Genomic DNA, 288,358 nt, shown 5'->3' with positions numbered 1-288,358 from the left:
CCTTCCATGTCTATCCAACATTAATCCTAGCTCTTTTGAATAACCTAGAGAAGCAATCTTTATGATAATCCCTATGTCTGCCTATTAGTCCATTGAGTTTAAAAGTCCAAACTGGCTAGATACTAGTAGTAATTTCAGGTTCAGTGGAACCAGGATCATCCTTCCCCTACTAGTCACAAAAAAAGGACTGTGAATCCCATACAACCGAAGACTGTAAAAGCAAAAAAGTAAAAATCACAAGTAGGTCCTTAAATTATAGTGAGATGACCTTGGAGTGCTTGTAGTGGGACTGGGCCTCCTCAGCTAGAGATGTCTAGTTGGTGAACAGTATATTCTGATGCCCACAGGGGGCATGATGGCCAGCTCATCTAGGCTTGCAGGTGATATTAACTGCTTCATCAGAGAATGGAAAGCAAAACTGGCCAAGCTTTGCAGCATGTTCCTAGTGTGTGGGTGCACTCGGGTGGACTTTGTCAACCAACAGACCTTTGAAAGATTTTCTCATTCTGGAGCAATAAAATAACAACTTCTTAGAACTATGAAAACCACTCAAGAAACGTCCTTGGAATACTCTTCCCCACATTGGAGTCTCTAAGACATCATCAAATATCCATCCCCGATGCCCGGGTACTGACAGCATGGAGTGGCTCCCCCTTATCCTCCTCCTCTGTAGACACAGAAAAACAAAAAAAACCTGAAACATATGTCACATCTACCTTCTGTCAAATCAGAACCTCCCCACTCTAACCGGAAGCTCACATGTATCCCTCTCAACTATGTAAATAATACTAAAAAGAAATTTTTTTTTTAAGAAAATATTTTTTAAAAAAGAATCCCAGTAAAAGTAGTCAATTCTACCTCAACATGCCTGGTTCCCAGAGTCAGGTATTGTAGTGAATGGGGACACACAATGTATGCTATTGGCTCAAGGTATGTAGTAAATCCAGAGCAAGTGCTCAGTGCCAGTGTTTGCAATGTCATGCAGGACATTCATGGGTGACAGCAGCTAGAAAAGCCTTAATAAGAATTCCATGATCTTGGGCCCATTTATAGCACCATCTCTCTGTCTTGATGGCCATGCATGGGCCCATTGTACAAGTACTGTAGTGGCTGAGAAGAGAAACTGGCCTATAGCTACATGACAGCTTACCCTGTTCAAAGATAATGTGTGTGCTCCCATTTCTATCTGACTCTTTCCTAAACTTCCCTTTTTTCTGGTCTTCCTCTCCCAGCATCCTCACCAGCCAAGCCATTTCCCACATTTTCTAGGATCTGTGCACATCTATACCTCAAGCTGTTTATTGCTTTATACAAACTCAGTGGCCAAGTGTACTACTGGGTATCTTGCTGACTGGGAAGACTTTCCTTTAGAACTGTTCTTTGAGGTTTCCTTCTTAGTAGTTCTGAAATGTGATAGCCATACATATGCAGCTAGCATCCATTTATGAATCAACTAGCTGGGGATTTTTTTTCTGCACTGTTATTTGCTTGCAAGGGACCCCCCCATCAGGGTTCATATGAGAACAGGGGACAAGATATGTTTGTAAAGGAGGGAGGTGAAAAGAAGTTCTGTGTTATGCTAATAAAATTTACTTGTGCCTTTTGGGTCTGCTTGTATCTATCACATGGTGAAGCTAGTAATGCCCATCTTAGTAATTTTATGGCCTATACTCAGGTGCTCAACCTTTACTTGGGCTCAACACTATAACAAATGTTTCTTTGCAAACAATTGTTTCTCTGCCATTGATGATGTGGCCTTGCTCCAGAACCCTCAGGTCTGTGCTAGGACTCTCTTTTTGAGCCTTGGCAGAGACTCCAACACAGCACTGATATCTACCAAAGCTATTTGCAGCACTATTGAGTCATTTGGACCGAATGGCAGAACACTTTTCACTTATCACTGCCCAAATATGCTGCAGGCTCTGATGCTCTAGTTCCACTAAAACCTGGAAGCCTCTATTTATCACTTGACAAATACATTGGAGAAGTAGTCCCAAGTATGGTATTTTGTCCAAGGAAGCCCAACCAAAAAGCTAATGCTTTTTGTAGCTTAAGGAAAACTTTGAAATGATTTTTTCTTGGGCATTTTTACTGAGTCGTACTGGGCTCAACAGAGTTTGTTTACTCACACATTTGTGGTCAACATGCAGTCAGCTGCAGGTTGGCTAGATGGTTTGCTGAGCTTAGCTGAGTTCAATGATATGTTTGTGAACAACTGGACTAGCTTAACCATTCTTTCACTGTCTCATCTGCTAGTAGATGAACCCAAGCTTATTCTGATGGTAAAGTCAAAGAAACAAGATAAGGGCAAGAAGTATCATCTGTTTGCATCTCATCTGTTGGCAAATGAGATAACCAATACAGCTGAGCAGAGTTGGGTGGTAGATTACCTGGCCATGAGGGGGAGAAGTCAATGATCCTGGCCTCAGTGTAGGCAATCTGCCATATCTAACAAAATTCAAATCGTAGCCATTGTACTTGCCAGACAAATCGCTGTCCTGAGCTCCAGTTTCCCTACTGCCTCAAGGATTATTGTAAAGGTTAAGTAAGATTTATATGTGACACCTAGCACAATGCTTGGAATATGAAGGTATTTTAAAAATTGATGAGGGGAGGGTATCTGGACTGTGAATCTATTTACTACCTGCAGCTCAGAATGCCCTGGGGAGGCTCCCAAGGTCTAGCAAAGCTAAAGTCTTTTTGTGGGCATCTAGCCTATGGGGCAGGTTGCCTGAGGACCCAAACTAGCCAGTTGGGGCTATAGGACTCTGGAGAGCATAGTTTACCATATCCCTAAAACTTAGTATTTTCCAGTGCACAGCCTCCATACTGACATTGCTATCTGGAGAAAGGAGCAAACTTCTGTGTCTCTTTGTGAAAAACAAACAAATAAACAAATAACAGTAGTATGGTTTGGATGCAGTTTGTCCCCGAAAATTCATGTGGTAGATGCTTACTCCTCAATATAATACTATTAAGAAGTGATGGATCTTGAAGCTGTACGGCCTGTTAGGAGGTGATTAGGTCATAGATGCACCACCTTAAGAAGGGATTAGTGTAGTTCTCTAGAACTGGTTAGCTCTCAGAGAAATGGGTTGTTACCAAGCAAGGCCACTCTGTGTGCTTGGTCCCGTCTACATGTGGCTGTTTCCCTTTGCACTTCTCTGCCATGTTGTAGTACTACCAGGGAATGCTCACCAGATACCGTCAACAACATGCTGCTGGCACTTTCTGGGCACCTAAGCTATGAGCCAAATAATTTTCTTCATTTGTTAGCTGGAGTCAGATATTTATTATTGTCATACCCGTATTTCTTGTAGCCTGTGTTATGGCCTAAAACAGGCATTGGTTAAGAGTCAGACCAAGGTTCACAGTTGGATATGGCCATGTACTAACTATGTAACTGGGCAACAAATGTTCGTATCTTCAGCTTCAGTGTTGTCCTTTCATGCAGGCTTTTGATGGGCACTAACAGGGATTTAACTAACTGTTTGGGATTCATGCTTACATGGATAATGTATATAGGCAGGAAATGGAGGGCTGAGAAGCAGAGCTAGCAGCTGGAACAAACCTGGGCATTGATTCTGTTTCTCTTCCATGGAGGAGAATGTGTTTAACAGCCAACAAATTTAGTTATAGAGCCAGAGGAACCCAACACCCATGGACACTTGTGTAAGTAAACATATAGGGTCCCAGTGCAATGGCTCAACTGGCTAATCAGCTAATCCTCTTCTTGTAAGCACCAGCATCCCATTGGTTGCAGGTTCATGTCCCAGCTGTTCCACCTTCCATCTAACTCCCTGCTTGTGACCTAAGAAAGTGGTGGAGGATGGCTCAGAGCCTTGGGACCCAGCACCCACAGGGGAGAACCACTGGAAGCAGCTCCTGGCTCTTGGCTTCAGACCAGCTCAGCTGGAGAGTAAACCAACGGATAGAAAATATTGTTTTTCTGTCTTTCCCTCTCTCTGTGAATTCGCCTTTCCAATAAAAATAAACTAATCTTTTTTTATTAAAATAAAAGCATAAACCTATAGGTTATGAGTGCTAATTTGCTTAGAATGTTTCTGTATTTCATAACAGAAAGGCAATGGCAGGGTAGCCAGTGATCTTCTAAAAACTGAAGATGTGGCTTTGTATGGACACTGTCACCAAAGTTTAAACTCCTGATTGGGACTTGAAAAGTCAAAAGCAAGTCTACTTATATAACCTGCACCCACTGTTGCTCTGTAGAGCTACTAGCTTAGTTTCCTGACCCTTAACTGAGCACATCAGGCTTATAACATAAGCACACAGGTGGCCTGACTTGTTTCTCCTTTGTCCACCCACCCAAGCAACCCACTGTATCAACTGCACTATAGAAAACACTTAGCATAGTGCAAAACCTAGCAAGAACAGTAGGTAGTGGCTCCTTTAGAGCCTCCATCCCAGGCTGTAAGAGTACCACGTGTGACTTTATGCCTTCCCTTCTCTCACTTGGAATAGCCTCACCAGGGCCTGGAAATTCAGACTTACTCATTTTAAAACACCAATCCCTGTTAATTTCAAAACTTTCTTCCTCCCAGTCCAGTATAGGCTTCTGCATTGGGGGCTCTGGTTGCCTGGTTTACAGTGGGTTATGCCCTGATGGAATACTCTTTCACTTCTAATTTCTCCAGCAAGGTCCTCTTTAGAATCCATCTTCCTTGTCCACGGCTTGAACCTTTGGTAGCATCAGGGAGCACCCACCCTCCCCTCCTAACAGCCAGTTATTCAGCCCCAAATAATCCATCAGGCATTTATAGCAAAAATCCATGACCAAGGCAAATGTTTGACCTAGAGATGGAGGCACTGGTCAGATCATTGATATCTCATACCAGACTGCCTGGGTTTGGGTCCTGGTTCTACTTCCAATTCTAGTTTTCTGTTAACACGGGAGGTAACGGGTGATGGCTGCGGTACTCCAGTCCCCACCACCCATGGGGAGAACTGAAGGGAGTTTCTGGCTCCCAGTTGAAGTCTGGCCCAGCGCCAACTGCTGTGGGCATTTAGTGAATTAACCAATGCATGGGAGCTCTCTCTTTTTCTTTTCCAAATAAATTAAATGAAAACTTATAAAATCCTTTTTCTATGCCAGGTGTGGGCTTCATCCCCATTTCTTTTTTAAAATAGAAATATATTTTAAAAAAAAACATTTGTTTTTATTGTAAAGAAGATATACAGAGAGAAGGAGTTACAGAGAGAAGTATCTTCTGTCTGCTGGTTCACTCCACAAGTAACCGCAACGACTGAAGCTGAATTAATCTGAAGTCAGGAGCCAGGATTCTCTTCCAGGTTTCCCACACAAGAACAGGATCCCAACACTTTGGGCCATCCTCTGCTACCGCTTTCCCAGGCCTTCATGTGATAATCTCACTCCCAAGGCTTTCCCCACCCGATCTTATTTCTCATTTGGCGACTCTGGCATAAAAGGAATTGATTTTCTGGGCCTTTAGAAAATTAAGAACTTTAAAGAGATATTCTCCCGCTACTTTTCTCCCAGTTCTGTTTCCATTCCTCTCCATAACACAGTGGAATAGACCAGCAAGCACCTGAGCAGATACTCAACCATGGAGGGAAACAAGAGCTGGTTCTCCTGGATCTCACGTCAGTGGCTTGAGTCAGCATCAGCCTCCTTTAGACAGTTAGGGTTTTCCCAGAGGCAATCTGTTCCCACCTTCCAGTCCCTTCCTGTGCCTCTCTGTGCTCCCAGGGCTTCCTGTTTTGCACTACTTGTGGGTGGCAGAAGAGGAGAAGCACATACTGCTGCCAAGGTGGGGCTTTGTTTGAATCCCACGCGGTTTGTAGAACTTAATGTCTTAATGTCTTAGCAGTGTGTCGTCTGTGTGAACCACAGAGCAAAGCGAGGAGCCAAAAACCCTCAATCAATACTTCATAGCACCCAATACATATGAAACCATTTATTGGCATTGAAAATACTCCTCCATATTTGTCTCTGAAGATTTGCATCACACCCAGCGATGGGGGGCAGGTGGATCCTCCCCCAAAGCATTTAGGAAAATTCCTATCCACAGAAGAGATGTAGAAATATCTGTCTTCCCTTTGATGTCAAGGCCAAGGGTGGATATCCTGGCCTAAAATAACCTTCTCTAGGCCAAGTAGACTTATGGGACATTTAGCCTCTCTGAAACTCAGTTTTCTGACCTGTAAAATGAGAGTTGAATGTGTTGGCTTGGTTCTACCCATGCGTATATTTAAAAAGTCAAGATAATGGAATGTGCTGATGTTGTATTAATAAAGGAAACAAGTACATTTTTTCTCATTTCTTTGGAAATCCCCTTAACCATTTGTGACAAGAGCTAGAATTTAGATTTACAGCTCAAGATAAGACTCTACTGTTAGATTCCACTGTGGAGTAAGCCAGATGTATTTTGTCCTCATTAAGTAAAAGGAAAATCAAGGGACTTCAGTGATAAATGCCTAAAGAGCAAAGGTGTCTGTCCAGGACCATTCATGTGAGCTTGTTAGAACAAGACAGGGATCTCCCAAGACCAAGGGCAGGGAGGCAGCGGCCCCATAGGGACTGACCCTGGGAGTTGAGCCACCAGTCAGTGAGCAGAGAGTGGTTCCTCTTGCCAACAACCCAGGCACATGATCTCTTGTCGCTTGTTCTCTGCCTGTCTGCTTCCCTTTAAGGGTGAGGGCGTGGGAGCAGGGTGGAAAAACTGATGAAAAAGTCGGCTTCAAAGTAGCAATAACCAGGCTTTTCCCCAGTAACCTTGAGCATTGGGTTTTAGTTACTTGTTCAATTTTTGTGGGCTTTAATGTCACTGGGTGCCTAAGAAACTTGTATTTTGGGTGTTTTTAAGGATCAACACCAGCGTTAGGAAGGTGAAATAAGAATCTGACAAAGTACTGGAAAACAAAAAAAGAACTAATTGAATGCTTCCAACTGCCTGAAACCACCCATTTCCTAGGTATTCTAGCTTATCATAAAACTGCAATTAAAAAAAATATCAACCAGAAACAAGGGTGTCTGACGTCCCTACCCACATTGTGTTTTGATAGTTACTTTCAATAAGAAGTGGACGTCTGCCCATAACTCAGTCACCTTTCACGTTTTCTTTCTTTTTAAAATAATTTCCAGACCTCACCATAATTTAAGCCAGAAGTTCGAGGCCCAGAGTCTGATTTTGCCTTTGACACTAATTTTTCTGAACTCTATTCCTGGAGGCAGCCATTCGCAGAGAGGGGCAATGTCCCTTGCCTGCTGTCTGCAGTGGCAGGGAACTGGGACAGTGTAAGGAGGGCCCCTTGCCTTTGTAACCTAACCCCTCCAAGGTTGCCTACTCCCAAAGACTTGAGTTGCTAATTTTCTTTTCATGTCTGTGTGGGCTGTCATTTTTGTTATATTCTTAATATAACCATGAATGTACCCTTTGAGAAGCCGACTTTCTCACTGCAAGGACTTTGCCTGTGTTTTCTGTCACCATTAGCATAGTGCTAAGCTATGTGTTCAACACGTGTTTGCTATTTTCTTGAATTTTGGTAAAAATATAATCACTTAGTTCGCTCTGGGCAAGCTATTGACTGGTTCCTACCAGCGGGGAAGAGAGGAAGGGAAACCAGGAAGAAGTTTTCTCTCAAGGAAGGTTCAACATCACTAAAGCTGCCTGGAGAGAATGATGTGACATAGCCAAGAAGGATGGGGAGGGTTGGACATAGGCAGCGCTGAAAAAGCAGAGTCCTGGAGGTAAGAGCCCGCAGGGTATCCTCAGGTGGCCATGACTAGATATGCAAATGATTTGGGACTGAGGACCTAAAACCATTAACCAATCACACACACACCACACCCTGTGTGTGGATTTCATGATCACTTAGCAGTTGACAGATTACATGTTTGATTCTCTATGTGTTTATTAATGGTTCACCTTGTCCTTGTAAGGTTATTAGGGAACTTATAAAAGTGTATGTGCTTCAATTTACAAATAAAATTGAATGTTAATCGATATGGTGGGTTTGGTTTTTGCTTGCCTCCTCTTCCCCTTACCCTTATGCTTCCTTCATTTTATCCCAAGCAACCACCTCATCACAAGTGCTGAGCGAGGCGGGTGACCCACACCTGGCCAATCTGTGAACACCCTCTGTCCAGGGGTTCAGAGCCTCAGCCACACAACCCAGAGAAACTCAGTTCTGGGAGCTTCATTGGAATTACGGAGGGGAAGGAAGCTTTTGCCCTGGACTACTGTCTGTAGGGTGCAATAAGCCTGATACAATAAGCAAGGGCTGCCTATATAAGTTAACTGGTTGGAGTGTAAAATCATGTAGGTCCCCAGGCAGGAGCCTATGAAGCAGAAAATGCAGTTTAGTCTTTTTCCCGAAGTCAACAATCAGTTCAGTCATTCACCTGCCTTTGGGGATAGGCACAAAAGAGGCTATCAGAATCATCATACTGCTGCTTTTCCTTCCTGGAGAGGAGAGCATGTGTTTCTTTTCCTCTCTGGACATGTGTAGCATCTGTAGGCAGAACATGAACTGGATCTTAAAGTTCTGGAGATGGTGAGATTGATAGTGATGGCTTCAAAACAATGGGAATGTGTTTGGTGCCACTTGAACTGCACACTCAAAAATGGCCAAAACACTAAATTTCATGTTATGTATATTTTAATATAATAAATAAATGAAAAAAATTGAATTATTTCTAAGGTCCAGTATTAGATGCAGCAGTTAAAGTACCACTTTGGATGTGACATCCCACATAGAGTGTGTGGATGTGAGTCCCAGCTATGCCCCTGTTTCCCACATCCTGTTAATGTGTGCTGTGGGAGGCAGGGGGTGACAGCTCAAGCAGGTACTTCCTTGCTGCTGAGGCAGCAGTCCTAGATTGAGCTCCTGGCTCCTGACTCCTGGCTCCTAGCTCCGGGCTGGCCCAGTGCTGGCTGTTGTGGGAATTTGGAATAAATCAAGGAGTGGAAGAAATTTCTCTCTCAGTCATATATATCTATGCACATACATATGTATGTATATACATATATGTATTTTAAAATTGAATAACTGGTGATGATCATGTTTTTGCTTTTCTCTTTGCCTTGTTTCCAGCAGTTACTGTATGGATGGTTTTAAATTTATAAAACATAAATGATCCATTTCCTTCAAAAGCAAGCAATAACACCAGCATTGGGTATTCTTACAGAAATATTTTATACACTCACAAGCAAATATGTCTTTCAACATTTTCTTGACACAGAGAGTATCTGGTTTTACATAGTGTTCTGCAGCTTGCTTTTTGGATGTAATGAAATTTCTTGGGTGGGCACCTCTGCCTCGGTCAGGGTTGCCTGTGTGTGACTGTCAGCTGTGCCCACCACCTCACTGTGCGCCAGGACAATGGCAACATGGCAGGCGGCTGTTGAGCAGCGAGTGACTTCAGTGACCTGAGTATGCTCACTGAGGTCTTACTGCTCCCAAAGGTCTGACCGTCTTCTGAAGAGTTTTGAATCTACTGAAGAACTGTCTTGATCATCTTAATGAGGGAGTTGAAGAAATCCTCTGCTGGTGGCTGATGGCATTTTGGAAATGTTGCCTGTACAGAATCTATGCTACTCTGAAACTCTTCCACAGTTTTTGTCAAACTCTGATTCTCCATCTTCGATTTGAATAATCTACGTGATGTAAACACATTCACTTCATGGCCCAAGCGTTTCTGTGATGCTAAGATGTTGAAAAAGCATGCCATTGGTGAAAATGTGATTATTTTTTATGATTTGAAATATTAAGGATAAAAGTTAAAAAAAAAAGAAGAAATTTCTTGGGGGATGTTTCCTATCATTCTATCAAAATTCCATGTTCTCTAGCTACATAATTGTGCTGGGGCATGAATTTCCACAGTTAATTCAATTTGTAACTCTTATGTTGCAAGTCTGGGTACCTTTAAACCTGTGCTCCTTCAAATACAGAGTAGCCCCTTCTGTGTATCATTTCTCATTTCTGTCTGTTCATAGGACAAATTTCCAGACATGAAATTATCCAATAAAGGTTGTAGTAGCTTTCAACACACGCAAATTTAGCCTTAATACAGTTGGGTTGACATTTGGAATCTGGTGCTAACCAACCAAGACCTCTAATCTGACTAACCACCTAAAAAGCTTTAACTCATAGGCTGTTTGGGGCCATTGTCTATCACTTTTCTAATCCATAAGAAAATCATATTCATTTCTACAAAGCAATAGCTGATAGCACATAACTACCTGATTGTGAGCTTGCTTAAAATTACTAATTTTCCCACTATGATTCTCCCATGTTTTTAAACATGAGTATGTTATCCATTGTGTTATATGACAATTTAAGAACCCCTTGTAGAGAGGCCAACATTGTGGCACAGCAGGTCAAGCTACTACCTATGCTCCCAGCATTCTATACAAGCTCTGGTTTGAGGCCCAGCTGCTTCACTTCTGATCTAGTTCTTTGCTAATGTGCCTGGGAAAGCAGTGTGATATGGTCCAAGTGCTTGGGTCTCTGTTACCCGTGAGGGAGATACAGGAGGAGTTCCAGACTCTTGGCTTTGGCCTGGTCCAACCCTGGAGTTTGCAGCTATTTGGGGAGTAAACCAGTGGATGGAAGTGTCCCTTCCACATACAAACAAAAGAGACCAATATTGTTAGCTGGAGAAGGTAGGATTATTTTCAGATTACATGTGAAGAAACAAAGGAATATAGACCTGAAAAAGATGAAATTTGTCCCAAGGTTACCCAGCAAGTAAGTGGATGAATGTAGATTAGAATCGAAGCCAACAACATAATCCCATGCATATCCCACTAATCTCTATTGTCCTTTTTCTCTCCCCAGTTCTCAGGAATAAAGGGACAGTCCATGAACCTTCTAGTCCCAAGAAACGTCTCAGGATGTGAGCATTCAATGACTGTCTCAGTATTTGGAACTTGTCCTGATGACCTACGGATTTTGGGGGTGAGCCAAGGGAATATCTCAGGCATAAAGCACTTCTTCAAACAAGAGAGATGCAAGAAGGCTGTCATCTTCTTTCAGGCTTGCCTCCAGCTTTAGGTGACGCACATGCCAAGATGGGAATGGGTAAGTCAGATTTTGAGAACATTTGATAATCCCACTTGAGGAAGAATCAAGTGAATGGTTTCTTTTGCAGTGGGGAGGATTTTTCACATAGCACATACCAAAATGCTTTGACCTATTAAATTCCCCCCATGTGATACCCCTCAGAATGGCATAGAATAGGACACAGAAGTGCAACACTGCGTACAGAGAAACCATTCAGCCAATACCAGCCAGTAGACATCATACTGGCAGAGAGAAACTGTATATACACAATCACTGAGAAATTTACTGTAGGTTTGAACTTGGAGCTGCAGTAAACAGAGAAATGCATAATTCTTTCACATTGAAATTTCAAAGTCTACTCTAAGTGATCTAGCAAGGTATGCCCAAATCTCTTGGGAATAACAGTGAAGTGTATTTCTCACTCATGGCACAGTTGAAGAGAATTAAGAGAGGCTCTGCCACATGCAAACATCAAAATGGCATTGTCACCTCCACCTTTATTTCATTGGCCAGGACTCAGTCAGTGTCTTCCACCATCTGAGAGGCTAGAGAATGAATTTTCCTCGGTGCTCAGCTGAAATGGGACTTGGGTGAGCACGGAACTATATCTGTGTTCCGTCAACATAAACTAGCTCAGACGTTAAGTAATGAGGGACTCAGAAGAGAGCAGCAAACCTGCTTGTCTGAGAGTCCGGACAGTCCAAGAGGGAGATCTCAACAGCCCAGATAGAGACTTTTACCTACAGACATGTCTTCAGTAAAAAGTGTGGAGACACTGACTCCAGAATCCACTGCATTATTTGTGGCTTGTGAAACATGGAGATGTGTTAAGATTAACTGTGTAACAAACCACAAAATTCTCATTTCATTGTTGGAATCCATCATTCTCTATTAGCCTACTTTTGGGCTGTGTTTATGAAGTCATGGCTTGAAGAATCCTACTGGATATTTGCAGCACATGGTGTCTGTACCGGGAGAGTCTTCTAGTAATAGAGGTCAAGATTCTTGGTCAAGAACCACAGATTCTCCAATAGGGCTCCCCTGGGCAGGTTTATTCCTGCCTGGGCAGCGCTACGTATTTCATTTAGCTCCTAGAAAAGCTGCTGAGTAAGCAAGGATCAACCCCCAAGATCCCTGGCTGGGATTTTTCAATCCACACAGCATGAAAAATCTCAGAGAAGGTTAAAAACAACACTGACAGTTATAACCACGGAAGTCCAAATCCTAGGAAAGGTAGAGCTTCGTTACTTTCAAACCCAAGTCCCTGTGAGCCACACAACTACCATGTCAAAGCAAACATCTGCATGTCAGCCTGAAGCTGTGAAAACACAGGTGAGTTCTATTCTCTAATCTCAGGAATACAAATGTCTATGAGAGAGACCACGAGGGTGGGTATATGAATGTGAGCCCACGTGAGAATGTGTCTTGGTGTTACTCTGTGTGTTTGTATATGTGTGTACACATACATATATGCCATGGTTTGCCTAACAGCTCCAGCTAGTTGGCTGTAGATAAATGGGAACGCACAGGTATCTGAGATTAGGACCATTGAACAGCTCCCAGAAGACCTAACCTATGCTGACTCTGCCCTCACAAGCCTTCGCAAGCTCTGCCTTGCTAAGGGGCACGCTGAGCACACCTGCCAGCTGACATCTGCCTGAAGGAAGAATGCAGATTTTCCACTCTCAAAGGAAGAGCGCTGGTTCCTGGGCTTTGCTCTGTCTTGCAGCCTGTGCCAGATCCTGCGGTGCTATTCTAGAACTTACCCCTCTGCACTCTGTTCCTGAAGACCAGTTGCCCCTACCTGTGTGCTCCTGAGGACTGTGGTTTCTATAACAACAGATTCCTTCCCTGGTGTGTTAGTTGTGGTCATCTGCCAGTGCTCACTGGCTTAGCCAGGGCCCCTGTTGCACCCATTCTCACACAGACAGCAGAAAAACAGAGCTGATCATCGGTAATTTTTTGGATAATAGGAAGAGAAAAATGGAGACTTGGTAAATATGCAAATAAAACAGAGCTTTTGTGAACCATTCTAATCTTGGCCAGGTTTGCATTTCCATCACAGTAGCTCTAGGTACTTTTAAGCTTGCAGCAAAAATAGGAAGTCAGCTGTCAGTTGGCATGCCATGATGTTTTCTCTATCATCTTTCAGAAAAGAAGTTGAATTTAAGATCTCTCAGATGCTAGGATCAGAAGCACAATACATATATGGAGATGCTACTGTCTTGTACGGGGTTTTCTGAGAGAACAAATTGGAGGAAAAGACTAGGGGAGGAGTTGCCCTTTGTGTTTGCTGCAGACTGGGAGGAACAAGGTTCACGTTGAAACAGGAAAGTCTCTAACACTGTGATGTCGGTATTACAGCCGATTTGCATTTGTACTTGTCCTTGTAGCCAGAAGAGCCACGTAATGAATGTGCACTCTGAAAGAGTTCACAGAGCTGTCTTTCCCAGTGCAGAAGCAGGGGCTCAGGGCACTGTGAATTGCAGAGTGATTACCACTTGCAGATGTAAGCGTGGCCGTGAGCTTTGGTCTTTTGGGCAGATGCTGGGCTTGCTTCTTCTCTACCAGTCCATTTCTGCTGTTGGGAATCATTCTCTTGGAGCCTGTGAAGCTGGCACAACAAATCTTTGCACTCTGTGTATACTCTGACAGCACTGACTAAAGCCTCTGTATTGAAAGGAGAATATGTTCCCCCAGGCAAATGCAATTGATGGGATAATTTTCTGCATGTGTTATTGACTGTGTTAAACTCATCATCATCACCATCATGGGTTTTCTTTTTTAAAAAAATTATTGGAAAGTCAGATATACAGAGAGGAGGAGAGACAGAGAGGAAGATCTTTTGTCCATTGATTCACTCCTCAAGTGACCGCAAGATCCGGTGCTGCACCAATCCAAGACCAAGAGCGTCTTCCGGGTCTCCCATGCAGGTGCAGAGTCCGAAGACTTTGGGCCGTGCTCGACTAATTTCCCAGGCCACAAGCAGGGAGCTGGATGGGAAGTGGGGTCGCTGGGATTAGAACCGTTGCCCATATGGGATCCCAGTGCGTGCAAGGCGAGGACTGTAGCCACTGAACTACCACGCTGGGCCTGGTTTTCTTTTCTTTTCTTTTCTTTTCTTTTCTTTTCTTTTCTTTTCTTTTCTTTCTTTTTTTAAAAGATTTATTTGTTTTTATTGGAAGGACAGATTTACACAGAGAAGCAGATACATAGAGAAGGATCTCCTGTCCACTGGTTCACTGCCCCAAGTAGCCACAGCAGCCAAAACTGAGCTGATTCAAAGCCAGGAGCCAGGAGCTTCTTCCAGGTCCCCCACCCAGGTACAGGGTCCAAGGCTTTTTGTAGTCCTTGACTGCTTTCCCAAACCACATTCAGGGAGCTGGATGGGAAGTTCAGCAGCCGGGACGCGATGCTGCGCCCATATGGGATGCCGGTCCATGCAAGTTAAGAACTTTAACCACTAGGCTACCATGCTGGGCCCAGGTTTTCATTTTAATCAGTTTTATAGGTTCCAAAGTTTTTTCATGAGCTCTAGTTCATTTGACATAACAGTTACTACAGGAGAAGGCAAGGATGACCTTGACTTACCTATAAAAGGTCAGTGTGATTCAACGACTATGCAGTGTCATAAGAGGAATAGTTGGCACAAATTGTTAAGCAAATAAGTTAGTGTGCTTTCTATTCCATCATTCAACTAAACATAAAAAATGTATTTTTAAAAATGTAAAGGCCACTCCTGCACCAGCCCCTAGAAAATTCACAGGCTGATGAAAAGATCTATTTTGGTGACTCTAGGGAATATTGAGCGGCTGATTTTGAACAAAGGCAGCTGCTGCAAATAAACATGATGTATTCATATATTCATCCATTTGAAAGAATTTGATGGCAGGAGCTTGTTCCTAACAAAGGAGATCCTAGAATGTGCCTGCATCTGTACAAATACATGCCATTCCACGAAACTTCCATGCCTCTGGCAGGACCACAGAGTCCTCAAGCATGAACACTGAGCACCACCTTGGAGGCCGTGTATTCACCCCCCACCCCCAAGGGAGCCAGGTCCAGGAAGTTCAAGGAGCAGCCTTGCCCAAGGCCACACTAGAATAGGCTTCAAGGACAAGATCTCAGAGCTTAGACACTACACTCAGCTCAAAGGCAGGCCTTGGAGATCTCGGGGATTCCAGGTCCCTAGCATCGCACACTAAATTACACTCACTGCAGTTATTTACACCAAGGGGTACAGGATCTAGAGCAGCAAGGGCTGAAACTGCTGGTCTCGGACTAGCTTAAGGGTATTCTCCTGACAGTGGTCTCTCTAGATAGAGTAGGATCGGTGGTTATCAGCTCCATTCCTTTTGCCTGGGAGTTGTTTTTTTTTTTTTTTCAGATTTTATTTATTTCTTTATTTTTATATATATTTTTATTAATTATTTTGCATTATGTGACAGTTTCATAGGCTCTGGGAATCTCCCCCCCTCCCCCTCCCCTCCCCCCGGTGGATTCCTCCACCTTGATGCAGCATTACAGTTCAAATTCAATCAAGATTCTTTCCTTGCAAACATATACCAAGCATGGAGTCCAGCTACTTATTGTCCAGATAGGTTGAACAGTTTCTTGGGGAGACCATTTCTGGTCCGAAGTTAGAGCTGGTAGAATATCATCACAGGCAATTAAGAGTCCCAATATAACATCAACAGCATTGCCTGGGAGTTTTAACATTAGACTATGATACTGGAGCTGGCTGAGGCTTCTTGGTGTGCTGTGATTGCTGGGGCAGGGTTTGGCTCCATGCTTCCTGAATTTTCTACACAGCCAGGACAGGACACAATGTTTGTCCCAGAAATCCAGACAGACCAAAGCAATCCTAACTAACCTATGTAGTGAGAGGCTCCGGTATTTACTTAGGGACTTTTTCAGAAGGCTGTGCAGTTGGTCCAATGGGAGGTTTGTTTTCCAACCTCAGTCCAAGACCAAACCACTTATAGTTATGTCAGCAGCTTTGCCCAAGGTGTCCCTGAGCTGTTGTCAGCAGGCTTCTAAAAGTATCATACAGGCTTGGTAATTGCACTGTGGCTTGGAAGGAATGGCCTGAGCGTGGCGTCATCAAGAAATGTTCCCTTAGATCTGCCCAAGACAAGACTTAATCAGACAAGACTGTTGGGGGATGGTCCCCTCATGTAGCAAATGTTTTAGTGAGCTGCTTCAGTTGCCACCCCCTTCCAGATATCAAGAGTGTACCTACAGGCAGCCCCTTAGCCAAACCCCTGCCCAGAGAGCACTTACTCAAAGGGTGCTGCCTCACCTGTGAACATCCTACATCCTAAGACTGGTCAGTGTGAGGATAGAAAGGACTGGCCCCTGTAGGGTATCTTTGAAGGGCAACACTGGAGGGACTGGCTGAGGCCTCTGTGCTACTGCAGGGGATCTGAACTCTGCCATCTGCCCCGGTCTGCTTTCTGTCTTCCTTTGTAGGTAATGTTTTCCTAGCACCGCTCAGACTTCTCTTACTGCAATCACATAGGCTACCTCCCCACTTCATTCTCTCTCTCTCTCTCTCTATCACTTGCCTTCTTTGGGGCCAGAATCATGTTTTTCATTGCTTACTGCATCCACAAACCCATATTAAATACCTGGAGAGCTCCTTTTATCACAGCAGGCAAAGAAAGCTGCGTAATACAGACTGTTCTCTCCACCTCCCAAGCCTTAACCTAACCACACTTGCAAAGTCTCTTGTTTTTCACACAAAATAACACTCAGAGACTCTGGGATGAGGACCTAATTACCCTTGCAAGCCATTAGTTAGTATAGTACAAAGTCATGTAGCAATGCTGAAGGATATGCATTCTGATTTCAACCACAGTTTATCTTCAGCCCAAAGTAGGATAGACACTGAGTCTTCCTTTTGACAGCAAGTTGAAGGGCAGCCTCAGTTGGGCCACATACGTTTTGATGCAGGCGTTTATTAGCAAATATCACTAATTCTTCCTCCTTTCATGCCGTGGAACTCTTTCTCTTCCTCCCCTTCTTTCTCCTCTCCCTCTGTGTCCTATTCCTCATCAAATGTGCACCTGCACCCACCTTGATGACTCTGTGATGTTCCCAGCATGCTACCACACCAGGTAGGGCGGGGCGGGGAATGTGTCACCTCCATAAATACTTTCCATCAGTTGCAACCTGGCCTGAGACCTGTGAGCCTTGAGATAGGAATCCAAACAGCTGCTCTTCACGTGGTCACTAAGCAGAAATCAAGTTGATCTCAAGCTGTCTTGATCCCAAGAAAGCCTTTACCATTTCAGCATATTGTCTCCACCTCTCTCTCTCTTTTTTTTTTTAAGATTTATTTGTTTTTAAATGGAAAGGCAGAGAGGAGGACAGAGAGGAAGATCTTCTGTCTGATGATTCACTCCCCAAGCGGCCCCAGTGGCTGGAGCTGAGCCAATCTGAAGCCAGGAGCCTCCTCCGGGACTCCCATGTGGGTGCAGGGTCCCAAAGCCTTGGGCCGTCCTCAACTGCCCTACCAGGCCACAGGCAGGGAGCTGGATGGGAAGCAGGGATGCTGGGATTAGAACCGGCACCCCTATGGGATCCCGGCCCATCAAGGCGAGGACCTTAACGGCTATGCTATTGCGCCAGGCCTGTCTCCTCCTCTTTTATGGACCAGATAGTTCTATCTGTGGAATTGTTGCCACAGCCAGACTATGAAATCTGCCTCCCCCCACCTTTTTCAGCTTTCTATCCCAAGACAGCAGCTCTCCAGGTGTAGCTGAGATGACACAGCCTCCGTAGCAGGTGCCTGCTACCTGCAGGCTGTGACAAGGCCCTGAGTGCCAGCACGCCTGGCTGTGCCATGCCCACAAGACAGGCGGCAACATCCAGGGACATTTTGGCAGTCAAAAAGAACCTGTGACTGCTGTCGAGACACCACTGCCAATGGTAAGACCTTGGGGAAAGCCCTTCACATGGGTCTTTCCTTGTAGCATTTATATTTAGCTCATGTGAAAAACTGCAGTTCTCTTTCTCAGTGGCAGGTAGTAAGCAGAAACCAAAGAGAAAAAGGAATAAATTGTTGCCCCTCTCCCCTTTGGGACATGTCTTCCGTGACTTTGGACCATGTCTTTCTGACAGCTAGCTTTCTCATGTCTGCCTCATGGCAGGAACAAAAATGTTATCGTATGGAAGAATATTCATAGAGAAAGGACTTGAATACTAGTTTTTTCTTCCTTTAAAGTTCCTATATTTAGTTTTTAGACAGAGAAATATTTTAAACATATGAAAAGGTACAGAAAACAACCATATGTCTACCATCCATATTTAACAGCTGTTAGCATTTTCCCATAGCTACTTCCGATGACTCTTACAAAGACACAAAGTCATCATTTCCCTCACTCGCCTCCTTTCTCCTTCCCACTACGAAGGCACCTCTGTGTCACATTGGGGTACATTATTGCTGTGCCTGCCTCTGTGTTACACCAAGTACTTGTCTCGCAAAAACAGCATTCTGATGTGCATTCAGAATTTACTTCAGTGGAAGTATATTGTATGTAGTCTCCTGCAAATTACTTTTTCTTGATCAGCTGTACACATTCTTTAAACTTACTAGTTTTGTGCGGGTATAATGCAGACCTATGGAATACATTTTAACTGCCACCTAATATGGGATGGTTTGTTTATCCATTTCCCATTGGAGAACATTGGTTATTTGTTTTATTGTTGTTCATTGCAATGGACATGTTTGTGCATGTACATACTTGGTTAGTGTAACCCGCTAGGAGCGGAAGCGCTGATTAGTGGGAATATACTTCCTTACCGATCTCATCGCCAAATGGCTTTCTGGAGTGGATCTACTTAGTCCAGCTGCCACTAGGTGAGGAGTTCCTGATTTCCTCCATCTTTACTTTTGGATTTTTCCAATATGATCAGTGCAAATATCATGGTATTACTTGAGAACCTCAGTGTTTTTTCTTTTTTCTTTTTTGTATTTCTTTGATAGGTGTTTTTTCATGCTTCCTAGTCCTGATGATTGTGTGCATGTGTGTGTGTGTGTGTGTATATGAGGTATAGTTTCTAATTATTTGCTTTTCTTAACTTTAGAACTGCAATTATTGTATAATTGTTGAGTTGCAAAATTGTGATAGTTCTTGCATTTTTCTCATAAATTACATTCTAATTTTTATATCATTAAATTCATACATCTATTAAAGGTTTTTAAGCATTCACCTTTTATTTAATAAAATATGTTCTTGAATCTACATCTAAAACATTCTCCCACATTGTCTCATGAAAATTTTAAGTTTCTGCTGTTCACATTTAAATATTGGTCCAACTGGAATTTACTTTTGCTTATATAGTGAAGTAGGGATCTAATTGTATCTTTTTCCAAACAGAAAATGAATTGTTCAGTGTAATCTAGACTTTTCCACTGCTTGAAATGCGATTTCTTTTAAATATAAGTTCCCATACATAAGTGGGTCAGTTGTTAGAATTCTATACCATTCTTTATTTTATTTTTACTTTATTTTTATCACTGTTCACATAGTTGAGAAGGATGTATGACCATGTGGGCCACTTATTAAGGTGAGGAGAGTCAAGGCACGGCAGAAGGCGGTGGGACAAATGTTTCCAATTTTTTTCTTTTTCTCTGTATCTGCGGGGTGGGGTTGGGGGATGCTCTTTGTTGTCAAACTATTTCAGCACCCAGGGATGGGGAACGACCACTTGATGTCATCTTAGAGACTCTGATGTGAAGAAGAATGTTCTAAGGGTGTTACTTGAGTATTTCGATAGTTCTGTGATGTTGTTGATTTCGTTGCTTTAAAGTTGAGAAGCTGTTTCCAAGGTCTGTTGGCTGAAAAATTCCACCTTAGTGCAAGCCAGGAGAGTTGTCCAACCTATTCTGCTTTCTATCCTCTGACAAGGTAATTGACATCTTCTGCTGGCCTAGATGATCTAGCTGTCATGTCCCCATGTGTTTCTGAGCATGCTGTCTACTGCAACTAAGGAGGCCAAGTCCTGATACATGTACCTCAAGGTTGGACCATGTGTTTTGTGATTTTCCCTGGGGCCAGAGTTTGAATTCAGTGATCTGGTTGGGGAGTTCCCCAAGAAACCTTGCCTGGGATGAATCCTGACCTGACTCTCATGTGCGCCAGATGGTGCAGGGTCCAGCTCAGTCAAACATCCACATCAGCCTATGCACACACTGGTGAATGAAGTTGTCTGGTCAGTTCTGCCCCCAGCTCCATCTGCCACATAAACCAACAGGTGGTCCCAACTAGAGACCATTATGCTCAGTGAAATGAGTCAATCACAAAAGAACAAATACCATATGTTCTTTGTAATATAAGGAAACCAACATGGAAAGTGTAACTTCAATAATCCAATCCATACTGTTTTTTGTTTGTTTGCTTTTTTGACTGTATCCCGTGTGTTTTGACGTTTTTTATTTCAGCTTTATTTATTCCAAATAATTCCTTTTCTCTTGTCAAATTCAACACTGGCTCATGCATTACACGGTGGCATCATTTTTCCCAAGAGACTTTTGTGTTTCCTTTTTGTCACTCATGTGTTGGTTACTCAGTGGCTCATTTTTTCATGGTGCTGTAATTTGTTGTTGATGTTGTTGTTGTGGCTGTTCTAACTCATACCAGTTGTTGACCTGGCTTCATGGCTTCTCAATTATGGAAATGTGTAGTGATGGAATACTGGGGTCTATCACATACAGATGTGGGGTAATAATGGAGCATGCATCCCTGCATCCAGACGAAAGATATATTCCCAATGAAACTGTTGGACATGTGTAGACAATGGGATGCCGGACTGCCTGACATTGCCTGTACCAACAATGTCGAAGTACACTTAAATAAGAGACTAATGGAATTATGATTCCTTATGAAGGATTACACTATCGTAGTAAAATGGGGAAAATCTGTAGGGGTTGGGAGTTTGGGGGGGAATCACAGCCTATACGAAATCAGTGGGATGTTCTCCACATTTACCTTTGTTTTTGGTAGTTGCCATTTCTTATTTCTTTCAGTGGGGACATTCTTGAGTATCATTTGCAGGGCAGGTTTAGATGAGACAAATTCTTGAAGTTTTTCTTTATTGTGGAAAAATTTTATTTCATTTTCAAAGACAAAGGAGAGCTTTGTAGGATAAGTTATTCTGGGTTGAAAATTTCTCTCTTTTAGAATCTGGAATATGTCACTCTGTTCTCTTCTGACCTGTAGTGTTTCCTCTTAACACTGCCTTTTAAACCCCCAAACCACTATAAAAAGTGATATAAGAAGTGATCTAAGCAGATTGAGTTGGGAAAATCTGCCTTGTGCACAATACTGATGATCCTAATTACAAATGTGATATATCCAAGTATACCTTTATATGTTTATAATATTTAATGTAGAGTTATAATTTTTTCTTAAGAATTTTGCATGTTTTTAAGTGTTGGTTGCAACTATAAATATTATCTTCTTAAAAATCTATTTTCTAATAATTGATTAGTGTTCATGATTTTTATTTTGTTTTTAAACATTTTGGGGGACCAGCACTATTATGACACAGTGTTAAGCCTTGTGGACACCAGTTCGACTCTCGGCTGCTCTGCTTCTGATCTAGCTCCCTGCTAGTTTGCCTGAGAAAGCAACAGAGGACGGTCCAAATCCCTAGATCCCTACACCCACATCAGATACATGGATGAAGTTCCTGGTTCCTCGCTTTATTCTGTCTAAGCACTATTTGGGGAATGAACTATCAGATAGAAGATTTCTCCACTTTTATTCTCTAGTTGTTAGGTACGGAAATCTGTCCAAGTTATTAAAGGTATTATTGAAATCTTTTCTATAATTACTAATTATTTTCTTTGCTTAAGATATGAAGAATTGAGCATTATGTTAAGGTGTATTAAGGTGTATGTTAAGGTAAATGTGTATTTCTTATGTGTGTGCATGATTCTGATCACCAGTGGTTTCTATATTTAAAGAACTATATTCCTTCTTTTATTATTATTTTCCATAATAGAGTTTTGTAGATATAGGAGTCCATCCTTACCCTCCCCTTCCTCCCTGCCCATTTTCCCCTCCTGTCATTTCTCCCCCATTTTGTTGCAATAATATATACTCCTTAGTACAAGTTATAAGTTTAACTTTCTGATATTTACATGTATATGACATGATAAGTACAAAGGTAGGAAACCTAATATCATTATGTAGGTGGTGTATTTATAAGTTTCATTGGGAGCGCTACTTTTATTTGGAAGTAGACAAGTGCTGTATAGTATCTTTGCTTCCTAGTGTGCCATTGCTTTCTTATGCAGTTCAGGTATATGAACACACACATATATGTGTATGTGTTTATGTACATATATATACATAACTGTGCATATTGGCTGTTTTATATCAGAGACAATGTATGATATTTGTTCATTTGGGACTGACTGACTTCACTAAGAATAGTAGTTTCCAGGTGGGACTATTTTGGTACAAATGGCAAGATTTCATTCCTCTTTATGACTGAGTTGTATTCCATAAAGTACATGTACAATTTCTTTCCTTTTTTTTTTAAATTTGCCTATTTGAAAGTTATAATTACGCAGAGAGATCTTTCCTTCTCTGATATACTCCCCAAATGGCCACAATAACAGTGCTGTGCCAACCCAAAGCCAGGAGACAGGTGTTTCTTCTGTCTCTTCCACATGGGTACAGGGTGGCAAAGAGCTGGACCATTTTCTGCTTCTTTCCAGGGCACATTAGCTGGATACTGGATTAGAAGTGGGGCAGCTAGGATTCAAACCTTCACCCATGTGGAATGCTGGAATTACCTGCTTTGTTACAATACTAGAGACCAAACTCTTAACAGTCTAGAATGTCATAACTTTTAGGTCTTTGTGAGAAATAGTTGTTGGTCTGTCTTCTTTGTCTTCACTTCTTCCTCTTGCTAACTGCTCTAGATCCAAGGAGTCCCTGACCCTCTTCCACTGACCCCAACTGCTTTGGAATTAAGAAGCTTGTTTTGCTCTCTTAGCCACAAGACACTCTCATTGCTTCCACCCAGCCACCTCCTTGCCCAAGGTCCATCGCTTTACAGAGCATTTCCATTTGCTTTGTGATTCAACTTTTTCCTGTCTCTCAATTTCGCTGCAACTGGAGACTGATTTTGGTTGTTGTTCATTTTTCATATTGTTTTTGGATGCTTTCCAAGAAATCCTGGCTGTTCTTGCCAACTCCACACTGAAATGTTGAGATAATAAGTCCTAAAGTTAATTGATCTCTCTGTTCTTCTCCTAAACAAAACTTATTCCACACTCACCCTCATTCATTCTGATCAGTTTGTATGTTGAAGCTCTCACTCTTTCCTAGTATGGTAGTTACGCCTGGTTCTGAGAACACACCAGGTCATCACCCTCATGCTATGTTGTGATCAGTGTGGTTAGATTTCTCTGCCTGCTTAGCAGTCTGTTTGTTCACCATTGTTTCTTTCTTCCCAGACTTCTATCCAGTGGCAGTTTGTGGCATTTATTTTTAACAGGGAACTGTGAGTTGTGATTTTTTTTTAAAAAAAGATTTATTCGTTTTTACTGGAAAGTTAGATATACAGAGAGGAAGAGAGAGAAAGATCTTCCGTCCGCTGGTTTACTCCACCAAGTGACCACAACGGCCGGAGCTGCAGCAATCTGAAGCCAGGAGCTTTCTCTGGGTTACCCATGTGGGTGCAGGATGGCTTTGGGCCATCCTTGACTGCTTTCCCAGGCCACAAGCAGGGAGCTGGATTAGAACCAGTGCCCATATGGGATCCCAGTGCAAGCAAGGCAAGGACTTTAGTGCTAGGCTACTGCACTGGGCCCCATGAGTAGTAATTTATTACAGTCTTTGCCTGCCTGGTTACTTTGTTCTGCTCTCACTCTTGAATTTTAGTGTAGCTAAGTCTAGAATGCTAGAGGGTCAGTGATTTTTACTCAGTATTCTGGAATCATGTCATAAACTTTTTTCATTGGGGCTATGAAGAAGTCAACTGGCAGTTTGATTTACAGTTTTCCAAACTTTGTTCACTTTCATGTCCTTGTAAGTGAAACAAAATTTGAACACAGACTTCTAGAATAAGCAAATATTTACTTATAAACTGACAGATATGTTAATGTACTAATATACACATAGTTTATCATGTATGAAGAAGAAATACAAGTTGGGTATCATAGCATTGTGGGTTAAACTTCCACCTGAGATGCCGGTATTCCATATCAGAGTGATGTTTTGAGCCCTGGGGGCTGTCTTCCCAAACAGTTCCCTGCTAATGCAGCTAGGAACGCAGCATAAGATGGTCCAAGACCATCATGGGACTCCATCTCCCACACGGGAGACCTGAATGGAGTTTCCAGTCTTCTAGCCTTGGCCTGGCCTAACCCTAGCTATTACAGCTATTTTGGAACTAAGCCAATGAACGCAAGATCTTTCTCTCTTTGCCCCTTCCTCTTTCTGTAAATGCATCCTTTAAATAAATAAGGTAAATATTTAAAAGGAAATATAATGAATTACATATATGACAGAGACAGTTAAATAATAGTTTATAAGCAATACAAAGGTATTTGCTTTTGCTGAATTGTTAATAGCTATGCTTAGTTAAGAGTTAAGTGTAGCTAGAAAGGCTTCATTGGTTTAAGAAAATCTGATTTCTACAAAGTAATAAGTTCTGGTTTTATGTGTAGCTTACTTTGATAGTTGGTTTTAGTGGCAACAATTGCTAATAATAACTAAAAAAAAAGTTACCTCACACAGATGCCCATACAAGTGATAAATAAAGGTAGCCAATTCTTAAACCCTATTTGCTAGTGAAATAAAGTTTCTGCTTAAATCCCATTATTAAATTTCTCTTGTTGTAAATTAGTTTTTCCTACAAGATATTTGAAACTTGTTTTATTTTCACAGATTTTAAAAACTGTTTTCACTTCACTAAACTCTTCATTTGGAAGAGTTGCAGGTAGATTAGAACGCGTTTTCCAAACTTCTTTGTTTTCTCTTTTGGAAAATATGCACCTGTGAGATTTTTTCCCCCTCTTTCCTCCATGATAAACTTACATTGTTTTGGGACAAGAGGAATCATGTAATTCTGCAAAATGTTTGCCATCCCCGACAGTTGGAGCCATGTTCGTTAACTCTCTGTGTCACTGTGGGCAAAATGCTCCCGTTCTCGTGTGCCGTGTGGCTCATTTGACAACCCAAAGAACTTGAGCGTCCTGCCATCCTAGGTACCCTCATGCATTCTTCCCCCTCCCCAGCACAGCCCAGCAGAAAGGGCCTGAAACCCAAGTCACTGCAATGCCCATGGTAGAGTGCTGCACAGCCGTTGAATTGTGTAACTCCGTTCGTGTTATGCTACATACAGATCCTGATGGAGCCAGACTCCTATAGCCGTGTGTTCCACATCTGTGGATTCAGCCAACTGCAGATGTAAAATAGGAAAAAAAAAACTGTGCCTGAATTGAACATGTACAGATATTTTTTCCTTGTCATTGTTCCCAAAGTAATGTGATATAGCAACTACTTACATACCGTTTACATGGTATTAGATATTCTAAGGAATTTAGAGATGATTTGAGGGAGTTGTGCCTAGGCAGCATGTAAGCACTATGCCATTTTGCACAAGGTACTGGAGCAGGTGCAGATTTTTAGTATCCATGAGGCATCCTGGAAAGCATTCCTCTGTGGATATATGTATGTCGTATAGTGCTACATGTGGGTATATATTTCAGATACGAAATACTTGTAGTATGTCATGCATGAAATATATACATAATACAGACACAAGGCTGGAGCTGGACTAGGTTGAATCTGGGACACGGGAATTCACTCCAGGCTTCCCATGTAGGCAATGGGGAACCAAGTCCCTGAACCATCACCTGCTGCCTCTCAGGGATGGCATTAATAGGAAGCTAGGATCAGGAGCCAGAGCTGAGACTCCAGCCCAGACTTGGCTATGGGACATGGGACACAGCAGTGTCTTTACTGCAGGCAACTAAGAATGCCTTGCAGGAAAGCCACATGGTCAGCTACAGGCCCCAGAATGGTACTGCCAGTTACCAAGGACTGCTGGGTGGCTTGTACAGTAGAGGTCTGTGGCCCACCAGCGCTGGAGGTTACTTCTCTGAGGCCCAGGGAGGGCCTCCCCAGCCCTCTCTCCATGGCTGATGGCACGTCGCTTTGTCCCCATCACATCACGTCATCTGCTCTCTGAGGGCATGGCCTCTCCTGTCCCAATTTGTCCCTTTTCTAGCGATTACAATCTTGTGGGATTAGGCCCTGTCCATGTGACTGATTTTAATTTGATTGGTCCTTTCTCAAATGGGGTCACAATCCGAGGCAAAGGATTAGAACTCCCACAGGGCTTTTTGAAAAGGGGAAATACGGTTTGACCTACAGTGATAGCTCATCTGACGATAACCCAAGGAAGTGAGGAAAGTAAGTATACTGTTTTTTTCCTGGAGAAGATGGTGTTGGATTCCCTTCTCAAAGAATAAACTGGTCATCATTCTTTAGTAGAGAAGAAAAGGAACTCATTTCCACAGTCCTTTACTGCTACACTGTCCCCTGGAGCAGCAAGGAAAAAGAGTGCTTGGGGATGAGGGCCATGACCGGGACATTCAGGAAACATTTGGTTTGATGCAGTGAACACGTACGTGGGACAGAATTAATGAGGCTCAATTATGAGACTAGATTTAACGCAGTGAGGGAGTTTCATACACCAAGAGCTTTCCTATTGGAAAGGAGCCATTCTGTATGTTAGCCTGTGCCAGCGGGGAGAGTGAGGTAGAAGCCACAGGAGGGGTAGCCTGTGGGTAGGCCATTGAAGTCTCATTCTTCTGTCTTTGTGTGCAGTCTAGGACAAGGAAAGGAGGACAGGCCTAAAAGTTATGAACTGATGACCTTCCTACCCAGGGAGAAAATAAACTTCAAAAAAAGAAGGCAAGTTTTTCTTTCTTTTTTTTTCCCCAAACACCTGAACTGATAATGATGGTGGTGGGGACAGTTCAGGGGAGATCACCTCTGTACCTGCTCTCATGAGGAAGGTTTGCATTCAAAGAGCAGAACCTTCCAGCCGTACTTTCTCAGAGCCACAAAGTCCAGGACCCATGCAGAGGGTCAAGGAGATGAGTATTTTGGCCCAAGAAGAGCAAACCTGGCCTCAACAGCTGCCATACCACTCTGGAAATTTGTACGTGCAAAGAATGTGGCCACTTGAAACTATTTCTAGTCCATCTGCTCCATGCTATTCGTGAAGGTCTTGTTGCCAAAACCACGTGGAGTGGACAGAGTGTTTGTTTTCCTGACACATGGAGAATGTGGTTTGCAGGGGCTGAGCTGGCAGGGCCCAGTTCACCTCCAGACTCTGCTTGCTGCAGGCTCCTCATTTCATCACCAGGCAGGACTTGCCCAGCTTGCTGGACGGCCTCCTGATGGTTATTTGTGTCCTGACACAGGAGCCTGCATGGCAGGTTGGAATTCCTGTCACGGGAACAAGGCACTAGGCTCCCTGCAGGCCTGTTTCCTAGGTACTGAGTGGTAGAGATGGTCACACCCAAGGACTGAGCGGCCGCTGTGCAGCATTCAGACCAGGTCTATACAATGTCCCCCAATTCTCACCAATTCGTCTAGTAGACAGGATGCTGCCTTGTAACTCAGTCACTCTCCTTGGAGACAGGGAAGCTTCCTGCTTCGTGGAGGAGGGAGTGAGGGTAAGCTGGGGGCGCTGTAGCTGCCTGCCACTTGCAGGCCGCAGTGTTGGAACAGTCACTCACATCATTCCACCTGCCAACAAATGTGCTTACAGTCTCCTCGCTAAACCTAAATGTATCTGCCACTGTATTGGTTCATGGTGCTACTATATATAGTCAAAGGAACTATTCATGATTGTCCCATGCTAAAAACACCAAAATCTGAAATTGTGTATGTGTATGTGCTTTTTAAAATATACATTTTTGGGGGTGGTGCAGAATCTTCCATTTCTATTTAATTTTACTGACTTGGGCCTGGCGGCGTGGCCTTGCCGCTAAAGTCCTCGCCTTGAAAGCCCCAGGATCCCATATGGGCGCCGGTTCTAATCCCGGCAGCTCCACTTCCCATCCAGCTCCCTGCTTGTGGCCTGGGAAAGCAGTTGAGGACGGCCCAATGCATTGGGACCCTGCACCCGCGTGGGAGACCCGGAAGAGGTTCCAGGTTCCCGGCTTCGGATTGGCGCGCATTGGCCCGTTGCGGCTCACTTGGGGAGTGAATCATCGGATGGAAGATCTTCCTCTCTGTCTCTCCTCCTCTGTGTATATCTGGCTGTAATAAAATGAATAAATCTTTAAAAAAAAATTTTACTGGCTTGTGAAGAAAGTTCCCGACTAGAATTTTGCTCATTTATTGAGTTTGCCATGAAAGCTAGGCTTCATTTATTGTTAATGGTAATTAACTCATGAAATGAGAATCTGAGAGAGAGGAGAAAGAGAGAATGAGCTGGTTCACTCCCCAGATGCATAGCATGACTGGTGCCGGGTGGGGCCTCAGGCAGAAGCTGGGAACTGAGACCACATCTCTGATGTGAGTGGCAGGGACCAAAGACTTGAACTGCCCCCCGGGACAATCCTCAGGAGGAAACTGTAATCGAAGCAGAGCTGGGGTGTGACCCCAGGGGAATTCTAGCATGGGAGCTAGTATCTTAACCACTAGGGTGAATGCCCAGCTCTTGCATGCCTTCATGTCTTGCTGACTGGGAGGACTGCCCTCAGGTATCCTGTCTAGGATACCCTGGGCATTAATGAGCTTTGTGACTCAGTGGCTTTCACCTCAACTCTGCCCTCAGAAACCTTGGGTTTAAGTATTGATTCTCCCAGGTATACCTCATGTGACACGGGGCAAGTGTCTTAAACTGTCTGTGGCTTGGCTTGCTTGCTTCTACATAATTTGCAAAAAATAGTCTGTATAGGGTAGTTGTGAAAGCTAAATTTCCATTTACAAAGTGCCATCTAATAAATGCCAGTCATTATTACTGTCACCACAACAGGTGGGGAGAGCAAGTAATGACGGGGTCCCAGCAGCATGCTCTTGAACAAGAGGATCCAGTTCAACATGCTCTCCCATGGGAAACATGGGAGAGAGAGAGAAGCAAAAAGCAAACATTGAACTGGTACAAGTGTTCCTTAACAGAGTCATGCTGCCACCATTGTGATGAGGGTAGAGTGGGTATGAAATGATTAAATAGGAAACAAAATAAGTATGGTTTCTACTGCTGGAAGAGTGGGTGTTCCATGATGCAGAATTGGAGTTCAGCCTGAAAAAAAGCCTTTCATCTTTTAACAGACTAGGTTCCTGTGGTCAGAGGCAGCTAAAAGAGAGACGTATTCCTAAATGATGGTGAGCTTGGCAAAGATCTGGTACAGGTGAGATGAGATCATCCTGCGGTTGAAGGGGTGGCAGACATTTGGCAGAGCTTGTTAATTTAGCAGTGCTTTTATCTTTGCAGCAGCCAGTAGGGACAGCTAGAGCAGTCAGGGATGCAGAATGTGCCTACAGCCCTAGTGGAAGGGCTGCCAGAAACAGCTGGCATGATTCACGGGTCATGTCCGGCAGCAGATGTCCAATCAGAATGCAGGGAGCAGATTCAGCTGTGCAGCGTGCAGGTGTGACATACACAGAAAAGTGCTTGGAAGACACTGTGGAGGGCCCTGTAGGGTGTTGGGCTGGGCTCCCGGGTTCCCATCATGGATGTGAGCAGGGTTTCTTCCCCAGCTGCCAGCACACAGGCAGTCTTGGCCAATGTTGCCTTGGCCAAGCTGCCTCCCTCGGGTTCATTACCCTTGGCAGGACGGCTGGGCTGAATGGCGGACCTCAGTCTAAAGGTCCGAGTCCTACCCTTGGGTCCCAACTCCATTCAGCTCTAAAGTCACCTCCCTCAGGACTCCCCCAGGAGCATGTCAGGCCGGGTCTTTCCTCCCCTGCTCTTCCGTGCGCACCACTAGAGCTCCCCATCAGAAGTTCCTCCCTTGGAGGATTGTGGGGCTCTCACCTGATGGCTCTGGACTCCTCACCATGTGAGAGGGCAAGTGGGAGCAATGTGACATGGGAGACAGCAAAGGAAACTGCACCCCTCCTCCCCTTTGGCCCTGCCTGGATCTTTGGGGGCAAGATGTGGAAGGTGGCCTAGACTGGCCAATGAAACAGACTGACAGGAGTGGACAAGGAATCTTCCTTGGGCTAAATATAGAGTTGGGGTTTTGTCTTTTTTTTTTTTTTTTTTTTTTTTGCTTCACAAAGTCTGACAACCCCATCTAGTCTCAATCGTGAGCCCTATTTACCTAGAGATAGTTCTAATTCTGTCGTGAGAAACAGCTAACAGTTGATACTTAACTGTCTCTAAAATATGACTTGTTTGTCACACATATCGCTTGGGATCCTGCTAGGGAACAGGGCCTAGCTCATCCCACATCCCAGATCTAATTATTCTCTATACTAATGTTTCTGATGAATTATCTGATTGCATTCATAAATTTTAATTCTTCTCAATAGTAATGTTTCCAGTGAATCATTTTTTTTTTTGGTATATTTTAAACAGTCCTTCAGGTATTTAAGCAAATAAATCTGAACAGTGCATCCAATTAAAAATTGCAGTTGCTGGTCTGATGTACTGAATAGGAAAGATCCAATGGATACAAATAAGTAAATCACACACACACACACACACACACACACGCTGATGAATTCTGTTAACCAACACTCATTAAGCACATATTGTTTGTATCATGTGTTTAGGGTTCGGCTGCCTGGTAAGGACTCCTTAGTTTCAGAAAGCTCACTGAGAGACAGACATTGTGGCTCACCACAGTGGACGCGCCAGGGTGCGAGAATGGCCAGGGGGAGAGGGCACTGAGCATGGGCTCCACTGAGATGTCACCTGATCTGCCACCTGAAGGTGCGGTTGGGACTCACCTGGTGCCTCAAGGGAAGGGTGAGGCGGGCCAGGCAGAGACTAGGGAGCGAGTGTACTGCACTCAGAGCACAGCAGCGCTGGGCAGGTGGCCCTGCTGGGCAGGCCGGAAGTGTCACAGCGACTGAGCCCTGGCTGCCAGCCCTGGGCCCATAGCCCTGGGTTTCCCAGCTGTTCCCAGACAGGTTTTGGGGTGCCTGCAGGACACTTTCTTGTGATTATCAGTATCTAGTGAGTGATTCATCTGGTTGGTCTGGAGCTTTCCTGATTTGGGGTACTGGACCTCCTGCAGCCTGGAAGACCCCTGCCCAGGTGAATGGGGCTGCCCATCCTAACGTGTGGTTAGAAACATGTTGGAGTGGTCTGTGTGTTTCTGCTTAGGGTCCCACCAAGCAATTGCCTCAGCACCCCCATTCCCACCCCAGCATTCCTCCCAGCCAGTCTGGGTCAGGTGGCAGCCCCTGGTTTCCCGCTCCATGGCCACTGAGCTCCCAGCACAAGCACCTGCCCGCCCCCCAACCCCCATGCGGGCCTCTCACCACCCAACAGAGGGCTAGTCATACTTCTGGGAAGGGTGAGACATGATGAAGGCAAAGTTCAGCCTCCAGAGTACTGTCAGCCCCTGGCGGAAGCAGCTTACCAGCGTCTCACCTGCCGGAGCTGGCCCCCCATGAGCGTACAGCCCAGGTCCACCTCCAGGAGGTTTGGGCTTTGAGGCAGAAAAGACATTTCCATCCCTCTCACACAAGCTTCTAAGGGGTGCAGGAACAGCTATGGCCACCCCCCAGTGGTGATTATTCTTCCTTAGTCAGAGCACATTGATTTCTTCAGAATGGCAAAGAACCTTCATTCCTAAATACCCCAGCAAGCCGCGGAAGCATTTGGGGACCAAAAGGAAGAACCCGTTGTCATCACTCCAAAACTCCTTTTAGAATACAATGTGGATGTGATGGCTGGAGCTCCAGCAGCTGTCTCGTGGCTCGGAGGACAAGCTGTTCACTGAGACTAAATAATGAGACAGGGAAGTCGGAACTCAAGTCCTTGGACACCAAGGAGCTACAGGGTAACTTTGTGTACTTCTTGAATGTCTTTTTGAAAGGAAGTAAACTCTGTGCTGTTATGATTTAACTTCTGATTTCATTGGTTTGTGGAATGATGAGAGCATGGTTAGCTTTTCTAAGGAGCAATACTAACCCCTACCACCAGGGTGTGACCTTGTCCTGTAGGCCAGTATCAGTACAATTTATGTAATTGCTGTCTTTGGAAGGAAGTATGTCTTGATGTTTAATTAGCGCAGCAATTGCACCTTTTATGTGGTGAGCTGAGACATTTCAGTACATATGTTCATGTAATGATCAAATCAGGGCAATTAACAAACATGTGACCTCAGAGATTTATCATTTATGTTGGGGACATTAAAATTCCTTTCTACTACCCATTTTGAAATGCACAATCAACCATAGCTAACGTGTTGTGCTATAGAACATTGCAAATTATTCCTCCTTTCCGATGACATGCCTGCTGATCATCCTCTTGTCATCCCTCCCTCCACATCTTGGCTGGGTTATGGAAACCACTATCCTGTATGCAATTTCTGTTTTATTACTCCACTCAGCACAGTGGCCTTGCACTGCCACCTGAAATGGAACTTCACCTTTGGATGGCTGGACAGTTTCCCTTGGGTATGCATACCACATTTTATCTGCTCATCCACATGGGAGCACTGAGTTTGGTTCCATATCTTGGATATTGTGAATGATGCTGTGATAAATGTGGGGGCACCAGTGTCTGTTCAGAACACATTTCAGCTCCTTTGGCGACACAGCGTGTGAAGTGGCTGGCTCACATCTCGCTTTTGTTTCTAGCTTTCTGAGAACCTCCGTACTTTTTGGTAACGGCTCCACTGATTTACATGCCTGCCGGCCGCGAATGATAAAGCTGTTCTAACCAGGGTGAGATGATATCTCAGTGATTTTTCATTTGCATTTCCCTGATGATGAGTGATACTGAGTGGGGTTTTTATGTATATTTATTGGTCATTCGTATAGCCTCTTCGGAGAAATGACAGTTGAGGTCATTCACCTATTTTACCAGAGTTTTATTAATGCCTACTGACCTGTTTGAGTTTTCCATAGATTGTGGAAAGGAACCCCTTGTCAGATGAGCAGTCCCTTTCAGTCTCTACATTGTCTCTTTATTGATGGTCTTTTATTTCATCGATCTTTTATATTTATTTGTACTCAATTTATTCTACTCAAATCTTTTAAAATTTTATGATATAATTCTATGGGTTCTGGGATTTCCCTTACCCCCTCCTCAAACTCTCTCCTCCCACTACTGATTTCCCCTATATTATTACATATGCTATTTGAATCTTTACTATTTCTTTCTTTTTACAAATTTGGGGTTTGGGATTATTTTTCTTTTCTAATGTTTTTCAGTTCCATCATTGCATTACCTACTTGAATTTTCTTTCTTTCATTTTATTTAGCACTTACTTGCAAGCTTACTTGCACTGCTTTTCTGTATATGTGTACGGTATATATGTCCATTTTCATTTGCTTCAAGGAAAGTCGAAGTCTCCCATTTGGTTTCTTCATTGATCCATTGGTCTTTGAAGAGGATGATGTTGAACTCCACGTATATTTACACAGTCTCTAAATTCCTGCTGCTGTTGATTGCTCTTTGTAGTCAGAGAATATACATCCTCTGGCTTTGCTTTTTAAAATTTTGAGATTTGCTTTGTGGCTTAACATGGTCTGTTCTGGAAAGTATCCAGTGGGAATGCTGCATGTTCTGCAGCTGTGGGGTGGGATGCTGTGTGAGTGTCGCTTTCCCTAGTGCTGTGTATAGTGTAACCTCAAAGTTGATTTTTCTTTTCCCAGATGATCTGTCCTTTGATGAAAGTGAGAAGTTGAAGTCTCTGAGCATGACTATATTCGAGTCTCTTCTCTCCTTTCAGATTGACTAAAGTTTCCTCTGTGTAGCAGGTGCTCTAGCCTGGAGTGCATATGGATTTGTGATTGCTGCTTGCTCTTGCTGGGTTGGTCCCTCTATTGTGACTTCGTGGCTGTTCCTGTCTCTCTGTCGACTTGCTTTCTTGTGTAAGTGCAGCCATTCCTGCTTGCTTCTGCTTTCCATCTGCGTGGTACATACATACTCATCCCTTCACTTCAACCAATGTAGATCTTTACTAGCCAGGTAGGTTCCTAGGCAGCGCTGTTGTTAGGTCCTATCTATTTAAAAATCTATTCAGCCAGTCTTTATCTCTTACTGGGTAGACTTAATCCAACTACAAAGTTATTTATAGATGAAGACATACTGCTGTCACTTTGCTGATTATTTTCTGCTTGCTGTTTATTCTCCAACCCTGTGTTCTTCTCAATGTTCATCTTGTGGTTTGTGGTTTTCTGTACTGGTGGTGTCTTCCTCTCTTTATTTCCCTTTTCTGCATCTGCCCCACTAGTGTGTTCCCTTCTGGATCTTCACCATGTAATATACCATATCATCCATTTCCTTTCAATGTAGGAATTCCTTAATCATGTCTTATAGTAAAGCTAGTCTGGTGATGATAAATTCCTTCAGTTTATCATCATTGCTTGCATTGGAAAGATTTTATTTCTCTTTCATATCTGACAGGCAGCTTTGTTGAGTATAATAGTATTCCTCCTGGTTCTTCTTTTTCTAAATTCTGCTCACCTGTGAGATTTCTGCTACAAATTCTGTTTTTAGCCTAATGGAAATTTTTTTGTGTATGGCTTAATTCTTTTCTCCTGTTATTTTTTGAATTCTTTCTTTTTCTTGTAGTTTTGCTAGTGTGACTATCACGTACCTCAAAGATGTCTTTTTTAAAGCAAACTTTTCTGAAGATTTGTTTTATTTATTTGAAAGGTAGAGTATAGAGAAAGGGAAGGAAGATGCAGAAAAAGGGATTTTCCATCTGCTGCTTCATTTCCCCCATGGCTGCAATGGTCCAGTCTAGGTCAGGCAGCAACCAGGGACCTGGTTTTACAGAGAGGCTTTTCATAGTAGAAGTCTCTGATGGCGATGTGCTCTGCAGAGTTGGTTGGATAGGACGCATGGATGTTGGTGAATGTGGTGCTTGGGTAGCATCTTTAGGGTAATGAACTATGGCAATACTTACACATATAGCCTAGGCTACAGGCGTTGTTTGGCTGCACCGCCAGCTGGAATGCAGCTCTCTCAGCTGGATTGGGTTTGCTGGAAACTTGGGTGCAGTTGTGGGTATGGAGCACCTGTCAGTTTCTATGGTTCATAGAAGCAACGGTACTCCGCTGCTAGGCCCAGGTGGATGCAGTATAGCGTGTCCAGTAGTGGGTTGTAGTACTTGTAACTGCCTGAGGCCACACTGGGGCTTTGGCTCTGCTGTTTGCCTGGTGCACTGGTCACGTAGGGGTGGACAGGGCTGGCTGTTGGCTTCCTACAGCCTCTAGGCAGGCTGTTTAACTACTTTCCAGAACCACAGTGGGTTGGCAGGGCTACATGGCTGCTTCCCTGGGCGGCAGGAAAGTGAGTGAGGCTGCTGCTGCTGCTGCTTCCTGGGGCAAAGGTGGTGGAGGGCAGGACTTCCTGGCTGCTTTCAGTATGGTCAGAAGGTTGGCAGAGCTGCCCAACTGGTTCCTGGGGGACCCTGCAAGCTGAGCTTATCAGGGTGGCTCCGCAGGTGCTTCCCTGGACCATGGCAAAGTAGGGAGAGCCACAGGGTAGGTCCACAGGGATGGATCAGCTGAGCTTCCCTGCTGGGAGCAGCTGTCCAGCTGTTTCACAGGACCCCAGGCAGATAAGTCTCAAATTGGTGCTGGGCAGGGAGCATGCAATGGGAGCAGAATTCCTCCTCCAGCACAGGGCAATTGTGTGGTACCAAGCAGCTCCCAAACCTGGCGCTGGTCCAGTGGGAGTCCCAGGCTTCCCCGGCAGCAAATACCTTGAGTTACTGGGGCCTTAGTAGGGACTGCTATGGACCTCCTGTTAACATTTCCCCACCAAACGAAGTCCCTCTTGTTTCAGAAGTGACCTCGAGACTGAGCTTGTCAGATGCCATGCGCTTCATCCGCTTCTGTGAGGCAGTCATACTCAGCATCGCCTCTACCACATCCCCATTGCCCCAGACTCTGCCTCCAACACTCTACTGTCATAGCCCTTGTTAGCCTTGGTTCGAGTCCTTGGTGGTGGAGGAAAATAAACCAAGACAGTCAAGTTGCTTTTCTTTTCTTTTTAAGATTTATTTATTTTTATTGGGAAAAATCAGTTGTCCAGACAGAAAGAGAGACAGAGAGGAAGATCTTTTGTCTGCTGGCTCATTCCCCAAGTGACTGCAACAGCCAGAGCTGAGCCAATCCAAAGTCAGGAGCCAAGAGCCTCTTCCGGGTCTCCCACATGGATGTAGGGTTCCAAGGCTTTGGGCCGTCCTCAACTGCTTTCCTAGGCTACAAGCAGGGAGCTGCATGGGAAGCACGGCTGGGATTAGAACCAGTGCCCATATGGCATGCTGGCACATGCAAGGCAAGGACTTTAGCCCACTAGTCTGCTGCGCCGGGCCCAGTCAGGTTGCTTTTCATCCAGTCTTCAACTGCAGGATACTTGTGACAGTAATGGCACAGTCTGGCTGCACTGTGGCCAAACTCCATCTGACACTTCCTGTGTGAGATCTGGATCTTAGGCTTTCCTTTTGCTCCCTCTCCTCGACTTTCAGCTCTCCCGAGCAATACCAGAACAAAACCCAGATGTTGAGCAGTGGCTCACACGGTTCACATTTCCAAACAGAACCAGCTTGCTCCTAGTGTGCGCTCTGTTCCGCTCTGTGGTAAAGTGAGGTTTCCCTTCCTTCTCTCTCCCTGTTCCTCCCTCTCTCTCTTTCTCTCTCTCTTTTAATCAACAGGAAAGCACTTGCTTCACTTTTGTGCAGATACAGATACTTATCTGGGGTTTTAATCAGGGAAGATTCTACCCTGAAACACTCATGGAAGTCGCCACTTCCTACCAGGTAGGAAAATGCTTGTAGCAGTTTGAAGCCTGTTTTTCTCATAGATAAGCATCCAAGTTTCAAAAATCCACAGCGGAGTTTCAGCCATTCTTCGTCCGACGTGAGGACAGTCATTTGTCTAATTCTCACTCAGGCTCAGAGCGCTTTGCCTGCTCAAAGTGAAAGTACAGTACTGGTTGTGTGAAACCCCACTCAGAACCAACAGTGACGATGGCGGCGTGCACAGTGGTGGTGAGAGCCCTACTTTTGGCAGTTTCACATCACCTCGGTTGGTACCATCTGGACTCTCCTCTCTAGTCTCCAGCATACATTCCAACACTGTACTTAAGGTTTTGGGGACTCGGGGGTGAATGGATAGTCCTGTATTTCACTTCTCAATTTCCTGAACTTCCATATTAGGTAAGAACAAGATAGAGTGTCTGTAGCACAATCTAGGCAAAGTGCTTGAGAATTGTTCATTTCTCCCCTGTGATAGAATTGGTGGTCACTAGACAATCTCAAAGTAGAAGTACCCAAACCAGCTGCTTACGTGAATGGAGGCAAGTATCTCCTCCCTTAAGAAGTGTCTTCACATATAAGGACCCAGGAAACCCTGTGAAATTTGAATGTTTCAAAGTGTTTGGGACATACTTAACGCTAAAATGCATTTGAGGTTTTCCTGAAATTAAGGGAGTGCCCTGGGTTGGGTTTCATTTGGTAGCCCTACTTAGTGGCACAGAATGTGCTCTTTGTGGGGGACAGGTGAAGCAGTACTAAACCAGGCGATTCTGGAGTCACTCAAGGGGACTGCCCCCAGGGGAAAGTCACTGATTAAAAACAAAACAGCCACAAACCACTAGGCCTGTGCATGGGTTTCCCAGAGTCACTAAAGTCTTCTCCTTATTTACCTTCAGAGCATTTCAGATGTCCTCCTTATCTGGGCTTACTGGGAACTCTGCTGGGGACACTAGCCAACTGGCTAGCCAGTGACCACAAGGAGAGAGTATTATTCAAGCCCCAGATCTCCAAGATGGCATGTTCTCTAAGTTAAGACATCTGCCTTGGCTTTGGATGCCATGTATAGAAAGACAACAGAGAGGCAACCTGCTGAGACCCCAGTTCCTCCACTGGCCCCCCACTATCCTTCAGGAGACAGTTTGTTCAAAGTGAAATAAGGAAATGGTCTGGTTTTACACCCTCCTCAAGTTTATCCAGTCCAGAGAAATCCTTCTGCAAGTTCTGGCAACAGGCTGCCAAAGCAAGTAGCCCGCAGAATCCACCAGGTCTACAGAGGCAAATGTGCCTGCATTCTCCTCTGAATCTAGTGGGCAGTGTATCACGGTCCACCTTTTGGGTCTGCACACCCAACTTGGCGGACATAGACATATTGGCACCAGGATCAGAGTATCAATGTCAAGGGGACTTTCAAGAAGGGTCCCCATTTCCATCAAAAGTATCTTTTAACCTTGACCTTACTGTTGAGTAAGGTCAGAGGACTAACCCACTTAACCTTTTTGAATTTCCTGGGGAGTTATCCAAAGCCCCAGACTCTTCTCTGGTGTCCTCTCCTTGCTACTCTCTCACTCCTGGCTTGGCTCCCGTGCCCTCAGCTTTAAGACCCCACCCCAAGCACCTTTATCTCTAAGTCTTAAGTTTTACCCACCCACGCTCCCACCCAAGGAAAGCCCTACCATTCCCTGTTTCCCGTTTTCAAATCCAGCTCCACTTTTCAGTCTAAAGTAGCACCACCGAATGACCAGAAAGGTCCACTGATGGATAGGTTAGATCCCATTTTTACGGTTAGATGCGGCTTTTTCTGATTATAATTCCACTTCAACATCCGTCTAGCTCTACAACCAAAGTTCACAGAGGTCTTAATTTGGGTCGTCATTCTTTTTAGAATAGCCTTAATGATGTCAGTTCTACTTAAGTTATGGCATTGCATTTGCGGTCAGCTTAATGTAAAATAGTTCACCTTATTTCTTCTTTAGCTTATTTTTGTCAGAACTCAAAAGGTCTGATTCTTTCACTTCCTTGTTTCTCTTAGCCCCTCTATAATTCTTCATTTCTAGTGGCTGTTTTCCCAGTAGCATCAGTCACCCACATGATCTGTTCTTTTGCAGATTTTCCTCTCCTTATAACCTGGCACCATTTTACGCTAGCCCTCTTGCAACTGACCCACTGATTCTCAGACTTCTGGACTCAGAATAAATGCTGTCTCCTGTCTAGGCCATGTGGACTCCCTTGACAAACGTTAGTATGCATAAAAATCACTGGGCATGGGCCCACCATGATAGCCCAGCGGCTAAAGTCCTTTCCTTATATGCGCTGGATCCTACTGGGTACCTACCGATTTATATCCTGACTGCCCCACTTCCCATCCATCTTCCTGCTTGAGACCTGGGAAATCAATTGAAAAGTGCCCAAAGCCTTGGAACCCTGCACCTGTGTGGGATACCTGGAGGAAGCTCCTTGCTCCTGGCTTTGAATCAGATCGGATCAGCTCAGCTCTGACCATTGTGGCCACTTGGGGAGTGAACCTGCGGTTGGAAGAACTTTCTCTGTCTCTCTTTCTCTCTGTAAATCTGACTTTCCGATGAAAATGAGTATCTCCCAAAACATCACTGGGTGTGCTTTTATAAACTGTACAATTTTCTTCTAACCACTTCTGTCTGTTTCCACCTAAGATGGGCCCCAGAGCTTTGTCTTTAAGTTCTGCAGACCACACGCTGGCTGTCGTTACCCCTTAGCTTGGTGGGATCAGAGCTCTTTTATGTGTTTTGCCACCGCACGTTCCTGTTCATATCCCCATACTGTCTCTGCTTCCCACGGGCTTAGAGAACAGCAGTTTGTGCCCATTGCGTGTACTGCTGACTCTCCATCAGCTAGCACAGGTTTATTATACATTGAGTGCTTAGCAAGCATACTATTTCTGAGAGAGTGACAGCAGAGAGGGGAGTCTTTCCATACCAAACATGCAGGCTCATGACCCTGGCCTTGAAGGCCATTTTTAAACAGGAATCCAGAGTGCATTGACATAATCTTTAGAAACGAGATCTGGACAATCCCAAGGATAATTCTGAGTGTCATTATTTCTGGTGTCTTTATAGAGAAAAAAACCAAATCCATGATACACTGTCTTCAGTTACAACTGATGAGGAAACTTTGGCAATATCCTCTCAGCCAGGATGATGGAACACATCTGAGAAAGAAGTCCTCACTCTGTTTCCACCCAGGGCGTTCTGTGCAGGGAAGGCACGGCTGTGAATGGCAGCTGGGTGGAACATAGGTTCTGAGTTCCAGAGAACTAGAAGTCTGGCTCTCCTGTTTCCCAGCTCTGTGACTGTGGGAAAATGAACTCTTCTAAGTTCTAGTTTCCTCATTGGAAGAAGTGGATAAAAGGGTATTTCTTGTGTTGAATTCTGACTTCTGCACTTACCAGAAGTGTGACCCTGCCTAAGTTATTTAACCTTTACATGCCTCAGTTTCCATCTCTGCAAAGTGTATTTTAAAATAATTGCATTGAACTGTATTAAGTTGCCATTTTGAGGTCAAAAACAGCAGCTCAAGCTGATGCCTATCTCACAGGCTTATCAAGAAATTTAGTTATTTTTAAGTTTAAGTCAACAGGCTTAAAATGATGACTGTTACATATTAACGACCACAGAAGCATAGTTGAATTTGTTAGAGATTTAAGGAAGTATGATGGTATAATAAATACTAAACCTAGGAACATTCTAAGTGTCCAATAAATTGCTATCTGTTGCTGTGTTCTCTCTTGAGAACATGACTTTAAAATCACTAGTACACATTTTCAAAAGGCCAGTTCTGTTCTACTGTCCATTCCTACAGCCCCTGGGCATGTGCAAGCTTGTTGCCATGGAGCTCTGAATAATGCTGGGTAGAAGCTATGAAAAGCAGACCCAGCCCATGGTAATGGACCTTGGAGAGACAAAAGCACAAGGCACTAACGCTCTTGATATTAGGTTATAACTTATGAAACTCACGTATGTAGGTCAAAATGGTGCAATATTAGGATATTTATATTGTTAAATACCACTGTCCTAGCCAGCCTGGATCTTTTTCATGTCCTTTCATAGTCTATCAATTGATACTGTCTCCTTTTTCTTCACATTTTAACAGTATTTAACATTTGAGTGTAGCTTGCAATTATGTATCTTGGATGTAGTGCCAATTCTTTTCCTTTTTCCTTCTGTACATCCAGATTCTAGCGACTCCACTTCCCTCCCTCACGCCCTGTTACCTAGTGTCCTCAAGGTCAGTTGGTTTCCCTCCATCTGCAGCAGGGTTAACAGCTTCCTCCAACAATTGTTAATAGCTAGTTTGCTTCCAGTGTTTTGCACTTTCACTTCCCAACATGTACAAGACATTTTCATATTAAATCTCCTCTGTGTGAAATACCTACCATGGTTTCTGTTTTCTTAACTAAGCTGTCTATTACATGTAAAAATTTACTTGCTTACTTGCTTAATCAATTAATTAGAAAGAACTACAGAGATCTTCCATCTGTTGCTTCATTCCCCAGGTGACACAATGACCAAGGCTGTGCCAGGCAAAGCCAGGAGCTTCTTATGGGTCTTCCACATGGCTGGCAGGGGCCCAAGCAGTTGGATCATGCTCCATTGTTTTCCCCAGGCCATTAGCAGGGAAATGGAACAGAAGTCAAGCAGCCAGGACACAGACTGGTATCCATTTTGAATGTCAATGTCACAGTCAGTGGCTTTGCTTACTATGCCACAATACCAGCCGTGCACACACTGATTTTGAAAGGAGCTCTTAAAGTACAAACCAGAAGGTTAAAATTCACGTAGTAATATGAATTGTTTTCATGTGATTACTCCTGATTTATTGTGATAATGTTGCTTATCTAACACTTATTGGGTACCCAGTGTGTGTCAGGGCCTCTATTCCTGGAAGAGATAAAAAATATCGACAAGAAATTTATTGAGCTAGAGGAGCTTAGAGCTGGGGAAGGGATGGGGCAGCTGAAGAAACAGAAGTGACAGAATCCTAAGGGCTACCAGGACACGAGGTGGGGGGCACCCGGTCGAGAAGGCCTTCTCCAGGGTGTCCTGCATGCACAGCCATGGCGGAGGGAAAGGGAAGGGCAGAGAGAGGTGGAAATGCTGAAGATGAGACTGAGAGAGAAGACTTCAAGGAGACTCAAGTGTTCCAGAGTGATTGGAGACCGGGAGATGCCACGGCTACAGCTAAGGGTATAACAGGCTAAGGGTCAGACATGAAGGACAACATGGACTATGCTGAGGCACCATGAGAGATGTTGTCCTTAATGCTATGCTAAAAATAGTAACTTGATCAGTCCTAGTTAGGAAGCTAGTGCCAGCAGAAAAAGAAGATAACAGATGATCTAGAACCTGCCAAATCATTAACAGGCCAGTAACATACAGTATGAACTGATGATCTGTTTAATTCACTCACCATTTGATGGACACCCACTATGTATCAAACACATGATTCAGTCTGGAGATGTACAAGTAAACAATATTCATGACTTCAAAGAACTTATGATCTAACTGGAGAGAATCTTAGATAATGGCTATACATATTATAGAAATAAAAAAGGGTCTTCAGAAATTTCATAAGAAATGTTGAAAATTTAGTTTTCAACAAAAATAAATGCATTTAAGTCCATTTTTCATGAACATTTGGAAGTATTCTCCTATAGAAGAAGGAAGGGCCAAGTAGAAGAAGATGGATGCTCACACCGGGAAATAATATTGCCCTGGATCTTGAAGGATGAGAAGGAGTATACTAGGAAAAACAGCAGGAACGCAGTATCTCAGCTAAGAGGTGCATCTGGTGGAGTATTTGGCCTAGCAGGATATTGGTTGGGGAGCCTGCATATTCTATTAGCGCCTGAGTTCATGTTCTGGGGCTGCTTCTGATACCAATTTCCAGCTAATGTGTGTTCTGAGAAGCAGCAACGGTTGCTCAAGTAGTTGGGTTCCTGCCATCCATATATCTGGGAGACCGGGATTGGGTTCCCAATAGCTCAGCCACAGCCAATGAGGGCATTTGACATTTGAGGAGTGAACCACTTGATAGGAACTTGCTGTGAACTGCTCTTCTTCTCTCTCTTTCCTTCTTTTCTCTTTCTCTCTCTCTCTCTCTCTCTCTCTCTCTGCCGCTCATATAAAAGAAATGTTTTAAAAGGAACATGATTTTTACACACAGGAAAAATAATTCTTAGTGTGTTTAGGGAATAGTTTAAACATTGATGGACCTTGGCCACAAGGTATAGAGAAAGGTGAGGAATGAAACCAGGAAGTTCAGTCATCACAGAGTGACCAAAGCCTTTTAAGAAGGTCGTGAGTTACTGAAATAAGATCATACTTCCAAAAATTATGTCTGGGGACCCAGCATTGTAGTAAATGGTAAATTATACTGGTATATCAGTGCTGAGTTGAGTCCCAGTTCATTTCTGATCTAGCTCCCTTTGAATGTGCTTGGGAAGGCAGTGGAAGATGGCCCAAGTTCTTGGGTCTCTGTCACCCACGTGGAGACCCAGATGAATTTGCTGGATCCAAAAGCAAACTGCTCCAGGAGCCATCCAGGTGGTAAGGGACATATGCTTCAGCCAACAACACAGAGCTTGTGGTTTCTGAAAAGCACAGAGAGCTGCAAGTTCTAGCCAACTATTGTCAAGTGGAAATGTAGCCTTGCCAGTCCTTGTGGTTTCTCCCAAAAAGTCAGAATTTGAGATATTCCTGTAAAATCACCCATGGCCTTTCATGTAGGCAATGCAGTCGTTTTTTTGTTTGTTTGTTTGGTTGGTTGGTTTTGTTTTGTTTGTTTTCTAAACACCATGCTGGCCAAGCAAAGCACATCATAGCTGCATTTGGCCCTTGGGTGGTCCTGTGTAATTTCTTATCTGGTGGGAATGGTACTTTTGCTCACTGAATAAATCTCACTGGCCATACAAATATGCAGCCTCCTTTTTGCTAGAACATAAACAAGTCACAAGAATATATTATAGCCATAGGTTGAATTTGGGAAGAAGATACAGAACAAAATGATGTGTAAGCCTGATCTTTTTTTCAGTGGGAAATGTTTTATAAAATCAAGACAAAAGGAAACTGCTGTCCTAGAAGTAATCTCTGTATCTTTAAAGATCAGGCTGGAAAGAGTGACACTTTAGAAAAATCTCTTTCTGGAACTGACACTGACAAAGCCAATTATTATAACATACATCATAAATACTCTTCGTGTATAGTTTCTGGGGATCAACAATAGTTGGCAGAAAAGGAGGTTTTGTAGGCTTTTTACCTGTAAATGCTCAAGTGCTTTTATCATGCACAAAATCCAAATTCAAAAGTTTCTACTTCTAATAGTGGGAAATGTTAAGAAATTTAGCCTGTATTCTATGTTGCTAAAAGTGAAAATTGACACTGTCATACACTAGGGGTGGAATGTTTTAATTGACCTAATTGTTAAAGTCAGCATATGGACAGGATCTATTCATATAGAAACTGTGTGTATGCTTTCTCCTGACCCAGAAGTTTCTTTTTTGAAGATTTATTGGTTTTTTTTTTTTTTTGAAAGAGCTACAGAGAAAGAGAGCGAGAGAGGAGAGAGAGAGAGAGAGAGAGCAGGTTCCTTTGGTTTACTCCCTAAATGGTTGTAACAGCTGGGGCTGGGCCAGGCAGAAGCCAGGAGCCAGGAACTTCTTCCAGGTTTCCTATATGGGTGCAGGGTCCAAGGTCTTAGACCATCTTCTGCTGCTTTCCCAGGTGCATTTGCAGAGAGTTGGACTGGAAGTGGAACAGCCAGGGCTTGAACTGGTACCCATATAGGGTGTGGCTTATGCCGCTATACCACAGAACCAGCCCCCAGAAATTTCTTAACCTAAGAATTAATTACATAACTGTATTCACACATTAGTGGATATATATCTATTATATATAATGATATAGAATTATTTCTAATAATGAATTATTTGAAATAATCAAATGTCTGTATATGGAAATGGGCTACCTGATTGTATAGCCAATCAATGAACTGCACTGAACTCATTAGAAAGAAGCAGCTCCACCTATGCTAAAATGGACACACCTCTAATCTATGTTAAATGAAAGAGCCAGGGTAAGAAGTAGAAATTGTATAATACCATTTGCAATTGTGCAGATGCATACTTACATATACGCAGTGTATCTCTAGGTGCTTAATTAAAAAGCATTTTCTGAAAAGAAATGTTGGGCAGGCATTTGGCTTAGGGCTTGGGCCACTTTTTTTTTTTTAAAGATTTATTTTATTTTTATTACAAAGTCAGATACACTGAGAGGAGGAGAGACAGAGAGGAAGTGGAGCTGCCGGGATTAGAACCAGCGGCCATATGGGATCAAGGCAAGGATCTTAGCCACTAGGCCACACCACCGAGCCCTTGGGCCACTTTTTAACATGTCTCTATCCCATGCTGGAATCTATGGGTTCCATCCCTGGCTCCTGTTCTTGCATCTGGCTTCCTTGAGGAGCAGCAGTGCTGGCTCGGGAGACAGAGCCCCTGAGCGCATGTGGAGGACTTGTCCAGGCTTCCCAGGATCGGTCCAGAGGGCACTGCTGTGAACGCCCAAGCAGTGAACTGCTGGATACAGTCGTTACTTTCTCTCACAAATCATTTTTTTTAAAAATCATGTTCTGGGGGTCTGCCTTTTGGAAGACAGACAGAAAGCCTGTAGCTTTTTGCTACATCACCTTTTGTACAAGTTGGATTTTATGTATAATCTTAAATACAATTTGCATACTTCCTCATATATAGAGAACAGTATATACTATATACTATACATGTTTAATATTATAAAATGTATTATTATAAGATGTATATATTATAATATTATAAGATGTATTATTTATATTATCCATGAAAACAATTTAGGAAGAAGTCCCATCACCTAAAAAATAAAAGAAAATCCTTCACTCACTGTCCATCCTCTGCAAAATCTTTCACTTTTGAATCTCAAGGTCAAACTTTGGCTTCAGGTGACTCGCTACTCTTCCACAGCGCTGGCTGTCGGACTAACTGTCGTTGTTTTTCTTTTGCTATCTCAAACTCAGAGTCAAACCGCCAGCTTCGCTATCCAACACGCTGGTAAAAGTGAATCCAAACCGCAGACGTCCAAGGAAAAACTGAGCCCGGAAGTCCTATTCATTCGTCTGTGGAAAGTTCTGAGTCAGTTCCTTTTCAGTGTGCCCAGAAAGCTCCAGAGCTTTTCTCTGAATAATCTCCCTGCATAAAATGAAAGGATAGAAAAGGCATCTCAGCGACAACCAGCAGATCCAGGGGCTGCTGTCCCAGTTGTGGAGAATTCTGTGAACATGTGTCTTTCTCAGGCAGATAGAGAGCAGGCAGTGGACTTAAGAAATTCCATTAGTTTTGGAGCCTGCATGAAATAAGAAAAAAAAAGTGTTTTTGTTGTTGTTGTTTTGTTTGTTTTGCAGCACTCTATAGACTGCAAAGACACTCTTTGCAGCATTGAGAGTATGATTAAGTTATCCATGATTACTTAGCAAATCCCCAAATGTTTTCTGAGCACCCACTAAGCACCACAACACCAGGTGACAAGCATAGTTGGGTTTGTTTGTTTTTAAATGATGAGTACAGGAATTCATAGCTTAATTTCATGCTTTCCCAGAGTCGTCTTTGAGAAACCCCAAGTACCAAGAAATGTTACTTATTGTTACATGAAAATATTGTGGTGATTAGCAATCAGGAAATAAAACAGTTTCATTAGCATAGGACTTGTTACATAATTTAATATAATTACTATGCAATGTGAATCTTCTAAAGAGGGGCAGAGTATAACCCCCTTCTCCCAAATTATTTGAACCCAATTAGATTTTTGGTCTGAGCAGCTGACAGAATCTAATGTCTATACAGAGTATGTTAGGGAGACAGTAGGCTTAATGGAGGTGATAATATAAGAACTGATATGAAAAACCAAATAGCAAACAAAATTGTCATAAAGGCAGCTGGGGTTAACTGCCAAACGTTTGGCATGCGTGCCATAAAGAGCTTGCAGGATATACTCTAAAATACCTGCACATGGAAACCAAAGGAAACAGGTACGAGAACTTTACAGAGTAACATTGTAAGATTGAAAAGCTGGAAACCATTTACATTCCAAGAGAGGAACATTTGCACTTGATCTAGCCAAAAGCCAGGAAGCTATGAAGAGGGGCAACATTGAAATATCCCATATATACTCATGAAGTAGATGACTGAGTAAACTAGAGTGATCTAACAGGTGTCAAGAAACAACACAGTGAGCATCAATAACTTATTCCAAGAGGAAATCATGATTTATATAAACATTCCCAGGAAGAAATCCACACACAGATCTACTGGCTATTATCTCTGGGAAATAAACACAAAGGAAAATGTTGACACCAATGCACAATCCTTGCAGTAGGCATGATGGCTACATTTGGGGCAAGGACAGCAAGAAATTGGATTAGGAAAGGATCCTAGAAACTTGAACTGCATCTGTAATGACTTCATTCTTTTAAAAATATCTAAAGGAATTATAGAAACATGTTAATCTCTGAGTGTAGTAATGAGGACACAGGCATTTGTAATGTCATCCCTCTGTATCTACTTTTGAAATATTTCATAGAAGTATCTTTATTTTAATAATTTTAACTGCATTTGAAGTAAATGATTTGACTAATTTTCATATACAAGGCACACACAAAAAATTATCAGTGTAAGAAAGATAATGAATTTATCTATCAGTCTCCAAATTTTCTTTCTATTTTTTTAGATGTATTTATTTTTATTGCAAAGTCAAATAAACAGAGAGGAGGAGAGATAGAGAGCAAGATCTTCCGTACATTGATTCATTCCCCAAGTGGCCACAATGGCTGGAGTTGAGCCAATCAGAAGCCAGGAGCCAGGAGCTTCTTTCAGGTCTCCAGTGTGCATACAAGGTTCCAAGACTTTGGGCCATCCTCCACTGCTTTGTAAGGCCACAGGCAGGGAACTGGATGGAAAGTGGAGCAGCAGGCACACAAACTGGAACCCATATGGGATGCTGGTGCATGCAAGGCAAGGACTTTAGCCACTAGGCTACCACACTGTGCCCTCCTTTTCTATTTTATATGTTCTTTAATTATAGATTTTATATTTATATCTATGATCCACTCTGAGCTAATCTTACATGATGTGTAAGCTGTAGATTGAAGGTCTGATTTTTAAAATTTGGTTGGGCATATAAATATCCAGTTGTTCTAGCATTTCTTTCAGCTTTGTGCAATACCAGTTACCAAATAAGTATATATCTATTTCTGAATAATCTGTTCTGTTCCAATTTTAAGCATTTGTCTGTCATGATGTTGGTGCCATACTATCTTGATTGCTGTAACTTTAAAATAAGTCTTGAGATCAGGTCGTGTAAGTGCTCCAATATTGCTTTTTTTTTTTTTTCCCTAAGGTCTTGGAGATTCTAGGTTTTTCACATTTTCCTATGAATTTTAGAATCAACTTGTGAGTTTCCACACAGGAAAAGCCAAACTATGATTTCAGCTGTATTTCCGTTGTTGATAAGTCTGGGGAGAACTGACCTGTTAGCAACATGGTCTAGAATGCATGGTCCGATCAGTTAGCCCCTTTTAACCTGGTTGGTTTTTTTTTTTTTTTAGTGTAACTTGCACGTCTTTTGCCAAACTTTCCCTTAAATATTTCACAATGTTGACGCAATTTGAAATGGCTGGCTTTGTTTTTGGAGTTTTAACTTCCAACTGTCCATGCATCCTTATATGCTCACTCACTGCTTCTAGTTGCCTTTCCATAGGCTGCTCTACACAGACAGCGCATCGTCCGTGAATGTTTTCTTCTTCCTGGCACGACCTGGCCTGTCTTTCCTTCCTCCTGGCTGAAGCCCCACTCCACCCCCACCCCATACACACACATGCACAGTATTGACTAGAAGTAATGAGAAAAGATATGCTTTCTTTATTCCTGATCTGATGAAATAAGTGTTTAGTCCTTCACCATTAATTGTAAAATTCTCTATTCTGTAGTTGTCAGTAGCTTCCCCTTCGACAATGCAGGAATTTCCTTCTGTTGCCAGCTTATTTATTATTTAGTATTTAGTAATACTGGTGGAATAGCATTTCTTTTAAAATGTAGGTTTTATTTATTTTTTGTTGGAGAGGTAGATTTATAGAGAGAAGGAAATACAAAAAGATCTTCCAACCATTGATTCTCTCCCCAAGTGACCACAACAGCCAGAGCTGAGCTAATCTGAAACCAGGATCCAGGAGCTTCTTCCAGGCCTTCCACGCAGGTGCAGGGTCCCAAGGCTTTGGGCCTTCATCTACTGCTTTCCCAGGCTACAAGCAGGGAGCTGGATGGGAAGTGGACCAGTAGCCAGGACCTGAACCAGCACTCATGTGGGATGCGGTGCTTAGATGTGGAGGATTAGCTAGTTGAGCCATTGCACTGGCCTAGGATTGATATTTGAAAGCAAGTTGGCATGTTTCTACATCCTGACCCTCTCCGAGAAGAGAGTAGAGATCTTTGCTCACACAGACAAAAGTGTACACTCATTGTGATGCTCTGAGGCTACTTCAGAATCACCCGGTTTTACTCTCCTAATCCTGTTCACACTCAGCCTGACTCTCCCCTCACTGTGAATGTTTCAAGCCTGGTAAACTCTGACCCTCCCCTCAGCCATGCCACTGGGCTTCTTTTCCTGAAGATATCCTCGTCATGCTTCTGAACCTCCGGCATCTTTTCTGGGCTACAGTGGCTCCCATCTCCTTCCCGCTGAACAGGAATGCCAGTCTTGGTCTGCCCTATGTAATGCCTTGAGGATAGAATTACTGGGGCATGGAAGTATAAAGGAAGATTATGAGAAAGAGCTAAAAATGTCTTTTTTTCCTAAAAACGGTAAATCCTGGGCCTCAAATGTTACATGGAAGTAGCTCAGTGGTGAGCCCAGTAAGCTGCCAGTGAGTGTCTTAGTGGTAGCCTGGGGCTTTCTTCGTGTTTTGGCACTGCAGGAGGAACTGAGGCATTTCCTGGCATAACCTTCAAAGAGTAAGGCTTAACCCATGTAATGAGTGAGACTGAACTTCCTTCCAGGGAAGGAAGGAATGCCAGAGTCTGATTCGTATTAATTTAAAAAATGAAAAATATAATATTGTATGACTGCTTGGAATGCATGATTGGACATTTGCATTTGCCACAAGCAGAAATAGAGAAAATGGGTGAAAGGAGGAGTTTGGAAGTAGCAATGAAAGAGCACAGCCAGAGTTGGAGCACTGAGGCTGGAGCTGCAGAGGGCAGCACTAGGAGCTGCAAATGTGGCCAGCAGTTGATAGGTGTGAAGAGTTAAGGCCATGAGGATGGGACTAGGTGTACCTAGTAAAGCTGCAGATTATGTGTGCGTGGGCCCTGCACCCACGTAGGAGACCTGGAAGGAAGAAGCTCTGGGCTCCTCCTAGCTGGATCAGCCTGGATCAGCCGGAGCTCTTGCAGCTATTTGAGGATTGAACCAATGGATGGAAGATTTGCTCTGGCTCTGCCTCTCCTCAGCTCTCTAGTCACGAAGGGGAGCAGTGGCTTCAGGGGTGAACATCAATGGACGGACTAGATGAGAGAAAAAAATCCAGGAAGTATGCTTAATATACCCATTTTTTCCTCCTCAGATATTTCTATTGTAAAGCATTCATTAAAGTTTCAAAATTTTATTTTTAGAGAGCTAATTCACCCACCTAGAATAAAAATACAGACATTTGCATTTAAAATGTAAATGTTATAAGCAGTAGATGTAGATGTTGTCTTTAAATCCTTTATACAAGTGGAAAAAACTGTGTTCTTTTTTTTTTTTTTAAAGGAATTCTCAGTTCCATGACACTTAACAATCGCTAGTGGAAGGGAGTCAGGGCAGGGAATTAGGTGAGAGAGCTGTTGCAGGGATGGGCGTGTGAGCTTAACTCAACCAGTGGCAGGGTGCCTGAGAACTGGGCCTTTCTAAGTCCCCAGAGTCTGGGGACTTGAGCTGCCACCCTGCTGGGAGCCAGCAGACTGCCTGTCATCAGTAGGGTAGTGTTTGCCATTCTTCTCTCTGTATAAGACAGCCTGTTTTGTGCACGGGGTGTTTCACTGTAGCCCCAGCAAAATGATATAAAGAAAGCCATAAAAGCCTATGTCTGGGGGTGCCAACACCCCATCTCAGATCTATACTAATATTAAAACAGATTGGGAGAACTCTATCTGGTGGGAAGCAGGCAGATGATGGTAACTGCAGATAGACTGCTTGTACCTTTCCCATGCCGAAAGGGAAATGAGAGGATCAAAACTAGGGGTAAGGGGCTGGAGCTGGGTATGGCAGAGAACCATGATACACTACTCACCTAACAGCTTGCTCCTGGGAATATGGTCCTGGACCCAGCAGCTTCAGAGTCACCTGAGAGCTGGAGAGAACACTGCAACCTCGGATCACATGCCACACTCACTTGGTGGGCAGGAGCATTCCCAGGCAATTTGTGTGATGAAATTTGAGAAGGTCTGCTCTTGAAAGCATTCAGAAACTGAGAAGATCGATACATGTTGAGGAGTTCTCTAGGGATCCAGCAGCTGAGAAGCAAAACTCGTCTGTCTGGAAAGAATCTTCAAAGTATCATGAGTGCAACATCAGAGACTGATTGGCAAGGATTTGAAAGTGAACGTAAAGGAGAACAGGAAGCCAGCAGCTAGGGACGCTGAGTAAGAGACTGACTCTAAGAGCGAGGCGTGAAAAGCTTAAGTCTTGGTCTACTCATACTAGCAGCATGTAAGGGCTAGGGAATGATCAAGGTTTTTTTCCTTAGACTTATTTTTTTATTAGAAAGTCAGATTTATAGAGAGAAGGAGAGACAGAGAGAAAAAAATCATTCACTGGTTCATTCCCCAAATGGCTGCAATGACCAGAGCTGAGCTGATTCAAAGCAAGGAACCAGGAACCTCTTCTGAGTCCCCCGACATGGGTGCAGGGTTCCAAGGCTTTGGGCCATCCTCGACTGCTTTTCCAGGCTACAAGCAGGGAGCTAGAAGGGAAGTAGAGCAGCCAGGACACAAACCTGGTGCCCACATGGAATCCTGGCAAATGCAAGGCGAGGACTTTAGCCATTAGGCCACTGCACTGGGCCCGAAAGATCAAATTTATCCATGATTGAAAGGCTGAACTCAGAACCATGAAGAATTCAGCCTCAGCCTGCAGACAGTTTGAATACAGGGCAGGGAGGGAGAAGAAAGAAAGGACTAGATGACATGCTTGGCTGGAGAGCTGAGTTGAACTCTGAGCACGCTCCATACAGCCATCTCCCTGGGTCTTCCTTTGTATTCTCAGAACTCCTACTTAGGGTTAGGGTTAGGGTTGAAGGTGTTTGAACCCTTCTTAGGCTGTCTGCTCCTAAACATACGCTGGATAGACCAGATAACAACTTTCAAGCTCACAGTTGTCACTGGAAATGCTCTGTCCTCATTGGTGATTATTGGAGGCCCTCCAGCAAGGCAAGGGGTGGTGGCAGGTTGGTTGGCAGGTGGCCCCGTTGGGGACCGTGCTGGTTAGGTATCTCCATTTGTGACTACTCATCTCAGGTCACTCTACAGCTACACTACAGGGAAGGCCTATTCGTGCCCACAACCATTCCCCTCTTATTGGGTTTTTCTCCATAGGTTTCACTTTACTTTTACTTGGCACATATAAATATATACACTTACAGGATACAGTATGTTTTCATACATGTGGACAATGTATAATGATCACTGCAGGTTAATTAGCATACCCACTACCTTGTTTCTTCTGCCTCCATGTTATTATCACCTATATGCAGTAGTGTGCATATGGTATATACACTCAGCTTTCAGAATCTGCCTTAACTATCCCACACCGCTGTAGTCCCCTGTCCTCCTGGTTTTCAAGTGTTTGGTACTATTAGGATGACCAGGGAGTTCTAGTTTAAAGTGCTGATTCCTCACTTCCTACTCCCGGGGGGCCCTGAGGGATTCTCACGGTGGGGATCTGGGGTGAGCTCCAGAAAATAACATCTGTTGGAAGCAATTCAGCTACAGAGGTTCCTGGTTTTGATTTTCAGGAAGCGTTGCTTAACACCTTCTGCCTACTTGACTCTTACACTGCTTTTCGTCTTGCTAGTGGGAGAGGTGACAGTGGGATGCATGCGGAGACCCCGGATAAATGCTGGGTCCTCTCTGATAGCTATTCACCCTCCCACTCTCCCACCTGCAGCCTCCATTTTCCAGGCTGTGCCATTCTCTCCTACAATCCCTTCTCCAAAGCTCCACCCCTTAAACTCCTCTCTGCCCTTGATACCTTCTACTGACTTCGAAACAACCTAGAACCACCCATTCACTAATCTTTCAGGCCTCACTCCTCTCACCAACTCTCAGTTCCCTCTAACATGTCTCTTTTTTGCTATCTCCAGTTTTTCTATTGGAATTCTCCTCTGAGTCCCAGCCAGCTTTTACCCTTTTCTTCTTTAGCTTTTCTTTGTCTCTGGTTACCTCTTCAAGTACATATTCAAAAGTTGCTTTATACCCTTCCTCCTTTTTTTTTTTTTTTAAAGATTTATTCATTTTTATTACAGCCAGATATACAGAGAGGAGGAGAGACAGAGAGGAAGATCTTCCGTCCGATGACTCACTCCCCAAGTGAGCCGCAACGGGCCAGTGCGCGCCGATCCGAAGCCGGGAACCTGGAACCTCTTCCGGGTCTCCCACGCAGGTGCAGTGTCCCAATGCATTGGGCCGTCCTCAACTGCTTTCCCAGGCCACAAGCAGGGAGCTGGATGGGAAGTGGAGCTGCCGGGATTAGAACCGGAGCCCATATGGGATCCCGGGGCTTTCAAGGCGAGGACTTTTAGCCGCTAGGCCACGCCGCCGGGCCCATACTCTTCCTCCTTGACCTTGCATCTGGCCCTGCCAATCATCCTGTTCTCTGAGCACTCGTATTGTGGGGTAGCCAGTCTCAAGGCTCTACCACACTTTGCCTTGCCATGGGCACCATAAGCTCAGCCTTTCCGCTGTGGACAAATCTCACGATGTTGCGGTGAGTCTACTTGTCACGTGTCTTCTTTAATTCCCAGAAAATTGGAATTACCATGGAGGGAGACTTACTGGTGACCTGCCTTCACAGTCCATGGTCTCAGTTGGGAATGCTCAAAGATCTGCTCCTGTGGTCAGGACTGGTTATATACTTTCCAGGATCCAGGGCAGACTAAGAATGTGGGTCCCTTGTTTAAAAGACTTCAGAAACTCAGCAGGAATGTGACTTTGAAGTGTGGAACTTCGGCAGCTGCCTAGGTTGCATGCCCAGCCCGTTAGCTTGGGGATTATCAGGACCCGACAACTTAGTGAGACCATGGCACCATAGGCTCTCTTCCCGTGTTCTCAGCAGGCTTTCCCAGGGAAGAACCCCTTCACCTCTCCCCTCTTGCACTTTAGCCCAGGCCTTGCTGTCACTCCAAAGAGTAATGGAGATGAATGACACAGCAGAGCTCCTCAACAAACTCACATGAGAGAAACAACACAACGGGCTAGCTCAGAAGCATCCTCATCATTTTACTAATTGAAGTATGGAATAGTCTGGAATCTAATCCTGAATGCTGGGTTCCAGCTCTTCCCCCTGTGAGCCCCACAAGAGAAGACTAAAGATGGAAAGTAGGATCCAAACAGCATCGAGTCTCCCTGCTTTCTTTGGGGCAGAGCCAAAAAGAGATAAAGAAAGTGTTGTACTGGGCAGCAGTAAACAGGCCAGGGACAAGCAGGCCTTGAATAAAACAGATCTTTATTGGGGCTTAAGTGGCCCTGGGATGACCCCACCCTAAATCCTGGCAGTGTCCAATGACAGGAATTCAGAGGAACAAAAACGCTGGCATTGCCTGCTACACCCCGTGCATACATAACACAGAGCGTGGCAGGAACCCACAAGCAAGGAATACATAAATACCATTACCCAGCATTTCAGCCCAAACTGATTTTTTTCCCTGTCTGGAAGGCGATGCTATTCTTTCCTGCCTCAGATTTCTGAGTGACTCACAGGGAGGGCCTTGGGGACAATGAGGCATCCCACAGGCCTAAGACGGGCGCTTCTTTCTCCCTGTTGCATCAAGATGGGTTTCCTAAGGCATTTGTTTCTTCCTGCATTAACCAGGCATGAATGATCGTATCACCCAGGCTGGAGAACTCATCTCTGTCCCTGGTAAATATAAATAATGAGCCCCGTTCAGAGAGAAGCATGCCAGAATTTCATTGATTAACATCCTGTGCCACTGGCTCCCTTTGAAATTAAAAACACTTTCAATGACACTGAACAGGAAAGCCACTGCAGGAAAAATATTTCTAAGACGAGGTTGTCATTAAAGCATGCCCAGAATAGAACTGTTTTGATTTAACCATCCTCACTCCTCCCTTCTCGCCCCACCTTCAGCAGCGCTTGCCAGCAGTGAGAATGTATGCAGGCAGCTCCTAGGAATTGCACAAAGTCCTTCCATCCGTTTGCGTTATAGAAGCTTCCAAAACAGATCCCTGGCTGATGCTTCATGCGTCTTTTCCCCATGGCAAGGGATAATTAAAGAGGCGATGTGGCCAGATTTCAAATCCAGCTGTTTAGTCATTTATGAAAGAATCTGTGTTTCTTCATGAGTCATCAAATTGTGCCCCCACTGCCAACCTCCCAGTTCTTCCTACCCACCTCTCCAATGGGGTCTTCTCGTCTCCAGCTTTGTGCCCCTGCTGCATGAGGACACCACTGCCTGGCAGAATTTGCAAGTGGGGCCTTGAGAGTCAGGCTCAATGGCAGACTTATTTGGCTTGGCAAACACAGAGGGTTGTTTGGTTTCATTTTTTGGACACAGGGAATGGGGTTGGCGTTGAATGCCTTTGAGCAAATTGTGTGTGCTTGCTACACTGCGTCTGCTACAGTCTGTCTCCAGTTTCCAACTTAAAAGCCAGCCACCATGTGACCCATTACTCTTTCACGTCTGTGTCTTAGGATTCTTTTAACTTTTCCTGGTCTCTGGGCTTCTACCAGACTTGCGTCCTCTCTGCCCTGGGCCTGGACTGTTCTTCATCTCACCATGCCTCCAGTCCCCTACTCTGCCTGACAACCTGACTCATTTTGCAAGATCAAGTAGAAACTCCAGCTTCTCTAGCAGGTGTTCATTATTCTTTGCAGTCTGTCTAAAAAGCAAGTACTCTCACGGCAGCCAGACCTGAGTTCAAATCCTAGTTCTTTTGCTTATCGGATATGTCAGTGGAACACTTTTCCTAATGTCTTCAAAGATCCACCTATTGGTTGAAAACATAAGAATGACTTCTATTGCTACGCTGTATATTGCATGCTTTGAATATCAAAAAACAATGCCCATTAAAGCACGTACACAATTACTGGCACAGACAATAGTTATGCGTGTGCCTTCTGTTTCCTTAGAAACACCACAGGACTTTTTACATTTGTTAATAAGTGTAAGTCTGCACTTTTCTGCTCTACTGAGTTCTAGAGCAGGACCCTTATCTGCTACAAGATGACATTCTCTGTAGTGCTCTGCCTAAACCTCAGCCCTCAGTAGCCGTAAATGTGCACTTAGACTACTCTGCTGTAACAGAACGGCAATCACTAGTGTAGCTAATCTCCCATGGGAGAAGCAAGGCCAAAATCTTTGTCAACTCATACAATGCTTAGACTCTTTTCTTCATTTTTAGATTTTTTTAAAGAGTATTTTTTTTGGTTTTAAAAATGATTTTTTTTTTATTGGAAAGTCAGATTTATAGAGAGAAGGAGAGACACAGAGAAAGATCTTCCATCCACTGGTTCACTCCCCAAGCAACTGCAAATGGCCAGAGCTGAGCAGATCTGAAGCCAGAAGCCAGAAGCTTCTTCCAGGTCCCCCACATGGGTGCAGGATCCCAAGGTTTTGGGCTGTGCTTGACTGCTTTCCCAGGCCACAAACAGGGAGCTGGAAAGAAACTGGAGCAGCCAGGACATGAACCAGCACCCACATGGGATCCCATGCATGCAAGGCAAGGCCCTTCGCCAGGCTACTTCGCCAGGCCCAGATTTTTTTTAAAACCTATGATTTATTTAATTTTAACTCTGCAAATTGTAACATGGTTGTAGTAACATATTACTAGCATATAAGTTTATTATATAGGGCTTCCTATGTGCCAGGAACAAGCCCAAGTGTGTCACATACACTCCACAGGTACTCCTCATAACAAACCTTGAGTGTTTAACCCCATTTATAGAATCAATTTAATTTCCACATGTAGTTGAAGATACAGACTAAGTAACATAATAAGGTCTTAGCAGCTAGTATGTGGTGAGCCTGGATCCAAACTGAGGAAGTCTAGCACCACTGAACAAGATCTTTGTCACCAATGGATACAGCCTATACCTTCGGCATAAATAGAATTGATCCAATTTATTTCTGCCTTCACAAACAATATGTCCAGATACAATGGATATCTTGATTGCTAGACTTGGTCCCACATGTGAGATTATGTGTGACTGAAAATGACAGATGTTCACCCAGCTGTTCCTTCACCCCCTGGCAGATAACATTGAGTCTCCTAGAGTTTGCTTCTCACCTATAGGTTCAGGTGTAACTTGCCAAGCATAGCAGTCATAGGAGACAGAGGTGCATGGCAGCAGGGAGATTTCCACAGAAGCGAGGAAGTGGATCTGTCTGCCAGAATCACGGCTCAGTCAATGACACATGAAAAGGTTCAGCCTTGAAGATGACTCAGAATTTAGAGCTGAATTATCACCCCCAGAGGTGATAAACAGCAGCCTCATGGCCATGCGGCAACCTCATCCTTGCTCCTGTACTCCAGGGACTCCAGGCAGACTCACAAACAGTTTATTGCTATTTGTTGTAGGAACATCATTTCCTCTGCTTCCCAAGCTAATGTGTAGACAAATCACCTAGAAATGTTGTTCACATGTAGATTCTGACTCAGCAAGTCTAGGATTGCCCAAGATCCTGGGTATGGTGGCCAAACTGGGCGACGGGCAATGCTCTGAGCTATCAGAATCTGTGGGATCTTCAGCTCAGGAGAGCAATTCCCAAGAGATGTGGTGTTTGTTTTCAGAGGAACTTTTAGGTAATGTGTGATGTGTGAAGGTGCATTGCAAATCTTTAAGCAGGATTTTTAGTCTGCAGAATTTCCAGGATTTGCTCAAGTAACACCACCAGTAGAACATCTAGTAGTATCTCCATCAGCTAAGACTATGGTTCTATTGTGAGAAATGAAAAATTCAGAATAACAGTGGTAGTTTTTTTTCCCCCTGTTTAAAAAAAAATCAAGGGATCCAGTGCAGTAGCCTAGCAGGTAAAGTCCTCTCCTTGCACTTGCATGCATGGGATCCCATTGGGTACCAGTTCATGTCCCAGCCAACCAGCTTCCCACCCTGCTCCCTGCTTGTGGTCTGGGAAAGCAATCGAAGACAGCCCAAAACCTTGGGACCCTGTACCCACGTGGGAGACCTGGAGGAAGCTTCTGGCTCCTGGCTTCAGATCGGCTCTGTTCTGCCCATTGCAGTTGCTTGGGGAGTGAACCAGTGGATGGAAGATCTTCTTCTCTGTCTCCTGTCATCTGTGTATACCTGACTTTTCAATAAAAATAAATAATTTTTTTAAAATCAAGGTAGTCTATGCCTGACAGTTTCTTTTTATTGAAAATTTATTTTTATTGTAAAGGCAGATTTACAGAGAGAAGGAGAGACAGAACTTCATCTGCTGGTCCATTTCCCAAGCAGCCACAATGGCCAGAGCTGAGCTGATCTGAATCCAAGTGCCAAAAACTTCTTCTAGGTCATCCGCACGGGTGCAGTGTCCCAAAGTTTTTAGGCTATTCTCTGTTACTTTCCCATGCTACAGGCAGGCAGCTAGATGGGAAGTGGAGCAGCTGGTACTTGAACCCGGCACTTGAAGGGGGAGGATCAGTCAATCAAGCCACTGTACCAGGTCCACCTGGCACAGTTTGTAAGAGTCTTATAAATCCAGGAACCTGCTGTTTTTGTATTGTTCTATTCTTTTCAGGATACAGCTTCCACATCATTGTCACATTTCTCATTCCAGGTCTTGTCCCATTGCTCTATGGCTCCTCTTTCAAGAACATCCTTCCTATGCCAAGTTGGCAGAGAAAAGGCCTCAGGGAATCCTAACCTTGACTACTGGAAGATGTGGCCCTGTTAGGAGTGCATGGTTGGTGTACCTCCATGCCCAACTCTCACTGGGCTCAGAAAATGTGCTAGTGTCACACAACAGAATTTAGCACACTGGAGAAAGAAACCGAGGGAAGAGGGGTCGTTGTTTTGCCACCAGGCAAGTCTGTGCTGATAGACAGAGAGCAACATCCAAAGCTGTATTATGCATGCAATTGTACAGGGAGCCCAGGCAGAGTAGGGTTCTCAGCACTCCATCCTTACTCCGCTGCCTTTTGATGAGCAACTGTGGGAGGCAGAAAGGCTCATGTGCAACCACTGAGTAATGCAGCAGAGTCAGTTAAGTGTGAGAGCTGAGGTTCCTGCATGGAATAAGCAAGGAACAGAATGGGACCTGGGAATAAGGACACCTGTTGACTGCCTTTGGTGAGTCCCTATACTAGCCTAGGTGTCTGTGCATTTCTCTTTATAATTTATAGTACAGACTACCCATGGCCAAGCTGGGAGCTGGGAGCTGGGCCAGGTCTTCATGCCTCCAAACTCCATCTCTTCCATCAGCATGGAGAGGAGGAGGCGTCAGAATGGTTCACTTTCTTTGTCTGCCTCAGCACCCTTCCCCCTTCTACATTCTTTCTCACATTGGCTTTGTGTTCCTCTTTCCCCAGTAATTAGTAAATTATAACCCTTGTGCCTGAAATTCTTGCATGCATTTGCTGGTCCGCAGTAATTCATTCCATTTGGGTTTGCCTTGAGAATGGAACAGGAAGCTCACTCCCGCGGCCCACACCCCCTCACCGGCTGGGGCTCTTCCGTTCATCTATTACAGCCCTGCGCTGTTGGTCCTCACAGCTGACAGGCAGTTCAGGCTTTCTGAATACAATTCAGGCGTTGATTTAATCTATAAAGCTTTAGCATCCAGGCCCTGGCTACCATGGAAATGAAATCACTTCTTGGATACTTTTCTGCCTGCTGCTAAGTTTTTCTGCAATGCAGAATTCTGGGAGGCCTTTCCAAACTTCTGATGTGAACATGTCCAGCCTGAACAACTTTGACCATCACTGTGTAGAAGGAATAGAAAGCCCCACCAAAGACAAATACACAGAACCCACTCTAATTCATGATTCTCCCACTGAGTTCAGGCGTGATACTTGGTTAAAAAGAAATTTTAAGACACAGACTAGAAGACTAAAGCATTTGGCTTTCAAACAGGAAATCTTAAAGGTTGAGTGGGATGCAGGGTGCCAGGGAGTCAATGGGGAAGCAGGATGCTCAGACTTGGGTGCATAACCTGATTGTCTCTCACCTGCACAGGGCAATCTGGCCGCAGGAAGAAGATCTATGGTTTGTCAGGGTAGGACAAAAAGAGCAAACGCTTGGCGCTTCCGCTGAGAATGCAGTGGCAAGAAATGAACCACTGAGCCCCACACAGATGTGGAGGAAACTGGGAAATGCAGATTTCCAAGTGGAAGGGGACAATCTGAAAAGGCAACCTACTGTGGGATTCCAGTGATTCTAATAGGACATTCTGGGGAAGACAGAGCTTGGGTGAGAGTAAGGAAGTTGGTAGTCCCTGGTGGCCGGGGAGGGAGACAGGGAGAAAGCGGTCCACATAATAGAACACAGAGCATTTTTTAGACAATGAAGCTATTCAACACACTATCCTGATGGTGGATACAGATTGGTGTATTTTCATCCATACTCAGTATGTCCATGTTACCTTAATGTAAGTTGTGCACTTACGTGAGAATGTTGTATCAATGTTTAGTTCATTGTTGGGATAAACAGGACGATGGAGGAAGGGATGTAAGAGTTTGGGGAGGTTGAGTGGATGTAGGAATAAGGTGGAGGGAATAGGGGAAAGAAGTCTCTGTACCTCCCACTCAATTTTTGCTGTGAACCTAAAACTGCTCTAAAAAAATAAGTTGTTTCTTTTTTTAAAAACTCTTGTGCTCTGGTGGGCAGCATGCCCAGGGAATATGACACCACCTTTGTTCCAGTCAGCTCCAGAGGCTGGGAAAGCAGGGGAGACAGAGCCGTAAAGGGGATTTCAATGCTCTCCACCACAGCTCTGCTTCCACTCTCTTCACCAGAAGCTTCTGGCTGTTTGCCCTGATTGCTCACGTGGCCTTCATCCCAACGTGCAATTCCTTGTTTCAGCTTTTTAAATTCTGATGACATTGGCATTAGCCAAAGAATGTGACAGAGCAGTTGACATGTTGACATATATCCCCAAAAGGATAGAGCTTGAAGCGTTTTTTTTTTTTTTTTAATAAGAATGTGTTCAAAGTAAGAAATGAGTCAAAGCAGAAACAGAAAAAGATGAACCCGAGGCATTTTCAAATAGCAAATGACAGTTGAATCTGCTTCGTGTAACTTTCTTTTTGCGTAAAAGAAGCATGCTAGACCATGACTTGTTCGTAGATGGTCCTGAATTGGATCGACTGGTGGATAGCACATAGAGCTTGGAGGACCACTCCCAGGCCCTGTGAGTGGGGAAGGGTGATTTTTTCAAGAGCCTCTATTGTCCTTTCCCAGTTACTGAGGTCTGTTTAGAAAGTAAGCACTGATAACTACATTTCAAGTCCCCAATGTTCTCACTAGGATGGGCTAGAAGATGCTATCTGACATCAGATGGCATCAGCTCAGGTGAATACACACTTTTTTTTTTTCCAAACTACAAATTGTGATTGTGTGCATGATAAGAAAACTGTGTGAGTAAATCGGTTCCATTAAGACTCTTTCATGGCCATTGCTTGGCACATAAATACAGGTTACTTTTAAAACTTTTCCTGTGTGAATTGTGTGGCCTTTGTTGTTAACTAGGAGTAAGCAGTAGGTAGGAAAGGTGAATTGGACTTAGGAACTTAATTTGTTTTTGGCCTGTTCCAAGCCAGCCCCTTGTTAACAACCAGTCAGACAGTTGCAGTGACAAGGAAGGAACTGTGGGAAATGGGATAATAAATTGAGTAGGGAATGAAGCTCTGAGCACCCGTTAGCACTAGCACTGCAGTTTTTGGTTCATATGGTGCTTTGGTGCCTGGCATCTGTGTCCCAGGTCCTCTACTGCTGGACGGCAGGCACAGCAGCTCCTTGTCTGTGCTGAGTACAGAGGTGGGCTGTTTGCCTACACTGGGGATTCAGCCACCCTCCACCCTATCATGGTGAGAGAAACAGGGAGTCCTGAGGGCTGTTCACCTCAGAGGTTTATTTGCTCCTTTTCTGTTTCACTGACAGTAATAAGAAGTTCCTCTTATTTCTCAAATCATTTTTTTTTTCTCCCCCACCAGCTATTAGTGTTGGGATTTCTATCACTGGCAGCCAGTGTGACACACTGGCAAATTTTCTCACACAACAGTTGGCCTGTGATGTCATCAGATGACCCTTCCTGTTTCTTTGTTTTGTATCAAAGCAGCCCATTTGTCCCCTCTCTCCATATGGATGAATGTGAGTCACTCACTGCCTACTGTGTAAGATTTCTTGAGGCCCCTGCTTCCTGGGGGCCCTCCACACACAGTGTCCTCCTGGCTGGCTGTTGGCTGCAGGCTGTGTCGCCACTTTCTCTCTGTGGGATTCTGCGTCTTTTGACTCAGTACTGTGCCAACCTTCTATTACCTCTCTCCTCTGTGGTTGCTGGAGATTCCTGTGGCAGATGATGGTGGGAGGCTGGGCCAGAATGCCCCTTCTCCATTCAGAGCTGTAGACCCCCCAACCCCAGGAGTTTTCACCAATGTCCTTTCTCCCTCCTTTGCAATTCCTCTTTGAATACTGGGTTCAAACTCGGTGGACAGTTAACAATTATCTCCTCCTTTGAAGAGTCTGAGAGGCTTGATTTAAGGCTTTATTTTGGAACATTGACCTTGATTTCAATGGACATTTGGAGATCTGATTTCTAGTGACTATATATAGAGGCCCTTGACATTCTCAAATTTAATACTCACCATTTCCCCATTGAGCAGATATTTTTTCAGGCCACAGATCATTTGAATTTTTTCCTGTGTGAAATTGGTGGGATCCAGAACTTGCTCTCCCCTCAAGAAGCTGCACAGGGCTGCTACCCACTCTTCCAATCTTGCTTGCTTCTGGCACCTAACCATGCAAAGGTGGCTTGACCCATCACGTGCACACACAGCACCAAGAATCACAAGCTGATTAGGCCAAGAAAAAGTTCATGGGCAACCCATCTGTCAGTGGTATCAGATGCAGCAGCCACATCCAGGCTGGAATTGTCATGGCTGTGCTACCAGCATGGATCTAGTGCCCATAAGTGGGAAGCAGCAGGGTCTGAATTGAACAGCCTCTGTAACACTGATCTTGGTTGGGGTCTGACTGCCTAGGCTCTCTTTGTGCCTTATCATTTTCTAAATCTGGTTCTCTTCAGCCTTCCCCAAGGAATCTTTAATGTTCTCACAGTGGCCTTTTAACACACCATTAAGTTTTTTCATGGCAAGAAACCATGAATTACACGCTCTTATTAAGGTTGACCATAGGTGGCCATTTTGTTTTTTCTGGCAGCACAAATCTGAAATAGGCTGACACATAAGAGCTTGTTACATCATTAGTGCCCGAGCCTTTCAGACCTCAGGTTCCACGACTGAATGAAAGATAACGTGTCTCGTTTTGATAGGTGGGTGGGAAGCCACTCCATTTCTTGTTCAATTAAAGCTGTGATAGAAGTGCAGAGAAAGGAAGAGATTATTCTTACCCAGAAAATAGCTGTGTAAATGACCTAAGTCCTTCCATGGGAAATATCACCAAAGATCTCCTGGGGTCACTTCAGTGAGCGCCTCTCATCTTATGGGGGTAAACTGTATTCTTTAGCAGTTGTGTGGCTATTTGGCTTATTAGCTAAACCACAGTGACATGGACATGGAAAATGGTTCCCATTAATGGAAATACGGGAATAACAGCCATATTGGTCTTCTGAAGTGGTGCAGTGCAGATGTGGGGAGTCCAGAAGCTGTACTGTCTCGGGCAATGCAAGATAGCTGTGTGTGGTGAAGCCTGCACCATGGCACTGCTTCCGTGCCTCCGTGCCTTGCAGCCACATCCTAGTTCTCTTCAGGATCCAAGCTGAAGACAGACAAGTATCAACATGCCTGCCTATAGTTCACAGCTCCCTGTTCATGCAACTGGAAATTCAGTTTACATTTGTCATGTTCCAACATAGGCGATTTCCATAGCAACAGTAGGACACCTGAATGATACTTTAAAGAAAAAAATCACCCTCTTTATGAAATCCTCCATTCTAGGAAAGTATGGGCTATCACTGCTCTGAATTTTTTAGCTGCTGGGCACGTGTGTACACATGTACATTCCTAACCCCAATTCACACTGTGTTTCAGTTTAATTGCATGCACGTTAGCCTGCCAGTAGACAGCTGTGTGGCAAGGGCCTTTTCGTGGAGTGGGAAGGAAGAAGGAAGCCAAGTTGCACGTTCTGAGTGCCTACCAGGCAGCACTTTCACCTGATGGATCTGATTTTCATAAAAACCCCAGGAGAACCTGGATACCTCCTCAGACTAGTTGAGTCTTATGCAAAATTATCCAATTCTTGGTACAACATTCTATTCCTGTGTCTTGTCATCAAGGAAGCCAGACAGATGGGGAAAAAGGATTTGAAGAGAGAAGAGATTACCTGAGGGGAGGGGAGGAGGAGGAGGAGGGAGGTTGAAGAGTGGGGAGCATGAGCACAGGGGAACAGGGGAGAGACAGGGAGAGATGAAAACCTAGGACTCAAGCTGGCCCTTCTGTTTCTCAATAGTTTCTCTCCTCAGGAAGGAGGGGAAGAAGAGGGAAAGCAGAGAAAGAAGAGAGAAATGCAGCCATGCATACATGGGTCTTACTCTCTCAGAGCTTGTCACCTACTTAAAAAGAAGCAGTCAGCTCATTCTATGAGCATATAATTACAAACTGTGATAAAGGTGATGAAAATGAAGGCTTGTGATTATGTTCCATGCGTTAAGGGGTATCCCTTGCTCCTGAAGTGTTGCATGGTTAAGATCTACCCATCAGGGTATTACATTGCAGTGCAGGAGTAAAACACCCCCTGTGACACCAGCATCCCATAGAATTTTTGACTTCAATCCTGGCTGCTTCACTTTTGATCCAACTCCCTGCTAATGCTAGACAGCAGCAGAGAATGGCCCAAGTAGGTGGTCCCCGCCATCCACATGGGAGACCTGGATGGAATTCCTGGCTCCTGCAGTTGGCCTGGTTCAGCCTCAAATGTTGTGGATATTGAGTGGAATGAACCAGTAAATGGAAGATCTCTCTGTTCATTCCTTTCGGTAACTCCCCTTTTCAAATAAAAAAAATCTACTCATTAGAAGAATTGATATGATAATATGTGAGGCATCCAGCCTATAGCATGAATAAATTTCTTAAAAAATTTTTTTTGCATTAAAATTTTTTTTGTTGGTGTTTGCATAGTTGAAAAGAATGCATGCCCATGTGAATAGGGTGAAAAGGGTCAAGGCACAGGGGTAAGTGGATGAGATCATTGTTTCCAATTTTCTTTTTCTTCTTCCTGTATCTGGAGTAAGAAGGGAGAAAAAGGGAGAAGCCACACCCAGCATCCTAACTGCATCAGTACCCTGGGATAGGGGACGGTCACCCAATGTCATCCCAGAGTCCCAATGTAGAGCATGCTCCAAGGATACTGCTCAAGTGGTTTCGATAGTTCTGAAGTACTATTGATATCATTGATCCAAGGATGAGGAAATCCTTCCAAGGTCCAATGGCTGACATAGTCCACGTTAGAGTCTCCATTCGCCCAGATATTTGCTATTAATGCTTGGCTGGGAGAGTCGTCCAATTTATTCTGTCCTCCATGGTACTAGACATCCTCTGCAGGCCTCAATGAACTGGATCTCATGTGCCTCATGTACATCTGGGCATGAAGTCCTCAGCAACTGAGGAGGCCCAGTTCTGACACGTGGTCAAACCACAGATTCTGTGATTCTTCCCGGGGTTGGAGTTCTCAGTCCAGTGGTTCAATTGGAGAGGTCTACAAAGAAACCTCTTCTGAGCTGACCCCAGACCTGACTCCTGTGTGTGCCAGGCAGTATAGGGTCTGGCTCAATCTGTCACTCACATCAGCCTGCACTTACAATGGTGGTTGCAATTGCTGGGTCAGTTCTGTCTCCATACCCATCTCTTGCACAAACCAGTAGATGCTCTGGCCTGGCCCAACCCTGTCCACCACACACTCGGCCCTTATGTACACCAGTGGGAACTATAGCCCGTTGGAACAACACCCAATAACCCCCACCAGGTCTGCCCCCAGACCTGGTTCCTATACATATCAATATGTACAGCAGACTGGTCCAGGGTGTTCCAAATCCTGTTCAGCTTTTATACACACCAGTAGGTGCTGCAGCCCAGCTCAGCCCATCTGACCACACTATCCAGCCCACACTTATGCTGGTGAACATTGCCACCTGTCCGTCCAGGCCCACTCTCACCCCTATTTCTCATGCTCACCATTGGAAGCTGTAGCCCATCAGAGAGGTGCCCACAGTTTCCCTACTAGGCCCACTCCCAGCCCCAGATCTTGCACTCTCCAGGTAGTTCTGCAGTCTAGTTTGACAGGATTTGCCCCTAGTTCCAGAGCTTGCAGGTGATGCTGCAGCAAATTCCAACCAGCCTGCACTTACTCTGGTTCATGTATGTACCAAAAGATATAGTCAACTAGCCCAGCCTGGTTTCCCCCTAACTCAGTTCACATGGAGGCCAACAGGTATTGTAGTCTTACCTTACTTGGTCTCTCCCAGTCCCAGTTTGCATGCTCACCAGTGGGAGCAGTGGCACAGTAGGTAGTCCTCATTACCCTACCACCAGGCTCACCCCTCACCCCGGCTCTTACATGTGATGGTCAGTGCTGTGGCCCATTCTGGCATGCCCACCTCACCTTGGCATTTGCCAGCTGGTACAGTAGCCTGGCCCGGCCTGGCCTGCCCCCAGTTCCAGCTCATGCTTGTAGGGGTTATATCCTAACCCAGCCTGGACTTCCCTCAGTTCTGGTCCTAATGTGAACTTGTGGTGTTGTGGTCCAACCTGACTTGTCCTACACCCCATCTTGGTTATCAGATCTGGTAGTGGGTTTATGAACTGGCCTAGTATGGCCCACCCCAGACCTAACCCACATGTATGTTGACAGGTCCTGTAACCTGGTCTGACCTGGTCTACTCTCAGCCTTGATTCTTGCACTCATCTGCAGAGACTGCATCATGGCAGAAGAATTCCCCAAGCTCCTCTATCAGGTCACTTCCCAATGGCAGATCTCAAGCATACCGGTGGGTGCTTGGCCCAGCCTGACTTGGCCCACCTCCTGATGAGTAAGTTCCAATCCCAGGCAGATGTGTAGGATCATTGTTCTGGGGAAATGGAAATGTGTGGGATTGGTGGTGGGTAAAGGAGTGATTTGCGAATTTGGACATTGTTCAAAGAATATACTTGGTTGGGAGGCTATGTGAACCTTGTTTACAGCAATAAAACACCAGCACACTGTTATGTCTGCTGCTTTTCTGTCTCCAGGCACCTCTGCTATTATTCTGTCCTGTCCTATTTCCTGGAATGTGCCCTCTTTGCTTCATACTGGCTAATATTTATCCATCTGTTGAAATGTGTCCTTACCCTATTCGGCCATCTTGATTCTCAAACCCAACCAATTTCTCAGTGGGGAGTGATTTTAGGCTGGGAATCAAGAGGGCACATCCCGGAAGTGGTCCTGCCACCTGAAGACGTTGATTCAACTTCACTTTACTGCTTTCCCCCATTTGTAATGTGAGAGTATCACATAATATAATTTCAGAAGACTCATTGGAAACTGCTTGTGGACCAACATCCCAATCTGTTCCCTCATCTCCATCTTCACTACTGCTCCTCTCTAAACCACTACCATTTTGCTCCTGTCAAATGCAAATTCCTGGCCACCCTGCTTTCAGGCTGGCCATCTTATAATTTATTATTACAGCCACAGTACTCTTTAAAATGTAGCTTCTCACCATCCTAGACGTATAATATTATACCCCTATAATATTATACCCCGTATAATATTATACCCCTAGACGTATTATCCTCCATTGACCTCCAACTATTCTTAGAATCAAATATAAGCTTCACAGCAAACCTTCTCTACCCTGTCCCCTAATCTCTGTACCTCTTTATGCTCTCTACTTACCCAGTGTTCTCACCACCTTCTTTGCCAAACCATGCCCAAACTACTTCTACCTACTCTCCTATCTGTTCAGTTCCCTTCTCAGTGGACTCATATCATGTGAGTTTTTATTCCAGGCACATCTCACTTTTTCATTGTCTTTCAAAGTAGGACTGTGGCACCAATGAGATAAGTAGCAGAAATCAAGATTGGGTTCTAGTTAGATCCAGAAATTCATTGTAACATTAGGATTCTAATTGGTTTTCCAACTGTTTGAGAGGTGGAATAGAGGGACAGCAAGATCTTCCACCTGCTGATTTGCTCTCTCAAATGCCTGTTACAGCCGTGTCTGGGTCAGGCTGAAGACCCAGAACTCAATCTGGGTCTTCCAGTCAGGGCCCACCAACTTAAGCTATGGGCTGCTGCCTCCTCACGTGCACATTAACAGGAGACTGGAGCTATTGGCGGAGCTGGGCCTCAAATCCAAGTGATGTCTTCACCAGTTTCTAATGTGGGAGATCAGTGAAGACAAGGGTATAAAAGAGCAGGTTTGGGAAGTGGCAGGGAGTACCCAGCGGATAGTTCATTACATACTTGTCCTTGTTTGGGTACCTTTTCTTATCCTGGGATGCATAGACCTCATTTTTCATAAGGAGTATGGTGGACGGAGCTCTGGCTAAGCCCCTTGCTCTCCTCAGTGTCCTCAGTGTCTGTTCTGATTGGTGAGGATGAGACTGACGCAGATATTAACATTTCTAAAAGTCTGGCTGCTGGTGGCCTTTCAGGTTCAGTTCTGTGTTTGTTTGAACCCTCGCCTGATCTATGCTACAGCATCATCCCCAAGCATAACTTCAGGGGCGGGGGGTCTTTGGGGTTCCTAGGGATTCCTAAAAGCAGAAGTTCCTGGATTTGAGATTGCAGAACCATGTAAGAAACTGGCCAAAACTGTGAACACATTTCTTGTCACTCCTAACAATTTACCAAAGTGTGCATTCTGCCTCATAAGATATCTCTATTTGTTCCAATACGAAAAGCACGCTTTAAAGCTCCCCAAGCTGGTAGTTTAGACAATGGTTCCTGACTCAGAAAGGAAGGAGTTGGGTCTGTTGTTCTGTGAATCACTAGTTGTACAACCTAGATCTGATTCATCAACCCCTTGGAACCTCTGTGTGTGTGTGTCACATGTGGCTGAGCCCAAGACAAATATTGCATGGATTTAGTACCCTAAGGGCCACAGTTTGTGGTCTGTTTGTTTTGTCTTTACATCCTTTGCAGAGTCTAGAAAATTTTCTGTCTACCAAAGCCATTTCATTTGTGTTCAATCCTCTATATCCTAACTGTACCTATGGCTATCCCACTTTTACCACTAGATGGAGAGCATGGATCCTCAAAGTTTTAATCCATTTGTGAGTGAGAGAGTAAACATTCATCTCCAGGCGGCTTTGCCAGTTAACTTATTTATTTTGACATCGTTCAAGCTAGTTGTCAGTAAAGGTGACTGTACAATGACTTTCAGAACCATTTACTGTTAAAATGAGGAAGATAGGGAAGAAGCATTGACTTCAAGAGAGTGGCTACTTCTGGAAAGGGGATACCCTGGAATTCAATGGGAAAAGGCAATCTAAATGTACTTAACAGCTTCTTAAAAAAAAAAAAGAAAGAAAAAGAAAACTTACTTCTTTTAAAGGTAGGGTAACACAGAAAAAGAAACAGGGAGTTCCTCCAAACTCTGGTTTACTCCTCCAATGATCGTGATAGCCGGAGATGAACCAGGCTGAAGCCAGGAGTCAGGAATTTCTTACATTCCCCACATGGGTGCAGACGCCCAGGAACTTCACCATTCTCTGCTGTCTCACCAGGTGCATTAGCAGGAAGCTGGATCAGAAGCAGAGCACTGGGGACTTGAACCAGCACATCAGCCTGGGTTGCAGGTTCAATGTGTTGCACTGCGATGCCTGCTCTTTGGTAGCTTATTTCTTATTTTAAACAAAATATGAGTCAAACATGTTCAAAATTGTTAACTTTGTATGAATTCTGGGGAGTAGGTATGAATACTTAGATATCTGGTTACTTTGTTTTTTGCTTGAATGTTTTTGTAGCTGAAATGATTTTAAAGGTGAGGAAAAAGTCAAAGATGAAATGTATGCTTTTAGTTTCTACTTCTGTACACATTGCCTGCTGAACTCTCTCACATTCCCCTCAGAAATAGCTGGTTATAACAGAAAGCTATAGTAGAGCAAAAGCCAGGTAGTTGGTCTTTCATCTGGGATTAACTCTTTCAAGGATCGTAACTTAAACTCAGATGGCTAATTACCTCTTGTGTCTGAATTAGACAGTTGCTTGATGGTGGACTGAGTTAGAAGGGTGACTTGATAGGCAAAGAGCATTGGCTCTTCATTGACACGTCCAGTGTTTGGTGCAGGCTACCAACTGGCACTCTGGCTCCTGTTCTCGACTAATTCATCACCTGTGTACCATAAAGTGACTACTGTTGTCCAGACACCAGGGCAGGGGCCGAGACCTCTGAATCAGGATAGGAGGCATGTCCGAGAATGGGCAGGCTTAGTTTGACGTCATCACAGCTTTCTCTCAGCTGCTGTCACAATGAAGTAGGCTTGGTGCACCTGGATCACGCTTGCTCTGGGTCCGCTCAAGGGATTTTTTTTTTTTTTTTTTTTTTTTTTTGTGGAGGAGCATTCAGTTGTGTCCATGACATTATCCAGGAAAGTCTCTGATCAAGTTTGAGCAAGTGAAGTATAAACTAATATGTTTATTTGGAATGTAATCCCTAGTTCTTATGAGATCTGACTTTTTGTGATTATAAAATAGAAAGGTATGCATAGTAAATAATATGGAATGCGTTTTCACTGTCACTGAATATTCTATCTGGGCTGTTACTATCTATCACTGCATGATAAACTATTCTATACCTTGGTGGCCTACAACAACAATCACTTTTTTGTACTTTTTATTATTATTCAAGTATATTTATTTTTTTTCATGATACAATTTTGTAGCTATAGGTATTCCTCCCTTCCTCTCCACCATTCCCCCCCCCCAAATTATCACAGTGCTATAGTTCTTTAGTAACCATTAGAAGTTAGACTTCCTGCTATTTAAGTGTATCATGACTTGGTAGGTATAAACAATGGTAGAAAAATCTAGTACCATACTGTATATAAGTGTATTTACATTTTTCATTGGGAGTCCTGCTTTTATTTGGGAGTAGAGAAACATATTGCAACATATCTTTTCTTCCCAATAGTTTCTGTTATACAGTTAATCTATGAGAATATGTGTATATATTGGTTGCCTATGTCTGTTGATTGTGTACTTTGCATAGAGGCTATTTTCTATCAGAGAGAACATACAATATTTGTTCTTTGGGGACTGATATATTTCACTAAGTATGGTGGTCTCCAGTTGGAACCATTTACAACCACCACTTTTCAGCTCTGCCTCTGTGGCACAAGAGCTTGTGAACAGCTTGGCTTAGCAGCTTGGCCTCAAGGACTCTCTGGGATTGTCGTTGACCAGGAGTGTGACATCCAGATGCTTCACTCACACAGGTGTTGACAGGAGGTGCCAGCTCCTCACTTGTGGACATCTCCATCAGACTGCTTGGGTGTTCGCATGATGTGACAGATGGCTTCTCCTGGAATGACTGACCCAAAAGAGAGAGCAAAGAAGAAGCCTCAGGTAGCTTTAATGGGACACACCTGTCTTCTTTGCCTTACTCTTTGCAAGAGAGTTACTAAGCCCAGCACACATTCTGAAGAGATGAATCAAGGTCCACCTGGACAGAGAGCATAGCAAAGCAAAGTCTTTGTATTGTAAGACCACCACAGGACTTGGAAGAAAGGGTTCTGTTAATGTGTCCTAAAGGGGCTTGCTTTTGTATACCTGTCCTTATTTACGCAATGACTCTAGGGAAACCAATGATTGCATATGAAAAATGGTGACTCAGTTTCCACTTTGCCATTCAGATAGGAAGTACACTAGGAATGCAGTCTTCTATCCTCCTTTATCTACAGGCTAGAGTTCTAATTCTTGCTAAAAAAAAAAAAAAAAAAAAAAAAAAAAAAAAACGTTCTGCAGGCTCCACACCTGAGTATAAGGTGTTTATGCACAAAGGGAGTGATAGCCTGAAGGGTGGGTATTCCAGCACCTATTCTAATCACCTCATTGACCCAATGGTGGACTTGAGTCACCCAGGTTGCCTGGACAGTTATAACCTATGCTTACTCTATTCTATCCCATATCTTTCAAAACTGAATGGTCAGGATGATGGATGAGGCTGTGCTTCAGGCCAAGGTCGATATAAGATGCAGAAAATTTGCCATCTTCAAAACACAAAACCCAGTGAGGTAAAATGCAATCCTGAGCAGCTGTCTTTAGTGAGGCACAGCGGGCAAGATTCAATTACCCATTTGTCTGAGAATGGCAAACTTCAGCAACCCCTGCTTCAGATATCTACAGGGAAGATGAGCTGCAATGCCCCTCCTGGAGAGGTGGGTTCCTTAGGATGTGGGAGATAGGCCACTGGCAGGAAGGTGGGAGCTATTGCCTTCAAAGGAAAAGAGCCGAATTGTATCTGGTTTCTGGATCTAATTCAACCTGACTACTTAGCAGTAAAGATAAATTGAACCCACCGAGAAAATTGAAAATCGCATTTTCCTGGCAAGTCCTTCAATGGGCTCAGTGTGTTTAGATTTATGAGGGGATGAATGACCTTCTCTGCCTGGGTTTTTCACATTTTCGTTTTTACAGGACCGAGTTTCCATCTGACCTAACTAGTGCCCAAAGTTCCTGAAGCCACCCGAGCCAACAGATCCTACTTGAGCCACCCGAAGCATGCACCGAGCTGGAAATGACAAATTGGCTTCCTCCAAAAAGGCGTAGGGAGCAGGATTCTCCTCTTCCCTCTGCCCCATGCATCCCAGATCACGATCCTGAAAGAAGAAATAAGCCCTTGTCCAACTCCACAGATGCCACTACAGTGGAGCTGTGGCAGGCTGCAGGCCAAGAATCGGGATGGCAGAATTGAGTGTAAGGACGTTGTCAGACATGGAGTGCCAGGGTTAGCAGAAGCTGGGGTGGTCTGTTGAACTTCAACAGCCTCAGTGAAAACAAGAAAGAGCCATGCAACATGTCCCACAATTGAGGAGAGTTCAACAGCGGCAGTGCACGGACAGCTCCAAGCATCTGAGTCAGGGCAGGAAAGCAGCTGTGGAAAGGCAGCTGTTGCTGGAATAACAAGGTACAGGTTTGCCCCAGGGAGGAGATACTCATGGGAGAAGGAAGATGATAGAAGAAATCCAAAATGAACTGAAATTTAAGATGAAAACACAGGGGCTAAAGTCCTCACCTTGAATGCACTAGGATCCCATATGGGCGCCGGTTCTAATCTTGGCAGCTCCACTTCCCATCCAGCTCCCTGCTTGTGGCCCGGGAAAGCAGTTGAGGATGGCCCAGGCCCAGACTTGGAGGAAGAGCTCCTGGCTCCCGGCTTTGGATTGGTGCAGCACCGGCCATTGCGGTCTCTTGGGGAGTGAATCATTGGTCAGAAGATCTTCCTCTCTGTCTCTTCTCCTCTCTGAATATCTGACTTTGCAATAAAAATAAATAAATCTTTAAAAAAAAGATGAAAAGAACACAGAAATCTTTCTAGAAATAATCAAGATTGTAAGTCATGACATTAGCAGTAGAAAAATGATAATAAGTTAGTGACTTAAGAAAATTTGATTATGCCTACCGCTGAACTATTTGCTATTTTTTCTAATGCCTTTTTCTGTATTTCATGTCCTGCAGAGAGAAGTAGCTCTTGGGGACTGATGTACATCTCTGCAATTCAGAAGATGACTACAACCACACATTGTGAAGTGACAGAACCAGAGAATCTTCCAGAACAGAGGCCAGAATATATTTTTGGATCAGCTTATAAGTATTCAAACTCTGCCATTGGAGCACAGAAGTAATCATGTAAGTGAACAGAGCAGGCTGTAACCCAATAACAAACTATGCTGTGGTAGCAGAGTTTCCCGTTGCTACTAGATAAGAGAATTTCTAAAAGTTGGTAAAAAAAAAATAGAATTTGTAGCTATGCCTTTTTAGTGCAAAAACTTTTATCAGTATGTGCATTGTTTTTTAAACTAATACACATTGAAAAGTACTTACAAACTTTTATTTATTTGAAAGGCACAGTGACATACGCAGGAAAAGACAAAGACTGAAGAAATCTTTCATCTGCTGCTTCATTCCACAAATACTTGAAACAGCCAGGCTCATCCAAGTTCAAGCTAGGAGCCAGGAACTCCACCTGGTCTTTCATGTAGGAGGCAAAGAGCAAAGACACAATTGCTTGACTCACTGTCTGCTTCCTCCCCTAGTGTGGGGTTTGCAGGAAGCTGGACAGGAAGCAGAGGCAGACTTTGAACCCAGGCCCTCCAATATTTCACCTGGCCACCCTAAGTGGCAGGCTAACCTGCTGTACCCAGTATTTACTCCCATGATATGTATTTTTTGAGCTTTCTGAAGACTCTCACGCATGGATTTCAGATATCAGAAATTATTCTTGGTAAGGAAGAGCCAACTTGTATTTTATTCCTGACATCCGTTTTGTAACTTTAGTTTGGTATAAGGAGGCTGCTGAGTAACTAAAGTCTGGGAAACTCCCCACGGCTGCATAGATGGCAGCAGTCAATGGAGCCAGTCCCACTCTGTGCTCTACTGGGCAGCTCCTCCGTGTTCCTCAGCTTGCAAATAATACAATATATAGGCAGAGCAGAGCAAACTCCAGGAGAGCCACTCAGCTTTGGACAACCTTAATTTAGCATTTTATCTGATTCAACTCTGTTGCTTTCCTGTTAAAGTTTTCTTTTCTTCTAAAATCTCAAGTCAATTTGCAAAGGGAGACCTGAGAGTGTGGATGAGTCTGGGATGAGGACTGGTGTGTGGTACGAAGAGGAGGCAAAAAAAAAAAAGATTAAAGATAAGTTTCTCTAAGCTGGGCGGGGCACCTTGGCACCCAACCCTGGGAACAGATGCTGGCTGATTTGAATTTAAAAACAGCAGAAGTAACCAAAGATAAGAAATAATTGGCTGAAAGTGACAATACCTTACTCCTGACTGGGAGCGATAGGTTTCGAAGCGGATGTTAGGATAACTGACTTTTAACACCCAACCTGAAGGGAAACTGGCAGGAGAGAGGCATTGCCAGATAATGTTTCCTTCAGCTGTGCATTAAGACTTGGTCAGGGGAGAAGAAACCCTTTCCAAAGCCTCAGCAGGCTAAATCAATCTTGTGGAGGCCTTTGTGTTCCCGGAGAATGATGTCAGAACCCACCCCTGGAAGAAGAAAGACCTGCTTGCGCTAAAGGTCATAGGAGAACTGTAAAGAAAAAATGTTATTTGTGATGACTTCGAAAAGCTTGCTGCAAGAAAAGGGGTCAACTGCCTGTGTTGGAGAAGGAAAAATCCTCTTGTTCACAGCATTCAGAGAGTCATTTAGACATTTCAGAAAGTCTATGAAACTTGGAAGTGAAAGAATGCAAGACTGTGACTAGAAAAGATGATGATAATATTTTGCTTAACCTGTAAGACGATGTTTTCCATTTTGTTCATTTGTGTCTATGGTAGTCATGAAAATAATTGGAAAGTTTCTGACAGTAAGAAGGAAGCAGACACTAACGGTTCCTCTCAGCTTTTTACTGTCGGACCCAGACAATGCTCAGGTTAAGCAGATACTTGTGGCTCATTGATAGATTGTAAGATGTGCCTCTGAAGCAGAGACCTGGTGATGTGTTTCAGTTCTATCAGTTCTAGCCTTGAGAACAATAACACGTCATTTCCTCTTGCAGTACCTACTCTTTTCAGTTCAGCGAAGACACTCGATGGGCATTCCTTGTGGGATTATTGTGAAATGTCCCTATACAGAGTGGACCCTCTAGAGCAGGGGCTCAAGAGATCTGTTACACTTAAATTCACTGTAGTAGTGAATCACATTAGCTCTTACTGAGTGCAGGTCCTTTATGCACACTCTTTTTTTTTAAAGATTTATTTATTATTGCAAAGTCAAATATACAGAGAGGAAGAGAGAAAGGGAGGATGGTCTTCCGTCCAATGATTCACTCCTCCAAGTGACCACAACGGCCGGTGCTGTGCCGATCCAAAGCCAGGAGCCAGGAACTTCCTCCAGGTCTCCCACATGGGTGCAGGGTCCCAAGGCCTTGGGCCATCCTCGACTGCTTTCCCAGGCCACAAGCAGGGAGCTGGATGGGAAGTGGAGCTGCCGGGATTAGAACCGGCACCCATATGGGATCCTGGCACATTCAAGGTAAGGACTTCAGCCACTAGGCCATGGTGCCAGGCCCACCAATGCATGCTCTTGTGGTCATTCCACCAGCTTGATGACAAAGGGTGGATCTGGTCCCCTGTAGTCTGACAAGGACACTGAGGCTCCAAGAGCTGAGGAAACTTATTCCTGGTGCAAGATAATGCTGAGTGGTTGAACAAGGCTGCCTGGTTCCAAGTCCCAGCTCTTATCTGACCAGATGTGAGGAAGAAAGGGCGTGACTGGGCTTATTGGATCATCTTTCTCTTTGTTTCTATTATGACACAGGGAAAAATGATGAAATTTTTTTTCTCTCTTAGCATAAAGAGCTGGTAACCTCAGTTCAATACTGAAAGTTAGAGAAATTGATCTTAAATACAAAAGATACAAAATAAATAGTACCTCCTGGTCCTGGCAGTATTATAGGTGTTCTATGGTGTGGCTTAATAATTGTCTCGATAGTCTTCTAAGAAATCTGCCACAACTGTCTCCATCTTACAGTCTCTCTCTATACTACCAGGAAGAGCCATTGCAGCTCCCAAGACTGGCAGCCATTAAGTTCACAGTGGTAGCTTGGGATCCATAGAGGACTGGTACAAGACTGCTTGCCAAATCAAGTTTTTGAATGCTTAAGTCCCTTATATAAAAGGATATATTTGCATATAACCTGCATTCATCCTCCCATATATTCATAAGTTCCAAATCATTAGTAGATCACTTATAATACCTAAAACAATATAGCCACTGTTTAGTTTCTACTGTATGGTTTATAGAATAATGACCCAAAAAAATCTTGTCATTTAGTGCAGATGAAGTTTTTTTTTTGGGGGGGGGAGTCAAGTATTTTCTGTCTGTGGTTGACGGAATTCGCATACATGAAACCCCTTGGTCGTAGTGGGCCAACTGTGTGTTCTGTCCACTTTGAGCCCTCAGATGAGCCAATAGGCAGTGGTTGGTGCTGTCCCATGAGGTGCCACAGTAGAGGGCAACTGTAGCATCTTTGCTTCCGGGAAGCTGGAAAAAGAGTAATGTTTATTGACAACTTATACTTTAAGTAGTAGGGACATTTTAAGTGAATAATATCCCAACTGGGATTCCAAATTCTTGAACTGCACCAGAGATAATAAGAATCTGTAAGTTATTTTTGATATTTCTAAATGGCTACTAGTATGTCACTAATCATATAAAATGTAGTCTTTGCATTTGGGGAACGAGTTTTAAAGAAAACTTTTAGGGAAAATTTTCATTTCTAAACTTGAACAAGGTTTCGAGGACTGCTAATTCTGAAAACAAGGGAATTTTTGTCCTGCTTGAGTTGGAATAATCCTCATCAATGCCAAGTTTCCCCCAATAGAGAAGATACCCCATTATTAAAGAGAACTGCACAGGACTCAAAGACTTCGGCAAAGCAGTTGCCGGCAGACATGAAAGGCAATTTTAGCCATTTACTGAGAATTGCCAGTCAACATAAGAGCAGAAAAGGCAGTTTGCTGCCAACTGGTTGAAGCATGTGCCAGAATGATCCTGCTGTTTCTTAATTGTCCTAAAAGCTTGTAGCCAGTAATTTCACTGCCAAGCCTGACCTCACTTTCATGTTTTTTTATAATATGCAGATCACGGAGTATCCCACTCAGAGCGGAAAAAATGAGAAATTACTTCCTTGTCTTTACTCGCTTTGAAACCCACTGCAGAATCCATGTGATATCTCACTGTAAGTAATACAGCAGTGGCTATCTCAAACCCTTGAGTGTTATGTTCTGTTGGTATAATCATCCTTGAGTACCTTTCAACATATGGTTAATCCTCGTGCAGACACAGAAAATGAGGGGACTGCAGTATTGCTCTTAATGATGACAGAATTATGACTGATGGACGTAAAAGTCCATGTGTGGAATATGAAGTTGCAGAGTCTAGAATGAAATGTAGAGCTTGCTCTTAGTTTTGACACATGCCTGTGCAAACATAACTGTGTGTGTACGCATGTGTGTATTAAAGTGTAGTGTGCATACCTTGCAAAAGACCCATCATCAATGGTTATGCTGAGCGTGAGAGAGAATGAGAATGGCCACCAATAGGAGTATTTATTTTTCTGTCCATGTACCTCTGTGTGTTAGTGTTTCATAATAAACATGAATCATTTTTACAACTTCAGAAATAATTTTCAAAAATTTTTTAAAGGAGATGATAAATGCCCCATCTAATGGACAGAATTGTCTAGTTTAATCCATCAGGCACAGGGTTTTTTTTTTAAATAAGATTTATTTTATTTGTATTTGAAAGACGGAGTTACACAGAGAAGGATAGGAGAGACAGAGAGAGATCCTCCATGGTTTACTTCCCATACAACCACAATGACTGGAGCTGGGCTGGTCTGAAGCCTGGAGACAGGAGCTTCTTCCAGGCCTTCCACATGTGTGCAGAAGTCCAACTCTTTGGGTCAGCCTCTTCTGCTTTTTCAGGCCAGTATCAGGGAGTTGGATCAGAAGTGGAGCCACCTGAACTTGAACCAGCTCTTATGCTGGCACTGCAGATGCCACAGCACTAACCCTGGACTCAGATTTTTAGGGCAGTTTTAAAGAGACATGAGAAAAATCCCTTTTCAACTCTGGAGGAAAACAACTTGAGTCCTATGGGAAAAAAAAAAAAAAACAATCTTCTTCTCAATCTGTCTTGGAGGCCCTGCTCTAAAATAGAATTAGGCTGAGCTGGGCTGGTCAGAGGCTGCCATTGGCCATTTCTGACTTTTTAGAGTTCTTGGAGGAACACAAGAAAGATTTCAAAATGGGGGCAGGGGAGGATGTAATATTCATAATCCCTTTAAATTAAGGTTCCGTGAAAAAGGCAATTTGAGAAAGTCCCTCTTTCCCACCAAGGAACTGTTAGTAGCAAAAGCAAAGATTTAAGCTTTCACTGAGTTCAACTCCTAAATGCTTTTAAAAAGTTGTTTGACAGAAAATCTCCTTCATCCAGCTAACACTTGATTTTCCCTACGATATAATGGTATAACAGAGCTTCGAGTGGTTTCATGTAAAGGGCATTGCAGAACACCTGGCTCACAGCACATGGTCAAGAATCCCTCAACTAATAAAAGCCAGCATAAATGAGCTTTAATGAAAGTAACAACACTTCTACTGAATGAAAAAGTAAACATAGATGTGGGAGGTTGTTGGGAAGGGACAGTGGTTCTGTCCTTGGTCTGGTCATCCCGTTTTATTTCCTATCTGTCCAGATATCTATCACACTGCACAACCACTACTCACTACTGTGTCTTGCTAGGAGCAGCGAGGAGTGTCATCTTTGCATTCAGAACAACCAACACACAAAAACTAGAAAGTGAGCCACTTGTAGACTGCTTTGCAACTGGATGTGATTGCAATTGGAAATGTCTGGCTCTGCTCTGTTCTCAGATATTCAGCATAAAATACAGGACAAAGCCTGTTACATTTTCACAGACATTTCTCTCATGATGAGACCTGGTCTTAGAGAGTAGAAAATCAACCAAAGGGAAACCTCCTAGTACTTCCTGTATGTAAACTGGTAACTAGGGAGTTCCAATGTGACGGCTCCAAAGAAGGTACTTGTGAAATGGTAAAGCAAACTCTGTTTGTAGAGTGATAGATTTTATGTTCTCCAACATAACTCAGGAAATATACCTGGATGATTTTCATTCACATCATATCTGTGACCAAAGTAAAACATAAGGCACATGGGAGAATCAAAGATGGATTCACAAGAATTCTATTCTAAGAGTTGTGGTGGGCTGTGTCTGAGAGTGGTGTCTGATGCCAGCATCACATGATGTCCTGGCTGCTCCACTTCCTATCCAGCTCCCTGCTAATGCACCTGGGAGGGCAGAATAAGATGGTCCAAGTAATTGGGCCACTGCTACCTACATTGACAACCCATCAGAACCTCCTGAATCCTGGCCTTAGCTTGGCTCACCCCTGTCTGTTGTTGTCATCTGGGGAGCGAGACAAGCAGGTGTAAGGTTTACCTCACTCTCTCGCAAACATATCTCTGTTGCTCTATCTGTCTTTCGCTACAACTCTGCCTTTTAAATAGATAAAATAAGCATCATGGGATCAAGATGCTGTGGCTCCAGCTCTTTCTTCTTTTTGTTCACTGTCTTTTCTACAAATCACCAAGGTAACCACTCAGGTCAGTGACTTGGATGGAAAAGATGACTTTACAAGAGTGTAAGGAGCATTGGGACATATTCCAAGGAGGCCTGTTTTAGAATTAATTTTTAGAGTCTAGCCTATTTCTAATCTAGAACATCTTCCTTCTGACTTTAAGTCTGAAGTGTTGTTCCCTAAACCTCTTTCCTCTGTATCTCTCCAAATGCTGAGATTGTCCGTCAGCCGTCTCCTTGCCCTCCAAGGAACCCTCTGCAAGGATTCTGGGACACTGGGGATCCCAGCTTCTATGGAGAGCTGCTAGTTGGCTGATGGCACTCCCCTGAAGACACATCCTAACTTTCCTTCTGAATTTGCTCCTGGCAGGCATCCTCTCCCATACTTACTCATGCTTTTCATAGCTCTTTTTGTTTGCAGTGGCTGTGGGCACACAAAAACCTCCATTGCACTTCAAAGCCTTTGTCTGGACAGCTTGAAACTCCAATGTCAGTCATAGTTCCTTTACATGGACTGTTCATTATGTAGTCGTATTCTTGTGCTGCCTCTATGGTCATAGGTGAGCCACTTCATATTTCCAAGCATCCAGTAACTGAATTGGGAAACTCCATCACTGACAAAGGATCAGTCACTGGTACTCTCGAACACACACGTCCACATTTATTTTCACAATGATTTACAAAGGAGTTGGAATTTTTCATGTCATCATTTACTAACACAAATAATGTTGGGCAGGTTCCTTCTCTGAACCTCAATTACCTCATCTGTGAAGTGGAAAAAATGTCCTATGAGGAGTCTTATAGGCAAAGACTCCAGGACTAAGACCGGACTCAGAGAAAGATAAGTCACAAATACTAATGGTGCATAAACATATAAAAATATTTAGTTATTTTATAGTCAAAGCAGAAGAAAGAAAAGGGATGTGGGCTGGAAAAAATGATAACCACAAGTTGTCCCCAAGTTCACAATAAGTTGGTGAAATCCACATACAAACCACAAAAGGGGGATTTAGTAAATTCCAGTGCCTTACTTTCATTGGTAAGACCTTCTGAATCCCACATACTCTCCCAAGGCCCCCACTGCTTTGCCTTCCTTCTCTCTCTTCTGTCTTCTTCATTCAATGATTCTTTAAATTTCCCCTCTTTTCCTCTATTTGTACCCAAAGTCATAGAGTGGATTTTTGTCTGTAAATAAGCCAAGTCACACTAGCTACGGTATCGTGGTGGGAAGTGGAACATCCAGAACGTGAACCGGCATCCATATGAGATTGCAATACTTGCAAAGAGAGGATTAGCCAATTGGGCCATCATGCTGGGCCCTTGTCTAACAATTTAAATCATAAATTCATGAGCATTTTATTGGTATCATATAAAATTCTTACAAGGGAAAGCCAAGAGAAATATTAGATAACTTCCTAAAAATATTTTCTTAAACATTTTTTCTGTGGAAATTATACTCTAGGAAAAATGAGTATAGCTTTAATAACACTTTTATTTACTTTCTCTTAGAATCTATTTTTATTTGGCCTTTCTAACTATATATTTACTTCAAAAAACTGGAAATTATAGGGAAGTAGATAACATTTAAATCCTCTATAGTTTTACCACAAAAAAATAAATGCTATTTTGAGGATATATTATCCTTTTGAAAATGTTTTTGTTTTATAAATTTGAGAATATTCACATGTACAGTTTTTGCACTCATTTATTGATATGAACATTTTATGATATCAATAAATCTTTTTTTACAAGTAAAATCTCAGGTTATTACATTGTATCAAGAGATTTAACAAACTGCCTATTGTAAGCCATGTTGATTGTCTAAGATTTGGTTGATTTTTGTCTGTCCTGGATCCCTTCTTCCTCTTTGATTGTTAGTGAAGCGAAGTACCATCAATGTTCATGCACACTTCAGATTGTTTCAGATTTGTGAATTATCTGTTCTAATTACTTTGTTGTGTGTGATAGTGATGGTCATGGTTACTGTCTTTATCAGGCCACTTGGAACCAAGAATAGCCAAGGCCAGCTTAGAATGGAGACTTGGGTAGAGAACTACAGATTAGCACATAATTTTTCTTATTCCCAGCACTTATTTTTGTACTGGCATTCCATAGAACCAGGAGTGTTAACAAGAATTTTTCTTTAATGAAATTTCATCTACTTATTTTTAAATGCATAGTTACAGGGAGAGAGAGAGAGGAAGACAGCAAAATCTTCTGTCCACTGACTCAGTCCCCCAAATGAACCGCAACAGCTAGGACTAGGCCAGGGTGAAGCCAGGAGTCTAGAACTCCATCTAGGTCACACAGCTGGGTGCAGGGGCCCAAGGCCTTTGAATAGCTTCTGTTGCTTTCCCAGACATTAACTGGGAGCTGAATAGGAAATGAAGCAGTCATGACTCAAGCTGCCACTCATATGTGATGCTGGCCTCACAGGCAGCAGATTAATGCACTGCACTACAATGTTGGCCCAAATAGAATTATTTCTGTTGCTTCAAAATCAATTGGCAAGTGGATTTCCAAGTACATCCAGATTAATGTATGGCTTGCAGCTGAACAGGAAGCTACCAAGACATGAGCTTTCTCAAGATAGCTTTAGGCTCCATGGGAAAATCATTTGTCTTATAAATAGTTTCCTTTTGTCTGAAAGGCTCAACTCAGCTCTCTGCATGGAAATCTTCAGAAGAAAGAGAATAGGAGGTAAATGGCCATCCTACAAATTTGAGATTTTACACCAACCAGAGCATTCTCATGGCCCTCTTCCTGCCAGCCTCACTGATAATCAGATTGGGCACATCAAGGAATGCAATTATAGCTTGGAGAACAAATAGAACCTTGGCTCCTTTTCCAAGTATAAAAACCTGCTATTTTTACCTATCACACTAGAAAGCCTCTGATATATTTCCTGGACTTGATGTTTGATAAAATCCATGACATTTGGGCACAGAAATCCACTTAGTCTAGTCCTTAAGGATGAAATCCTCTTGACGTCAAAGATGAAATCTTCAGCTTCTTTGCAACTCACACTGCACAAAGACTGCCCAGAGTCTTCATATGAGAAGTCAGTAGAAAGTGCATTGTCTTTTTAGATGCCAGGTCCTTAGAGGGCTCAATGCAGTTGACTAAAGGGGAGGAGATGGGCTGCATCAGTCAATGACTAGGGATACTGTCCAACATAAATCAGCTCACGACAGTCACTTTGAGTAGAAAGCAGTGTTCTCACAATGGCCTTCCACACCTTTTACAGCCCTGTTCCCTCTTTCTTTCTCCTGTTCTGACCACCCAATGCACAACTTCATACAGAGAGGACAATGCTGAAACCTCTACATTTCTAAGCTTGGGGAGCCCTGCTACATAGCACTTCAAAGGACATAAATTTTTTTTTATAAACACACACACACACCCCTCATATGGTACTTGGTTACATATAGCACATATTGAATACAAAAATTCAAAAATAGGAATCTGTATCTAAAATCAGTCAGCTTCAAATTTTCCATCTCCATGGATGAGCTGAAGATAATGTGCTATGTTGTAAGGACAGGCAGGCATTTGGCCTAATAGTAAAGCCACTGTTGGAATATGGCTTGTCCCATCTCTCAAGGCTTGGGTTCAAGTCCCAGCTCCACTCCTGATTCTAGTTTGCAATTCACGTGTACTCTGGGAGGCAGCGAGTAATTGCTTAAGTCGTTGGACCCTTGGGACCCATGTGGGAGACCTGGGTTGGGATTCTAGGCCCCCTGATACAACCCTAACCATTGCAGGCATTTGGGAGATGAACCAATGCAAGCTCTGTGCATCCCTCAAATAAATAAGTGATGATTTTAAAAAATCTATTTGGTTAGTTGAAAGGCAGTTAGATTGAGAGTATGAGTGAGAGAGAAAGAGAGAGACCTCCACTAGTCATTCGCCAAACACTTCAATGGCTGCAGCTCGACCAAACCAGAGCCAAGAGCTCCTTTCCAAGTGAGTGCAAGGGCCATCCTCCTCTTAGGGAACTGGATTGAAATTAGAGCACTCAGGGCACAAACCAGAGATACTACATCACACACTATGCTACAATGCTTCTATAGTAAATCCCTCTCTTAAACCTGAAGGAAAATATCAAAGAATGATTCATGGTTTCTGTCTAGACCAGAGTGTTTCTAATCCTCTTCTATGCGAAAGAACCACCTGGTGGGCTTCCAGCGATACCAATGCTCAGACTGCACCTGAGACCAATTACATGTGAATTTCTGGGGCAGCAATGCAGAGGGCAGTGTGTTTTCAAGTGCTCTAACAGCTTCCAGAGTGCAGCCAGGGCTTAGAAGCTCTGCTTCATGGGGCTCGCCTTTCTTGCCCTCTCTCATTGGCCTGTATCTTCCAGGCACTGAGTGAGGCCATGCCTTTTCCTTTAATTTATTGATATAAAATTCCATCTCATCTCTTTTATGTGAACTGTCCTCCATCCTGGTAGAAGACCAATTTGATAAGTCCTCATTTTTTATTCTCTTATGATTCGGGCACTGGGAAAACAAGAAAAATATCTTTGTGTGCACTGGCTTAAGCCAGCCGCTTAAGACCCAAAGAAAATCATTTTCTTTGTTCTTTAAAAGAACACGGGCAATCAGACTAGCCTGGAAATGAAGCCATTCCACAGATGAACTCTACATAGTTTAATTGATACACTTCTGTTGACACATAATGCAACAGAAGATACTCACATGTGGGTAGATTTCATTCATAGATTTCCCATTCCACTTTGGCCTGCTAGTAGTCCCTTCTTCTCCCATCTTTTTTTTTTTTTTTTTTTTTTGAAATCAAGGGGAAAATTTAACTCTGGTAAGAAAGCCAGTTCACATAGAACATAGCCCTCAGTCTTCAGGGCTGTGGCTCCTCCAGAACTTGTGTAGAGTTCTGCACGACACAGAGAGAAGGGACCTCAAGGCCTGGTGACACAGAATAGAAGAAACAGGAACCCCCAGAAACTTCGGGATGCTAAAAATAGAAGAGCAAAAGAGATTGTCATGAATTTCTGGGGACTAAGTTTTGAATGCACAGAAATGTTGGCGAGAGTCAGGTGCAAAGACTCCAGGCTCTATTTGGGCATGCTGTGACATCCCGTGCAAGCAAAGGTATCTTTCTGTGGGATGGGCTCAGGACTAGAAGGCTTGCAATTTAAGCACATGTGGCTAGTGCACCAGTGGTACTGAGGTATTTTTTTTTTTATTTTTGTTCATTTTCTTTCATTTAGTGAAGCAAATATGTCTAGTGGAGGCTCAGACTGGATAGTGAGCCTTAAGGACCATGTATACATGTATCTATTTGTATACAATTAAATACATACCTAGCTAAATAAATGGTTTTATATCAGTACATAATTATATACCCTCGTGCCTCAAGAGTGTACATATAGACACAATGGCATAAATTCCTTGTCTGATAGAGGAATGTTCCATAAAAACTGAAGCAGAAAATAGTGCTTAGGTCATTTGCAGGAGGAAGGATGTAGATGGGTTGGACAATAAAGTGACTTTGAGGAAATACTTTTATTTAAAGACCAAAAATGAACAAAACAAAAGCAAAAACAAAGAAAATCCAATGAGACCATCAGTGGATTTGGAATCTAAGCATTTTTTCCCTTGATCTTTTAGCAAAAGATTTTTTAAACTGATACATAATGTTTCAAGGTAAACTTGAACTGTTAGGGATGGCCTTGACAATTGGAAAGAAACCCAAAAGGCAAAAATAGCAAAACCACTTCTTTAAAAAAAAAAAAGATTTATTTGTTTATATTGAAAAAGCAGATTTTGCAGAGAGAAGAATAGAGACAGAGAGAAAGATCTTCATCCACTGGTTCACTCCCCCAAATGGCCACAACAACCGCAGCTGAACTGATCTGAAGCCAGGAGCCAGGAGCTTCTTCTGGGTCTCCCATGTGGGTGCAGGAGCCCTGGCCTGTCCTCTACTGCTTTACGAGGCCACAAGCAGGGAGCTGAGTGGGAAGTGGAGCAACCAAGACACAAACCTGTGGCCACATGGATCCGGGCACATGGAAGATGAGGACTTTACCTCTTAGGTTACCGTGCTGGACCCAAAAAAGCACTTCTTAATGATGCTGGATGAATTTTTCTTTTTGATATGCATTCACAGAGGACATTTTAGGCACCATAGTTTATAGGAGAATTTATATCAAAGCCATTAAAATTGTATAAAATGTAAAATGTGAAGTTCCAGCTACCAGGATTATTAGTTTGCCTTAAAAGCTTCACTACCCCATGTTGACTTTCCCCTCATGGCCCAGGGAACTCGATGCTACTGTAACGAACTAAACAATGATTTGCCCACCCAGAAAGAAGCAGAAGTGTATGCAGACAGGATGTCATGAGCTGCTTTCCGTACTCATCCAAGTCTCCAGGTGTCTGTCCTTTGCTAGAGTTAGCCTTGTAGTTCTTGTAGTGTGCTGTGCTGCTGCCTGCTTCTGGGTCTGTGCAGATGTTTTCCCTCCTTAGGAAACCACTCTTTCCTAACCCTTTCCAAAGTAACTTGTGCACTTCCTTAGATGCCTTATCTCCAACATGTCCCACCTTTCTCAGATTACACTGATCCTTCCTGTTTTATGTTTCATGGTACCCTATACTCTCTCATACAATTTTTTCATAATTATAATTAGAACACTTATGTAAGTATTGCTTAATTTTTATCCTATATTCTGGAAGATTCATGGGGCAGATTTCACAACCTGCTTTGTTCACCACTGTGCTGTGCCCCCAGAGTTTAGAACAATACCCTGCAGATAGTAGATGCTCATCAAATAGTAAGTGTTCAATAAATGGACATGTGCATTAAAACATTTCCACTTCATTTTATCCCTCCCTTTCTTCCATTTGGTTATATTACATACTGTGGTATTTTCTAAAAGAGCTTATTAAAAATAATTGATTTTACTTATTTATTTGAGGGACGTAGATGAACAGAGCAAAGTGAGCTCCTACATACGATTCCTGCCCCAAGTCCCCAGAAACTCAATCCAGCCCTCCCACAGCTAGAGTCATCACCTGCTGCCTCCCATGGTTCCCGTTAGCCAAACGCCAAAGTCAGCAGTAGAATCAGGCCTTGAACGCTGGCGTTTCAATATGGGGTATAGGCATCTCAAGTCGGGTCTTAACTGTAGCACCAAATATAGACCCCTGTGCTATATTACTCTGTTCTCTACTATGGTGAAACAAATCACAAGAAGCTCTAAGTTCTGTACTTACTTAATCAAGTTTCATATTTCTTGTTCAGTCCCCCCTAAGATTTAAAAGAGCATCCACTGGTGAATCATTAAGTCATAGCAGCAACAAACAGGTTAGGGCCCAACATGAAGCTGGCCTGACATCCAGCCAGTCTTCGGGCTGTCACAGAAATGCCTCTATTCATTTCAGAAATGTGCTTACCACAGAAAGATGAGGCTCAGCTTGTTAGATTTATGAGACAGTGAATTTTCAGGATGCCTTCAATCAATAGAAAAATAGACATTCTCACCTGAAGGCAATGGCGAAAGGACTAGCTGGGAATTCCAGAGTAAGGGAAATAAGATGATTCTTGAAGAATTCTTTCAACATAGCAATGTACTATCACAATGCACTAATTTACCTCAGGGAAAATGACTCATGGAATAGTTCGACTCAATTACTACCAATTTTTGGGAAATTTCAAGGTATGTGTTGGTTAAAAGAGGGACTATCAGCATAGGAGACCCAGAAAGGCAGGAGAGAACTCTAGTTGACAAGTTCATAGACAATAGAACTGCAGGAACCATGTTCAGGTTGGCAAAACCTTCCCTGCCTGTTGAGAAGGCTCATCAAGCTATCCCTACTTATTGAGGCTTAATGTCATTTCATCTAAATATTTGTTTTGACTCTGTGTTCATCAGGCTACTGTTGGTTATAATGTGGTTTCTCACAGAAGTCACAGAAGATTGTCTGCTCATCTTACACGCTTTGGGCATAACAGCTCTGTTTCTCATTGGAAGCATGGGCATTGCCACATTAGTGTTGAACACTTGGCTAGCCTGATTCTGACGGTAAGCATATCCTCTCCTAGATGAACAGTGAGAATCAGGTGTCAGGGCCTGTATGGCTGAGGTCAAATAGGAAGCCTGATACAACCACTACAGATCATCACCCTGGTACGCCCTGAAGGAAGTCACCTGCCCCTCAGCCTTTTCCGGCAACACCCTCCCTACCTGTGCTCTAAACACTTTCCAAATTTAGCATGGAGACCAGAGAAAAGGAAGTTTCTGTTGGTACCGGCAGCCCTCTGTTGTAGAACTCTTAGAAGCTCTGACCATGACACTTGAAATCCAAGTCACACTTCTGTGATGTGAACTGATGACTCCAGAAAGACAATGAGAATCAGGAGGTGGGCAACCAGCAAGAAAGTAGGAGGAAGGAGTGGCAGATAGACGCCCACATTTCAAAGGCTGAGCAGACAACAGATACTGGATCAAAATCGGGTGAATAGAGCTGCCCAAATGTAACCAAGTTTCAAATACAAGGAACTTTTAAAAATCTAAAAAATAATCACTATGGGGGAAGACAAAGTATAAATGAACCAAATCCAGCTGCATCCCAGCAGAGCACATAGACAATGCTGAATGTCAGTAAATTGAAAACTATAAGGGAACTAGCTTATTCAGAGATGTGGAGGTCACTGTCAGAAGACAGAGCTGCATAAGTCCTCAGTGATTATCTCCAAAAACATCATTGAGTTAAGAATGACAAAATAAGTTTTCAAAATACAAGTTATTTTTTATTATTACTGTTTCACTTTATGATTTGCTTTTGGATCATGTGCATTTTGATTTACATATTAACCAATTCACATAGAAGGTCAGCAATATACAAACACTAAGCATAACTTGTGAATCTTTTTTCCCTTAAAAATGTAGTAGAGGAGGCAGAAAATAACCAAGAAAACATATGGTGGGTCCGACAGTGTTAGGCCTTTCTTTCTATCCACGAGAGATTTGAACAGATGTGAATGAGGAGGGGTGATGCCTAGGAAAGAACAGATCAGGCAGAGGGAACAAGCTGGTGCAGAGATCCTACCTGGGGAATAAAGGTTTGGTGAATCGGAGGAAGAGCAAGGCGCTGATGTGGCTGAAAGGAGCGAGTGGGAGGAGGAGGAGGACAGGTGGCAGAGCAGGACACACAGTACAAGACTTTGCTGCCATAATCAGATTTTGACGTGGGACCCTCGTGGGAGGGAATAGAGGGAGCAAAAAAAAGATTAATATTCATTAAAAGAAATGTTTAAAATTAGGAATCAAGTTATTTATTTATATATATAAATGTTGGGCCCGGCACGATAGCGTAGTGATTAAAGTCCTCGCCTTGAACATGCCAGGATTCCATATGGGCGCCGGTTCTAATCCCGGCAGCTCCACTTCCCATCCAGCTCCCTGCTTGTGGTCTGGGAAAAGCAGTCAAGGATGGCCCAAAGCTTTGGGACCCTGCACCCACGTGAGAGACCTAGAAGAAGCTCCTGGCTCCTGGCTTCAGATTGCCTCAGCTCCAGCCATTGTGATCACTTGAGGAGTGAACCATCAGACGGAAGATCTTCCTGTCTGTCTCTCCTCCTCTCTGTGTATCTGACTTTGTAATAAAAAAAAAAAATACATGTCATAATGTTTCATTAAATAAAAGGACCTGTTTTCTTATTTCCATGTGTGACCCATGGGATACCTTCCTCTGTCCTCATGGACTCAGCATCACTGCTCTCAGGGACAGTCCATCCTCCACCAAGTGCAGCCAAGGCTGATGAGGCTTTAGAACTTGGACATGTGAGCAGTTCCTTGGGTGTGCCAGCCTTCTCCCTTGATTTTTGAATCTTGGGTATTTCTGCCCCTTTGCCCTTTTCAGTAGTTCAGCTGATCATTTGACTCCCACAGAAGAGGAATTGACACAGATCATGGAGTCCTATGTTGGCTCAGGGGAGGGGGTGGATCTAAGCCCCACAGTGTGCTAAGGGCAGAGGAGTGGGTGCAGCACCCTCCAGGGTTAGCCCTAAGTGTGTGTATTGTCTCTGAGAACTTGAGCAACAATATCAGAACCCATCGAGTTGGTCAGTGGGTCTTCTGTCATCTCCATGTGCTGACAGTTCTGTAGTCAGTGAGAAAGTACCTTTTCCCCTCCAAAATTCTTAGTTTTTGATTGTTTAACTTCTAAGCAGTTATCGTTGAGTTTAAATAACATACATGAAAACTTCAAATTGTACTTTTTTATCATTTAATAAACATTGTATTCTACATAGAAATGAATTTGCACACCTCTCAGACCATCAACCCACAGTGCATGGGGTTTACTGAAAGAGACAGTTTTTAACAGATGATAGTTATTAGTTTACTTTGGGCTTAACTGATAAACAAGAATCACCCATGATCAATAATCTTAGTCTTACTAATGCCTAAGGAACAAAACTTGAGTTACATCAATCCTGTCATTGTGTGTAATCACTTGCAGGTTTTGTTTGTGTTTCAAATTTGAAACAGTGAGATAGCACTGAAGTTGTGAGTGACAATATTTTATTTTGGAAAAGGTAAGTTTTAATTTCAAGTATGAACTTATTTACTGCATAATAAATGTAAATCAAAAGTTGTAGCTTCTTGTGGGCATTCGGCATAGCGATGGGCTGCCACTCGAGGCACGTGCTCCGTATCACGGTGCGCGTGTGTAAGCTCCTTTTCTACTTCCAGTTCTGGCTTTCTGTGAGAGTGCACCCTAGTAGACAGCAAATGACTGCTCAAGCACTTGATTGCCTGTCAACAATGTGGGAGACTTGAATGAGTTTTGGATTTCTGGTGTTGGTCTGGCCCAGCTTAGGCTGTTGTAGACATTTAGGGAGTGGACTAGCAGTTGGAAGATCTTTTGTTTTTTATTGCTTCTATCTCTCTGCCTTTCTAATAAACATTGTTCAAAATTTTTAAAAGTTATATTTTCTTTGAACTGTGTTAGTTAAATGAGCCTATAAAATGATATTCATGATTATAACATTGTTATTCATATATACATTATATGTGACACGGTACATCATATAAAGTAATTTGTTTGATTAGAAAATGTACATATCCTATAATCTCATTTTCCATAAAAACATTTATAGCCTCGTATTTTACATAATATAAATAATTATTTGTCACCATTGCATAATTACTTTTAAGTGATTTTTGTCTTACAGGAAGATGTCTACCTGCTCCCTGTGTTGGATCTAGAACTTCTCATCTTTTCCAAAGTTTTACAGGTAATTCTGCTACAAAGCCAGATGTCAGTCACAATTAGCAGCTGGATTATTACTTGCTCTCTTTCTCAGTATTCCCCATCTTCCTCCTGGAGACCCCCTCTACACTTAGTTTTTGTCACATTGATGGTCCCTGGGATAAATGAAGGGATGCTAATCAAAACCTTTGTTGCTCCCAGACAGTGGAGTGCTGGTAAACACCCAATGACTGGCTCTGGGGATTGTCAAGCAATTACAGATTTCCATACAATAAATGTTTCCAACACCTTCATTCCACATCTCCAAGGTAAGCAAACTTGTTTGGCAAATTCCTGACAACTGAATAATTAGCTCTCCCAAGCTGACCCACATCAGCTGAGACCCCGCTACTCCTGGGCATTCATAAGACTTTCTGCTAAGAGGACTGCATTTTCTAGATTATTACTTGAATTTCCAATTCATCTTTAAGATATAGACGCCTTTGAGATGGCTGTGTAATACAGGACTCGAGGTGCCGCCTGGGAGGCCTGCTTCCCATATCACCATGTCTGGATTCAAATCCTGACTCTATTTCTGTTTCTCACTTTCTGCTAATGTGTACACAGCAGCTCACCTCTCACCCCCTCCACCATCTATGTGGAATTCAAGGCTCCTAGCTTTACTCTGGCCTACTCATGGCTCTTGCAGGTGTTTGAGGAACAAGCCAGTAGAAGGAAGATCTCTCTTTTTTTTCTTGCTTCTGTTTTTCAAATAATAAAAATTAAAAGCCAGGGCTCAGCGTGGTAACCTAACGGCTAAAGTCCTCACTTTGTACATGCTGGGATCCCAATGTGGGCACCGTTTTGTGTTCCGGCAGTTCTGCTTTCCATCCAACTCCCTGCTTGTGGCCTAGGAAGGCAGTGGAGGATGGCCCAAAGCCTTGGGACCCTGCACCAGAGTGGGAGACCCGGATGAAGCTCCTGGCTCCTGGCTTTGGATCGGCGCAGCTTCAGCCATTGTGGTCACTTGGGGAGTGAATAAACAAACAGAAGATCTTCCTCTCTGTGTATCTGACTTTCCAATAAAAAAAAAACTAGGTCATGTTAACATACATTTTCCTTACAAAATGCAGGAGCAACAGACCTCTTCTACATTTCTTTCTTTCTTTTTTTTTTTTTAAGATTTATTTATTTTTACTGGAAAGTCAGATATAATGAAAGGAGACGAGACAAAGTCTTCCATCTGCTGATTCACTCCCCAAGTAGCCACAATGGCCAGAACTGAGCTGATACAAGGCCAGAAGCCATGAGCTTTTTCTGGGTCTCCCACATGGGTGCAGGGTCCCAAGGCTTTGGGCCGTCCTCTACTGATTCCCCAGGTCACAAGCAGGGAGCTGGATGGGAAGTAGGGCTGCCGGGATTAGAACTGGTGTCCATATGGGATCCCGGCACATGCTATGGCAGCAGTCCTACATCTCTTTCTTTATGTATTTTGTGCAACACACCCCAGCTCTTTATCCAGGAATGGCTTGGAATGGCAAGTTAACTTTCTGCCCATTTGTGCATGGACACAAACCTGCAATGTCTTCCTTCTGCCTTCAAGTTTACTGCTCGGCTGTACCAGCAAAAGAACCTACGCTGCCTCCTCTCTCCCCAGCTAATTTGTTCCCTCTTACAAAGCAGCTCATCTTTATTCATCCTTCCATCACAGACGGAGCTGCCCAACAATGGGGAAGTCTCCATCTTGACTTCGGTGCTTGGCCTACTGCTCAGGGGAATGAGCTTTGTAAGCTGACAGACCTGCGGTCAAGTTCCCGCTCTACCCACTTCAGGATGCTAGATCATTTACTTCCCCTGAGCCAACAATAGTTGTCACCTTGGAGGATTGGTGTTTTAATGAGCTAATACTTACAAACTGCACTTGCCTTTACCCAAAACAGAGTTAGCCTCAGTGCGCGCTGCTATCATTCTAATTACTCTGATAAGTATTAACAATAATTTCCAGTTGCCATGGAAATGAATGGCCGAAGAGCTGATATACACCAAGATACATACTCCACCAGGCTGAAAACAAAGGGAGGATCTTTTCGTACTGCTCACTGCTTGCAGTGTTGATAATTACTTGCATTGTTTAGAAGCAAGCCGACTATAAAATTTCTCTGTATTACTTTGTAGAAACAAAGTCTCAGTACTTAATTCCCCCTCACCATTTAGCTGTTTACTCAATGTGCTTTGTTTTCTTAATGATTTTGTGAAGACACAAAAACCACATCTTATTCATCAGTAGCTCCTTCCCATGGCTCAGTGGAGTGCCTGTGATGAAGTGGGTTTTCAGTAAATATTTGATTGACCACATTGTTAACAGAACGCTGCACTTTTGTTTGCTTGCTTTCATGCTGTATGTCTGTATTCTCTTGCTAGTCTTGATTCCAAAAACTAGGGGCTGTGGAAAAGCGAAGCACCCCCTGTCCCCCACAGACAAAGCACCCGCTGTCCCCCACAGACATGTGCACGGTTTAGATTCATACAGAGGATATGTGTATGGAAATTGCATGTTGATGTAATGGGTAAGCTTCCACCTGTGATGCCAGCATCCCATTTGGCTGCCAGTTCATATCCAGGCTGTTCCACTTCCAGCCAGCTCCCTGCTAATGCCCTGGGAAAAACAGTGGAAGATGGCTCAAGTGGCTGGGTCCCTGCACCCACGTAGGAAACCCAGAAGAAGCTTCTGGCTTCTGGCTTTGAGCTGGCCAACCCTGGCCATTGTGACCATCTGGGGAGTGAACCAGCAGAAGGAAGATCTCTCATTCTCTCTGTCTTACCTTCTCCCTCTCAAATAAGTAAATGAATATTTTTTTTAAAACTGTATATGTGGATATAGGCCCACAAAAGTGATCAATTATAGTTTCTAGGTTGTGCTCTAGGATAAGATGATGATGATGCATTCAGGTTCCCCAGACCTGTGGTATTTCTTTGTGTCAATATTAGAAACTCAATAACTCTCAAGGGACACTTGGGAGCCAACCCAGGCTGTGCACATGATTGGCTGTTTGGTACTTGCTTGCCTCCAGATAAATCTTCCCATGTTGTTCTTGTAATATAACTGGGGAGCAGGAAATCTGCAGGCATTCCATACATTTAAGAACCTTGTACAGTGCTTGTTGACCAGTTGTAGAGGATGAAGGCCAGGGGAAAATGGTAGAGAGAGCAGGGGTCTGACTTAAGCCCTAGGGCACACACCATCTGCAGAGCTGGAGAACTGGCCTAGAAATAGCTTCAGAGAGAAGCCAATTAATTGCTTTGAAACTGTCAGATTTGGGGTGCTCAGAAACAGTCATGTAAGTCCTGTTGTTAAGGAGGAAATTGTGTCTTGGACATAAGATACTGGAAAGCCAAAGTGATCTGTGCTGGATCAGTATGTTGGGAGGCCATCAGCCATTAATGTCGCTTCAAGACATGGGAGTGAATGAATGCACCTGGGAAGAGAAATGAGACTCCCCTATACTTAGGAAAGACAGAGCAAGGATTGAAAACTTGCAAAGATACAGAAGCAGACTGGGTGCAGCAGTGGACTAGGGACCACGAGAAAGTGAAATCCCAGCAGGCAAGGAGAGGAAGGAATTGGAGGTTGGTTTCTAAAGTTCTTCCTTTATGAAGGGGCACCTTGGGTTCAACATCAGTAGGAAGGAAGGCAAGGAGACAGGAGTGAGTAGAAAGGGAAATATAGCTGCAGTGCAGGACCAAGGATCCCTGGGCCCACCCCAAACTGCTCAGGGACTGGAAGGGCTGCCAGCCCTCACCCAGGATAACCAGGCCTTTGTCGTCCTCCAGGGCAGCCGCACTTCAATGATTGTCCGTAGCTGAGCTCATACCTGAGCAGGCTCACAGCTGAAGACCCTGTCACACCTGGCAGCTGGGAACTCAACCCCTGTCCTGGAGGGCATCTGGACTTCCACCCAGACAGTCCTCAGCCGTGTGAAGGTTCAGCTAGGCTAATGGTGGGAAAATCTATATTGCATTTGGCACAGTTTCTGTTTGCTGGGTGTTATGGTTTACAGCCTGGTTTTCAGATGGTCAAAGAATTGAGTAAGGAAAGTGTGCCAACAGTGCTTGCATTTGAAGGGAGGGTGCCTAGAAAGAGGTCAAGGCTCTAGAGTGGGCTATGGATAGAAGGACATTAGAAGTTCTTCTTTCTCACTGGGAACCCACAGTGTTCCCATGCTTGGGTTCCACAAGACGCTCTCACTTCCCTAAAATGTGTGTAAGTCACCCTTCAGAGGCTAGGGCTCAGGAAGGCTGCATCTCCTTGCCATCATAGCATCCCCATCAGCCAGGGTGTGAGCAGAGTCAGCACAGGTGAGCACTGTAGGCGGAGGGGTTTCTCCAAGGATTTAGACATTGGTGCTCTTACACATTGGTGCACTGTTGCCTCTGCTTCTCATATTACACCTGCATCGCTATGATCAGCCAGATAGGCAGGAAAGGGGATAAGCTGGGAGAGCATGAGGGGAAAGCCTGCACCCAATACAATAGGTGGGCTTCATGAGGCAAATGCAATCCACAAGAGCAAAAGACCTCCAACCCTGTCAACCTGAATGAGCTGCGGGATAAGCCAAAGTCTTGCCATGGAGCTCCAGGCACACCTGGTCTAGTGCAGGGAGGAGGGGGGAAGAGCTGGGAGCCAGGGTGCCATCCCACACCAGGAAGGGAGTGAGCTGGCATAGGAATGGGGGCTGCTCTGCTGCTGTCTTGCAAATGTCAACTAGATTTCTTTCGTGGCCAACCCTAATCCTAGATTCTACAGAGAAGTAATCTTTCTTCACCAAGTGTACACAGAAAAAGTCACCACAGTGCCCCCAAACAACTCAAGGCCTTTAATTTCCTTGCAGAATTAGCATAATGGGCCACACTAAGACATGTAAATCCCACAGGATGATAAATGCATACCTGCCCTGAGCAATAACAGGAAGTGAAGAGGATAATTTGTTTAAATGTTAATTTTCTGTTTTTTACGCTTAAGTTTTCTGTTCTATTTTGTGCAGCTCTAATCGGCCGGTGACAATCTATCTCTCAGTACTGGATTTCCCTCTAGTGCTGTATCTGCTTTGAGCTAAATGTGGTCTTGTGAACTTGTTCATTCAGTGGCTTGGGGATGCAAGTGACACAAAAGCTTTCAAAGCCTCTCCTCAAAGACAAGTTACTGACCCTCAGCTCTCCCCCATTGTGTGGGTTGGATCACAGATGTGGAGGCAACACAGCAGTGGCCATGTGGATGCGAACAAACCCTAGGGACTGGTGGGAGAAGATGGCAGGAGGCGCTTTTCAGATCGTCTTATTTCTGAGTTTCTTGACACAACAACTTAGTCCATATCCCAACTAATTCACACGCCACTTCCTGACACTTCAGCTTTTTCTTCTAAAAGCCTAAAGCTTAAATTTCTTGAAGTATCCTAGATTTAAACACCTAAACTTATTGAATAGATGTCCCTGTGATGAGACAGAGAGAGGAAGATGAATTTTAAACAAGAGCTAATAGGATTGAAGTCTACAGAACCTGTGAACAGTGGGGACCTTTGCCCCATTCTCAGGAGTTGGCAAATCCTAGAGGGAAGCACTGCATGGTGTCCCAGAGCAGCCGGGCCCTGACACTCTGAATTCAAGTTTCATGGTAGACTATCACTGTGGCGGGAGGTTGGGGGTAGGGGGAGCAGTGGAGTAGGGGTGGTGTGGATGGGGCCGCTGTTGACAGGCACGACTAGTCATCAGTTAGCCCAAGGGCCCCTGCTAATGTCATGGGAAGACATAAAGACATTTTATTCAATAGAGTGGAAGAGCTAAGATGGATTTCCATGTTAGTTCAGCAGGATGGAGGCTGACACTCCCAAATCATTGGGTTCAAATTCAATCCAGGGTTGAGCTGCAGGGTGAAGGTATTTGAGCCTATTGGGAGGAGAGAGGGCAGAAAGCACCATCACACTCTCAAAGAGTTAGAGCTCTAGAGATGGGTAGTTTACTCTCTAGTTGTGCCTGTGGGTGCGCAAGAGAGCATGGAAGCCCAAGGAAGCTGACAGGTGCACTTGCTCTCAGGGGAGCTATCTCCCAGCATCTCGCTTCCTCTTCCCCTTCTGTCATATGCACATACACACCAGCTCCAGCCAGGAAGCAGCTTAGAGGAGCTGGAACTAGCAAAGATTAGGAGCCTGTCCTGGAACACAGAGAGCCGTTCCAAGCTAAATTGCCACATTTTCCTGTTGGCTCATGTCGCCTGGAAACCTTTGAGATGCTTTGTAAATACCAAGGGTCAGTAAATCGAGGAGATGCTCAACATAAAGGCCTGAGATTTTCTGGTCCCAAAGTAGGTGTACCAAACAGCTGGAGAATGCTAGCAAGTTTTCATCTTGACAGGCCGGTACACTGGCCCAGGGACTTGAGGTGGCCAGTCCAACTGCCTCTAAACCTCCCTTCCTCCCACTGTCTTGTCCCTGTACTCCTCCATCCATTCTTTGCTCATTTTTTTTCTTCCTTCCTCACTTACTGATCTAAGACATGTGTTCTGTTTGGGAATGCTGCTCAGATCTTCTGATTACAAAGGCAACCTTTAGTTACTGCGTTAAAAGACATTGCTTCATTTTTCCCCCCATTCTTCATAAACTTATTCACTCATTCAACATGCATTTATGACTAGCTGGGTTAGGAAAAACACAGCGATCCAGGCTCAGAGCTGACACTAATATCTGCCCTGTATTAATCGCAGCTCCTTTCTGCCAGGCATGCAGTTCTTCTACAGACTGGTTACAGATATCTGCCTTAACTTTTCCCTGCCTTTTTTTCAATTCCTAAACTCCTATATGCCTGTATTCACTAATTTTTTCTCCCTAAAAAGGGAAGATGTTTGTGGCTGGAATTCTAAACTCCTTGATTTCAGATAAGGCCCAGAGTGGTATAAATAAGCATAAGACTATTTAGCAAAAAAAAAAAAAAATGACTGCTATGAGAAGCTTGAAGCGCTGTTGTCATAATGCAGAGCCCACTTTAATTGCAGCCACAAGGAAAGCATTTGTTGCTGTCTTATCACACAGGAATGATTTTCCCACTAGCAGTGGCAGCCTGCCAGTTGGTTGAGGAGCCAACACTCACTCAATCCTTTGGGTCACAATATCAGTTGGCATGCTCTACCACCACCCGGCACTGACATTTCTATTTTTACAGGAGGTGCTGGGTCAGGAAACAAAACTGCAGAATCTCTGGGTAATTGTTATTTACATTGAATATGAATCTCATTTGGATTCAGTAGCCTATGTATTTCCAAACTTCATGGTTCAGTATATCAAGGTGACTTTACGCTTTGTTGATTGAAGTTACCTGGTAGCCTTTGGACTGTATGAGTTCCTTTTCACTCCCAAGGTGGGGAAAAGGGTGGAAGAGTGTTTTTGTGAACCTGAAGTCATATGTCACTTACAAATAAAACATATTTAATAAGTATATATTAGTACATCTTGTGAAGCTATACTAATTTAAGCAGTGTGGCACATAAAATGGAATGAAAAACCATGTACACATCCAAATAGATTAAGAAATTTTGCAAATTTTTAAAATGCCATGTTTTTCAACAAACAATGTGAGACAAAATGGTGACCAGTAAAAAAAAAAAGTGTTGAATGATGGACCTAATATGGAAATCATTTCCAGGTAGATTTGAAAGTGAAGATGAATTTGTAGGAATACTAAACAAACAGGCTTTGAAAGCTTGACATAAGCCCCAGATATGAATAAATAAATTTTTAAAAATTAGCTCTCTAAAAACATTTAAGTTCTCACATGCAAATCTATCTAAACATTGTAAAGCCAACATATAAATTGCAAAGCAGGGGAGCAAAGAAAGTACATAAAGATTTATAGACATAATTAAAGCACAGTAAGGACCAACAGTTGAAAAGTGGACAACGCTTCATTTTTGGATCAATACTTTTAAATCTCCTACTAGACGTAGTTTATTGGTTGTACTCTGCTGAAACTTTGCCTGTTTTTCCAGATGCTGTTTCTTCCCCATCTTCTCCATTCATTCCTTTTGCTACCCTCAGACACCATTCAACTTAAAATTCAGGCTAAGTTGCACCTTGACTGGCTTCCCTGAGAACACTTTCAGGACAAGGCTGGTTTTGGGCAGCGGATTTCAGTGGCAGCTTGCTACCCCGGGAGACTGTAGGCGGAACCCAGGTCTATTTCGAACCTAACACTGCTCTGCTCTCTGCACTCTACTCTCACTGTCAGTCAGCAAGTCTGAGGAGCACCTGTGTGGTCCTGATATGGCTCCTTGTTAGGCCTCAGTGATTGACCCCAACACCCTTCCTCATTCACTCCATGCAGGTTGAGTGTCACTCATTCTCCAGGGCAGTGAGTATTGATGCTTCAAAGAGGTGGAGATGGTCACAACCTCAGCCCAGCATGGTTCACCTGGATGGCATTTACCAGCCTTGCCATCGATGTTCCAACCACACTGTACTGATGTGCCAACCAGTGCTCTTTTAAGTTCACTGCCTTTCCAGTGTTCATGAAGGCAGTGACGTACATGCCTTTAGTTTGTAGTTTTCTTCTTCTTCTAACACACTTGTCCCTATTTAGCTTTATAAACCAGTCCCATTAGGATCGCATATTTGTAGGTATGAATCTTGTTGCAAAGTCAGCCTGGATTTATATTAGCAATTTCCTAAAATGTAGAGAAGAGGAAGAGGAAGGAAAGGGATGTTATTGTTGTTGAATGCCTATCCACTGAGAACAGCAGCAGAACCATTTTGAGTTTTGCCAAAATTAGCATTGCTAGATAAATTGAGAGCCTTATGTCCTTCCAGTTGCCAGGAGAGCATGCCAGCTAATTTTAGCCCACTGTGTAAATATAACCAGCACTGGTATGCACTGGCCTTTCACATCCACAAGGGTCAGTGATGTCCTGAAGCAGCCAGAGAAATGTCTCTAGTAGCCCTCTCTTGACAAGACTTCCTGGGTCCTTAGGCCCCTGCTCCTCCTGGACCTACTGATTTTTCCCCCCTCTGGGAAATGATCTTGGCCATCCTTTAGCCTGACCCTGTGCATGAGGCATGACCTCTTCCACTTCTCTGAGCAGAACATTTGCTCAGCAGAGCCAGGAACAGCTGCAGTCCTTGGGGCAGGTGCAGCTTCAGTCATTTTCACGCAACAATGTCATTCTCAGAACAGCTAGAAATGATGTGTTTTAGAAGGAAATGGTCACATTTCTTTTTCTAGAAAAATGCCCTTTTGACCCAATTCTGAGACACCCTCTCCCATAGTTAACTTTAATTGCGTTCTAATGTAATAACCAGAAGAGGTCACAATAGAGCTGATTATGTAGGCAGCTCTCTGCATCACACCTCCTGCACAACTGCCAGGGGCTCGGGTTGAGAGACAAAGGAAGGCAGGTATAACATGGGGAGGTGCCTCCATGCCTACCCACAGCTCCAGGGTGTGGGACAGCTCCCTCTGGAACTCAGTGCCTTCAAGTCAGGAATCAGAATATATTTCTAGTTCCTGTTTCTTAGCACTTTCACAAGAGCCTACTTGAGTTAATCCATGCAAAACTTGAAAAAAAGTTCCTAGAAAATGATATGAGCTTCATAAGTATGAACTATTGCTTTATGGCTGTGTTGCAGATTGAAATCACAAGCCAAAGCCTGGGTTTCCTCGTCTGTAAGATGGCCGTTACAAAGGCCCCACCTCCCTGGGTTGCTCATAGGGAAACAAGGGTTGAGAGTAGATGCTGCTGGATTTTGCCCAGCATGTGTGGCGGCTCCCCCTGTTACTGCCTCAGACCTGTGAAGGTCTTCTCCCTGAGTAGTCACACTGACCAACCGTTTAACTTGTCCCAAAGATGACTTTCGAGTGGCTGGGGTTATAAAGCAGGAGACGTGTGAGCACATGTTCATTTTCAGTGTTGTTTTCTTATTGTCTACTGTGAGTAAACAATGTTTGAGACAAATGGTTGCTAAATATGTAAGGCATATGAAATAGTTTGAGTAGGGTCTCTGAAAGAGACAATATCTCTGAATTCTCCTTTATATTCTTATCCTTTATCATCTTGTTTCTGGGTTTTTGGTGGTTTTTCTGTTTTTTCCAAAGAAGAGAGAGTGTGATAGAATTATCAGCCAAAATGTACCAACTACACTGCTCTTCTAATTCAGAGGTGCTTGGCAAACATGGAGAATAACTGAGCTGAGTAAAATAGCAAATCCCTGCTGTTAGTTGATGTGAACCCAAAGAAAGTGTGATGGGACTAATGTAAATTAGAGAATAGTCCCCCGCTTTTCCTCATTCAATTAAGTATGTGTCATGTTATTTCTTTTTGGTTGCCAGTTAATCCTGCTGTGTTTTTGCTCAGACTCATATTAAAGGCAGTGTGGATTTCCAAAGGTGGCCAAGCAGTTGAGGTAATGCAGTGACATGGGGAATGCACTTGGAGAGTTAAAAAGTGACAAAGGGAAAGTGCAAAGGAAATCCTTTAAAAAACATCTAAAGGAAAGTTAGTATTGAACAGGGAATAGTTGCTGGGTATCTTCATATTTTCATAGGGAAGCATTTTGGGGAAGGGAAATAATTTCTGACATATTTCCCCTCATTGGTAAGTTTCCGAAGACTTAATTCCAGTGCTAAGCTATGAAGTTGTTACATACGGTTCTTGGCAAGCATCTTTCACTCTAGCCTCTCCCACCCTTGCTGTGGCTCTCAGTCATGGTTAAGCTGTGCTGTTGGGTAGTAAAGGCTATGACAAGAGCGAGATTGTTCCATCTCAAAACCCATAGGAAAAGGAGTTTTTTGTTGTTGTTAGCAAACCTAGTAAAAGCAGCACAGGCCCAGAAACTGGCAGATCAAGTTCAATCCCCTGTTCCACGATTCGTGAATGATGTTACCTAGGACAAGTTACTTCAAAACCAAGACTTCACAATAGGAACTGTCACTCTCCTCTGGCCAGCTTGGCTGGAGTTCAGGACGTGTCCACAGGCTGCAGGCATGGGTCTCCTTAAGCATCAGAATACCCCAGTGAGGTAGATATGATTATTCACCATGTTTTCCTGATGAGAACATCAAAGGCTTTGGTAGTGCTGCAGTGACCGTCACACTTTGCCTGAGGGTCCCTCACGGGGAGACCATGGATGCTTAGGCAACCTTGTCCACAGATCCATCAAAAGGACAGCACCAGAACCTACCACTAGTGGGAATAGAAGGAACAAGATGACGTTGTCGTCACCTTCAGCCCATCTCTCTTCCTATTCCATGCTGAAGGCGACTTTTCTGAACTGCAGGTAATTTAGTTGACTAAGTTATCTGTACTAAAAAGCGATGGCATGTCTCCTGTTAACAGAATTTTCTCCTCTATAACCTCCCCACATGTTCGTAGGCACATGCGTACTTACGCACATGTGCACACACACACACACACACACACACACACACACACTACTTCATACTACTCACACTCTGCCATGGTCGCAGGAGTCACCACGACCTGACTTTCCTGTGATACTACATTGTCTCTGCTAAGAGTCCAAAGCCCAGCAACATGTTGGCCTGGGCTTGTCTACAGTCAAAGACTCAAGGGCCATCCAGAGAACTAGAGACCATAAGATACCAAAGCTATGCTGAAGGTCACTTGCACTGAATCCATCAGTGACACCTCCTAAGGAAAAGACCAACAAACGTGATCTTGAGGTCTCTGGCATTTCTGGGCCCTGCCCTCCTGCAATTTGCTTCTTTATCTCTGCTATGAACTTTTCAGTGGTCCTCACAGTTAGCTGAACCAGTTTCAGAAAGCAAATTTGAGTTGGATCTAACATTTGCAAATAAGGGAGTTCCAATTTAGTATACTCAGAATGTTGGAAAGTAAGAGAATCCTAAATGTAAATATGATTTTCATTTTTCTGAAGATGGCTGTCCATTCATTCATCCAACCAAACTGTGTTGGATATTTACTGCATACCAGCCATTGTACTGGGGGCTTGCAACTCAAGGATTAATAAAATACCCCCAAAGGAGCTCCTAGTCTGAAGGCAGAGAATAAATGCTGAGTAAAAATGTAATAAAATGCCAGCGAGGCCTTGATAATACCCAGAGGGAGCTACACATGCAGAAAGAATCAATTCTTCTGGAAGGTTCAGAAAAGTCACCAAAGATATAAGATTCCTTGATTTTTTTGAAACACAGGCATCACTAGGATTTTTGCTATCCCAGATGTGGTCCATGGACCAGTAGTGTAACCTGTTAGATACATAGCATCTGGGATCTCCTCTCCAGACTTAATGGGCAAGCAGTATATTTTAACAGAAAACTCAAGTGATGAATGCCACATTAAAACTTGAGAAGTGTAATTTCATGCACAGGGACCAAACTGAACAAAGGCTGGCTGGTGTGGTAAGCCATGAGATTTTAAGTCACAGCAGAGGAGGAGAGGAAAGATGGGGCACAAAGCAAGGTCAGACCACAGAGAGCCTTGTGATCCATGAAGAGAGGGCTGGACTTTATCCCATCAGTACTGGAGAGCCAGGAAAATCAGTATATGACATAATCAGATAGCACATTTAGAACAGGAGTAGGCATTGTACTGACAAATAAGAGTAAGGGATGAAGTTTGGACATGGTCCCCAAAGAGGGAGGAATAAGGAAAGGGAATAGCTTGATTTGATGTGATTTCTTTGTAAAGTTTTAAAGTTGAATACCTAACAATAGGATGGAAGGTGGATGAGACAGTAATTGGCACATTCCTACCGTAGAGAGAGATGATGAAAATCGAAACTACAGAAGTGGCAGTGAAGATGGAGGGGAAGAAAAGGCTATCAGAGAAAATGGATGGAATCTATACCATAGACTAAAAGGCTGAAATTGCATGTTGTAGCTGAGTGAGTTTCTGGGTTGCGTGACTGAGGGGACATGATAAAAGAGTTAGTACCAAACAAAAACCAACAGGTTCTACTGGGAGTTCTTTGGAGTTTGAGGCATATACATGGGAAGTAGACACAGATTAGCACAAAATATTGTTTTTCATATAAAAGGATAAGTCAAATAATTCATAGAAGCTAAAATGAGCAATTTACTTTTGTAGAAAAGATTTTGAAATCCACACATACAAGGAATCTTTCAGAAGTTCACAGAATTACGTATCATGAAAAAATTATCCATCAGTCTTAATTTTATTGCACCAAAGTAAGCTTCTCTATTCATAAAGATTTTGAGATAGCTTGAACATGGCCTCCTGAAATCCCTCAGTTAGAACCTACTTGATTTACTCAGACAGGTTTCACTAATTCAGTTAGCTCTGACATGGAAGTTAGAGCCTGTGAAATCCGACTCTGCAGCCTTAGAACTGAACTTCCACTCTGCTGGACTAGACACCCAGTATGGAAAGCTGTAGAAGCTTCGGCAGAAATCAGAGTGTGATCCTGAGGACAGAAGACTTCTTTCTGCTCTTCCGTTAATACTCCCTCGCTCCCTTAAGTGTAAGCCAACTTAGCACATCACAGCTAAATATCTACTGTGAGCCAAGTACTCATGATAGGCACAGGAGGTACAATAGTTAACCAGAAAATGTAGCCCCTCACTGGGCACACACCTAGCAAGGGAGCTGGTATGCAAACACAGAGATCTTTCGCTCAATTCACCTTGAAAGGAAGCACTTGCAGTTGTCATGTGTGTGCTTAGAAGACAACCTCCAGGACTTAGCACCCCTGAGTCAGCCTTGGCTTTCAAGGTAGGTCACTCTCTTCTCAGGATGGCTCCAAGACAGTGGCTGGGCAAAGTAGTGGTGGCAGAAGATATCAGGAGCTGACCTCTGACTACAGCTGCCATATTTATCAAATAGAAACTCAGAATACCCATCTACATTTATATTGTTGAATACTAATTTTGTAGCATAACCATAGGATGTGCTTATGCTAAAACAAAAAGAATCCCTGCATATTTGCAATGCAAACTTGACTGACCATCCTGTGTTTTATCTGACGACCTTACTCCCCAGCCAAGTCAGTGGCACCAGTGTCTCCCCACTTATATTTATCCATAGCCCTACCCATAAGCAGTCCCTTTTTCTAGCTCTCGTGGTGGGTTGCTGAGATTGTGTCCTTCACATTGGTCTGATGTGTTTTTTGCATGACGTGGGTTTATCCCTTTTTGCTTTAACAGCTATAACCCCCCAAATCCTTCTGAATGTTTAACACCATCTCGGCACCTGCATCCCAGAAAGCCAAATTTTGCAGTAACTGGCACTAAGAATGTTCTGAGGGACAGGTGTTGTGGCACAGCAAGTTAAACTGCCGCTTGGGATACCCCAGTCTCGCATCAGAGTACCAGTTTGTATCCTGAGTGTTCTGTTTCCAATCCAGCTCCCTGATACTGCAACTTGGAAGCAGCTGATAATTTCTCTAGTATTTGAGTCCTTGCCACGCATCTGGTTTTGTTTGTTTGTTTGTTTGTTTTCACCACTGAAAATACTTTTAGTTCTCCCAAAAACATTGAGGAGTTATGGTGGATTTAAATTGAAGGAAATAAAGGCTAACTTGAACTATGAAAAGAGATAAAGGAAAAAAAGACATTTCTCTTTTTTTAAAGATTTCTTTATTTTTATTGGAAAGGCAGATTTTTACAGAGAGAGGAAGAGATGAGAAAGGTCTTCCACCTGCTGATTCACTCCCCAAATGGCCACAACTACCAGAGCTAAGTCGTTCTGAAACCAGGAGCCAGGAGTTTCTTCCGGTTCTCCCACATGGGTGAAGGGTCCAAAGGCTTTGGGCCCTCCTTTACTGCTTCCTCAGGCCACAAGCACGGAGCTGGAAGGAAAGTGGAGAAGCTGGGATACAAACTAGTGTGCACATAGGATGCCATACTTGGAGGTAGAGAATTTGCCAGTTGAGCCAAGGCACCAGTCCCAAGAAATAGCTTTCATTTAGTAAGAACTGAAATCAGTGCACACAAACATCTAACCAAATATCTGTCATCTCGAGCCTCTTTCAAGTTTGTAACAAGAGGCTACCAAGCCAAACCCTTCACTGCCTTCATTGCTTTTGCTTTGCTCTTTCTCTTCAATTTCTCTCTTTGCCTTCAGTCTTTTTCTTTGCCTCTGGTTCATCCATACTGGGCACTGTCCATGCTGATCTAGATGACTCAGGCATTTTAAATGTATAACAAATTTCTAAGTATGAGAATAAATGAATTTGCTGATGATGACTAAGTTGCATTGATGCCCTACAGGTGGACATTGAGAATCTGAGAGCAGTAAGAAACAATGGAAATTTACTAGGCAAAGAATTTCTGAAACAGAATGGCTTTTACTGTGGGCGAGTAGGAGGGGAAAAAAGGAAGATTAAGCACAGGATATAATGGAGGTACTGAACTTCAAAGACAAACCAAATACTCAGCAAATGCCCAGCTATGATGCCAGAGTCAGGACGCTCACTGACAGAATTAGGGATCTTGATACATGGGGTTGGAATGTTTGCATATAGGATCCACAGACTCCTCAGAACTTTCTGGGCTTGCAGAGGTGACTAACATCTCTGAATTAAGAGCAAGCATGTTATTCATGAAGATCTATGTGACATCCACAAAAGGCGACAGGTGGTTTCTTTATCCTCTTCTCCTCATCAGGCTCATACAGAGCTAAGTCAGAGGAAAGCCCAGCCAGAAATGTGCTGGGCTTGGTGAGAAACGTGGTCACAGTTCAAAGGGGCTGCAGAATGGCATTGAGATGTGCCAGCAGGGATCAGGATGTTCTATTCTTCCAACAAATTGGAACATACATCCTGGTAAGAGAGCCTTGAGGTCACTGTGTTGAAATACAGGATTTAACATCCCCCAGCAAAGGATGCAAACCTGCCACTAGGGTAGCTCCTAGAATCCTGAACAAAACAATGGTCCCTGTTAAGGAGTTCATAGAAAATGGAAAGAAATGAAAAGTTCCAGAGCAGTAGCTTGCAGCAATAGGTACATTGTATAAGGTCAGAAAGTCAACCAGAGGACATACATTCACCAAGGCCATCGGGAATGTGCCAGCAAGTGGAACTCAACCATCATCACTACGAGACTCAATGGTGCCTCTTGTCTCCAGCCAGGACTGATAAAATATTCTACCCCAGAGCTTGGCTCACAGATGACAATGGGATGTTGCCCTAACTTTCATGTCCCTGAGTAACTCATGTCAGCTGGTGGTACTTCACTGCCTGAAGAATGGAGTTTGTCATTATCACAACAACCCATGAGAACTGGATGGTGGCTGAGAGGACCTCATCCATTAAATCACCATGGAAATGTTGACTAAAACAGCCTTCCTAAGAATAGAGAGGCAGCCAACAAAGGTCCTGTTTCAAATACAGAACAAAAAAGGAGGAAAAATAAATACCCAGGAAGCTGAGGGCAATTGTTCCAATAAAGTGTCATAGAAACCTAGCCAAGTTTCCAGACTAGTTTTGAGATTCAAGAGCTGTTGGCTGAAAGGGGGAACTGGACCAACAGGGGAGAAGGACTTGATGATGCTTGGCAAGTTTATCATTTAACGATCCCCTTGTCTTTCCCAAAGGAACCCGTTGTCATTGCCTTGATTGACTTTGCATTGAGTGAAGAGGAATGACCAAGCTATTCAATGACTCTTGGACGCAGAATCCAGATTGTCCTGGGCACACATAGAGATGATGTATCCCCATGTGTCCTGCTTGGAAACAGGAAACAAAGGGGTCAGCCAAGAAATAAGCTCCTGGCCAAAGTATAGTCTGTAGTGTGTCCATGGTAGACCCACACACTTGTCATTTTTGTTACCTACAATTCTCAGTAGGTTCTTTCCTCAACTTGGTATAGAAATAAAAAGCCAGGAATCTGCTGCAGACAGAGAAGTTTTATGTGCAAAGTGTCCAGGTGAACATAGAAAGAAGAGGATAGGAGAAAGCACCTCCTGGGAGAGAGACAGGAGGGGTGGTACCTCTTGAAAGGAAAGAGAGAGAGAGAGAGACATCAAAAGTTTGAGGAAGGATCTTGGGGTTTTAAGCATTCTCTGATCCCTCCTTGTCTGGGTGGGAATCTGCAGGGAAGACATTCCCTATTGGTGGTCTCTTAACCAGTTGGGAAATGGCTGGGCAATTCTTGTGCCACCCAGTTAAAAGGTGCAGCCAAAAGCCCAGTGTGATAGCCTAGCAGTTAAAGTCCTCACCTTGCACATGCCGGGATCCTGTATGGGCACTGGTTCTAATCCGGGCAACCCACTTCCCATCCAGCTCCCTGCTTGTGGCCTGGGAAAGTAGCTGAAGACAGCTCAGTAGCTGAAGGACCCTGCACTTGCATGGGAGACCCAGATGATGTTCCTGGATCCTGGCTCTTGGCTCCTGGCTCCTGGCTTCAGATTGGATCAGCTCCGGCCATCGCAGCTGCTTGGAGAGCAGGTCATCGGACAGAAGATCTTACTCTTAAAAAAAAAATAATAAAAGTGCAGCCCAAATTTTAGCAAGCTTGGACAGTCTCGACTTTCCTGTTCATGATTTTTTTTAGTGGTGTTATTACTTGAAAGTAGATGTAACACTGGGTCCTGGCCTCAGGATAAGACTGGATGTCAGTGGAGAAGGCCAGATCAATGCGTCAGAAGTTCTTGGCTACAATTAGTAAACAAAAATCAGCATTGCATCCTAGAGGGAGTAGTGGAGGTTAAAGCTCCGAGGATGCAGAGGTGGTCGCCTTGCCATAGCTTCATTACATTCCCTAATCTTGTTCCTACAGAAACTGAGTGACTTCTCGGGGACTGCTGCAGAACCCAGCAAGTACAGTCAGCTAGTGACGCCGATGGTGACCCCCCATGGCCAGACATGCCACCACTGCTGGGACAGATCAATACAGCCACAGGAATTTAATATGCGACTACTGAATCAGCAAGTTCAGGTTTTTTAATGATCTATTTATTTATTTGGAAAGGCAGATTTACAGACAGAAGTATCTTCTGTCTACTGGTTCACTTTCCAAATGGCCCAAATGGCTGGAGCTGAGCTGATCAGTAGCCAGAAGCCAGGAACTTCTTCCAGGTCTCCCACACGTGTACAAGGTCCCAAGGCTTTAGGTCATCCTCTACTGCTTTCCAAGCCACAAGCAGGGAGCTGGACAGGAAGTAGAGCAGCCAGGACACAAACTGGTACCCATTTGGGAATCCCGGGCATGCAAGGTGAGTATTAGCCCATCAAGCCATTCCACCAGGCCCAATTGCAGGCTTTTAAATCCTAAACAGACAAGACCATTAGAAATAGTTCACATTCAAAAGGCATGAGCAATATTGCCTTAGGGCTATGCTAACTCTCTGTCTTCTGTCATAACATAGCCTAAAGAAATCTAGACCATGTGGATGATTCAGAGAATATCAGTAGGATCCATTGAGTAGATGGCATGATAACTAAGAAGTGACTGACCACACTGGAAGCCTTAGGAAGACGCATGGCTTCAGAGGGTGACAATAAATCCTAGGCGATTCAGAGGCCTAACACTTCAGTAAAGCTTTCAGGGATCCTGGGCTCAGGCTATGGTAGATGTTGTGTCCAAAGCAAAAGACAAATGTGATTTCCTTCTTGAGTTCAAACTAGGGCCAGCATAATGCTGGTGAGCCTCTTTACAGCCTGGAGCCTATGTTGTCTACATGTAGCCCAAGGGAGTAGGGCTGAACCGGAATTCACTGGATGTATCACACATCCCACCACATTATTATAACCATTCTGATAGGGAATGAGGACAGCCTGCTGAAGGCACAGCCAGAGGGCTAGCACAGAGGCCATGGCTGGCAGGAGCAGGGTGTCATCCGCCAGCGCCTGCCATGCACACCTCAAGGCCAAAGCCTTCAGATAGCAGGAAGTTACTGGATCTGCTAGCTCTTCGTTGTGATGGAATTCCCAGCATGCTCAGAAGGAAAGACAGGTTTGTTTAGTTCAGAGTTACGGATGTTGGGATTCCAACGAGCATGATGCAGGTTCTGGTGGCAGCCTCAGGGTGGATGGTGGAGTTTATGGAGGAAGACTCACATAGCCAGCCAGGGGACAGAGAGAGGCTTGGGGAGGGGCCAAATTCAGGTTTCTGTGAAACCTTCTTGTGAGAACTACCTTCCAAAGATGTGTTCCTACTGGCCTGAGGCCCTCTTAGACCCCACCTCCCTTCCACCTCCCAGTGGCACTTTCTTGGGTACCAAGCCTATAAATACTTCAGCCTTTGGGCAACATTCAGCATCAAACCATAGCACTTCCCAATAGGATAGATGCATAAATCAGAGAAGCAAGGGGGAAACAGCAGGGCTGCCCTCCAAATCACTCCCAGTGACCCTCTTAGATACATTCTGCCTCCCATTCCCACGACTTTGGACTGTGTGCCAGTTAGAAGTGTTAGCCCTTCAGGGGCATCCACTGTCAGCACAAATATGGCTGTGGTTTCCACAGGGCACTGTGAGTTTCTGTGAACAAGCAAGAGGCAGAGCCAGCATTTTGTCAGGGCCAACTGACCCTGCCTAATGAAAAGGGAGGAAGGAGAAATAAGTGTGGGAGCCAGCTCATGCCCTTGGACGCCTTGAGGTACTCCCTTTCCAATCCTGGATACACATGGATGAAGGCAGCAGCCCCAGCCAGACAAAAGTCCAGGTCCAGGAGCTCACTATTTAGGTCTCATGACTACCCAGACCAAACAAGCTAGTTTCTGAGGGCAAGGAAAAATTAGAATGGATGATGAAAAGCAGGGACATGAGGGCTAGTTGTAGTCCTAAGACCAAATGCTGCAATGGGTTACAACACATCACCATACACTGTTCACTCCTAGGAAAGTCCTGCCAGAGCCTCTGCATAGCTGAAGGGATAGATGGTAGCAGATATGAAGATGTGCTGCTTGGAACCCTGCTGCCTGGCCGGGAGCACTGCCATTCACCACACCCCTCCTTCGTTCCGACATTCCCTGTTCACGTTAACTCCCTGCCAAGGAGGGAGCAAATGGGCACAGTGAGTCTATTCCAGAGAAGGGAAGTGCAATGGTTTGAACAGGATTTTACGTCTGAGCTCATGACAATGTTTAAAGCCTGAAGTTGTAGGGTAATGGTACAAAGAGAGGGAGGAAACTTAACCTGGTGATGCTATTCAGCGGGGCCTTGGGTCCCTGGAGGTGTGCCTTTTGATGGAAACTCTCAAGAGAAGGTTTGTTAGAAGAGGCAGAGTCAGGCCCAGCCACTGTCCCGGCTCCCAGAATCATGGAATCTTTTGCCCGTGTTCGCTCTTGGCTGTGATTCTCTGTGCCACCTTGGCTCTGCCAGCAAGAACACCACCACCAGTAGCCCATGGAATGTAGGAGCCAGCCACATTCAGAGGGACCAAACAGGAAGTATATCCCATTCGGAGAACCTGAAAGTATTCTGTATGGTGGAAATGAGTAGTTGTGTGGTCTAAGGGCAATGAGGCAAGCTGAGGCCAGTTGAAACTGGGCTTTGTAAGCGATCCTAGCTCTTTGTACTTAATCCTACCAGATCTTAAACAGAGGGTGCCCTGGCCAGCATTGCACTAATAAAGATAAATTCATTTGACTTAAAGGGATTGGAAAACACAGCTATTCCTGAGAAGCCTAGCACAATAAAACCTCACTTATTGATGCAGTTGTGGGAACAGCTGTGTCCAATCCTATGCTAAGAATGTTTTCACTGGGGGAGATGGTGGCATTACGATGGCCTTAGGCAGCTCAATCTCCCTGAATTTGATAAGGACAATTTACTGCATACAGGCTTTTCTCAATCTGTATATAATGTGTGTTGCAAAAGCAGTTTAAAATTCCCTTACCAAACATCTTCCTTCCATTCAGGGAAGATGAACTCCAAACCACTCCTCCAGACTGGCCTTTAGCTCCCGGTACCTCCTGAACAGGAGGGATTTGCAAGGCAGGAAGGAATAGAAGTGATACAGAAAGTGACATCTGTCTGCAGCCTTGGCTCCTCCCTGGGAGCACACCCACCCGGGACATCAGGGGACCCTTATCTCCCAAGTGCAGCTGTGGATGTGACCTTGAGCCAGAGAGTCTGAGGCACCCCACATCCTAGGAAGCCCTGGTCTACTCCGGAAATTGTTGCCTTACCTCCTTTGGGGAACAAAGGGGAGGCTTTGTTTGATGCAGACTTCAAAAAAGAGTGGCCTTCAGGCCACATCTGGTATGTTTTCTGTGGTTCTCCTGTTGTTTCTAATTGAACCAACTTTTGGACAAGGGAACAGGTCAGAGGACATTCTGGACTTCCGGGTTCTGCTGTCAGTTCAGGAGCCCTGGCTTCAAGGCACCCTCCCCAATTCACCCCCACTCCAAGTGGATCAGAGCCTAGTGGAGGCAACTCCCATCCCACACAAAGCCCTGGAATTTTGCTACTTTCCAAGATGAACAGAAGACTTAATCTGTATCCATATTCTCACCCCAAGTGGGAAAACAAACACTATCTGTGGTGTATGGAGATAGGAAGGATGTCACATTATCTTTGCTATGACACCAGCTCGCTGCCTTCACAGACTGAGTCTGAGTTTGCAACCCTGACAGCACTGTGTTCAGGGTCTGCCTCTGGGCCTTCTTGGTACAGTTCATCTGTTTGGGCTCCAGGACCCCCTGCTGTTCTGCCACCCTAAGCCTCCAGACCAGGTTTCAGTTCAGAAGCTGACTATCCCTCATCCCCACCCCAGGAGGTGCCCCTGGGAGACCATGGCTAAGGAAATGGGAAATTCCAGACATTTGGGAAGAAGACACACACACACGCGTGCGTGAACACTGACAGGTGCAGGGGAACTTCAGCAGAAAGGCTTGGGTCAAAAAGGAAATTTAAAAAAATTTTTAATTGTCCCATAATTATATGAGTACTTCCAAACGTTAATAGTAAACAGAAACAAAAGTTAAATTTATTTTGGTGCTAAAAACTTGAAATCCTATGAGGGATTTTCAAGAAGTCCATGTAAGTCATGCAAGCATTATGCAGATTTCCAGTTTTTTCTGTGTGAAAATCAACTTCTCTTACTTCCATTTCTCTAGTCTTTCTGAAGCTTTGTGGGGTACAATAAATTAATATACCATGTACCTGCATACTAGATGTAATGGTCAAATCAGAATCATTGGTCTTTCATTCTTAGATATTTATCAATTCTTTGTGCTGGGAAACTTTGAACTCTCTTCCAATGTTTTACAAAGCATAGAAGTCACTGACTGTGCTGTGGGCCATTAGAACGCACTCCTCCTGTCTTGCTGGGTTTTGGTGACTGTTGTCCACCTGCCACCATCCCCCAGTGTTTCTCATAATTACTGTTGTATTTTTTTTCTGTGAAATCAACTTTTGAGCATCCATAGATGAGCGAGAACATGGAGTAGTCATCTTTCTGTGTCTGGCTTTTTCACTTCATAGAATGTTCTTCAGTGAAAGGTGTCTGACTTCCTTTTCTGTGTCCCTCACCTTTGGTCTAACTAGACAACACACCTGCACACTTAGTTTAGGCCATGCCCCATTATTAAAACTGCCAGGAATGGAATTACAGTCTGCTCATGAACCACGCACACTTCCTGCCTATTCAAGATCTTTGGGACTGAATGAATGGTCGAGCAGAGGAGTTCTGTGATGCTGGCCTTGGCAGGGGAGGGGTGCTGCTTCTCCTCTTGAATGAGCAGCAGTCCCTCTGACATTGTCTGTGCTGACAATGTCAGAAAACACTTCAACAGCAGAATGATGGGCTTGTGACTGTTCATGAAGGACCACCCATTGTAACACTAGAAGGGAAATCAGTAGGGGGTGGGAGAAAAGCAGGGGAAATCCCAAATCCCAGAGCCTATGGAACTGTAGCATAAAATAATAATAATAATAATAATAATAATAATAATAATAATAATAATGAAGCAGTCCATGTTGGGCAGGGCCCAGAAGCCAGCAGAGCCAGTTTGCTTCCCTAAGTCTGTGGGCCAGGTATATTATGGGGTGGAGTGTGGAGCAGGTCACTCTAACAGGGGGCACTTCATGGCTGACAGTTCAGGACTGCCAATGCAACTCAGTGTTTGCTAAATATTTCCCATAGTGTATTTATTTCTGTTTTACTATTTTAAAATTCATCACAGAAAGCAGCCTTGCCCATGGCACACAAACACACCCGTGTGACTGCTGTTGTGACCCCATTAGCTTTTATACTTGATGGGCAGCCTGGAGTCCCACAGATGAACCCATTAAGCAGGCCTCACCACCTTACACATCACTCTGATTGAGTCCTTCCAACAGCTCTGGGAAGCTGTAGATTCACACCCATTTTGCAAAAGGGGGATGGGGCTTGTGGTACTAAGCAGACTTGGTCAGGGTCACACCAATCGTGATGAAGCACAGGGAACTCTTAAGTTCACCCGTCTTCTTGAACTTTGCCTTACTAAGCTGCACACCCACATGGGTTCTTTCTGATGGTTGTCTCACTCTTCCCAAGGTGCTGACCTGGGAAGGCAGCATCTGTTCTATCTCTGACGCAGCCCTAGGATGCAGCCCTGAGGCTTCAGTTCTCTGACTCAGGCCTTTGCCCCTCTGATAAACTGTAGTTAGGATTCTCCATCTTTCCATGCAGTCAGTATTCTTCCCACAGTGGACCCACCTACCTAGTCTAGACAAGGTTTACCTTGTCTATGGAGCAGATCTGAACAATGGAGAACTGCAATCTTACATTCGTGTGTGTGTGTGTACATGTAAGTCTACAAGGTGTGGAATGGCATAAAGACCCACAGGATGGGACTGTCCAGTCCTATTGGGACCAAGTCATGGAATAAAAGTTCAAGGAGAAAGTCTCAGAGTGACACAACCTAACTGACACTGACCCCCCTGTGCGTTTCTTCTTGGTAGATTTTCTGCCTGGCTTGTGCAGGCTTTCATTTCCTCTTCCTGCCTGATGCCCTACAGAATAATTCCTTTCTTTTGCTTCTTGACATGTCTACTCCAGCAACTCAGTTGCCCCACCTGCAGAATCTAGAAGCACCCTGCACTTAAAACCTTATCACACATGTGGAGAAATGTTGATGATTTCTTAGTGTATATTCTCCAAGGTTTTTCCCCTTACTATGATAAAGGTACTTGCATATATGCATGTGTTTTCATAATGAGCCTGAGAAGTACATATAGCTTTCTAACCTACTTTTCCAAAGAATTTGTTACTATGGCTTTGGTATAGCCCAACAATTATTCAGAAATCCAAGGTTTGCATGTTACACTGTTAATTTTCTTATAATTCAGTGTATTATCTACTCCACAACTGACACTGAATTGGACCAGAACCAACTTTTAAAAGTTATGTTTCTAATGTAATGTCTGTGATGTGCTTGAAACTTGCACATGCATTATCTCATTGGATACTTACATCAAACTGATTTTATCACTCTTATTGTCCAGGCAAAGAAACCTGAGTTCAAAAGGTTAATTAAGCCACCCAAGGCCACACAGCTGAGAAGTAACAGATCCACTCACGTCTCTCTGACGTCAAAGCCCTTTCCAACTTGCCAATTTGTCAGTGAAGTAAACCTTGTTTGGGGGCAATCGGGAGAAGTGCATAGTAATACTGAAAATGCGATTTAAATGGTAGAAGCAAGTGTCTAACACTACCATGGGCAGCATTTGGTTGTGTGCATCCAGTGGAGGCCCACGCCAGGGATCAGCCCATCTCTACCTGCAGCAGTATGCTTCTCAGGCAAGGAGAAAAGCCAGAAAGCTGAGTCTACGGAGTGGACCCTTTGAGCCCATTAAAAGACAGCTGTCTATACCCTCCTGGAATAGAGGAAAACAGATGGTATTGTTTGCTGGGGTACTGCTGCCTGAAGTTGACTGACAACAATAAATGCCCTTCTGAGAGCTCTCAGGAACCTTCAGTAAATATATTCAGAGTCCAGTAATTGAACTTCTGTTTCAGAATTGGGTTCCTTCTGCTTGTTGTAAAAATTCAGGATAAAATAGGCCAGTTTCCCCAACAGTCACTTGTGTACCTTGACTGACCACAATTCTCAAAAATAGGATAAGCAATTACTTCACATTAAGAATCCTTTTTCCTTCTAGGGATGAAACCCAGGAATAAAGGTGCCCACTTATGGATTTTGGAATTTCTGGTGTAAGAGTTGGAGGATTAGCACTCCATAACTTAACCCTTAGCTTGAAAGAGCAGTAGTTATTTGTCTGTACAACACTCCTTTATTTCCTTCAGTGCTGCAGTCATAACTTTAAACTATTTTAATGTCTTTGAAGATAATTAATTAGCTCTTCTGTTGATACTTCTAAAGCACTTTAATGCAGGTCTGGTTTTTACTCAGCCTTTAAAAGAATTTCCATGGAAGCCATTTAACAGATAACAGATTTTTAAGGAAATGCCCGATGCTTTGTAGTATTTGAAAAGAACTGTGTTTGATGGGCATTTGTTCAATTAAAAATAAAATTACTCATTGATGAGAAGTGTACTCTTGATGAAAATCCTTTTTGAAAAATGAAGGGTAAGTCTTATAATTAATTTTTTTTTCTTGCCTGGAAAATAATGCCATGGCCAGTTTGTTTAATTATAAGACAAATTTTAAATTGTGGGGCAGTATTCAATGCCTATAAAATCATGCATAATTTTAAATCTCCAGAGTAAAAGCCATGATTTTCCTGAGGACACATCCCTATGCCTGACTAGCATTTTTATTCCCAATATTCCTCTCTGTTTATACTTAAATCATATTTCTAGACATTTTTAAACACCTGCATTGGGCCATGGTAATATGACAATTGCTGTTTTAAGTAGTCGTCCAACTCAATTCTACACAATAGATGATAAAGAGCAAAAATCCTCATTTTTCAAAAAATATGTTAAAGCTTTAAATATGACTAAAGTCACAATAAGAAAGAACCAGAACCAGGCCTTCAGTCTCTAGTGACCAAAGACAACTTATTCCCTAAGGGACTGCTGTGGAACTATCTCCAGCTTCTGGTCAGCATGCACTCCTGCTCCTTCTCTCTGCTCTGTCTCTGCCAGGGATCATGGGCAAGCTCCCACACTTATTAATCAGAACCCTTGACTTGGGCCTTAGGCCTCTGTGTTTCTGAACATTCCCACATCATCTGCATGTAGAAAGAGCTGAAAAACCTGCTTATAAATTATGAACCCAATGCCTTTGGCCTCTACTCATAAATCTCACCTTCCACAAGCCATCTGCTGTTCCTTGCTTAGGGATCTGTCTCTTATAGCATGGAATGCTTCTGGGAAGATTGCGAGCTCTAGAACACAGTGACGGAGCTGTAGCTTGCTTGTTTCCCAATGAGCCTCTTTAATATGTTCTCTCCAAACCAATGTCTAAGTCAAAAAAAAAAAAAAGTAGTGACTCCTTTCCTACAGCTAAGAAAATTCTGTAGGTGTAACCATGGAGACCAAAAACAGAGTTTTATATAATTAAAGGAACATAGAGATTTCTGGAGTTCTATACAAGTTCTTGTGATGTGATTTGGTTAATCCATTTAAGCTCTCAGAGTCTACAAAATAGGGATAATCATAGATATTTCTTTGAGCTGCAGGAGTGTAAATTTCAAATGTATGTGGGCCTTCTTCTTTTCCTCCAGTCTGGCCAGGTTGTTATACCCAGGGGCAACAGAATTTTGTTGTTGTTGTTCTTATTGTTCTTTGTTTACTATATTTAGTTAGTTATTTGGTTTTAAAGGCAACAGAAACTTCAGGATATCTTAAAGAGTAATGTTATATATGGCAGTCTCCTTAAAGATAGCAAGTGGGACTTAGAAATGGCAGTATTCACATGATGAAACCAAAGAATTGAAAGCCAGATGCCTAGGTTCAAATCCTGACTCCTCTACTTACTGCTTACATATCCTTGAGCAGGCTCTTGGTTGTATCTCAGCTCTCCTTGTGTAAAATGAAGCTCATGTATTGAGTAGCTTTGAACTCATAAAGCTAGAAACTGGAAGGGATGGAACAGCTGAGGCAGGATGAGTGCTGCTGCAATCTGCTGCGTTGTTTCCCGAAGACTTGTCTTGGTTTTAGATGGTCTAGAGTTTGTAGAACTTGGCCTCAGCCACTGTGTCCTTGCACCTCTCTTTCCTACCGTTCTCAGCCCTTTGCTAGCATCACCTTTCAATTGGCCTGGGCCACAGGGACTCAGCTCCTCCCTCTAAGGCCTATAGACTCAGATTTAAATAGATTATGACATGTGAAGAGCAGTGACTGGGACATGGCACAGGAACATGCTTGCTGTGATCATTGTTATTGCAATACAAATGCAGAGCAAAATGAACATAATGAAATCCCTGAAGTCCCACCCTGGTTTCCCATCTCTTGCTCTTCTTGACACTCTGTCCCCTTGCTTATGTCTTCCACCTGCCCTTAAGATGTTACCATCCCCTTCCCTTGCTCCTATACACTCAAGCTTGTCTGCGCACACACACACACTAATGTATCCAATTCCTTTAGTGTGCATACCTGGTAGCTGGTTTCTGTCTCACATTAGTGTCAATTACAGAATACCAATAGCACACACAGCCATTCCAGATATTTATGCAGTCTGACACCACCAATTTCTTCTCATTCACAGCATGCTAATTCACCTAGCTGAGGAGTATGAGGCTAAAAATCAAGAACATAACCTCACCCATAACTCAGTCTGAGATCTGGAATTGCATTGTCTCCACATGGTACTCACTGGCCACCTAAACCTATAAAATTGAAATGATTTAAAACATAAAACAAATTAAAACATAACACCTATATCAGCTACATTTCAAATGCTAAGTAGTCGTGTGTGTCTGGTAGCTGCTCCATTGGGCACCTTGGACGTGTAACATTTCTGACGTAGCGGGAGGTTCCCACTGGGCAGATCAGACTGCAGAGAATCAGAACATGACCTGGGTATTCCTAGATCCCCATTGCAGCCCTTCCTGAGCCTGCAGATCTCAGCCACTGCAGATGACAAGCCCCTGAGAGCCAGGCCCCCTGAAACTGGGTGTTGCAGCAGAGGTGAGGGTGGTAGACAGGAGAATGGGGAAAGACACAGGTTCCATATTGAAATATTGCCAACTCTGGTCTACTTGCACACAGGATAGATGTCTAAACAATTACACAGCATACCTCAATAAGGCTCCTTTTATCTCTGTTCTTCCATGACTTGCAGCAAACCATTTGCAACATGCACTCTGAGGTTATTTTTTACCTTTTTTTTTTTTTTTTAACTTGAAAGCAAGAATCACAGAGAGAAAGAAACTGAGTCTTCTATCCATGGATTCACTCCCTAAATGAGTGCAACCACGAGAGTGTAAAACTGAGAGCCAAGAGCTTCATCTGGGTCTCTCAGGTTGGGTACATGGTCCCAAAACTTGTTTTTATTAATTATATTTATTTTTTATGGTAGTTGATTAGGGTGATAAGGGTCAAGGGCTACAGGAAGGTGGGTGAGACCACCATTTCCACATTCTTTTTTTCCGTACTGTTTCTGGAAGGGAGGGAGGGGACAAGCAGAGAAACCACACCCAGCCTCCCAAACAACTTTGAACCCTGGGATGGAGGACACCACCCCAGGGTCCCCAATGTGGGTCCCAAAATTTTTGAGACATTCTCCACTGCTTTCCCAGGTGATTAGCAGGAAGCTGGATTGGAAGTAGAACAGCCAGGATTCAAGCCGGTAACCACAGGCACCAGCCCCTATTTCTTGGGAATTGAGAGAGATTATTAGAAGATTTCAAAGAATAAATGTCTAACAGAAATAATCTGCAAAGTTGGGGCAGAAGTTAAGGCTTCTGCTCCCAAATTATCTTCATCATTGCTTGAATTCTTGTGAAGAGAGTTTGAGACCCTGTTGCCCTCCCTCGCTTGGCAATATCTTTTTTATATACAATTTTTTTAAAGATTTGTTTTATTTTTATTGGAAAGTCAGATATACAGAGAGGAGGAGAGACAGAGAGGATGATCTTCCATCCGATGATTCACTCCCCAAGTGACCACAATGGCCAGAGTTGAGTCAAACCAAAGCCAGGAGCCGGGATCCTTTTCTGGGTCTCCCATGCAGGTGCAGGGTCCCAAGGCCTTGGCCTGTTCTTGACTGCTTTCCTAGGCCACCAGCCGGGAGCTGGATGGGAAGTGGTGCTGCCGGGATTAGAACCGGCACCCATATGGGATCCCAATGTGTGCAAGGCAAGGACTTTAGCTACTAGGCTACGGCACCGGGTCCAGCTAGAGAATATTTTGACACTGTGAAGTGAAAATCAGAGGAAGTAAGTGTGGCAATGACAGCATGGAAGCTGCAGCAGCATACAGGGACCAAGCAAATGGCTGGGTAGGGTGGAGACAGTTTTGGGCTAGTGCAGAGACCCTGGTTCCCAAGGGTGCTCCTTTCTCACCAGGGCCTCCTGCTGTGCCTTGCTTGCCAGTGTCTTTTGGAAGCTTCCATCCATACAGCGGAAACTTCTCTTCTTTTTTCTATAAGGTTTTAATTTTTTTTTTCATTTTGCTTAAAAGGCAGAAAGAGAGACACCCTGTTATCTGGTTCCCTGCAACAGGTGAAGCTGGGCCGACTAAGCCAGGAGCCAGTGACCCCACCCAGATCTCCCACATGGGTGGCAGGGACTCGGGCATTTAGGCCATCATCTGCTACCTCCCAGGGTATGCATGTGTGTGTATTAGTAGGAAGCTGGAATTCAGAGCAGGATCAGGGCTCAAGCACGGAATGTGGGCATCCTAAGCAGCGTGCTAACCAAGGCACAAAGTGCCTGTGCTCATAATATGTTTCATTGAAAGCTTCTAGTCAGGGTGGATCTGAAATCATGTTTGATGGGCCTGGATGACGTCTCAGGATGCTCCTGAAGCAGGATGACAGGTATCTGAAGGAATCATGTTTCTGAGTAAGGGCAAGGGATATGGTCCCAACAACATCTGTGGAATAGGATTTCGCTCTGCAGGCATGCCCTGAGCATGCGCATAGTGGGCCAGCTGATCACTTACACATGCTTCAGAAACCTTCTGCCTCAGTTGTTCTCCTGCTTCTGCACAAGACAAAATAGAGACAAACCCTGAGGTCTATACAGCTTGTGTAGCATTCTTTAGGACAAAAATAATTAAGTACAAATTCAGTATAACAGCTACTATTTAGATTTCTCATTCATAGGATCTTGTCATGCAGGGTCATGTCTGAGATCTCTGAGGAATGAGACAAGTTATGAGTCGATGAAAATACTTTTTGAAAGCACGGTGACTTTTCCTCTCAGCCAGAACATTCTCCAGTTTCTCCCAAGAACCAGCACTCACTGGAGCCATGCCAGCAAACAACCCCCTCCCCAAGCTCAAGCTTCGTTAACACCGCAGGAAGTCTGCCTCTGACCATCACGGAATTGTGGGATGGAGCTGGGCACTTGGGCATCTTAGCTCTCTGCTTTTTGTTCTTACTATGAATTTTGCAAATAAGAAAATGAACTCAGGAGATGAAGGCAGTTCTTGCGTGAATCCCACAGTTTTTAGCATTGGGAATGAGAATGTGGATCTCCTGCCGGCTGGCTGTGTTCTGCTCTCTAAACCACTTTGGTATGAGGTAGCATGAGGTAGCAGTCAGAGGCCTAAGTGTAGCCAGGAGATGGGACTTCACAATCTCCGGACAGGTTCTCACCACCAGTGGGAGTTGGGGCCAATCCCAATTTCTTTGCCTAAATGTGGAGAGTATCTTCCAGGGCTTCATGGGTTTGCTGTCACATTAAATGAGATAATAGATGTTAAGATGTAGGCATTTAATAAACATGGATTGCCCCATAATCTCCAATGCCATCCTTTAAATTATGCATTTCTACTGGCGAGTACAAGTTGGAGCAACTGAATATAAAATTAAGTAATATAACTAAAATTTCTTTCATTGCTTTCTGAAAGTCTAAGAGAGAAAAAGCCACATATCCTTATATCAGTTTTGCAATCTAAACAATCTAGGTGTTCAGTCTTTAGAATTAAAAAGGACTGCAAAATTAACTCTAGCTATCTAGAAAAATACAGAAGTGATTTACAATTAATATATTCTGCATTCTGCTTATGAGGCCTTCATGGTTCGTTTTACGGATTTAACAATCTGAATTCAAGATAGTATTTAAAATATGAAATATTGATTCTATGTCATGTTTTGTCTTACGCCAGAAGAGATTTCATGCTGTCATCTGCACATTCAAGCAGCAAGGCAATTTTGCTTCTTCCATTTGTTTTCATTACACACTTTTCTCCCCCTATATTTGTTCTTTGACACCATTTGTATTGAAGCCAGGGTTTGCCTCCTTTTCACTTTATCTCTCCATGGCAACAGATAGATTGCAACACCACACACAAAAATGCAGGATTACAACCGCCCTGCCAGATCAGTCATGGAAAACTCGGGGTAGTTAATGAATAAGCCTCATCTTTCCTTTCGAGACAGAATCTAAATCACAGTTCCTTTTTTCATCTTCTCTTTTTCTCCCCAGGAAAGGCCCTTAGTATGCACTCAGTAGCTGTTTACAGAATGAAGGATTGATTAACGATTCCCACTTCCTTCCCTAAGTTCCACCCATCATCTGATTAATGATAGCTTTGAGAGATTGCTGCTTTAATGATTATATCTTATTGAATGCTTTCCATCTGCTGTGTACCACACTGAATGCATTACATACCTGAGTTCATGGTACCCTCACTGTTGCCGTTTATAGGGTCATTACCATCTGTTTGCAGATGAAGCTAAGGCTTGGAGAGGTGAAGGGGTAAGCCCAAGCTGGCAGTGCACAGTTAGGGACTAGAACTGAAACCTTCTGCTTTAATATCTGACACTGACGTTCGTGTTCTTAGCCACTCTGCTGGCATGCTAGCTTAGACTTCTGCAGGGAGATCAATGTCAATTGTATTGATTTATTGCTTTCATAAACTACCAGCCCATGTCTGTTTTCAAAGGGGGTTCATTGGCTCATTTCTCCTGTGTCTTTCTCAAAAGTTGCTGACAGTGGCTGTACATTATGCCAAGTCTCCTTTGGGCTCTAGAATTTGTCTCAATTCAGAGACCTAAGCTCATTAGAAGTAGTTGCATGTCCCATTTTTGTAATATTTGCTAAAGCCCTTTTAGTATCAAGCCCAGGTTCTGTGTTGAGGATTATTCTCTTTGATCATTCTTCTTAGAAGCACTTAAAGATACTGACATGAGCACGTGTTTTGGCCTTATGCTGTTGGATCCCTTGTGACTAGTAGGAGATCTATTGAGTTTATGTTTTCTTCATCTATATATTGGAAAGGTAGGCTTACAGTATCAATCTCTTGGTATTCTGAAGTACTCAGCAACACCTTTGGAGATAAATAAGCAGATTTTTTTTTTTGGTATTTCATCTTTACACTTGATCTTAGGCAAAAGGCTGAGAAGCGATTGGCATTTCATGTTTTAAAAAGATTACTGAAATAGGTTTCAGCAGCCTGCTTGTTTTAAATAAAGACCCCTCCCCTTGTTATTTGCTATTGTCCACAACACTGTTTTCTTGCTAACATTTATCTGAAATGTAGATGATTGTGTTGCTTTTTCCTTGCTGACCCAAGCTCTATAAGAAAAGGAAGAAAATGTTCTATTGTACATTGCAGTCACCATCTAGCATGGCAGTTGGAACATAGCATTTGTCCAGTAAATACCTGATGAATGGATTTTGAAAGTAATGAGTGTGTGTTCTTGACTTCCCATCAGTTTCTGATCAAAGTTAGCCTAGAGTGCCACCATGCTCTTAAACTGCCAATTCAAGCCCTCCTTTGGTCTTTGATCTCCTTTCAGTGTGAACTCTGAAGTCCTGTTGATATTTTCCCTCTGCCATCTGCCATCTGTTTCAGACCTGTTCTTTCTTTTTCAGTTCTGGAGCCTCTATTGAGTAGATGCATTTTTATGTCATCCTTAAATTTTTGCCTTTGCCTCTTAAACACCTTCTAGGGCAGGTCCTTCTCACTCAGCTCTCCTGTGAAAGTATTCGGGATTCTTTTGCTTAGAAACTTGCAGCAGTTTTGTCTTTTCATGGGTAGGTTTGACATATTTACTGGCGCAAACATTTTGCTTATGATGTTGTTTGTGATACCCACATCCTGTATTAGGGTGACTGGCTCAAGTCTCAGCTCCACTTCTGATTCCGTGTCTTGCAGATACACACCTGAGAGGCAACATGTGATGGCTCGAGAACCTGGATTCTTGCCACCCTTGAGGGAGATCCAGGTTAGGTTCCAGGCTTCCTGACCTTAGCCTGTCCTAGTACCAGCTGTTATAGGCATTTGGGAAATGAACCAATGAAAGGAAGTTCCCTCACTTTCCCTCTGTCTTTTTTTTTTTTTCCCTTTTGAGTAAAGTGAAAATCAGTTAATTCTTAAAATCCATTTACTATGATTGGAGTAGCTGATTTTCTCATTCTTTCCAAGATCAGATATACTAGAAAAATCTGGAGGTCTCAAATAGAGTGCACTGATTTTTACCCTAAACTGTCTCTTGCACCATCCTCCCGTATGAAATCTTTCCCTTCTGCCTTTTTGTCTCTTGGTTGAGATTTATTCTCCACAACTTATCCAGATGCTCTCTTAATTCAGTCACTAACTGGTCTGGAATCATAGGTAAGCTTAGAGAAGAACACCAAAGGAAGATTTTAAGGCAATGAGGAACATATCTTTTTTAATTATTTGTAAAGCAGGAAAATGATCGTTAGGAACACAAATTGCATTTAGGCAAGTCAAAGTGGATGGAAGCTGAAGTTTAGTAACAATAATATGAAGTATCTAGAAATTGATTTCCTTCAATATCTGTGCTAAATTATCCCTGAAAATCTTCCCATTCTCCTTGAAACCCAAGTGCCCCATTCAGTTTGAAGATCACTGCATGGGGAGATAAACTTATAGCTCTTTCCAATTCAAGAGTCTATATGATTCCATTGAAGCTACTGCTTGGCCATTCAGTGTAGTGTGCATTCTGGATCCAGTCGATCTGTACTCAGATCCCAGAGGCCAGTTTTGTGACCTTGGGGATGTTACACATCCACTGCTTGACAAAATGGGAATACAAAAAATACAGGTTGAATATTCCTTATCCAACATGCTTAGGAGCAGAACTGTTTGGGAATGCTGATTTTTAAAAAATGTTGATGTATTTTCATATACTCAATGAGATTCCATGAGGATAAGACACAAGTCTAAACATGAAATTGATTTTAATTTTGCGTAGCCCCTATACACACAGTGTGAAGATAATTTTATGCAGTATTTTTTTGTGTGCCTGTGTTTTGACTGTGACCAAAACATCAAGTCAGGAATGGAGGTTTCCATTTGCAGCATCATGTCAGTGTACAAAAACACTGGGACTTTAGAGCATTTGGGATTTCAGATTTTTCACATAAAGATGCTCAACCAAGAGCACCCCTCCCATAGTGTGTGGAATAAATGAGTCAACACAGGTGAAACAATTACATCGACTGTTACTACCGCTGCTGCTATAACATAACTGGAGCGGTGACCTTGGCAGGAGTTTGAAAACCCAGTTGTATCAGTATAATTGAAGAGGTTTCTGCTCAGATGGTACTGACCCTGCCCTGGGCAGTGGGGCCATGGCTCAAGTTATCTCAGGCTCTTTTCCCACGTGAAAGAATTCAAGGTGCAGGTACAAAGTGTGCAGGGAAACAAAGAAAAAGTACGTGCTCAAGACATTAGTGTAAGCTTGAGACAAAGAGTAAATGAAAATCCACCTACAGATCAGACATCCTTACCTATTATTGGGAGGTATAAGGGGTGGTGTCTGGGGTGAATCTTAATTGGAGTAAGGTTTGGGAAGGTTTGAATACTATTCATTTTCATACCTTTTTTTAAAAAAATATCTTAAGTGTTAGTTGCATTATGAAAGTGGAAGTACAGCCATGGTAATCTTATTATAATGGCATTATAATTATAACTTATTATAATGACAGCCAGAAGGTCATCGTGGGGCATCTTGTGCAATCATATCACATATTTCCAGCTGGCACTAGTTCTAAGTTTGCAACATGTGAAATTTTCAGTCTCCGCTCCTCGGAAAGGGGGCGGGAGATTGATGGTGCCCAGAGGCAGGTTTCGTGGGACAGAGAAAGGGAGTTTGGGTGGTGCAGACCAGACTATGATGTGGGCCATAGCTGCCACATGGGTCGGCTGGAGCCATCCTGGGGCAGACTGTCAGACCATGGCTTGCGCTGTTGCATGCCTCAGATGTAGTTGTCAGCCCTACCTTCCTGCTCATATTACACTCACAGACAGTAAAGTATTACTAGAAGTATCTAAGGAAATTATTCATTGAGCAAATACCAATTTATCACCAGCCTGCTCTGTGTTAGCTGTCAAAGGACAAGTTAAAGCCCTTGCTTGTTTCAGTATTGTTCATGTGAGCATGCCTAGGAGAATTGCTCACTTCAAATTGTAATGTCCAAGTCAGCTTCTTAATTATAAATGCTTTTTAAAAAACTTTGTTTTGGGCCCGGTGCAGTGGCCAAGCAGCTAAAGCCCTCACCTTGAATGCACCATGATCCCATATGGGCGCCGGTACTAATCCTGGCAGCCCCACTTCCCACCCAGCTCCCTGCCTGTGGCTTGGGAAAAGCAGTCAAGAATGGCCTAAAGCCTTGGGTCCCTGCACCTGCATGGGAGACCTAGAAGAGCTCCTGGCTCCTGGCTTCGGATCGGCTCAGCTTCAACCGTTACAGTCACTTGGGGAATGAATCATCGGATGGAAGATCTTCCTCTTTGTTTCTTCTCCTCTCTATATACATCTGACTTTGCAAAGAAAATAAATAAATCTTTTTTAAAAAACACTTTATTTTACTTGAAAGTCAGATTTTCAAAGACAGAGAGAGGAAGAGACAGAAATCTTCTATTCACTGGTTTACTCCCCAAATGGCTGCTATGGCCAGAATTGGGCTGGGTCTGAAGCAGGAACCAGGAGCTTGTTCTGAGTCTCCCTTGTAGCCACAGGGGCCCAATGCCTTGGGCCATCCTTTGTTGTTTTTCCAGGACATTAGTAGAGAGCTGTATCAGAAGTGAAGTAGCCGGGTCACAAACGTACCTATATAGGATACTGGTACCACAGGCAAAGGATAATTGCCAACCGCACTTATACATTTTGAGTTGAAGTAGCAAGAAATAAGTTGATCTCAGAAATATTTCTAATCCAGGAAAGCTTTTGGTACAGTGGATAAGATGTCACTTGGGATGGTCGGATTTCATATCAGAGTATCCACATTCAAGTCTCAGCTTGGCTTCCTGTTCTGGCCTCCTGCTAATCTGTACCAGAGAGGCAGTAGTTACTGGATTAAGTTTGTGAGTTCCTGCCATCTGTGTGCAAGATCTGGATTGAGTATTCTACAGCTGTCCTGGAGTCGCCCAGCCCTGATTGTTGTGTTTATTTGGGGAGTGAATTAGCAGAAAGGAGGTTTCTGCATTTGTCTCTATCTTTCAAGGAAATAAACATCACACCCTGAAACAACCATTGGCTCAAAGAAGAAATCACAGAAGAAATTTTAAAAATAGCTTGAGACAAATGAAAAAAATAGAAAAATTACCACTTATTTTGCATATAAAAACTCCTAAATATGTGTTAATCTGTTGACATAAAACATTAATATCATTGGTTCTTTTTCTCTCTCTCTGTCTCTGTCTTTCTCTTTCTCGCTCTGTAATTTATCTTAAAGATAATGACTTACAGAGATCTTACACTCACTGGTTTATTCTCCAGGTGCCACAACCCTGGACTAAGCCCGACTGAAGTGAGGACTTAGGAATTCAGTCCCTAAGATTGTCAGGGAACCAGTTGTTTGAGTCACAGCCCAGTGCTTCCCATGGTGTGCACTAGCTGCAAGCTGGAATTGGAAAATGAACCAGGACTCAAGTCTGGGTACTGAGACCCCGTGGGATATGGGTGTCTCAACACCTTAACTGCTAAACCAAATGCCTACCCCCTTGGTTTTCTCAAAACATGTCTGCAACATTCCAGATCTCCTAAGATTGGAAAGAATTTAGCCTTCCAATTATTTTCCTGGTGGCTGATACTGTGTCATGGTGGGTAAAGCCATCACCTGTAATGTCAGCATCCTATATCGGTGCCCTTTCATGTCCCAGCTACTCTACTTCTGACCAGCCTCCTGTTGATGGCTTGGGAAAAGCAGTAGAAGATGGAGAAAGAATTGGGCCCCTGCCACCCACAGTGGCCAGGAACAAGCTGCTAGCTTCTGGCTTCAGCAAGGCCTCACCCTGGCTATCGCAGCCATCCGGGGAGTGAACCAGTCGATGGAAGATCTCTGTCTTGTCTTTATGTCTCTCTGCAACTCTGAATTTCAAATAAATAAATAAAACTTAAAAATTTCTATCCTGTACAATTTGGGAGACTCCCTTCTCATATAGTATGAAAAATGGCCTTCTCAAAATGAAAGCAAAAAATTGATCAGAGTTGGGGGGCGGAGGGAAGCTGTCTGTATTTTCTTCCTCGAAGACTTGATGAAATGCTTGGATCCCAAATTACTTTTGTTGTAGTGACTACACAACTCTACAGTGTTTATGGGCTCTAGGAAGAAAAATAGGTAGCTCCAATTCCTGGATTCACGTTTTACATGACCTAACTTTTATTCTCACTGACATCTTGCAGTTCATCCTCAAATTGACCATTTGACTTGATTTTGCATTTTTTTTTGATTCTTAAGAGATGTGAATGTCTTTTTTATCTAACAATGAAGTCTTTGTACTGGATAGACTGTGTCAATTTGTTCATACCTTGTTTACTTCAGAATCACAATTATTGCAAATTAGAGTTGAGACATGCATTTAAAATATGCGTATTTCTCAAGATTTGGTCTCAGTTTTCATTCTAACCTGCAAAGTCACTCTACTCTCCTCCTCATCTGTGTCCATGGTATTTGGTCTGGGCATCCTGTACCTGGTGTCTTCTGGTCAGTGCTGCTCTAGGTGCCTTTGAAGTAACTGTGACAATGCAGGGAGCTCCTTCAAGAACTGCCTTCTGGACTCTAACAAGGAATGAACACTGATGCCCATGGGGAAGCAGGGAAGGGAAGGTTTGGGGGAACATGATTTCAACCTGCAAATGTGCAAATGCTTATCCCATGGAAGGGGTACAGTGTTTTATCTGACTCTTGAGATCACAGCATGGATGTAACAGAGTAGCAAACTCAGTCCAGTGTAAGGAAGAACTAACTTACCTTCTTTCTTTCTTTATTTTCTTTTCTTTCTCTTTTTTCTTTTCTTTCTTTGTCTCTCTCTCTTTCTCTTTCCAGATTTGTTTATTTTTATTGTAAAGACAGATTTGTATGAGAAGGAAAGACAGAAAGAAACTTCTGCTATCTGCTGGTTTACTACTCAAGTGGCCTCCACAGCTGGTGCTAAGCCGATTTGAAGCAAGAAGCAAGGAGGGAATACTTGCTCAGCGACAGGAGCCACTCCCTGTGTTTTCCATGCTCTACCATATTTCACACTGAACACAGATGCAACAGAGGGCGGAATCTTGCTGTCACGCAGTTATAGTTTTTGATTCTGTGGGCAGATGCCCTGGCTTTCAGACCCTGCTCTACCAGCTTCCCAGGTATAGAAAACTTCTTCACATCTCAGTTTTCCTGGACCCGGCACAATGGCTCAATTGGCTAAATCCTCATCCCTTGTAAGCACCGGGATCCCATATGAGTACCAGTTCATGTCCCAGTTACTCCACTTCCATCCAGCTCCCTGCTTATGGACTGGGAAAGCAGTGGAAGATGGCCTAATGTCTTGAGCCCCTGTACCCATGTGGGAAACCCACGTAAACCAGTGGATGGAAGATTTTCTCTGTGTCTCTCCTTCTCTCTGTAAATCTGATCTGCCTTTCCAATACAAATAAATACATTTTTTTTTCTTTAAAGATTTATTTATTTGTATTGGAAAGTCAGATATACAGAGAGGAGGAGAAACAGAGGGTAAGATCCTCCATCCACTGATTCACTCCCCAAGTGGCTGCAATGGCTGGTGCTGAGCCAATCCGAAGCCAGGAGTCTCCTCTGCATCTCCCATGCAGGTACAGGGTCCCAAGGCTTTGGACCATCCTCAACTGCTTTCCCAGGCCACAGACAGAGTTGGATGGTAAGTAGGGCCATTGGGGCATGAACCAGAGCCCATATGGGATCTTAGCATATGGGATGCAAGGCGATGACTTTAGCCTCTAGGCTACTGTGCTGGGCCCAATAAGTCTTATTTTAAAAGTCTCAGTTTTCCTGCATCTAAATTATGTAGGAATAACATACTCGTCCTTTCTTAGAAATGGAAAATGGTTACTTGAGTACCTGTAATACAATAGGTGCTCAATAAGTGATGACTTTTGTGGGATTAGCAAACTTTTTTTTTTTTAAGATTTATTATTATTGGAAAACTGGATATACAGAGAGGAGGAGAGACAGAGAGGAAGATCTTCCATCCGATGATTCACTCCCCAAGTGAGCCGCAACAGCCGGTGCTGCGCCGATCCAAAGCTGGGAACCAGGAACCTCCTCCGGGTCTCCCACGCGGGTGCAAGGTCCCAAAGCTTTGGGCAGTCATCTCCTGCTTTCCCAGGCCACAAGCAGGGAGCTGGATGGGAAGTGGAGCTGCCGGGATTAGAACCGGCGCCCATATGGGATCCCGGGGCTTTCAAGGTGAGGACTTTAGCCGCTAGGCCACGCCGCCGGGCCCAGGGTTAGCAAACTTTCTTTCTAGGGCCACCTTGTAAACATTTTATGCTTTGTGGGCCCTGAACTCTTCATTGCAGCAATTTACTTCCCAACTATTTTGTTTATGGACATTGAAAATTTAAATGTTACAAAAACTCTCACAGAAAACAAAAAGAAAAGCAAACAATAAACAGAAAGCAAAATAAAAAGTAAATAATAGGAAAAAAGAAACAAATAAAAACTCTCACAAATCACGAAATATTCTTCTTCTTTTATTTGCTCAATTATCAAAACATACAGAAACCGTCCTTGGCTCTCAGTCTGTGGGTTGTAATTTGCTGACCTGTGTGGCAGCTTTCAGAAGGCCTTTGCCTCCACTCCGCATTAGCCACAAGCAAAGTTGCTCGGGCTGGAGAGCCTGTGCCCTGAGCAGTGCTCTCTTTAATGTTCCATTTCCCCGCCTCTCTTGAACTATGTAATGGGAAAAAGCCCTCTGCTAAGTGTCCCCTCTGTCCTGAAGGTGGCGAGGAGGCAGAGCACCCTGTGGTATTTCATCCCTTGGTAGAGAGGCGGGGAGCCAAGTCACGGCAATGGGCTCCTGACTAATCCTCTCTCTCATCCTCCCTACATATCTGTCTTGTCCACTTCCCTACTGCATTTTTGTGCTTTGCTGCTTCCTTCAGAGTACTCTCAGATGCCCACCTCAGCCTGGATTTCACAGCTGTCACTTGAGGCTTCCCTTGTAAAGCAATGCAAGCTCCGTGAAACTTGTTTCAAGTGGGAGTCAGCGCTGTGGTACAGTGAGTTAAGCTGCTGCTCAGGAGGCCAGTATCCCCTAGCAGAGCAGTTATTGGAGACCTGTTTGCTCCAGTTCAGATCTAGTTCCTAGCCAACACTCCTGGGAAGTAGCAGATGGGTGAGTCCACTTCTAGGCCCCCAATGCCCATGCAGGGAGACCAGGATGGAGTTTCAGGCTCCTGACCTTGGCGTAGCCCAGCCCTGGTCAGTGTGACCATTTGGGCAGTGAATCAGTAGATGGAGTATCTCATATCCCATCACCTAGATGGGCCTCTGTTACTGTCACTCTCAGGGTAATTAATCTTTTTATTTAAGGATTTTAATTTTTGTTGGGAAGGCAGTTTCACAGAGAGAAGCAAAGACAGAAACATCCTTTTGTCTGCTGATTAACTCCTAAGTAGCTGCAATGGCCAAAACTAACCCCATCCGAAGCCAGGAGCTTTCTTCGGGTCTCCCATGTGGGTGCAGGTCCCAAAGATTGGGACTGTCCTCTACTGCTTTCCCAGGCCACAACCAGGGAGTTGGACAGTAAGTGGGGTACCCAGGATACAAATACATTCATATGGGATCCTGGCACATGCAAGGCAAGGATTTAGCCTCTAAGTCATCATGCTGGGCCCTAAATACATCTTTTTTAAGAAATGTTTTCAATGTAAGCTGATCAGTATAGAGAATCAATACGGACTAAGCCTCGTTTGTGACCTTTAATCAACACCTTTGTGTCAGGGCTATGTGAATAGAGAGCCTCTCATAATACAAACAGAAAGAGCGACTTCAACATCAAGAATTTTAATGTTGTCAGTCCTCTTGACTAGCTGGCTATCCACGAATGTGCCCTAAGGAAATAATTATCTACAAAATGTATGAACAAGTTGTTCATCACAGCCTGTGCCCTTCAGACTAACATCTTAAAGAGATGAGCTGATTGGCCTAATTGCACCTGTTGTTCTTTTTGTTCCATATCAGGTAATTTCCTCCGAAGTCCCCTCAGGGTCATGTGGCAATGGGGAGGTCCCTTGCAGAAACTGTAGGTAGAAGAGGTAATACTTTTCATCTAATATGGAATGATCCAGGAAAACAATCACAACATCATGGCAGGTGGAAGAGTGAAATAGAAACCGTGCATTTGCTGAAGTTTAGCTTTCAAAGTCTGCAGTTACTAAAAAAAAAATATTTACAAAAATGAGATATTCAGCAACCAAGTTATATGTGAATGTATAATCAAAGTCTATTTGTAAAAAAAAAACCCTCGAAGTTATTTCTCTACTCTTAATATATGCCACTTGGGCCACATTGCAGCCATCAATTCTGCAATCTAATCCAGCCAAGTTCATCACTACTGACAAATCAAGGGGCTAGCCTTCGTTTCCTTAAAGCTACAAAGAAAAGAGGGATACAAACATAACATTTTCCACACATCCCTGTCGGGGTCTTCCGTCCCGCAGAATTCACCTGACACTCCAGGCTCTGTTTCTTCAGGAACTTTATTTTTCCAACCAGTCCATTTCCCAGCCAGTCGACTCGACTTCTCCCTTTTCCTCCCGTTTGTCTCTGCTTCATTCCCCAACCTCCTCGTCACCCCTAGCCTTCTTCTGTCCGTCCGTCCCAGTAGTACCCTGTCCTCCGTCTCAGTCCGTCCGTCCACCGTCTTCCTGTCCTGTCCCCCTTCTTCCTGAAACCCCCACCACTAAATACAATCCTAGTCCAATCAGCTTAAAGGTCACCGATGCACGTGGCAGGCACGCCAATCATAACTCTGATCACGCGTAGCACATGCGCTAAGCATGCAGCTACGGGCCAATCAGAAGGCACTTCCTGAAACCTGTGTACCGCCAAGCTCCGGGGGGAGGAGAGGTCTCAGCGCCATCTTAGGGCACACGTGCAGTGCTCCCGACACATCCCCACAAGTTGAAGTTGTACGGTAAAGTGATTGTATAGTTTGTTTTTAAATTTGTAGATATATACCATAGCCACACACATCCACTTTGCACATGTACTCATCTACGGATTGAAAAGCACCGGAAGGAGGGCGGCAGAAGGTGGTGCTTGTCTCTGCGTGAAAGGTACTGCTGTACTTTGTTTCCTTCTCTTGTTTACTTTGTAGCTTGGTTGCATTAACAAGTCAACATGTATTTGCTTCTGTAATAATGAACAGCAGACTTACTTTTAAAAAAAAAAAGTAAAAAGTGAGAAGGAGAGACAGAGAGAAAGATCTTCCATCCACTGCCTTCTCCACAAGTGGCCGCGATGGCCAGAGCTGAGCTGATGTGAAGCCAGGAGCCAGGAACTTCTTCCAGATTTCCAATAAGGTTGCAGGGTCCCAAGGCTTTTGCCCACCCTCTGTTGCTTTTCCAGGCCACAAGCAGAGTGCTAGATCAGAATTGGAGCAGCTAGGACATAAGGAAGCATCCATATGGGACCTCAGTGCTTGCAAGGAGAGGATTAGCCAGTTGAGCCATTGCACAAGGTCCTCTTTATCCTTTTTTAAAATTTATTTGTTTTTATTGGGAAGTCAGATATACAGAGAGGAGGAGAGACAAAGAGGAAGATCTTTTGTCTGCTGATTCACTCCCCAAGTGGTTGCAATGGCCGGCGCTTAGCCAATCCAAAGCCAGGAGCAAGGAACCTCCTCTGCGTCTCTCACGCATACACAGTGTCTCAATGCATTGGGCCGTCCTCGACTGCTTTCCCAGGCCACAAGCAGGGAGCTGGATGGGAAGCAGGGCTGCCGGAACACAAACTGCTGCCCATAGGGGATCCTGGCACATGAAGGTGAGAACTTTAGCTGCTAGACTGCTGCGCCAGGCCCTCTTTTTCCTTTTTTTATACGTATTTCCTTGAGAGGCAGAGTCAGACAGCAAGAGCTTTCTCATCTGCTAGTTAACTCCATCAGTCAAGACAGGATCAGACTAAAACTAGGACCTAAGAATGCAATCTGGATCTCCGACGGGAATGAAAGGGACTCAACTACTTGAGTGATCACTGCTACCTCCAGGGTCTGTGTTGGCAGGAGCTGGAACTGGGTATTGAACCTAGATACTCCAGATGGGATGCTGGCATCTTAACTGCTTGGCTAAACACCCTCTGTGAGTTGATAGTGTCTTCAAGCTACAAGTGGTGTTTTGTAGCAAAATGGCATAACAACCATACCAGGCTTCTCTCTCGGGTTGCCACCCACTGCTCCCCAGGCCCCTCTCTTCCCTTTGTTCTTTCTCCTGTGAGTTAGAACCTCACTGTTGGAGGAAGACAGGAAGCCATATGGATAGAACTTGAGCTTTACTCTGTGCTAGTATCTCCTCCTTGCTTCTCAAGATCAATGCTCTCTGCTCCTTGGTGCCCACTTGGATGGATTAGCGGTCCACACTAACTGCTCGGTCCCCTTTGCCTTCTGGTCTCACTGGGATTGGGCAATGGAGGAGCAGGTGTAGGCAAGCTCTGCCATAAGCCACAGCCCTGAGCAAGCCACCCTGTCTGTGTCGCTCTCTCTGTGTCCTGGTGACTGTTACCTGCTCTGGCCCCAGCAAGCCTGCTCATTGTTATCAGTTCCCCTGGGTTCTGCACCATTCCTTGTCACACTGACTAAGCCCTGCCCACGCATGGAAAGCAATGATTTCTTAAAGTTTTCCTCATTGCCTGACCTGAGTGAGCCCATCTTTCCTGCTGAGTCACTGTCAGGCAGATCCTCTCGTTGCTGTACAGATCCCGGCCACAGACATCCATCCAGTGGTCTCTGCAAGGGCTCTCTCATCATGGGATCCACTCTGCCTGGCACAACTGCCTCCCAGGATTCCTTGGGCCTTGCTGGACTGACTTCCCTGGCAATGGCACACCACTGCCCCTTGCTGCTTTCCATTTTGTACTGTTAGTCACTCTTGTTTCTAACCCCCCAATCCAGCCTGCAGCATGTCAATTTCCTGAATGAAGGAAGCCATACCCTAGCCTGTAAGCAGCACATTGCTGTGTCCCCAGGTTCTCCATTTAGTTCAGAGGTTGCTATGACATCCTTAGCACTGTGTCTGCGAAGGTTCTGGCTGAGATCCCAAAGGGGAGTGAGAGGTGGTGAGAAGGGGAGGAATCAGAGAATAATCCTAGCCACACATGCCGGTATAAGAACGTGCATTTCTTATGACACTCACATGTAAGAAATATCACAGCTCTCAATTTATCTAAATTCAATGAAATCTGACTTCAAGTCTACACATTCAGAGGCTTAATTAGAAGGGATTGGCCCTCACGCCAACTTAGTAGGGTCACATCGGGCTCGTGGGACACCAGGAAGAGGGAGTTAATATTTAGGTCTTGTTCCAGGTGGTTACTGTAATCATTTGCCCGTCCGCCATTGGATGCTTCTGTCCAGTACTGATTTTCCAGTGTCTCTGGCACTGGGTATTTTTCTGGGTGGCCTGCTTTCATGCTCTCTTTTAAAAATCTTCTCTGCCAACCTCAGATTCTACCATGAGGACTATATCCATTATCTTTTTTTTCTTTTTTTTAAATTGCATTTCATTTTTTTAAATTAATTACATTGCATTATGTGATACATTTTTTATGCACTGGGATTCCCTCCACCCCTCCCCACACCCTCCCCCCACGGCGGATTGCTCCACCTTGTTGCATTGCCATAGTTCAAATTCAGTTGACATTCTTTCATTGGAGGTATTTACCAAGCATAAAGTCCAGCATCTTATTGTCCTGGTAAGTTCAATGGTTTCTTGGTGAGACCATCTCTGGTCTGAAGGTAGAGCCGGCAGAGTATCATCCCAATCAATTAAAAGCCCCAACATAATATTTACAACCATTTACAACATTATGGCATTAATTGACATGGTATTGATTAACCAATATGTTAATAGGAAAATGCAGCTTCTCAACCACAACCTGTGACTTCTTCATAGACATTTCCATTTTGGTTTATATTCAACCGTGTTCTATACACCTTAAAATGGCTTAGATTGCTAATTCAGCTGTCTCATGCCTATTTTAATTTTAGTATTTAGCAGTTTATAACATTGAAGCATGTTTTCGCTGAACCTGGCTGTTTTTCAGGTGGTCTAACTCTGTAATTCTAACAGGATATATGTCAACAGTTTAGGTGAGCATGTTTAGGAGGGGTGTGCAGAGAAATCTTCAATACCCCAGTGAGGAGTAACTAATCTTTGTGTCCCACCCAGTGAGTTATAAGTGCATCCCCGCTGACCGTTTCCTGGCTGTTTCTAAGCTTTCCTTGTTGTTCTCTATCTATTCTAGTTTTGTTTGTTTGTTTTGAGGGGTTTCTGGAGCGCTCCTGATGGTTATTACGAGAGGGGGTGGGGACCCAAAATTGGAAGCAGACAAGGACCAGAGAAAGCTCCTATCCCTAGTCCCGAAGGAAGTTTACTGTTCTTCTGTTTCTGCGGCCCGCTCAGGGATCCTGGTTGTTGTCCCAATGACCTTGGATCCTGCAAGGCAGGATTTGGGCTTCTTCCATCCCATGTGGTAGATCCAAATGGGGGTGGGTGACCTCAGAGTTCTTGGTCTCCGAAGGCACTCCATTGCCCCGTGGTCTCCTTGGCAGTAGGGATCAGTATATCCATTATCTTTTACTGTTTAACAAACCTACTCCAAAATTAGTAGCTTAAAACATCAGTAGATTTATTGTATTGTATATTGGAGGTTGCCTAGGTAGTTCTGCTGCAGGCCCTTCCTGGACTAGCATTTGTGGCTGTATTCAGCAGGTGCACTTGTTGGGGAGGGGTTAAGATGAGATGAAGTTGGATGCCTAGGCCTTTCTCCCATGTGATCTTGCTTCTGAATGCTTTCATGGCAAGGTGGTTTCAGGATGCCAAGAGAGTGAGAACAAGGCAGTGTGTCTTCTAGAAGTTGTCCGGTGTCATGCCCACCACATCCTGTTGGTCCAAACAAGTTACAGAGTCAACCCAAAATCCAGGGGGCAGGAAATCAAACTTCACTTCTGGATGGGAGGAGTGGCAAAGTTACATTGCAAAAGGATGTGCAAGGTGAAAGGAAACAAACTGCCATAGAGGATGGGGAAGAAAATGTTCAGGACAGTCCTTCAGCAAAGGAAGAAAGGTGCTGTCAGTTTAACAGTCAGTTTATTTTTCTAAATTATAATTTTATCGTAAATGTTGTAATCAAGAGTATTAATAGTGATAAAAGGATAATAACTTTTTAATCTGTCTCCAGAAATACAAAGTCCTCAATGCCCTAGAAATCCCCTAGATGCTTCTTCACAGCCAGTTGCCCCACTAACCAACCTCATCCAGTGGTAACCATTACTGAGTATTTCTGGCTAAGGCTGTCATTCCCTTATTCCTTTACGGGCCAATTTGTTGAATGTCACATGGAATAAATGGTTCTGTGACCTGATTTTTAGTGCTCACTTATTTTTGAGTTTTGTTCCTGTTGATCTGCACATTTGCAGTTTTTTTTCATTTTCACTTTCATTTTCGTTGTGTGGCTGTACATCAATTTGTGTTTACATTTAACTGTATGAAACTTTAGGTTTTTCCAGTTTAAAAAGAAAATATCATGAACAACACTATTGCGAACATTCTTTTACATAATTCCTGGAGTAAATATGTAAGAGTTCAGCAAGGGTATATACCTAGTCCTAAAAGAAATCCAGACCACATGCACATGATGTTCGGCTCTGCTGTGCCAAACTGTACTCCTTTTGCGCTGTATTCCCTTTGCAGTATCGTATGAAAGTTTTCATTGCTTCATGTCTGATCCAACATGACATTTGCAAGTTAATGCTTTTCTAGCTTAGTGATTATTGTTAGTATCCCACTATGGTTTTAATGAATATTATACTCACTAATAGTGGGGTTGAAAATACTTATCTAGACTGGTCATTCTACTTTGAAATGTCTGCTAATATATTTTGTCCAATTGTATTGGGTTGCTTATTTATCCTTGAGGATTCTTTATACGTTTAAGACATTATCCTTTGTTAGGCATAAATATTGAAAATATCTTCTCTCCAAGTGGTTATTCTTTTTACAGTTGCAAAATTAAATTTCCCAAAGTCATTTAAATATCTTTCTAATAAATATTGAAGTGACCTCACCTCTCTGCCTTGAATCCCTTATCCTTGAAGTTTGAAAACTCATTTTTCACAGGGGAAATTCTGTTCTGTCAGGTTAGGAAACAGACCCCTGGTAGGCTCGGCAGTCCCACAGCAGGCCCAGAAAGGGTGAACTGGGCTTTCTTTGAAGAAAATCCTTAGTTTTCCAAGTTATATTGCACACATGCACATAGAACTCCATAGATGCTTGAGAAATTCCAATCAACTGAAATCATGACTTTTAAAACTGTAGAAAAATCCTCTGTCTTTCCAAAGTTAAAAAAAAGTCAAATATTTTCATTTACTTTCTTTCCTAGGGTTCTTCGTCCAACCCTGTGTAATTATGGTTACTGCTCTCCAAGTAGTCTTCTTTATATAGAAAAACAGCGTTGTAGCTACAGAAAAGTCATGGTTTTTAGAGAAGTAGGTAACCTTTTTTTATATATATTTTGTATTCAATTTCCCATACTAAGCTAATGAGACTGAGTGTTTTTGTTTTTGTTTTTTAATTTGATGAGGATGAGGCCATATGTTCAAGAATCAGCCTAACCAGTGTATTCAGGGATCAAAGTGTGGTCGACGACCCTTATAGTCCCTGACACTGCTGAAATTAGCAAAGTAGAGGCTATTTTCATAAAAACATTAAGAAATCTCTTGTGCTTGTTACTGTGATGGATTAGCTCTGAAAGTCCGAAAGCAGTGGTGGGTGGGACTGCTGGCCCCTTGCGGCTGGTAGGCATTGTCTCCACTGCCATCGTGAATTTGTACTTCTGAAAAATCAATGTCATTTAAGAATTCCTTGACGAAGTGGTTACAATTATTTTATTATAGTTTGGCCTTTGAGAACAGGTGTTTTTCATAGAGATCTACATCTCAATTCGGCTGCTGCCTGGTAGATGGAAAGGCTGTCTAAGGAAAGGCATAGAGCAGTTGAACGGTGAGTCACACCTGCTGTTTTTTCCTTGCAACACTAGCTGTACTTGAAAGAATGATAGACCAAACATGATGACAGGATTTGGTAGCCATTTTCTGCAAAAATGAATGAACTCAGCCTCTATCATTTTGAAGAAATGAAACTGACGCCAAGTATGGCTAAGGATAAAAGGCTACCCTTCCAACAAAAATTAGACTTCTAGAAAACTTGTCTGCCTCGTTGAGAACCAAAGAGTTTCTAACTGCAGGAAGTGTTTTGTTTTGTTTTGTTTTGTTTTGTTTTGTTTTGTTTTGTTTTGTTGTTTTGTTTTGTTTTTATGAGATCCATGATGTCAGCGTGCATTTTTGGTTATATTACACAGAGGTGACAAACACGTGGCCCACAGGTTGTGTAAGACCCGTAAAATCATTTGATCAGGTTCTTCTAAGCCAACCACAGATGCGATTCAATATTCAATAAATCTGTATTAGACTGATTTTTAAGTTGATAATTTTGCATGACCCACAAATAATATTATAAACATCCAAATGACTTTGGACAGAAAAAATATTCACAATCCCTATACATAGAATGAAACATATCAAAACTGAGAACATTCAAATAACTCAATAAACTAATCATTTAATTAGAATGAGTAATCACTATGTTATAAAAGTTATGCATGCTATTCAGACCCCTTAGAATGTAACAAAAGGTTTTTAATCTAATAGACTATGAATGGTGAATTAATATGATTTCAGATTCTACCTTGCAAGTAGCCACGACTTATTGAATTTTGATATGGTTTCAAAGAAAAATAATCACAACTGTTTAAAAATATTGTGAAAATATGCTCCATTTCAAAGTTGCATACCCGTATGAGGCTAGATCATTTTCATACACCTCAATTACAGCAGAAGATTGTCACAGCTTGATTGAGGAACATCCTTTACTTCATTTTTATAGAGGGACTGAGTGTTCAGAGGGTTCGCCTTCCCAATCTTTCCTAAAGAGCCTGAGTAGGATTGTGCTCTGTGTTTGTAACCAGCAACGAAGATCCTTTAGCTGATGCAAGGAAGAATCTACTACATCCAAACCTCCCCCTTTCTGGGAATATATGAAAGCCCTGCAGGATTCCTAAGGGACTTTTTCAGCATAATTTCTCCTTACAAAGAATTTCCCCAAAGAGTTGATGCTTCAACTTGATCTTGTAGCTTGAGCAGTGACTTACTCTGTAGGGTCCTGGGCATTCCTGGCTGTTTCATTTGAATGTGGCATTTTCTGCTCCACGTGATTCTAAAGTTTCTGACATAAACTAGATCTGACAGAAGCTGTCATTTGCTGCATCATTCCTCTCTCCCATGAACCCTTTTACCCCCCAGTGAATTCTTTTGTTGCTCCAGTGAACAGCATATGATCTTTCCTCCAACATCTAACTTATAAATTGGCAGCATTTATTTCTCATGAAAAATTTTTACTTTTCTGTATTCCCTTTGTATTATTTCAGAAAGTTTAGCTACAGGTATTTATTTCAGGCTTGCAGTTTAATCTCAATTCCTTTTTAAAGTTAAGCATCTTAATGGATTTTTTTTTCCCTCATTTCCCTCTATCTGCAGATTCTGAATTCAAGCATGTTGTCATTCTTATGTAACAGTTCACCCACAGCTACTTTCTGTAGCTGTTCCTGATCACCACTTGGGACAAAATGCAATGTATTTCTTTCCCGGTAGATTTAAAGACCAAATGCATTCAGAAGTAATTGCTATTATCCCAAATGTCTTATTTCTGTATGTGGTCTTGATTTAAGAAGAATTGCTACAATTAGGATGAATCTTTGGGGGGCAAGTCCCTGGATCTTTGCAGTTTCCTTCCTGGTTGGAACATGCTGCCATCACTGAGGCTCATCATTGAATTCAATAAACATATGTCAAGCACACATTAGAATAAGCCCTCTGGGGTTGACAGGTACAGCGGACGGTATAAACACTGGAATGTGCTATGGCCTTTGGCTTCCAGGAGTTCAGTCCAAGGGGGAAGGCATGAGCAATCCCAAATGGCACAAACGTAGTGCTTTGGAAAGACACAGTCACTTCTGCCAATAACTGCATTCACTTAAACATATTTAGAATAGATCTACTTCCATTTCTTTGAAAAGCAGGGAACCAGAGAGATCCTCCATATGCTTGTTCATTCCCCAGGGCTGGGTCAGGCTGCATCCAGGAGCCCAGATTCCCTCTCTGTCTCCCATCTCAACGGCAGAGATGCAACTGCTTGAAGTCATCACCTGCCGCTCCCCAAGATATGCATCGGCAGGAAGCTAGAATCTGAAGTGGAGCTTGCAGTCGAACCCAGGCCTTCTGATAGAGATTACAGGCATTTCAGGCTGTGTCTTAACTGCTGTTCTAACAGCTGACTCCTTGAAGGCAACTGGTTTTGCCTTCATGTCCTCTCCCTCACCCCCTTTATGGAGCTGTAATTTCCCTGAGCTACAGCAGTTTTGGTACACATAAGGCTTAGAGAGCAGTATGATGACCTTTGTGTCCGTACACCACAGAAGCTCACATTTACCTTCCAGCCCGGTCCTCTGATCACTGTCATCTGCACTGCTTCGCACACCACGCTGCACACCCTCCCAGGGCTGCCCCCACCACAGCTTTTGTGGCTGTGCTCTGCAGCCCTTGTTGCCATCACTGAAGAAGTTCTACTAGAAGCTGGGACAATATCTGTACCCAGCCCTTGGGGTCCAAGAAGGCAGATGGTGAAAGCTCTTTTTAGGCTCTCACGACCCTCTGTCTCTCCTAAGAGGAAGTAGGCACAAGCTCTGCTGAGGGGGGAGGAGGTGGGAGAGAAGAATCTGAATGGCCATTGTCCCTGTGTTGAGTTCAGAAATGCACCTGCTCCTCTGCCTTCCTGGAAACAGCATGATCCAAGAGGATAGGAGGCTCTCCGGCTCCTCTTTGCTGAGCTTTCCGAAGCAGGAAACCTAACACCTGAACATCAGTTTTAAAGTTCCTACCTGACAGACTCAGGAATAGGGTCTGCATGTAAATGGCAGTATATACATGTATATACATTCATATACATTTATTTATTTGAAAGACAGACTCACAGGAAGCAGTTGAAAGAGCACTTCCATTTCCTCATTCACTCCCAAATGGCTGCAACAGCCAGGGTTGGGCTAGGCAAAAGCCAGGAGCCTAGAGCTCCATCAAGGTCTCCCACATGGATGGCAGGGACCCAGACGGTTGGGACACCTCCTGCAGCTTTCCAGGCATAGTAGCAGGGAGCTGGATTGAAAGTGGAATAGCCTCCATCTGGTTACCCTAAAGGATGTCCATGTCACAGATGGTAACTTAACTCACTGCACCACAACATCAGCCTACAATTAGGAGCCTTCATGGATGCCTAGAAAGCTAGCTGGCTCAGAAGTTCTGAGATGGGCTTTGAGATTCAGCCCCCACCTGGATTCTCTATTTGCTCTTCTAGCAACATTTTTCAGTTATATGACACTTTATACCATAAAGTGTGTGTGTGTGTGTGTGTGTGTGTGTGTGTGTGTGTGAAGTAAGGAAGGGAGTCCCCAACCCCCTGCTACCCAGGGATAGCCATCACTTCTGGGCAGGGAAGGAGGTGAGCACTCCATTGCATTCGTTGTTTTATTAACTGAGATATGCAGATCTTTAATTAGGCTTCCCCTGCAGTGCCAGTAAGCTACTTAAAAAGGTCTTTGGGGGCAGTTGCGGTGATGCAGTGGGTGTAGCCACCTCTTGGGAGACTCACAGCCCGTATCAGAAAGTCAAATTTAGGCACTGGCTGCTCTGCTTCCTACCCAGCTCCGTGTTAATGTGCGTAGGAAGGCAACAGATGATGATTCAAGTACTTAGGTCCCCGCTGCCCCTGTGGGAGACCCACATGGAATTCTAAAGGTTTGGATTGCTAACTTTGGCCTAACCCACCCCTGATGCGCTCTTGCTTGCTTTCTCTCTCTTTCCCCACAACCCTCCTCAGTCTTTCAAATAAATAAGCAAAACTTTTTTTTTATTTCTTTTTTTTATTATTTATTATTTTTAATTCATTAATTACATTGTATTATGTGACACAGTTTCATAGGTACTTGGGTTCTCCCCACCCCTCCCCTAACCCTCCCACCATGGTGGATTCCTCCACCTTGTTGCATAACCACAGTTCAAGTTCAGTTGAGATTCCCCCATTGCAAGCATATACCATAGAGTCCAGCATCTTATTGTCCAGTCAAGTTCAACGGCTTCTTAGGTATACCCTTTCTGGTCTGAAGACAGAGCCAGCAGAGTATCATCCCAGTCAATTGAAAGCTCCAACATACCATCAGCAAAAATTTACATCATTATGGAATTAATTGACATAGTAATGAGTAACCAATATGTTAAAAGTAAATGCGAGTTCCTAGCCACCTTCTGTGACCACCTCACTTACATTTCAATTTTAGTTTATACACAACATATAACATTCATAACATAACATGTTATACATAACATCATATCATCTTAAATTAAGGCAAACATGTGGTATTTAACCTTTTGGGATTGGCTCATTTCCCTTAGCATTATGGTTTCCAGTTTGGCCCATTTGGCCACAAAGAACTGCATTTTGTTTTTTTTTAATAGCTGAGTAGTATTCCATGGAGTAGATGAACCATAGCTTTCTTATCCAATCCTCTGTTGATGGGCATTTTGGTTGCTTCCATGTTTTTGCAATTACTGATTGTGCTGCTATGAACATAGGAGTGCATGTTGGTTTCTCATAAAACAATTGTTCTGGATATATTCCTAGGAGTGCTATTGCTGGATCATACGGTATGTTGATTTTGAGTTGTTTGAATATTCTCCATACTGATTTCCATAAATAAGCAAAACTTTAAAGAAAGGGATAGCTGGGTCTAGTTTGGTCTAGGAGCCAGGCTATACTGTTATGATAATGATTGTGAAAAAATTATTTTCCACATTCTTGGAAGATTTAGAGGCATCTCATAATCAGAGAAGATTTGGGATATGGTAGACTATTTGCAGAAAGGTCCACTATAATTCTTTTTACTATACTCTGTGGCTTTGGGCTACGCCGCGGAGCTTGCTTTGGCTAGTGATTGCAAAGACTTTAAAATTGTTGGAGTACTTTAGTTTGATTTCCCTTGTGCTTTTGGAAGTCCGGAGGCCACCATGTGAGAATGCAACATGGCTTGGCTGCCCATGACTTAGAGACCACCTAGAGTGGACTCAGGCTCTCACCGGAATGCTCCTGCAACAGCCATCACACCAAGCGCCACATACACCGCCTGCTGTGTCTGCTCACAGCTGACACAGAACCATACGAAATAATAAATTGTATTTCAACTAAGTTTTTACATGTTTTATGCAACAAAACCTAACTGATACACAAAAATTTATTGGGAAGTGACAGCATAAAAATAAACAGTTTGAGTCAAACACATTAACAAAAGTCTAAGAATGTAATTAAAACATTAGTAAACTGAAGTCAACGACACCTGGACAACATGCATACAAAGATTTCATGAACAAACTTGGCTTATTCTAAAAATACACATGCCGTGAAATGTTATGTAAATTGTCTCATTAATGGGAAAAAAAGGGAAATATCTCTAATAGTCTAAGTGTATACGAAAGATTGTTCCAATAAAACTCAAAAGCAATTTCTAACCAAAAAAGGAGAAACCTTTATAGTGGTTATCTTCCCTCAAACTTACACCAAATGTCATAGCTAATGATAAAATACAGAGCTTTCCCTTAAAATGAGGGATAAGATTGTCTTATTCTATAACCATTTCTATTCAGTCATGTCCTGGAAATCTCAGTGCAATAAGACAAGAAAAATAAGACATAAGAGAGTTTGAATAAAAGAAAATGACTTGTCATTCACAAACAATTCTATTGTATAAAACAATTAAATGTGGGAGCATAAAAAATAACTGCAAGTTTTAAAAAAATCTCAACAGTAGGATATAAACTCAAAATATAGAAATCAATTGGATCTTCCTAATAACATAAAAAAATGTTTTTGCTTTTTTTTGTAATTATTATTTTATGATACAGTTCCATAGGCCCTGGGATTTTTTAAAAGATTTATTTGCAAGTTGCAGTTACAGAGAGACAGAGAAAGAAATCTTCACTCCTAGATAGCTGCAATTGGCCAGTGCTACATCAGGCTGAAGCCAGGAACCAGAACCTTCCTTTGGGCTTCCTCTGACGATGACAGGGGTCCAAGCACTTGGACAATCTGCTGCTGCTTTTCTAAGGCCGTTACTAAGGAGCTAGGTGAGAAGTACAGCTCCCTGCCTATGGCCTGGGAAAGCAGGAGAGGATGACCAAAAGCCTTGGGACCCTGCACCTGTGTGGGAGACCTAGAAGAAGGTCCTGGCTTCAGGCTTCAGATCGGCTCAGCTCTGGCTATTGCGGCTACTTGAGGAGTGAATCAGTGGATGGAAGATCTTTCTGCCTCTCCTTCTTTGTATATAAATCTGCCTTTCCAATAGAAAAGTAAATCTTTACAAATATATGTTAAATGATAAGCATTACCATCAAAGCCACATTTACCCCAGCCTGCTTATGTCACTTGATCATGTTTTCATGTGAAGTAGGTGGGTTAGTTGCATATATCTAAATTCCATGTCGGCAGTGACGGTTGCTATCTTGCCCACTACTGTAACTTGAATGCCTAGTGCATACTAGACATTTAGAAAGTATTTTTTACTAGCGAACCTAACAGGTTGACCAGTCCTATTTCCCCTGGGCTTGAGATATTTCCTAGATTGTGAATTTTCATGACTAAAATCAGGACACTCCTGAGCAAACTAGGTTGATTGGTTATCCTGCCTGTTTAATAAATCCAAAATACAAGGGAAAAACAGGTGTCCATGAAATGCCACAGAATAAGTTCTAGTTTTTAGCGTTAAAAGAAAAATAGGTAAATTTTTGGAATATGGTTGGTGTTATTAAGCCAAGCTGCATCTGAAGGGCAAGGTTTGAACTGCTGCGTTTTCATAATAAGCAGATTCAATGATACTTTGGGTTCTGTGACAGCATCAGAACCACCAAGATTAGGTAGTAAGATCCTCCGTACACCTTGCTTACACAAACCAACGGCATCCCAAACTGAGACGCCATTACACTCTAAGCAGCTACTGTATCTTTTCACCCAAAGGCAAAACTTGAAGAAAATCAAAAGACCCGGTTGCTTTGTAAATTTTCCTGAGAAGCTAACTACTTCTGATCAGAAATAAGTCATTCCTTTGCTTTCAATACTTGACAGTTTTTTCTGGGATAGCCTCGAGAGATTTTCAAGATAATATGCAATACATTCAAAATGAAAGGGAGGGGAATAGTGGTGATGGTTGAATATAAATATTCCTCCAAAATCGAGATCCAAGATGAGGGCATTCAGAAGTAGGACCTCTGGGAAATGGCGAAGTCAGGTGGAAGACGTTGCCTGAGAATGAATCCCAGCTGAGCCTCATCTCCCTCTGGGGAATGGAATCTATGCTTGTAGATAAACAGCTTCTGAGAGCTGTCACACCCTTCCAGCTTTGTCTCTAGCTCCATCCCCTTTGCTCTTCTGCCCCGTGAGGACACAACACCCAGGCACTGCCTTGAAGCAGACAGGAAGCCCTCCCCAGATTCTGCAACTGTCAGTATCTTGCTCTTGAACTTCCCAATCCCCAGAACTGTGAGACAGAAATGTCAGCTGTCTGCATTGCCCCCTCTAAGGTATCTGCCTCAAGGAGCAGGTGCAGACTTAGCCAGAAATCTGCACCAAGAAGTAGGGTGCTGCTATAATAAATACCTAAACACCTAGACACAGTGTGAGAACTAGGTAATGGACTGAGATGAAACAGTTTGGAGGAACAGATTTAAAAGTCAGCATGGGGCCAGCGCTGTGGTGTAGCAGGTAAACCACTGCTATGGTTGCTAATGTTCCATATGAGCATCTGTGTGAGTCTCAGATGCCTCATTTACATGCCAGCTCCCTACAAAAGTCCCTGGGACCCTGCATTCATGTGAGACCCCCTGGCTCCTGGCTTCAGCCTGGCCCTGTCCTGGCCATTATCGCCATCTGGGGAGTGAACCAGCAGATGGAAGATTCGTTCTCTGCTTCTCTCTCCCTACCCCGCCACCCATGCCCATGCCTGTGCATCTCCCTCTCGGTAACTCTGCCAAATCAATAAATGAATCTTTAAAAAAAGAAAAGTCGGGCCCGGCAGCGTGGCCTTGCGGCTAAAGTCCTCACCTTGAACGCGCCGGGATCCCATATGGGCGCCAGTTCTAATCCCGGCAGCTCCACTTCCCATCCAGCTCCCTGCTTGTGGCCTGGGAAAGCAGTCGAGGACAGCCCAATGCATTAGGACCCTACACCTGCATGGGAGACCCGGAAGAGGTTCCAGGTTCCCGGCTTCGGATGGGCGCGCACCGGCCCGTTGCGGCTCACTTGGGGAGTGAATCATCAGATGGGAGATCTTCCTCTCTGTCTCTCCTCTTTGTATATCTGACTTTGTAATAAAAATAAAAATACAAATCTTTTTAAAAAAAAAAAAAAAGAAAGGTCAACACAGCCATGAATGTCCAATTATAAAGAGTGATTCTGGTGATGGCCCAGAAGAAGAGACTGTTGAAAGAGGCTCAACCTGTTTAGAGATTAAGTAATTGGGATAAGAATAGAATACTGTATACGTACATACATAGATTGTTTTTTTTTAATCTATTTTATTGTATTGTTGTTGACAATCTTTACATAGTTAATTACAGTGAAAGGAAAAAGAAAAAAAAAGATTCAGGGGGATAGGGAAGTGGGTAATGCTATTATGTCCATATTGTTTCCATCATGTATCTGAGGTAAAGGGGGATATTGAGGGAGAAGCCCCACCCGGTTTCCCGCCCACCCCAAGTCCCGGATGTGGGGCATGCTCTGAGATATGTGCTCAAGTGGTGTTAATAGTTTTCCAGTTATGAATCGCTGCCAGTTTCGCTCGATGAGGTCGTCCACTGATTGATATGGTCCATCATAAAGTCTCCGTTTGCGCCATATTTCACTGCCAACATATAGCTGAGATGAATGATTGTCCTGTTCTGTCTTCTGTCTTTTCTTGGCTAGAGTTCTGAGTCCAGCAGTTTGATTGGGGAGATCTCCAAAGATACTTTGAGGTATTCCCAGATTAGTTTCTTGTATGTTCTAGCAAGCACAGGGCCCGGCACAGTCCATCACCCCGATCAGCTGGTGGTTGCAATTGCTGTGTCGGTTCTGTTTTCAGTCCCGAGTTGCACTGGAACCAATGGGTGTTGCAGTCCAGTCTGGTTCGGCCCTTACATCAACCAGTGGGAGCTGCAGCCTAGTCGGGGTGACCCACAATAACCCCCACCAGACCCGCCCCCTACCCTGGTTTGCCAGTATGTGTAGCAGAAGCCCAGTCTGTCCCACATCCCATTTGGCTCTGGTACTTGTCAATGGGTATTAAAGCTTAGTTCTATCTAACCAACTCAACCATCCAGCCCTCACAGATGTTGTTGAGTACCTCTCTATCTAGCCATCCCAGCCCCCGTCCTAGTTTTCATGCCCTCCCACGGGAATAGTGACCCAAGAAGGGGGAACCCACTTTTCCCTCCCAGGTCTCTCTGTCCCGGTTTATGCACTCTTTAGGTGGTCCTGTGATTTGACTCAACAGAATTAGTCCCCAGTGCCAGCTTCTGCCAGCTGATGCTGCGGCCCTGATCTAGTCCACATGCAGCGCACAGGTGTTATAGCCTTGCTTAGTCGGGTCTGTCTCTATCCCAGCCCACGCTCTCCAGTGGGAGTAGCTGTCCGGCGAGGGGACCAGCCCCTTAATCCCCCCGCCAGCTCTGCCCCTTCCTTTCTGGATCTCACGTGTGCTGGATGAGTGCTGCATTCATATCCAGTACAGGCAACCACGCCCTGGCATTCCATAATGTGTACTGGTTTTGTCGCAACCAAACCCGGCTCATCCCACACTCTGTTCTGGTGATCGGATTTGCCAGTGGATGACATGAACTGATTCAGCCTGGTCTGCTCCTGACCCATGCCGAATGTGTGCCAGTGGGAAACTTTCCATGGCCTATTCTGGGCTGTTTCCTATCATGCTTCTTGCGCTTACCTGCAGGGACTGTGTCCTGCCAGATTGTTAAAAGACAGAATCTGTGTAGTAAATAGCGGTGATATTATTGGAAGCTGAGGAAAAGTCATCCTTTTTACAAAGTAGAAAAGGATGAATTTTGTCTGTAAACTCCCACCATGTGTAAGGCAGAACTTAAGAGCAAGTAAATAGAATATTTGCCAGAAGAAATCTCTAAGCAAAGTTCACAAAGCGCTCCCTGACTTCTCTTGACAGTCTGGGAGAGCTACAGGCATTTGAGTGCAACAGTTAAGAGTTCCAGTATGGACTGTACCAGAAAAGCCAAGGTGATAGAGCTACCAGGAGACTCCAAGGCTCAATTTTCTGCCTTCTCCCCATGCCCTGCCCAAACAAGACTAGGAGATAAGTCAAAGGTTATTCTCCAGCTTTCAAATTTAAAGGTGTTTGACTTGTTAGGCTTTGGACTTACTTAATACACCTTTCTGACTTGCTATTCCATTTTGGAATAGGGAAATATCCTATGCTTATCCCATTGTAGTATTTTGGGAAAACAATCTGTTATATGTCACAGGCTCATTTCCAGGGAAAACATTGTCTGAGAATGAATTATATCAGAGTCTCAGCCATGTCTGATTTAGGTGCTGCATAGGTGAAATGTTTGAGTCATGCTTTACAAGTTGAGCCCAGGACAGCGTAAGATTTTTGGCTTCATTGGAGTGGAATGGATATATTTAATATATAAGAAGGATATCAGTTTTGGAGGACCAAGGCAGCAAGCTATGATTTGAATGGATGTTTACCTCCAAAATTCATGTATTGGAACTTAAACCTAAAAAGTGATGGTGTCAAGAAGTAAGGTCCTGGGGCTGGTGCTTGGTATAGCAAGTTAAGTCCCAATGTAAGATGCACTCATCTCATATCAGAGTGCAAGTTCAATTCCTGGCTATTTCACTTTCTATCCAACTTCCTTCTGTTATTCCTGGAAAGCCAGCAAATGATGGCCCAAGAACTTGGGTACCTGCTACCCATGAGAGGCACCTCGTAGAATATCTGATTCCTGGCTTTAACTGAGTCCAGTCCTGGCCATTTACAGATGCTTGGAGAGTGAACCAGGAGATGAAAGATCCTTCTCAATTTTTTTTTCTCTCTCTCTCTCTGCTACTCTTTCAAATAAACAAGTGAATCTTTAAAAAAAAAATAGAATCAGGGTCTTTGGAAGATAATAAAGCCAAGCGTGGGACTGGTGCTGTTGTGGAAGCAGCCCAGGAAAGCTGTCTAGCCTTTCCAGCTTTTCCAGATTGTAAACATACATTCATTTCTCCTGCCATGTGGGAACCAGCAACATGACACCATCTTTGAAAAGAGAAGACTCCTTCACCATATACTGAAGCTGCTAGAACTGTAATCTTTAGAACTGGGAGAATTATGTTTGTATTGCCCATAAATTACTCAGCAAAAGTATTTTATTATAGCAGCAGCAATGGATTTAGACAATAAGATTTACCCAAAAATAAAATCCTGCCACTTGCTATGAATTACCTAATCTCATGAATAAATTCCTCCTGTATTTGTGACATTTTGAAATCCATATTTGGTCTTCATCCCTGTCTCATACCTCTTAAAATTCTTGAAATCTCTCTGGAGATTTTTTTTAAAATGTCTTTTTTTAAAAGGTAAGTTAATTTTATTTTATTTAAAATATCTATTTATTTAAAAAGGTAGACTGACTAGGAGAGATAGAAAGAGATCTTCCATCTACTGGTTTACTCCTCAGATGGCTGCAGCAGAACTAAGCTGGGAGCCAGGAACTCCCTTCTGGTCTCCTACATGGTGTGGCAGGGGCCCGAGCAGTTGGGCTACCATCCACTACCCCACTGCTCTCTCAGGCACATTAGCAGGAAGCAGGATCAGAAGCAAAACAGCCAGGACCCACCATCTTTTGTATGCTGGTATGACTGGTGGTAGCTAGGATCAGGGCAGGTTGTGGGCAAAAACAAGGCCTGGTCAAACTGTTGGGACTTTGAATCCCAATCTCCAACCTCTGGTGGGGGAAGGGGTGAAGGTTAAGTTGATTAGCAGCGGCCAGTGCTTTTATTAGCCGGACCTTCGCACTGAAGCTTCCATAATAAACAAAAGTGAGTCTCCAGGCGGCTGAACATAGGAAAGATGCTGCACAATGCTTTTTCTGGAGAGTGCTTGGAAGTGCCACACTCCATCTCACATGGCCCAAGCGTCTCGGAACTGGTGATTGGCATCTGAAGTAGAACACGATCTTGTGGGACCAGAGCCTCAGCCTGCAGGCTCTGGCATTAGCATCCAGGGGGATAATGCCTGAATGAATGGCAGGAGACTCAGCTTGGGTCCACTGCAGAATTGCTCCCCCTACACATCTGGTCACAGAAGGGTCCTATGTTGCATGTTATGTGAGTGACTGTGTAAGAGATTAGGAAGTTTTTCCTGTCTCTCATTGGTTACTTGGTGTGTGGGGAAGCATCCCACATTCAATTTAGTGTCAGAAATGTTGAGTGGTATATGAGTATAGGAAAAGGACTTTGAATGTTCTACCATCTTTTCAGCCTTTCTGTGTAATTTATCCCTCCCAACTAAAATCTTTATCTCACATGCAGGTTTTGTTTCATTCTTCTTTTGTGTGAGGAAAGTCTTAGCAATTCCATCTTGAGGATATTTTTCTTTTCTTCTGAGTAAGTTGATCCTAGGTCTGATGGGACTAGAAATAGAAAGCACAAAAATTTAGGATACGCTGGAATGAGTCAACTAGGTAATGATAGAAAAGGGTAAACACAGGTGCTGGCACTGTGGTGTAACAAGTTAAACCTACAGAGCATCCGTGCATGCCCATTCAAGCTGTTGCAGCCATTAGAGGAATGAACCAACAGGGGGAAGCTCTGCCCCCTCCCCCCCGTACTCTGCCTTTCAAATAATTTTTAAAAGAAGAAATTCAGTTCCCGTTAGTCCACCTCCAGAACCTGGGCTTCCTGGTTGGATCTCATCTGAGTGGACTCACCCAGAAGTTGAGAGACACCTGTGATAAATGAATACTTTGAAAACTGTTGACTGAAAAAGAGAATGCTTCTCATTTCCATAAAAACAAGAGGAAATTAACTTCCATAAATGGATAGTCCCGAATTTATTATAGATATAATTTCATAACTTCAAGTCTTCAGAAGCACAACCAATAAGTAAATATTGGGTATGAAGCAAATTTTTCTATCCTTCTCCAAAAATAGGAACCACTTTGTGGGTAACCCTTTTCTCTTATTCTAGCTCCAGTGCACATGAGTAGTAGAACTTGGGATCGTACACTATTTTATAAAACTCAAACAAACTTAGGATATCCCAGCTTGGATCAAATTACCTGGTACTTGATGCACTCGCTAAGCCACATGTCCACAATTGTTAAGTTATGTCTCTTGTATTCATAAAATTATACTGATTTTGCCACAAATCAATTTTTTTTATCCCAAGTGATACTGATAGCACTGCTTTGTTATATCGTTTGATAAATCCTAATTTAATTTACTTAAAATTACTTTTATGACAAGATCCAAATCACAATAACAAGTTGAAAAAGGTAAATGTGTATAAAGAAAAAACTGTGGAGTTTTAAAATTTTGTTTGAAAAACAGGGAAAGAGCTTGGAAGAAGGAGAGCTTCTATTCACTCATTCATTCCCCCAAATTTTGGCAGCAACCAAAGGGCTAAAGTAAGGGGTGGGAATTCAGCTCAGTTCTCCCTGCTGGGTGACAGAGAGACTACAGCTGCCGTCCAGGGGTCTGCCTTTGCAGGAAGCTGCAGTTAGGAGTCAGGAGAGGAACCAAGTCTCAGCACTGCAGAGTGGGCTGTGGGTACCTTCACCACTATGTCCAACACCCACCTGTGGAGTGATTGGCTCCTGGATTCATAAACAAACAAACAAAAATAAAACAGACACCCCCCCACCCCACCCCTCATATAACAGCTGAAAAATAGACAGGTTTCACTTTATAGAAGAATCATAAGTCTTACAACATTAGACTTAACTTCTGGCAGGAAACCAAGGGGAAGATTCTGAGAGTGGAAATATGATCTGTTGTGTTTTAGGACAGCATTCAGGGGGCTATAGGAAGAATAAATTTTCAGATTTATTTATTTTGATTGGAAAGTCAGGAGGAGAGACAGAGAGGAAGACCTTCCATCCACTGATTCACTCCCTGAGTAGCCTCAGTGGCCGGAGCCAAGCCAATCAGGAGCCAGGAACCAGGAGCTTCTTCCAGGTCTCCCATGCGGGTGCAGGGTTGGGGTTCTTCTCTTCTGCTTTCCCAGGTCACAAGCAGGGAGCTGGATGGGAAGCAGGGCCACCGGGACATGAACTGGCACCCATATGAGATCCTGGCACTTGCAAGGTAAGGACTTTAGCTACTAGGCTACCTCGCCAGGCCCATGGATTTTTTTAAGGTGTTTTTTTGTTTGTTTGTTTTGTTTTAAAGAGAAAGGCAGGGAGATCTTCTATCCTGCTAGTTCACTCCCCAAATGATCACAATGGCCAGTTATGGTCCAGTCTAAAGGCAGGAGCCTGGAATTGCATCCAGGTCTCCATATTGGTGGCAGGGGTCCGAGCACTTGAACCTGTTGCCTTCCCAGGTACATTAGCAGGGAGCTGAATCAGAAAGCAGATCAGATCCATGCTCCTATATGGGATGCCAACATTACAAGCGGCGGCTTAGCTCACTGTCCCACAACACTGGCCTGGAAGAGTGGATTGTTACAGAGAATCTGAATGGTACCCAGGAGACCAGTCAAGAGATGTGTTCAGTGTATACGGGAACAGTGATGTCTGAGAATGGTGAGAAACAGTAGAAATACAGAAAGAGTAGAGACATTTTTAGTATTCTGTGTTGGAGTAGATTGGAGAGTGGGCTTGAGAGAGCAAACAAAAAGCCAGAGCTTTTTCCTACATTTGATGCCTGAGCTATTATTGGCAACATGTTATTTTATTTAAAGATATATTTATTTTATTGGAAAGGCACATATACAGAGAGAAGGAGATACAAAGAGAAAGATCTTCCATCCACTGGTTCACTCCCCAAGTGGCCACATCGGCCAGAGCTGAGCTGATCCAAAGCCAGAAGCCAAGAGCTTCCTCCAGGTCCCATGCAAGTGCAGGGTCTCAAGGCTTTGGACCATCATCCTCTACTGCTTTCCCAGGCCACAAGCAAGGAGCTGGAAGGGAAGTGGAGCACCCAGGACATGAACCAGCACCCATGTGGGATCCCAGCACATTCAAGATGAGGATTTAGCTACTGGGCTATTGCACCAGGTGCTGCTTGGCAACATTTTTAAGTGTTAAATAAGGGAGAGGCAGGGTGCTTCCCTTATTGCAAAAGTTTCTGTTTGGACGATGGTATGTCTGCTTAGAATCTCATGTACTTCCACGGGTCACATGCATTTTTCCTTTTTCCAATTGTGGTAGGTAGGCTCTAGGATGGGATGGACCCCACCATCCAGACTTCCTAGGGCTTACGTCTTGTGGGATCCCCTCCACTGTGTAGGGGTGGGGCCTGTAACTTCTTTCTAAGCAGTGAAACACAGCAAATTCATAGGACATGCATGGAAACAGGTCTGTGGTTGCGTTTCATGACAGGGGAGCCTGTTTGGGGTAGGAGACTAATTCCCTTGTTGAGAAAGGAAGTTGGGCCCCTGGAGGGAGCCCCAGGCCAGTCTGTCATTCCTAGCCAGCAGGAAACCGAAACCCTCCTGGCAACATTCTATGCTGAATGAATCCAATGTTGCCAACAGCTCCCTGAGGCTGGAGGCAGGTGTTTCCCAGTAAAGGCTCCAGCAGCTCCACCCCACACCTTGGTGGCAGCATTTAGACACCCTGAAGCAGCTTCAGCAAGCCATGGCCAGATTCTTGATTCTGATCCTGGAAGATAGTAATTGTGGCATTCATTTGTGATAACACTGAGAATGTCTTAGAAGACATTGTGGTTATAATAGGATCCAGATTTTTCACATACATAAATCCTTATTCCTGTTTTGCAAAGATTGGCTTCTATCAATGTATAATAGTTATTAAAGTGCAACTTTATATCCTTTCCCATAACAAATGCATAAAGGTACACCTGTTAACTTAATATTCATAGAATTACAAGTAACAATTGAAATAGGTGAAGAAGTTGCTCAAATTCCTACAGCTAGTCAGTAACAAATCCAGAAGCAAAAGTTATCATGTTGTAATGGGATGTTAGCATTTATATGACACATAACCACAAGAAAAATCTTGACAATCTTCTGTTTTTTTAAATGGATACTATTGAAACCATTCAAGAACTCCTGAAAGGCTTTTTTTTTTCCATTTGGAATGTATACTACCATATGTCATCTTTGGCATTACAAAACTCATCTGAGCTGAATCAAATGCTTTTTAATTACAACCCATTCTTTAATCCACCCTAAATTACTTAATGATGGAGAAAATGTGTTTTGGTGTTCTGTTTGATTCGGGTTTGTGTTAAATAGGTACCCAGACAGAATAGATGCTGGAAAAAATGAGAAATGTATAGGCTGTAGTTACAATGCTGCCTGTCTGAAGTCACATAGACTTCTCTTGGCCAGACAGAAGACTGTCTTAAAAATGCTTCATCTGGGCGTGGACACTTGGCATAGCAGTGAAGATGCCGCCTGCATGCAGGGCCTGGATTCAAATCCCAGCCCTGTTCATAAATCCAGATTCCCGCTAATGAATGCCCTGGGGTAGTCAAGTTGTGAGGTCATTGCCACACCCTGCAGGGATTTAGGTCCCAGCTCCTGCCTGAGGCCTGACTCGCCCCTGGCTATTTCAGGCATTTAAAGAGGGCAACAGTGGATGGGAGCTCTCACTTTCTCTCTTTTCCTTTCCCAGCAGCCCCTTCCTCCTTCCCTGCCTCTGGCTTTCAAAACAAATAGCATGTTTTACAATATTTAATCTTAATAAGAAAGTACTCATGAGAGCACAGGCACAATGCCTGGCACAAAGTGCATTTATTTGTATCACTAGACAGAAAGGAAAAGGGTATCATTGAAGGACAATGTGAGAGAAAGCTCGAGCAGCTGATGGAGCAACCCATAGCACTCTATCCCTTTGTGGCTCACTCTACTTTTATCAGATGTCTTCTATAAAAGACCCTGACAACATGCTGGGAGTGTTAAGAGGGATTCGTAGAAAGGAACAGGCATCCAGCCATTGCCAGGTGGCTTTTGGACTTGTCCTAGCCATGTGAGAAATGTTAATACACTGCAGGGTTGAGCTGGAAAACACTGTTCTCTCTTGAGCTTTTCAGGAAGACACAGCTGAGCGCCTGCTGTGGACCAGATGCTGTGCTGAGCCCTGGGATGGAACAGTAAGGGAGACAGGCTCTTGGACGTCAATAAAAATAAGTGTAAAAGAATTCTGCAGTGGGATGCCATACAAGGCCATAGAGCAGTATAAAAGATGAACTCTCGCATAGCAGTTGATAAGGTCTCTCTGAGACCTCAGTTGAGTTGTATTGAACAAACAGGGAAAAAATTAGGGGGAAATATGGAGCAATCACATAAGAAATCACAATAGGAGCCTCTCAATTGATAAACCATACAGTGTGTGGTCTAGGCATAAAGATAGAGCTTGGGATCCAGAAATAAGCACTCACATTGAAAGTCAGCTGTTCACAAGGGTGTCAAGACAATTCAGTGGACATGATGAATCTTTTCAAGAAATTGTCTGGGGACAACCAGATAGCCACATGGAAAAGAATGAATTAACACCTGCTTAATCCCACATAGAAAATCAATTCAAAATGAATCATAGAACTAATACAGAAGAGTTAAAACTGGACAGCTCATGGAATAAAATAGACGAATAAATCTTTGCGGCTGCAGAGAAGTCCTTCTGTGATGTGACACCAAAAGTGTAAGTGACAAAATTAGAAAAATTGGATTTCATCAAAATTGAAAATTGTTGTGCTTCAAAGGACACATGATCAAGAAAGTGAAGACAGCACACAGATGGGAGGAAATATTTGCAAAATCACTAAGAGATGAAGACAGCTCACAGAATTGGAGAAGATGTTTACAAATCATATATTTAATAAAGGGCCTGATCTAGAATGTATTTAAATAATTACTGGAAATCAGCTGTTCTGCTTCCAAGCCAACACCCTAATAACGTCTGGGACAGCCTTGAAGATAGTTCAAATGCTTGGGTTCCTGGAGCCCACATGGGAGACTTGGATGAAGCTCCTGATTCCTGGGGTTGGCCAGGCTCTGTCCTGGACATTGCAGCCATTAGGGGACTGAGCAAGCAAATGGTTCATGTTTCTCTCTATCTCTTTCTCTCTCTCTCTCCCTCCCTCTCTGTTCACCCATCCTGCCTCTTTCTGCATCTTCCTCAGTAAATATTTTTAAATAAATAAATATATTTTTTAAAAAAAGAAGTTAATAATTAAAGACAGCCGGTAAAAATGGCAAAGGACCTGAATAGACATTTCTCCAAGCAAGAGACACAAAGGGAAATAAGTGCTTAAGAAGATGCTTAGCATCATTAGTCATTTGGGAACAGAAGCCAACCCACAATGAGATACTGTCTCACACTCACTCGGCCAGCTGTGGTAGCAGCAGTAATAATAGCAGATAACAAGTGTGGAAAGGATTGGCTGTTGAAACATTTACATAGTACTGATGAGGCTGTAAAATGATACACTCTGAAAAAAAAACAATTTAGCAATTTCTCAATATCATACCTAGAGTTACTATATGACCCAAATTCTACCTGTTTATATACCAATTAGGAAAAATAGCATACATCTACACACAAAAATTTTATGTGAATGTTCATGGAAACATTATTCATAATACCAAAGAGTGGGAACAATTCAAATGTCCAGGAACTAAAGAATGGGTTAAGAAATGTAATCTATGTAATATGTTGAAATATTACTTGGCAATGAAAAGGAACAGAAAGGGCCCAGTGCAATGGCTCAGTGGCTAAATCCTTACCTTGCACATGCCAGGATCCCAAATGAGTGTTGGTTCATGTTTCGCGGCTCCATTTTCCTTCCAGCTCCTTGCTTGTGGCCTGAGAAAGCAGTCAAGGATAGCCCAAGCCCCTGGGACCATGCACCTGTGTGGGAGACCTGGAGGAAGCTCCTGGCTTCTGGCTTTGGATCAGCTCAGCTTTGGCTGTTGCAGCCACTTGGGGAGTGAGCTAGAAGATCTTTCTCTCTGTCTCTCCTTCTTTCTGTAAATCTGACTTTCCAATAAAATAAATAACCTTAAAAAAAAGAAACAGAAAATTGATGCATGGATAAAGCCTGAAAACATAAAGACTAAATGAAGGTACTTCAAAATGCTTGTGAAAAAAATGAAAGGTAAGTGTATTTAGAAGCAACAAGCTTTGGAGTCTGGGATGGGCGTTTGGCCTTGAGTTGAGCTCTTACTTAGGATGACCGCTTTCCATATCAGAGTGCCTTGGAATTCTAACTCCACTTCCAATTCCAGTTTCTTGCTCAAGTGCACCATGGGAAGCAGAAGATGATAGCCCAGTTGTTTGGGTCCCTGCTACCTTGGACTGAGTTCTCAGCATCTGGCTTCAGCCTGGCCCAGTTTCAACTGTGACAAGCAAGGTGGTAGCTGGACATTTTCAGAATGTATCACTGCATTTATGAATCCACGCAGGGGATAAAATTATTGAAAACATAATACACAGAGAGAATATAAAACAACTGTGGAAAGCAGAATAATATCAGTGAGTTGTATGCCAATATTCTAATTGTGATATTATACTTCAGTTTTGTTACCACTCGGGAAATTGAACAAGGTGCCAATGAGTATCTCTAAGTTATTTAAAATGTGTGAATATATAATCATCTCTACATTTTTATCAAAGAAAAAAGACATGTACAATCACAAGTGATCTTAGTAGCAAATATACCTTAATTTTTCAATGTAGAAGTTTAGCTAATATCACATCTATGATATTCTTTCCTTTTGCAATGTTGAATATTTATTTTACTTGAATTGGAGGGGGAGGATTAGAAGAGGGAGAAGGGAAAGAGGGAAAGAGAGAAAGAGAGAGAGAGAGAGAGAAGAGAAATGGGGGTGAGGGGAAGGAAATTTCCAATGCACTGGCTCACCCTCCAGGTACCTGCAGCAGCTGGGAGAAAGCAGACTTGAGCAGGGAGCCAAGAGCTCCATCCCATTCTCCACGTGAATAGCAGGGCCTCGAGGACTTGGACCATCATATACTGCCTCCCAGGGTGTGCGTAAGCAGAAAGGTGCGGGCAGGAGCAGCTCTGGGACTCAAACCCAGACCGTCCAATGAGAGATGCGTATCTTAAGCAGTGTCCTAAACACTGTGCCAAATGCCATCCCCACACATCAGTGATCTTCTTGCCAACAAAGATAAATGCTGGAGTAATATAAATTATGGGATATTCTGCTGAAAAGAGTCAAGATGAAAGATAAGAAAAGAATGAGAAGAAGATATAGCAATGAAGCAAAATGCAGAATCCTTGAGTTCTGGAATTTAAAAAAGAAGAGAAAAAAAGACACTAGAGGAAATGGTTGGAAAATCCCAAATAAGATCTGTACATTTATTAATAGTAGAAGCATTGAGTGTTAATTTTCTAGTTTCAGTCATTATACAATGACAGTAAGTTGTCAACATTTGTGGAAATGGGGTGAAGGGTTACATAGGAACCCCATGGACTTCTTTGGTAACTGTTTTGTCAAATCTAAAATTACTTTGAAATGAAAAGTTTAAAAATTAGGCCACATTTAAAGTGATCATGTTTATAATTTTCTTTGAATAAGAAGTAAAGTTATAGAGAAAACAGATAGTAGTTATTTTCCAAAAGTAATGTGTTGATCTAAGAGACAGTATTTGGGCTCTGGGGCTACGGCAGTCAACAGGATAAAAAAAATCCTGTGCTTATGGACTCTCCTTCTTATAAGAGGCAACATTTAATCTATGGAATAATTTTCATTGGTGCTGCATACTGTATAGAGAACAAGTTACAGCACGGTCATTGTGTGCAGCCAGCTAAGCTGCCAATTGGGATGTTTGTATCCCATATTAGAGTACCAGTTTGAGTTCCAGCTCTTCCTTCTCTGATGAGGTTTCCTGCCATTGCATATCCAAGAAAGCAGCAGACTATGGCTTAAGAACATGGGTCCCTGCCACCCACATGGGGAGACCCAAATGGACATTGATTCCTAGCTTTGAGTTGGCCCAGCCCAAGCTGTTGGCAGCATATAGGGAGTGAACCACTGGATGAAAGAACTGCCTTTCTCTCTGCCTTTCAAACAAATACAAAGTAAATAAATACACAGTAAACTGACCCCAACTGGGTGGATTATTTTAGTGGTTAAAACACACACACACACACAACTCTCTCTTTGAGGGAGTTCGAATGAGACTTGCATAATACAACGAACTGACGTTGTGAAGACAAGAGACATTTTAAGCAGTGGAAAGCAAAGCAAAGCCCCTGAGGCAGAGGCAACTATACAGTATACTAAAAAGAAAAAGGCTAGTGTAATCCTGGGGAAACATCACCAGGTCAGACAAGCACCAGGCAACACCCAGGACAGGGAGACCAACCTAAGGAGGCTGTGCTTTCTTAGGAGTTTGCATTTTCCTTGAGGTACTAAACGAAACAATTGGTTGGTTGCAAGAGATGTAGGGAATGACATGATTCATATTCTTGAATATGTTACTTCCTTATTTTTGTAGAAGATAACCCACTGGAGGTTAAGCATGACAGCAGGAAATCAGTAAGGTAATGAGTTGATGGACATGGTCAGTGAGTGGAAGGCAGTGACTTTCTGGCTAAATTTTGCACATGGATTGACTGCAGGGGTGAGAGGAAGCAAGAGATAAAAGATGATTCTCTATTTTCTTACACAGCTCAGGTTGTTTTGGTCCTCATTTTCTACAGAAAAGGGATAGAATGGTTTTATGAGAAAAATTCAAGATTTCTGCTCTGGACATATTAAATTTGAGGGATTTTGTAAATCTACATTTACAGCAATTGCTACACACACACACACACACACACACAATGTATGTTTTTTGGCACTTACATTAAAAAAGAAAGAAAGAAAAAAGAATTCCAAGAATGTCCCAGAACAGCAGCAGGTGTTTGGCTTGGTGGTTGAGATGCCTGTCGGCCACCTCAGAGAGCATGAGTTCAGTGTGCAGCTCCAGATTGCCTTGTCTAATGTGTGCCCTGGGAGCCGGTAGGCAATGGCTCAAGTGCTTGAACCCCCCGCTACCCCCATGGCAGACCTGAGCTATCGCTCTCATCACTGTCATAGCCCTTCCCCAGTCTCCTTCTTAGCTGCTGCATATATTACCAATAATAATAATAATGCGCTGATATACCAGACAGTATTTTGGTTCTTGGGCTACAGCAGTCCAAGGATAGAAAAATCCTGTTCTCAGGATGGACTCTCCTTCTCATAAGACAGACAGCATTGTACTATGAAATAATTTTCTTTTTTAAAAAATTTATTTATTTTTATTGGAAAAGCGGATATACAGAAAGGAGAAGAGACAGAGAGGAAGATCTTCTGTCCAATGATTCACTCCCCAAGCGGCTGCAATGGCTGGAGCTGAGCTGATCCGAAGCCAAGAGCCAAGAGCCTCTTCTGGGTCTCTCATGCGAGCGCAGGGTCAAGGCTTTGGGCTATCCTTGACTGCTTTCCCAGGCTACAAGCAGGGAGCTGGATGGGAAGTGGGGCTGCTGGGATTAGAACCGGGGCCCATATGGGATCCCAGCATGCTCAAGGTGAGGACTTTAACCACTACGCTATCACGCCGGGGCCTGGAATAATTTTCACTGATACAGCATACTGAGTATAACACAAACTCCCAGCCTTCTCTGAGGAGTTCCTTAGCCTAAGAAATCATGGCTGTCAAGGTCATGCTTCCTTCTCAAGTAGCCCCTATGCAACAACGGGTCAACAGGGCTGTGAATGCCTGTCCCTGCCGCTCCCAGCTGAGGCAGCTCAAAAGGCCTTTGCAGTCCCTAGGAAGCAACTGGGGCCTTGCTTGTGCCCGCATCCCAACTCAACCTCTCCCCAAGTCCTGCTTTCTTCTCCTGCCAGTCCCGGGTGCTGATGCCCAGGCTACCACCCAACAAGCTTCATGCTTCTGCCTTTCCTGAAGTCTGCTTTGCAGAAAGCTCAGTCTGTAATACAAGGGTGCCCTCCTGACAGAAAGACCCTTAATAAGTCACCACAGAGAATCCACTCAGTTGCTTACACATGCTAAGTGCAATATTTGGGTTAACAAAGTGACTTTGCTATAAGGCTACCAACTCAATGCAGTCATTTTTATTTTGTTCTCCTTGCAATAAAGACTTTTCGTTTTCATTAATTTTTCATATGTTGTAAATAAAATTAACTGGCTTGTGTTAGGTGATGAAGAAAGAAAGCTGTTTCTGCCCCATTTGTTGCTGTTATCAGAGGGCCATTTCTATCTTTGCAGCCTAGTTATAAATACCTTTTTTATTTACATGTCAATATTACTATTATTGAGGAAAGGGTAGATGATCCAGATTATATTGTCCCTGTGAATGTTTTCCAAGGCAGGAATCACAGGTGTAGGATCCTCTTCTGAGATCAGCAGAAACCAGTGTTGTGAGCTTAGTCCATTCTGTCCAGAAATGGTTTTGATAACCAGATGGCCAGACCTGTACTCATATTTAAGCTCAATGTGTGTTAACAATTTTGAGAGCGAAGGCCTGGACTGAGGCTGAAGCCTCAGGTGAGGAGCCAGTGACTCAGTCCCAGCCTCCCAGGGCCCAATCCTTGCAGTTACCACCTGCTGACTCTCAGGGCCTGCCCTGGCAAGAAGCAGGGGTCAGGGGCTAGAGCCAGGAAGCAAACTCAGACGTGGGACATGACTCTACTTCATATCCTGACCACTGCATTTTCCCCAATCTAGTTTGTAAGCAGATTTTTATGGGCTAAAATACAGGCTGAGCTTTTCCCATGAAAGCCAAAACCTCTGGAAACAAGAATAACCAAAGAGTGTATGTGCCTAAAAGCAATGAACACTAGCCCATGGGAAGCTAACTTTAAAAGCATGTTACTCAGGGCAGGTGCTCAACAGGCTAATCCTCCACCCTGTGGTGCCAGTGTCCCATATGGGTGCCAATTTGTGAGACGGCTGCTCTATTTCTGATCCAGCTCCCTGCTTATGGCCTGGAAAAGCAGTAGAGGATAGACCAAATCCTTGGGATGCTGCAGCCATGTAGGAAACCCAGAGGAAGTTCCTGATTTTCAGCTTCGAACCAGCTCAGCTCTGGCCATTACAACCATTTAGGGAGTGAACCAGTGGATGGAAAACCTCTCTCTCTCTCTCTCTCTCTCTCTCTCTCTCTCTCTGTAAATCTGCCTTTCAAATAATTAGATCTTTTTTAAGAACACAACTCAAAAAAGCCAGATTACACATTTGATTAGACCACATCCTATTGTATCAGAAGAAAAAAAACTGGCAAATGCAAGAATCGACAGAGGCTAGCTCATTGAGGCTGTGGTTGGTAAGCTATCTTTTTCACTCATAGTTCTATAGAGCATCAATTATGTAATTTGGTTTAAACCAAGAATATAGCATATGCATAAGTCACTACATTAATGGTATTGCTTAATCTAAGACTCTCAACTGTACCCAGTTTGAGAAATAATCAACAAAGAAATGATCCACTCTGTCCTGTTCAGTGCCTTTTGCACATGTGTTCCTTAGAAGGCCCCGGCTCACTCTATGCTGCAAGCTTCCATGCACAGCAGTCAAATTTACAGGCCCTCACTCCAGCGGGCACCTTGTTTCTCCGCCACACGAAGAGGATAAATTAGGAGTGGCTGGCATACAGTTTGAGTATATCGCTCACATCTACCCACTTCACTCTGTGGCATGACCACCAGCAGAAGGTGGTGGGCCGTTTTCCCCATGTCCTCAGGGTAGTTCACAACCTGCGTCTCCACCCACGCATTATCTGTGCTACGTGGATCATCCACGTAGCCCTTATAGACCTCAAACTTGTCCTGGCTGAAGAGCAGGTGCAGTTGTTTCTCCAATTTCCGCCTTTTCATCCTGGATTTCTGTAAGGCGTTCATGGCTTCCTCTCCAAATTCCCTCTGCAGAGTGGCACCCGGATCCACCATCCCACCAGGAATGGCCCATTCTCCACATTCCTTCCTTTGGACGGCTACAAATTGCAGGGAGTTGTTGCCAGAAACCGGATGGGTAACTTGATTCCCCTCACTGCCCCTTTTCCACCTGGTTATAAAAGGGTCAGCAACATGGCTGGGGCCCCAGCGTCCCAGGAGCCCTTGGCCAGCCAGGCCTGTCTGACCTGCAGGGTTCTGAGACCTGACATTTTCAACCTCGTATGGGCCGTTCTGGCTCTTTTTCTCCACTGGCCCATCTTTTTCGTTGGACTTGGGAGAGAAGTTCCCTTCCCCCACCTGGGGGTCTGCCCACGTGGGCGCGGCTAACACAGAGCCCGTGGTATACTCCACAGGCCTCTCCAGCAGCCAGCTCACTTTGTGATCAGGGACGTGGCTTCGCTCCACCCGAGAGCCAGGGAATGGAGAAGTTTGGGCCTTCTGGTGGGAGCAACCCGGCAACTTCCTTGGAAGCGGATGTGATGAAGTGTGGAGAGGCCCCACGAGAGGAAAAGGGACTCCAGTGGGCTGGGACACTGGGGCAGCTGCTGGACCTGAGTGCAGCAGAGGCCACGGTCAAGGAGAAGGATGCTGTCACTAGTGCCTTAGCTTGGAGGTGCGGCCATCCACGACACAGAGGCCAGTGAGGGTTTCCCTCGCTCTGGGCCAGGGGTGCAGGCCAGTAGTGTCACTGAAGAGGGGTGGCTTTTGGGGTGGCAGATGTGGTCCCTGTTACCTCATAAATGCTCTCTGATGGCTAGGCCTTCCCGAAATATTACCTAGCTCTTCCATCTGCCGGGAGCCCAACAGGTCGGGGACAGCGTGTGGGGCTAAGGCCAGTGAGGGGCACAACCCCTCGCGACCACCATGGGGTTTTCATTTTATACTGAGAATTCCAAGTCCGTGCTGGCACCGCATAAACTACCTCCTTCCCCGCCAATATCCTTCTAGGAAACTGACGAAATTAGCCAAGGGCAACAACACAACTGCTTTCTTGCTTATCAGTGGCAAGTCATTTAGACTTAAACTGAGCTCATTAGGTCTAGGATCGCAGTCTATTTGGGGGAGGGCAGAACTGAAAGTGGGGTGTAGCTGAACAGGAAGTACCAGATTATGCTCAGGAAAGGAGAGGGAACCCTCACTTTGAAGAGGGATCTTTGAGATGGAATGGGATGGGGAAATGGAAAACTTGGGACCATCATTTGCTACGGGCAGGATCTGGACAAACAGCTTAATCCTGCTTTTCAAATGAGTATTGGCTCCAGCATGGCAGATGCTGTGCCTAGTGCAGAAGAGTTGGTGAAGGCTGGAGCAGCAACACCCACGTTTTGAAAACTTAAACGGACACTAGAGGAACAGCACTAGGTAGTTAGATTCAAATCCCAGTTCTATTTTCTCCACCAAGCCTTGCTCTGGAACCTTCTTGGAAAAAATACTTAACCTTTCTTCAGGTTCCTTCTGTATAAAATGGAAATATTAATAGCTTCTTCATAGCGTATGGTGACAAGAAGGTAGGTTGTGACATGTAAAGCTGTCAACACAATGTTTTAACCACAATATGCATTCAGTGAATTCCAGGTGTTGTTTGGAGAGTTATTAAATTTTTTGGACTCTGGCCCTTGGAAACTAGATTCAAGGAGGACAGCTGAAATGATTATGGGACTTGAGTATTTTATAGATGAGGTCGGAGTTAAACAGTGTGTGATTCTTCTACCCGCAGAAGTTCAGAATGAGAAAGAACAAGGCCTGTGTCTTGAAAGGATGAACATGAGCAGAGTCTATAGCCTTACTCATTACACAGCAGAAAACAACTCCCCCCCACCCCCAAGGCACCTTATCATCAGAAACAGACAGCCTGCTGTGCAGATTGCATTCTCCAGCTAAGACCCAAGGAATGTGAGTGCCTGAACGGTTCCCAAAGTTCACATGCTGCACCAGTCCCATTAGGATCAATAATTTCATGATCAAATATCTTTGAGGGGATTTTACATCCTTCATACCCTTACCTTTTAGAAAATCAGACTCACATCAGTGTTTGAGAGATCCCAAGAAATTCTAGAAAAATAAATCAATCCTAAGTGGTCACATTTTGTTTCCTTTGTGTTTTCCAAACTCTCCAGAGAATGCTTCTTCTTCACAATAATGTGTAATATATTAGGAACATGCTCACTCAAGCTTAGAAAGTTTTCAAAGTACACCTGCATGCTTGGGGGATAGATCTCAAATCATTTGAAGTTGTCACCATCATCACTGCTGTGGAAGACAGGTCCGCAGTGCCTTCATAGAGAACTGTAAATGAGAAGAGCCGGGCTTCCAGAAGCCTTGGTACCCCCAAAGTAAAAATCATCACAAGTAACAACAATGGCGATGACATAAAGAGAAATATGAAATGTGTCATCACTTTTCTTTGGAACTCACGGTGTGCCAGGCACTGTACAAAGTGTCATTGGGAAAGAAAAGGACACAGTGAGCTCTGTAATGCTTGTGTTTTTATGCCTAAATTTTTTCAGTCATGCATTACTATTCCTCTGTAACCCCTGAGAATGTATAGTCACTGGAATAAAGGCTTAAAATAGTTCAGGAGAAAACACTTATGAATCCTTTCTGTTATTACTTCTGAGTATCCTTTAATCCACATGGTCAGAAACAAATGGAGCAGAAGTCTTGGGTTCAGTTCTGGTTTTGTCCTGTCACAAGCTGTGTAGCCTTGCACTTGACCCTTGCCTTCACTGGGTCATGGTGCCTCACTGTGAAAGGAATCTGCTGGCCTCTGTTATCTATGCAAGTCCTTCTGGCTGCAGCATTTTAAGATTCTGAAATCCATGAAAATCTCACTATTAGAAAACTGAGGTCCGTTTTTGCTATGAGTCAAAAGAACCAGATGTTCCAACATAAACAACCAAATGTTCAGGCAGAATCACTAACTTGAGGGAAGAGAACAGGGAAGGTATGTGATGTCATGAACTAAATAGAAATAAAATAGGCACCCCAAAAGAATTCATGGGATACCTGGGGAGAGACTTCAAATAACAGAATGCTCAGTCTTATTTTTAGCACCATTAAAGGGCAAAAGAGTTAAATTAAACCATTGGATGATCATGTTACAAAAGTGTGTACTAAGAGAAGGAAATATCTCCCCATAGTAGAAACTAAATGAATTATTTGCTGGGAAGATACTGGGCAGGGAGGGGGATTCCTTTTCCCTTGTTAGTGTCTGTGGCAGAAATACCCGAGGTAGGAGAACGAACAGAACTAAACGCCAAGAATCTTGCAGTTCTATTCATGAGAAAGACCGAAAGCATTGTTAAGGGGTGATTAGGGAGCAAATCTCTGGCTCTTCACTAGGAACAAGCATCTCATGTGGGCACCAGTTCATGTCCCAGCTGCTCTACTTCCAATCCACCTCCCTTGCTCATGGCCAGGGAAAGCAGCAGAGGAAGGTCCAAGTCCTTAGGCTCCTACCCCCACATCCACATGAGGGACCTGGAAAAGTCTCCTGGTTCCCAGCTTCGGATCAGCTCAGCTCTGGCCTTTGCCGCTATTTGGGGAATGAATCAATGGATGGAAGATTTCTCTCTCTCTCTCTCTCTCTCTCTCTCTCTCTCTCTCTTTCTCTCTCTCTTTCTTTCTCTCTTTCTCTCTCTCTCCTTCCTTCTCTCCCTCCTCTTCTCTGTAAATCTGCCTTTCAGATAAAAATAAATAAATAAATCTTAAAAAAAAAAAGAATATTTCAGAGAGCAGATTGAGAATGGTGAGAGCTAGGTGATCACAGAACCTAGTTAGTACAGAAACCCCTAACTATCCATCTCTTTTGGGAAACAGAAACAACTGGTACCCCACACATTTAATTATCATAAATGAACCATCTCTTCCTAAAACAATACTGAGGCACAATTTAATGAAGAAATCAGAAAGAAAGAAAAGATCCTCTTCTCTCTTTATGCTGTTTGTACTGGTGATACACAGAGCACTAGCAACAGTTGACTAAATTCTTCCTAGTTATATGCTGTGCATGTGCTTGCCCAGATCTGACTACGTATAGCTTTGAATTCTTCTTGGCTGGTTGACGCTATTCACGTTTCTTATCTTTTCTTGGCCTCAGTCCTCTTGTCTGCGAATAACAATGAAATCAACATTACAGGATTGATATTGTCAGGAAAGTGGAAATTCACTTAAAGAGCTTAGAATAACTCTTGGTCCTTAGAAGCCCCTCAACAAATACTAGCAATCACAACTGACATTATTAAACACTTTACATTTATTGTTATAGTTAGTTCTCAAACAATTCTGAGTTAGGCATGTATACTGATCACTAGTTAGGCTAAGAACACTTAAGTTCATGGAAGTTAAGTGTGCTCAAGGTCGTGTAGTTACAGCATATATTTCAGAATTGGAAAGACTTAACAATTTAATTTTTATGGTAGCCTAAATATGTTGAATTAGATTTTTATGGCAAAATGGCACTGTATTATTATAATTAAGAAAGTTAAGTTATATTAAGCTGATTATGTTAAACTCAGAAGTTGGAGACAGTAAAACCATTAGATGTATTTTGTAGTCAATCACAAAGAAAAAGTGCCTGGCTAGTGTGGTAGCCTAGCAGCTAAAGTCCTCACTTCATACACGCCAGGATCCCATATGAGCACCAGTTCATGTTCCAGGAGCCCTGCTTCCCATCCAGCTCCTTGCTTGTGGCCTGGGAAAGCAGTCTGGGATGGTCCAAAGCCTTGGGACCCTGTACCCATGTGGGAGACCTGAGAGAGCTCCTGGCTCTTGGTTTCAGATCAGCTCAGCTCTGGCTGTTGTGGTGACTTGGGGAGTGAATCATCGGGTGGAAGATCTTCCTCTCTGTCTTTTATCCTCTCTATAGATCTGCCTTTCCAATTAAAAAATAAATAAATAAATAAATCTTTTTTTTTAAGTGCCCTGAATTATAGGTAGTTCAAGACAAGAGAGAGGCATCCTGAAGTAGAAGTAGAGGTCTTTAGAGAAGGAGGAGTCACAGGATGACTCATTTAAACCCAGCAGGACCCAGTGGCTAGTGGTGATGAGCAGAAAAGGGGAAGTCAGACATTGGCAATGGGACTCGCTTTGGGGAGTATTTGAAGACACCAGGTGAGTGGACAGAGCATGCAACATCAAGACTGCCATGAAGATTTCTGTGCCTTTAGGTTCCTTTCAAGTCCCTATGGAATCATGAACATGAATTAGAGGAAGCAGCAGGCACATTTAAGTAGACTTTTGGATTAAAGAGGTAGAGTGCATGATTAGGGTGTGGGGTTCCAGTTGATTTTGAAGTAGAAGAGAAAATGGAACAATTGTTGACTGTTTTTTAAGAATAAGGAAAATGGTGTTTTTTTTAATAAATTACTTGGGCTGGATAGTTAATACAGTTATATTTAAAACAGAGGCAGTTTACAAATTAATCTAAGAAACCTAAAGTAAAGCATTTAACAGTGAAAGCTCAGAAGCCTTTATTAACGTGACAGAGAAGATTCAGTTTGTATTATGTGATCTGAGGTATAAGGGAAGTCCAATTGCTCAAAAAAAAAAAATTCCTCCTTTCCATCCTAAAATACTGCCTGGATTTACACCATTAAAATAAACCCTTCTGAAAGTATTTTTCACATTGTAAAACACACTTATTTCGCATAAGCTGTTGCCATGCTTTCTGGTGAATTTGCAACAGAATGGCAACTAGCTGCACACAGGTGGCACAGGTCTGAGGACAGAGGAGGAAGGGAGATCCTCTGTGTGTGTGGCACCGCTTAAGGCAGTCCACTCAGTGATATGCAGGTACCTTTTACACTTGGGTACTCAGCCAGGTTCTAGACCTCAAAAGGCGAGGAAGGTGCACTGCTTCAAGATGTCTACAATCTAGGGAGTATAGACTGCACACAGGGGTTTTTTGTGTTTTTTTTTTTTTTTTTTTTTTTTTTTGAGAAGTTTTGAGAAGTGCCAGAGACTAAGAAAGAAAAGACAGAGGGTCTGGCGCGGTGGCCTAGCAGCTAAAGTCCTCACCTTGAATGTGCCGCGATGCCATATGGGCATTGGTTCTAATCCCAGCAGCTCCACTTCCCATCCAGCTCCCTGTTTGTGGCCGGGAAAAGCAGTCAAGGATGGCCCAAAGCCTTCGGACCCTGCACCCACATGACAGACCTGGAGGAAATTCCTGGCTTCTGGCTTCGGATTGGCACAGCACGGCTGGCTGTTGCGGCCGCTTGGGGAGTGAACCATCAGACAGATGGTTCTCTGGCTCTACTCCTCTCTGTATATTTGACTTTGCAATGAAAATAAATAAATCTTTGAAAAAAAAGGAAAGGAAAGGCAGAGAGACAAGATGGTTCTCATCTGTCATAATTTTGCTACAGGAGTGGCCGTTAGAATGTAAGGAAGACTTTTTCATGGTTTAAGTGAATTCCCCCAAGGAACTATTAATATTTAAGCCAGTAGGATTGACAGTGTATAAGTGAATAATAATGGATAATTCAAATCCTCAAATCTCCTAGGTTTGATGATTTCTTGATCCTTTTATATTTAAAATAGTAAGCTTTTACTAGATCAGAAATTGTAAACTGTGGTTAACTATGAATTATAAGTCCATGGCTAATTTTTTCAGGCTGCTCTTCTCCCTCAAACTTGACAGTAAGCCAGGGGCCAGCTGAGGGCTGGGGAGGCGATTGTGTAGGGAAAACTAGGGCTGGCCAGAGCACGAAGCAGGAAACAGAGGAATTGGAGCTAGAAAGATAACTGAAAATTTCTTTAAACAGCAGATTAGAGGAGCAGCATATTTTCAGAGATGGCATTCAACAGGCAGCCTTAGAGATAACGTCGACAAATGCAGACAATATTCAGTTTGAGCCACAGGGGAAAAAAATTCTTGGGGGACCAGTTCCAGTTCTTGTGTTTGCCAGCTGGATAACCTTGGGAAATCATAACCGGATTCACCTATATTCAAAGAGTACTGATTCTGTGCCAGGTCAGGCACTGTGTTACACGCTTACAATGCAATGAGTGCTCATGCTTCTTCCCCATTTATATGCTGAAATCCTAACTCCTAGGGTGATGCTTTTGTGAGGTGGACCCTTTGGGAGGTCACTAGAACTTGAAGATGATATCATTGTGCATGGGCTACGTGTCTGTATAAAAGGGACCCCAGAGAGCTCTCTCGCTTGCTGTATTTCTCCCACTAGAAGAGGTGATGAGACGTTAGCAATGTGCACACTAGAAGAGGAAACAGGACTTCACAAGAATCTCAACCAAACATGTACCCTGGTGTCAGACTGCCAGCCACCAGAACTGTAGGAAATAAATGTGCTGTTTAAGCCACTCAATGTTACATCAGTTGATTACAGCAGGTGTAAGATCCAAGGGTTTTCTAAGCAATACCATTTCATTTTCACAACAACCCACTAAGGAAGATTCTGTCACTTTCTCTGTTTTATGGATGAGGAAGCTTAATCACAGGTAAGTTTAAGCTCATAGAAAGCTAACATTTTCATAGTACGGATTTAAATGCTCATGCTCAATCTTCATTACATTCCAGTGACCTCAGTCTTTTAAGCCTCAATTCCTTCACTTATAAATGGATGCACTGGGACAGACAATGTTGAGATAACTTTCTGACATTAAAATAGTAGATTTCTAATTTAATGTACATTAAATGTGCATACAGTTGATCCATGTTCTATCTCAGAGAATTGAGATCTAACGACAAATTCAGAAGGATGGTCTGATTTCCTAGCCTTCCTGTGTGTTCCACTCAAGCCAGACTACATTGTTTCTTGTTCCATAGAGAATGCCCTTCCTCAATTTCTAGGAAAGTCTAGCCAGCCTTTAAATCAGCCGAAATAACAGCTCCTCTAAATAGCTAGTCTCAGTCTTTGCAGATTTAGAGTGGAGAAGCACTAGACCATTGGGATTTTGGACGTGGGAGAGGCATTTGTGTGAAAACACAAAAAGATATAAGAAAGTAAAAAACCAAAAGAAAAAAAGAAAAAAGAAAAAAGAAGGTGGATGTGAACAAGCATGGGAAAGGTAAGAGGACCGTTAGCAATGTGGTTGGTGATCTGCACACCAACGGCCTTCCTTGTGGTTGGCCACAGTGATGGCCCTGAATTCCACTACGTTATGATCACCTAATAGGTATGAATATTAAATATGTTGTGTAAAACATCTAGCAGGGCATCTAGAAGAGCTATCATTTGGTAGTTCCCATCTTAGTATGTGCTAAAACCCTGGTAACAGGCTGCCAGCATGCCCAGGAAGGGTAGGACAAGCAGAGTGAGCGGAGCCTCACCAGTGAAAACATGTCAGAAGCAGGCAAGCAGGAGCATCAAGAGAAAACAACAAGGTAACGGCCTTCTGCTGGAGCAGAGGATAGGAGTGAAATGGAAATACAAGGGCAGAGAAGGGAGTCCTGGGACCTGGGAAGAAACTGGGCTAGTCTACTCTGGAAGACGAATTCCAGATGCAAACAGGTGCAGCACTCAAGCCTGGGGTGCCCATCACTTTGTCGTTGTGCCCTCAGACCCATTCTCCTTTCCCTGCTCTGAGCTGTATTCAAAGGGTACTGACCCCTGCCTTTGGTCATCTTCTCCGGGGGGCTTCTGCTTTTTATCACTGGAGGGTGGGAGGAAAAGGAAAGCTAGGGGATTTCTTCCCACCCCTACCCTACTTTGGAAAGCGTCTCCCACAGTTTCACTTCCTTCATGTCTCCAGCTCTGTCATGGTTTGAACAGGCACTTACCACTGCATCTTAAACTAATAGTTAATGGGTTCATGCTAACAGTTGATGCATCGAGGTGCAGGCTTGGTCTAATCATGGTGTCTGAGGTGGAGCACCCTTTGACAAGGGATGGGATTGGGAGAGGTTGCTAAAGTGGAGCCTCATGACTGGATTACAGTGGCTTTATAAGGAGAGACCACATACAGGGTAGAGAAAGAGTGTCCTCTATCTCTGCTTCCCATCTCACCAGGTGATGTTCCCTCCACAGACCTCCACCACTGCCAGCCTCTACCAGGTGCCAAATGAATGGGCCAGCTGATCTTGGCCAGGGAACCTCTAAGCTGTAAACCCAAATCAACCTCCCTCTCCTACTAAGTGGATCCTCTCATGAGTGCAGCTTAAGTATTCAAGAGTTGACCTAAACTCCTGACTGGATGGGCCCTCCCTTTCATTCCCAGGGGAGAAGGTACATCCAGCATGAGCCACACCTTGCCCTCCTTATGCTTTCTCGGTGTTTCCAAAAGCTCTGTAGCCCGAATGCTGCATTAAACTGCCACTACTGAATTATTCGGGAAAGCAAGCTTAGCTTGCTCTGGGATTCATCCCCAGAGTTCCAAGAGTTTCAGCGGGGCTGGGTGGGGCTCATCCAGACACCTGAGAAATCCAAGAGAAATCCAAGTTTCCCAGGGGCCACTTCTGCAGGGTTTGATCAGACGGTCCGCACTAGCCTACAGGGTTGGAGGGTTTTAACCCAAGAATGACTTGTTACTGGATGAGGTCGATGTCTACACCTTCATGAGTTTTTCTGTTCACTATGACCTCTGTGAGCCTTGGCTTGAGAGAACGGAACTGTACATTTCAATGGCATTCCTCCAAGGATGAAGTGCCCATTATGGAGCACGGAGAGCAGGTGGGCAGGTGTGCTGGCGAGGAGATACAGAGGCACAGGAAAAAAAGGGAGAAAGGGAGCTGTTTGGGGAAGTGTTTGGTTTTGTTTTTCGGCGAGCTGAGGTTTGTCTGGAGATCCTCTTGATAGACTGGAATGTTTCCAGTGCCAGCTGCACACACTCAGAAGAAATATTACCACCACAGCTCTCACTTCTCCCATCACAGGACAGCCTCACCCCCCCCCCAACCCTCAGGAAAACAAGGTCCCTCTTCTTAAAGAATCCATAGACATGTGGGGCGGGGAGGGGAGGAAGGCACAGGTGCACGGCCCCCAAGTCACATTCATGCCAGCTACAAGGGACCAGTCCGCCAGGGAGTAGGCAAGGCTGCACGCACAGAGATGTAAAGAAGCCGAGTCCACGAGAGTTTGGCAGGTGGAGCGAGTTTTGGGATTTTGCAGCTGAGAACACACCAGCTTGAATGAGGGAGAGCTTGGGGCTGATGGACGGGCAGCTGAGAGGTGGCTGACAGGTGGAGGCCCAATAGTGCGAGGGTCTCCGAAACCAAGGCACTGGGGCTTGAGGCCATAGGGAATTATCAGAGGGGGTAAGATCACTGCTAATAGGGTAAGTCTGAGGGATTAAAAGCAGCAAAGTTAGAAGCTAAGACTTTCCCATTGCCAACGCGGCATATTAAACTTGAGCAGCTTTCCTCCGGCGCTAAGGCCGAGCTTCCTCCGCCGGTGGGGTGGTAAAAAGCGCCCCTTTCACCGCTGGATGCTACCAAGTCTCCTTCATAAGAAGTTTCGAGCGTTTCCTCGCCAAGGTCGGGCGGGCCTCTACAGGTGGGCGATGGCGAGGCGCGGGCGAAAACGCTGGGCTCCTCGCTGGTCCTGGGCAGCCAGTCGCGGCTCGTCCCCCTCCGGAGGCCTGGGCACTGCCGTGGGCCGTGCCCGACAGGGCTCTCCGGGAGCTGCGCGGCAGCGGCTTGAGGAAGCCCGGCGGGCGGCGGCGAGAGGCTGTGCCCCAGTTTGTGTCCAATCAGGGAGTGCGGGCTGTGCCCCGAGCCGGGCAGCAATGCGTAAACAAACCCACGGCAACTCCTCCGCCCCCTCGGCGCGCTCGCCCCGCGTCCGCCGCCACCACTGCCGCCACTGCCGCCACTGCCGCCGCCGCCGCGGGCTTGTTCTCCTCGCGCCCGCCCGCCCGCCGGGCCGGCCCAGCCCCCGCCCCGTGCCGCCCGCACCCCGCCCCGCCTCCTCACCTACCGCCCCACGCGCGCGCGCCCGCGCACCACGCGCCCCGCGCGGCCCGCCCGGATCGTGGCCTCTCGAGAACAAGGTAGGAGCGATGCGCGCGGACCCAGGCGGTTTTCCCCGCCCGACGCGGCCCGGGGAAGTTTCTGGCGTGGCTCCTTTCCGCCGGGCCAGGACTGGGGATGGAGGCGGGAGAGAAGGCCCCCTCGCCCCGGCGCTCCGGGGGCAGCTGGAGGGGGGCCGCCCGGCGCCCCGGCTCCCAAGTTACCCAAACCTGACATTGGTGCGGGCTGGCGGGCTGCGCGGAGGCGCACGGTGAGGACCGGAGGCGCGGCAGGGCCAGGCGCCGGGCGGGCGAGGGGTGGGCCCCGAGGAACTTTCTCCTCCCCGGGCTGGGCGCCCTGCAGCCCCGGCAGCGGCCCGGCGGCGCGAGCAGCGGCTTGGGGCTGAAGGGAGACCATGAAATGTGTTTGAAGGAGCTGACGCAGTTAGTGACGCTCGCGGCTTCCTGACGGGGACCGGCCACAGCAGCGCCCTAGCTGAGGAGGGACGAGTCCAGCCGGCGCGCGCGGGCCCTTCTTGCTTGGGGAAGCCGCGGCGCCCGAGCGCCTAGTTCGGGAGGCCGTGGGCTCGGGGCGCGAGGGCAGTTGCTCCAGGCCGGGAGCCCGGCCCGGCAGCGCGCGTCGCTTCCGTTTTGCTCGGGTTATTATATAAGATGTCACTGCGAGGAAAGGGGGCGAGGGCGCGGCGGCCTTGGCGAGGGGGCGGGCGGCGGCCGGCGGCAGGGCCGGGTGCGGACCCACCTGTGCGCCCTCCGCGGGCGCTGCTCGCGCGCACGCCTGTGCCGCTGGGGCCTGCGAGTGGGGAACGGACGTACCCGCCGTGCCCTTCCCGCCCCGGGAGCATACTCGGGCAGGGGTCGCAACGTGCCGTTTCCGCTGCTGCGCCTGGGTCCACACGTTTCTGGCTGCAGGCGTTTGTAGTTTATAACATTTGTTTAAAATTAGGGAAGCTGCGTGTGCGGCCGTCAAGAGTACGGCCGGAACGTGCGGTGGGGGAATGAATCATCGGCCAGCGGAGCGGGGCCTGATGATTCACTCGGGGTCCTCAGGCGCACGTCCTCGCCGGGAAGCAGTTGGCGATGACGGCGCCCGGGGCAACACGCGAGCCGCCGGCCTTTCCCCACTTCCCTGACTACTTTGGTGGTAGTGGGGCATCAGGTGCCCCCACGCTGCGCGGGACTTGGTGCGCGTTCCTGGGAGGATCACGAGACTCCACCAGGCTGCGTTAATGAGTCGGTAAATGAGCGCTGATTCGTTTCGCTCAGACTCCGGCTGGTGTGGAAGGGAGGCCTGGGATGCAGGAGCCCCTTAGTAATTGGCAGCTGCTGGAATAGGTGTGAAGTGATTAGCAAAAAATGTCAGAAGTTAATGGATCTTCCAAGAATCATTCATGCCTCAGTTAAGGAGAGATCCCTAAACTTTGGGTTGACGGGAGGGCTTTACAAAGCCAAATCCTAAAGGGACCCGAAGCCTAGTGGACCACTCATGAAGGCAGATCTTCATCTCTCCCACCCTCCCACCGCACACTTGTAGGATTGAGAAAAAGTTTTCTTCATTCAGGATTCCCGTAAGTGCTAGCTCAGGGAGGCTCAGGGGATCCCTTTATCAGCTCTTCATCCCTTCTGCCTCCAGGAGCACCTCGCTTCCGCATCTTGTTTTCTTCATCAGACTTCATCTTTGTAAACCCCACCTTCTTTAGTTCTTTGCCTTGTCTCCTCTGGCTAGAGCAGAAGTGTCTTGGAGGCAGGGATTTCTGCTGATGGTCCCTTATTATGGCTGTAGCATCCAGAACTGGCAAATATGAAACACTCCGTGTCTGTTGACTTGTGAATGAATTCGTTCGCTTTTTCTGATTTCTGAGTAGGACTAACTTTGACAATTAAAATCCAGTGCCTTTTGTGGGCACGTCTCCAAGATGGAGCCTTTCTACTTTGCTTGTGATTGATTTCTTTTTCTCCACTGTGCTGTTGCTTTACAGCATAAGCTAGGTTTGAGTCTCATGTCTCAAGATGCCTGGTGTGGAGGAAAACGGAACTCTCTTAGGAGAACATAGGTTTCTGTGTAAGTTCCGGGGTGGTTGTTAATATTACCTGTGTTGGGGCGGTGGAGGGGGAGGGGAATGCAGGATATTGAAATGGAATCAGCAAAGTCAATTTCCCAGTCCAGCAGATTTGTATTCGTGTGGAATACTGCTATTTCTGTCCTGTCTCCCTGAGTCCCATAAGCAAGCTTCAGACATAGCTGCAGTTTGGAGAAGTCCCCATAGGTAGCACTTCACACGAAGCATTAACTAAATGGAGACACGGCTTCTGCAGAGATCTGAAGTCTGACTAACTGGCTGGTGACTGTTACCAGCAGTTTAACTCTATGGAGAGGGTATGCAAGCAGTTCTTTTAAGCTACATTCGGAACGACTTAAGTTATAAAGAAAACTAGAGTAAGTGATGTAGTGGAAGACAGGAAAACAGGTTTCATACCTTCATGAAGGACTAAGGAACTTGCTCAAGATTCAAGGCCAGAATTCTCAGTCCTGACTTCTACCCTTGGACTTCAGTTGTTAGAAAGCCATGTGGCAGCCAGAGCTCTGACAGGTGCAGGAGTAGTGGTTGCTACAATTAATTAGCTCATTGCCTTTTGCTTGTAAACTTTCTGAGAGTGAAAGTATGTGTCACTTAGTGTTGTATCATCCCTGGTGCCTTGGGCTGCTAGGGACTCATTAAGTACTTGTTCAATGTGTTTGGACAAATGGATTTTAAGGTGAACAGGTACTCAGAGAAAAGCAGGGAAATGCGTGAATGTTTCCAGGTTGAAGAAGTTTACTACACTATCATGAGGGCCCCTTAGAACTTTTATAGTGGGCCCAGTGCCATGGCCTAGTGGCTAAAGTCCTCGCCTTGCATGCACCAGGATCCCATATAGACGCTGGTTCTAATCCCGGCAGCCCCGCTTCCAAGCCAGCTCCCTGCTTGTGGCCTGGGAAAGCAGTCAAGGACGGCTCAAAGCCTTGGGACCCTCCACCCGTGTGGGAGACCTGGAAGATTCTCCTGGCTCCTGGCTTCGGATCGGCGCAGCACTGGCTATTGTGGCCACTTGGGGAGTGAATCATGGGATGGAAGATCTTCCTCTCTGTCTCTCCTCTCTGTGTATCTTGACTTTGCAATACAATAAAGAATTTTTATAGTAATATAGTTACTTGGATTTCATGCCTCAGGATTTCAAAAGAAATGAATTAAAGCTTAAGTGTTAAAGTTTGCTTACTTAGTAATTATTCACTGGAGAAACATAGAAGACAAAAGGCAGAATATCTGGTATGTCCTCCCTCTGTTACAGTGTCCAGTTGACAAGCCTGTACAAGAGATAGAGGAAGGTAGAGATAGGTTTTTCCATCTGTGGGTACATTCCCCAAGTGGCTACAATGACTCAAGTTGGGCCAAGTGAAAGGCTAGAGCCAAGAACTCCATCCAAGTGTCCTACACAGGTGGCAGGGGCCCTGCCTTCTTCCACTGACTTTGTAGGCACATCGGCAGGATTGAAAGTGGAACAGCGGGTGCTGACGCAAGCATTCCAGTATGGAATGTGGGCATGATCGGCAGCAGCGTAACACACTGCTCTACAACACTGGCACTGACTTGATGTTTTCAGCTGTTCTTTCACCTCAGGTGGGGATGGTACCAACTACCTTGACAGGTTATTGTGAGGGTTAGGATGATGTGTGCTAATAGCTTAGTGGCTAACAGCCTGGTGTGCACAAAATCCTTAGTAAATGATAACTGCTGTAATTGCTCATTTGTGTGGATGTGGAGGTAGTTTAGTGTCTCAAGACTTCAGTTTTCTCAGTGGGAGAATTGGTGGTAGGGATGGGCAATTGAACAATCACAATGGTCTTACCAACTCTTTGATTTACAGTTCTATGATTTTAGTTGAAATAAAATGATTCCTGTATCCTTGACTGGACAAGAAGAACTGCACATGGGTAATTTCTGGGCCTTCCTAAGGATGTGTCTTCATTGTCGCTGATGGTACTAAGTACCTTTTCAGTGTTTTGTAGTGTTTGTGATGGATACTAAGTTATTCTTAATGCTTCCGTCTCACGTTCACCTTCCTTTTATAGAAATCATATAAGAAGTGCTCCCATTAAACATACCTAGGATAACTTTGGCAGGGAATGACACTGACACATAAGAAGGACTTTCAGCTCATAGTATATACACAGTTAACGCATTGGCTCCATATACTATCCAGATGGATGAAAACTATTTATTTAAAGATTGGAGAGAACAAAGAGCTTCCATCAATTGGTTCACTCCCCAAATAGCTGCAAAGGCCAGAGCTTGGCAAGGCTGCATCCAGGAGCCAGAAGTGTCTTCTGGGTTTCCCTCATGGGTGGGAGCCCAAGCGTTTGGGCCATTTTTGAGCTGCTCTCCAAGGAGCCGGATTGGAAGTGGAGCAGCTAGGACTTAAAATGGAGTCCATATGGGATGCTGGTGGGACAGGCACTGGATTTTCCTGCTTTGCCAGCCCTGAGAATAATCTATAAAAGGAAAAATATCTTGATCATTTTTCTGGACGGGCATGGTGGGCCAATGAAAGAGCTTAGAGTATGGATGAGAAGAAAAACCCATGGAAGAATGATGGGAAAGCCAGTATATATGGACTTGGAATGAGATGGAAGGAGGCAGAAAGGCTGCTCAACAGAAAACAGGAGAAGACTGAGAAACTAAGGTCAAAACATGAGGGTGGGGGGACGTGAGGTGCCTGAGAAGAGGGATGCTGAGATTGAAGACAAAGTTCATTCGTCAGCAAGATCATTGTCAGTCATTTCAGAGGAGCGGGGTCAGTGGAGCAGGAGTCCACTGGGCGCTTGAGGGGTATCTGAGTGGAGAGGAAATGGAAGGAGTGTCAATTTGACGGACAATCAAAGGGTAGTAACTAGAGGCACTGAGTGCCAGTGAATCTCTGTTAGAACCATAAGGGAGGCCCCAGAGTGTGTGTGGAGTGACTGCCAGTGGAAAGGAAGAGACAGAAGATCAAAGGAGGGACTGGACAGCTTGAACTGGACCATCCTCATGTAGCCAGCAAAGCGACAGAAGAGGGTGATGGCCTGAGATTACCCAGAACAATCCTGGCTTATGTTTGTTTTCTCATTTATTTATGGAATAATATTTGGATAAATAGTACTTGTTATGCTAAAAGTCTTTTTTGAATAATATTTAATTATCTGATTAGGCTAGATAAAGTTGTGGAAAAACGAACGTTACTAAAACAAGGAAAAAAAGTACAAATGGCATACTGGTTGGAAAGAAAGAAAACTTGGGCTCGGCAGCGTGGCCTAGTGGCTAAGGTCCTCGCCTTGATCCCATATGGCTGCTGGTTCTAATCCCGGCAGCTCCACTTCCTCTCTATCTCTCCTCCTCTCAGTATATCTGACTTTGTAATAAAAATAAAATAAAAAAAAAAAAAAGAAAGAAAACTTGTTAGAAGATGATGTGCTGGTATAGAAAATCTGGGGGGGAGGGGCAAAAAACGCAACAGTCCCCCAGAACTAATTAAGAGATGTATAAAAGTTGTAGGATATAAGGTTAATGTGAAATAATAACCATATTCTCATATACAAGGAGTGAATAAGTGAAATTTGAGATGTAAAAGCATGAAGCCATTTATGTTACTACCTCCCAAATAAAATACTTAGGTATAGATCTAACAAAATTATGTAAAATCTATATGAGAAATATTGCCTCTCAAGTAAGTAAAATTGTGAAAATACATGCTTTTCAAAGTAATGATCCATATCATACGTCCTTGGGAGAATATAAATGAAACCCCAGTGATACATCAGTACACATTGGCCAAAATCCAGATCACTGACACCACACAGTACTGACAAGAGCATGGGACCGCAGGAGCCCACTTGTTGCTGGTGGGTAAGTCAAGTGATGTAGCCAGCTCAGGGGTCGCTTGTGGTGGTTTTTTACCATGTGCAATTGGTTTCCTTGGTGTTTACTCCAGCAACCTCAGATTTAGGTTCACGCAGAAAACCTGCACACTGATAGTTATAGCAGCTTGATTCACAAGTACCTAAATTTGGAAGCAACCAAGATACTCTGCAGGGTAAATACGATGGTAGTCCAAACATTGAAATACTATTCAGAGCTAAGAAGAGGCCTTAGCCTTGTTGGAGGAGGAGTCCCTCACGAATTCATGACTCTTTCCAGCAGCGCCCAGAAAGTTGGATGTGGTGATGGTATAGAAGTGTAAAGTTCTTTCTCTTACAGTGTGTAAGGAACCCTTCACAAGAAGGATGGCAATTGGAATTGCTCCTGATTCTGTCATCATTTAGGTGTCAGTGGTTATTAAATGCCTCAGTTTCTTGCTGTATAGCATGGGAGAAAATAGTGCTGGCTGTGCCTGGTAGATATTTGACATGAAAGGCCTTTGCAAGTAAGCAGTGTCGTGCAAACATAAGGCATCATTATTACTATATGGGCTGCAAGGTAAACCCGCATTTCAGACTTTTCATTTTAAATTAACTGTGTGGAATAAAACATCAAAAATGACTTGCAAGTTGATGGGATATTGACTCGGGTGCCTCAAGTAAATCATGACAGCTTCACGCTTTGTCCATGCCAGAGTGTGGAGAAATTCTGGCCAAGGAAGATAAAGGCAGAGCGTTTCATGACAAGTGAGATTTCTACCTTTTTATCTGTTTCTCTTTTAACCTTTTAAAAAGTATTTTAACTGTAAAAACATCTCATATATATAGAAAACTTTTGAAATGTAAATGATTCAGTGAGTACCCATATAACTACAACCCTGCTCTAGAAATAGACCAATTTAATTTTTCTCCTATGGGAAGCTCCCCTCCCCTCTTGCTTACATGGTTGGTATTTCTTTCAGGAATGTTTTGAGTGACAGAAGGATGCAGTGAATTCCTGCAGACCCAAATGTGTTCTTCCTTCAAGTAAAAGCAGTTCAAAATATAATGTCAGTATTTTATTCTGTAGTTACTGTTGTAATTTTTAAGGATTATTTATTTATTATTGGAAAGGCAGATTTTCAGAGAAGATGAGAGAAGGTTCTCTCCCAAGTGACTACAACAGCAGGAGCTGAGCCACTCCGAAGCCAGGAGCCAGGAACCTCTTCCAGGTCTCCCATGCCGGTGCAGGGTCCCAAGGCTTTTAGGCCATCCTGTTTTCCCAGGCCACAAGCAGGGAGCTGGATGGGAAGCAGAACAGCCAGGACGAGGCAACCATATGGGATCCTGGCACATGCAAAAGGAGGACTTTAGCCATTAGGCTTCTACTAATTTTCTTTTTTTATAAGATTTATTTTATTTTTATTACAAAGTCAGATATACAGAGAGGAGAGACAGAGAGGAAGATCTTCCATCCGATGATTCACTCCCCAAGTGAGCGCAACGGCTGGTGCTGTGCCGATCCAAAGCCAGGAGCCAGGAACTTCCTCTATGTCTCCCACATGGGTGCAGGATCCCAAAGTATTGGGCTGTCCTTGACTGCTTTCCAAGGCCACAAGCAGGGAGTGGAGCTGCCGGAACTAGAACCAGTGCCCATATGGGATCTCGACATGTTCAAGGCGAGGACTTTAGCTGCAAGGCCATGCCACTGGGCACATGATTCTACTAATTGTAATTATTTCTTTTACAAGTGTCGTTATGCATTGTTTAGGACCAGTGCTGGGTTTTCAGCCTTCAAGATTAAAATCTTCAAGGGCCAGTGCCATAGCATAGTAGGTTAGGCCTCTACCTGTGGTGCCAGCATCCCTTATAGCCACAGGTTTGAGTCCCAGCTGTTCCACTTCTGATTCAGCTCCCTTTTTGTGGCCTAGGAAAGCAGCAGGAGGTGGCCCTGCATCCACATGCGAGATCCAGATGGAGTTCCAGGCGCCTGGCTTTGGACTGGCCCAGCTCTTGCCGCTGTGGCCATTTAGGGAGTGAATCAGTGGATGGATGATCTGTTTCTCCTGTGTGAATCTGCCTTTCAAATAAGCAGTCTTTTTGTTTTGCTTTTTGGTTTTTTTCAAAGATTAAGATTAAAATTTCCAGGGTATGTCTGTCTCTCTAGAATGCTATCTTTTGGATGACAATGAAAAGGTAATCTTTGGAATGTAAAAAAAGAAAGGAAAAAAATTCCTCTTTCTTGATAAAAAAAAAAACTCTGGTTGACCCTTCTTCAGCTGCAAAACAACTAAGACTTGGGTATTGCTGATGGCTTCCTAGGGTAGCCAAAGGGCTTCTGGGAAAAGGCTTGAGGGTTATCAATGCAGATACCTTTCAGCTGAGGTCACCCTAGGTTGCTCTGAAGTGGGAAGAAAAATCCAGTGAAAAAGCTTTGTGGCATGCAAATTCTGTGTTTTCTTTGTTAGTTGTAATCTAGTGTTATACTATCCTACCATTTTTAAGGCTGATCTGGTGAATCCACAGATTTAAAGTCTTGTGGTGCGTGGTAAATTGTAATTTTAAAAAAGTGATAATAAGCATCAAGATAATTGGGAAAAGATCTTAGCAAATCAGGTGTGCCTGTACAAAGGGAAGGGTTAGGAGCCTTCAAAAAAATTGCTAAGTACTTCTATTTGGCAGTTCCTATGGTTGTTAGGTTTCATTTATGGGATTCAGATTAGAAATTGGTGAGTTGAACACTTTTGTGTCTGAAGGTCCCTTCTGAAATACCACTGTAATAACGTAAACATTCAGTGTGGCAACACAGTCGGAAGGAACCAGCTCGGTTTTTGGAGAATGAAAAGCAAATACGCCTGAGGCCACTGTGTGGTATATGGGAGAAAGCTGATACTTACATGCCTTCCGAGGTGCTTGGAGAGACAGATGCTGGGAACTGCAGCTGGTTTATTGCCCAGAATGCCCCAGCATTAGAGGTGTTGGAGTACAGCATAGGACCGGTTGGAAGCCTGTGAAAGGAACTAGATCATCATTCACTTCTCCTATTCCATGCAGCAACATGAAATAATTGCTGGAGACTGGAAATTGTTTCTCTGGAGAAACTGAAGTATCTGTGAGGTTCTGGATTTAAGGATTCCAGATAGAAGATGTAGGGATATAGGGAAATGATGAACTGAAAAAAAAATTTAATAGAATTCTGAGTGTGCATATTAACCAGGGAGACACTTGTCTCACCACGACCAGTTACTCCAGTCCTAGGAGAGAGAGGTTACTCGGGCAGGATACTGAAAGATTATTTTGAGTAAAATGAGAAACGTTAGAGAAAAGACCTTCAGATACTGGCACTTGAAGTTCCAAGATGAGAAGAAACAAAAATGCCTGTAATCCATTCTTCCTCAGTAAATCCCTTAGTCAGTAACCCTCGTACCCTCGGCCTGACCAGATTATGAAAGTGTAAATTGCACTACCTTGCTCTTAAAAAGGAAAAAGGAGGCATTTGCAGAACACCTTCAGCAAAGTAGCCAGAAGCCGGAAAGGCGGGGGGGGGGGGGGGGCGGGGGAGGAGGTGGTTAATGGAGAAGAGATCCTGAAGGAAGCAAAAATTCAAAGAGAATAAAATTGAAACAATCAACTCTAGACACCTGTAATTAATATGTAAATAGGTAAGATATTGCTTCCATGAGGCAAGAGACTGAAGAGATAATAAAGGATAAAAAGCAGATCCTAGAAATTAAAAATAAGGTAGAAAAAAAATCAGAAGGTCAAGTGGAAATAAAAAGCAAAAAACGGGAATAGGAGAGAGTAAATAAAACTGGAGGATCAATTTAGCAGGTATAATATAGTGTTCATAAATTCCAGAAAGAAGGGGACTTCAGAGCAAAGTAAAGGAGAGATAATTCCTTAAAGAAATACTATGAGGAATTTTCCCAGAACTTTAGGATAGATATGCATTTGTAGATCGTGAGAATAACTGGCGAAAGATGATAAAAGACAGACAGCATACTAAACGTGTCATTGTGGGGCCAGCATTGTGATGTGGCAGGTAAAGCTGCTGCCCTTACGGGTATGGGTTTGGGACTAGGCTTCTTCACTTGGCACACAGTTCCCCAAATGCTGGCCTTGGATCTTTGGCCCGATATGGGAGATGTGGAAGAAGCTCTTGGCTTCTGCTCAGTGTGACCATTTGGAAAATGAACCAGTGGATGGAAGTTCTGTTTCTCCCTCTCTCTTACAATTCTGACTTTTAATAAATTTTCCAATAAGTCATTGTAAAATGCCAAGGAAAGTGGAAATACCCTAAGGCAGGAGCAGGTCACAGCCTCAAGGGTTTGGAAATGGAGTGCTAGATTTGCTAATAACAACAGCTAGGCTGCAGAGGACAAAGAATGCCTTCAGAATTCTGAGGGAAATTGATTTTCAATGTAGAATGTTGAGCATAATTAAGTAAGAGACATTTTGAGGGCTTAAGAGATCTTAAAAAATTTCATCATTTCATAGAAAGCTACTAGTTGTTACACTTTATCAAAATGTGGGCATAAATCGTGATAGCTCAGTAGCTAAAACTTCATCCTACAAGCGCCAGAATCCTGTATGGGCACCAGTTTGTATCCTGGGTGCTCCATTTCCCACCCAGCTCCCTGCTGGTGGCCTGGGAAAGCAGTCGAGGACAGCCCAAAGCCTTGGGACCCTGTACCTGTCTGGGAGACCTGGAAGAAGCTCCTGGCTCCTGCATTTGGGTCGGCTCAGCTCTGGCCATTGCACCCATTGGGGAGTGGATCTTTCTGTCTTACCTTCTATTTGTAAATCTGATCTGCCTTTCCAAAAAATAAATCTTTTTTTTTTTTAAGATTTATTATTATTGGAAAGTCAGATATACAGAGAGGAGGAAAGACAGAGAGGAAGATCTTCCATCCGATGTTTCACTCCCCAAGTGAGCCGCAACGGGCCAATGCGCGCCGATCCAAAGCTGGGAACCTGGAACCTCTTCCAGGTCTCCCACGCGGGTGCCAGGGTCCCAAGGCTTTGGGCTGTTCTCGACTGTTTTCCCAGGCCACAAGCAGGGAGCTGGATGGGAAGTGGAGCTGCCGGGATTAGAACTGGTGCCCATATGGGATCCTGGCGCGTTCAAGGAGAGGACTTTAGCCGCAAGGCCACGCCGCCGGGCCCCCAAAAAATAAATCTTAAAAAACCCACCGAAATATGGGCGTAAACTAGGAGGAAGCGATATCGAATTCTGAAATCAGAGTGAAATACAGGAGAAAAGCAAAAGAAAATTGTGCAATGACAGTAGTGTGGGAGCCCTATCAGAAGTCAGTTTGAATCGAAGTCAGGAATGACTTGCAGGAGTTTGCACATAAAAGTAGAAACAAAAGTAGTCAATAATCTGATACATTTGACAAGCAAAATGTTCTTCAAAGGGGCTTCCTATTCCCTGTGGAGCCTTGTAGATTCTGTATGTATGTATGTATGTATGTATCTATTCCATCATCTATCAATCATCTATCTGTCTGTGTGTCTGTCTATCTATCTAGTTTTGTTATTTTGAAGTTAGATTCCTGGCTCCACAAGTGTGATTCCAGCACTTACCATGTCTCCTTTTGGGGGAAGCTGTTAGAATATTCTGATGATCCCCTCATCACAGGATTCTTTGCTTTGGGTGCGCCCCACCCCAGGGAATCAGTGAGTTTTACAAACTTACTACCTGCTGGTGAACACCTGCAGTCAAGTAGTTTCATAAGGACCTAGGCCTCTGTTTCCTAAACCTCTTTTGAAAATGCTCATCTTGGGCCTGGCGCAGTGGTCAACTGGCTAAAGTCCTCGCTGTGTATGCTCCAGAATCTCGTATAGACGCCAGTTCATATTCCGGCTGCTCCACTTCCAATCCTGCTCCCTGCTTGTGGCCTGGGAAAGCAGTTGAGGACAGCCCAAAGCCTTGGGTCCCTGCACCTGCATGGGAGACCTGGAAGAATCTCCTGGCTTCAGATGAGCTCAGCTCTGGCTGTTGTGGTCACTTGAGGAGTAAACCCGCAAATGGATGATCTGTCTTTCTGTCTCTCCTTCTCTGTGTAGGTCTGACTTTCCAATAAAAATAAATGAATCTTTAAAAATGCTCAGCTTTCCTCTGCTGCAAAGGCAGATTGACAGAGTTGGGAGTATTGCATGTCTGCTGGTTCACTCTCCAAATGCTTCACAACAGTCAGGCTTGAACCATGTGGAGGCTAGGAGCTTAAAACTCCATCTGGGTGTCCCACATGAGTGTCAGGGACCCAAGTCCTTGAGCCTTCATCTGCTGCCTCCCAGGACAGTTAGCAGGAAGCTGGATCAGAAGTACAGTGATCGTGACTCAGACTGGGACTCTGATGTGGATGTGGGTGTCCTGAGCGACAGCCTTAATCGGTACCACACCCTGTATCCCAATGTCACTGATCCTGGTCCAGCACATCTTCTCTAACCTTAGATCAGAACTGGTGTGGTCTGTGTCAGGTCAGGAGAGTGGGATGAAAGAATGGACTCCTCCATTCATACAGGAGAGAGCATTGAGATGGCCCATGAATCATGAGAAAGACTTCTTTATGTTTTTGCAGAAACTTCTTAAATTGGTGATCTGATCTCAGATTGCCTGTGGGGTGATTTCAAGTTCTAGCAAAAGTGAACTTTATGCCAGTTTGTTATTTCTTTGCACTGGGGGCTAGATCAGCTGTGCCTTCAAACTGCCCCAGATTCCTTTATGTCCTTAAGGTTTTGCCCCCTCACCCTCCCTGCTGTGGCCTCCTAGACCTTGGCTAATGGAACACTTCCAGTTTGCAACCAGCATCGTCAGCAGTTTCATAGTATGCTGCGTTGCTGTGAGGTTCCTAGGTGATTAGCCAGTGGGAGAGGTGAGCTGAGTTGTGGCTTGGGGCTTTGGACCAAAGAGATTTGTATACATCCAAAAGAAGAAATGTTTGCTATGTGGATGAGGTAGTGACTTGAGATATCAGAGAAAACCAATCTTATGAAAACATAACCATCTTTTAAAAAGGTTTATTTTTATTACAAAGTCAGATATAGAGAGAAGGAAAGACAAAAAGATCTTCCGTCCGCTGATTCACTCCCCAAGTGGCTGCAATGGCTGGTGCTGAGCCAATCCGAAGCCAGGAGTCTCCTCTGCATCTCCCATGCAGGTGCAGGGTCCCAAGGCTTTGGGCTGTCCTAGACTGCTTTCCCAGGCCACCAGCAGGGGGCTGGGTGGTAAGTAGGGCTGCTAGGATAAGAACCGGCATTCCTATGGGATCCTGGCACGGGCAAGGCAAGGACTTTAGCCACTATATTACCACACACTGGCCCCCCCCCAACTTTTTTTTTCCATTTTTTGAATTATATTTTTGACAATCTTTACATAGTTAATTAGGGTAAAAAGGTTCAAGGGCTATAGGAAAGTAGGTAAGACTATTTCCATATTGTTTCCTTCATGTATCTGAGGTAAAGGGGGAATATTGAGGGAGAAGCCCCACCCAGTTTCCCACCCACCCCAGGTCCCGGATGTGGGGCATGCTCTGAGATTCTTGCTTAAGTGGTTTTGATAGTTCACCGGTTATGAATCACTACCAGTCTCGCCACTTCAAGCACAATGAGGTGGTTGAAGAATCCACTGATTGACATAGTCCATCATAGAGTCTCTGTTTGCCCAGTATTTTGCTGCCAACATATAGCTGAGGTGGTTGATTGACCTGTTCTGTCTTCTGTCTTTTCTTGGTTAGGGTTCTGAGTCTGGCATTTCAACTGGGGAGATCCCCAAAGAAACTTTGTCTGAGGTGTTTCCAGACCAGATTCTTGTATGCACTAGCAAGTACAGGGCCCTGCACAGTCCATTGCCCTGATCAGCTGGTGGTTGCAATTGCTGGGTTGGTTCTGTTCTCAGCCCCGACTTCCACTGGAACCAATGGGTGTTGCAGTCCAGCCTGGTTCTGCCCAGCACATACTCGGCCTTCACATAAACCAGTGGGAGCTGTGGCCTAGTTGGAGCGACCCACAATAAACCCCACCAGGCCCACCCCCTACCCTGGTTTGCCAGTATGTGTGGCAGACTAGTCCACATCCCATTCGGCTTTCATACATGTCAGTGGGTATTAAAGCTTAGTTCCATCTAACCAGCTCCACTATGCAGCCCACACAGATGCTGTTGGGTGTCTGTCTAGCCACCCCAGCCCCTGTCCTAGTTTTTGTGCTCTCCCGTGGGAGTGGTAACCCAAGAGGAAGGAGCTCACTGTTTCCCTCCAGGCCTCTCCCACTCCCGGATTATGCACTCTCCAGGTGGTTCTGTGGTTTGACTTGACAGAATTAGCCCCCAGTGCCAGCTTCTGCCAGCTGATGCTGTGGCTAAGCCCAAACAACCCTCACCCACTCTAATTTTGTTTGCACCAGTAGGAATAATCAGCCCAGCCTGGCTTTTCCCTGATCTAGTCCACATCAGGCACACAGGTATTGCAGCCCTGCTTAGTCTGGTCTGCCCCCATCCCAGCTCACGCTCTCCAGTGGGAGTAGCTGTCCAGCAAGGGAACCTCCCTCATATTTATTCCCCCTTCCAGCTCCACCCCCTCGCTTCCTAGTTCTCACGCATGCTAGTTGGGCGCTATGGTCACATCCAGTACAGGCAACCTCACCTTGGCATTCCGTATTGTGCACTGGTTTTTGTTGCAACCAAACCTGGCTCGACCCACACTCTGTTCTGGTGCTTGGATTTGCCAGTGAATGACGTGAACTGATTGAGCCTGGTCTGCCCCCTTCCCATGCCAAATGTATGCCAGTGGGAAGGGCCCAGCTTTTTGAAAGTAAGGAGTTGGAGGGAAGGTTTCTGCTTTGGGTTGAGTTGTGTCTCCCAGTGCTCATGTGCTAGAAGCCTGATCACCAGCATGTGGCTGCATGGGCAGGGGGTGGAAACTTTAAAAAGTGAGGCCTGCAGGGAAGTCCATTGGTGGTGGACAGTGCTGTCCTTGGGAGAGATGAAGGTAGCTTGCTTGGGCCCTGGAGTTATTTGTCTCAAGAGAGGAGTTGTTCTGAAAGCCGGCTCGAGTCTTGGCTTTTGTCTCTTTCCTCTATTTCCTTGGGATCCCTCCCTCCCACAAATACTCCTGCCATGGTGCCAGCTCCAGGCGGTGAGGCAGCCGGGGGGCTGTGCCAGAGCTCCTGCCTTGCAGTTTGGAATTTCTGTTTCCAAAGCTGTGAACTAAATTAACTTCCTTTTTTCTTTTCTTCTTCTTTTTTAATAAAACTCAGCTTCAGGTATTTCATTGCAGTGTTGGAAAATGGCCCCACATGGTTCCTCTTTTTTGTCTTTCCACAGTAACATTTCTTGCTTCCCCAAGGCCGGCTGCTCTGGTGGATCAGAGGTGGCATCACCTTACAGGTTGTGAGCAGTCTCAGGTGGTGCCTGCAGTTCTGCATGTCTGACAAGTTCTCAATGACTACGCAGGTCTGCAGACCACATTTAGAAAGCAAGATTCTGACCGCTGGTTTTTAATCCTGGATGCACAGTGGACTTACCTGAGAGCTCTTAAAATGTAGTAGTACCTGAAGCCTGTCCATGTGATTGTGATTTTAAATTGGTCTTGGATGGGGTTTGGGTGTGATACCTAAAGTTGATATATAGATTTACTTGTATAAAATTTGACACTGGGGCTAATTCTCCACGAAAACTATGGTGTCCCACTTGGGCCCTAGTTCATGTGTCAGATGCTCCACTTGGCATCCAGCTCCCTGCGTGTGGCCTGGGAAAGCAGTAGAGGACAGCCCAAAGCCTTGGGACCCTGTACCTGCGTGGGAGACCCAGAAAGATACTGACTGCTGGTTCCTAGCTTTAGATCAGCTCAGCTCCAGCTGTTGTGGCCATTTGGGGAGTGAACCAATAAGTGAAAGATCTTTCTGTCTGTTCTCTGTAAATCTGCCTTTCCAATAAAAATAAATAAATCTTTAAAACACTAGCCTGCTATAGATTTATTGGATTTTGAGTCCCACCTGTGGTTACTGTAGCAAGGCCAAATGATTTCACAGTCCTTATACAGGCCAAGGACTAGAGATTTCCCACCCTTGGTGTATAACCTTTATGATGTGAACACACCTGCTTTGTGGGTATTGTCCTTGGAGAAGGCAGTCATTATTGCTGGGTGCCCGGAGAGAAGGTGGCTCTTGCGGAGTATACCTTGGAAGAACATGAGACTTTCTTATAAAGAACCAGAGGTCACCTGTTAGAGGAAGGAGGATTGAAGTGGATACAAAGTTGATATCTTCACTCAGGGGATCTTTGTTTTCTGTAGATTTTCAACAGGAGATTATGGGGAATATATGCTACAAAGCTAGCTTGGATGCTTCATACTGTGTTCAGGTATTGACTTGCTATTGTCTCTGTCTCCTTTCCTGTAAAAATGTACACTTGTGAAGTTACTACAAGCAGTCTTGAATTTACATATTTCCCTTGCCAGTTAGGTAGAAAAACTTATTTTCTATATATGTACTTGTTCTGAAAAACTGCATGACTTAACATGCTAGTGGGAGGATTGTGGTTGATCTTGGGAACTGCCAATATTGATGGCAGGAGGATGATTTGATTCTCTAAAAAAATTCTAGGCCTTAATTTGAGTATTAATTGTTCTGTTGTGATGAGGATGACCATAGAAACAAAAAATAGTTTTCTGTGTTAGAATTATGTTAATTATAACTTGTTGCAGACAATGAACTTTAAGGCCAGTGGATTAAAATTATAATTATGCTACTCAAAAATTGTCATTCTCCACCTCTCCTCTATTCAGTCATAAAATAAGGCTTTGTTGGTGTTTATCTAACATTATTGCGTCTACTTTCATGGTCATTATCTTTGGTCAGATGCTCATTAATTTCCTTACTGACCCTGTGGACCTTCATTCTCACCCCTTAGAATCCTTATACCACAGTTGCCTCCACTGGGGAGAAATCCATGGCTTCTCCTTGTCAAACAGTGAAGTCCAATTCTGAGTGTCATCTGGAGCCTCCTGGCCTGACCCTACAATTTCTCTACACTTGTCATCTGTTGCTTCCCTAGACAGATGATGACTCCTTGCTTGAGATTTTCAGGGAGGAGCAGTTGGAGGCTGTTGGGGAAAAGTGAAGAGATACCAGAGTGGTTTAGGGAGTGGGAGGGCAGGTAGCACTGGGGGACTGACGTGTGGTGGCTGGGTGGCATGAAAGGTTTCCTGCGACAGGTGGGAGTGAGGCCAGCTAGCTGGTGGCTGCAAGGTACAGGTGTGCAGAGGTGCGGCCCTGGTTCCACGCATGCCTGACTGCAGCACGCTGCCTCTCCTCTGCTGCGGCACTTGCTGAGACCTCTGAACCCCTTTTTTTTTTTCTGCCTGGAAAAAATCTTTTTCTTCCTTTTAAAGAACCTGGCTGATCATTTTCTCCTCTTTACAGACACTGCTGCTTCACTCCTCTGATACTTGGTCATCCCCCTCCATTCTGTCTCCATTGTTCAGGACAGCTGGGCACTGTTACTGTACTCACTGTGCCAGCACAAGTATCCACTCATCCTGATCTATGCTAGAGAGCTCCTCAAGGGCAGAGATGTGATCTCTTAACATCTCAGTTCGTAATACAGTGTCTGGTGAATAGTAGGCTCTCCTAATAAATGCTGGGTAAGTGAATGGGAGGCTTCCTTGAAAGGTGTTGAGAAACTGCTTTGTTGGGAAAGGGTTTGAAATGATTTCTAGTTAGTAACATGACTTAAGAATTAATATTGTTGGGCCTGGTGCCATAACCTGGTGGCTGCATGCTTGTCTTGTATGCATCAAGATCCCATATGGGCACTTTTTTGTTTCCTGGCTGGTCCACTTCCCATCCAGCTTCTTGCTTGTAGCCTGGAAAAGCGGTCAAGGACGGCCAAAGCTCCTGCATGTGAGATCTGGAAGAAGCTCCTGGCTTCAGATTGGCTCAGCTCTGGCTGTTGTGGCCATTTGGGGAGTGAACCAGTGGATGGAAGATCTCTATCTCTCCTTCTCTGTGTGAGCCTGCCTTTCCAATAAAATAACTAAATCTTAAAAACAAAAAACAGAAACAAAAAACCAGAAAAAGAATTAATGTTGTTGAGGTGAGCCTTTAGCCTAGCAGTTAAGACACCATTGGGGTGGCTGCATCTTCCAGCAGAGTGCTTGGGTCTGAGTCCCAGCTCCGTTCTCTATTCCAGGTTCCTACTAAAGCAAATCCTGAAGGGCAGCAGGCAATAGATCCTGTTACCTCCAGGCTGCCTGCATTGAATTCCTGGTTCCTGGCTCTGGCCTGACCCAGCCCCAGCTGCTGCAAGGCATTTATAGTGTAAACCAGTAGATGGTAAAACTGTGCCTTTGTCTCTGTCTTTGTAAATAAATAAACTTAAAACTTTTAAAGTTATATACTAGATATCCAAGTTAACAGCATTTCCAAATATATGCAAAATATGTACATATGTATATGTGTGTGTCTACATACACATATCTACAAGAAGATGGAAGAAAGTTGAAAAGATCCATGGATATGCATAAATATTAAATATTTGAGATGGCTGACTTCTAGAGGCCTGCACAAAACATGCGATTTATCTGCTTCTTTCAGACTGGCCTACTTGGCTAGTAGGAAACTGGTTTTAAAACTGTATGAGCAGCACCTAGCATGGTAGCTTAGTGGCTAAAGTCCTTGCCTTGCATGCACCAGAATCCCATGTAGGTGCCAGTTCGTATCTCCGCTGCTCTGCTTCCCATCCAGCTCCCTGCTTGTGGGCTGGGAAAGCAGTGGAGGACGGCCCAGGGCCTTGGAACACTGCTCCGACTTTGGAGACCCAGTGGGAATCTCCCATTTTCTGGCCTCAGATTGGCTGGACTCCAGCTGGTGCGGTCACTTGGGGAATGATGGAAGATCTTCCTCTCTGTGTTTTCTTCTGTCTGTAGGTCTGAACTTTCCAATAAAATTAAATAGATATTTGAAGAAAAAAAAAAAACTGTAGGAGGGCCTGGCATGATAACCTAGTGGCTGAAGTTCTCGCCTTGCATGTGCTGGGATCCCATATGGGTGCCAGTTCTTTCTCTAACTCCTCTCTGTTGATCTGAATTTTCAGTAATAAATGAATCTTAAACTGTATGAAACACATGAACACATCCATATTTTCAAAGCCTATCAAACTGAAAATATGTATGTAGCAACATTTTTGCTGAAGGAATAGCATGTAGTTTACCAAAAATAAAAACCAGACACATTAAGATAATTTCTTGTCCTGAAGACAGGTCTTAGTCCACTTGGGCTTCTAGAAGAAATTGCCTTAAGTGGAGTTTTGTTTTTTTTTTTCTGATCATTCTAGAATCTGGTCTTCCAAAACCAAGGTGCAGATAGATTGGGATCTGGTGAGGTTCCTGGATGCTTCGTGCAGGAGAAGGGAGTGGCTTGTTTATGATAGACCCAGTCCCCCCACTCGGGGCTAGTGAGGCTGGCGCTGTGATAGCTGGCATCTCACACGAAGGCACCCATTTCAGTCCCAGCTGCTCTGCTACTGACCTAGCTCTCTGCCAATGTGCCTGATGGCAAGTGACAGGCGATAATTCAAGTACTTTGGCTTCCTGCCACCCATGAAGAGATTTCTGGGCTCCTGGCTTCAGATGGACCTGGGCCTTGCTGTTGGAGCCATTCAGAGAATGAGCCAGTGGATGGAAGATCTCTGTCAGTATCCCTCCCTCTCTGTTGCTCTTTCAAATACACAAACAAATGAATCTGAAAAAAAAAAATCCCAGTCTTGATCACACTCTTGTCATTTCCCAAAGGCTGAACCTTGTATCATCATCTTGGACGTTAGTAACTGGGCCTCTGAATGGTGAGAAGGACACAGATCCACAATGTATCACAATGTATCACAATGTATCCACAATGTATCAGCTCGTGACCTCACATTTTCCCTTAGAATTGAGGAATCTTGGTTGTGGTGTGTCATTAAAGGCCCGTGGTGTTGGTCACTGCTCCCACCTTTCCCTGATTGAAACTAGGAGATTTGGTCTCAATTATTACCGAGGTCATTTTGAATCATCTGTGATTCTGGAAAGTTACAAAACACAGGCTGTAACCATGGTGAGGGAAGTTGATTGGTGGCTCCAAAAATAGACGTGTTTTCTCCTTCTGTGTAACGCTGATGCTCTCCCATTGAGTAAGTCACTCTGCGTGTAGTGCTTTAATTGTTTCATTTTTTTTTTCTTAATACTGACTGCTCAGAAGTGGGTGGAAGATTGTCTTAAGAAATACCAAAAAAATGAGTGCTTTCCCTCTTGTTTAAATATAGGTCTCAGTATTGCACTGCTTTTTACTCCTGTTGTAGGTTTTCAAAAAGCAGAAGGTGGTGATTTGGTAGATTTAGAAACTATTTCACACCAGTTTCGGCTGCCTTTTATGTTTGTGTGTGAACCCCATTCAAAATGCACCTGATGTATTCTTCCTTTGAAACATGCTTTCCTTCATTTTTGCCAAGATCTGGCCACAAGTCTATATGTGTGTATTCCCTTGTAAAAATATCTTTTTTTATGGGAAAGTCAGATTTATAGAGAGAAGGAGAGACAGAAAGATTTCCCATCTTTTGTTTCACTCCCTAAGTGGCCACAATGGCCATAGCTGAGCTGTTCTGAAGCCAGGAGCCAGGAGCTTCTCCAGGTTTGCCATGGTAGTTACAGGGTCCCAAGGCTTTGGGCCATCCTCAATTGTTTTGCCAGGCCACAAGCAGGGAGCTGGATGGCAAGTGGAGCTGCCGGGATACAAACCAGCACCTACATGCCATGGGATTCTGGCATGTGCAAGGCAAGGACTTTCGCCACTAGGCTACTGTGCCAGGCCCCCTGTGTATATTTTCTTACAGAGTTTGCTGTTCTTATTCTGACAGTTGTTTTTTTCTCTACAGACCCATAGGTAATTTAGTTAGATACCAGCGTGTTTTATCCCTTGAGCCCTGCAACGTGGTATTTGCGTCATCTGCTTATCCTCAGGGCTGCGGTGTTCTCAACACCCTGCCAGAAGCATTCAGACATTGCCAGCTCTATGGCCAGGTACCCTGGGGTCGTTGCCTGCCTGGCTGCCTGAAATGAGCCATCTTGGCCTAGTGGGAACAAGTACGTGGGATAGTGGGGGGAAATTTCCTGTCGTTGAGCATTTAGGCTGGCTCCAGGCCTTTAAAGTGGAGACTCCTATAAGAACCTCCTCGATACCTAAAGCAATAATGTAAATTTGATGTTCACTCTCTTTATTCTATGATAATCTGTATCCAGGACTATCGGGCCCAGCGGCCATGTCCCTCTCTCTGGGCAATGTAATTTTCCAAAGACGACCACACCAATGCATGTCTTTGGAAAGTATAATCGCCACAGGCAGTGTTATCGTCACAGCAACCACTGACATTTGAGAGATGACTGTGACCCAGGAGTTGTGTTGCCTGTATATACGTGTTACATTATTTAACCCCAGCAGGTGTCATTTATCAGGTAGTTGCTCCCTTTGTAAAAATGACAGGTCATCCCAAACTCTGGGAGCTTAAAAGACTGGTATACACTAATAAAGAACTTTTCAATTTGGCGCTCACAGGGCTCATGGCTCGTGGTGGTGGAGAGCATAGAGGGAGCATCCGCAGGCAAGGGCAGCCTTGTGTTCTACACTGACTGATGCGTCAGCAGGTGCTGGGTCGTCCTGCGCCCGCCCTCTGCTTTTTCTTGCCTGTGGTATCACTGTGTTTTCATTTTGTTCAGTTAGATTTCAGTCAGGTTTTTCATATTCCATCTCCTCCCCCCATTGTGGATATAAATCATTTTAGTTACGTTCTAAGTCTGTGGATTGATCGGAAACTTAGTTTCATGGAAAGGCATCCAAACTGATATGAAGAAAAGACTTTTAGGCTCATAAACTATTGGTCTGTTGAGAATTTTAGTGTAGAACGAAGGACACGTTTTCTTTTACCAGCCAGTCCCAAATTCTTTGGCAACCACAGGGCACCCCTGAGAATCACCTGCACCAGAGGGAATCCCCCAACTCCCACAGGATGGGAGGAGTGTATTGGTCACACTGTCCTCTCCCGCCCCACTCCCTCCCTCCTGCCTTGAGAGCCACCAGCCCTTCCATCCAGGAAGGCGGCGGCTCTGATTCCTGTTCCCTTGAACGCTCAATATTCAGTGTTTCCCAGACATTGCAGGCTCAGTATGTGTCTAGTGAATGAAATTCATCAATGTGCAGCCTCCCAAACTGCTGATGTGTCTGCAGCTTCCCCTGGAACCTGGGCTTCCAGGGTTTAGAAATGATAGAGGTTCAGTTCTCAGGGCCTCTCTGAAGTGCCTAAACAGGATAATAAAGAAACATTTGTTGCTTTAACCTCACCACACTAATTTAAACACAAACCTGCCAAAGAAGTGGAAACATTGTTCTGTCTGGATACGTATTGCCCTTTAGGAAAACGTTCTGAAGATGATCCATCTGTCTGTCTACCCATTCCTCCATCAGTCAGTAAATGTTGATCTTTTTGCTAAATGCCAGACCCCAGGGGACTGAAGCTGCACCAGTGAATGTGGCAGACATGAAAGAAGCTGTTATGGGGCTTATGTTCTAGGGAGTAGAGATAGTACTTTATGACATGTATGACTTTTCAGGTGGCCAGAAGTACTATGAAGAAAGCTAAATGCAGCGAAGGGGATCAGAAGAGTCAGATGATGTCATTCTACCCACTCATGCTCTCTGGCTTCCCATCCTCAGGCTGAAGCCAGAGTCCTTACCGTGGCCCCGGAGACCTCTTTGCCCAGGCCCCAGCTCCCTGACTGCAGCCCCCAGCTGCTGCTCAGCCATGCCAGCTTCCCTGCTGGGGGCCCTGGGTGTCAGCATGGTTCCTGTTCCCTTTCCTAGGGAACCACTCTTTTTGCAGACTTTCACCTTTCTATCTCCACCCCCCCTTTTTTTTCTTTCAAGATTTATTTGTTTTGAAAGGCAGAGTTAGAGTGAGATGGGGGAATCTTCAGTAAAGACCCTGTCTGGTGGCAATGCCAGGGGGTTCTCCCTGGGCCCGTCAGTGAGGGAACCAACTCTGAATTTCATTAGCGGGAATTTCCAGCGTGACATTTGCCTTTGTGATGCCAGGGGGCCATGCCAGTTAGGGGATGAGTGATGGTTTCTTGAAGTAGGCCTCCCAGCGATGGACAGTGCTCACCCCATGATGACTGACTGTGTTTGGCATGTTTAGTTTGCTTCGCCTTGACACAGCCATTCTTGTTCTTTTCCTGTCTGAGATGTTTCTCACTTCCATCACCCTTTGTGACTGCCTCATCCGCGCTCTCAGCTTTCAGTTTCATTGGCCGTACTGACCTTTTTTGTATTTCTTGCTTTTGCGCAGAAACTGAAACTGCGTCACATCATTAATGCTTTGTGTCTGCCTCCTTCCCATTTTATTGAAACCTTAGCTTCTTTTCCCTTGTCTCCACCACTTCCTGGTCTTATGACATGAAAAGGAACATCCCTGCTTCCATAGGCAAAGGTCCATGATGTGATTTTTTTTTTTTTTTTTTTGCAACAGTAATAAAGATTTAAAATGGGCTTGTCACAGCTTGGATTCCCTGGGAAGCAAACTTGGGGGTGCAGTTTTGTGAACAGGATGTTTATGGGAGAGTACTCTTTGAAGGTTGGGGAGGAAGCCAGGGGTGGGAAGAGAGTTCCACCTGTGGGGCCGCCCCGCAGGGAGACTGGGAGCGGAAGTGGCTCTTCAGAGTCATCTTGCTTTGGATCAAACTGACCAGTCCAAACTTTAAACTCCAGCATCCCTCCTTTGTTGCATTCCGAACACCTGTGGCAAAGAGGCTCTCTGCAGCTGAAGCCGCAGCTGCAGGTGCCAGTGGAGGCCCTGGCAAGTGCAACAAGGACTCCCCAAAGAAGAGGGATCTGGGCTGTGTCTCTAAGCATCTTCTGCATTAACACCCAGAAACCATCCACCTGACAGGCTACAGGTCCTCCCTGTAAAGAAGGAGCCTCCACAGCCAGTTCTGGCTTGATGATGAAAATGTGTTGAATTCATGAAACCATAGGATGATAGAACCGGAACAGACCACAGAATTCCTCTACTCACCCTTCTTGTTCGACAGATAGAGAAAAGGAATATTAAAGAAGGGAGAGGAAATCTCAGTGTGGCTCCATAGAAACAGATTACAGACCGGAGTTTAGGCAGCCTGTGGTTTGAGAGCTTTCCTGCAGAAATGCCAGCAGAGAAGTAGAAAAGTGTGATAGGGAGGAGATGCCAATAAAGGGTGCACTTTTGAGAGAATCATTGCTCTGGGCAACTTGAGTCCAGTCCCAGAGCCGGTCTATTCATGTCGAAGTTGTCCAGCCAAGGACAAGCAAACTGGGATGTCTTTGCTCTGGGCTGTCTCAACTGTCATCTGCTCTTGACTTAGGGCTGTTTCCTGAAGCCATTAACTTCTCTGTGTTTTCACCTCACCCTGTGAGGGGGACCAGCCTGCCACAGGTGTTTGAGAAAGCTGGAGTAACTGAACATAGAGGAAACGGTGGCAGGGTCTGCAATGTGGAGTTGCCCAAACTGAACGGTAACGTGGGACCTCTACGAGCCAGGGCTCTTTGTGCTGATCATTGAGCATGTTCCAGGCAGCCCAGGAGGCAGTCTGAGGATGTTAGCAGAAGGAGCGCACATTACTCTTTGGAGAGCATGTCCATGTGTGTCAAGTGTCTGTAACAGAGAGAGATCTCGTGAGCATTCCTGTCAGCGTGCGAGGATGCTGCACTGGAAGCCATGCGCTGCCGTCGAGTCTTGGTTTTGAGGCACTGCTGTAAAGGGCTACTTCAGAAGGAATGCATTCTTTCTGATTTTTAAAATTTTTATTTATTTTTAATGTATTTTTATTTATTTTTTTTATAATCTTACTTAGTTGATTAGGGTACAAAAGGTCAAGGGCTACAGGAAAGTGGGTAAGACCATTGTTTTCCACACTAATATCATTTCTGCCCCTGTATCTGGGGTCAGGGGAGAAACAAAGGGAGAAGCCCCACCCCAAAATTTTATTTTTGATGTTTACATAGTTGATCAAGGTGGGAAGGGTCAAAGATTAGGGGAAAGTGGGTGAGACCATTGTTCCCAAACTTCCTTTTTTCTTCTTCCTCTCTCTGGGGAAGGGGGGAGAGAAGGGGAGAAGCTGCGCCCAGCCTCCCGAAGGCCTCAGTACGCGGGGATGGGGACGGCCTCCCGACAGCATCCCAGGGTCCTTGGTGTGGAGCATGCGCCGAGGGTTCTGCTTAGGTGGTTTCAGTAGTTCTGAAATGCTGTTGATCTCGCCAATGCAAGGATGAGGAAATCCTTCTAAGGTCCACTGGCTGACATAGTACACATTAAAGTTTCCGTTGGCCCAGATATTTGCTTCAATGCTTGTCTGGGGTAGTTGTCCAATTTGTTATACCCTCCTTTCTCTGCCTACGGTACCAGGTGTCCTCTGCCAGCTCCGGCGGACTGCCTGATCCTCTAAGTGCATATGGACGTGCTGTCCACTGCTCCGTCTAAGCCATTGAGCAGGCCCAGTTCTGATACATGCACTCCACGGTCAGACCACAGATCCTGCAATTTTCCCCACAGTTGGAATTCTGAGTCCAGCGGTTCAGTTGAGGGGGAGAGATCCCCAAAGAAACTGCATCTGAAGTGATCCCAGACCTGATTCTTGTGTGTGCCAGCCACTACAGTGTCCAGCTCATTCCCACCTCCACATCAGCCTGGTAGTTGCAGTTGCTGGCTCTGTTCTGTCTTCAATCTCATCTTTTACATAAACCATTGAATGCTGTGGCCCAGCCCAGTCCTGCCCACCACAAACTTGGCCCTCATGTGCATCAGTGGGAACTGCAGCCTAGTCAGAGCAACCCCCAGTAACTCCTACTAATTCTGCTTCCAGCCCCGATTCCTGTACTTGTGTTACATGCAGCAGGCTGGTCCAGTCTGTCCCACATCCCACTCAGCTCTGATACATGTCAATGGGCATTGAAACCTAGCTCAACCCAACCAGCCCCACTAGCCAACCCACACATGTGTGGGTGGGTGGCACTCTCTGTCTAGCTGTGCTTTCTCCAGTCCTGGTTCTCATGTTCACCAGTGGGAGTTGCAGCCCATCAGAGAGGTGCTCACCATCTTGCTACTGAGCCTACTCTCGTCCCTGGATCTGTAATTCTCTGGATGGTTCTGCAATCTAGCTTGACAGGACTTGCATCATTCCCAGCACTTGCCAGCAGATGCTGTGGCAAAGCCCAGATAGCCTGCACTTACTCTGGCTCATGCATGCACCAGTGGGTGCAGTTGGTTAGCCCAGCCTGGCTCTCCCCATAACCCAGTTCAAATACAGGCCAATGGGTGTTATAGCCCTGCCTGGCAGGGTCTGCCCCCCAGTCCCAGTTCTCTTGCTTACCAATGGTAGCAGTGGCCTAGGAGGGGAGCTCCCAACACCGGGCTTGCACTCCCCCACTCCCAGGATTTCATGTGTCTGGTAGGTGTTGTGGCCCAGTCTGTCATGACCCCTTTCTCCTTGGAATTTGCTGGCGGGTACACTAGCCTGGCCTGACCTGGCCTGCCCCCGGTTCCAGCTCATGCTGGTACAGCCAAGGCCAGCCCAGCCAACCTTAATGTGAACTGGCTGGTGTTGCGACCTGACCTGGCCTATCCAACATCCTTTCCTGGTTCTCAGATCAGCCAGTGGGTGTTATGAACTGACGCAGTCTTACCCACCCCCAGCCCTGACCCACATGTATGCTGGTGGGTACTATAACTTGATCTGGTCTGGGCTGCTCCTAGCCTTGGTTCTTGTGCCCACCTGCAGGGACTGCATCATGGCAGAGGAGTTCCCCAAGCTCCTCTATCAGGTTACCTCCTAGTGGCAAATCTTTTGCACTGTGGGTCTTTAGTCCAGACTGACTTAGTCCACCTCCTGTCCTGTCAAAAAGCAGCCCACGCCCATTCTGGTTCTTTCTATTGGGTGCTGTAGCCCAGCCGCACCTGGTCCATGCCAGACCCTGCTCTCATGTGGTTCACTGGGGGCTGAGATCTACCCAGCCTGTCCTATACCCTCCCTAGCTCTTGTGAACACCAGTGAGTGCTGGAGTCTAGCCCAGACTGGCAAACCCCAGACAGAGTCCACACCTAGGGACAATGCAGTCATGTCCAGCCCAGATCTCCACTCACATTTGGCTCTCGCACTCACCAGTGTGAACCACAACCCAGCTGCATCATGCTCTTAGCTCCCCAACCAGGCTTGTACGCAGCCACAAATTTTGTGCATGCTGGTGGTTGCTCTGACCCAGCTCAGCATAGCCCTTCCCCCGTCTTGACCTTTGCTGTCAGATACTGCAGTCTGACCAGTCCAGCTGGGATCCTAACCGCAACACCAACTCTTGCTGGCAGGTGCTGCACCCTGCCCACTCTACTCCCATCCCTGGCTCATGTAAACTGGTAGGTATAATAGCTTAGCCTGGCATGACCTGCACTTCAACCTGGCTCCCACACATGCCAGGAGGCTAAGGTTTGCCCTGCCTAGTCACCCCCCTCCAGAACTAACCCATACACTTGCTGATGGGTGGAGCTACCTTGCCCAGCCTGATCAGTACCCAAGGCTGAATCACATGTTCACCAGAGAGGGCTATGTCCCACTAGGCGAGTTTCCCAAATTCCCCTACCAGGCCCACTCCCATACCCAAACCTCACAAGTACCAATGGGTGCTAGGACCTTACCCAGCAGTCTGCCCCCTCCATCCTGGCCTTTGTATAAGTGGTGCATGTTGCAGCCTGGCCCACCCCACATCCTATTATTGGGTGTGCCTGCAGGTGCTGCTGCCTGGACCAACCCGGCTTGTTTCCAGCCTCAGTACCCATAAGTGTCAGAGGGTTCCATGATCATGCCTAACTCAGCTTGTCGCTACCCCCAATTCTTGAGCAGACCAGGGGAAATTGCAGTTCCACAGGGGTGAACCCACATATTCCCCCACAGAATCTGCCACAGGACCTAATTCTCTCATGTGCTGGTTAGTGTCATGGCCCAGCCTAGCATACCCATCCTTATGATTCTCACTGCTGTGTTTGTGACCTAGCCCTGCCAGGTAGAGCCCCAGCTCTAACTTTAGTGTGTGCCAGCAAGTGGTGTTTAGCAGCGATCCATGCTAACCGGCTCAACTCAGATCTCCCACAGGGACTGATGCATTGATCTGACCCGTAAAGGTCCTCCAGCTTTCCCCTTCCAATGCACTCAGTCTCAGCCCCCTCACTTATATGCAAGTACAGTGGCCTTATTGATGAAAGTCCCTCAGAAGTCATTCCTCACCTGCAACACACTCCATTAGTGGTCCTCCCTCACACACATTCTCTTACCCATTTCCCTGGTCAATCCACAGTCCCTGTGCCCAGGAACATGTGGATTCCCCAGCCCAGCCTTCTGAAAACCAGTCTTCTTCTGGTGGGTTGGTATGCTGGCCTAGAGCCCTACCCACTAGGGTCTCAAGCTCCTGGTGTGTGTGCTGGCCTGGGACCTGTACACAACAAAGATCCAGGCCCATTCAAAGTTTCCCAAGCCTGTTCCTCGCCTCACCGCCCCCCCCCCCCCCTCCACTCCACTAGGGCAGCATGCTAACCTAGGGCTCTCTCTTCCCCTGCCCCCACCCTGCCTGGGACCAAGCACGTGGAGGAAATCCCTCACACTAGCTCCCTGGACCTGAACCCCCCAGGTCCCCACACAACCCCACCAATGCAATCCCCCACATTCTCTACAAGCCCCTCAGGTCCCCGTGAGCCTGCCTCACCCAGCGCACTGGCACAAAAGGCCCTGATTTTTTTTTTTAGGTATTGAGTCTTACAGTCTTATGTGGTTATGACTGACATGGACTGAGAACAAGATAGCACCCTGATGAAGTCTGGGGAGGGGGTTGCAGTCCACTTGTTCAGCCTATGCCCGTCGCTTAGAGACTATTGGACACTAAATAGGTAAACTAAGCCTTACTAAATAGGTCAGCTAATATGGAGCCAGTGATAGAGCCAAATGGGTATTGAGAAAGTTCAGTGAAATAACTGATGTGAAAATACAATTAACCCAGAGGTTGTCCTAAAGGAATTTAGTAAGTATTAACTATACTCAGGGTAATGTTGACAAGAGAGTGGAAAGCAGGGACAAATGGGAGAAGAGCCAGGGCTTAGGTGGGCATGAGATCCAGGAAGCTGCAGGAGAGATGCTTCAGGATACCTCCTGAGATGCCGGGGAAGTGATGGGAAAGGCTTCGTGAAGTTGAGAAGGGCTGCAGGACTGCCCGTTTAGACCAGATTCTCACAGGAGCCTGGGGCTCATCGGGGTGAAAGCTTACAGGGGAAACCCAGAATGGGAAAAAATATAAACAGAGCTACTCTTTCAGAGGCAGAGTGTGGAACTGGGGTTCCGTCTCCTCCCCCCCTTCAATTCCCCACAGCCCTTGAGGGAACTGTGAGAAACCCCAAGGTTGCAAGAACAAAAACAGTTTCTGTAGAAGGGTTTTTACTGTAACACCTGGTTTGTTCTGCATTTAGTTTGCCAGAAAAACACTTTTTTTTTTCATAGAAACTCAGATGAGATTTTTGCCTGAGTCTGTTACTTTTCTGCTTTCTTAGCAAGGCTGAATGAGAACCTTTGAATCTGTTCCTGATGATTTTTGATTATAGTAATGAGCATTTAGTTATGAGCCCATGCTTTGATGTGGTGCTTTCCAACCTCAGAGGTTCTGAAATAAAGGCCCTCTGCTTGTGCTGTGCTTTTTCTGTCTCTCTCTCTTGAAGGTTTATTAATGTTTATTGGAAAGGCAGATTTACAGAAAGAGAGACAAACAGATATTCCATCCATTGGTTCACTCACCAAGTGGCCGCAGTGGCCGGAGCTGAGCCAATCCAAAGCCAGGAGCCCAGAGCCTCCTCCAGATCTCCCACAGAGGTGCAGGGTCCTAAAGCTTTGTGCTGTCCTAGACTGCTTTCCCAGGCCACAAGCAGGGAGCTGGATGGGAAGTGGAGCAGCCAGGAAACAAACTGGTGCCCATGTGAGACCCCAGTGCATGCACGGCAAGGAGCCAGCCACCATGATATCACACTGCGCCCTGCACTGTTTTTTGCAGTTGTTGGAGGCAGTAATGTGGCATGGGGGAAGACCTTTATTGGGAGCCAGACTTCCTGGGGTTGTATCCCACCCTTGGGTCCTATTTGCATTGTGACCTCAGGAAAGTGCTTATTTGCATTGTGACTTCGAGAAATTGCCGAGCCTCTCTTTACTCCAGTTTCTTGTAAATTGGGAATGGTAATGATACTTACCCCTTAGGATTATTGTGAGAGATTATTGTGAGGTATAGATTGTTCATCGCTTGAAACAATGCCTGCTTATACAAGTGCTGCCTGCATAAGTGCTACGTTTATGATGGTGATGAACACTACATCTGTTTCCATAATTCTGCCTTCAACTTTGATGTAGCCCAGGGATTATGTCTGTGGACTCTAAAACTAAATCACCTAAATATCTCACCCCCATCTTGCTCTTTGGGAAGTTAGATATCCATGACTCAGGTTATTCATCTGAAAAATGGGGCTAATAATAGGAACTGTCTCACAGGATCGTGGTGTGAGGATTCAGTAGGCTGACATCTATGAAGTCTTCAACACACGGTTTGTACTTAGTAGGCATCATTATTGTTCATTATTAAGTGTCAGAATGAGGGAAACTATAACGAAGTAAAATCAGAAGTTTTTACTCTATTTGATCACTTTAGAAGCCTTTGAAAAAGTTTCTTCCAGTAACTCAATTGGTTTCAGATAGCAAAGGTTATGAACATATTAATTTTAGATATTAACTGTGTTCTGTGTCCTGCTTAACATTGAGACGGGGAGTAGATAGTTGGAAGAGTTAGCCATTCATTCTGTATATCAAAAATGTTTATTTTCAAACTGTGACTCAGGACTTTTGGGTGCAGTTATACCAAAGGAGTTAGTCTTTGCTGAAAAGGTCAACACGATTAGTATTCAAACAAGGGGATATTTTCACAACAGGGAAAACAGTGGAGAAATAATGTCACTGGAAGCAAGGGGATAACAACCTGCAGTGTGGGCAGCACAGTTCCTGGTGTGGGAGAGGGGAGTTCAGCAGCCTAGCACAAAAGCCAGTCAACGAAAATCGTCATTTTGTAGCCTTTCTGTTGATAGGGAATGGTCCGCTGTGATCCTCCAGGATACTTTTGGATACTAAGTATTTTGAGGACTAATTTTGATCAATAGAGAGTAGCAGTATCAGGACTAGCCTGTTTCTGAGGATTTTTGTGTAGCTGAGGCTTTATTTTGTGTTAAAATGTATGGACTGTTGGGGAGGAAGGCAGAAGAGAGGAGAGCATGTCCTCCCAGTGTTCCACTGCATTGTCAGACATAGCCAACCAAGGAGCACAGAATTCTCTAAGGAAATGTACCTTTGTTTAGCTTGCTATTTATTAGGACCTAGATTCTGTAAGGTTCAGTGCTAATTTGCAGGCTGGTAACCTGCAAAAAAAAATGATTACAGAAGTTAGTCTGCAAAACTTATGTTGGTTTTGTTTGTTTTTGTGTTTTTTTTACTCATAGCTGTGCTCTATCTATGTAAGCGATCTTACTGCAATCTGCTTTTATCAGCTGTCTGTGCTTCAAGGTTTGCTTCGCTCCATTGAACCAGATGTATTGCCTTGCTGATTTCCTCGTTAACTGAGTTAAACAAATTTTTGACACACACACTCAACATATGTTTGTATAGAATCATGTTCTTAATTTCTTGAGAATAGAATTATAATAAACTACCTGCCTACCTACTAATGGAAATTTCTTTTTTTTTTTTCACTTTCTCATTTTGAGTTCTTTCCAATGAAGTTTTAAAATAGAAAAATTTGAATAGGTCTTTTATTTCTCTTTTTACGATTTGTTTTATTTTACTGGAAAGTCAGATATACAGAAAGGAGAGAGAGGAAGATCTTCTGTCCGATGATTCACGCCCCACGTGGCCGCAATGGCCAAAGCCAAGCCCATCTGAAGCCAGGAGCTTCTTCCGGGTCTCCCAAGCAGGTGCAGGGTCCCAAGGTTTTTGGGCCATCCTCAACTGCTTTCCCAGGCCACCAATAGGGAGCTGGTTGGCAAGTGGAGCCATCGGGATTGATTTTGTGCCCATATGGGGTCCTGTTGCATGCAAGGCAAGGACTTCAGCTGCTAGGCTACGGCACCAGGTCCAGGTCATTTATTGCAATGTAGGCATTCTCAGAACCACAGAAAGAAGTTCACAGAGTTCACGTTTGAAATCTGGTTGGTTTTGATTGTTTAATTTTGGGGAACCTAGTGACTTCAGTAAGACTGACATTTTTGAATGACTTAGTGTATCATTGTACACTAATGCTTTTATTATTTTTCATAGTGTGATTATACAACTAGTTGTCATTTATTGTTTGAGTTTGTGGAGCTAGTCACCTAGTCACTGCAAATTAGTCCTTTTTTTTTTTTTTAAAGTTGCAACTCATGTAACTAGAACTGCAAACGAGATGTTAAAACTTACAGAACATATTATTTGCCCCATAGATGAAATGTTTTAGAATTAAGTATATATATGTTGGATTTGTGCATACATTTCTGTCTATTCTTTACTCCTAATAACATGTTTTGATAAGCCTTCCAACACAGAGGAGATAGGATTCCAGCATTGGATAATAAATGTAACATTTGATCTTGAAGGTAATTAGGGTTGTTAAAGTTTAAGGTTTCAATCAACTTTATATTAGACCCTCTTCTTTTTGCTGGAAGTTTGTACCCAAGTAACTATTGTAGATTCCCTTAACTAATATTTACCTAGCAGTTATTAATCTTATTTTAACTCAGTTAAACTAGGGATCAGGACCAGGTCTGTCTGTTTCACCACTGTGTTCCAGACAGCTGGCACAGTCCCTGCCGATAGTAGGCACTCAAGATATTTGTGTGATATGGAGTGACTTCACGACCACCTTTGCAATGGAAAAACAAGTAACACATCTTCAGTGTGGTCTCCCAGGCTCCTAATGCCAGTTTTTTTTAACTTGGAGCTTTGCCAAGCCTTCTTTGAGAATCGTGGCAGCAAAGCCTCTCTCCTTTAGTTCCCTAACTGGCCACCTAAATCAAACTCTTCCATTCTCTGCTGCATTGAAAAGCATCTTAGACTGGTTGGAAATGAAAAAAAAAAAAAAAAGCAGGAAATAAAATTGAAATAGTAGCGCCATTCTGCCCAGGCAGGCGTTTGGTTCTCCACAGCTTTGGAAGATGACAAGCTCAAGAGCTCGGGACAGAGAACTGCAGCACGCCCCGCAGCAAGCCCCGCAGCCAGTTCATTGTCGCCATGTCCATTTTACTTCTTCCACAAACCCCCCTTCTTCAGCTGCCTCAGTTTCTTTTCTGAAAACAACTACTTTGGATTTTGATTTGATACTGTGTAGGTTATCCAGTTCAAGAAAAGTATAAAGTGCTGTTAATGCTTGTTGAAAAGTTTCACGGATACTCAAATTTTGGCTTCTTTCTCTTAAAATGCCAGGCATGAAGGTTTTCTTAAATATGTAAGATATATTTAAATTGAAAGATACATAAACTGTCTAGTAAATTTGTAATATTCATCTGCACAGACAAGTTTTAAATTTTTTCATGGGTAAGCTAAAATAAATGTAATATGGGTTTAGGGGTTTAGTTAGTCTGATTAGATTAGGTGTGTGAATCAATTATTTTATTTATTTTTTTAAAGATTTATTTATTTTTATTGCAAAGTCAGATATCTAGAAAGAAGGAGAGACAGAGAGGAAGATTTTCTGCCTGATGATTCACTCCCCAAATGGCTACAACGGCCAGAGCTATGCCAATCCAAAGCCAGGACCCAGGAGCCTCCTCTGGGTCTCCCACGCGGGTGCAGGGTCCCAAGGCTTTGGGCCATCATTAACTGCTTTCCCAGGCCACAGTCAGGGAGCTTGCTGCGAAGCAGGGCTGCCGGGATTAGAACCGGGGCCATATGGGATCCCGGTGTGTTCAAGCTGAGAACTTTAGTCACTAGGTCACTATGCCGGGCCCAAATCAATTATTTTAAAAGCATCCAATGTATTTCTGTCTCTTACTAGAGCCACTATCTTGGGTTAGGTCTTCATTTCTTTGATTCTCCATGTCATCCAACCTTGAATGTAGCTGCTCTCCAGTATTGTGAATGAATTCTTTTTTGCCATGGTTTTCCAAATTACTAGAGGTTTTAAATATGTGTGACTGTATGTTTGGCTCAGCTAACATGGAAGAAATTTCTGCTCCCCAGCCCATGCCAGCATGGTGTACTGGGTCCTTCCCCACCTATGAGTAAAATGTGTTCATTGTGCTGGGTGTCAGTGTGACAAGTGACAGGGCAGCATTCCAAAATTCATTAACAAGTGCTGAAGTCAAGCTCCAAGTGTAGTTGTCCTTCAGAAATAATGTGATAATGACAGATTTTGCAGGCTAGCCCTCCTGGGTCCTCTCTGTTCTGTGGTTTCCCAGGTAACTGTTCCTACCTCCTCTTAAAACCCTGAGAGGTCATTGCACAGGCTGAACTCCTCGCCCTGCCTGGGTCTGTATCTGAGTCCTGAATGGTGTGTTTATAGTTCTTACACCTGAAGACAACATGCCAACAGGTGCAAAACTCCTCTTAGCTTAAACAGGTTTTCTTTTTAATCTTCTATCTAAAAACCTTCCCACAAATATTGATCCCCAAACAGCCTTCTGACACAGTCTCTGGGCTTGTCCCTGGGAATAAGAGTGAACAGGATAGCCCGTTCTTAGAGGAACTTAACCAGATTGGATGAAAAGAGCATGGAGAAGTAGGTCCAGCTGTAGCATCCCGGAAAGAGAGTTAACTTCTGGACCAAAAAAGCCCTGGAAGTTGTCAGAGCACCTCTGCATCTTACAGCCATAGTCTGATGTAGGAAGACTTCCTGAACCAGAGAGAGACATTTCGAGCGTTTGATCAAGGGTAAGAAGAGAGTGACAAGGGACCAGACCTAGGCAGAACACTGTACCCAAGTTGGAGGAAGAGTATCACCTGCTTTCAACCCAGCAGAGCAGGGGGCCTCTCGCTGTTCCACCGCCATCTCCTCTCGCCTTTGGCTAGACAGCACAGCGAGCTGTCAGCTCTCCAGCAGTGGTCTTGGAGGGGCCGTGTGGTCTGCGACTTCTGCATTCTCTCCACCTCCCCTGCTGCCTGGTAATCATCCTGTCCTCGCTGTGCCTCCACACATGGGTGGGACCTCTGCCTTGGCTACATCCTCCCCCACTTCCCTGCACCATGCACTTGCTGTCCTCATTCCCTTCTTGGCTAAATGTCACCGGACAAGAGGGCTTCTCCAGCCTTACCTGTTTCAAATGGAGAGCCTGGCCCCAAGTCCTTCTCACCTTTATTTTCCTGTGTAGTCTTTATTATTGTTGTCCTTACCGATTGGATTTTTCCGTTTCCTTCTACTCAATGTAAAGTGGTTCTGCTAGAATGAAAACAGTGACATGGTTTGGTTCACTGCTCTGTTTCCTGGGCTAAAAACAAAGCCTGGCATATTGTAGAAGAAATTAGGAAATGAATTTCCAAGAATGGAACTTTCAGCTTTGAAAGTGCTGTTTCCTGGAAATCTTGTCAAGAGGGAGTTTTTAGTCTAACATTGACTAGTCATCAGTTTTAAGACCACTTTGGTGTGTGTGTGTGTGGTGGTGGGGGTTGTTGATGGTGGTGATAGTATTGTATTAGCAGGTTATGAGAAGGGGCTATTTGTCATCATATTACTTACTTTTCACTATTTTTAAAATTAATTAATTAATTAATTTTTATTAGATTTACAGAGAGCAGAGAGGAAGATCTTCCATCCAATGATTCACTCCCCAAGTGGCCGCAGTGGCTGGAGCTGAGGTCAGTCTGAAGCCAGGAGCCAGGAGCCTCTTCCAGGTTTCCCACATGGGTGCAGGGTCCCAAGGATTTGCACTATCCTCCACTGCTTTCCCAGGCTACAAGCAGGGAGCTGGATGGGAAGTGGAGCTGCCGGGACACGAACCAGCATCCATATTGGATCCCGGCGTGTGTAAGGCGAAGACTTTAGTCACTAGATTACTGTGCCAGGCTGACATTTTTTTTTTCTTAAAGTTTTGCTTTCAACTGTATGACAAATGGAAACTTGCAGGAAAGTTGTCAGAAGTTTTCAATTAACCTCCATCCATACTCCTCTCTTAGACTCACTGTTAACATTTCACCACCCCTGCTTTATCTTGTTATGCACATTGTAACAGTTTTCACTGAACCATGTAACAATATGTTGCAGATATGACCCTTTGGTTTTATTTCATTCAAAAGGAGATACAAAATGTAACATTGATAGGATAGTGTTAGCTGAGCACAGACCTGTCTCAGGGCACCAGTGTTACGGTATAATATATTAGGCTTCCGCCTGGTATGCCAGCATCCCTTGTGAACATTGGTTCATGTTCTGGCTCTTCCACTTTCCAGCCAGCTCCCTGCTAATGTGCCTGGGAAAACAAGTGGAGACAGCCTAAGTGTTTTGGCCCCTATTGCCCAAGTCTTGGGCCCGGAAGAAGCCCCTGGCTTCTGGCTTCAGCCTGCCCCAGCCCTGCATGCTGCAGCCATCTAGAGGGAGTGAACCTAGGAGAGGAAGAGCGCTCTCTCTAACTCTTTCGAATGAATGAATGAATGACCACAATGGCTCAACTTGCTCATCTTCCCTTTGCAAGTGCTGGATTCCCATCTGGGCACCATTTTGTGTCCTGGCTGCTCTGCTTCCCATCCAGCTCTCTGCCTAGCTCTGCTTCCCATCCAGCTCTCTGCCTATGGCCTGGGAAAGCAACGGAAGATGGCCCAAAGCCTTGGGATCCTGCACATATTTAAGAGACCCAGAAGCAGCTCCTGGCTTCAGATCGACTCAGCTCTGGCCATTACAGCCACTTGGGGAGTGAATCAGTGGATGAAAGATCTGTTTGTCGGTCTCTTCTCTGTAAATCTGCCCCTCAAATAAAGATAAATTTAAAGTAAAATAGATTAAAAAAAAAAAAGAAGTACAGGGCCCAGCGTGATTGCGTAGCAGCTGAAGTCCTCACCTTGAACACCCCGGAATCCCATATGGGCACTGGTGCTAATCCCAGCAGCCCCACTTCCCATCCAGCTCCCTGCTTGTGGCCTGGGAAAGCAGTGGAGGATGGTGCAAAGCCTTGGGACCCTGCACTCTGCATGAGATAGCCAGAGGAGGCTCCTGGGTCCTGGCTTCAGATTGGCTCAGCTCCAGCCATTGCAGCCACTTGGGGAGTGAATCATTGGATGGAAGATCTTCCTCTCTCCTCCTCCTCTCTGTAGATCTGACATTCCAATAAGAATAAATAAATACTTGCTTAAAAAAAAAAGAAGTACAAAAACCATGGAACACCAGTCCAGTAAGCCATCCAGGATCATTCATTACATTTAGTTAATGTTTCCTCAATCTTTCCTGTTACTTTTTGTATTTTTTGACATGTGATAGAGGCCATTTGTTTCATCACATGACTCTCCATGTGGGCTTATTTTATAGTTCTTCATGATTGGAGATAGTATAAGCCTTCTTGGCAGAGCTAGCACCTAGGTGATGTTGTATTTGCCTAGGTGCATTGCCTCAGCACGTATGTTTCAGATTGTCCCATTACTAGAGTGATTAAATTCCATTGGTTGGTTTAGGCTGTGTCCAATGGATTCCCAGTGTATATGTAGCCTTTTCCCTGTATAGTTCATGGATTCTAATTATATAGACGCGCAGGGTCTCTCTATAAAAACTGTGACTACCCTGCTCCCCACCAGCCATCAGCTAATGGTTTAGTGTCCCTAAAGATTCTTGTCTGCATCAGTTAACAACATGGTTGAGGAAAGAGCTTTCCTTGCAGCCATTTGCTTGTTTGCTTGTTATGAATATGGACTCATGGATTCTTTTCTTTGAATTCATTGTGTTAGAGTCCCTTGTTGCCATGCATCCAGCTGCTCAGATTGTCCTAGAGGTGGCCCAACAGCTCTGACCCCTAGAATATAGGCAGATAAATTCAAAATCCCAGGAGTAAGAAATATTTTTAGTCCAGGCACAATGCTTCTCCATTTTAATTGTGCACAAACCACCTGGGATCCCAGAGTCTGCATTCCTAACAAGCTCCCAGGAGATACCCAAGCAGGGGATGTGCAACCCACAGTTGAAGCTCATCTCCAAGAGATGCAGCCAGCTCACTCTGCTTGCATTGCTGGACTGGCTGTGCTTCAGGAACAAGCTTTGGAAAGTTGTATGAGTCTCTTTTCCCAGAAAGCATAAGAGGACTGCTGCCCGCCCCCTCCACCCCCGCCCCCCCCCCCCCAAACGTGCGTACTTTTGCATATCTCTTAGAATTTTCTCCTTCAGCGAACTGGCTTCAGCTCCAGGGCTCTTGGTCTTCCGGTGGCTATGTTCCTACTGGGGCTCTCCATGAAGTGTATTGATACCAACGGAAGTTCGGCAGTTTGAGCTGTCCTCAAAAAATAGATGTTTGGTTTTTCTCACTCTGTGGGAGTATGATCTTTCTGCTGTTGGCAGATTTTTGTGGCTTTTGGTCAAATAATTTCCTTTTTCCTTTTAGAAGTCATTTATAGATGGGTTATTTTTGGCACCCTGGCCATTTACAGTTTGTGACCATTGCATTTATAAAAAGACCAAATGCATGTGGTATTTTATTTTGCTTAGCAACATTGTTTGTTTAGGTTTTTTATCAGTGTCCCCCTTTTTCTAATTTAATTTCATTTTGCCATCTGTCCACTGACTTATATTTCCCCTTACTTCATTCTCCTGAGAACCAGCATGTCTTAAAGAAGAGAGCCTTACAAGTGAGGGGTGCCAGGTACTCTGATTCTGATTCAATTTATTCCTAATGCGTCCTGGGAGGTAGCTGATGGTGGTCCAAGTGCCCCTGGCCCCCATGCCAGAGAGAGTCGCTAGCTCCTGGCTCCTGTCTTGGCCAGCCCTAGTGTGAGACTGGAACTAAAGAGCTAAGTAGCACTAAAGTGTGCTGAATGATAGATGAGTCAGGAAAACAGTGTGTTAAGCAGTAGGTAAATAGTGTTAGAATGATAGTAATAAGAAATAGTATTAGGGAGTAGTATGCAGAAATGGTTTAATAATGTCTAGCAATAAATAAAGTTAATGGCAAAAATATGTAAATGTTGAAAGATAACGTTAGGTAATTATAGAGATTAAGGTTTAGCAACTCAGAATTAGATGAATAATGGTAATTAAAATATAGAATAAATGATATTAAAATGATGCTGATTAATTAATTGCTAATCTAACTGCTAAGTTTGGCCTCTGTAATAAGTGCTTCGCTTGCTGCAAAAGGGAACCAAGATAAAGCCATGACAGGCCTCAGGCAGGCCTCGAACAGGCGGGGCCTAAGTTTCAGTCCCTAGAATTGAGGCACCCACTTCCCCAAAGTGGACCGCCACACATCCTAGACAGAGCCAACCAATCAGAGACTTGACATGTCCCTAGTCATCCAGTGGTCATGGCAGTGGAGGCTGACCACTGGTGTGGGCACGATAAGAGAGACTCACCACCAGAGTGGTCACAGGTGATAATAACTGACCAATTACAGTCTTGCCAATGCCTTATTGTAGAATCAGTGGCCCATTCCTAGAATTGCAGCCAAAACCCTGTATAAACTATGTGAAATGTATGGTCGGGGTGCTTGTCAAGACTCCACTACGTTGGATGAGACTTGGACCCTAGCGCGCCAGCAATAAAGTTCCTTTGCTTTTGCACAAAAAAAGAAAGAAACAAGTGAGGGGTGCAAGTCAGAGCCCAGACTCCATCAGCTGATACCAAAGCTTAGGAGTTCAGCAACAACACATGAGCATTGGGGAATGACTGAGGGGGAACGGGGAGCCCATATTAATTCAATTAGCAATCTGGAAGATTTCCCAAAGGATTATTTCAGATTTTGTTGTTTGTTTTATTCTCTACCATTTATGTTCTCCCCTGCACCCCAGTTTCTGGCATTGAAATAGATAGTCTGTAGTAACATTAACCTTGTGTAAAGCTTGGGTGATTTCTGTCACATAAATGGTTCACAGCATTATATATCCCACTGTGCTTTCTCAGCTCCTTCCTGCAAAGAATCTACCTGCTGCTAGAGGCCCCTTATGTGCCAGAAAGTGCTCCAGCTCTTACAGTCTACCTCATGGTTACAGCACCTGCTTTCATAAGCTCATTGGACAATGTGAGACTAGTTGGAATTTCACTCTCCCTCTTCCAGTCTTGTATGTGTGATAGTGGCAGTTAATACAGCCACACCATGAAAACATTATTCCCAAGCCAACCTTTTGCTAAGATCCTTAAGTAAGCGAGTTAGAGGACACCACTGGAAGATGTGTACCAGCTAACGGTGTGATTGGTGTCGCCTGATGAGGGTCCCACAGAGGCTGGGGGTGGGGTGCGGAGGGGATGTGTTCTTAGAGAAGCTCAGCTGCAGCAGAGCCTGCGGGCCGTGCCGGCACTCTCACAGGATAGGGGGCTAGCGCGTGGCTGGCTGCCAAGGCCCTGTGGCGAGCAGAAAGGCTGCCCCGGTGCCTCTGGTGCTGGACACCTGGTGCCAATTAGATCCACACCTGCTTACTGCTGTTTTGGCCTCTCCCTTTCTCCTGTGAGCTGAACATTAAAAAAAAAAAATCACTGAGTCAAAAATAGTTCAAATCATGGGCCAGATCTCTATGGCTGTCTGTAACCTTTCAAAAACATGTGTGAATTCCGGGGTTAGTAGTAAGTGGGTGAGCACATTTCTCCTGTTCTCTCATATTGGTGTGGAATGTCTCTTTCCTTCTGACATGGAAGAATTCTCCAAGGAGCTGCTTCCCCAAGGGACCCAGAAGGACTATGGAGTATCCCTGAGCACCCAACACAGTTAGACTGGCAGTCAGTATTGGGGAGTGTCCATGAAAGAAGAAATGATATAGAGTGAGAAGGAGAGGCAGCTGGGTACATTTTAATTTTCATTTCCCGTCATACAGCTTTTTTTCCCAAACATCATCTGATGTCAACAATGTGTACCTCTCATGATATTTCTTATGCTATTTTTGAATATTGCTTGAATGTGAGATCTTGACTAATGTATGCACATATATGCATCTACTGACTTGCTGTATGCAAGCACAGCACTGCATCCTTAATTGATATGATTAGCTGGGATAATTGTCAGGTTGAAGAACACTCTGGAAAGTTAAGTCAGTGCATTTGATTTTTCCTGAAAAGTCTTGAGATCATTTCTTAAAAAAAAAAAAAATTCATGTAAGACTCAGAGTTCAAGGGAGGCAGGGGGACACACAGAGAGAGACTTGTATCTACTAGTTCACTCCCCCAGATGACTGCAGGACTGGGCCAGGCCAAAGTCAGGAGTCAGCTAGGATTCCCATGTGAGTGGCCGGGGCCCAAACACTTGGGCCATCTGCTGCTGCTGTTCTGAGGCCATTGCCAGGGAGCTGGATGGGAAGTACAGCAGATGGGACACGAGCTCACACCTGTATGGGATGCTGGTATGACAGGTGTGTGGTCCCTTGAGATGCTTTCTTAAGAGCATTACTCCATGACAGTGAAAAACTTACCATACCATTGTATCGTTTCTTGTAAGTTTGGCCAGCCTGCCAGGTTCACTGAGTGCTGAGTGCTACCTGTCCCTGCCCTCAGGCTGTTTCTGTCAAACCTGATCCACACATACATGAAATATCAATTCTGTTTCAATAAATACAGATTCAAAAATACTGAGTCAAATATCTGTTGTGGGGCCCAGCGCAAAAACATGGTGTTTAAAATCCTCGCCTTGCATGCGCTGGGATCCCATATAGGCGCCATTTTTAATCTGGTTAGATACCGCCATTTCTAAGCCGGTTTCTAAGCCGGTTCCTGGCTCCTGGCTTCAGATTGGTGCAGCACCGGCCATTGTGGCCACTTGGGGAGTGAATTGTGGGATGGAAGATCTTCCTATCTGTCTCTCCTCCTCTGTGTGTCTGACTTTCCAATAAAAATAAGAATATATTAAAAATATATCTGTTGTCAGGACAGAGTTACAGAGAGAAGGAGAGATGAGAGATTTTCCATCTGCTAATTCACTCCCCAGTGGCCACAATGGCCAGAGCTGAGCTGATCTGAAGCTGGGAGCCAGGAGCTTCTTCCAGGTCTCCCATGTGGGTGCAGGGTCCCAAGGCTTTGGGTCATAAGCAGAGAGCTGGATGGGAAGAGGAGCAGCTGGGACACAAATTGGTGCCCAGATAGGAAGCCGGCAGTGCAGGCAGAGGGTTAGCCTGTTGAGCCACCTCATCAGCTCTGGAATTCTACTTTTAATACTCCTCCTTGAGGCTCTTCTTTCTTTAACCAGAAGAGGTGTTGCTTTGTTTTGAATGATTTAAGTAAGTTTAATGAATCTAGGAGAAAGTTTGAAGCTTTACTGAAGTGGTTATCTTCTTTGTAAAGATATGAGTATGTCAAACTTCAGTCCCATCTTCATGGTGGAGCTGTCCAGAAAATTTTACAGTGTGCATTATACTGATGAAGAAATACCCACTTCAAAGGATGATGCTACTGACTACTCACATTTTTGGTTGTCACAGGAAGTTTTACTTCTGAAGTACTGTTATATTTCGGATGTGAATATCATAGCCGTTGCCACATCTGGTCGGCTGAGTGTTCTAGGCAGTTGACATGTTTTCGTGGGGAAGGCTTGCGGGTGCAGGCGGTGTCTGTCACAGCACTCCGCCTGAAGTGCCAGGCACTGAGGGTGTCAGTGACTGAGCATTTGTCTTGTCCTTTGCACCGTGTAGACTATAGCGCAGGTGAATCGGTGAGGAAGTGTCAGGGTTGAAGAAAGACCTCTGTCTCTCCTGCTCTGTGCGGTCTGTAAGATACACCATGCCCGTGTGTGTGTGAAGGGGCTTGAAAACACTCACGGAAAGGCATATTATGAAAAAGAAAAATTGTTCCTGAGTTTCAGTGTTTGATGTGTCAAAATAACTTTATCGCCCCCATTTTCCACGAACATCCTGAAGTTTCCTTAAGGATGTGTCAAGTAACCTCAGTAGCTGTTAGGCTGCAGCACCAGGTAGTTCTGCAGCAGCTACAAGTATTCATCCATTTAAGGTTCTTTTGAATGGATACAGAAGAGCAGCTTGAATTCTGTGCAGTATACAGTTATTTTGAACTGTACTGTGGCATGCACACTTGGGAAGTGTGTTAACATGAACGGAGGTTTGGTACTCCTCTCTGTCCGGATCCATCTCCTTTCTTGTCCTCCTCAGATCCAATGTAGTTATCCTCGACTCCCTCCCTCCCTCTTTTACCACACTTAATCTGCCGCCCCTCCGCCTTGTGGCTGGTCTGTTCATTCATCGCTCTGCCCTCCCACTGTGCTGTCTGAACTCAGCACTCCTGGAAATCGGGTATCCACTTCATTTGGCTGCTCCGTCCGGGCTGCGTTTGTTTCATTTGGACCACAACAACGACGACAACAAAAATCAATCCTGTAAGTTCCTCAATTCCCTCCTGTTTGCCACGTCCCTAAATGTGAACAGTTTCCTTACATTCTCTGCCCAGAGAAGATGTGTGTAGCTCCTCCTTTTGATTGTAGTCTCCTTGGAGGGCCCTCTAGCCCCCTCCACCAATACGCTCTGTGGTGCAGTCGCCACCTTGGTGTCACATGGCCGCCTTCTTTCTGTGGGCATGTGTCTTCTTCATAGCACTTCTTCACATATTCTTTGATCTTTTTTTTAATCTATGAAATCTGAATTTAAGTGAAGTAGTAGAAAAACTTGTTGTACATAGAAACTGAACTTGTAACTACAGTCATAGCACATGTTTAAAGTCTAGTCAATTAACATAGCTCATTTTAGGGCCTGGCATGGCAGCCTAGCGGCTAAAGTCCTTGCCTTGCATGTGCCGGGATCCCATATGACACCGGTTCTAATCCGAGCAGCCCTGCTTCCCATCCAGCTCCCTGCTTGTGGCCTGGGAAAGCAGACGAGGACTGCCCGAAGTCTTGAGTCCCTGCATCCATGCGTTAGACCTAGAAGAAGCTCCCGGCTCCTGGCTTCGGATTGGTGCAGCACCGGCCGTTGTGGCCACTTGGGGAGTGAATCATGGGATGGAAGATCTTCCTCTCTGTCTCTCCTCCTCTCTGTATATCTGACTTTCCAATAAAAAAATGAATAAATCATAAAAAAGAGAGAAATTTGGTTCTATGAGGCCCAGTGCAATAGTCTAGTGGATGAAGTCCTTGCTTTACATGCGCTTGGATCCGATATGGGCGCCAGTTTATATCCCAGTGTGAAGTGAAGTTTATATCCCAAGTGAAGATCTTTCTCTTTGTCTCTCCTCCTCTCTGCAAATCTGATCCAATAAAAAATAAATCTTTTTTTTTTTTTTAAAGGATTTGGTTCTGTGGTACAGCAGGGGTGAACGCGGCCTCGCCATGGTAGAGCGTGCCCTGCTGGTGCACTGGCATCCTGTAGTGTGACGTTTTATCAAATCTGAGATGGTCCCCTGCTCGTGCTTTTTTAAGCTTCTCATCAAGAAGGTTCAAACATTTGGTGGCAGGAAGGTCCTTTCCAGTCAGCTAAGATAACCCCTGCAACAGAGAAGCCACTCAAGACAGCGTTTCTTCCCTCCGTGGTATCAGGGACAAGTTATCACCCGCTTCTAGAAATATTCATCACCCCGAATAGTACGATGGAAGACTTTTGGTCTTACAGCCATGTCTGCCAGCTTGAATATAGACCAGTTTTCTCTGAAGTTTCCTGCAGACCTGGACAGAAATTAATTAGCATTTTAGATGTTAAGTATCTCAACAGTTGCAGACAGAACCAACACACTGCTTGCCCTTAAGCTTCAGGAGGTCTGTGCGTGGGGGACGGTGCAGGTGGTTGGCGTAGTGATTGTCCCAAGAGAAATTATTAGGTAGAGGAAAGGAATCTTGCCATCTTTTTAAAAAATGCTTATTATTATTGGAAAAGCGAATTTGCAGAGAAGGAGAGACAGATCTTCCATCTGCTATTTCACTCCCCAAATGGCTGCAGTGGCTGGAGCTGAGCCAACCTGAAGCCAAGAGCTAGGAGCTTCATCCAGGTCTGCCATGTGACTGCAGGGTCCCAAGGACCTGGGCCACCACCCTCCACTGCTTTGCTGGGCCACAAACAGGGAGCTGGATAGAAAGTAGGGCAGTTGAGATACACACCAGTGCCCATATGGGTTGCCAACACTTACCAGTAGAGGATTAGCCTATTGAGCCGCTGTGCTGGCCCATAAAAGTCTTGCCATTTTTGGTACGTTGTCATTTCCTTTTTCTGCCATTTGCCCCTTGCTCCTGTTAGCTCTCCAACCTCCCAGTGTCACTGTGATGTGCTGCTGCACTGTTAACTTAGAACTAAAACCTCATGTCCTTCCTTGGCCTTTCTTCCTCTGGACTGAGGAACCTGCGTGGCCAACCTGGGAACAGATGGCTCAAGCCATGGCTTAGAAGAGCTTAATTGTACCCAACCTGGAGAATTTGCATTTTAATGGAAAATGCTTTTGCTCTTTTCTCTTCCTCCCCCTCCCCATTTGAAGTGAAATAAAAACTGAACGTAGTTTTTCAAGAAGAATCCCTGTCCCCTCATTCACTCATCAAATCTGTGTCTGACGTGGCTGGGGCTGGAGCCAGGACCTAGGAGCTCAACCTAGGTTCCCCCACTTGGGGGACAGGAATCCAATTATGTGAGCCCATTGTCTGCATTGGCAGGAAGCTGGATTCAGGAATTGGACTCAGGCATTCTGAAGAGGGACACCAGTGTCTTAATCAGTAGGGTAAATGGTTGCTCAGAGTAAAACTCTAGAAATGCCTCTAAAAATATTGAACTAATCCAAATGTTGACTTTTGTAGGAACTGTAGTTTCCTTTGAATTATTTAGCGAAACATTACCCATCTTGTTTTAAGAAACTTGATGTAATGCATGTTAAGCTCACTGTGGTCTTTCTGAGTCCTTGCCTGGCACGTCTCCTGCTTCCTGCAAGTGCCTCTTCACTACATTTCAGTATCCAAACTTTTGCCGGATGTTTCAGCATTGCTAGATACTATTGAACTGCTGGTGGTCCACAAAATTACCGCTTGTACCTTGCATGTTTTTCAGTGCCTTGTAATTTATCAGTTAGGGTTTCTCTCCTGTCTTCTCATTCTGCTATACCATCATTATGACAACACATACATAAGTCAAGAAAATCTTCCCTGTGGAAGGTGATGAAAATGCAGAAACGAAGTGATTGGTGCTGACTGCAAGCCAGATTCTCTTAACTCCACGTCTGGGGTCCTTCCTTCCAGTCTCAGACCTTTATGTTGAGTGCATGTGCCAGTCTCCTGATAGTTGCTCTTCCGGGTCTCTAATGAGTCACAGAATCTCCACGTGCAGAGTAACACGCATCCGGATTCGATGGATTGTTCTTACTTTCTGCATGTAATGACAGCTGATGTTTTGTACAGATGTGTCCAAGTACTACGGGCCTGGAGAGTAGAGGGAATGTACTGTTTTAGTTTTATTCTGTGAAGTTGCACCAGCCAGTTGCCTCCCATAGGAGGGGGCATAAAGGTTGTTTCCTCATTTTAGAATTATACGGTTAAAGCACTTCAAAGTATACACTTAGTTTCATAGTTTCACTTGGAAACATCTTGTGTTACTCCTGTTATTCTGCTATACTTATTTTTAGACTCCCCTTCCCCCCCCCCTTCTCTTTCCCATGTATCATTCACATCTGTAGCTTTTAGGATTGTGAGTGATTGTGTTGGTGACTGGCGGGGCAGACAAATAAGATTAATTTCTTCACCGCCCTGAGGGCTTCTCCTTTCTACTGGAGTTTTTTGTGACTTGATTATGTTCTCCTTAACACTTTGTTAAAAAAATTGGGGATGTTGCTCTAATTGTTTCTTGTGGGTACGTTTTTACTCCCTGCTGTGCTGTTGATTCTTTTTCTCAGAGGGCAAGCATTATGCCTTGACATGTCCTCAGTAAAGAGCTCTCCAAGAAGAAACCCAAAAAAGGATACTCAGGATCTTAGGATGCGCACAGTAATCAGATATGTGTTTGAGTACAAACTAGTTGCCACCTGCTCTGTTAGGGGTGTGCAAATGGCAGCCCCTGGACTTACACTCTAGCAGGAAGTTTTAAGGTAGGAAACCAGCTAATATGGCTCAGTGTGATACGTGGTTTGAGAGAATGAGTTGTTATGAGCAAACATGAGCTGTATCTATAGAAATCTGAGAAGGTGGCCCTTGAAATCAGCTGATAAAGGATAAATAAGATTGTGAGACACAGCAGGGCTGATAACAGGTGAGGGGAATAAGACAGGGTGCTCCTCTGTCGAGTTGGAGGATAGAAACTCTCCAGGCCGGAGTGGGGAGGTCAAGGAAGAAGGTGTGGACACAAGGCGAGGGGGGTATAAATGTCTCTTATTGTCAGCTTTATCCATTTTGTGTTGATTTCCTAAGCCAGGGAGCATTGTGGTAAAATGTGTAGTTAAAGGTCCTTTGGTCATCCTGTGGGAGGGTAGTTTAGCAGAGATCCATAGGGAGACTACTTAATAGTTCCTTGAGTAATAGAGTTTGAGATAATAAAGACCGGAACAGCCTAAGCCATGTGGAGGATCCAGGGGCCATGTAGCACATGGTCTTCGAGAATTATTGGATTTTGAGGGCAGGGAGCAGTAAGAGAAAGAGAAACATGGTTAAGACTGAGAAGTCTTTCCATTCCTGGATCTTTTCCCATTCCTCTGTCGTTGATTTTAGGCTGTCACTGATTTTGAACTATATTATTCACGATCTTAAATATGTGTAGTCCAAATAGGATACTTAGGTTAAAAATGTCACATTTTCTATAATCTCCTTGGGAAGAGTTTTAGATTATAGAGGGTAGTTTATGTGTTGGAGATATTCTATGTTAAAAAATTAAACAGCATACATAGTTAAATAAAACTTATAATTAAAATAGTTATCTTAATATTTCAGAGGAAAGTTAATATACGATATAGACTTTTAGATGATTCATCCCATTAAAAACCAATTAAATTGTAATGAATTTATTGGAGGAGAAAGGAATGTGAATTTGTCAGTACAGCATTACCCATCCACTGCTCAGCCTTAATGGAAATAAAAATCTAAACATCAAATATAATATAACGAAATAATTTTTGAAGATATACAGATAGCTTAGAATCATTACAAAGTTTGTCAAGAACCATTTGTCGTGATCTAGAGTCTAGGTGGGTAATCAAATGAAACCTGGCGTTGTGGCACAGCTTGGGGAGCCTGCAGCCCAGATTAGAGTGCTAACCTGGATCCCAGCTCCTGCCGGTATAATCCACGTGCCTGATAAGACATTTCCGAGGAGGCAGGTGATGATTCAAGTGCTTGAGTCTCTGCTACCCCTGTGGGTGGAGTCCACGTCATCCTGGCCTAGCCCCAGGTGTGGGCCCTTTGCAGAATGAACCAGTGAATGGAAGCTGGCTTGCTCGCTCTCACTCTCACTCTGTTTCTCTTTCTCCCCCCCCCCCCATCTTTCCTCCCTCTCACCTTTCCTTTCTCCCTCCCTCTCTCTCTGCCCAAGCTCATTGACTAAAATCACTCTTGTTCACAAGTCATTGATAAGCCCCTTAGGATTCATCCCATATAGACATTTACAATAATACATTCAGGCACAAAACGGAAGCATTTTGTGTTATAGTTTATTAGTTATATCTTCCACTTCACAACCATGGTTTGACTTCCCCCATATTGATCTGCGTAGTCTCTGAGGTGAAAGCTAAACGTTTGACTTTTTTCCCCTGCATTCATTGTGATAGCTATGACTTATGGAAGTGGATCCTACTTTAGAAACGGGCATTTTTTTTTTTAAGGACTGTAAAAATGTGATCACTTACAGCTTTTTCAGAAATGAAAGTGCTCCTGCCATATTAAAAATGGTCATTTGTTTTACGTATGTTTCCCCTCCGTGGGTTGAAGTATGAAGTGGGCAGTTTTAAAAGCTGCCTTGCTGTGCTCTGGATGTCCGGCTGCCGGACCAGGGGCCCTGAGGATTGTTGGTTTTTACCACCAGTGTCAATCTTTTCGACCTATTACTGTAATAAGAAGGTTGACACCTGTGAGTTTTGCGATAAAGCAAACACTTGATATTAACACTCCCCCAAACCCCCACGACCTTATTACTGTCAGTTCTTTATGCTACCGTGGCTGCTGCAAAAGGAAGTCATGTAATTGTTAACACCTGTTTGGCCTTTGCCATAAATAGAGTTGCTGTTCGATGATCCCCTTTGGGATCTTCCAGTTAACTCACTTCCCGGGTGAAGACCACACTGATTTGCCTGCTAGGTTAGGATGAATGGAGTGCAGTCCGGCAGGAAGCCAAAGATCAGGCCTAATGTATGCTGAGCAAAACGCGGTAGTAGAAACTAGTGAGTTTGTGGAATGCAGAATTAGGGTTGAATGAGGAGTCCTCTACTGCGGGCTTTTGAGTGGATGCTTCTGCTGTGAATGGTCTCTTGTAAACCTTGAAAGTCCACCGGAAAGAACCCTGGGGTTTTCGGTTTGTCTTAAGCCTTGTAAAACAGTAATAATTTTTTTCATCACCAGACCCCTCTTCCTACCCCCTACCCCCTACCCCTACCCCACCATCCCCTCCAACACACTCCCACAGCATCGGTAGATGGTTGTCCACAGTCGTAGTCCGGACCCACCCTGCAAACTAAGGGGCTCGCTGGTGATCTGAGGTGCATGTTGAGACGGGTCTTCGTCCCCACAGCGGTCCAGGTGGGAATGACTTGGAGAGACATTATCTCAGGGTGATTCACTCTCAGCGCTGACCCTTGCTTTCAAACCTGCCAGGAAGAGGAAAAAAAAAATCTACTAGTCATTGTTGTGATGAAAACAACCTGGAGGGGGGTGCCGGTGAAGCTACGAGAACCGAGATAAAACTGGGCCCTCCCTCTCGTGCCGCGTTCGCCCAGGGGCCGCGGCGCGGGCCGGCCGGGATGTTCGCGGCACCTGCGAGGCGCTGCGGCGGACCGGACGGAGGGGCGGGCGTGGCCAGGCGGGGCGAGGCGGGGCCAGCCGCGAGCCGGGCGGCGCCGGCGGTTGGAAGGGGGTGGAGTTGCCCTTGGAGGCGGCACCCGCCCTGGGCCCCGAGGCCCGGCGCGCCCTATCGGGCCCGAGCGAGTGGCCCCGCGGAGCCGGCGCGCTCCCGCCTGCAGGGGGAGGGCGGACAGGGCGCGGGGACCGGCCAGGCCGCGACAGGCGGGCGTTGTTTCTCTTTCACTTTCCTTCGCTCGGAGGCCGGCGCGCTGGCGGGCAGGAGGCGGCGGCGGCGGCGGCTGCTGGGTAGGTACCGGCGGGGCTTGCGAGAGGGGGCCCGGGGCGCCGGCTGCGCTCGCGCTCTCCGCTCAAGTTTGCGCCTCGGGGCGGGAGCGGCACCCCCGGACACCTGCCGCGGTCGGCGGGTCTGGAGCCAGGAGAGTCCCGGAGCCAGGGCGAGGGCGGGGGCGGCCAGCTGAGATCGGAGGGGGCCCTGCGAGCCGTGCCCTCCCCTCGGGGGGCGGAGAGGGCGGCTGGCTTGCCGGGGCGCCGGGACCGGGAGAGGCGGCTCGCGCGCCCCGGCCCGACCCGAGCTGCGCGTCGTCGTCGGCGGCGGCGTCCGGGCCCGAGCACCTGTCGGGCGGGCAGGCAGGCAGGCGGGCTCGGGCTCCGACCACTGAGGGCTGGGCCCGCCGGGTCCAACTGGAGGACAAGGAAAAGTTCCCTCCTGCGTCATCGCTGCGAGGGCTTGCTTCCTTGAACCTTCCTGGTGGCTTGACTGTGTGGCTTGAGCTCTTAAGGCGCTCCGGGTTGAAACTGCGTCTCCTCTTACTAACCGGAGGACTTTCTCTTTAGTCCGCAGCATTGGTGGTAAAGCCGTGGGAAAGGCATGGGGGTTCGTTTTAGGGTAGAGGAGGAAGCCGGAGGACCCGAGCTCAGCTCTTAAACACTTGACCGGAGGTCAGCCTGGCGCAAGGCTCAGGTGTTGGCTACTGTCGGTGTTGGCTACTCTGTGACGGCCTCAGCACGACTGCCCCAGTGGCTGGGAAGCTGACAGACAGCCCCTATTCCCTGCACACTCAAAATGGGCGTGTGTTGCAGTTTACCTTTCCGGTTGCTTAATCCTTGCCATGAGCTAACAGCCACCAAGGGGCGGGGGGTTCCTGTTCGTGGAATGGCCTTAGGAAAATCAGCTGCTTTTTTCAAGTCGGGTTTTCTCAGAAGATATATTTCTTGTAAGAAAACTTTCAAAGTTTCGAAAAAAAAAAAACCCAACATAACTTTTTGTATAAAACCAACTATGCGAAATGTTTCTAGATCTGTTAATGACAGTTGTGTTTTTACTGTAGGAATATATTGTCTCATTGAATCTTGATCGCTCTGGGAGGTTGGCATTCTTTTTTTTGCGCACGCGCTCTCACACACACACACACACACCCCTTTAAAAACATCCCAGTCAAGAGAGGAAAGTTACATTGTTGAGGTTATACATCTGCTAAATGTGATTGGTTTCTGTAGAAGCTATTTCGGAGAGATCAGGATGAAAGGGGGAGAAATGGGCATCATATTCTAGGAGGAGATGGCGTTAGATGATTTGCGGAGTGGGTAGGATGCAGACAGAGGGAGGGGAGTGGGTAGAGGGGCCTGCTCAGGGAGCCCTGGAAGAGCATGTTCTAGAGACAGCGTGGAACCCACATGGCCGCCCAGGTCAGGCGTATTGGACAGGGTCGCGGAGCCTGCCCAGGGAGTCCCAGATGGACTTTTTCTGATGAGGGGGATTGTGGGCAAGGAGCAGTCCTTTCCGTTTTGCCCGCAGCACAGGTGTTGAAAGGTGTGTTAACATCAAGCTGCAGAGGTCTTCTGTGACAGGCTGAGAAACTTTACCTTTCTCTGTCAAGCGCAGACACTGACCGCCTTTTGAAGTGATTGAATACATAAGCCTGAGAGCACTCCATACAAAATGGGCTGCAGGTGGCTGTGTGGAATGGAACAGGTCACCAGTTTGATTGGACTGCAGGTTGCAGATAAAGCACAGACGCACACAGGGAGTATTTTGATGGGAGGGGGATGACGGCCATCAGCTTGAATATTCTTACTTGTATTTGCAGCAATTTCTAGAAGGGCACCTAAGAAGATAGTTAAAATCCTTTACTGAGTAGGTAAAAATATCAGCTGGTGTTCACAGCTTTGAGCGTCGCTAGTGTAGAGGTGGTTTTGTATTAAGTTACAGCAGATTTACAGGTTAACAGCACAATGAAGAATACGCTCTATTTACCGACAGAATGTGCAAGTCTTGGTTGTGAATGTATTGATACTGATATGTTATGAGGAATCTAACTGTCTTTCTCTCTCTCTCTCTCGTCTTTTAAAAATGATTCTGGAAGCAGATATGGGAAAGCCTCAAAAGGAGTGATGATCGGCGATCTCCCAGGAATCCTGGCTGTTCATTCCCATGCTTCAAGGCACCGCGTCGGGAACCACCACACCAGCTCCTGGGATCAGCCACTCATCCTCCTAGGACCCCGCTGTGTCTGAAGTACCAAGGCCAGGTTTGGCTGACCACGAATGGCTACCCAAAGGAAACACCTGGTGAAAGATTTCAATCCTTACATTACCTGCTATATCTGTAAAGGGTATCTCATCAAGCCGACCACGGTGACGGAATGCCTCCACACGTGTGAGTGTTCTTGCGCGTTGCAAGTTGTGCTTGCTCTGCTCTTTGAAAACTGAGCTCTTTCTTGTTTGTGTACAGATCTTACCTTTTTGAACTAATGAGTGTTCTGAGAATTATGTTTGAATTGATTTTCTCACATGTTTATGGGATGAGAGTCTCCTTTTGTTAGTGAATTCCCAAGTTTATGACGTTTTTTGTTGTTCACATTGTAAAATGCTGTGAAAGTCATGGTACACATTATTGATTCTGATATTTTAGAAGACAGACCATTTCAGGGCTTGTTACTTTTTAGTTTAGTTTTTAAAAGTAAATTACAGGGATTAACCTGCTCAGGAGGCTTTGAGTGGATGCCCGTTCTTTCACTCATCTGTTTATAAAGCGTGATTTCTAGACCCGCAGGTTCCTGCTCCGGTCCTCTGGGAACTTGCTGGAAATGCAGATTCCGAGGCCCCACCCTACCTTTATGGAATGAGAAATTGCAGGAGTCTATCTTAAAGGCCCTCGGAGTGCTTCTGCAGCATGCTGACATGAGAGAATCCATTCTAGCATCCAGTCTGAGGACCTGCTGTCAGATGCCACTGTGTCTCATCAAGAGGAAGGGACGTTGTTATAGCCGCTGAGGCCAAGATGATATGTCCATGTGGTATCTACCAATATGACTTTCTTATTCCAATCAGAGTAATTCTAGTAAGTTCTAGTTTGATGCCAGTTATGTGCATCAGAGTAGATAGTTTCTGTACTTCAGTGTTAACCTAGGTAGCAGCTCAAAGTGAACATGTAGTCAGAAAGAAGGTGAAGAAATGATCTTGGTTTTATGTATGTGGAAACTCAAGAATGAGTAATTTTTCCCTGTCTCAGAACTAACGAGTGATGGGCCTGTATTCAATTCCAAGGCTCATACTGCTTTTTTTTTTCAGAGTGGGGAAGGTCAGACTTTCTTTTTAGCTATTCTGACTCTGCTAAGTAGAAATAATATACCAGGCATCTTTTTTTTTAAGATTTATCTTATTTTTTGTTGGAAAGTTAGATATACAGAGATTAGGAGGAGACAGAAAGATCTTCCGTCCATTGATTCACTCCCCAAGTGGTTGCAATGACCGGAGCTGAGCTGATCTGAAGCCAGGAGCCTCGAGCCTCTTTTGGGTCTCCCACACCGGTATAGGGTCCCAAAGCTTTGGGCCATCCTCGTCTGCTTTCCCAGGCCACAAGCAGGGAGCTGGAAGGGAAATAGAGCAGCTGGGACCTGCGCTGGCGCCCATATGGGATCCAAGTGCTTGCAAGGCGAGGACTTTAGCTGCTAGGCCACTGCGCTGGGCGTCTTAAACAGGGACACAAAATAGGATCACCTGGAAATGGTTAAAGTGACAAATTTTACATTATGTATGTTTCACCGCAATTCAAAAGAATAAAATCATCGGGGGTGGGGGGGGTGGCAGTTTAGGATAAAGTTGATGGATCCCGTGGCAGGGTCTAGGCATGTGTATTTTGGCAGAGTTCTCCTGGTGATGCTGATGTTTGTTACTTTGGGATATCACTACTCCATGCTATCCGTTTGGCATTTAACGATGAACTACCTTGTGTGATCAGTTTGCTATTGCCCCGCATCACTATTCAGTTTGAACAGTTAATAGTTAGCAGTCATGAAACATAGGTTTATTGGTATGCTGCTGGGTGGCAGTGCTGGCCTAGGCACATACTAGTGCATCAGATAATAGAAACTTTAAGAAGTCTACATTTTAATGGGATGGGGCAGAGATTGTCTCACCTGCAGGCTGTGAAAATCATGAAAGATCATTTGGACTGTCACTGCCTAGGCAACCGCAGCAGGGACTGGACATCTGGTAAATCTGAAGCAGGCTGATCTTAAGTTGTTCATTTGGTATGGCCTACAAATGATGTTATAAATATCCACATGGCCCTTGGCAGAAAAAGACCCATCCCCATAATAGAAGAAACTAGTGATAAATATGTGCCATATTAGTAATAAATACTATGAAGAGGAACAAAATGAAACTGAAGATGGGAGGAATGAGGTTACTTCACGCAGAGTGCCAGGGTCGACGTCTTTGATATGAATGGGAACCTGAAGGGATTGACTTGGTGGATTACAGTATGTGAGAAGAGGCCACTAGGCAGAGGAAAGAACAAGGGGAAGAACGGAGTGATTGCTATAATATGCTTGAGGGCTTCACGGAATAGCTAGTCAATTGGAGGACCACAACTGTAGCTCATCTAAGAGATGCTGGGCCCTTCAGCCAAGGTGGTAAGGGGCGAAACAAGGGTGGGGACGAGTGCTTGGCTTGCAGATGTGTTTTAGAGGAAGAGGTGGCGGGTGTGGTCACTCCAGGGTGAGGGCTTCACGTCCATGTTGCCCGTCACACCAAGGCTACACTGGTGTCAGCAGTCAGGTTGCACTCCCCCAACATGTGTGCATGGACTTGGCTCTTGGATTGTTCCAGCATCAGTTGCCAGCTCTTTGAGATGAAAGCATACATTCTCCAGTTTCTTTCTCTGTGCTACACATTTCATAGTCATCCTACTAAAAGAATGTTTTCTCTGGATCATACTGAAGTCACAATTTAAGTCAGGTTATAAAAGAAAAAAAGATTCTGTGAATATAAACAGTTTATAAGCAGAAGTTGTTTTTATGTTCTCAGCATCAACTTGAAGCTCTACTAGGTAAATGACAGTTAAACAACTTAAGTGTTTCTTGCATGAGAGATACATTGGCAGTCATCAAGTCCCTTTACTGAGAGAACATGAACATGGCAGAATTGTAATTAAAATACAACGAGAAATCACAGATGTGGCCTTTAGCTGCGGCAGAGAACACAGGACAGTGAATGAATGAGTCTGTCTGAGAGGTCTGCAGATTCTGTAGGGCGAATCTGAGTGTGCTCTCATGTCTTTGGATTTTTGGTTTTGAGAGCTGCACAGAGAAAGCTCAGTAGACACAGAGGAGGGCCGAAGCTGGGTGGCAAGAAATCAGTTCAGGCCTTCCAAATGAGTGACAGGAACCTGACCACTTGCGCCACTACCTCTACCTCTGTTGCTGCCTGTTCGAAGGAAGGTGCAGTTCTGAGCTGGCACCGTGCTTTTGAACCCAGATACTCCACTGCTGGACCTGGGTGTCCAGCCAGCAGCATAACTGCTGAACCAGTCACTTTGCCCCTGCTCCTGCCCCTTTAGATTTCTGTATATTGTTGGTTTGTGTTTAAGTTTGAGGATTATAGGCAAAAACTTTCCAAAGTATCTCCTTATTTGTGAGAATAACATAAATATTACTATAAGGCAGTATGTCCGTGTCATTGGATGAAACTTTTTTTTTTCAAGATTTATTTGTTTTTATGGGAAGGGCAAGATTCATAGAGAGACACACAGAGAGCAAGATCTTCTGTTCTCTGGTTCACTCCCCAAATGGCCATGATGGACAGAGCTGAGCTAATTCAAAGCCAGGACCAGGAACCTCTTCCAATCTCCCCTGTGGATGCAGGGTCCCAAGGCTTTGGGCCATCCCCTACTCCTTTCCCAGCCCCTCAACAGGGAGCTGGATGGGAAGTGGAGCAGCCAGGACTCAAAGGGGCACCCAGATGGCATCCCGGTGCATGCAAAGTGAGGACTTTAGCCACTAGGCTATCATGCCGGGTCCCGCTATAACACTCTTAAGAACCTAAGCACATAAAGTGAACATCTTATTAAAATAACTGCATAAAGACTGCAGTTTCATGCGTTCTCTTAGTAAGCATTTATTCTCATTCAAACTCATGAGGAAATGCAAAGATTTTTGTCTTAAATATTCCTGGTCTCTATTTTTTCAAATAAATAATTATGTTTAAAAATGTGAAACATAAAACTTTATTATTGGTGAACAAAATCATACGTAGAATCTGCCCTGTGACTTTCTGGTCACATGGATAAAGAGTAGTAAACTTAAGAAATGTTGTAAAATGAATCCAGGTATTGATAAGTGCAATGCAGATAAAGAAATGATGATAAAATATCAGGTGTGTGTCATGGATACTGGAACAGAAAGAATAGCAAAAGAAGGAACCAAAATATTTTCTGAAATTTCAGGAGCCACAATCCTTGGTTTTTCTCCAACAGGGAAAGCAGCCCTGGGTCTGCCTCCATAGCATAGCAGAGAGCTCACCCGCAGTGGCACAGAGAGATGCCAGGGGCTCCCTTCTCTCACATGGACAAGCAGAGCATCAGTGGTCCTCCTGATGACTGCACAGGCGCATGTTGACTCTCTCTCTTCCTCAGAACAGTCGGGTTGCTGATCCCCACTGTTCCTCTGGGGCTAACTGCCTGGCCAGCCTGCAGCTGCAGAAGGAAGGACCCAAAGGGCAGATGGGATTTCTGATTGCAGCACCCAGATTTGAGGGCAAGGAGAGGGGAAGAAGAGATTGTGTGCCTCGAGTCTCCATGGCTTCTGGAGAGAGGATGCAGAAGATTGGGGGCATGAAGGCCACGTGGTTACCCAGGATCACAGTAATATCACATGAGCAGGCAGCAGGCAAACACCTGCAAAACAAGTTGAAATATTCAAACAAAAACGAGTTTTAGCTTTAACTGATCACAGAATTCTAGATGAACTAAATCCACATTAACCATGATTGTTAATGCCTGTGAGATTGTTATAACCAGATAAACCTACACAGTCACCCAGGCACTCACTGAATTGTTTGAAATAGTTAATTGTTAGATACTTTGATAGCCACAGGGAGTAGATAAATTTGGAACATACCTTTCTTTATCAAGCATATGTCTCAGTAACCAAGAAAAATTTAACATGCATTTGAATGTATCTTTTTCTTCCTATATGAACTCATCCACTCCGAGACTTAAGCTATCCATGCTGGTGTCCTGCAAGTCTTTATTTCTAACGTAGATGTTTCCTCACAGTGTCAGAGTCTTACTGAATGTCCACTTGGCTGTCCCGAGGTCAACTAGAAGTCAACCTGTCTAGGACTGACGGACTAGGATGCCATCCCACCATTGCCTAAGCTAGAAAGGTGCTCCATGCTTGATTCTCTTTAGCCTCACAAAACTGACAGAGTCCTCTACACACCCCATGCCACTATGTGCGCATCTCGCTCATCTGTCCCTTGAATGCCATCACTGTTTGGGCCTCATTACTTTGCACCAGAGCTACCACAGAGTCTTCTTAACCTGTGTCCCAGAGGCAGTCATTGAAAACAGCTTACTGTCTTCCTCACTGTCACTCTGCAGCCTAGTCCACAATGTCCTATGACCCTCAGGATGACTTGAAGCTGCTTAGTGGTGACTGGTGTCTCCTCACACACGCCCAGATGCTTGCTCTGCTTGGGGTGGACTGTTTTTCCCAGACGTGGAGTTACCAGTTACCAGTCCGTGGGCTCTGGCAAGCAGGTTGGGGTTGGGGGCTCTCTAGTTAAAGCTTACATGACTGAAGGAAAAGGAAATTGATGATTTTATTGTGACTTGTCCCTTTTGAAATTTCAAAGGGATGGGTATAACTTGGAGGGTATGTTGGCAGTGTTGTTTAGGAGTTGCCGATCCAGCAAAACTGTCTTCCAGAATCTGTGATGGGTATCCTCAGGGACTCAGCTAAGGAAGGGGGCTTGAGGGAGTGGGAAGGGAGAGTCTTTGGGACTAGAGAGTCAAGGTCCCAGATGGAAGGATGCAATCACTGTGTCCCAGACCAGGGTCCTAAGAAACTTTGTGAAGCTGTTTAGAGGGTATTTGCTGGTGGTTGTATAGGTTGTTGACCTGAAATGAAAGACTTTTCACTTAAACTAAGGACAAAGGAGCTTTGTTCCAGCAGCTCAGAGGTGATGAATGTAGTGCATTGCTTCTTAACCCTTTTGTGGTCAGAGGCTTCTTTAAGAATCTGATGATTCTCTCCTTAGGGGGAAGAGTGTGGGGGGGGGTGGGGTCGGGGGAGGTTGTATTTGAAATTCCATGGCTAGGAGAGGAGAATTTTTTTTTCTTGACATAACTTGAGAGCTTAAGGCAGAAATACCTTGTCTAAAAACCAGTTATTTGGAAGAACAATTATATAGGTTTTTCAATGTATGTACAGCGGAGGGGTTAATTCATCATTAAAAATAGTAGCTGTGTTGACTAGGAGGTTTGGTGACGTAAGGATGAAGGAATAACTTCATCACACAATGGTGGTGTTTAAGTACTACCAACACTTACTGATTTTGAACAAGCATCTTAAATGTGAATTCATAATTAAGATTCAGAATAGTCAGTGTTTAGATATCTTACGCTACATGCACTTGCTACTCACAGTACAGTCTCCAAGTCAACCATCAGTAACATTGCCAGGGAACTTACTGAAAGTGCTCATTTGTGGGTTTATCCATAGAATGACTGAATTAGAGGCATAGCAAGCCCACCAGGTAATTCTGGCACATAGAAGTTGGAGAAGCACGGCTCCAAGCCATGTCAGTACATCCTAGCATCTCTCTTTTTTTCTAAATAGATTTTTTTTCACCATTGGAAAGGCAGATTTACTTAGATAAGGAGAGACAGAAAGATCTGCTATCTGCTGGTTCTTTCCCCAAATAGCCACTGTTACTGGAGCTGAGCTGATCCAAAGCCGGGAGCCAGGAGCTTTCTCCAGGTCTGTTGTGTAGGTACGAGGTTCCAAGGCTTTGGGCCATCCTCTGCTGCTTTGCCAGGCCACAACCAGGGAGTGGGGATATGAAGTGGAGCAACTGGGGACATGAACTAGTACTGGCACTTATAGGGGAAGGATTAGCCAGTTGAGACAACCCCCCTCCCCCTGTATCCTAGCGCATCTTTTAAACTGGGAAGCTTATACTTTATTAATAAGGTAATTAATTGGGATGCCAATAAAAGATTAAATAAATATTTACTGAATTCATAAGAGGGTCTTGAGCTTTAAATTAATTGCTTTGTTTAATCTCACCAAGAACCTAGGAACTTTTCTGGGTGCCTTGTATTGTCATTTGGCACATATGCCCAGTGTTGTGCCAGGCGGCCCCTGTGAGTACACAGTAAGCCTGACAGGCATGGTCTGTGCTCTCTAGATCGTGTGCGGTACTAGGCAAGTACAGAAAATAGTGTCAGGCAGTAAATACAACAAATGGTGAGTGGAAAAATAAAACAGATAGGTCGTTCTTGGGAGTTGCTGTTTTAAAATGCAGACACCAAAATAGTGGAAAGGAGAAGGCATTTCCGATTCCTGTGCCAGACACCAGCCCACTCTCCCCTTCACCACCCGGAAAAAGACCGCAAGAGGTGAAGTGACATGGCCGGTAACTGCTTGAACTTGGTTCTGAGCCTGTCCAACTCAGACACACCTGGACAGTAGGACTTTTCCCTAATCTTTCCGTTTTCTTCTGCTTGTTTAGCTTCATTTTCCTTTTTATGTCCTTTTTGAAGATTTATTTTGTTTGAAGCCTTTCAGAGAGGGAGGGCCAGAGAGAGAAATCTTCTATCTGCTGGTTCACTCCTCAAACAGCCATATCAGCCGAAACCAGAACCAGAAGCTTCTTTAGGTCTCCAGTGTGTATAGGGGACCAAAACCTTGAGCCATCCTCTGCTGCTTCCCAGGCCGTTAGCAGGGAGCTGGATCAGAAGAGGAGCAGATGGGACTCATACCAAGGCCCATATGGGATGCCGGCAAAGCAGGCAGATTAGACTGATAGGCCCCTGTGCCTGCCTGTCCTTTTAAAACTTTTTAATATTTATTTTCAATTTTGTTTGGAAGGCAGAGAGAGAAAGGACTTGCTGTCCACTGATTCACTCCCCAGATGCCTGCAGCAGGCCAGGGCTAGGCAGGCAAAGCTAGAAGGCCAGCACTCCGTTCACTTCTCCTACCTGGGTAGCAGAGACCCAGCTCCCTGAGGCGTCATCTGCAGGCCTCACAGGGTGTGCGCTAGCAGGAAGCCAGACTGGAAGCGGAGTAAGCCAGGTGCCTGACAGGGCATGTGGGTATCCCAAGAGGCAGTTCAGTTGCTGTGCCAAACATGTGCCCTGTTTAACTGCTGAAATCTCTTTATCTATGTAAATCTCAGTGGGTTAAGCCACTGCCTGGGATGCCAGCATCCCAGCTGAGTGCTTGCTAAGTCCCATTGCTCTACTTCTAGTCCAGCCTGCAACTGCCCTGTCTGGGAGAGGAGCAGCAGCCACACACACAGGAATCACAGATGGTGTTTCAGCTCCTGGATGTAGCAGCCATTTGGGGAGTGAATCAGATAGAAGATTGGTCGGTCTGTCTGTCTGTCTGTCTCTCTCTCTCTCTCTCTCTCCCTCCCCCCCTCTGTCCCACGCTATGTCCCTCCCTCCGTTCCTCCTTCCTGGCACCTTCCCTTCAAATAAAATAACTTTCTCTGTAGATAATGCATACATATGTGTGTATATGAAAAAGCCTAACTATACTTTCACGATTATGTAACTGATTTTATATCCAGAGTCAGTTTATTAATTCTTAATGAATGACTGTTATGATAAAGAACAAAGATATAAATTGAACTTTCTATAATGTGTTCCACATAAAATTTTACGATATAAAATCTGCTTTTAGAATAAAAATCACAGGCTTGAAAAGAAGTTGTGTTTGCAGTCTCTGTAGGTGCCTGTGTAATATTTAGGTGGCCCTAGGAAGGAGGTCAGTGGTATACTGAGTGGTATTTTGGCAGAAACTAGTCATTCATTCAAGAAGGGCCGTCGTTCTGATGCTTTTTAAAAATTATCAGTGTACATTTTGATGATTTTCTTATTAAATAATTATAGGTTTTTAGTATCTTTTATTAGTAATAATACAAAAGGATAATTATATTAAATGCATGGCTTCTTTAGCTTCTGAAATTGTGTTAGATGCTAAGAGAAGCTGAAAATGTTGAGGAATGTGTCATAGCAGACCCTGCAGGTCAGAAAATTGTAGATAACAAAGTTCAAAATGAAATTATCTCACCATTGACTTACAGTAATAAACTATAGCGAGGTCAGAGTAAGTTGGAACTGTTATCAATGATGGATTAAGGAAAACGTGTGATCTGAAATCTATCCCTTTCCAAGGTTGAAAGCCATGGCTGTATTACATGACTCTCGCACAGATTGGGAGTAAGCATTATGAACAAGTGTAATCTAACCTCGAAGAAAACTGAAAGAAAATCGTGTGTAGGTGCTTTGAAGAGTTTTCACAGAACAATACTGTTTTTTACCAAGCTATTGTGTCAGAAGTTTTAACACCATTGAGCTAAGCTTTTGTTTTGTAAGAATACTGCTCACTGCCCATTACTCCAGTAATAGAAGTCTGTCAGTGTTAGTGTTCGATTCGCCGACCACCAGGGAAAGAATAACTCAGCCGAATATATGAAAAGAATTTAGATGGCCTTTATCTCAGGGAACCATGGTCACGGGCTTCGCTTCCCCGTGCAGCAGAAAGGACAGACGTTAAAGAATGGGCTGCAGAGGAAGAAGGGCACAGAAGAGATGGGCAAGGGGCCCTTTGAAACTCTCCTTGACACGGAAGCCAGGATGGGGGTCACCTTGGCCCTTATTGGTGGGGGGATATGGGTCTGTGACCCTCATTGGTGCAACAGTGGTTTCACAACCTGGGGGTCCTGCCAGAATTCCACCACCCTTTCCAGGTTGGGTTGGAGGCAGTCTCCGCCCTCCTCCAGTTACCATGGTAACCATCAGTTAGATTTCAGTTTATCTTGAGTTAAACTATTTTAATTGTCAAAATTATTAGTAAAATCAGATGCTCTGCTCTTGCTTTAGTTGAAAGCCTACCTTTCCGTCTTGCTATAGTTGTATGTTGTCCCTAACTCTGCCCCCTTTAGGTGGTAACTTCCTAATTCTGTGTCCTCGTTTATTCCGAAAATGTTTGCTGAGCACTTCCTCTTCCAGGTACTGTTCTAGCCTCACATCCTGCAGTGTACAGGCCATTAGTAAGCCATAGCGTATTTTGGAAGGTAATAAGTGCTGTAAAGAAAGGAAAAGCCAAACTGGAGGAAGGGAATTGGGCCATGAGTGCTCAGGGTAGGCCTCCTGTAAGCAGTGATGTTTCCATGGAGACATCTTCATTTGGGCATCTCATAGCTTACAATTTCCACACATTAATCTTAGGACCTTCCACCCCCAGACTTCCTGTATCATTTGATGATGTCCTTCCCCTTCTAGCCTCTTACGCCAAGCATCTTACAGATGTCCTAGTCTCCATCTTCTTTGTATGATTCGTTAGCAAATATGAACCTACCTTCAAAACAGTACACTTTTTACCTCAACCACCATCACAACAGGAGAGAGGTTAGATGGGGGGGGCAGTTTTGTTTTTTAATATTGGTTGATTTGAAAGACAGAATGACAGAAAAAGAAGGGTGGCAATACAGAGAGAGGGTAAGAGAGCTCTTCCATGCACTGGTTCACTCCCTCAAGTGCCTGCAGCAGGCCAGGCTTAAAGCCAGGAGCTTGGAACTCTATCCAGTGTCCTAAATGGGTAACAGGCACCCAAGTACTTGAGCCATCTTCTGCCTTCCAAGGCACATTGGCAGCAGGCTAGATTGGAAGTGGAGCAGTGGGAACAAGTACTTGATAAGGGATGTTTATGTCACAAGATTGTTCCATAAGTTACTATAGCACAACACTAACCCTTGGCGATAGATTGATTTCCTGGTTTTGATGATCTCTGCTACCACTTTCCAGAGAATGCTATTGATATGATCCCCTGTGACCTGCACGCAGCTAAATGGAGCAGCATATTCCCAGTCATGTCTTACCCAACACATGACACAGGTGACCCCTTGCCTTCCTCCACACCACAGTCCATTCAGCCTCCCAGGACCCTGCTCCTTTCCTTTCCCTCCCGTCTCACTGACTGGTTCTCTTGTTACCAAATATGTCATCGTTTTTCTAAGTTTTTTTTATTTGAAAGATGTTTAGAGAGGAAGAGAGACAGAGAGGAAGATCTTCCATCTGCTGGTTCACTCCACAAGTGGCCGCCATAGCTGGAGCTGGGCCGATCAGGAGCCAGGATTCTCCCCTGGAACCCCCACAGCCTTGGGCTGTCCCCTGCTGCTTTCACAGACCACAAGCAGGGAGCTGGATGGGAAGTGGGGCCACCAGGATACAAACCTGTGCCCAGATGGGATCCTGGTGCATGCAAGGCAAGGACTTTAGCCGCTAGGCTACCATGCCGGGCCTTGAATATTTAATTATTTAAACTTAATAAAAATAAATGATAAAAAAGAGGATGATAGAGGAAGTAAATACAGGAAGCTCTTTTAAGGAGTTTAACTAAAAAGAGTGAAGAAACGCAATGAAAGCTGATACGGGAGTGGGGTCAGCATAAGGTTTCTTTTTTTTTTTTTTTTCTTTAATTATTTTTATTGAAAGGCAGATTTACAGAGTGAAGGAGAGACACAGAGAAAGATCTTCCATCCACTGGTTCACTCCTTAAGTGGCCCCAATGGCCAGACCTGAGCCAATCTGAAGCCAGGAGCCAGGAGCTTCTTCCAGCTCTCCCATGAGTGCAGAGTCGCAACGCTTGACTGCTTTCCCAGGCCACAAGCAGGGAGCTGGATAGGAAGTGAAGCAGCCACGACACGAACTGGCACCCACATGGGATCCCAATACGTGCAAAGCAAGGATTATTCACTGAGCTATTGTGTCTGGCCAGCAGAAGTGTTTTTTGTCATGGGCTTGGGCATTGAGTGCAGCTGCCTGGCAGATCAGGAACCACTTGAGGTTCATGGTCATGACCAGTCAGCCTGGTTGTGTGTTTTCACCCACAGTGTTCAGCTGTAACTGTGTAACCCAGAGAATGCAGAGTTGGCTTTAGCTGGGTTAAGTATGAGCCGAGAAGAGAGGGGAACAGAGCTCTGAATGGTCTGTATGGATAAGGAGGGGCAGGAGGGAATCACAGCATTGATTTGTACCAACCCACCGCGGTGGGCAACCATGCTGCCTTCCTGGATGTTCAAGGTGCCCTGGCCTGCTCTCCGCAGTCTCCCAGAGCAGGCCTGAATCTCAACTCCGTCTTGAACCGTCGACCGAGTCCTGTTCTGCTGCCTGTTCCTCTGCGCTAGCCAGTAGGGCAGGGTCACTGTTCCCCTGGTATTCCCCATGTTGGCCTTTAAAAGAAATGTGCCCTGTGCAACAAGTAAGAGAAATGCAGTGTTTGTTCATTTCACGTGTAAGGGAAGCCAGGGGATGGCATGTGATGAAAGCACAGCACTGCTGTTTTGTGGAAGAAAAAAAAATTTTTGAATGAGTGTTAGTTTCCTACATAGGAATTTGTGTCAAAAAGAGAAACTGATGTCTCCTTGCACATGACCACAGCTTGCCTGTGAACTGTTAGCAGAGAATGAGGTTTCTCAGTCCAACAATGCACATAAGATGCTTGTTATCAAGAAGGGCACCTAAAGACAGTGAAGTGCTTAAGGCAGGAAGAAAAAACAGAAATGTGTCTAAATTGACTCTTAAGACCAAGTAACTGGATGATTTTAACAAAAGAAGTCAGCCTTTATTCTGTTTTGATAAGCAGAGAGTTTAATGAATCGTAGCGTCAAGGGCACAAGTGAAAGGACTGGCTTTGTTTTATTATCAGAGGTACCAGTGCCAGTACTCAAAATGAGAAATTTGTGTAGACATTTTGTGTTTTCAGAGCTGGGAAGTGTACTATCTGTGAAAGCTGAGAGATGGAATGACCTTGCAGTGTTGTGGACATGCCTCCAAGACTTTGAAAATAAGGAAGTGAGATAACTCTGAGAGTCCCGCTGTGAAAATTAGCATAGAGTAGTGCATCCAGTGAGTGTATGCAGAGTTCTGTCTCAGAGACAGATGAAGATCATCTCTAGGCCTGAAGGGGATGTGCTAGAACTGAACCAAATGGAAGGTGAAGGAAAGCATTCGGAATGTGGAAGTGTGGGTCATCCCTCCCACTCACATCCTGCGCATGAAGGTTCAGTTTTCCTTCAGGTGAAATGGCATGTCTTAAATCTACTGAAGTGGCAGGACTGTGCCCAGGATGGAAATGACCGCAGGGAAACTGTTACCCATCAGCAAGGCTGGTTAGGATAGGTGCGTCAAACTATGAGGCTGTAATGCGTATTCTCTCTGTTACAGGTCATCTGATTGGTGAGAGTAGATCACAGTCACCGGCTGTGTACACCAGACACTGGGAATCAGTACACTTCACGCACTTTGTTTCATTCAGTCCTTGTAGAGAATCCCATGTGATAAAAATAACTTCATTATCTCCTCTGTTACCTAGAGGCACAAAGTGAGCGATTTGCCTCGTGGCCGAACTTGGGTTCAGATGATCTGGAACAACTATGCTGTGCTAAGCTTTTCTTCTCCTGTGGTTCTGCCTTTTAGGGAGAGAATGCATTGTTCTTGGGTTCTTTTGACTGTATTTGATTCTGTTAGGGTGATATTCTGTGTGGTGATAATGAAGTAACTTCTGATTATGGTGTAAGAATGAGACAAATCCTGGAATGGGGCTACCTAATGGAAACTAGCTTGTCTCTGGCTTCTCCTTGAGCAGGGTTTTGTTTGCTGGCTGCATCAGTAAGAGATCTTTGTAGAATCACATCGTAGCCTACCTTGCCCACAGAGTCTGACCTGATTGGTCTGGGATGGAACTTGCAGGTCAGTTCTGTAGAAATCTCATTGGTGGACCCGATGCAGTGGCCTAGAAGTCCTCTCCATGAACGCACTGGGATCCCATATGGGCACTGGTTCTAATCCTGGCAGCCCCACTTTCCATCCAGCACCCTGCTTGTGGCCTGGGAAAGCAGTTGAGGACGGCCCAAAGCCTTGGGACCCTGCACCCCTGTGGGAGACCTGGAAGAAATTCCTGGCTTCGGATTAGCTCAGCTCTGGTTGTCGTGACCACTTGGGGAGTGAACCAGTGGATGGAAGATCTTTCTCTCTGTCTCTCCTTCTCTTGTATATCTGCCTTTCCAATACAAAATGAATAGATCCTTTAAGAAAAGGATATTTTTTGAAATGCGCTATACCACTTATATAGACTTCAAATTATAAAAAATCAGGGTTACTTCTGTGCTAGTAAGAAATGTGAACATGTCAGGAGAACTGAACCCTCATTTTACTTTTTCAGTTTCACTCAACCTCTGCCTGGATTTCCTCAGGTTCTAATGTGCATAATAAGGCTGTACTTTATTTAATATCATTTAAAAGACATGGGAGGTATGTTTTCTAGGGTTTCTTTTTAATGGCATAAGCTAATTGAAAATTGTGCAAAATATACTGTTTAAAAGGATATCTGATTCTACAAATGGACATATTTGAGGCTCCAAAATGAAAGGGCAAGACATCTTTTTTCTGTGTATTGTATGTAGCTCTGTAGAAATAAAACTAGAGAACTGTGCGCCGTGTAGGGTGGCCCTGGTTAAGAAAGTGGATTCTGCATCGAAATCCTGGCTTTCACCGCCTGTTAGCTCCATTGTTTTAGGCGAGCTGCTTAATTTCTCTATTCTTTTCCTTTATCTGTGTAAGACCTAATAATCTACCTAATTAATTGGATTGTAGTGGCTGTTAAATTTACTAAATGGTGAGGAAATAAGTGAGTTGATTCGGCTGTACATATCCAGGTTGAATATTAGCATGTTTTTGGAACATAAACTCCTTAAGTGTTGGTGGTGTTGATAACCACTGCTTCATCACCTCAGCAAAAAAGGAAGCTAGAAGAAACGTATTACATTGTTCAATATTTAAAATGTTCAATTTTTGAAATATTTAAGGAAAACTACTTATTGCTGGAAAATTTTTTTTTAAAAATTCCTATTAGCAGCCCTCAGCTGGAGACCCTGGGCTGCCAGTCACGGAGGAAGGCAGGTGACATGGCCTGGCGGGCCCTCCTCTTCCTCTGCCAAGGTAGAATCAAACATTGCATTGCAGAAGTTAGTGAGAAAAACAACTTTACCACATACTGGGGTATTCCTGTCTCCATTTGAAGTGGCACACTTTAGCAGAAAGAATTTGTGAGCCATATAAAGGTTTTAGAATAATAATAGTAGGGGGAAAAAGTGAAATTAGTAATATAATTACTAATTATATTTTCGTACCCAGTGTGTGCGAAATGTCCTTTCAACATATGGTGTCAATTTCTGCCTTTTTTTTCATGTAAGTCTTTGATATCCAATGTGTGTTTTAGAATGATAGCAACATCTCAACTTGAGCTGGCCACATTTCAAGTGCTCAGTAGACACAGGTAGCTGGAGGTGGCCATCCTGGCCCGTCCAGATCTAGGATACAGTTTAGTATTTCCCGTCCCTACTGCTGGTACTGCTGGACCGTACTGCTACTTTGACCACGTGCCTGGAGGTGAGGAGCCTATTTCCTGCCAAGGGCATTCTGATATTTCTAACATCATTTGCAAGCCATACAAACTTATCAACTGAAAAAAAAATAGCCTGCTGTAGGTTTTTAGGGTATATTTATTTTTTCTTGGAAAGATTTACTGAGAGAAGGAGAGCGAGAGAAAAAAAAGATCTTCTATCCACTGGTTCACTCCCCAAGTGATCTCAATGTCCGAAGCTGAGCTAATCCAAAACCAGGAGCCAGGAGATTCTTTCAGGTTTCCCATGCAGATGCAGGGTCCCAGGGCTTTGGGCTGTCCTTGGCTGCTTTCCCAGACCATGAACTGGGAGCTGGATGGAAATTAGAGCAGCTGGGACACGAACCTGCACTCATATGGGACCCCAGTGCACACAAGGCAAGGAGTTTTGAGTCCCATCTGCAGTTGCTTGGCAGGACCGGCCAGATGCTGGCCCACGCCTTAGAGGACTGCTGGCCGGATGTCCTGCCTGCTGCAGATGAACACAGGGTGCTGTCCGTTAGAGGCCGGAGCCTTTGCTCTAACCAGCAATCTAGATTAGGATCACCCCTGGAAGGCAAAGGTCCTCCCCCTTGCTTTTTTTTTTTAAGATTTGTTTATTTTTATTGCAAAGTCAGATGTACAGAGAGACAGGGAGGAAGATCTTCCATCCTATGATCCACTCCCCAAGTGACCACAACGGCTGGTGCTGTGCCGATCAGAGCCTCTTCCAGGTCTCCCACATGGGTGCAGAGTCCCAAGACTTTGGGCTGTTCTCAACTGCTTTCCCAGGCCACAAGCAGGGAGCTGGATGGGAAGTGGAGCTGCCAGGATTAGAACCAGTGCCCATATGGGATCCCAGTGCATTCAAGGTGAGGACTTTAGCTGCTAGGACATCGTGCTGGGGTTCCCCCTGGTTTCTTTGACTGAGCCTGGAGGAATCAGAGCTCCCAGTCAAACAGTCTTTTTAAAACCCCTTCACTCTTGTTTCTTCCCTCTTTTCCTGCTTCTTTCCCAGATTTCAGAGACGTACCTACTTTGGGAGAAGAGCAGATGCCAGCGTCTCTGTCCTTCAGTTCCCCCGGCTTTAACAAGGCAGCCATTCCTCATGATTCTCAAATTGCACAAGACATTTAGAGGCTGTTGCATGGCGCTGCAGCTTAAGCTACCACCTGCAGTACCAGCGTTCCATGTGGGTGCAGGTTGAAATCTTTGCTGCTTCACTTCCTATCCAGCTTTGTGCCAAGGTGCCTGGGAAAGCAGGCTAGTGCTTGGGTACTCCTCCAAGACTAGCAGCTCCCCTGTAGCTCAGTTTGTCCCAGGAGCTTCCTGCCTGTTAGTGGTCAAATCTGTTGAGAACTCTCAAGCTATTTTTGTTGCATTCAAATGGGTTTTTAGCAAAAGAAGTAGTTGTGGGTGAACTGTTTTTTAAACTTTATCCTCTAAATAAAAGCCTTTCATGTGAACCTATTAACATTTTTAGAGTAATATGAGTAGAGTGTACTTGATTTGTGAGCGTATTTGTGAAAAACTATGCACATTTAATACTGTGTCAGTAGTGTTATTATTCCAGTTGAATTTTATTACAGTGTTAACAGTTATAAGTTTTCATCAAGTTCTGGCTAAATGAAAATATTCTACCTCTATTGCTAATTTTCGAGTACTGTTTCTAATTTAATTTAAATTTCAGTGATAGTTCGAATGATGTATTTTAACCTAAAATCTTCTTTCTTCTTAGTCTGTAAGACATGTATTGTCCAGCACTTTGAAGATAGCAATGACTGTCCAAGGTGTGGCAACCAAGTTCACGAGACAAATCCTTTAGAAATGTTGAGGTAAGAAATGTATTTTATAGTTCATCGAATTAGCAAAATTTATAAGCTGGATTGTTAGTATATATCATAATATTTCTTGGTGTCATCTCAGTTACATGGTCTTATAATAAGGTCTATGATTTCCATTTTGTTTGCTTATTTGAAAGGCAGAGTGACAGCAGGAAACCTTGTATCAGGCAGTTCACCTGCAGGATGGTCACAGCCATTCTTTGAATGCTGCTCTCCCAGACATGTTAGTAGGAACCTGAATTGGAAGCCAAGTGGCTGGGACTCCAAAGAGTACAACTGGATGACAATTCCAGTGTTACATTTGCTGCACAGTGCTGGCCCCATTCTGTTCGATAGCATTTTTTAAGAAGAGTTTTAAAAACAAGAATATGTACCTTAAATATATTTAAAGACCTTTACATTAAACATTATGCCTTTTGGTATAGGCATTTGGGCCCAAATGGTTAAAGATTCCGGTTAGGGTCCCTGCGTCTCACATTGGACTACGGGGATTCCAGCTTTCTGTTGATGCAGGGCCTCAAAGGCAGCTGATGGCAGCCCAGCGTGCCGGGTGCTTTCTACCCACACGGGATACCTGGGTTGAGCTCTGTATGCCTGGGCCTGACTCCAGCGCTAGGGGCATCCGGGCAATGGTCTAGGGCATGGGGATAGTCTGTTTTTCTTTTAGAACGTGTTTGATTTAAAAATTGCAGTTTTCCCTCAGGCTCTAAAAGTGACTGTAGCCATTATTTTCAGTATTTTAATTCTTTGTGTTTTCTGAGTTATGTGTAATAGAAAGAGGGCAGAACCAATACACTCATTTTATTAGTTTGTCATGTTCAGACAGTACGTAAACATTTATGTAACGTTCAGAAAATTAGGAAATAACACCACATGTGTGACTCTCAGCTTAAGCAGTGCGATGCTGTTGGGGTTGCTACAGCCTGCAAGGTCGTAACCCAAGCTCCTGCATTCATGGTTAGGGGATTTAGGTTGTGACATGACTTGCCTCAGGTCTTGCAGCATACCAGGCACTTTCTGGATGTCTTCACCACTGGAATTGTTTTCTGCTTAAAACTTATAGTTCTAACACATCAACTGTGCCATCTTAGGGTGTTAACATATTTGAAAATGGACCTATATATTCTGTGAAGCCTTTTATAACTCTTTCCTTTCTGTATGATATTGGCTGTCATTCTCCTAAGTCTGGATATGTAAGTTTTAGATTTTGGACTTTTGTTTTAGTTTTAAATTGAGTTGGGATGTTTATCTATAAGCAAATCTCTTTAAGTTTTTTTTTTCCCCAAGAGTATGGTTCCCAGCCATTGGTACCTCGTTAGAAATGGCTCTTGGACCCAACCTCAGAGCTGCAGAATCAGAAGCTCTAGGATTGGAGCCCCCTTCCTTCCTCAAGCCTTCTGGGTGAATCTGGGATGTGCTAAGGTTTCGGGAAGTCCTGGACTACTTTGATCTGTGGTCCTAAGCAAGGTTCCTGCTGGGTGGCTTTGTCCCCCTGGAAGCATCTGCCAGTGTCTGGAGGGGAGCTGTCAGGTAGGGTGGGTGCAGCTGGCATCCTAAACGCACAGCTCAGTACCCTTCACAGCAGAGTTCCCCAGCCCACAGTGCCAGGGTAAGGAACCCAGAGAGCAAAGGCAAACAGTTCCCAGTGTGTTCAATGCCACATGGTAAGATAATGCATCCCAGTCTTCTGGTTTTGACCAGTAGATAACTTGAAGGAATCCAGTCACTATTCAATCAAATCTAAGCGCTTAGCTGAAGTATGACGTATTTTAGCAGTTCAAACTTTAAAAAGTCACAAAAATAGAAGTAGTACAAGCAACACTTGCATTCTGTTTATCCAGGTTAGCCTGTGGTTAACATCTGTGTCAGGTCCTGTATTATGTGAGAGCACGCACGGCGTGCTGTGGTTTGTTTAATGGTGTAAGGGTCAGTCACCTATATCATCGCCATTGTTAAATACTTCCACGGATACGTCCTGTGACAGAGAACAGTATCTTACATTATCACAGTATGATTGATACACTACTTTAATCTGCCTTCTATATTCTTTTTTCTTAATAATTTCTTTTATGAAGAGTTTTTTTAAAAAGCCCTGAATTTTTATTAAACTTTACTGCAAAGGAATTTTTCTTAAAGACTTAAACTCAGAGAGATAACAACAAGAACTTTTGTGTCCTTGGCACCTGGGATAGTTCCGGGAACATTATCGATTGTCAATAAAGATTTGTTGAAAGGATGAGAAGAAATAGTAGCAGAAGAGGTATCAGTGCAAATGGAAAACACTGGGCTGGCCTCAGAGGCCTGCGGATACCAAGGGCCTTGGGTAGCAGGGAGGAGCTTTGCTGCAGTGGGCCATGTGACCATTTCTAGACAGAGGTATTGTGAAGACTTTGAGGTGTCTTGGTTGTAAATTATCTCTGAGGCTGGACATACTGCTGTCAGAACATAATCAGATTCTGTAGCCCAAAAACAAAACCAAACCAAAAACACTACTTCAGTAGGTGCCAGTGTTGTTACACAGGTAGCAAAATCTGTACCTCTTACATACCTTGTCCAGCAGCCTGCTAGATGTTTGAGGTCCATTAGCAGGCAAAACAGATAAAGGTCCTTGCCTTTATAAAGTCATAAGAGTGGTTTTTCAGGGAAGAGACAGTAAAGTTTGGCATAGTAATATGTGTGGCATATTAGAAAGGAGAGAATGCTGCAGGGAGGGGAGGGCCAGGAGTGGGAGGGGAGGGGAGGGCCAGGAGTGGGAGGGGAGGGGAGGGCCAGGAGTGGGAGGGGAGGGCCAGGAGTGGGAGGGGAGGGGAGGGCCAGGAGTGGGAGGGGAGGGCCAGGCGGCATTCCTGACAAGGTGAGGTCTGAGCGGACGTGGTGGGTGCAATGGAGTCGGTCATGGCAAGGCTGGGGAAAGCACACCTCATTCAGGCTGAGGACTCAGCCGCTGGGAAGGGGCTGAGTCAGTTGTGCACCTGTGATTTTCAAGCCCAGCAGAGAGACCAAGATGGCTTGGAAATGAAGGGAAGGAGACAGCAGCAGGTGCTGAGGTCAGAGAGGAGAGAAGAGGTTGTGAAGGTGTGCGGGCCACTGTAGAAACGTTCCCTTCAGGCTGAGTGAAACATGGCCAGGCTGCAGGACTTTGATTAGTGGATCGACATGATCAGACCCTATCTTCAAAGGAGCATTATGCTGACTGTTAGGACACACTTCATTTGAGAGGAAAAGGACCACAGCAAGGGGAACAGTTGGAAGGCAGTCACGGTGATCAGAGGGTGAGGTGGCTGTGGGAGAGGGGGCAGGAAATGGATATATTTGGAAGGGACCCAGCAAGATCTACCAATGGGTTGGATCTAGGGTTTCAGGTAAGGAATGGTGCGTTGAATCTAAGATTCCTGACGTGAGAGAGCAAGAGAGGAAGAGCAGACATAGCTAGGCAGCATGGTTCAGGAGCTGCATTTTAGACATGCCTACCAGTCATTCATTGTAGAAAAGAGAAGTTGGCAAAGATGTACAAGTCTGAGATGCAGAGGAGGAGGGCTGGACCAACAGATAAATATTTGTCATTGTCCACATCAAGAAGGTACTTGAAGCTGTGAGGCATGATGTCATTACTTACAGCAGCACTGAGGGACATGAAGAGAGGAGCCAGGACTGAGACCTGGTGCTCTTGTGTGTCCTAAGGGCTCAGGCAGCCAAGGACGTGGAGGGTGCAGCCAGAAGATACAAGGAGGCTGTGATGTCCACAAACCAAGTGAACTCGGTGTGTTGAGGACGGCAGAGTGGGGCTCCAGTAGAGAGACTGAGAGCCGATGGTCAGCTCTGGCAGTGTGGATGTCGTCCCCGACAGGGCCACTTACCTTAAGGAAGGAAGCGAGAACCAAAGAGACCCGAAGCACAGGCAACCCTTCATGTTCTGCAAATGAGGGCCAAGCAGTGGGGACGGGGTTCTCTCAGGTGAAGCACAGTCAAGAAGGATCTGCTTTTCACTTGAGTGTGGAAGAAATCACGGTCTAGTTAAAGGAAATGGTCCAGGGGAGGACAGAGCGCTACTCAGGGGCTGTGAGGGCAGCTGCACGCTGTCTGGGACGTCGACAGGTGAGCTGTGGCGATCCGAGGTGAGCACACCTCACTGGCTGCAGGCCCTGTAGGTAGCCAAGGTGGCTGGAGTTTGCGGATGCGTGTTTTTCTGGAAAAGAAAGTGTCTCTTGGCCAAGAGTCAGGTTGGAGAATGGGGCTGAAGACGTTTGAGGAGAGAGAGAGGATGAGAATGAGAATACTGTGTTCTGCAGGGGAATAAGAGAATAAAGGCCAAGGAGGTAGAGTTACATTAGAAGGAGTGTGTTGTTTTTCTTGCCAGCCACGGGTAACTGAAGTTGTGATGGTAAACAATTTTGAGCACATTGAGATTGGACGGGGGCGGGGGAGCCTGGGCATAGGTGAAGGAGTGGTGTTGGTCACCGATGTTGGTCACGTGGCCTGAACTGGACCAGGAGAATGGAGAGAGCATCAGAATGATGAGGAAACTTCAGGAAACAGAAGTGGAATTGGTTGGTTCCAAATCTGTACAATGAAAGGGCTTCTTTTTGAGAATTTGGGATTAGGTAACATAGGAAATGAAAAAGGAGCAGTTCCTGACTCCAGGGCAAGAAAGAAAAAAGCTGAATGAAGGGACACTTTTATTCAGAGTATATTATAGATGTTTATATAGTCTTAACCATATAAACCCTGATTATTAAACAGAAACATAAGTACATTGGGTAACTATAATGTAGTAAAACTACTGAAAAGAGAATCAGGGAAAAGTGTCTATTGGGAGGGAAAGAAGTGATGGGATAGGAGAGAGCTAAACTTTTATCTTCCATAAATGGAAGTCAGCAAAATCTAGATAGAAGGAAAGGACAAATGACCAGGGGAAAGAGACTGCCTGTGGGGTTGTAGGAATCAGGAACTGTGAGAATCGGGCATGAGAAAACTGATTTAATTCAGGCTTGATAGGGACTCTGACCTTTAAATTCAGTACACATATTCTAGGTTTTAAATCAAGAAGTAGTATTACTGGGTTTTTTGTACTACTGGTTATGTAGTTTGAAAAACTAAGCATTTGAAATAAATCTTCAAAATGAGGCGGTAACATTGGCATGGTTGCGAGAACACAAAGAAAATTTGGGGGTCAGAGTGGAGAACACGGGGGAAAGGCATCCCAAGTGACTGACTGATTCAGACGGGAGGGAGAGGAGATGGGAGGGGAGTGTCTGCAGGTTGTAGCCTGGACTGAAGAAGGATCGTTGGACATCCCTCTTCACCCAGTGAAGGTAGACGTGAGAAGCTGTGAGCAGGGGCTGTGAGGAAGCTTGGTGTGGATGTGTGTCCATTGTTTCATTTTGAGCCTATTTGCAAGAGTCACAGTATTGCTTAGAGTTTTAATTCATAAAAAGGGAGACGGAGATGGTATTTCCTCAAAGGCTAAATGTGACCGCCATGACAAAATGAACAGAAGAGGGTGCCTGAACTGTTGAGCAGCTGCTGGGAATACAGGGGGTGAGCTCAGTGGAGGTGACGGCAGGCAGGTTTGAAGCCGGAGCAAGAGACGCCCCGGGAGGACAGCCCGTGGAGGAGGCTGGAGTGCAGAGGACGGAGCAGTGGAGGATGCTCAGCTTCTGCAGGAGCCGGCCACCGGGAAACGCACAGGAACAGGGGAGGACGGCAGAGCGGGGGTGGCGGGGAACACGAAAGGACATTTTTCTGGGATGTGGAACTAGGCATTACCGTCAAAATGCTGCAGACCAGTAGTGGAGAAAAATGCATTTGAAAAACATTAAAAATTTTAAGGATTTATTTGTGAAAATAATTAAGACTGTTCAGTATGAAAATTGAATGATTTTGAGAGTTCAGCGAAAGGTTAAACAGAGTATGTGACAGATTGGACTTTGAGAGTTTTTTTCTCAGTTAGAAGAATAAGACCAGATCCTGGCCTGAAAAGACAGTGAGCCTGGCAGCAGCTTTGGTGTGCTGTTAGATGTGAGACCCTGGACATGCTGGTTGTTAGACAGGAGCAGTGTGGGAGGAGGGTGGGCGAGAGGGCATGGGAGCGAGCAGATGAAAGCCCCTGCCCCCCGCAAAAAAAAATCATTTGGATAGGAAGAAAAGACAAGGAGAAAAAAGTGCAGATGAATATTTGAAGGGTTTGCAAGTTCCGGGAAGGTGAGGCGTTTATTTCCTTTTCAAAGGAGGGAGCCAGAGTTGTGGTGAAGGTTTTGCAAGTGGAGGTCTGGGCTTGGGCCACACAGTTGTCCCTGCAAGTTCAGTGTAGCAACAGTCAGCATCACTGAGTGCCCCCGGAACCCGTGGTGGGCTCTCGCCTGTCCATGGATGGGAGGCTGGTCTCAAATGACCACAGCAGGGCAGCATGGCTGCTGTCCCTGGGGCCTGAGCCTGTGTTCTCAGGAGATGAGAGTGAGCAGGACCTGGGTGCCTCTGGAGGTCAGAGCAGGCTCAGAACTCATCGTCTCCACTGGACCCCACGCTGTTGGCGTGAGCAGGTGTCACGGCTCACCCACGTCCCAGGCCAGGAAGACACACTCCCCCGCTTACTCAGGGCGGGAGGCAGCAGGTGGGACACAGCTTTCAGAGTCATGGTCAGAGTGTACATGTAGACAGAGCTGGAGACTGGAGCCAGGCTTGCAACCTGTCTGCCACTTGGAAGGCCTGAGATAGGCATGCCTCGTGTGCGATGGGTATCCTGCTCAGCACTCTGATACGTACAAGACAAGAGATCTCGCCTGTTGGATGTGGCTGTGTCATTGTTAACATGTTCTTCATCTCTCTCCCTCCCTCCCGGTCAAAGGTTGGATAACACATTAGAAGAAATTATATTTAAGCTGGTCCCTGGACTCAGAGAGCGTAAGTTACCCATTAGATGTTATGGGCTTCATGTTTTGTGAAATCAGCATTTTCGCTAAAGATTTCATGATTCTCCTGTGGTTTTCATACTGCTCTTTTTCTCTTAAATTAGAAGAACTTGAGCGGGAATCTGAATTCTGGAAGAAAAACAAGCCTCAAGAAAACGGACAAGGTGAGTTTTGTTTGTTGTGTATCTAATAGTGTTTCGCGTTGGCCAGCTTTCTGTAGTTCTGGTGAGCTAACCTCTCCCAGCTGCTGCACAAAATGCCTGGGTCCCTTTATTTACACCAGAAACTGTTGTGTCTTGGGGACATTTTATATAAATATGTGTAAATCTAGAGTCCAGTTGAAGGTAACTGGAAAGAGGAAAAAAGAGGAGATAAAACAGAAAACTAAATTTCTGGAACCCTAAATCATTTCTGGAACCCTAAAGAAATAGCCACAACCCGCCACTGAGTTGTGGGGTCCCTCTGCTGTTTATCCAGGTATGTTTCCAAAGCAGAGGGGACCACACCAAGAGCCCGGGGAGATGGTGCTGTTCTGATTTGTCCCAACAGGAGCTCAGATGGCAACGCACATGTGTGTCCTGGGGTTTTTACAAAGTGGTTGAAGTGTGTAGGGGAACTTTTCCCATGCCCTCTGCCAGGTGTCCAGGGCTGGGTCCCCAGGACACTCAGCAGGTGGTGATTTTCTTGTATGCCAATTTCTACAGGGAGGAACATCCCTGAGCTTTTGGTATGTGTATGAGCCTCACACAATAGGGTGTCCAAATTTATCAGGTAGCGTCCTCCTTTAAAAAAAAGTTGAGAGGCAGATTTTACAGAAAGCAAAGGAGTTATATACAGAGAGAGAAGGTCTTCCATCTGCTGGTTTACTCCCCAAACAGCCGCAACATCCAAAGCTGAGCTGATCTGAATCAGGAGAACCAGGAGTTTCTTCAGGGTCTCCCACTTAGGTGCAGAGACCCCACGACTTGGGCCATCCTCCACTGTTTTCCCAGGCCATAAGTAGGGAGCTGGATGGGAAGCGGGGCACTGAGACATGACCCACACTCCTACGGGATGCTGACACCACAGGGCGGAGGATTAGCATGCGGTACCACTGTGCTGTCCTCTTCCTCTGTTTTTCTAATACAAGGTTTTATTCAAGAGGCATTAAAAGACATTGACATCTTCGAAAAACGTATGTATGTCTTTGTAGGCTGGCTTATAGAAAAACCCAGGCCAGGAGCTCAGTTACTCGTCACTGGAGGGGGCAGGAAGTGCTGTGTTCAGGTGTAAAGTGAGGACAATGGTTTTATTGGTTCAGCAGTGTTGTGCAAAGCTGTTTTCCTGTGACGGGAGATTTGAGAATGGTTTTGGTGACTGGAATGAGGTGGCAAGGGGCTGCCATTTGTTTATGACAACCACCAAGGGCAAGAAGCTAAGCCTAACCAAACAAGTTAACTGAAGACTCGCTTTGCCCATATGTACTTTGCAATCAGACACCAATGCTGTCCTGTTAGCCCAGATAATCAAATGTTCCCGGTGTAGACTGCCCGTTGAAGAACACAGAGCTGGGGGTCGTCACTGCAAGTTTCGTGGTGGCCGGCGTGGGCTGACTGACAGCCGACCTGGCAGAAGGGCCCGGTCCAATCTGGCCAGCCCGACGCTTTTCCTAATGTTTCCTCCCTGTTGGAGTGTTAGGACATTAGCACCTGGCTTGATCCATGAAAAGCAGCTGCTCTCTGTGGGATGTCTCCCCAATAATGCAGAAGAGAGCCTTCCCATGCAACAGTTACAGTAATTGTTATCCCATACTTTTTTCTTTTTTTTGGAATCTATTTGAGCGCCAGTGTTACAGAGAGAATGGGCTTCCATCTACTGGTTCACTTCTCACATGAGTGTGAAACCAGGGCCAGGCTGGGCCGTAGCTAGGAGCGTGGAACCTCACTGCGGCCTCCCGTAAGGGTGGCGGGAAGCCAGGCACTGGGACTGTCGGCACATCAGCAGGGAGCGGGGTCTGGGTGGAGCGGCCTGGACTTGAACTGCCGCTTACGCCCCGACCCCCTCTGCACCACAGAGCTGCCCTGACACCTGTACAACTTGCATTGTGATCACTGTAGAGGCGCTGACCTGTCATTTAGAGTGCTGGGAAGTTTTTAATTTTTTCCCCATCATACAGTTTTGTAGGTACACGCTCCTCGATTCTCCTTATGCTGGGGTTTGTTCCTGCAGTGGAATGCCTGACTGGCTAATTTTTTCAAGCCTTGTGAAATCTTGCCCGAATCTTTGCTTCACCCACCAAAGTTTCGATGTGTTTCCTTTTCTGTTTTTCTTTCTTTCTTTTTTTAGTGTGTGTGTGTGTGTTTCCTTTTCTCTGAGAACCCTGTGGCTAAGCTCTCCCACCTTCTAGTTGTGGGGTTGCCACCTGGATTTCATCTGGTACCCCGACACTGTGCAGCTGAGCGCGAAGGCACCCAGGTTCAGTCTTGTTCCCCCAGATCTGGCACAGCCCCAACATCCAGTGAGGCACTCAGTCAGGGAATCCAGGCACGTGGTGCATGGTTGATGGGCTGCACACATGGGGTAGGCTAAATAGGAGATTATTTTTCATTTTCATAGACTTTTTGAAGTAATTTGGCATAAAACAACTTAAAATTCATTCATAAGTTGTTTTTCTTTTTTCCATAAAAGGCCTTTTCCACCCAGTCTTTGAATTATATATAAATGTATGAGGTTTCGGGCCCGGCGGCGTGGTCTAGCGGCTAAAGTCCTCGCCTTGAAAGCCCCGGGATCCCATATGGGCGCCGGTTCTAATCCCGGCAGCTCCACTTCCCATCCCGCTCCCTGCTTGTGGCCTGGGAAAGCAGTTGAGGACGGCCCAATGCATTGGGACACTGCACCCACGTTGGAGACCCGGAAGAGGTTCCAGGTTCCCGGCATCGGATCGGCGCGCATCGGCCCGTTGCGGCTCACTTGGGGAGTCAATCATCGGATGGAAGATCTTCCTCTCTGTCTCTCCTCCTCTGTGTATATCTGGCTGTAATAAAATGAATAAATCTTTAAAAAAAAAAAATGTATGAGGTTTCTTCATAGTGGTCCACTTTGATTTCCTAAATGAAGTTTTACATGTTATACATAAAATAAAATTCTAACAGATTTAGTAATTATCTAATGTGAGAATTTGAGAACTTAGGGCCCAACACAGTAGCCTAGCAGCTAAAGTCCTTGCCTTGCACGCACTAGGATCCCATATGGGCGCAGGTTCTAATCCCTGCAGCCCCGCTTCCATCCAGCTCTCTGCTTGTAGCCTAGGAAAGCAGTCGAGGACGGCCCAAAGTCTTGGGACCCTGCACCCGTGTGGGAGACCGGGGGAGGCTGTAGGCTCTGGCTTCCAATCAGCTGAGCTCTGGCCATTGCGGCCACTTGGGGATTGGATAAATTATCTCAGCATTAGGAAATATTCTTACATCCAGTCCACTTTGATGTAATCATTAATTGTGGTGATTTCTGTAACCTGATTTTGCTTTTTTTGAGTCTTTCCTTTGCATGCCGCCAGGAACCCAGAAAGTGACTTAAAAATAATTCTATTGTTGAGTTGGTTGCAACATTCAGTCTATTAAAAACTTTTTTTTTTCCTAAAGGTAACTTTTGTTTGGATAAATGTATTGTTACTTAATTTTACAGATGATACTTCAAAAGTTGACAAGCCCAAAGTGGATGAAGAAGGTGATGAAAATCAAGATGATAAAGATTATCACAGAAGTGACCCACAAATCGCCATATGTCTGGATTGTTTACGAAACAACGGCCAGTCAGGAGACAACGTGGTAAAGGTGCGTGGACAAGCACAGCTGCATTTTTCATGGTCTTGTATAAACTTTTGATAATTTGTTGAAATGTTTTTCATGCTTAAAAATGCTCACTTTAAAATTTTTGTTATCAAAATCAGGTAGAATGTCTTTGAGGGTCCTGCAACTCATTGTTTACTCCAGGCACCTACCTAGTTTTTCAGTTTCCACAACTGCACCAGCCTGTCTTTACCAATGCCACCACCTAGTGGTTGATACTAAGAATGACACTTATTTCTCCTTTCGCCTTTTTGTACCTTTGGCGTCCCTACTTTTAAAAAACAAAACAAAAAAGATCCAGAGCTACGGAGAGATATGGAGAGGCAGATAGCGACCAACCGACTGACTGACCTTCTGTCCGCTGGTTCAGCTCCTGCAGCAGCCGTATTGGTTGGGGCTGTGCCTGACTGAAGCCAGGGACCCGGAGCTTGTCGGAATCTCCCACATGGGGTGCTGCAGCCCAAGGACTTAGCTCAGCTTGCACTGCTTTCCCATGGCGCATTTTCAGGGAGCTGGGTTAGGACGTGGAACAGCTCTTTGGCCCCCTGTGCCCCAGGGCCAGTGATCACTACATTACCCTACTCCCTCTTTTTTTTATGATGATGTTTCCATAGTTGATCAGGACAGGAAGGTTCAAGGATTAGGGCAAAGTGGGTGAGACCACTGTCTCCAAACTTACTTTTTCCTCCTCCTATATCTGGGGACAGGAGGGAGACAAGAAGTGAAGCCACACCCAGCTTTTCAGCCATGCCAGCTTCCAGGGCTAGGGAACAGCCTCCTGACGTCAGCCCAGCACCCCCAGTGTGGAGCATGCTCCGAGGGTTCTGCTTAGGTGGTTTCGATGGTTCTGAAGTACTGTTGCTCTTGCCAATCCAAGGATGAGGAAATCCTTCCAAGGTCCACTGACACAGTCCACCCTGCTAGGGTCTCCATTCACCCAGATATTTGCTGTCAAGGCTTGACAGGGGTAGTTGCCCAATTTGTTCTGCCCTCCTTCCTCTGCTATGCTACCAGATGTCCTCTGCAGGCCCCGGTGGGCTACCATATCCTCCATGTGCATCTGGGCCTGCCATCCACTGCTGAGCCTAAGCATTAAGCAGGCCCAGTTCTGAGACATGCACTCCACGGTCAGACCACAGATCCTGCAAGTCTCCCCATGGTTGGAGTTGTGAGTCCAGCCGTTCAGTTGGGGGGATTCCTAAAGAGATCTTATCTGATGTGACCCCAACCTGACTCTTGCGTGTGCTTGTCAGTATGGAGTCTGGCTCAGTCTGTCCCCACATCAGCTTATGTATACACTAGTAATTGTAATTGCTGGCTCAGTTCTTTTCTAGCCCCATTTCTTTCTTTTTTTTTAAACACCTTTATTTGCTTTAAAAACATAAGACTTCTTGTACAATAAAGCATAAGCATGTTTCATCTACAAAGTCAGAATATCTTCCTCATGGAACACGCAGGAAGAAAGGAAAAACACACACATGGCAAAGTAGTCACAGATTACCTCTAAAATAATTAAGACTTTCGGCCAGAAAAATTAATCTTTTGAAAACAAAAGTATAACAATAACAAAAAGCCATATTTCACACCTGGTACTAACAGTAAACATTCATAGTACAAAATTATCTGTTAAAATCAAATTCTTATATATTGAAAGTATTAATATCATCAAAATACCCATTGTACTTAAAGCAATTTACAAGCTTGTTGCAATCTCAAAATACCAAAGACATTTTTTTTCTCATATCTAGAACATTTTTTTAACTATTTTTCGGATTGACATCATTTCATAACAGCCACATCAATCACAGCATGAATAACAGCAACAACGTGAACAACAAATTGCAGCACCTTGATTAAGTAATGTGCCACTGAGTAGGCAGCACATGCTTAACTAAAAGGAAACACAGAAGTCTCTTAGGAACTATGTTGCCATTGCATACTCCATGGGCACTTGATGAACTCCACTAGAGAAAAGAAATTATTTGGAAGCAAATAAACCGACATAAAAACATCAAAACATCTGAGACACAGCCAAAACAGCCAACAGACGCTCAAAAAAACAGAATAGATTGGACTATTGGAGTTACCCTTTCCATGCTGGCTTCCTTATATGAGAGAGAATATATGGTATTTATTCTTTTGTGATTGACTCATTTCGCTGAGCATAATGGTTTCTACTTGGGACCACCTGGTTTTAAATAGAATAATATCGTTCTTCTTGACAGCTGAATGATATTCCATTGAGTAGATGTACCACAGTTTTTTTAACCATTCTTCCTTAGACGCACATCTGGTTTGTTTCCATGACATTGCTATTGTGGATTGTGCTGCTGTAAATATAGGATTACAGATTCCCTTCTCACATGCAGATTTCACTTCTGTTGGGTATATTCCTAAGAGCGGGATTGCTGGGTCATATGGCAGGTTTATTTGCAATTTTCCAAGCACTCTCCATATGGATTTCCACAATGATTGTACTAGCCTACACTCCCACCAGCAGTGAAGGAGGGTACCTTTCTCCCCACATCCATGCCAGCATGTGTTGTTTTTCGAATTCTGAATGAAGGACAGTCTCACAGAAGTTAGGTGGTACCTCAAGGTGGTTTTCATTTGTATCTCTCTGATGGCTAGAGAGCCTGAGCATCTTTTCATATTTTTGTTAGCCATTTGAATCTGTTCTTTTGAGAAACGTCTGTTCATTTCCTTTGCCCATTTTGCTACAGGGTTTGTTTTTCACTATCCCTGGGTTTCTGAAGCTCTTTGTAGATCCTAGATATTAGTCCCCCGTCACTTGTGTAGAATGCAAAAATTTTCTCCCATTCTGTTGATTGCTTCTTCACTTTTTAAATTATTTCCTTTGCTGTACAGAAACTTTTTAGTTTGATATAGTCCCATTTGTTCATTTTGGATTTGATCGCCGTTGCTTTAGGCGTCTTTTCTAAAAAGTCTTTCCCTGTTCTTATATCTTGGAGTGTGCTTCCTATGTTTTTCTTTAGTAGTTTAATGGTTTCTGGGTGTAGGTTTAGGTCCTTGAGCCAATTAGAGCTGATTTTTGTATAGTGCGACAGGTGCTCTAGCCCCATTTCTTAAAACAAACCGTTGGATGCTGTGGCTCAGACCAACTCAGCCCTCCACACACTTGGCCCTCACGTACATCAGTGGGAACTGCAGCCTAGTCAGAGCAGCCCCCAGTGACCCGTGCTAGCCCCAGCCCTGGTTCCTGTGCTTGCCAGTGTCTGCAGCAGGCTGGCCCAGTCTGTCCCACATCCCATTCAGCTCTCATATACATCAGTGGATGTTGGAGTCCAGCTCAGTCCGACTGGCCCTGCTCTCCAGCCCACATTCATAACTGTAGGTGGCACCTGCTATCTAGCCAGGCCCGCACCCAGTCCTGGTTCTCATGTTCACCAGTGGGAGTTGCAGCCCATCAGAGAGGTGCACACAGTTTCCCTACTGGGCCCACTCCCAGTACTGGATCTTGCACTCGCCAGGTAGTTCTGCAGTCCAGCTTGACAGGATCTGGCCCCAGTGCCAGCACTTGCCAGGCCAGGTGGTGGTTCTAAACCCTTTATTCTTTCCATGATGACTTTCTCTCCTTGATTTAGTTTCCTGTTATAATTGACAAAGTCAACAAAGCTTTTTTTTTTTTTTTATTACAAAGTCAGATATACAGAGAGGAGGAGAGACAGAGGAAGGTCTTCTGTCCAATGATTCACTCCCCAAGTGAGCCGCAACAGCTGGTGCTACGCCGATCCGAAGCTGGGAACCAGGAACTTCTTCCAGGTCTCCCACGCGGGTGCAGGATCCCAAAGCATTGGGCCGTCCTCAACTGCTTTCCCAGGCCACAAGCAGGGAGCTGGATGGGAAGCAGGGCTGCCGGGATTAGAACCGGCGTCCGTATGGGATCCCGGGGCGTTCAAGGCGAGGACTTTAGCTGCTAGGCCACGCCGCCGGGCCCAACAAAGCTTTCTGTGCCATGATTAGTACATTTTAGGAATCAAGTATTCATTTGGGTTTGGAGTAAAAAGTAAAAGCTGTGTGGTCCCTACAAGCTTTGCAGGTTTCTTGGAGGTTCTCATTTATTCCCTGTAGAATCTCACCAGTCTTGTCTCCTTGTGTGTCCCATGGAGCCTTTTTGTGAAGGATCTTTAAAGAACTCTTTTTAAAGTTTTTTTTTTTTAAACCTACTCACTGTGATTGATTTTCTTTGGTCTGTACATGGTGTTACTTGATTAATGTTTTCTGGTTTTTCTTCATTGCAAGGACTTTTGTTTTTCATTGCAAATGTTCACTTCGTCTGGTAAATAGGTTTTTGTTGCTTGGTCTTATCAGATAGTAGCCATTGAGAATCAAATTTCTCTTTTTCTCTTTGTTTTTCTTTTAAAAGTCTTCATCCATTTTTTGTTGTTGTGTTGTTGTTAATTTTCTTGTACTTCCTCTCCATCTGCAGGAAAGCGAGTTGATAGACTTAACTTATTTGACAGGCAGGGTAAGAGAAGAGACAGCAGCCCTCCGTCCCCTAGTTCAGCCACACCAGACAGGCCTGGACATGCCGTAGCCAGTCCGTCCAGTGTGGCCAGGGCTTCCCCAGTTCTGGGGCCGTCATCGGCTGCCCCGCAGGCACCGAGCAGGAGGCTGGATTAGAACTGCAGAGCAGATGGGACTCTGGCCACTCAGATGTGGGATGTGGCAGTCTCGAGCAGCCACTTAACGTGCTGTGTCTCGACACCTAATCCAGCCAATGGCATTTTCCCATTAGGAAATGAGAAACCTCGTTTTTCAATTCTAAGTTTTCCAAGTTCCTTCCAATCATGAATACAGCAAATCAGTGGATATTTACCCACAAAATGACTAAAAGTAGTAAAAATAATAATAGTAGTAATCTTTGAGTGAGTGTGTGGTCTGACTGTACGTAGAGTTGTAAGACAGAGCCCTTGGGTTGGCCACAGCAGGTCGGAGTGGGCAGCAGGCCCTGCACCTGCTCTGTGTTGTCAGTACACTTCTTTGTGGCTGTCATTCCTGTCATCTCCTTTGGGGCAGGTCCTCCGTAGAGCCTCTGCTGACCCCTGAGCTCTGCGGTCCATGGAAAGGCTGAGTCTCGATAAGCCAGTGTGTGGTGGTTGGCTCTCCCTGATGCTGGTGTGGAACAGGTTCAGTTGGGGAAGACTGATCTGAAAACAGGACCCTGTCTTGGTGCTGCTGACCCCTCTGATGTTTCACACCTTTGAGTTGCCCCTCATCCACTCCCTCGGACAGGCCTTCCTCCCTGCACCTTTATGAAAGCCACGGTCTTAGGATGGCGCTGCTCGGATTCTCGCCTTCTCTCCCATCTCAACCATCTCTGCCTTGTCTGCACTTGCCGTGGGCTTCCTGCCTTCTGCTTGATACAGGTGGGTGGGCGTGTCCTAGTGGTGCTTTCTCAGAGTTGATTCTGGAAGGCTTCTTCCGTTTCTTGTGGATTCAACAATTCAGTTTTAAATCCCCGTTTCCTATCCTGCAACTGTTCCAAATACTTCAGAAAGTTCGTGGGAATGGAATTACAGGATGTGGGTACGGAAAAAAGTTTGAAATACCTGCATTGTTGTTTCCATGAACTTCTTGCAGACCCTTTGTATTTCCCCCTAACGTTTTGCTTTCAACCGGTTATACAAGTGTAAAACCTGACGCCATGTTTTTTTTTCTCTTCAACTTGTCATGGAATCCAGAAAAAAAAAATCCCCTAGTTTAGTACAGCTCACCTTTATATGTAGATTTTTTTTTAAAGTAGTTCAACTGTTTTTTTCCCCCCTTTAATTTCTTCTGTGTTACCAAAGCCAGACCACTTGCTCGAGTGAGCAGGACGCGAGGTGAAGGCCATGGTCAGACGGGGCTATTGTAGGCCTTGCAGGCCGTGAGCTCTCTGTTGGAGCCACTCGGCAGCCGTTGACTGCAGTGCAGGAGCCGGCACTGCTGTGCTCCAGGATCAGCCAGGTTGGGCCCCACGGGCATGGCCATGGTTTGGTTTCTCTCCTTATTCTAGCAGTCAGGGCCCTTCTCTCTCATGCGGTGTGTGTCCGTTAAAGCCATCAGGAGGCCGCCTCCGCAGACAGGTGATGGTTGCTTTGGGTGTGAGTCTGCACGTGGGTGGAAAGCCACCCGTCCGCTCAAGGGCTGGTGTCTAGAAGGAATGAAGGCTTGTGTTAGGAATGCGTGTGCCTCTGAAACAGAACACGCCTTCCACTGGGCCGTGCTGTCTCTCACGTCCTCTTCCTGTGTTGTCAAATTCCGAGCAGAGCCCTATATGCTCCGTGATGGGGATTCCGGGTCTGGGAAGGATGCCGTAATTGGGACGGCCATTTAGCCCAGAGCACCACTCCCTCAGCTCTGAATTCTGTCGGGCTTCTGTGGCTCACTCTGATGGTTCATCATCTATTAGGGGTGCTGGGCACTGAAACTGTGTGTACCTTTTTTTGATGTAGCTTGCCCTTGAAACTAGACCAAGGACCCCTTGGAGGCACACAGTGCTTATTACCTTGTAGCTGCTCAGCTGTCTCCTCCTGCAGCAGGGTGCAATTCTCAGATGTACTGGTTTAGTATGCAGTATGTACTAATTTTTAAAAATTGTTTAAACTATTTTTTTCATTTTATCTGAGAGAGAGATCTTCCATTTGGTGTTTATCTCTCCAAATGCCATCCACCATTTGAGTCAGGCCAAATCCAAGCGAAGAGAACTCAGCTTGGGCCTCTGGGGGTGTCAGGGACCCATCTGTACACTAACACTGCAGTTAGTCCTCACAGACCTAGAAATATACCAGGGGACTTCACAAAGTTCATGGGAAACAGAATTAAAAGATAAGGTTCTTTGTCCTCTGGTTTCTTCTCTGATCACGTAAATTTTTGACCTTTCATAAAAGATTTCTTTAAAGAAGATATTATTGGCTGAAAATTTTTGAAATTCCTGTTTTTTTTCCCTATAATATGTTTTCTGTGAACTTTTCAATGGCATTTTTCAAGGTAGAACATACGTTAGGCTCATAAACAAATTTCAATAAATTAATGTTAATTTTTTTAAAGATTTATTGATTTTTATTGGAAAGGCATATATACAGAGAGGAGGAGAGACAGAGGAAGATTTTCCATCCATTGATTCACTCCCCAAGTGGCCACAACAGCTGGTGCTGAGCCAATCTGAAGCCAGGAACTTCTTCCGGTTCTCCCACACGGGTGCAGGGTCCCAAGGCTTTGGGCCGTCCTTGCCTGCTTTCCCAGGCCACAAGCAGGGAGCTGGATGGGAAGCAGGGCTGCTGGAATTAGAACCGGCGTCCATATGGGATCCTGGCGCGTTCAAGGCAAGGACTTTAACTGCTACACCATCGTTCCGGGCCCAATTTAAAAGAATGTTATTTGAAATAATACAAAATATATTCTCCAACCACAGCAAAATACAATGAGAAATACTAATTTCCACATATTTGTGGATCGTTCAATAAAACACATGGATCAGTGAGGAGATCACAAGGAAGATTAGGAAACGCTTTAGTCATAGGAAAACAAAAGCACACATCCTTTTCACAGGACGTAGCAAAAATGGAATCTGCAGAGAAACCGGTGGCTGTGAACACCTAGATGAAAGAAGGAAGAAAATTGGGGCGAGTGTTGTGGCACAGGGGCCTGAGCCGCCGCCGCCTGGGACACCCGCATCCCGTGTCAGCCGAGTGTCTGAGCGAGCTAGGACAGCGGGTGACGGTGCAGGCACTTGAAGACTTGCCTCCCCCATGGGAGACCCAAAGGGGGTTCCGACTTGCTGCTTTTGACCTGCCTCTAGCAGCCCTTATCCCTGCAGGCATTTGGAAAGTGACCAATGGATGGAAGCTCTGTCACTCTTTTGAAATAAGTGAGTAGTGTTTTTTGTTGTTGTTTTGAACTTTTTAAAATATCATTTTGTTTTATGATAGTTCCATAGGCTCTGGGTTGCACGTGCCCTTCCCAAGGTCTGCCCCCCCCACATTGATTTCCCCTCTAGTTTTACAATGAACGTCCTTCATGATCAGTCACAGGTCCGTCGTGTGGTTGTTGAAGTGTTTCCCGACAATGCAGGCATGGGCAGTGTCAGGGAATCCGTCATCTTACTGTTAGCATGTATTCTGTTCTTTCACTGGGAGTCCATCTTTGGTCTGTCTGCATAAAGAAATACAGCACTTTGTCTCCATGAATAGTGATTTAAAAAAGAAAATCTGATGTTAATAACTTAATCTTCCAACCTAAAGAAGAAAGAAAAGAGCAAAGTTAAAGAAAATAGTAATGATTGGGCCCCACGCAGTATCCTAACAGCTGAAGTTCTTGCCTTGCACACACCCTGGCACTGGTTCTAATCCCGGCAGCCCCGCTTCTCATCCAGCTCCCTGCTTGTGGCCTGGGAAAATAGTCGAGGATGGCCCAAAGCCTTGGAACCCTTCCCTCGTGTCGGAGACCCAGAAGAGGCTCGAGGCTCCTGGCTTCAGATCAGATCAGATCAGCTCAGCTCTGGCTGTTATGGCCACTTGAGGAGTGAATCAGTGGACAGAAGATCTTCCTCTCTGTCTCTCCTCTTCTCTCTGTATATCTGAATTCCCAATAATAATAAATCTTTTAAAAAGTAGTAACGATTAAAAACACAAAAACAGAACAGTGAGCCATTAAAGTTTATTCTTTGAGATCAACAAGTTACTTTTATATATATTTTTTTAATTTTTGAAATTTGTGTTACAATTTCGTATAGACTGGGATTTCCCTGATACTCCCACCCCCCGACAGATTTTTCCCCATTTTACTACAGTGGTATAATCCTTCATAAGGAATTATAATTCCATCAGTCTCTTATTTAAGTGTACCCTGACATTGTTGGTACAAACTCAGAGTCCAGCATCCCACTGTCTACACATGTCCAACAGTTTCACTGGGAGTCCATCTTTCGTCTGGATGCAGGGATGCATGATCCATTATACCCCACACCTGGACATGGTGGACCCCAGGTAGACAGAAACAGAAGAACTTTGAGCCTACAAGATCAAGAATGAGATGTGGCATTCACTACGCAGTGCACAGAATAGAAATGATTGTAAAGCAGTGCTATGAACAGTTGTATGCTAGGTAAGAGATTTGAATGAATCTTTCAGAAGATTTTTTTAGGTCAAGAGGTTAAAGTGGTTATAAAATAATAAAATAAAATTTCCCATTACAGCCCAGACATTGAAAGAATCTTCACCAAACTTAAACTTCTACAATCACAGAAAAAAGAACTATGGAGCTTTTATGCATCAAAGAACACAGTCCATAGACTCAACAGGCAACCTATGGAATGGCAGAAAATACTACAAGTCATATCTCTAACAAGCAGTTAATACCCAGAATATATAAAGAACTCTGGGGGCCAATGCTGTGGCATAGCAAGTTAAGTTGCTACCTGCAGTGCCAGCATCCCATTATGGATGCTGGTTTGAGTCCCAGCTGCTCTGCTTCTGATCCAGCACCCAGCTGGTGTGCCTGGGAAAGCAGTGGAAGAAGATCCAAGTCATTGGGACCCTGTAACTCATTCTAGAAGAAGTTTCTGTTTTGTGACTTAGTCCTAGCCAGGTCCTGGTCATTGCTGCCATTTGGAGAGTAAACCAGCAAATCAAAGGTCATATTTGTAAAAAAAAAAAGTCCCTAATGCTTTCAAATGGAATATTTAGAAGAAAATAGGTATATGCTTCTTGTGTTCTGTTCTTCTGTTATTTTTTGCTTGTGATCTTTTGTTTTTGAACACATTTGGGGATAGGCAGACGGTCTCTTTGCTAGGATTTCCCTAATGTAAATAGTACATTCTCACACACCCTCAGATCAGTACTGAAGAATTAGGAGTGTTTTTACTCAAAAACTGGACATTGAAATCTTTTCACAATAAACTTTAAAAATGTCCAAAGTGAAAATGGTACACACGGTTTTGTTAAAATTCAAGTAGAATATTCTAATTATTAATCTTTATTTCCTTTAGGGTTTAATGAAGAAATTCATTCGATGTTCTACACGTGTGACTGTAGGAACCATTAAAAAATTTCTAAGTTTAAAACTAAAACTTCCAAGTTCTTATGAGGTAAGTTAAGAAAATATCTAACCTTGATCATTTTGATTATTTTGATCTGGTGTAAGCTAATAGAATTAGTAAAAATTAGCAGTATCAGTGTTAATAGTAAGTACCCCCTAAGTAAATACTTCTGCTATGTGGATTGTTTTAATTGCCACATTTTATAAAGTGTCACTTTTTATCTGAGTCCTTTGAGACCTGTTCTTTTCAGTTCTTCACAAGTGACTTCTCTTTTTCTGAAAGGCATTTCATACAGGGTGATCACAGAGTTGCACGATAACCCAGAGCAACAGCATGTAGTACCAGGCTGACCAATCAGAGTGCGTATTAGTTTCCTGTCCTGGTTTCCTCCTAGGAGAGGTCAGTGCGTCCCACCACGTCACCTGTCCGCAGAGTGCGCATGAATGTAACACGGTGTGGAAACAGAACTGTGGCTTACCTACCTGGTTGGCCGTCTCGCAGTCTCTGTTGATTTCCTCATCATTCCCTTTGGCTTCTTGATGGAAGCATCTAGAACACTAAAGACAGGACATGTTTCCCTGGCTGATCTGCAGTGATGCTAACCTGCACAGTCACCCTGCAAGGAGCATCATGTGGTTTTGAACACAGTCAGTGACGGATACGAAGTCCATATTTTTGAGGAAACATCAGATCCTCATTTTGAGAATGTGGATTAGATATTTTTATTATAGTTTAGCTCTGTAAATATTTCTTAAAATTTGAGATACCAGCTTTTGTACTAGAATGAATGAAAGTTAAATATTAAACACAATGTACTTGATAAAAGATACAACCACAGTGGAACATAGACAGTGAATTTGGGGTTTAAACTTTATTTTTGAGAGCCAGCAAGCTCTCAGCAGCTGGCTCGTTCCGCGTGTGCCTGCCCTGGCGCTGGGCGAAAGCCCGGGGCTTGGGGACCCAGACTAGGTCCTCTGTGTAGAGCGTGGAGCCCCTAACCAGCATCCTAACCAACACACCTCATGCCCAAGCCTGAAACAGTTGGAATTCAATTTTGCACTGATTTCCCTTTTTGCAGAATACCACATGTGGCTGTTTCCTTTTGAGTCTGATTCGTTGAGTTACTATTTTCTCTTCTAGTTTTCAGTCAGTTGGTAGAACTGAGAACCATTGCTCATGACATCTTATTTTTAGCTTACATGTTTATAGAGAAAGATGGAAGTGGAAAAGACTCGATCTCCTGACAGCTACTTGTCTCAAGCCAAAGGACTCTGTATTTTTGTAGTAAAGTTTGTGAATCCTCTTTATTTGCTGCTTACCGTATAGGGACAAGATGTCCTAAACTATCTGACTGTTGAAGCTTCAGCAACAGCACTGGTAATTGGAGAGATCATTTAGTTGCATGACAACAACAAGAGTGTACCTGATTAGTAAATGCATTCAAAGTCCTTTTCTTATTATCTTACAGGCAAGATTGAGATATCGCTGTCCTTTTGGTATTTAATAACTGTACCTGAGATTTACAAAAATCAGTAATTTCATATGCCTAATGAAAAATGGAATGATACTAAATTATTAATTCCATGCTTCAAGTTCAAAACCACAGTCTAACTAGACAGAATTCTTTCAAATTCATTCTTTCCCCACTTTCACGCTTCAGATGAACTCTGCATCAGTTTGCATTGCAGTGGCTAGCAGGCTGAAAGTGCTCTGCAATAATCATTTGTGTCACCATGCTGTGTTGAATTAGCCACATTCATAGTTCCTGTTTCCTCTGAATGAGCTAAGGGGGGGTTCTGATCCTGCACTTAAGGCTACAGTGGCCATTTGTAAATGCAGCCGCCTTCTTAAACTTCATGTGAGATGCGCAGAGGATTGTGTCAGAACTGCAGGTCACTGGGGCTGGCTCGCCTCCGCCCACACAGACCTCCCAGTTCAGCCCAGGGCCTCCTGCAGGTGCACCTGTGCCCAGCAGGTCTCCTGACAGCCTCACACGTTTCATCCCTTTCCCTCCTTGGAATCTGAACAAAGCCGCAGAAAGCCCCTTCGGAGCTCAAGGCTTTTGAGAGTGAGCCTCAGAAGCCCGAGGAGCTGCGAGGAGTTGAGGAACTGTGCGCTGGAGGTGGGGGAGATCAGGAAGGTGTGTGAGAGCCTTTGCTGCGTGTTAGGAATCTTGTGCATGAGCTAGAGACGAGCAGACAGCACTGCCGTTGTTATAACTTGGTCTGTTAAAATTTAGAGAACGGACAACGATTTAAAAAATACTTAAATTCAAAGTGATTTATTTTAATCTGTAACTATTCTTTTTAAAGTTGGATGTGCTGTGCAATGGTGAAATTATGGGGAAGGATCATACTATGGAATTCATCTATATGACAAGATGGCGTCTAAGAGGCGAAAACGTAAATTCTTTTATTTTTACTTACCTTTGTGGATATTTAGTGTACTGTTACAGCACTCAGATTTAACTATTACTTAGGAACTGATATATGTATATGTAAAGCTTGAGAAAGGGACTGGTTCCGCTTTTGGTTTTCCCAGCAGTCTGTGAAAATGGGTCGTTAAGTGTAAGACTGTGTTAATTATGCTTTTGTCTTATTTAAGGTGAGTTTACAAACCTAATCTAAATATGCTCAGGATTCTACCAACCTCGAGACAGAGAAGATAGCATTTCATATGGGAGAAGCTAGAGGCATATGGAGCAGGGTGGGTGAGCCAGGCTTCTGCCCTGACTGGTACCATTAGTGGTTCATAAGAATTTGTGGCTGTGAGAGAAAGGACAGAGTGTAGAGGCCAGGTCATCTTTCAGGTTCCTCCTTTACACTGAAAGAATCAAATCAGACCTAAGGGTAAGTTAATTCGCAGGGGGGTTCTGGCAGAATCAGATGGTTGTGCCTTACCAAAAAAAGTTGTGTGTTTTGAGTTGTAAAAGTCATTAGTTATAATTCTAGCTGAAGCATATCTGAGTTACAAGTAGCAGTGTGGCAGGGAACTTTGAGACACTAGTTAATAAAAGTGAGGAATGTGGTGTTAATGCGTGAACACTAATTCAGATTATAAGTTCGGACAAGGAACTTCCGAAGTTCTCCTTCAGACAGTGAGGCTACAGTGTATTTGGGGCAGTATATATATGATACTTCGTGTTCGTGTTTAGGCGCAGTTCTTACATGCAGCCAATTCCCACAGCCACGTCCTCTTTTCACAAGAAGTTTACTTCAGGCCCAGAGGGCAGCAAGGTGCTTAGGAGGTCCTTTATTCCTGCAGGGTGGGAACAAGAACAGAGATACCTCCTGCCATGGTGGCGGGATGGGGGCCTGCCAGGACAGGGGAAGGGGGCAAGATGGGGGAGGACAGCTCCCAGGTGCGCCTGGAAGGTGTGGGGGCGTGGGCCATCGCCTGAGATGGGCTGTGGGCCGGCCCCAAGCATTTGGTGACAGATTATCTGAGCCAAGGGTGATTGGTAGGGGGCAAGAGAGATTGATGGGCGGGGTTTTCAGGTAAGGACGCCTGGAGGTTGCATCTCATTGGTGGACAAGCAGAATGTAGCGAATTGGGGGAGCTCTGGGAAAGGGGAAATTCACGCAAAATGGCTGAGGCCTTCAGGGCTGATGTTTGAGTTACTCCTCACACTTTAAAACTATTATTCAGTCTGCTTTATAAACTAGCTGTTACTACATTTCTTCACAGAATGTGAACCATTAAAAAAAGAACACAGAAGATTTATGTACACAGGGATAGGTAATAGTCTAGAATTAATCAGTTACTGTGTTACAGTAATTCAAAACCGCACTTACATTGGATAGAAGTGTCTGGGGGAACCATTGTAAAGCCTCACAAAGTCCGTCTTGTCCTGTTCAGTGGGTGGCAGATGTGGCTGGCTGTGAGAAATGTCTTGACACAGTAGGTGCGTCACTTCTTCCATGGGAATCATTTCCTGCTGTGAGTCCTGCCTGGGCAGAGCCTTCCTGGGAGGCTGAGGGCCACCGCGGGAAGGGGAAGAGACAGCCTCCTCGTGCACATTCTTACCGGCTGACTATAGCCTTGAAGAACTCAGGGAGCCTTTAAAAACAACAATATTGTATCCTTCACCCCCAGCTTGTCTCAGGCCGTCCCAGCTGCAGACCACAGGATGGCTGGCCGTGAGCCAGCCGGGACTGGCGGCAAGCAGATGCCGAGATGTGGCGTGGGACACGAGACTGCTCAACATTGTTGCAGCCTGGCTGGTCCAGTGGGCATCCAGTGTGTGCTAGTGTGGGAGATGGTCTCCGTGAGATTAAGGAGGGACAGGGTCGCCCCATGCCACCCCTCTGCAAAGCCCCTCCCCTAAGGCTGCTGCCCGGAGCCAGGTGTGTCAGTGCAAAAGAGCCAATCATAGGACGTTGAGTCAGTCTTCATGTTTCAGATACACATCTATGACTAGCTTAAGTTTCTGGGTTATCTAGGATATTTTAACAAATGTTCAAGAAATAATTCACTACCTTCTGATTTTTTGGAAAGATTTATTTATTTTGATGATTCTTACATAGTTAATTAGGGTGATATGGGTCAAGGGTTACAGGAAGGTGGGTGAGAGCATTATTTCCACATTTTTTTCCTTCCTATATCTTTGGGAGGCCAGCCTCCCAAAGGCCTCTGTACCCTGAGATGGAGGACAGTCACTCAAGAGCACCCCAGGGTCCCCGGGGTGGGGCATGCTCCGAGGGTCCTGCTCAGGGGTCTTCCTTCCGATTTCTTTTGGAGGCGGAAGCCACACCTGTAAACAGAAGCGTTGCTGCCTTCTGCACATACACAGGAGTACTGTTAGCCCGTTTCATTTCCTTGGCATGACCTACTATCTTCCGATCGTCCTCTTTATCCAAGCTTGTTTGTCCCACAGTCGCCACAGTGCTCACCAGATCTCCCAAATCAGCCCTCATCCCTCTTCATCCATCCTCTCCAGCCAAGGGCTCGCTGCCCCCACCCCCGGCTCCCTGCTGCCGCCCTGCCCTGCACGGAGCTGGAGCAGTGCTCTGGAGGCAGGTTAGGGAATGTCAGTCCTCTGCTGCCTCCGCTAGCATCTAGTGTCACAGACAGAAGCTCAGGTTCCCCCAGAGCCCTCAGACACAACTTCACCCCGCCTGGTTCCAGCTGGGCCATCTGCCTTGGGGCCCCGCCTGCAGCGCACTCCCGCTTTACCCAGCTCTGTCACCATGTCACCTTCCTTAATCCTCTTCTCTGCCTGTTGTTTTACATAGTATCCCATCTCCCTCTCTTCCTGGCAAGTTTTGTGCCTTTTTCAAGTTTATTGCTTGTCCTCCTACGAGAATGTAATCTGAAGACAAGGACTTGTGTTTATTCATGGCAGAAATCTCCACATCAAAGCAGTGCCCAGAACAGACACTCAGTAAATATTTGTTTGCAGAGTAATTTGAATGACATTTTCTGTTCAATAAGGTGCTAGTTATACAAAATATATCCTAAGGATGCTTTCACCTTTTGGATTCAATTTTCAGTCTGTTTTATCAAAGTTTAGATTTTTGCTCAGGGTCAACAAGTACAAATTCTAATATTAGTTGATGAATTTTAACTGTGCATACACAAATGCAGCAGTGAAACAAGCTTAAGATTTGAGGGGCCCATGCGATAGCGTAGCAGTTAAAGTCCTCACCTTGAACGTGCCGGGATCCCATATGGGCACCGGTTCTAATCCCGGTGACCCCGCTTCCCATCCAGCTCCCTGCTTGTGGCCTGGGAAAAGTAGTCGAGGATGGCCCAAAGCCTTGGGACCCTGCAGCCATGTGGGAGACCTGGAAGAGGCTCTTAGCACCTGGCTTCGGATCGGTGCAGCTCTGGCTGTTACAGTTGCTTGGGGAGTGACTCATTAGACCGAAGATCTTTCTCTCTCTCTTCCTCTCTGTATATCTGACTTTCCAATAAAAATAAGCAAATTTTTAAAAAATTTATTTGAAAGGCAGATAGAGAGGGAAACACTCCCCCCAATAGTCCCAGTGGCTGGGGCCGGACCAGGCCAAGGGCCTGGGCCACCTTCCACTGCCATCCCAGGCATCTTAGCAGGGAGCCGGCTCAGGACTAGACCCAGTGCTTGCTCGTAGCATGCAGTAAGTTTGGGGCAAGGCCCCAGGGTCTGCATTTCTGGTAAGTTCTCAGGAAATGCCAATGTGCTTGATCTTTGAGCCATTTTTGGTGAATAGGGAGGTCTGACCTGGGACCCGTAGCTTTCTCATCTACAAACTGAGGATGTGGGATTAAAGAATTAGATCTCACTGCAAAAGAAACTAAGTCATCAGTCTCAATCTTGGCTAAATCATGCATATTTTAAAATTTTGTTAGTTGCATCCTCTTAAGTTTTTAACGATTTGTAATTATAATAGTAATAAGGTGAGGGTCCCCACTCTCCAGTGTCCTCAACATTGCAGATTTGCCATCTTGTATTTCTTTTGTGAACATTTTCATGTTCATTGCCTTGAATTTTTTCATGTTTGTATGTTTACAGACTGCTAGAAATTCTTTACATATTTTGAATGAGTTTTTAATACATTTTGCAGGTCCAGTTGGATACTGCTTCCTGATTGGCCTCAGTTTTTTTAAAAAAGATTTTTATTGGAAAGTCAGATATACAGAGAGGAGGACAGAGAGGAAGATCTTCCATCCAATAATTCATTCCTCAAGCAGCTGCAATGGCCAGAGCTGAGCTGATCCAAAGCCAGGAGCCAGGAGGCTCTTCCAGGTCTCCCATGTGGGTGCAGGGTCCCAAGGCTTTGGGCTGTCCTCAATGCTTTCCCAGACTACAAAAGCAGGGAGCTGGATGGGAAGTGGGGCCACCAGGATTAGAACCGGTGCCCATATGGGATCCAGGCAACCTCACTGGGCCCAGCCTCAGTTTTTTGACCCTTAATATAGGTGACAGTATATGTTTTGAAAGTTGAGTGAGAATTACTGACACATGCGTATCTACTCAAGTGCTTGGCAGAGTGCCCATCCAGATAGACATTTCAGAACTAAAGAATACTAGCTTTCATTAAGATCATAATTCTCTCCTCTACCACATGTCAACATCTTTCTCTTCAGCTTAGCTTTACCCTAGATTCTTGTTCTGCTCACGTTTTTGTGGGGACATTGAGCATCCCAGGTGATCCCATTTAGTTTTGTGTCTGCCACAAGCTCCGCCAGTCCAGCACCTACAGTCACCAAACAATGTAGGATGTTTTCCTTTGCATTAGTTGCAGTATCGGGCAACTTTTAGGAAAAGCAAACATCTATCTTGATTGATGCCAAAGAGATTAAAAGGAAAACAAGTGTCAGAGTCAAGTTGGCTCTTTGTAGCTTAAGCCAGAGGTGGAAATAGAGTGAGGACTGTCTCATCCACGGCTCACTCCTAAAGGCCAGCAGTAGCCGGGGCTGTCAAGGCCGTCCAGGTCCCTGATGGGGGTTGCAGGGACCAGCCAATGGAGGTAAGCTGTGCCTCCCGGGCTGCTGAAAGTAGCAGTGGGGTGGGGATTGAAGCCAGGCACTCTGATAGGGGCTGTGGGCATCCCAGGCAGCATCCTAACTGTTGTACAAAGTGCCCGAGCATTTGAGCTGACTGCTATTTAAGACATTTACATTTAGCAGTCTGACAGAACAAAGCTTGAAGAGGCTTCAGAGAGAACGCCAAAGGAATGCAGAACAATTGAGAAAAGTTTCTGAATTATTTCTTAAAAGGCTACAAATGTATTACTTCATCATCATTGCTGGCTTAGTCTTTCAAAAGATCTTTTAAAACCTACTCAGATATTATCCTAATTTATACTTCAGGTTTAATGCATTTAATTTTCTTCATTAAAGGTATATGCAATGCTGATGTATAAATGCGTAAGTTAAATATAAAGCATAACTTATGCTTTTTAGTCTTATTACAATTAATACTATAATACATAATTTAGAAATGCTTTTCAATGTGAACTGGTTAAAAGGTAGTAGGTATATCATGGCATCTATGAAAGTTTGAAAATGTTTGCTCATTACTCCATTTTACAACCCTGATGGCTGTTCTGTGCCTTCCCCTCAGGAGTGTAAATAGGGAGTGACAAGCGGAGTCAGGTAGTCCATAGTCCAGTGCTACTGAAGTGGCCATGGAAGCCACAGCCTCAGCTCTCTAGACAACCCTGGGTAAAACAAAAAGGCCAAGCACATCTCGGTGCCCCCAATCACAGCCCCAGTTTCCTTGAACAGTCTGAGATCCAGGAACCGATCACCAGCAGGGATAGAAGAAAGTAAGTGCCCCCTGTAGAATCCAGAAGTGAGGGTTTCCTCAGTAGCTTAGGATTGCTCAGTAGATTTAGGGTTGGCCACCATTTGGGGAATGCACAATTTACAGAACTCTCACAGCTAGATGCTAAAATTACTTCAAGCTAAATTTTAACAAGTTTACCATTCACACAGTTATAACCTATTCCCCCCCCCAAAAAAAAAACCCCATATAGTCTTACAATGTTTATTTAAAAGTAATCATGTTGACTGATGCTTGACGTTAAGCTATTTGAAGTAAATTACCGTTTGAAACATGTATCCAGTTGTGGATGCCTCTTATCTGATGAGTTCATCTCCTCCGCAGTTTCGGTGTGTGAACTGCTCATCTTCGCAAGTCTGCCCACAGGATGGCCCTTTGTATCAGGTAAGAGGCACTCACGGCTGTACATATGCCCGTCACGATGCCGTCCCACTGGGCCCCGAGCCACTCACCGCAGCGACAAAAACGAGCTTCTTACCATAGATCAGAGTCCCATTGTTCAGTTCTGCTCAAGTATCTAATCTTACTGAGTTATAAACGAAATTACAGACGTGAAGGCCATCAGCTGTAAGTCAGGAATTTTTAGTAAATTCTAGTTTCAGCTCTGAGAATTCTGGTCCATGTTGAATTAGGATATTACTTTCTCTGTACAAATGCTTTAAAAAAATTAAACAACCATAAATGAAAGAGGGAATGTCTAATTAGGTGAATCTAAATAACAGCAGGTAACTTGGGTTACCTTTTAATAATGAAGAAATAGCTCACTTCGTTAAAATGTATCTTAAAACTTTTGGACAGGGGCCCTCTTGGCCAGTGCCTGTCATGCTGGTGTGTGCCGTGTGCTCTGATGCACCTGCCTGCCCATGACCTGGGAAGGAAGCAGAGAACGGCCCAGTACATGGGTCCCTACCACTCCCATAGGACACCAGAATGCAGCCACCCTGGGTCCTGGTCTTGACCTGGCTGTTACAGCCCTCTGGAAAGTGAGCCAGGGAAGGGAGGATGCATTTTTAAAGTACCATATTGCATGGTAGGCATGATCCAAATCAACCTTCAAGTTGTCTTGGTTTCAAAGCAACAAAATGAAGAGAATTAAGGTATAATAAACTTAGGTGATAAGCAAAATTCAGTATTGCAGTTTTTGAGCTAGGACGTAAGAGAATGTGTGTGAAGTATTGGAAGACCACTTGAAGTCAGTGATAAAGGATTTCAAGCGAGTGCTTCAGAGTTTCCCCTCAGTCTTTTGGCCAGTGATATGATAGAGGAGTCCCCAAGCCTCCATTACAACGTTTGCTTTTTGGTACACACATCTTTGGAATTTGGAAGATCTCCCATCTGTTGGCTCCCTCTCTAAGTACCTGTGGCAGCTGGGCCAGCCCAGGGCCAGGAGCAGACACTGAATGCAGTCTCTCCCATCACCTGCTGGCCCCAGAGAACATGTTAGCAGGAGGCCGAGGTCAGGACCAAACAAAGCCGAGATCTGAGCCCAGGCGCTGCGGTGCAGGACATGGTGTCCCAGGGGCCAGCTTGACTTCGGTGCCAACTCCATGCCTTGATACACACTTCTTAAAGTTCTTGTTTTTCAGCAGCTTAGTTAATGAATTTAACATCTGTAAAGGTCAAGAGAAAATCATTTTGAAAGAAACATTATCTACATTATTTACCTAATATAAGGAACAGGATTGAATTGTATAAGCTGGTGAGTTCCATAAATACAGGGAGTTTGTGTTTTAGCTGCTTTGAGCTTCACAGCCAATTCTGGTGTGATTATTGTAGCGCTAGTCCTTGCCTGTAGCTGCGTAGCTACAACCCAAATACTCCTATTTTTTTTTTCATTCTTGAAATGTTATTAAACCTCAATCCAAACCATTAGTTAACTGTAAGAGGACAACAAATTTTTTTGAGATTTAGGCAAGTAGACAGGATGAGGCAGATAGAGACTGGGCTGTGAGATCCTCCATCCACCAGGAGCCTGAAACTCTGTGAGGTCTCCCGTGTGGGTGGCAGGCACGCAAGTATCTGGGCCATCTTCCAGTGCTTTCTCATGAACATTAACAGGAAGCTGGACTGGAAGCATAGCAGCCAGGACTAGAACTGGCGCTCGTGTTGGAAGCTGGCATCACAGGCAGCAGCCTGACAGAGCTTCAGACCTGCACATCTTGCCTTTTCTGTGTGCTCCATAATGAGTAATAGTCATGTGGACATTTAACTTTTAGTTAACAGGATGTACCTTCAGCCAAAAATCAGAAAATTTCTAAGGCAGGTACTGTCACTTTTCTATTATGGGAATGTATCTTACGTGTGGATTCATAGTGCTTTTAAATTTTCTTAAAAAATTGAGAATTTTCTAGGAAAGTGTCTGTGAATCACAGTTTACCCAAAAGGAAAGAAAGATCACTAGTTAATGAAATAGATTCTTTTAAAAAGTTAAAGAACTTCCTTAAAGGATACCTGAATGGTTTTGTAGGCATACTCCTCACATTCTCGGTACCATTCCCATGCCAGGTTTATGTATTACTTTATATAACTATAAAGGTGGAATTCTCCTAGATTCCTTTTACAAAAGTAGACAAAGTCCACAAGTAGGAAACCAGTACCACGTCTCATTTAAATGATAAATAAAACACTAAAAGAATACTAGACTAAGACCTTAGTATCATGAGGGGATGGCATGTTTGTATTACAAACTTACCTAGTACGTATAAAATCCAATTCATCAGTAGGTATCAGATGTTTCATTAAATTATATGCTGATTTTTTTCCAGCCTTGTAGCCTTGTTTTGAGATTTTTCAAAAAAGCAGCCAAAGGGGAAACAGCCATTCAAAGGAATATTGGTTACCTAGATTCACCCTGACCACTGCGCTCCATTTACTACCCTCTTCCTCTCTCATTGATGTCTGCACATAAAGACCTGTTGTTCTTTAGTTCAGGTAGTAGGAGAGTTGATCATTTAAGACGTGTCTCTTTCCTAAGACCACCTCTCCTCATATGTATCCATAACTCCACTTCATTTATCAGAAGTCTTAGTGTTACACTGAAATTAGGAAGATATAGGCTGTCTCCATGACACAGTGACATTTAGTGTAATGCCATACACATGTGAATCAACTTTTTGTTGAACTTGGTAATGCCAAACATTAGATATAAGCAGGTGCTGTTGGTCAGTCCCACTTCTGAAATGAGTGATGAGGAACCAAGTGTTGCTACTGGTTAACTGCGTTTAAAAGCTGAAACAATTAAGGTTAGTACTCCTTTAAATAGAATTATGAATCAAAAGGACAGCTCAGGAGTAGACTGTAGGGTGTGTGAAACTTGCAGCATTTAATGAATGGAGAAAGCAAAGATTAGGTCACAGGTGTCTGTTGAGCACTTACTATGTATTGGTGTATTTTGCGCTCTAGGGATAAATGCACACAAATCATTTCCTTCAGAATGTACACTGTAATGAAATAAGTAAATTTTATAGTGTTAGAAGAAAAATCAAAATAGATAAGTATTTCATGTTTGATTTAAGGGTCAGAGGAACTGAGAAAAGTAGTAGGTGTGGGTGAGTATGGCGAGGCGGCCCCTGGGGCTGGGCCTGGAGGGCAGAGGGAGCAGGTGTCTGGCAGTAAGGTGCGCCAAGGAGCAGGTGCTAGGGGGTGAAGAGGGAGGGCTGTCCAGTAGGGCTAGACAAGTTGACTGAATATTGAAAAGCACATAACCAAAAACAAACCAAAAAAATCCTACTAGCAAAGAAACCAGTAAAATTTAACAAGGGTTTAATATCCCTTGATTTTTAAAAAGTCTAAAGAAAAAGATTTTTTAAAAAATGAGCAAAGGGCATAATCAGACAAGCTAGGTGTAAAGGAAATTCACCTGGCTACTAATTATATAAAACTGTAGGAGCCCAGAAATGACGAGAAGTTACTAAGTGAGACTCTGGAGAGACAGTTACTTGTATTTCATTTGGAAATGTAAATGCAGAACATGTTTCTTGAAGATCGAAAAAGCTTTTAAAAATACGTACCAGTTGGGCCAGCAGTTCCACTTCTGGGAATCTGTCCTGAGTCTGAAATAGATTTGTTATTCTACATTCATCTTGACTTAGAATAACCAAAGGGAAAAACAGCTGGAAACACCTTGAAATGAATGGCTGAAAGCGGACTCAATTCTCTAACAGCTTAGTCTATGTGTAGCTGTTTAAGATGACCATACAGGAATGGAGTTTATAGAATTGTAAATGGACAGAAGTATTTACCAAACCACATTTAACATGACTGATGTTTTGGATGAGAAAAACATAGGTATGAACAGAAGGATTTACACCACATGGTGCTTATCTTTACATGGTAGGATTTAAATAATTTCTTTCTCTCTACACACACTTTTCCATATTTCCAAATCTACAGTAAAGCAAGCTACTTGTGTGACAAAAAATCCCTAAGGAAAATAGATGTATCAACCAAAGGCAGTTTTCTCTTTTAAAAAATCCTACATGAAGTACTTTGAAAGTATCTGTTGTGCATTTCTGTTCAGCGAAGAGTCCTTGAGGGCTAGCATTGTGAAATGCAGGTGTCGCCAGCCTAGCCCCATGACCCCAGGACTTCATGCAGTGGTCCCTGTGACAGCCCATGCACCCTGTCCTTCAGCACACACACACACACACACTCAGACACGGAGCCTAGGTAAAGCTGAGCTGTGTTCAGGGCTGACATTTCAATGGGGAAGACCAACACCAAGCAAGTCACCATCAGTCCAAATCAAGTTCATTTGACTTCCCTCTCACTGCGTCTCTGGTAGACCTGGTGATGGGTCCCTCTATAGAGGACAAATGTATGTGGGGACCTCAGAAAGTTCTGTGGGTAATGAAATTCAAGCAGGATCTTTCACTCTGTGCAGGTGTCAGTACACATGCCACATGAGTTGCAGATTTTTCACATGCCTGAATTTCAAAAAAATTTTGTAACAAAACCTTTTCATTTTATTTCTCCAGAATTTTTAAAGTGCCCTTGCAACTAGCACTGGAGTCTGGTTTTTTTGGCAAGAATTTTGATGACGCAAATGGAAAGTGCACCTGGAGAGATTGTGGTCAAGGGTAGGCAGCAGGCAGAGTCAGGTGGGGTGGAAGTGGGACTGGGACAGGAGCCCTAGTAGAGGTTTCAGAACCAGGATTTTGTAACATGCACATTTCTGTGTGCTGCCCCAGAGTCAAGTGTAAAAACAAGTGCAATTCCAACCAACATAATTTTAGACCATGGAGACTCAAGACTTTTAGGAACCAGTGGGCCATCTGCCTTACCTCTTCAACTTGGAGTGCAAGACCTACCTAGGAGGTGCTCTTTTGATTTTGTTTTTAAAGATTTTGCAAGTCATAGTTTCAGAGGGAGAGGGAGTGACAGAGAAAGATTTCCATGCACTGGTTGACTCCCCTCACATGGCTGCAAGAGCCAGGGCTGGGCCAGACTGAAGCTTGGAGCTTCATCTGAGTCTCCCACATGGGTAGCAGGGCCCAAATGCTTGGGCCATCTTCTGCTTTGCCCAGGCTGTAAGCAGATGGTTGGATTGGAAGTTGAAAGGCCAGCTTCCCTAGAAGGCAATTTTGTTCCTGCCTTCCAGGCTTATGCTGAGTGGAATGCTAAAAAACCGACATTCATCTCAATGACAGCTGTATCAGGAACCAAGATATTCAGTGTTACACAGTCATTTACGAGAAAGGATCCACAGCTCTTTGTCCCGGACTTTTGTGTTTACCTGCACTGTGGTGGATAAACGTTATCTGAAGCCCATCTGCACTTTCTTGATTCTCCAGTTAGCTCATTGAAAGGCATAATGCAACCATTGGTTCTCCAGGTCCTTTCTATGTTTATAAAATCTGGTAACGGGGAAAAAGCACATGTAAAAGGCAGCGTGGCGGATGTCCGTGCAGTTAGTCAGCAGTGTCCACCTAATGCTGTACGTGGGAGGGCTGCCATAGCTTTCCTGTATGAATAACATCAAGGATAGTATGAATGCTTCAGTTATAAGCATTGTACAATTGTTAAATTTTGAAAGTAGAAAACTGATTGAAAGACAGTCACCTGAATAACTTAGATAACAGCTACTTGTTTAGTATATTTTAAAGAACCATTAAAGTATTAACTGTTAAAGTATCAAGCACGTGGAAAATGATTTATGAAAGGTACTCCAGTTTTAGATTCACAGCAACGGAACCTGTCACACACAAAATAAGTGAGTCACTTGAGTCATATACAACCCATGATGACTGCTACAAGCCTTTGAACTTGACCTCTGCCAAGTATTAATGAAAGTAACTGATTCTTGGGGGGAAAAAATACTAGCAGCAAAGAGAATTTTAACTTTAAATGGTCATTTACATCTTACCACTGTAAATGACAATACCAAGTAATATTACAAAGTATAAGCTCAACTTCTTAGGATCTCTTGTATATAAATTGTATTCTTTTTCTAGAACATGGTCTTACTCATTGTCTGTTTTTATTTTGTAGTCGTATCCTATGGTATTGCAGTATCGACCAAGAATTGATTTCGGTTAGACCAAGGGACCTGGCCGTCACTGAGATGAATCCTGCACTATTGGTTTACTCATGAACAGATTGCACCGTGAATGGTGTGTGGACGAGAGGGAAACAGATTTTCAGCATGCAAATAAGGCCATTGTCTGTCTCAACTGTCAGTTGCATTCATGTTGTTTCTATCAGAAGCAAACCAAGTGCCATTTTGCTCCTGAACTGTCTACGCAAGGTATTTGTGCCATCTCACAGCGTGCAAGTCGTGGGTAAAATCAGGTGTGCATCAGGAACCTAAGTATTCGCTTGCCTGTTCCAAGACTGTAACATTTAATTACACTAGCTCAGTGGCTCAGTCTTTGTGGTACTGCAGTTTTCACATACTATTTCATTAATTTTTATTCAAATAGAGTACTGTACAAGAACCTGATAGTTATATCTTGAAATTATTTTGTATGGAAATAGAGAAGTGGTTTCTGAACCATTGTCCTGTTCTTGGTTAAGCTTTTTATGTAAAAAAAAAAATCCATGCTTGAGTGTGCAAGTCCTCCTGTGAAGAATTCCAGTCATTCTTTAACCTTGGAGCACATCCTCACTGTAGACCTTCTAAGCGTCTGTCTAGGCTACCAGTTGCACAAGGAAGGCACGTCAGCCCTCCCAGTGGAAAACACATGTGACTTCCTGGACAATTGAAGATGGATTCGCAACCATTCTAAATGTTGGCAGCTGATCATTTACTCCTAATAAAAAATCAGTATGTAGGTAAGGTTGCTGTTTGATAATGCCTTATGAAAAGCAGGTGCTGCTTAATGAGTCGTCCCTGTGCAGCCCGCCTTACGTGCGCGTCTTCACATTGTTGCTGTCACTTAATGAGTACATGGCTTCTCTTTCAGCCGGCCTTAGATGTGTCACTGGCATGCAGCAGGGGACAACCATTTTACATGTTAGGATTTTTAGAGCAGATGATATTAGATATTAGCTATTTTACGGATTTCTAAAAGTCTCAAAACAGTTACAGATCAAAACTTATCACGTTTCCAAACCATATGCTTAAAATAGGATACATACAGTGCTGTAGGTAAATAGGCTAATCAAAGTTCATCGTTTGAGGGTATTTTAATTTAGATCCTGTTGTAACAGTCACAGGGAATGGGCTTCCTGTCCTGTGCGAGTTCATCAAGGTGCGAGCTATGACAGTGTCCTTGATTTCTGCAGTTTTGTTCAGTCTTTCATTCTTTGGGGGTTTAGTCTGCAGGGATCTTGTTACCCTAATTTTATGAAAAACTTCCCTTTAAACCCTGTCAACTTCGGTTTTCAAAAACCTTGTGTGGAAATTGTTTTACTCATTGCTTTGAAATAAGTGAAACACAAACTGGAAAATTCTTGAAAGTTAGGAAAAATTTAGGTATCTTACATGAGCACAATCTGTGTTAAACACAGTTTTAATACTGTATACATGGTAAAAAAAAATGCTACATTTCCAGCTGAAATATATCCTAAGGAAATGCCTTTTGATTTTTAAAATGCTGCTTAGAAGCACTGCACAGTACAAAGATATATTTAAAAAAAAGCCCAGAGTCGTGATGTAAAAGGCTACAGCTCCACAATTATCTTTTCCTTCTGTTTTGTTCAAGTCAAAGTCTATATTAAAATTGTCTTATTCCAAATTTTGTAGGAAAAGACAATGGAAATACTTAACTGTTTTGATAGGTTATTTTCCTAGAAGTTCTCACAGGCAGAATTTTAAAAGGCAGATTTTCACTAATTCTTTCAGTGGATGGGGAAAACAGAAACATACACACACGCAACCAAAAACTGAATTTACTGTCAAACTACAGAAATAATTTTGCTTTGCTGTGAAATTTGGGTCCCAATGTCCCCTATTATACATTGATCACATCTAGCTCAGTGATTAAAAAGTAGCATTTTGCATATGAAAATTAATACAAAAGTTGAGTGCATTTTAAATACCACAAATGAGACTTTGCAATGAAAGTTTGTGGCTATAAATGAATGTCATTTACAAGACCTCTTCTCATTTGGTCTGTTGCCTGATCACATGTAATTGTTATTTCTCTTGCAGATGCATAGAGACAGTTGCAGAACTGGGAATAGTTTTTATGTAAAATTGATTTCTTTAATGTCAGTGCATTAACGTTAGTTGAAATGCAATGGAATTAAACACACACACACACGTTGTATGTGTGCCAGAACACATGACAACCTTACATGAAGAGCATCACTTGTCACTGGGGGCCGAGCGCACGTTCTTGGGCGGTGTGAGACTCACAGCCTGCTTCAGCTGACCGCTCACAGTGTGCTCAGCTGGGCCTGCTTTCATGTCTAGGGATGCACTACATTCCCAGTTGTCATCCCCTAAGTCGGTTTGGACAATTTGCACGAAATCAGCTATAGGAAAACGTGCAGGTCCCCTTTAGGGTTAGCTTTCTACATGTAGTGTGCTAACAAAATACACTGTATTGAAAACCCATAGGAATAACCATGAAAATCTGTACAGTGATCTTGTTTGTTAAGCAATATTTTGGGGGGGGAAAAACTTACTTCCATGAAAGACTTATCTGTTTTATCTGCCTTATTCATAGCCATATAAGAATCAAAGAATCTGGACATACAGAATGCTTATGGTTTATAAATGTAAAGGAATTCCTGTCAGTTACTAGGGGTGTTGGGATATGGCCTTTTCTCTAGATGAACAAGACACTTTTAGGAAGTATGAGAAGTTAAACTGAGGACTAAATGTCCACCTGGGGTTCAGGTAATGGCTTATTCATTAAATATTTATCCCACTATAATATGCCACATTTTATGAAGTTAATGAGTTCTCAGCTATGTTACACATGCAAATAAGCTAAATTTAAACTGCTTCCTCAAGGGAAAAAAATCTGTTATATAGTATTATGAACTGTTTAGCTTTATTGAATATTTAAGAGAAAGTGCCTCATTGCTAAAGTGCATTTGTTTTAGATTTACTGCATAAATTTTGAGTTATCTTTTACCTGTTTCGTATGAATGGTTTTCTATCTAAATAGGCGCTTGCAAGTTTCTCTTTTTTGAAAGATTTTCTTAAGGATATAGGTATCACCAAAGACATTTTACTGTTAATAATCATATTCCAGAGACCGTCTCAACAGCTTGGACGTAGAGAATCTTTAGTTTGTAATTTTGTAGAGTTAGGCAATAACCTTCATCAATTGCTCAAACATTACCAAAGAAAGGTTTGAAAGTGAATTTTCTTGGTGGGCTCAAGCAAATGCAGGTCTTCCCTACAGGAATCAGAACGGACCTCCCTTGAGAGAGCATCACTGAGGGTCAGCACAGCCTGGCAGGTGTTAGCATGACCTAGAAGACATCACAGGAGGTAGCCTCCCTCTGAAGGAAAAGGAAGAAATATATACTCTGAAAAGAAAATTGAAATTGAGATTTTCTTTTTTAAAAAAGTTGGAACTTGAGAGACTTTTCCATACAGGGTAGTTGTAAATTAAAATTATGCTGATTTAGCTTCCAGTTTCTTGGTCATGAGAGAAGTTTCATTACACATACTTGGGGGACATTGTGCGCATGCTCACTCACATAGAACATGACACAGTCTACTGGATGTCCATTAAGTGGTTTTTTTCTTTTTTCTGTGTTTGAAAGCAAGATTTTTCATACAAGCTTATTCCTCCCTCCCTCCCCCCCGAAAAGCAATTCTTGTAACAGTTACTGTTTTGGTATTCTCATTTAGATACAACCAGATGTGACAATAGGTTACAGGACCAGGAGCATGTATGTCCAGCCAAAGTGGGTTACCGTTAGGCCATCTCTCCTTGCGCACTCATACTGCGGGTCAACTAAAAGGTGAAACTCATGATGCAAGGGCTCACACACGTCTGGCCTACCATGCCGAATCTTCCAGCAGGAAGAACTGGTTTTTTTTTTTTCTTTAAGACTTTTAAGCACATTGAAGGTGAGGAATCCCTTTCAAACAATCAAATAACAATTACCAGTTTTACTTTAGTATGTTGATGGAAAGCATCAGATTGAAATTTCATTTAAGTCAAAGGTTCTTAAGTTTAGTGTGTTTTTTGTTTTGCTTTTTAAGCAAAAGCATTCTTTCTGGCAATTTAGAAATTATTCTCTCCCTAGGTAAATACAGTTATCCCAAACAGTACATTTCTGATCCTTCTATTTTTAATAGAATTAAAATGCTTGAGCTCTTCCTTTTCAGAAACTCCGTAAGTGTGTTCTAAAGGCCCACTCACCGGTATCTGTACAGTTGGGATTGTTAATACACCTTTTATCTAGCCGACTAGATTGTAACTATCTTTAAATGTAGAATCAAGCGAAGTAGATAAATGTGTGGGGGCTTCAAAAAGTTTGTGGAAAAATGCAACTCAGAAGTTACTGCGAATTTACCATGGACCTTTTGAGTCCCTCCCCCACCCCTACTCTGTGTTTTAAATGCCGGTCTTTAGATGGTCCAGTCTTCTCCCATCTTGTGGTGAAGAAGCCTGCCTAGTGTCAACGAAGATGAAGTGTTTTGTTTAACGAGAGGTAGTCAACAGGTTAGTTTTCTGATCTAGCCACAGGAGCAGGAGCTCCCCGCCTTGAACCACAGACGGGCTCATCACACTGAGTTCTGATCTTTTGCGGTGTTTCTTGGAAGGGGCTGGGTGCCCAAGTGTCCTTATGAAGCTGTGGTCCAGGACGGGGGAGTGCCAGGGCTCTGCCGCTTTCCCGCGTCGGTCAGCTCAACTGCCGTCAACAGTTTTTCATGGAGTAGCCCTCACGCTAAATCAAGGTATATTTTAAGGTTATGTTGCTAATTTTCCTTTGTAATATGAATTACTTTAAGCTTTTTGTCAAAAGTGGTAACATCTTAATACAAATAAAAACCTTTTTGTGGTTGTAAGATTTAGCTTATAAATCATTCAAATTGAAGTGAAAGATTTACCAGGTCATTGTTAATGACTTAGTCTATTAAGAGTATATGTATTTTTGTAATGGAAAAGCACTTGTAGATATTTAATCAGTACAAGATATATGTGTTTTGCAGAAATAAAATGCTGCTTAGAGATTCTCTTTAAATATTTTTATTTTTGTGCTCAAATGTGTTTTCTGTTAATCTATGGAATGTTCTGTACAAAGCTGTATGATTGTACTGTTGGGCTAAATTTTTTTTTTAAAAAATCTGGACTTAGCCAAGTATATTTGACCATGTTAAAATAGTATCTTTGTTATTAAAAAGTTGATTGCACAACTTAGTGTTGTCATCTTTAACATTATTAGCTGTGGAGTCGAGCCCCCCTACAGATGTCTCCACGGAATGCTACTGCAGCACCTGTTGCTAAAACTTCAATGAGTATTTCAGATCGTAAACATTTTCTCAGAACTCTGAAGCTGTTTGATTTTAAGATGGCAAACTGCCCTCAATTCATGCTTCAGATGTGCAAAATCTCTGTTGAAAATTCCGTGTTCCACAAACTTTGTGCAGCCTCCCACACTGATCTGCATTCTTATGCCTCCTAGGAACTGGCTCCTGGGGAGGCCCTGCCCTGCTTATAAACCATGCTGGCCCCATGAAGCTCCAAACAAGGAAAGAAAAACTGTTCCTCCTAACACAGCCCAGCCATCCTAGCATGCCCTCTGTTTTCTACCATATCCCTACCCACAGCCCTCTTCCTCCTCCCCCTCCTCCCCCTCCTCCACAGCGCCATCCGTAGCTTGCCTCTAAAAGCAGGTGCATCGAGATGCCCATCATCATTCCCATCCTTCCAACACTGCCATGGTTGCACACGTGTTTGTTCTCCCCTTAGCTTATGAACCCTGAAAGGGACACTAGTGTCACACTGGTAAGGGACAGAGCCTGCAGCCAGGCTCCAGGACGAGGGATGTCCACAGCAACGTTCAGCACGCGCTGAGACACAGGGTACTGTGTGCACCCTGACTCTGCCTCCTGGTCCACAGTGCAGCAATTGTATGGAAAGCGTACAGGAACCAGGTAGCCATGTGATCCCTTAGGAAAGTAGACAGCCTACCCTTTTTGTCAGAGGTCCCAATGTTAGTGTCATCACTCCGGGTTGACTGTTCCCTCTTCTGGCTAAATGCCTTCAGAAATGCTTCACGGTAGCCAAACACTAGCTCCACCTTGGAGGTAAGCCTCAAATGTGGTCACAAGCCAGGGCTGGTCTGAGAGGCCATGC

General features: G+C 44.3%; 1 protein-coding gene, 2 long non-coding RNA genes and 1 pseudogene across 9 annotated transcripts; 3 read left to right on the top strand and 1 right to left on the bottom strand.

Moving 5' to 3' along the window:
• Positions 1-92,031: 92,031 nt before the first annotated feature.
• LOC131481711 (uncharacterized) lies at positions 92,032-103,268 on the top strand. The gene is made up of 3 exons (XR_009246532.1): positions 92,032-92,069; positions 92,246-92,352; positions 103,210-103,268. It is a non-coding gene; the product is annotated as an uncharacterized LOC131481711 (long non-coding RNA).
• Positions 103,267-111,927, top strand: LOC131481710 (uncharacterized). The gene is made up of 3 exons (XR_009246531.1): positions 103,267-103,335; positions 104,800-104,925; positions 111,839-111,927. It is a non-coding gene; the product is annotated as an uncharacterized LOC131481710 (long non-coding RNA).
• Positions 111,928-165,428: 53,501 nt separating this feature from the next.
• On the bottom strand, positions 165,429-174,625 carry LOC101525744 (ADP-ribose pyrophosphatase, mitochondrial-like; annotated as a pseudogene).
• A 1,989-nt stretch (positions 174,626-176,614) lies between these two features.
• PCGF5 (polycomb group ring finger 5) lies at positions 176,615-283,958 on the top strand. 7 transcript variants are annotated; one of them, XM_058671133.1, is made up of 10 exons: positions 176,615-176,756; positions 229,168-229,457; positions 246,497-246,593; positions 253,447-253,502; positions 253,615-253,674; positions 257,171-257,319; positions 267,326-267,424; positions 269,689-269,778; positions 275,970-276,029; positions 282,135-283,958. In XM_058671133.1, the coding sequence occupies exons 2-10, from the start codon at positions 229,346-229,348 to the stop codon at positions 282,180-282,182; spliced, it is 771 nt and encodes a 256-aa protein (XP_058527116.1). In that variant the 5' UTR covers positions 176,615-176,756; positions 229,168-229,345; the 3' UTR covers positions 282,183-283,958. The 7 variants fall into 7 exon arrangements, with proteins under 7 accessions (XP_058527116.1, XP_058527120.1, XP_058527114.1 ...); XM_058671137.1 differs by having other exon boundaries at positions 176,720-176,756; positions 229,165-229,457; XM_058671131.1 differs by lacking the exon at positions 176,615-176,756 and adding an exon at positions 226,930-227,086.
• The last annotated feature ends 4,400 nt before the right edge of the window (positions 283,959-288,358 follow it).

Source organism: Ochotona princeps, chromosome 13 (genome assembly GCF_030435755.1).
Source record: "Ochotona princeps isolate mOchPri1 chromosome 13, mOchPri1.hap1, whole genome shotgun sequence".
Lineage (NCBI taxonomy): Eukaryota > Metazoa > Chordata > Mammalia > Lagomorpha > Ochotonidae > Ochotona > Ochotona princeps.
Note: the sequence above shows the minus strand (reverse complement) of the source record. Positions and strands in the feature narration are given on the sequence as shown.

Excerpts from the sequence above, each read along its gene's own strand:
- PCGF5 (XM_058671133.1), top strand. The coding sequence starts at position 229,346 with ATGGCTACCCAAAGGAAACACCTGGTGAAAGATTTCAATCCTTACATT. Across the intron at positions 229,458-246,496 it reads GACGGAATGCCTCCACACGT|TCTGTAAGACATGTATTGTC; the intron begins GTGAGTGTTCTT and ends CTTTCTTCTTAG. Across the intron at positions 257,320-267,325 it reads CAGGAGACAACGTGGTAAAG|GGTTTAATGAAGAAATTCAT; the intron begins GTGCGTGGACAA and ends TATTTCCTTTAG.